Here is a 288,358-nt window from a genome sequence, read left to right as displayed (position 1 = left end):
GCCTTGAACTTCCAGTTCAGTTGCTGATGATTGCTGGACGGCCTCTAGGCCTCCTGGGAACTGTTCGGGAGACTAAACCCAATGACATAATAAAAGAAAAATATCAAAGAACTTGTGATGATTTCAAAAGTCATAACATGCACCATCATATTGGAATACCAGAAGATGAAAGAGAAAATGAAGTATAAAAAAATATATTTGAAGGATCAGTGTCTGACACTTTCCAAACTACATCACAGACGCTAACCCACAGATTTGGGATGTTCAAAGGCAACAGTTTAATACAGAATGAAATTTTGAGGCGCTCTGGAGAAGCAGAAAAGTCACCTTACTTGGGGACAAGCTAGGATAAGAAAAGTACTAGGCTTCTTGGAGGACTGCCTAAGAGATAAAGGATAGTTTCAAACCTTTGAGGTGTTCAAAGAAAATAAACCCTGCCAATTTATCATTCTATATCGAGTAAAAGGATACCCCCAAAAGTAAGAGAGAAATAAAGAATTTCAAGATAAAACTGAGGGAAATTTTTTGCCAGCAGACCAACCCTGCAATAAACATTAATACTGATTTAAGAAGTTCTTCGAGGAGAATGAATGACCCACTGAGATTTGGTTGAATTTGCTTAACAATAAGAACACTATTTTGCATGATTTTAGCATATAGACATACGAAAATAATGAGCAGTGTCTTAGGGTGCAATGAAGAAACACTGGAAATACTGTAAGTTATCAATGTTTCATATGAACTGATTTAGCAGTATTTGAACTTGGAATTAAATTAACTAAAATATACATTATAAACCTTAAGTCAGCCACTAAAAGTCATAAAAAAAAGAATATCGTTAAGATACTGTGTTTGGCATATCAAATACGTCACGGTGAGCTTGCCAGGCTCTGCCGTGCGGGCGAGATCCTCTCGGTAGCTTGCCAGCCTCTCGAGAGGGGCGGAGGAATTGAACTCGGGTCAGCCATGTTGGCTGCATGCAAGGCAAACGCCCTACCGCTGTGCTATCGCTCCAGCCCAACAACAAGGTCTCCAATGGAGATGTTACTGGGTCCGCTCGAGCAAATCGATGATCAACGGGAGGGCCTTTACTTTACTTACTTTACTAGTTAAGATACTGGGGTTGGAGTGGTAGCACAGCGCGTAGAGTGTTTGCCCTGCACGCACCAACTCAGGTTCGATTCCCAGCATCCCATATGGTCCCCTGAGCACTGCCAGGAGTAATTCCTGAGTTCATGAGCCAGCAGTAACCCCTGTGCATTGCCAGGTGTGACCCATAAAGAAAAAAAAATAATAACAAAGGAGAGAAAATGGAATTCTATAAAATGCTCATGAGGCCTGAGTGATAGTACAGCAGGTCAGGCAGCTGCCTTGCACATGGCCTACCTGTATTCAAATCATGGCACCTCATATTGTCCCCAAACCCACCCAGAGCCAGGAGTGAACCATGGGCAATGTTCAGGACAGGAGGACTTATAAAAGATGAGGAAACACATGAATACATTGAATGAACAGGTATCAACGTGGCAGAAATAAATTATCAACAATTCACCTTACATGTGAATGACCTAAATATTACAAGGAAAACACAAAGTGAATATAAAAAAGAGGCCTAGTTCTTTATTGTTTAAAAGAAATCTGCCTTAAATATAAAGATGCAGGTAAGGAGAGGTGGAGCAGTAAGGCAGCCAGGGACACAATCCATAATATATATTACCTGTAGGTCCCTGGCATAGCACTGGCACAGCACAGCCCCCTACCAGCATGCCAGGCCTGGCCCTTGTGGCCCCCACCAATTCCGACCCTGAATAGTAAGTACTGAATTCATGGACCCTCACACTGAATCATCAGGTCCATGTTGCTGGGCTTAGTATCATTAGGAAAGGCTCCTGGACTCCAATATGAAGGAGTGGAGGATGACATGCCATTAATAAGACGAATCCAAAGGAATCTAGAATAATTCTCGTTATTCAGACAAACCCATCTTCAGAATGAGGGAATTCATCAGGAGTTAAGAGAGGCATTGCATAATCTTTGAGGTCGATCAATAGGAAGATAGGAGAATCATTAAGATGTATGCCTCTAGCAATAGAATGGCGAAGTATGAAAATGGAAACTGGAAGAATGGACAAGATAAATAGACACGTTCATGTATATCGTTGGAGACTAGCACCCCTTACCCAGTAACTGATATATCAAGCAGGCAGAAAATCAGTAAGAATATAGGTGACCTAAATAGCACTATTAATAAGCTTGATCTAATTGACATCTGTACAATTCTCCACACAAGAGATTAGTATCTTCTCATGCTTACCTGGAACATTTATTATATAGACTTTCCCTGAACCATATCATAAAACACACCTTAAAAATATAAACTAATAGAAGCCATAAAATAATAATCCTGCATAAAATAGAAATTAATAGAAAGATGGGGAAAGCCTCAAAAATTTACAAGTTACAATTTATAAGCAAGATATGAGGGTCAAAGAAATATTTTTAAATATTTTAAACTTAAGTTTAAAATCTCTGGGATGCGGCAAAAGTAGTGTTTAGAGGAAAATATATAGTATTAAACATGTGCAACATGAAAGAAGAAATCCAGGATAAAAACCTCAAATTTTAATCTTATGAAATTGGAGAAGAGCAGTTTAATTCTAGTGATTAGAAGAAAATATATGGAAAAAACTTATAAAAAAACAATGACATTAAAAATAGGCAATCACTAAAGAAAATCAATGAAATATTAAACTGGGCTCTTAGAAAATGTCATTATAATTTATAAACATTTATCTAGACAAAGATTACTAATATATGAAATTTTAAATGGAGACATCCTTATTAATCTAATGGGCCTTATAAGAATAATAAAAGAATCTTATGAACACAAATTTGATAATGTAGATGAATGGACCAATTCATTCAAAGACACACTCTATCAAATCTCACACGGGAAAAATAGATCATCTGAATAGTTCTAGAGCCATGAAAGAAGTTGATTAAAAAAGCAAGCAACCTTTCAAGACAGAAAGCAACAAGATTCTTTAAGTGAAAAAAAAACACAAGTAATTTCTACTAAGCATTTAAAGAAACGGTAACCTTTTTTTCTTTAAACAATCTCTATCTAAAAACACACAACTACAACTTCCTAACTTATTTAATGATGCTAGCATTACCCCAATATAAAAATACAAAGATCGTACAGGAAAGGAAAAATGTATACCAATATCACTTACGAATATAGAGCCACAAATCCTTGACAAAATATTACAAGATAAAATTGAACAATTTATAAGAAGAATTATACACCATGACAAGTAGAATTTATTCCAGGTATATGAGGTTATTTTTACATTTGAAAATGAGTCGTTGTAATATGCCATATTAACTTGGGTGAGGGAAAAAAATCCTATTATCAAACATAGTCATATCAACAGGACATTTTTCCCCTAAGAAGAGGGTCAATGCCAGGGTCGAGGAAAGGATGCCAACTTTCACACATGTCTTCATCATCACATTGGTTTTCTCAGATACAATAAAACAGGATATGGAAATACAAATATACACTAATTGGGAAGGAGAAATTAAGACTGACAGCACTGTAGGGAAATACTGTGGCAATTAAAACCAACTCCTATAAATAAACAAGCAGAGTGAGGTTGCAGAACATGCGTTTAACATATAAAAATCCATTTCCCAAGTATTAACAACAAAAAATTGGAATAAAAGAATAATAACATATTGAAACTAAAGCTATTAAACAGTAGACATAAAGTTAACCAATCGTGTATGTACCATGTCTATAAGCAGTTAATTATAAAATTTTGGTTGAGTAATCAAAAGAGATCTAAATAATTGGAGAAATATTTCATGTTCATTCCCTAGAAAACTCAGAATTGTTAAGATAGCTATTATTTCCAATTTCATACCTATATTCAACAAAGTCTCAATTAAAATCTCAGCAGTCTATTTGTTTTTATTATTAGACTGTCATTCATGTTTGAGTCACAGCGTATGATATAGCCAACCTAGCAATAGAGACTCAATCGATGCGGAAGGATTTACATTATCCAGTTTTAAGGCTCACTACGGAGCTACTATCACCAAGATAATGTGGTAGTAGAGATGAAATAGACACATAGTCTGACAGGATAGAAAGGGGAGCTCAGAGAAATATCACAAATGTAGGCATGCGATCTTTTGCAAAAGCAGAAAGTCATTTCAGTGGAAAAGGGATGGTCTTTTAGCAAATGGCATAGGGTCAACTGGACATCCACATGCTAATACACACACACACACACACACACACACACACACACACACACACACACAAATCTAGCTTTACATCTTCCACCAAAATGAACTCAGAGTGAATCTGCACTGGGCGGGGGAGCGAAGTGGAGTATTTTAGGTTACACCTGGCAGTGTTTTGAGCTGTATTTGGCTCTGTGCTCAGAATGACTCCTGGTGGTGCTCACAGGACCGTACGTGGTGCTGGGGATCAAAATGGGATCAGTTGCTCTCAAGGTAAGAGCCTCACTCCCCCCTTTTATCTCTCTGCCCCCTCAAAGTCAATATAAAATGAAAATAATAAAAATTCTAGAAAAGAAATGAGAAACTGTGAAAATGAGCCTTTAGATGTAACACCCAAGCCATACACACAAAAGAATAAAATTGATGGGATGAACTTCATGAAAATTAATAACTTCTACTTTGAGAAAAACATTATTTGAGAATGAAAAGAAAGCCAGACAAAGAAAATATCTGCAAAACACATATTTGATAAATGACTCATATTCCAAATATGCAAGGTTTTAAAACCTAACATTGAAAAAAAAACCAACTCATTTCAAAAATGGGAAAATTCTTGCTTTATACCTGACCAAAGAAAATAGAAAAATGGAAAACAAACATACCAAAAGAGGTTCAACTTTTATATTTGTCATTAAAAAATTGCAAATGAAAACAATGCACTACCATAATACATACATAGCTAAAATCAACCAAACCAATGCCAGTACTTGATGGCAAAGACTACAGCAAGACCTTCCTATCTCTGCTGAGAATGCAAAGGTGTCCCCGGGGTGGGAGTGGGTCAAGTATGGTCCTTGATTCCAGAAAAGATATAATCTTGTCAGAGTCCAGCAAACATACACCTCGTGACACTCCTATGCATCAGAACGTCTAGCTTCTATAAGTGCATGATTTTCCTCAACTATGATCCTATACATTTGAAGTTAAAAGTTTCTATAAATGCACTTTTAGACTATTATGCTAGGTGAAATAAGACAGTCAGAGAAAAACAAATACTGTAAAATAACACTTTTATATATTTTAAAAAATTTTTTTTATTGGGCTGGAGTGATAGCACAGCGGGTAAGGCGTTTGCCTTGCACACAGCCGACCCGGGTTCGATTCCCAGCATCCCATATGGTCCCCTGAGCACCGCCAGGAGTAGTTCCTGAGTGCAGAGCCAGGAGTAACCCCTGTGCATTGCCGGGTGTTACCCAAAAAGCAAAAAATAAATAAATAAATAAATAAATTTTATTGAGCCACCATGAGATACAGTTACAAAGCTTTTATGTTTGATATTCAGCCACACAATGATTGATCCCATCCCTCCACCACTGCAAACTTTCCACCACCAATATCCGCATTATCCCCTCCACTTTCATCCTAGTCCTTGCCCTGCCTCTATGGCAGACAGTTACTCAGAAACTCTCTCTCTAGTTTTTGGCATTATATTTTGCTCAGATATTCCCACCACCATTCAAGCCTGCCTTCCAGGGGCAGGCACAAGATCATTTATTTTCCATTGTTCACTTTGCATATCAGGAAAGGTCACGCGGCCGCATCCCAGTGGCTTGATATGGGCCAATTCTGGTGCCTGCCAGGACTCTTCACTGCTGTGTGTGGCAAGATAGCGCCAGGGGCGGGTTGAGGGCATGACTTCCAGCATCAGGGGTGGACTGGGAGCTGGGATGAAGCTGCCTGCATGGTGTCACTGGTTCCAGTTCGGAGAAATAGTTCTGATACCCACATACTGGAGCCATGCTTGTAGAAGCTCATGGTCACTGGGATTCCATCTGGAGAAGGCAGCGGGGGAGACTGCACCTGCTCCATCTGGGGTATTCCAGTGATATCGGCTTGGTAGGGGGCCCAGCGAATTCTCTGGTGTTGGGGTGCCCGTCAGCACTCTTTACTGCTGTGTGACACTTTTATGTTAAATCTAAAATACCCAAGTCATCCCAAATCAAAGACACAGATACCGGAATGGTCATCAACAAGAGATTAATAGTAATGGGAAAGGGGAGACATCAAAGAGTTGTAAAAAGAATAAGGTCTGTGGATTTAATATACAGCACAGTTAATAACATGGTATTATATACTTGAATATTGCTGACTGTAAATCTTAAGTGTTCTCCCCAGGGGGAAAAAGAAGATAATTACTGTGCTCTGATAGAGTATTAGCTAGCATTATGGTGGTAATCTTTTTGCAATATGATTTCTGCCACATCGTGTATCAAATAAACATGTTGTACATATTAAAGTTAAACAATGTTACATATCAATTATATCACAATAAAGCTGAAAAAAATCTGTGCTCACAAAAATCTGTGCTTAAGACATTCATAGCAGCCTTCTTCAGACAATTGCTGAAAAATGAAGGAACAGTAGTGTTTTTTAATAAATGGTGAATAAACAAACTATTGTATAGCCTCACAGTGGGATATTATTATTATATAGTGATAAAAAGAAATAAACTAACAAGTTGTGAAAAGACCTGGATGGGCCTTAAAGGCATATTTGGAAGTGAAAGGAGCCAGTCTGGAAAGGCCACCCACTGAATGATTTTCATTCGATGACATTTTGGAAAAGGCAACATGAGGAGAGATAGTAATTAAACCAATGGGTGCCAGGGGATCAGAGGAGGGAGGAGAGGAGAGTAACACAGAGGATTTTGTAGGGAAGGGAGACTGTCTTACATGCAGACGCTACACACCACGTCAACTAGATGCATTGCTCTCTCCAAGACATCTGTCAAAATCCAGAGAACTTCCCATCATTAAGGAGTGAGCTTTCATGTAGGTGATGTTATTTCAGAAACACATTTAAAAGGGTACAAGATCTCAGGATGAAACGCAGAGTTTGACGGAACAATCTAGCTGTATTACGTCTATAAAAAACTACTACACTGAAAGAGGTGTGTCTGTGTGTGTGTGTGTGTGTGTGTGTGTGTGTGTGTGTGTGGAGGAGAAGGTGATTGGAGGGGTGGAGACAGATGTGGTTCTATGGGACTGGGAACAGTGACTGTAAGACCCTGGGCAACAGGGAGCAACATACATACAGTCCTTGGTAAAAGCTCTCTTATGGGAGCACAAAGCATCCATCCTGATTCTGCCTGATGTGGCCACTGAAGTGCATGATTAAAATGGTGGCCAAGGGTAGGAGTCAGGTTACCCATTCTTGGAGGAGGAGTTCCATATTATAAGGCAGCAAGGCTAAGGGACTCGAAACATATACACAGTAATGCATCAGGATTCCATGACACACACACACATGCTGTAGTATTAAGAGAGATGAATGCAGAAATGTATGTATAGATCCACAAACATATGAGTCTCTATATGCGCCTTTAGGTTTCCTTGCCTGGTCATTAGAAAGGAACTGGAAGTAGTCACTCAACATTCTCGTATCATAGAGGAAAAGACAAAAACAGGTGTAGACATCCATAACCCAGCAGAAGCCATTACTGAATCATTTATTAAAGACTTGGGATGTTCTTTCATTTTGTCCCCACTGAAATGGAGCTTCTATTATCTACTGGTTTCATAGAGATTCGGATTTTCTTCCTAGTGGAGGCTACTCTAGAGTTTTCTGAGGAATGACATGGGGTAGATGCAAGCTCTTTGGATGCAAAATCTCAGACAATGGAAGCTTTTTCTGCCTGGAAGAGGATGCAAAGAGGCACAAGCAAAGTATTTTCATAAATGACCATAAAATTCATAGTAAAACTGTGATCCCCCATGGTTAAAAAAATACATGCCTCATGCCCCCATCTCATGAAAACCACTCAACAACTTCTCGAGGTCACTATCACTAAAACTGCAAGCTGACTTCCAGAGCAGCGGCCAATGAGAGGAGGTTAATCACCCAGCCAAGGTTAAAGAACAAGTAAATGAAGGAATTAGAATATCACCTGCATCATTTGACTTCTGCACACACACTCTAAAGTAGCAGGGAAATTGCTTTGCCAAGGAAAAGCCCTATTAAACCATCCTTGCTCATTCTGAGGAGGACACTATCTCAGGCAACATCATCTTCTGGGGACTGCCCCTTGTGTAAAGAAGAGCGACTTTTTAATGATCGACTTAGTCTTTGAAGCATGAGATTTGATTGCCCATCATTTGGGACATAAGAGCTTTAATGGCAGGAAATAATTTGGATCGTGTGGGTCCTCCACACCCAATTTAGAACATAAAGATTGAGTCTAAGAAGGTAGTACGGCTAGAAGGACCCAAGAGCTATTTGTGCTGGATAATGGAAACGAATCCACTAACTCCTATATAGCTCTGATACCTATATCTTAGTTGTAGACTGCTAGGGAAATTATCTGTTTAATGAGTACCTACTATATGCTCCCCACCTTAGAAGCATTTAATATACATTGCTGCATCTTCTCACAACAGCACTCAGTATATGGCAGATAAAGGAAAAAATAATGACACAGAGGGGGTGACTTACACTCCCCAGATCACCAAGTTTACAGTAAAGTCAGGAATGGCATAAAGTGTGCTTCTAAAGACAATTCATTCAATCCCCCCATGCAATAATTCATCAAAGGAGGATTTGAGGATAATAGTTTCCAAAAGGATACAGACAGGGTTTTGCATTTGCCTGTAGTTAACTGTGTCTTCCTCCTTCACTCTAAAATAAAATTAAATATAAAAGAACCCCACAAACAACACGCAGTAGATATTCTGCTAATACCCTTAAGAAAAAGCAATTAAGGGTCGGGTCAGGAAGTAACTCAGGGTTCAAATGCTTGCCTTGAATGCGTGAAGACCTCAGTTCAATCCATGATACAGAAAGAGGGAGAGGGAGAAAGGGAAAGCATGAGAGGGATAGAGAGAGAAGGAGGGTGAGAGAGAGAAAGAGGAAGAGAGAGGAAGGATGACAGGAGAGATGGAGAGAGGAAGAGAGAGAGAGAGAGGCAAATTAGATATTTGATTGGAGTGTAATTCCTGTTTCATCAGTAAGGTGTGTGTTCTGGAATGTCTGCCTAATTCAGTTAGCTTGGAAATTGTGGTTGTGATTCCTGGGTTCGAAATTAGATGCCTTCATAGGCCACTAAGAGTGTCTTATGTGCATGTGTGTTTTCCTGCCTCAGAAAGTGTCCTGGCCTTGGCCACCCTCCAGTAGACAGTCCATTGTCCTGAGCACTAGAAAATCTACATTTTGATCAAAGTGGGCAAAGCTCCTGGAGTTGGATGGATGGGTGATGGCAATCGTTCTGTTTACAAATGCTGTTTATAGTTCCAGCAAGAAGCTGTATCTCTGTGTGAAGGGAATCCAACAGTTTTCACCAGACAAATAATGGCTCCAGGACTGTGTTGTCTCCTGGCCCCAGAACATGTGAGGGAGCCATGACAGTCATTGTTTCCCTGTGCATGTCACTGGTCAGTGTGTCACAAGGGACTCTCAGATATAAGCAGTCTTCATTCTGACAAGGCAGCCACACAAACATGTGACAGGTATAAAACCTGACTTTGACTATTGTAAACAGTGCTGCAATGAACATAAAAATGCAGATGTCATTTCTACTATACTTTTTTGCATCTCCGGAATATATTTTACAGAAGTGGTATTGCTGGGTCAAATGGGAGCTCAATTTCTAATATTTTGAGAAGTGTCCATTCTGTTTTCCAAAAGGGCTGAACCAGTCAGCATTCCTACCAGCATTGAAGGAGAATCCCTTTCTCCCCACATCTGTGCCCACACAGGTTGCTTTTGTTCTTTTGGATGTGGGCCAGTCTCTGTGGTGTGAGATGGTATCTCATTGTTTTGATCTGCATCTCCCTGATGATTAGTGATGAGGAGCATTTTTTTTCCATGTGCCTTTTGGCCATTTGGAGTTCTTCTTTGAGAATTTTTCTGTTCATTTCACTGTCCCATTTTCTGATGGGGTCGGATGTTTTCTTTTTGTGGAGTTCAACCAGTGCCTTGTAAATCCTTGATATCAACCCCGTATCAGATGGGTATTGGGTGAATATCCTTTCCCATTCTGTAGACTGTCTCTGTGTTCTGTTCACTGTATCTTCCTAGATGCAGAAGCTTGCCCAAGAACAGATGACTGGTTAAAGAAACTTTGGTATATCTACACAATGAAATACTATGCAGCTGTTAGAAAAGATGAAGTCATGAAATTTGCATATAGGTGGATCAACATGGAAAGTATCATGTTAAGTGAAATGAGTCAGAGAGAGAGGGACAGACACAGAAAGATTGCACTCGTTTGTGGAATATAAAGTAACAGAATGGGAGACTAACACCCAAGAACAGTAAAGATAAGTACCAGGAGGATTACTCCACAGCTTAGAAGCCGGCCTCTCATGCTGGGGGAAAGGCAGCTCAGTTAGAGAAGGGACCACCGAGTAAAGCATGCTAGGAGGGCCCCTCAGGATGGGAGATGTGGGATGAATGTATACTATAGACCGAACATGATGGCCACTTAATACCTCTATTGCAAATCACAACATCCAAAATGAGAGAGAGAGAGAGAGAGAGAGAGAGAGAGAGAGAGAGAGAGAGAGAGAGAGAGAGAGAGAACAAAAGGGAATGCCCTGCCACAAAGTGGAATGGTGTGGAGGGGACAAGGTGGGGGTAGTGGGAGGGATGCTGGGACCATTGGTGGTGGAAAATGGGCACTGGTGGAGGGTGAGTACTCGACCATTGTATGACTGAAATGCAAGCACAAAAATTTGTAAGTCTACAACTGTACCTCATAGTGATTCACTAATAAAAAATTAAAAACAAAAGAAAAAAAGAAAACAAAAACTCTGAAGTGCTAGGTGACTCATCAAGCTGACCTAACTCTTGGCCAAATTCTTGAATTAATCTTGAATTAGTCTTGAACTTCTGTCAGTTTGAAAATCCAGAACTTATGGAAGGGTAATTGTTTGCTCTACTTTCTGAAAGATATAAAATCAGGGGGCTGGATAGACAGTGCAATGGACAGAGCAAAGGTTTTACATGCAAGAAGACTAGGTTTTATCCCTAGTACCATGTGGTTCTCTGATTACTACTAGGAACAACCCTGAACATAGAGCTAGGAGTCACCCCTAAACACCACTGGCTGTGTCCCCTTCCTGCCCAAACAAGGTCCAATGTCAGTAGATTCTTCATATCTTTCATTTGGGATCAGGAATAATTTCTTTTATACCAACTGGACTGACTTTGAAGGCTCAGATCTCCAAAAGCAGGAGAGGGGAAATTTGAGATGTTCTGTTATTTTTTGTTAACTGATCAGAACACTACACTTTTTCTAATCATAGCATTTTATATTGTGTCTTCTGCGGATGAAAAACATTTTGAAAATTTTCATTTACACATGGGAATTGCTGTGTGAACCATAAAGTAAAAAATATATTAGTCAAAAGATGTCATGATAACAGAATATCTGATATACAAGTTCATAAGTTCACCTTTGCAAGTGCTGAGACTTTGAGAATAGTATCTACGTGTATAAACACGTTAAACTGTACTTCAGATAATATCCAGAGATAAAATTGTCTGTATTAGGGAAGTAACAGGTAGGAAAAGAGAGAAACCTAAGGAATAGAAAGAGAGGGATGGAAGGACTCTAAAGAAATCTGGGAAGAAGGTACAATTGTACCTCATGGTGTTTCACTAATAAAAATTTTTAAAAAATAAATAAATAAAAGAAAAAATAGAAATATGGGAAGAAGGAGAACAACATGTTTCATAAGGGTGGAATACAGGTTCGGCTTGTTCAAAGGGTACCACTTTTCCCCTAACATTAGATGCCTCTCCATCTGCACCATGGGCCATAACTTTTCTGGCTTGTAAGGAGTCCATCCAGCTGGGTAATGCGAAATTCAGAGCACTGAACCAGTCAAGGCCCCTTATGATCCAGAGCTGATATGAACCAGTAAGGTGAAAAGCTACAAGGGCAACAACGAGATCATCGACGGATTTTTTTTTTAATTAATTAATTAATTTATTTTTTTAATTTTTTTTTTCATCGACGGAATTTTTAATCTAGGGTTACTCTCTAGTGCTGTAAAAAAAAGAGAACGAGCCTTGTTCTCTCATTGGTGCAGGTAACCTCAGAGCTCTGTGAAGAACAGGAACAGGCACAAGAGTCAGGGATTGATTGCCTCACCTGGGAATCGTGAGGACCCAGGTCATGCCAGCAAGTGATACCAAGAACCAAAGGCTCCTCAATCCCAAGGGTGACAGCCAACAACTCCAGATGGTGACCCAGTTCCGCAGGCACCAGACTCCCAAGCTGCAAGTTTCAACTGCCAGGTTCCCTGACTTGGAACTTTTCATTCTCTTCTGCCCCTCATCCTGGGATAAGCCCTGTCCACCCGCTATCCCCTCCACAAGTGGGACTTCATCCCCTGAACTTTCTTTTCCATGCAATGATCCTTCTTGATCCTTCCTTTCCCAGGCCTTTCCCTTCAAGCAACCACAGGCCACTGAACTGGACTAATAAGAGTGAGAGGCTGTCTTCAGGATGGAAAGGTGGAAAGAAAGAAAATCACATATGGATAATGTAGGAACTAAGGGCAACTGAGGCTTAAGTCGAGAAAGCAGATGCCCGGGAGTGAATAATATTCAAGGCCAATCAAATCCTAAATTACAAAGCATAATGTTAACGGTCTTCCTGTATCTATACAAAAAGGATATTACTTTAAAGTAAACTGTTCATAAGGCATAAGAAGAGGAGAAAGGCAATATTTCACTCATACATATAAAATCATAGATTTCTGGGAAACTGATCTTACAAATTAACAAAGTCTGATTAAGGGGAAAGCTGATTAACTGAGTGGGAAGGAGAGCATAGGGAAGACTGTTTACAGATAAACACAATGGAAGTGGAAGTGCTTCAGGAGCACTGTGATGGGTGTAATCAGATTAATGGGTGTAACCAGATAAACCTAAGCTTCTTGTGGAAGGCCAAAGCAATGTTATCCTACATCTCCCCCTTTTCTGTTTACAAAAACACAAAAACTTGAAATAGAAAGAGTAACAATTACAAACACAAAAGTCTCATTTGTTGTGCTAAAACTTCAGTCCACCCTTGAACCCAGAGCAGTGCTTGTTGCAAAGTGTCGATAGTCCTGTACTCCTGGATGATTGCTCTGGGATTGCTCCAGTCAGAAGCTATTCCTGGATGATTGCTCTGGGATTGCTCCTGGTGATGCTTGGAGGACCATATGGGATGCCAGGGAAGGAACTTGGGTTGGCCACATGCAAGGCAACTGCCCTACCCACTGTACTGTCATTCCAGTGCCCTAAGTCACTGCTTTTAAATAAACTTCTGCCACCTTCCTGAGAATCCAACAATACAGTTTGTTGCTCTTGATGGTATCCACAATTTTCAAGAGTGTTCTTCACTCTTTTTTATTCTTTTGTGGTTGTTGCTGTTCTCCTCAAACTGGGCAATTTAAAATGCTTGTTTTCAACTTCATGGTGTTTTCTGTCCTTCTGATTCATCAGGTTTGCTAAATTGATGATCACCATCACATAATTGATTTTTTTTTGTATTTTTAGTTCAGCCTCAGAGTTTCTTGCTTCAGATGATTTCTACTTCTCTGTTAAACTTCTTGTTTTGAGAATTATTTTCACGATTTTATTGATTTGTCCCTGTGAGGTTTTATGCCACTCACCAACCGGCCTCAGAAAAAGTCTAAATTCTTTATCAGACAAAGCACAGATCTTCTCTTTGAAGGCTGGTAACTGGGGAATATGTGTTCTTAGGGGATGTCTTTTTTTTTTTTCTGTGTTCTTTGAAGTCTTGTGTGACTGTCTTCATAGTTGAAGTGACCTCATCCAGTCTTCATAGGTTGAATTATACTATCAACCTATACTGGATTCAGAGACATTCTGGGCTTTTCCTTGAGATAGGTCTGGCCTGTTCATTAAGGCTGGTTTTATCCAGAAGAACGTTGCCTGTGCACTTGAAGAGAACATGTATTTAGCAAGTGGAATGTTGCATGTGTATTAGTTAGGTCCACTTGCTTTCTATTGCTGAGCAAGTACTGTTTTCCCACAGACACTCTGCCTCGTTTTCTATCCATTATTAAAAGTGAGGCATTAAAATCTCCAACTGCAATTGCTGAATTATCCTGTTCCTCCCTACTCGCCATCAGATTTTGCTCATTGCTTTTTGCAGCATACTTGCTACATGCATACATGTTTATGATGGCTATATCTTCATGATCAAATAACCCTTCGATCATAATAAAACTTCCATCTTAGACTCAAGGAACACACCTTTTTCTTACTGTTTATTTTATCTAATCTTAATAGAGTCATCTCTTTCTGCTTCAGTTACTGCCTACCTGGCTTAAGGCATTTTTATTTTAAAAATATAGCTTTAAATATAAAATAGGCATTTTGTTGAAAGCACAGAGATGGATCATGTATTTTCAATTTTATTTTTGCAATCGGTACAGATGGTCGTGGTTTTTTATCCCTATGTATTTTAATATAATTTCTGATAATGCAGAATGCTGTATATTTTCCATTTTAAAAGTTTTTTAAATTTCTTGAATTTTTCCTTCTGTATACTCTATTCCTCTTTAATTTTTTATTAAATAGATATTTTAAGAGGATATTTGTAAGTCCCTTGTAACTGTATTTTTCTTAGTTGTTTTCTTAATGACACTCTGAGGATTAAAACAAGCACCTTTAAGAAATTTAATTCATGGGGCTTGAATGATAGCACAGCGGGCAGGGTGTTTGCCTTGCACGCGGCTGACTTGGGTTCGATTCCCAGCATCCTATACGGTCCCCCGAGCACTGTCAGGAGCAATTCCTGAGTGCATGAGCCAGGAGTAACCCCTGTGCATTGCTGGGTGTGACCCAAAAAGCAAAAAAAAAAAAAGAAATTTAATTCAAGTTAATACAAACTTAATGTCAGTATGACAGGGCTATTTTGCTCACAATATATCTACCTTTTAATAAATATTTGGGATGAGGGATGAGACTTAATGGTAAAAGTACATACCTTCTATGAATGAGACCATATCTTGATGCCCAGTAAATAAAATTAAAACCAAAAATTATCATATACCAATTATATCTTTACACATGGCAAGCCCATGATCAGTATTTCATAATTATCTTTTTACTCACTTATCTCTTAGAACAGGTAAGAAATACAGTTACAAAAGAAAACAAAAGTGTTTCTATTCTTCTAGTATAAAGATATCCATGTAAGTTATTTTTTACTGGTATTATATATTTCTTAATAAGATTTTGAGTCATTGTCCAATGTTCTCATTCCAGCATAAAGGGTCACCTTTGGTATTTCTGAAAAAGTGAGTCTGCTAGGAGAAAAAAAATCTGACATTATTTATCTATAAATGTATTACTTTCTCTTTTACTTTTGATGGCTCATTTTCAGATATTAGATTCTAGATCAGAAATCTTTCCCACATGTTCTTTTTATTTTTTCATGATCCCCATGTTTTCTGGTGATAAATTATATGCTAATCTTTTGTAAGGTCAGCTGCAGATAAAAAGTCAATTTTCTTGATGTTTTTAAGATTTTATTTTTGATTCTGATTTTTTTTTTGTTTTACGATTCTGGTTGAACATGTGCATCTCTTTATGTCTTTATTCATGAAGCATTTTGATATTTTTGACCATGAAAATTAATGTTTTATGAAATCTTGGAATTTTCAGGCGTTTAGCTCTTGTAGTACCTTTCCAGTGTTTTCCTCATTTCTCTCTCTCTTTTTTTCTTTTTTTTTTTCTTTTTGGGTCACACCCGGAGATGCACAGGGGTTATTCCTGGCTCATGCCCTCAGGAATTACTCCTGGTGGTGCTCGGAGGACCATATGCGATGCTGGGAATCGAACCTGGGTCGGCTGCGTGCAAGGCAAACGCCCAACCCGCTATGCTATCACTCCATCCCCTCCTCATCTCTTTTTGAGAATTCTATTATCTATACTAGCACACTAGATCCGTATGGTGCACCTGATTCCACAGGGCTCCCTTCTGTCACTTTTTCTTCATCTAGCCCCTGTGAAATTCAGACTGGGAAATTTTCATTGACCTTTTCTTATTCTGCTTGTTAAAATCTGATAATGTATCTCTTTAATTGACATTCGCTCTTTTATTTTTGCGTTTGGTGGGACACACGTGGCTTTGTTCAGAGCTGACTCTTGGCTCTGCACTCAGGGATCACTCCTGGTGGGATTATGGGAACATGGGGGCTGCTGAGGAGGGAATCAGGGTCAGTATGCAAGGCAAGCTCCTTATCTGCTGTACTTCTTTTTAGTCCGGTACAGACAGTCCTTGGGAAACAGCATTGAAATATTTGATTTCCTTTCTGTTGGTTTATTTGTTTTGGTTTGGGGGTCACACACAGATAGACTGAGGTTTTTTCCCCTGGCCCTGCTCAGAGATGACCCCTGGCAGGGTCCAGGGGACCATACACATTGTGGAGACTGAACCCCCATTGGTTGACTAAATCCAAGTCAAGTCAGGCTCCCTGTACTATCTCTGCCCTCCCCTTTTGTTTTTTAGGTTAAATTCCTTTTAATTATCTGAGTGTGATTATAAAAGCAGATTCAAAGGTTCTGCCATTTTACAAAATTTGCTCCCTTCACTGAGGGACATTTTCTGTTTCCTAAATTATGTAACATACTTACCTATCTTTGTATGCATTGCATTTTTTACTGAATACTTTACGTGTTACACAGTAGACTGGAGAATTGAATTCAGAGCTCTGTATCTTCACCGTTTTCTGTTATCATTACAACTTCCTGGACTAAGTCTATAAAATTTGAGTTTCCATCAATGTAGGGCTGGAGCGATAGCACAGCGGTAGGGCGTTCGCCTTACACGCGGCCAACATGGCCGACCCGAGTTCGATTCCTCCGCCCCTCTTGGAGAGCCCGGCAAGCTACTGAGAGTATTCGATATGCCAGACACAGTAACAACAAAGTCTCCAATGGAGATGTTACTGGGCCCGCTCGAGCAAATCGACGATCAACGGGAGGGCCTTTTACCTTTACCTTCCATCAATGTCACTGTATTCTGTGCTAGTTTTTTTCCCCTTTAATTTCTTATTTTTATTTTTGAGTCTGGGTTCCTGGCTTATGCCTGCCTTGGTATAACTGTGACCAATCAATGGATTTTCCCAAAGATTCCCTTCTATTCATTGTCAGTGTGTCTGTTGCTGCATCAAGAAGCTGTGGGTGGAATGCCTCAACTTTAAACTTCAAACAGAAACTTGATTTCACATAGTCTGAGCTTTCTCTATTTTCTTACATTTTCTGAAGTTCAGATAAAGATGAGTGCCTACTATTTTTCTTTTCCCAATACGTTTTTGCATATTTTTATGGCCTAGTGAAGATATTTTAGATCTCCAGGAATTGTTGCAGCATTTTCTAATAGAAGCTCCCTGTGTTTGAGTTCTCCAGGATTTCTTTCAAATTCCCAAGCAAACTCTTTTGTCCCTCAACTGAGATCACAAGGGAAGTGAAATATTTTGGGAATTGAAATATTACCCTGGATTGCCACTCTCTCATTGATTGATGGGGTTGTCTTCTTCCCTCTACCCTAGCTAGGCTCTGAGTAGAATTAAATCTGATTTCCAGGGCAGCTCCAAGTCAGGAGAACATAGAAACTGTGCTCTGGGGATTAAGCTTTTAACAGAGTTCCAAAAGCAATCAGATCTTTCCATTATCTTCCAAGCAGCTGGATTTTGGTTTCCTCACCATTGAGCAGGAAAGGGAGGAAGAATGGGAATAGTTCCAAATTAAAACTCCATGGCCAGACATAGTCGAGTTTTAAAGATTCCCCTGCTACCCCCATCCCTTGGATAAGTTATTCATAATTGAATTTCATGACTACAGTGTTCCAACACTAATCCCTTCACTAGTGTTCATTTACCTCCACCAGTGATCATCAGTTTTCCTCCACCAGCTTACCTTTATGACAGGCATTTAAAAAAAAATTTAGACACTGTGGTTTACAATACTATGATTTTAAGTTCTAACTGTTTTTCTCCCCTAGGTGCCAGGAGTCTAAAATGATTGTTTTAGTTGTTCTGCTCATGTATTTTCTGCTTCACAAGAGAGCAACTTTGCCGAGTCTATCATTATTCCAGTTGATGTTCATATCTTTTTCCTTTGCTGTTTTTGGGCCATACTCAGCTATGATCAGGGATTATTCCTAACTCAATGTTCAGGGATCATTCCTGATAGGTGTGGGGACCCTATTGGGTACCACGGATCAAACCCGAGTTGGCCGCATGCAAGGCAACGGCCCTAACTGCTGTGTTATCTCTCCAGTCCCATGATCTTTGTATCTTTTTTAAAATTATAAGTAGTTAAGTGAAGTAAGTATTACTTCGATGAGTGAAAAATGCAGTAAACCTCGAAAAAATAAGGGGGAAGTAAGAAGACAAAAATAAGGGAAATAAAAGACTTTGTGAACTGTGCATTTACATACAAGCAAAATTATCTGGCAGAGTGGTGATACACCGTATTGTAGCTGTCCTTTTCTTAGAATGAGAGTATCCGTGTGGAGCTTTTAGAATTTAATTGGCCTAATTAGGTTTTCCAAACATAAATCTTGGTGAGGCTGGAAGAACTGTATCTCAGTCAAGTGCTCTTCTCTCAACTTGGCTTGCTCTAGTACAGAACATTTGCAGTCACACATCTGTGTTGTCACAAAAACAACACTTTAAGTTGCTGGGTAAAATTTCTATTTAATATATTCTTTTAACTGAAGAGTTATGTTTTATGTAAAAGAATACAATCCTTTTTAGAAAATGGGGTCTGAAAGCCTTTTCATAGAATAGAATTTATAAACATGGAAAATCACAAGTTTTTTTCAGTGCGAGGCTCAAAAAGTACTGCCTTTAACTTCTAATTTGCCCTCAGAACACCAATTTTCTCATCTGTTAGATGAGTTTAATAATACTGATAAAGTGTAAAGGACTAATTATTTGATTAAATGTTACAGTGTGCATCAAATATCTCCCAGGCTTTTACTTGCAAGCTTATGGTTATAAATCCTTCCCGTTTCCCATGGGATAAATGCATATGTAGCTAAAATAATTTCTTTAAGAGGAACAGTGCCAAAGGGCCACCATTATGCAGCCACACACAATTAAATTTTATCAAAAGGGAAAAAAATCCTTTCAAGTTTCAGGTGGAGTATGAGGAAAAGTAACCATTTTTAAAATATACCCAAAATATTCTCCAGAAAATAGTAAGTCTATCAGGTCTGGAGAGATAGTTCAATGTGCTGAGGGCATGTTCTGCAGGCAGGAGAACTGATCCTGTTTCCCAGTATTGTATGATCGCCCCAGCAATGGCAGGAGTGAGTGACCATCTCTCCTCCAACCAAAGCACAGAACTAGGAGTATTCTCTGTGCAACGCTGGGAGTTGGCTCCAAAGGAAAAAAATGAAGTTAAAAAAAAAAAGTTAAGTCTGTCCTCTCATGCAGTGATTTTCAACGGTGCCATCTGTAGACCTGTAGTTGAAAACCTTTACTCTTTTTTTTCCCTTTTGGGTCACACCCATCGATTCTCAGGGGTTACTCTTGGCTCATATACTCAGAAGTTACTCCTGGTGGTACTCGGGGGACCATATGGGATGCTGGGATCGAACTGGGGTTGGCCGCTTGCAAGGCAAATGCCCTACCTGCTGTGCTATCACTCCAGCCCCAAACCATTACTCTTAAGACACTAATGATCAGAGACTTCTCTGAACTAAGGGGACAGTGCCAGGATGGCTCCAGATCCTTTCAGTCTCACAAACAGGGAAAAGCAAACTAAGAAATTTTCTGAAGATCCCACAGTCCAGAGAACTGAAAGCCATACTAAAACTGAGACATATTCATAATAGTATAAACTACATCCCCTCCCTGATACACTGCAACAGATAAATAGGGCCACGGTGATGAAGAGTAGACTACACTGGAGAGACATGCAAGATCCAAACCTACTGGAAAAGAGGTTATTAGGGAACCCCAAAGATGACACAGAGAAAGGAAGTGAGAGCTGGAAGAAGCAGGAACTTCTACTCCTGAAAGTAACAAAAAATATTAAACACCATTCAGCTTCCAATCAGATGAACACAAAAGCTGAATCGCAATGTACCTTCTTTCCAATTGCTCTGTTGACCAGATCCAGCTTGCAACAAAATTTAGAAGCATGGAATGAGGCAAGAAAAGCATAGTCTGAAAGAAATAATAGGATAGGACTCAGATGTGGCAAGTAGATCGGAACTATTTTATTCTAGAGAACTTGAAATAACTATGAGTACTATGCTGGTCTCTAATGGAGCAATATGCAGGCACTGCTCACATGAGAAGCAGCATAAGAAGAAAAGTGGTAACTCTGAGAAAACATCAAAAAGAAATGCTCAAAATAATAAGTACTATAACTGGTATGAGTATCTCTGATAGACATCTGTACCCTGGCCATGGCCAGGAATATACTGTTAATAAAAATTTTCTTAAATGTACTGTGAGAGAAATTTTTTTTTACTTTACTTTCCAAAATAAAAAAGAAAATAATGAATAAAAAAAACAAAAATTCAAGAGTCACGGTATACTAAAAAGATGTAAAGTCTCTGCAATGGGTCCATTTGAAGGAGATGAAAGAGAAAACTGATCAAAATATTTGATGTTATAGTAGCTGGAAACTTAGCAAAATTAATGGCAGAGGCCAAACCATGGATGTTGGAAGCTGAGAGAATAAATTGTGAGAGAAAAATAAAAAATGTACACAGAGATACATCATATTTAAATTGCAAGAAGGAGAAAACCTTCAAGGAAACTGAGTTTAGGGGATATTATAGCTGAAGCAACATAAAAAAATTGCATTGGACTTTTTGTCAGAAAGCATGATAACAAGAAGACTGAAGAATGAAATATTTAAAGTGTTGAAAGGAAAAAAGTAATACTAACAGAACTCTCTATAGAGTGTCATTTTCCTTCAAAGGTGAATGAGAAATGAAGACTTTCCCCCAGGAACAAAGTGTGTGGTGATCTGTTCAATTTTTTGCCAGCAGGCAGGCCTGTCTTGCAAAAATGGTGCATATAAGTTCTGCAGAAGGAAAGGAAAAGATACAAGTCAGAAATTTGGATTTCCAGGAGAGGAAGTTAAGAAGATGGGATAGAGAAAGAAGAGAGGGGTAATAAGGAATAATAATAGGAAGGGGGTAGAACATTTGAGATAAAGCAAAAATAAAACAAGAACTTCATTTTACTTTCATTTATACTTATCTACTAAATATTCAATAACATGCATCTTGTGGATTACAGCACACGGGCAAGTAAAATGATGGCCATGTACTTACAAATGACAAGGGCGATTAGGAATATTCTCCTAGAAGATACCAGTCTACACATGATTTTTTTTTTTTTTATGTAGGAGTACTGCTACTTATTGAGCTACTGATTAGGCTGATTGAATTGGGCATGAACTCCACCTACACATGAATTTTTACTAGGAAAGTTTTACCAATCAGAATGGTATATTGCCAACTTTAAGAAGAACTTTTAGTACTACAGATAAGGAATCTTGAATAAAACCAGAGAAGGTGGGGGAAAAAAAAAACAAAAAACTATAATAGAACAGTATGGAATCTGAGGGCATTTGTCCGACTTAGTCAATAATAATTTGAAGTTGTTTAATATGGATGGTCTAAAGGAAAGAGAAGTAGAAGTGAAGAAAAGAAATAAGATGAAATACACTCTGCCATTGCTTACAAGGACAGTACATTGTTTACAAGAACAATTATTTATTGTCTAAACATGGAAAATAAGGCATTGTCAAGTGATTGGTTGGAAGAAGAAATCAGGCCCATATTAGCTTGTTGGGAATAGTGACAGAGAGATGTTAAGACAGATTTCTGGTAGATTTCAGGTAGATTCTATTCCTTTTTACTGGTATAATATTCACCTTCAGAGGAGTGATAACCCACACAGATAGTATTCAATACAAATAAACAACCCCAAAGTCAGACACTTAGAGTTGTGAGGACCAAAAGTAACATTTGTAATAAAGTGTCTATCATATATCAAGTATGCCATTAGAGGGGCAGTATGGGGTAGTTATGGGCTCAGGCCAGCTAGGTGTTCCATTTCCTCATCATCTGCGGCATGAGTAATTCTCTGAGCTGAATTTGCTGAGCACTTATAATGATCAAATGTGATCTAAAGTGTCTAACGGTGCTCAGGTATTGTCACCTGTATTAAGAAGTTAATAAATGTTTAAAACTTAAAAATCATAAACAAAGTCAAACAGAACAAAATCAAAACAAGCAAGATAACTAGACAAGAAGTTCAAATTGGTTTTCTTTCAAAGAGGAGTAGAAAACTGTCTCCTTTTAATTAAGAAAAGTCTCAACCAAATTAAAAAATTTGACCTAAAGCTATATAGTATGTTATTTTTATTACTCTCTTTGGTGAACAAAAATAGACATTTTGAGAACTGACTGCTGAAATAGGAAAAATTAGGCCTTACTTTGGGTCAAAATTTTGTTCAATAAATTACTGGTCTTCTTATCTAATATCCACCCAAAAAAGAAATGATAACGACATGATCCCAGATGACCTGCTGAGGTGATAAAAAAAGGAGAGGTTACATTTCAAAATATCCTTTTCAAACTGAGTTGAAATTCACCTTCCCGTAATATCCATGTATGGGGTGCTTTATATGACATTACATCCTATTTGAAAACAGTTAGTCCTGGGGCCCCATAATCTTTCCTGACATAACATTCAATATTGCTTGAGTCTAAAATTAGGTCTTTCATTTCCTAATGTATTCAACCATAAAAGAAGCCTTATTGAGACTCAGCCTGTGCTGTTTGGGATATGGAATAGAAGTCAGAGTCCCTTTCTTCTAGGACATTCAAAATCCAGGGGAAAGTTAGCTGCCCAGAGCAAAAATCTCTGATACTCTTTGATGTCCTGTATAGGTTTGGGAGGCATTTTAGGGTAATAGAGAAAGTCTTTGCTTGGGTACCCAATTGAACTTGATTAAGGACCTGGCTCTCTCCTTTTGCTTTTCTGATATGGAGAATCTCTCACAGCCTCCTGAGTTAATGTCTCCTCTGTCTGCACTTAGCCTGAAGATGCCTTGTGAGAGATAGAAATTTTTTCTAGGGTTCATGGATGAAGGAGACTGCCTACAATTTTTCTCATATTAAGCTGCTGTTGTCCAGACAGAGGAGGTCTCGGGGGGGCTTTTTTTTATTTTATCTGTACCCCTTAGTACTTCGCCAGCATCTTCAGCAGCAGGCAAAATGAAAATTTTCACAACTCACTAGTGTGAATTTCTCAGGCCTCGAGACACTGTTATAGATAAACTAGGATTTCAGTCATCCTTTCTGAGAGAAATAGAGGCATGTCTGCTCTTTCATTGGGTGCAAAGGTCCACAAGATATTTGTTGTTTTATTCTGTTTGGGGCTTACTCCTGGCTTGTGTTCAGGGATCACTCCTGGTAGTCTCAGGAGAACATATGGGGTGCCAGGAATTGAACCCAGGTCAAGCGGGCTACCCATTATACTATGTCTCAGGTCCCATGAGTTTTTTTTTTTTATTTTAAATGAACAAACCTTTGAATGCATAGAGCTATTAATGTGAAACCAGACAAACATCTCCAGGTTTCTTCTGTGTTCATCTCATCTCTACTTGCTTGTCATCTTGTCCTAAAATATTCTATTTCTTCCCATCTTCTCCCGAGATACTTTTCATTTCTCTTAATCCAAAGAATACATGAGAGATTAAAAAAAAAAGACCAGCTTGGTCATTCATCTTTCTCTGCCTTTTTCCTAGAAAATAAATCGTCATCATTTGAGTGCTCTGTTATCTAGTTTTGGAAAATTCCAACACATAAAAAGTAAAAGACTTGGTCTTGAGCCTGTATTCTCCCTTGAATATGTATTTTGTTTGTTTGTCTCAGTTTGTTGGCTTGCTTATTTCTACTCTGGGGAAGCCCGTGTTCTTTCTTAAATACTCACTTCTCTCTTTCTCTCCCCTCACATCTTCCTAAATAGATTTTAATTAAAAAATAAATAAAACGTGAAATACTGCCATCATCAAAGAGCTCGTAATCCGTCCCTTAGATCTGATGAGTTTCAAACATTGCAGCAGCAGAATTTTAGGTTTTAAATTTCTCTTCTGTCATGAAGTCATTCAAAATGAGCATGGAGGCTGGTACAGTGCAGAAACAGTTTTATTCTGCTCTCTTCTAGAAGATATGAACATGTTAAAGGTCATCCAGACAGCACAGGGGCGAAGATGCTTCCTTGGATGTGACTGACCCCAGTTTGGATCTCCAGTACAGCATGTGGATGTCTAAACATCACCAGGAAACACTGAACACCGCCAGGTGGTTCTGCCACTCCTCAGCCCAGAGAAAAGAGAATATAAGTTAATTCTCCATTTTATGTTCCTAGAATTGAGAATCATATTATATATATATATATATATATATATGAATATAGATAACAATTTGCAAATGATTTTTCAGGGTCTGGGGTCCACATTGAGCAATGTTCAAGAGCTACTCCAGGTTCTGTGCTCAGGGATCTCTCCTTTTGGTGGTTGGGGGATTATATGTGGGGCTGGAGCTTAGCCAGTCACATGTATCTAGTGGCTCAAAGCACTGCACCATCTCTCTAGCTTTAGTAAATTATTTTGTTAATATATATATTTTTTGCCATACCCAATGGGGCTTAGGGCTTACTCCTGGCTCTGGACTCATGGATTATTCCTGGAAGACTTGGGGGAACCATATGGAGTGTCAAGGATTGAAACCAAATCAGCTGTATGCAAGGCTATATAATCTCTCCCTGCTGTACAATCCCTCTAGCCCTCGACTGTTTATTTTTCTTAACAGTTCAACTCGCAATATTAAAATATCCCTCAAAAAAAACAAAAACCTCATCCAAAAGTCTGAAAGGGGCTGGAGAGAGAATTCAGTGGGTCAGGCACTTGCTTCGCATGTAGATAACCTTAGTTTGATCTCCAGAACTGCGTCTTCAGAAAGTGAGCAGAAGAAATCCTGAGCACAGAGCCAAGAGAAAGCCTTGAGCACAATTATGTGTGGCCCCCAAACAAAACAAAACAAAACAAAACAAAACAAAACAAAACAAAACAAAATCACAAAAATCACAGAAGTTCTGAAACAGAAGTACTTGAGACTTCATTTCTGACTTATTATTATAAAGTTATCAGCCTCACCTACTGATTCTGGAATTTTTCAACTTGGAGTGTGTCAATGAACAGATCACGCACAACATTTTGAAACATCATTGTCGAGTTAAATGTGTTCGCTATTGGCTATAATACTCTGAACTCTTCAACTTTAGTTCTTCATAGGAAAAATAAAAATTCAACTGGTTTGATCTTCTATGTCAAATGTTCACTTAAAACATTAAAAATAGTCCCAGTTATTTCAATTTATGAAATTCAAATTTGAAATTTGTTTTTTTCCCCTGAAAATTGTTAAATAGATATAAGCAGAAAAATATTAAATCCTTCACTTTATGGAAAAATTAAAGAAAAAAACACACCAGCAAAACTTATGGTAAATGCTAAAATTTAAATACTAATGTATGACAAGACAATATATTATAACTTTAGTATTGAAATCTAGCAGATGGGCTTGCCTGGCATTTGAAGTAGTGTAATATTGTGATTACTTACACAATCTACCTTAGCAGACATTTGAAAACCTAATCAAGAAGGTCATAGCCAAGTCACATTTTTTTCCTAATCAGTAACACATTTATAAAAAGTTCAATTATTTGAACAAAGATGAAAGACAAAATTCTAATCCAGGTTGTTCCAAACCAAGTTAGTATATAAGGACAAGTTTAATGAGTTAATATTCCCCCAGTACATACAAAACTAGAATTAAAAACGTGAATGGGTTTGATTTATTAGACCCTAAAACATAAATTCAAAATGTATTAAAGTATGAAACTAAAATAAACATGCCATCTAAATATATCAAATGTAAATATAAAAATATTTTTGAATATAAAAATTAAAAAAATAAATATAATTTTAAGTAAAAAGTAAAATATACATTTAATCAGAGGTTGAAAGAACATTTAAAATTTTTGAAAAGTACCAACGTGATGCAGGAACCTACATGTTACATGTACTTTATGGGGGAGTTTCTAACCACTCCCTCCTTGGCATTTCTTCTGGCACTAGATTCTTAGAAATAAGCTGAGGCCATCTCTTCCACATATGCCCACATACTTCAGACAGGAAGAACTGGGAATCCTCCATTTGTGCTCTCCCTCTATATGCCCATTTCTGAGGCAAAGTTGTTGGAGAAGGAATGCGTGAGATAGGGTGGCTGCAGTTACTCTGAGAACTGATAGGAGGTTCATTCACCCTCAATCCCTTCCCCAAGAACGTCAGAGCACCCTCACTATCCAGGAAACCGGTATTGTCTCAAACACTGGAAGTAGAACTGAGTGGTGCCAGGCACTTCTTTTTTCTTTTCTTTCTTTTTCCTTTTTGGGTAACACCCAGTGATGCTCAGGGTGACTCTGACTCTGCAATCAGGAATTACTCCTGGCAGTGGTTGGGGGGATCATATGGGATGCCAGGAATCAACCAGGGTTGGTTGCATGCAAGGCAAATGCCCTAGTCACTGTGCTATCGCTCAAGCCCCGAGGCACTTTTTTTATGCTCAAAGCTCTTCAGTTCTAAATTGACTCAGCTATGGGGTTCTGCAACTAGGAACATTGAGATTAGGTCTTTAAGTGACTTGCCCCCGAATGGGTTCGGATTGTAATCCAGTTGAGGCATAAGCCCATCTATACAACTTTCAAACACACAAAGTTCTCCCCTTAGAAAAGCGGGTGGACAACGGTCGTGCTAACCTCATGACCATAGCAGAAAGAAAGAAAATATATCACCGGCTTCTGTTCTTGCTTACAACATGTTGATTTTCATCTAAGAATTCATCAAGCAGAGGAAAAACAATGGAATCTTTTTCCAAAGCTGCAAAAATAAAATCTGCTGTTTTCACAAAAGTTTTTTAGAAAGCTTAATTAAATAGCAATTCATTTGTGCATGCTGTTCAGTCTTCTAAAGCCTGATAATGCTGTGGTCTTAATTAAAGGGGGTGGGGGGGAATATGGCACGTTTTCATTTTGATTCTCTGAGATGAAGAAGAAAAAGCACTCAACACCTTTGTCAACACAACAGAGCCATCCCACTGCAGGTTGACATTATTTTGTTAAGAATTACCCAGGTCAGAAATCATAGGAGACGACGCATTCTGTACTTACTCATGTTTTTGCTGTAATGTTAAATATGAATTTTGAATCTCTTGATGGTAGAATTACAGTCATAAGCAGGAAAATTCTCCACCTGTTTAAGTTCAATCATTTAGTCATAAATGTAGACAAGCTCTTGTTTTCCCTTTTCTAAATCTCTAAATTGGAGTCACTCTATGGAAGTCCATTTCCTCCTTATTGCCTTTTTCAAAGTCTGTCTAGGCTAATATTTGCGTCTCCATCCTAAAACTGAGCTCTCTTAAGAGTCTATTAAGGGACCCTTAGTCGAAGTCCTGGCAGAATAGAATCATGGACTCATCAATAAAGAACGCACCCTTTTGACCATGTCCTCATTAAGAGAAATCATGAGATTGTCTTGAGGCTAGGGAATATCACTGACTCATAGATTCACAGAGCACCAGATCTGTGAGGGACCTCAAATGATCACTCCCCCGGCTCCCCACCCCATCCAGGCAAGCACAGGAAATGCTTCAAAGAGTATCTAGGCGATAATTAATTCTAACAGAGTCCCACTTTTCAGAAGTCAAGTTATAAAACCATCACTTTGGGCAAGAATCTGCACTGTTTTGAAAGGGACCAGATTGAAATTTGCAATCATGTCAATACACAGACAATGCATATTGCAATATAAGCATATGCCAGGCTCGATACTCGTTTCTCTCCATTGATCTCTGCATGGAAAAGGAGAGAGAGTGATATATCACTTTTTGCCTTCATCAGGGAGTTTCTTTAGTAGGAAAGGTAGTATTTTCAGTAGTATTCATGGGAAAAGAGCAGAAGTAATAAATGACTTCTGAGTTACAAGCGCAGACGAACTGAGACAAGATTGATAGAAACCAAGGAAAGGAGATTTAAAAAAATTATCGGAACAAATCACATGGGCTAAGTAAATAAATATATACAGTATTGATACAATCATCATCTGGTTTTAAAGTTTTGGTTTCATTTTTGCTTTTGCTTGTTGGGAGTTAGGTTCTGAATCTTTTCTCGGGAATCCACGAGTCAATCCTTCATCTGCAAAAAAAGCTTAAATCTTTGTTTAAGAGAGACAGATGAAACAAGTAGCATTTATTGAAGTCTAATAATACCTGGACACTTGGTTTCTCTTATCTAGCTTGGGATTATCTCGTCATGACCTTGTGAAGAAGGGCTATTCTTATCTCTCCAAAGAGAAAGCAAGAAAGTAGCCTGTCCCAAATCAAAGTGGGATGAAGACCTCTGACAGTGAAGAAAGCACTCTCCGGCAGCTTCTTAAATATCACAGTACTTTTTTTTCCCTTTGTCAATATTTTGGGCTACATCTGGAAGTGCTTAGGGCTTACCATTGGCTCTGTGCTCAGGCATGACCCCTGGCTGGGCTTGGAGGCTCATATGTTGTGTTTGGGATCAAACCTGGGTCCCAAAGCAAGGCCCTATCTACTATACTACTGCTCTGGTCCATTGAATAGCCAAATGTGATTCTTACAAAGTGCCCCCTTCACCCCCGCTGTGGGAGTCTTTACATGCTCTCTCCAGAGGCCTCATCTCCTTCCTTTTCTCTGTCTCTATAAAGGGGAGAAAAGCAGTGGAAATTTTTGCTTGATTTTGCCTTTATAAGCATTCCTCTCTTTCGAGGAACAAGAAGTGATTTAGAGGCCCGTTTAATTCTAATTAATTTAATGACAAAATAAATTAATGTCTACGAGAGGAAAGTTGTTAATTATAGTCTAATAAAAGGGGCTTCTCTCCCCGCCCCAGATGCTGTCAACAGCCAATCCTTCTCGTTTCTCCTTCCCTCCCCCCCCCACCCTCCCAACCCCCTCTGCTCCTTCCACTCCCCATTCTCCCGGCATCACAGCAATAGCTAGTGAGGACTTCTTTATTTGGATTGAGTGAGAACAGACATTAGGATTCCTTGAATCCAGTTCTGGTTTTTAGATCTCTGACCTTCAAGGCAGGGGTGGGGGAAGTCTGAATTTTCTTAGATGCAGATTTCTTTCTTTCTTTTGTTAATGTAGCTTTAGAATTTATGTCAATGGCCTGGCTGAACTTGGGTGGGGATGAAGATGAACATTAAGTTCTCTGACCTAATTCATTCAGCTCAGAGTTTAGAAAGACAAATCAACACTTTACTTGTCCTTGCAAAGCAGAGGAAGCCAATGAATGGAGTGAGCAGATCACCCACCAAAGCAGGATCACCCACCAAAGCAGGTAGAGAAGCAGGGGCCAGATAGAGTGAAATGTCCTTGTATTTTTTGTTTTGTCTTGCTTACTTCTGGGGAGGCACTGCTCCAGGCAGTGCTCAGGATAGACTTCTGGCTCTGTGATCAGGGATCCCTTCTGATGCTGGGTGATCAAATGCAGTGGGTGCTGGGGACTGGACTCAGGTTGGCTGCATGCAAGGCCAGCGTCTTAATACCCTCTGTACCATTTCTCTGACCCAAGTCCTTTTATCCTCATGATGAAGAATTCGGGGCAGCTGGAGGCCAGAGGGCAGTGGTGGCTGGCAATAAGTCCAGACGAAGGTGAAAGTCAGAACAAAGGCAATCAACAGTCTGATATTCTCTGGAACTTGAGGTTGTTCAGTGGGTACATACAAATCAAAGCATAGCAGGAGATGAACTGGAGCAGCATGCAAGGGCAGCCCGTTATTAACCACTGCAAGTGGCCAATCACAGCCTTTCCAGCAACCACACTGGTTCTGCATAGGGACATTCACCTCCAAGTGTCCAGGGAGGAAACCCCCATCCTGGCTCCTCTGCAGACAGCTAAGTATGATTAATCCAAGTCAGCCAGACTCCTGTGTCACTCTCAAAAGAGTTTCATTATTTAATCATCGTGGCCGCACTCCTGGAAAATGCTTTTCTTTAACAATAACCAAGAAGAATGACCCTTTCCGAACATTTGAGCGCCCCCCCCCCCCCTTTCAACAGCCAAGTGTAATCACTGTAGTAGGAAGTTACTCTAATCATCCTACCAAGGATGTCATAGTGAAGAAACAAAAAAGAACCTGGACCCCTGAAAACGCAACAGAACACTATTCTGAAACCAACTCCAACTCTTTTTTTTTTTTGCTTTTTGGGTCACACCCGGCGATGCACAGGAGTTACTCCTGGTTCATGCACTCAGGAATTACTCCTGGCGGTGCTTGGGGGACCATATGGGATGCTGGGAATTGAACCTAGATTGGCTGCTTGCAAGGCAAATGCCCTACCCGCTGTGCTACTGCTCCAGCACCCCCCAACTCTTAAGCTCATACTTTGCTCTGCCTTCTTGGGAAGGGAAGTATTGGGAAGGGAAGTGATACCTTCCTTATTGTGCATTGCTATTAAGTTGGAAACTGAGGTCCACGAAGACAAAAACTTGTTAACTGGAGGCAGAGATGTGAGATTTTTGATTAAAGAACTCCATACTTAGAATGTACATTACATACACATAGTTATCACAGACAGAGGAGCTCTAGAAGTAATGTTTCCAAGCATTTATTTTTTTTTTCAAGTGAGGACATTCAAATCACAGGTTATACATCACTGACCTCAGCTGACACAGACAGAGAGACAGAGACAAGTAAAAGTGAAGGAAATCGAAGTTTATTGGGGTGCGCTCCTGGATGGAATTCTAGGAAAGTTGAATGAGGCTGGGGCAGAGCCATTGTCTGGGAGAGACTAAGGAGGCTTTTAAGTAGTCTTGGGTGGGAAAGGGGGAGAAGGGGACAAAGACCAGTGGAACCGGCGTGCTGGGTCTGGCCTGTTTATCTGAACAGGAAGAACAGAGGCAAAGAAGCCTGGAATGCAGCCTAGTGGCTTCCTGTCCATGTGTGTCATAAGCTCTGTCTCCTGTGCTGGGGACAGGGTGATCTCTGATTCCAGGAATGTTGCTGTCTCATCAGCCAGTTGCCATTTGGTCCTGGCTGCCATTTTGTCTGAGTATTCCTCACAAGATTTGTGTAATGAGAGTTATCTAAGGCCTCATCTCTTGCTACCTATAGAGTTAACCCCAGAACTCTTGACACATCTAAAGGTTATATTCTAGGGCCAAAGAGATAGGTACAGGGGTTAAGGTGCTTGCCTTTCACACAGTTGTACCCACTTCATCCCTGGCACCAAATATGGCTCCCGAGCAGCACTGGTGATACTCAGAAGTGATTTCTGAGACACAAGAATTATAATACAGTGGGTAGGGTGCAGGACTCACACATGGCCAACATGGTGTTTCATACTTGGTAAGCCCTTCATGCAGAGCCAGGGGTAAGTCCTGAGCACCACTAGGTATGGCCAAACACACACACACACACACACACACACACGACACATCAAACAAACAACCTCCCCCCCAATACTCAAAAGCAGGCAGGACCCCTGAGCACTGTGTGTGACATCGTACTTTCTCCATTTAAACTAAAAAAGTTAAGGTTCTGCTCTCAATACTCAGGTCCAGAAGTGGGGACCTATGCTTGTTGGACTCATTAAGTCTTATGAAAGCCCATTAGAACACCTGATAGATTCATCTCTAAAAGAATGAGCTCAAGAACTTACTTGAGGCCATACGTTGATCTAGAAGTTTTACAAACATTTCAATAAATGATATTATTATGATTTTTTTAATAAAATGTTTATGAGCCATTCAGGATACTCATGCCATCCCACAAAGCCAGTAATGGAAGTGATGGACAGGAGTTGTGGGCCTCCTTTCCAGCAGTGGAAATAAGTCTAAAGTAGAGAGAAGAAAGCAGAAAGATTTTAGATAGCAAGAGAGTAGAAATATTTGGAGCAGTTTTGGAAGATCCTGAATAACTTCCAATTGCAGCATGAGTTCTTAGTAGAACTAGTGAGTCTTCTAAATGTTGCAAAGAAATGGATGATCTTTTTCACCCTTTGAAATAGGTGAGATGCTCTCCTGGATTAAGGATTGCCGTGGACAAAGGAATGTTTCTTTGGGAAAGTGCTGTACCCCAGTGACACCAGAAGGCTTCACATCAGCACTCTGGTTAGAGCAAATGGTAAAACTATCTCATGTGCTGCTGGATTTTTTTGTCCTCATTTTTATGGAACTGCCCCCAAATGAAGTCTATGAGAAATCAAAGTCTAAAGATGGAAAGAAACAAAAGCAAGATTCTCAGTAACTTAAAGTTTTTTTTTTAACCTCTGACTACAACTATTCTGGCACTTAATTTAATTGCATTGAAGAAAAATTTTTTAAATTAAGACAAGTTCTATTGTTTTTTGGTCACTTGGAATTAAAAAAGACCTAATACATTCACAATAATATATCCATTTAGTTACTGCTCTGTTTTTTGCTTTTAGTGACTATTTTTACTGCATTGTGAAACTCATATTCAACTAATTTAGAAATTATGATCTAATGGTTTGATAAAACATCTTCCAGAACTGATATACTCTTGGGCAGAGTTTTCCTGTCTAGATTCAGATCAAGGTCACATATTCTTGGGTCAAGAGAAAATCCCTGCACCCTGGCAGTAACATTACAGCACAATATTGCAAAGCTGAAATGGGCAACCGATGCATTTTAGAATATGTATTTTGCTTTGTTGTAAGCAAGATGACTTGGGGTGCAGAGCTAGTACAGAGGTTTGAGGTGCCTGCCATGCCTGCATCTGAGCCCAGTTCCATCCTTGACACCACAGATAATTCCCTGAGCAATTGCAGAAATGATCTCTTCAGCACAGAGTTAAGAGTAAGCCCTCTGGGGTGGGAGTGATAGCACAGCGGGTAGGGTATTTGCCTTGCACACGGCCCATCCAGGTTTGATTCCCAGCATCCTATAGGTCCCCTGAGAACCTCCAGGAGTAATACCTGAGTGCATGAACCAGGATTAACCCCTGTGCATTGCCAGGTGTAACCCAAAAAAGCAAAAAAAAAAAAAAAAAAAAAGAGTAAGCCCTGAGAACCACTCGGAGTGCTCCCCAAAGTAAAATAAAAATAAAACAAAAAGGTGATTTGGCATTATTGATAATCAAGAACCATGGAACCAACCTTGAACCTCAAAAGCAGTGCTGTGTTCCATCTCTGATAGCATGGTGATTGAAGAGAGAACTATACTGCCTCCTACGTTGACCTTGTTTGTTCCAAGAGGAAAGTTTCCCAAAAGTTGCATGCAAACTAAATTCTATTTTAAATATGCTAGAGACTTTTCTATTGACTTGTGTCCTACTGACTCCTTTAAAAAATGAATAATCAGTTTCTAAATTTAGCCTGTATATAAATCCAGTGTCTTAAACTTTGGGACTGGCTAAAGTAAGGGACTCTGGAAACAGTCTTCTTGCATTTGTATTCATAACTTTGAAAGCTGCTGAATGTCCTTTTCCCAACCTATGGCAGCTTATTCTGTTTTTCTATTTCATGAATAATCAGACACTTCTTGTTTATGTAAAAATGATCTCACTTTGCACAGGAAGAAAAGATTTGAACTATGGCTTCATGCTAAATCTGTTGACCGAGGAAATATGAGAGAGAGAGAGAGAGAGAGAGAGAGAGAGTCCCTTTCATGACTTCTTGCCAAATACATATTGGAAATCTTCCAAATCAATTTTGTACCACACAGAATCCTCATATGTTCTTCGGGGGAAAAAACAAACAGGAGTCTGTTATCTGTAAAATAGCTTTTTTTTTTTCTTAAGCATTGATATTGATTCTCATGTCTCAGTAACACTCTTTAGCTCCCAGGCACTGGCTAGCTCCAGGTTGAAAGCTCCTAAGTTTACATCACAGCAGAAAATTTGATCTTGTTACCCTATTTACAAAATTCTAGATTTGAGCCACTGTTCTGCAAATGATGCCCAACGTAAGTTCAACCAAGAGTCCCTTTGCAATCTGGCTCTAGTCTCACTATTTTTCATTAATTTTGCACTTCTATGTTGTGAATTTATACATGTTGGTTTCTTGGCTATTATTTAGGAATTAAACATCACTTCCTCTGACAGCCTTACTTTCTCCCCCTTTGACATTAAACTGCTTATTTCTCTGTGCTATGTAGCACACAGTAAAATTAGATGCATATACATCACGGTCCGGTCACTGTCCTCCCGTTATTCATCGATTTGCTCGAGTGGGCCCAGTAACGTCTCCATCATGAGATTTGTTGTTACTGTGTTTGGCATATCGAGTATGTCACGGGTAGCTTGCCAGGCTCTTCCGTGCCGGCAAGATACTCTCTGTAGCTTGCCGGGCTCTCCGAGAGGGGCGGAGGAATCGAACTCGGGTCGGCCATGTTGGCCACGTGCAAGGCAAACACCCTACCGCTGTGCTATCGCTCCAGCCCATGCATATACATATTGCAAATAAATTAATTTTGATACAAAATTAATTTATTTGCAAATATGTTGGGCATCATTTGCAGAACAGTGGCTAAATAAAATATTTCTAGTATAAAATACTTTGGGGTAAAAATCTTTAGGAGGATGATCGAAAATACTATTTTAAGAATGAAAAGAAAGGAGCTAAGGTTTGATTATGAAAGAAGGTAAAAAAGAAAAATTATGTTGGATTTGTTTATGTATTTATATCAGATCATGAGACTAAAATCACTATTGTACTAAGTTCAATGGATACAGAAAAGATTTAAAGTAACATTACAAAACTGTATTCTTTGGTATGATTTAAAACATTACAATGTGAAATATTTATGTCAATTTATATTAATTTTTCAATGTGTGAGGGTCTACATTTTTCCTCAACTTTCTAAAAGAGAAAGCTCCCTGCACTTAGAATGAGGCCTAGAATATTGTTTCCTATGTGCATGAATTATTTGATCTTGCTAACAGTCATTTTCTAAGGCCATATATCCGGAGAGGGAAGAGAAGGAAATTCTGAGCTATAATGAGCTGCTTTAAGATGGTCACACTGGTGCTTTGCTTCGACTAGTGTGCTGCTGAGCTGTACTTTGCAAAATCCAGGTCACTTCCCACTATTGGGTAGAAAAATCCATTCAGTGTCTGCTGATGAGCATGCATTTTAAATAAGAGAGAAGCATAGAGATACAAAACGAACAGGAAGAGATGAGAAAAGGAGAAAGTACTCTTTGGGAATCAGTTGAAGTTCTGTTTCCATTATAAGGATGTATGTATTTAGGTTTCCAAGTAAAATGTGCTTCGTGGCGAAAGAGTGGAGCAAACTCCCATGAAAATGGAAGATTGTGACTTTATAATTTTCCCCTTTGTCTACCCCAGTACTTGATAGAGAGTGGATCATAAGAAAGTCTCCTGAATGAACATGTACATAAACAAATGGTGTCACCCACTCAACTAAAGCCAGAGGTGACTTAAACATGGGTCATCAGATGGCGTATCGCTTATACCAAATGCAAGAGATCATGGGGTAGCTATTCCACACTGGTGAGAATCCTTACAAAGAACATCATATTGACAGAGAAGAGATGGTACAGTGTTTTGTTCCTAGCAAGTGTTTGATCTCACTAGGGTGTAACACCAAGTCACATAGAACCCCGACTAAAATACACTGTGCCTCATTATTCCACTTTGGTGCATCTCTACTGTGTATGGCCATAGATGTTTTTGAGTAGGGCGTTCGCCTTACAAGCGGCCAACATGGCCGCCCCGAGTTCGATTCCTCCGCCCCTCTCGGAGAGCCCGGCAAGCTACCGAGAGTATTCGATATGCCAGACACAGTAACAACAAAGTCTCCAATGGAGACGTTACTGGGCCCGCTCGAGCAAATCGACGAACAACAGGAGGGCCTTTACCTTTACCTTTACCTTTAGACTCTAGACTCTAATGTTTTGTGAGTGATTAGACTCTAGATAATAATATGTTTACTTTTCAAGTGAGATTTCTCCTCCTTATGTTTTATTTTCTGCTAAAGTAATCTACTACATTTACTTGATATTTTTTTTCTTCTTAGACATTGTGTACTTGACAGATGATACAAAACTTATCAAACTTATTGGAGGTTTCGGGCAATTCTGCCTCCAGGTAGGAGGAGGCAATAGTATGTGACCTCACCAGTTTCTTTCCTGAGGAAAGCTTCTGTGCAATGCATTATTTTTTTCTCCCAGAATTTTGAAATTACAGTCTCTCAAAAGTACCTGAAGGTGTGAAAACAATAAATAGAGACACAACAAATTCAAATATGTTTAAAGAGTTTGTGGCAGCATTAAATGCAGAGAAATAAAAGTCACCGAAAAACAGGATTGCAGCGTTGTCTTTGCCCACCCATAACAGACACATATCACCAAAGACAAAGTTCCACTGGAGCACTGGGATTTTTCTAGGATGTCAAATCCCTGGAAAATAGGGAGAACAGGGTCTCTTGTGAAACCCATGCCCACATGAGATGTCTAGCAGAAAATGTGGGCAGGTATGAAACTATTGGGGTGGCATTGTTAGATAGGACCATCAAGACTATAGACTGAACAAGACTTCCACTCGATGCCTCTTTGGCAAACCACAGCACCCAAAAGGATAGAGAGAACAAAAGGGAATGCCCTGCCACAGAGGCAGGATGGGATAGGGGGTGGGGGTGGTGGTGGGAGGGATACTGGGATCAGTGGTGGTGGAGAATGGGCACTGGTGGAGGGATGGGCACTCGATCATTGTATAACTGAAACCCAAGCACAAAAATTTGTAAGTCTACAACTGTACCTCATGGTGTTTCACTAATAAAAATTAAGAAAAAAAAGAACTGAAGATGCACTTTTCTTCCTCTTAACTCTTGCAATGCAATCTCTCCCAACTTCAGTCTTTCCCACTTGACTAAGAGTGATGATGTACTGATCTCATTGAATTACCTGGAAATAATCTCAGATACCTTTATTGTGGGATCTTACAAATGCACTGATAACTTGAGTGGGAGGCAGACCCTGAGTAGTCCATGCATCCCACAGAAGTCTCCACTGACATGGCCAAAGTGATTCTGCAGGGGTTGGAGCTATAGCACAGCGGGTAGGGTGTTTGCCTTGCACGCAGCTGACCCGGGTTCGATTCCCAGCATCCCATATGGTCCCCCGAGAACCGCCAGCAGTAATTCCTGAGTGCATGAGCCAGGAATAACCCCTGTGCATGGCTGGGTGTGACCCAAAAAGCAAAACAAAAACAAAAACAAAAAACAAAGTGATTCTGCAGATAGGACCCTCTTAAGGATTTTGAGATAGAAATGATCTCGGTGTATCTGCTAAAATAGCAAAGGTTGTTTGAAGAGAAAGAGGGAGAAAGGCCCTCTGAAAGATGCCATATACTCAGACTTCCACTGCTGCCGCTTAACTGGGGAAGAGATCACACATCAGAGGATGGGAACGGGTAGTTAAAACTGGCAAGGCAAAAAACTCTCTTGGAGCTCCCAGCAGCAATGCTGCTGTGTCTGCATCTTGATTTCTCGCTGGGTGAGACCTCGAATCCCTGGAACTACAAGACAGGACATTTGTACCACTTAACCCACTAAGTTTATTGCAATTTTCCACTGCAGCAGTAGGAGACTAATCCAGGTAGTAAAAGCAACTGTTCAACCAATGCGCCTGGATGTAAATATAAATATTGAGGAGTCAATATTGGAAACAATGCATACAGGTTTGGCTTTACTCTTTTGAAAGAGAAGATTTTCTATAAAGAGATGGAAAAATACAAAGTACACATGCACACCAAAATCTCACTTAAAACTCTAATGCCAGACCAAATATGCCCTATATACATTTTCTAAATATTATATGGAATGAAGGAAAAAATGAATATTTTAGTTTAAATAAATTCTGAAGACGGCTTCTAAATAAAAGCAACGCTATGCGTTTAAGAATCTATAAAAGTCAATATGCATATAGATAGAAGTTAAGGTTTGAAGAAACATTTATACATAATTCATACCATTCCATAAATCTACTTTTATTTTTTTCCATGCAGGGATCAAACCCTCGGCCTCATACAGACAAGGCATATGTCTATAACTGAGCTACATCCCTAAACTAGTATAAATATATATTTGGGGGGCCACACACCTGGCAGTGCTTGGAAGATCATATGTCTTGCCAGGGATTGAATCAGTGTTGGTAACATGCAAAGCAAGCACCTTCAATGCCTATACTATTTTATATCACCCCTCAACTTTATCTTTGGTGGGTATAATATAATCATTTTACAGACGAGAAAAATGAGGTGGGGTATGCAAAGTAAACTAGTAAAATCACAGTTAATTTATGGGATGTAGGATTCCGTGATGCAAGGTTTTCAACTTCCATTTGTTCCTGTTTGTTTCTTTTGGGTTATGGACAGTCTACATTGAAAATTACCCAAATTGCAGGTCAATACAATTCATTTACAAGTGGGTCTCTCAGCCTTGTTAAGAATGGGAAGGTTTGCTTGGGGTACTTTTGAAACCATTAGCATTATTTGGTCTGACTCCCAAATTAATAAGAGTGTTACTAGCTTGTTGGCTGCCTTTTCTTTGCAAACTGTGAAGGTTAAACTCTAAAAAGAGGGTTATCTATCTGTGACAAGCACTATTGTGTGTTTAAATATGCTTTTTGCAGAAGCAGATTGATCAGTTCTAGGTTTATATTGTCAAACAGCATCCTGCCTCCCATACTGATGCTCCAGTTACTCTTGCAAAAGAAAATATTTGTGTGGGGCCTAGCACGTGTTTGTGTGTGTGAATATGTGTGAGTGTGCGTTTTAGAGCAGATGTGTGTGTGTGTGTGTGTGTATGTGTGTGTGTGTGTGTGTGTGTGTTTACAGGATTTCGACCAGATGGGCAAGTGAAACTCGGGATCTGAGAATTAGCTGGTTTTATTTATGATCTTGGAAGGAACGAAAGTATTTCTTCAGAGCTCGGATCAGATACTTTCGAGGGGCTCAGTGATATATCACAGCACTATTTCTTACTTACAAGGTTTTCTCCATTTCATTTTCCCCTTTTCCCTTTGTTTTGAAATTAATTCTCACTTACATATGTGTTGTAAAAACAAAGTTATATGGGGATGTGGCTCTCAGCATTGCTTTCAGGAGATCTGAAGACTCCACTGGTGATTCTCTGCCACCCAGGATGTTGCAAGTGCCCTATGGAGCACTGCTGCTGGAGTCCTGCAGGGCAGGGGGTACTGGCTCACCCTGGCAGAGCTCAGGGCCTCCAAAGCTACACCCAGTGCTGCTCAGGGATTCCAGGGGTGGACCCAGTGATGGTCAGGGGAACAAATGGTGCCAGGGGTTCAACTGGGTCAGGTTAGAGTCAGACACGCATCCTAAATGCTGTGTCCCAGTCCACATAAACAAAATTCCTATTTAACTTTCTGTCTCTAGATATTTTTCTCATATACTTTTTTACATATGTATGAGAATTTACATACATACATATAAAAGTATATGCTTGCATCATAAATGCATATTTTATATTTATTATATATGCTATATTCTGAAATGTGCAAAAATAACCTGCAGCTCAAGTGACCTATGAACTTGAAATATGTGTATTTCCTTAAGATGACCATATTTCTTTACAACTCTTGATAGTCATGAGAAAATAAATATTGATAAAGCACTATCTGATTTAACTAAAATTTTACCAAATGTCCCTCTAATTTAATGCCCTTTTTAGCCCAAGATCCATTAAATCCAGGAAAACATAATGGATTTAGTTTTATTATGATATTTCATCATTTCTAGTTCAAGCCTACATTAAATTAAAATTTTCTCTCATGAGATTATGATTTGATTTTACTTCTTTGGAAAGAAGAGGAGTATATACCCACAGTACTCAGCGGTTATTCCTGGGGCTGGGCTCAGGTCAGACCCCAGGATGTACTCAGGAGACCAGATGTGGTGCTTGGGATTTGAACTGGAGTCACGGTCATGGTCCTTCCGTTATTCACCGATTTGCTCGAGCAGGCCAGTAATGTCTCCATCGTGACACTTGTTGTTACTGTGTTTGGCATATTGAATACGTCATGGGTAGCTTGCCAGGCTTTGCCATGCAGGCGGGATACTCTCGGTAGCTTGCCAGGCTCTCCAAGAGGGGCGGAGGAATCAAACCCGGCTCAGTTGGGCGGCTGCGGGCAAGGCCGCCCGACTGAGCAAATGCCCTACCACTGTGTATCTACGATATAACATGAGCACTTGGCTCTGAGTCATCTCTTTATCCCAAGCTATTATTTCAAAGTTTTATAGCTTCTTAATTTTCGATAAAAATCTGGACCATTACTTTGTGCCTTAGTTGTGGTCATCTGAGATTTCCTCCTGAACAGTAACACACTGCTTTCCCTGATGTTAAACCATCTATCTCAGGGGCCAGGTGTCACTGGGCATGACCCCTGGACTCTTGAAGAACTCTGGAGCTTCTCCACCAACCCACCCACCAATAACAAGAACAACAAAAAACGAGAAACCAAGGCAAGGTGAAACCTCTCAGTTCATTAGTTTCTCCTGGCACAATTTCTCAGTGGCATCAAATGAGATCCATGGCCAAGGTCAGACTGAGTGCAGGGTCTCAGCCACTGCGCTAGGTAGTTCTGCAGGAGTAGCAACTCCAGTGAAGATAGAGAAATGCACATTTAAGAAAACCAAGCCTGTTGGGTTCGTGCACTGTCTCTGCAAAGGGGAACCTTATAGTGACAGACCATGGAATTGAGGCCAAGCAAATAGATTGGAGGCCTAGTAGTTTTTGAGAAATGGCATTATGAAAGCAAAATTAAAGAGTGTGGACCAAAGAGGTTTTGGTCTTGAAAATAACACTGGAGGGGCATAGAGATAGTATAAGGAGGAGTTCAGCATGTGCCTTGAATGCAACGGACCCTAGTGGGATCCCCTGTACCACATGATGCTTTGACAATTACTGGGTGCAGCTCTGAGACTCCTGGGTCACCTCTGGCACCTCAGGACCTATACATCACTGTATTCTGAGGTCTGCTCATTGAATCTCCAGACTCGTGACCACTGGGAGGGCTCTGGGGTCTCCTGAGCACCTACTCGGAGGCCCCTCACAGCTATATATAAAGAAACAAAACATTTGATCCCCAAGTTGTTCATGACTAAAGGCATTGAAAGTTTTGGAATCTTCAAAGGGGTTGCACTTGTAAAGTTCCAGCAGGCAGAAGAGATTGAGAAGGCCAAAGGAGAGTGGAGTGGGGTGGGTTGGGTGTAGGGGACAACGACAGGGCAGGGAAATCTCGGCAGGGAAGACTGCAGAAAGCAATCTAGGCACTTCCTGCTGCCTGTACATGAGGACTGACTCCGTGTGTCTGGGTCGGCCTGATTTCTGACTCCCCTTAAATAGGACCTACAACATTCCCCAGTCTCCCCTCCTCTGCCTGGGAGGATTCAGCATGATGATTCTGTCCCATGCCACAGCATATTGAAGACCCTGTAGGGAGAAATGGACAATTCAGCCTTTTCACCCTGCAGCCCCTGGCCCCCAGGGAAAGTCTAACATGGAGGGAATAGTCCACATGTGATGGAAGCAGAAAACCGTTGGCATTTTAGGTTACAGCTCCCAAGGACAGGGTGTGTGTACTCCCTGTATGTCAGAAAAGGGAGAGGGATTTTCAAAGAAAGGTTTAAAAAAATGATCAGTGTTCACCAATATTCACAATAGCACAGCAGGTAGGGTGTTTGCCTTGCACGCAGCCAACATGGCTGACCCGAGTTTGATTCCTCCACCCTCTCGGAGAGCCTGGCCAGCTACCGAGAGTATCTTGCCCACATGCCAAAGCCTGGCAAGCTACCTGTGACATATTTGATATGCCAAACACTGTAACAAGTGTCACAGTGGAGATATTACTGGACCCACTCGAGCAAATCAATGAACAACGGGAGGACAGGACAGTGACAGTGACCTGAATTTTCATTGAATTAGTCTCTTTCATTTCAGGTTGCAAGTGGCCAGTGAGTGGAAATGAGAGGGCTCCTTGTCTGAAGTCTCTCCTGTCTTTGTCTAACTCCTTCAATCTGCTGGATCAAGGATACAGGAGGATCCTGGCAATAGTGAGATGGAGGGGGACAAATCGATGAGCGGGCTTGATCCCCAGGAAACAGCGACTCACAAGAGTAATCTGTTTCTGAGGTGTTAAGACTTGGACATTGTCAGCTTAGTTTTATGACTGATGCAGACATCTGCCAGTCTTGAAGGGGAACACATAGCAACACAAAACTCACAGTCTAGGCCCCCCTCCCCCATTATGGTGGTTGTGGAGGAGTTAAGCAGGGTTATCTGTAAGGTAAAGGTAAAGGTAAAGGCCCTCCCGTTGTTTGTCGATTTGCTCGAGCGGGCCCAGTAACGTCTCCATTGGAGACTTTGTTGTTACTGTGTCTGGCATATCGAATACTCTCGGTAGCTTGCCGGGCTCTCCGAGGGTTATCTGTAATCTAGTGAATACAAGCCTGCTCAGATCAGGACTGGGCTTCCTCCACCCAGATCCCCCATCTTCCAGAAGGTAGGTGTTATACCCACCAACTGCCCCTGGTGCTGTGTTATCCCATCAATGGCCAAGACCCAGAGACTATAAAACCCAGCTCCCAGAAGAGAACAGCACAGAGTCTCCTGCCCCCACACCTGGCTGTCCTCACCAGGGCCCCTTGGGGGGGGGGGTTGAGTTTCCCTCCCCGCCCCAAGCAGAGCCCCGGCAGCCAAAGACCTCTGGAACCAGCCACAGCCATGCTTAAGACCATTCTTCACATGTTTGGATGAGCTTCATGCATGAAGGAACCTGCAGAGGACAGAGGAACCCAGGCATGAAGGACCTGGTGCTGAGGTCTCCAAGCCTGCTCGGATTGGGACTGGGCCTCCTCCACCCAGTTCCCCCATCTTCCAGTAGGTAGGCATTACACCTACCAACTGCCCCTGGTGCCGGCGCTATGTTATCCCATCAATAGCCAAGACCCAGAGACTATAAAACCCGGCTTCTGTAAGGGCACGGCTGCATTTGTGGCCGCACAATCTCTTATTATCTAGTTCTTACTCTTGGAGAACCCGGAAGGCTACCGAGAGTATCCTGCCTGCACGGCAGAGCCTGGCATATTCAATATGTCAAAACCCAGTAACAATCATGGGTCTCATTCCCCTGACTATGAAAGAGCCTTGAATATGGCACTTTCTAAAATATCAGGGCTAGGACGAAGGAGACATTACTGGTGCCTGCTCGAGGAAATGGATGATCAACGGGATGGCAGTGATACAGTGATACAGTGAATACAATTAACCCACTTACATTTTGCCAAACAGAAATGGAAATGGCCAGGGGTGGAGACAGCAAATACCTATTTGTACTTACACAGGGAAGGTAACTTCCTCCTTGACCCTCACCTGTACCCTAGAGTACAGCAGAGCAGCAGTTCTCATACAGTTGGTCGAAGAACAAAGGAAAGACAAAGGGACAAAGAGCAGCAGCCTTGGCTCTGGGGGACGAACAGACTATATAGCTCGGGCCATCCAACTGTGGATATCGAGATACACAAACCCCCTGGCATCAAGTGACAGGATCATTGAGGATCAGACAAGGACATCAGAATCCCTGTAGTACCTTCTTAGGCTGCTAAATAAAACAACTTTTACATCATAAGCACCTGGACTTTTGTGTGCTTGTGTTACATACAACAATGCCAAGACCGCAGTGTACTCAGGAGTGAGTCCAGGGTCACTATTACAACCAGAACTTTCAATTTTGATGTTGTCAGGTGATTAAGCTGGACGGAAGCACTGTCTCTATGCTGGAAGATAAATTATGGGAGGGTGAACCCCTATACCACTGCTGTCATTTTGATACTGTAAAGGCAGACAATCTTGGAATCTATGTTCCCAGTGGAAAATATTAGAGAAAACAAATAGAATTTGATAGAATATAATTCTTTTTCGGGAGAAGGGGGATATACCTGGCTGTACTCAGGGCTTACTTCTGGCACTGAGCTCAAGGGATCATATATGGTGTCAGGGATTTAATCCAATTGGTGAAGTTCAGGGCAAGCCTCCTTACTGGCTGTACTACCTCTTTGGCCTCTTAGAATTAGATTCTTGAAAACATCACTGAACCACTAAATCAAACTGATCATGATCACTCTCCCACTTCTGTTCTTCCACATTCACAAACCTGTACTTTTGTTTTATATTGAATCACCACGAGATACAGCTACAAAGCTTTCATGATTGAGTTTCAGTCATTCAGTGATCAAACACCCATCATCCCTTCACCAGTGTAACTTTTCTACCATCAATGTCCCCAGTATCCTTCCTACCACACAGTCTCTATGGCAGCACTTTTCTTTTTACTCTCTCTCTCTCTTCTCTCTCTCTCTCTCTCTCTCTCTCTCTCTCTCTCTCTCTCTCTCTCTCTTTATCTCTATCTCTATCTCTCCTTTTCGGTATTATGGTTTCCAATACAGATACTATGAGGCCATCATGTTTGGTCCTGTGTCAACTTTCAACACACATCCCAAGTGATCCCTCCAACTATCATTGACTTAGTGGTCCCTTCTCTATCCCAACTGCTTTCTCTCCCAGTACTTAAGGCAGGATTAGTAATTGGATGGGAAACCAATACAATTTTACTACACAAACCAGCCTAATAGAAATTTCTATCACAACGGAACAAATCATAGATAAATATGTACTATAGTCACCCACTTAAAATGTTTATTTAGGCACTATGGTTTATAATATCACTGCTTCTGAACTTTCAGACATCCAAATGCTCCCTATTTTGATGATGAGAATATGAAAGAAAGGAAAACCATCTAACCTTGCATGGCTGTTAAGTAATCATTCCAGGACTCAGATCCCCAACTCTTCCACGCCCAAGTCTGTCCTTTCCCTCACCCTGCCGTCTCAACTCTGTTGTTTTCCATCCTTCCATTATCACAGTCTACCACTGTGAGTACCATGGGAGTCACAAAGCCCAAACACGCAAAGCTTGTTTCCCAAGCTGCTCTTCTTTCTGGAGCTCTGGCATCTATTTTCAGCAAGACAAATTAGAAAATTGATTCCTCTTTTCAAGTCCTGATCATCCTAGAGGGGCTTCTATTATCCTTCAAGGAGCGCAGCCATAATAACAAGGCCCAGTGATTATTGGATTTGAGTTCGCCGCCCTTGTTCGAGAGGAGCTGGAGAAAAGCAGGCAGGCTGTGGAGAAGCAGACACGCAGTGGCTAAAAACAGCCATCAGCTGCTTCGGAGGGAAACATCTGGGCTGGGCTGGGGCTGAGGGGGGAGGGTATGAGGCTATGTTCGTTACTGCATTTCATAAAAATTAACAGCTTGAATCTTCAGGTCAGCAAGTTGAACAGAAACAAATCACTTCTTTTCAGAGTGAGGCGCAGATGTGAATGCGTTGGGGGGATGTGGGTGTTGAGTAGAAGATGACAAAGACATGTGTTTTCCCATCGGCATATGGTGGAACAGGAAAGACTTGCATTGGGAAATGCAAAAGTGGGGTTCAGGTTGGGTGGGGGGAGGTAGGGGTGTCCAGAAAGGCAGCCGAAGATGGAGCCAAGGCTTTTTACTAAGCAGACAGACACCTCCAATAAACTCCTGGGACTTGCAAGAGGTGGCAAAAAGAATGCAAAGTCTCAAAAACAATTTTGCTGTTGAAATACACAGATTTCCTTTTATTGACCTTGATTCCCAGGGCTGGAGCGATAGCACAGTGGGTAGGGCATTTGCCTTGCACATGGCCGACATGGCTGCCGCGAGTTTGATTCCTCCTCCCCTCTCGGAGAGCCCAGCAAGCTACCGAGAGTATCTCCCCCGCACGGCAAAGCCTGGCAAGCCCCCCCCCCGCCCCCCCGTGACGTATTCGATATGCCAAACACAGTAACAAGTCTCACAATGTTACTGGACCCGCTCGAGAAAATCGATGAACAATGAAAGGACAGTGACAGTGACCGTGACCATGATTCCCAGAGAAAACCTACCACTCAGAATGAAAGGCTGTGTGCTATGAGTGACAGCTCTTTCACGGCTAAAGTCACTGACTATTGGAACTTCACTAGCCCATCCCGAGAACTGTTTCTGGGCCAGGCAAGTCTCAAGGTGGTGCGTGAAAATTAGTGTTGCTTAACACCCAGGCTGTCGGATCCTAGAGTAAGACCATTAACCATGGCGATGGTTTACCATTCTTATTAGAGATAATGCTTTTTATTTCTGCCTTAGTGATCTATGTAGGCACTTTTCTATTTAAACTAGTCTGCAGAGGGACAAAGGTTTAGAGCCAGCAGAGTGCCACTGCGTATTCCTGGAATTGCATCTCTGCTCAACCCTAGAACTACAATAATCTCAACTGGAGGGAGCTCTGAGCTTCTGAGGTGCTATGAAGTTGAGCAAAGTCAATTTTAGCTTCTTCTGGGGTAGATACAAGTGAAAAAGCACCATTCCCACAGCAAAAGCAAGCCACTGAGCAGCTTCTACATGAAATCCTGTCCCGCTCTGTCCACTCTAAAGCAGACGTATCTCTCTGTCATTGGTGGGGCAGAGCCTTCTAGCATTAGCTGGAGGAGCTGTTGGCTCGGTCAGAATAGTCTCTCGCTGCATGATCAGGCCATATCTCTGAGGAGCGGTTGAGGAGTCAGGGTCACTTGCTACTTCAGCTCTGAGGCACAGGGACCTATGAGGCTGGGACAGAGGAGATTTGATTTCAATGCATCTTTTCCCTGTCCCTGAAAACTCTCAGGAGACTCAGAGAGCCACTAGAGGTCTAAAGGCCAACAGGAAAGAGGACAAGAGTGAAGAAAGAAATGGAGGAAGAGGAAAGTTTGGGCCACAGGGTCCCAACTACCTTTTCATGCCGTGCTGAGTGTCCATCACAAGTGGGAGCGAGGATGGCCTTCCTCATCTTCTCCACAATAAAAGAGCAGCCCTTTGGAGTTTTTTTTAAGTGTCCTCCAATGACCATTTTTTGTGATCCCTGAAAACCTGGAGCCTGGTGTCAACATTTCTCTCTTTGGACCTAGCCATCATCCAGGGCAATGTGTCCCAGGATGCTACCGCCCTCAGCTGCCTGCTTTGGGACTCAGAAAAGTTGTGACAGCTTTAAGCACATGCAAAAAATGAAAGAATGAAATGCCCTGACAAATGAGAACCGAGCAGATCTATGTGTCTGCTTTCTGGAGACCAGTGGAGGACCGTGGCTATTCTCACACTGGTGACAGAGAAATTCCAGCTCCCCAAGCCTCTCCATCCTGTACTGCTAACCCCTTGGCATAGGCCACAGGAGAAAATGGCCTGTGCAGTTATCGAATTGCAGGCGAGGTGGCGCTATTGAGTTGAAGGCCTGAGGGAGGTTTCTCTGGGATTTTGAGCATCGTTTCTCAAGAAGTGTGCCCCTATAGACCCTTAGGACATTCTAAGAGGGTCATGGCAAAGAGATTTGGGGGTCAACCGTTAGAATGGGGGTTGCGGGAAGGAAAGAAATTTCAAAGGGGGACGTGGCTAGAGAAAGGGGGGTTGAGAGAGCTGGGAATCTCTCCTCCTAATTTAATCCTCCATGCACTCACCCAGCATGTAGTACCTGTTCTCTACAAAGACAGTACTTTAGGGAACTAGAGTGATGGAGAGGGCTAAGGCAGAAGTGATTGGCCCCTGCCAGAAGGCTGGAGCTCTCAGGCTCCCAATGCATTCACTTCTTCCAAGAGATGTTTCATTCTCTCCAGTCAGGGATAACTGCATCCTGACTCAGCTTACACACTCTTCTTCAGGGTCTTGAAGAAGAAGTCTGACCATTTCATAGGTGGGCGGCCTATTAAATAAAATCTATTTCCTTAAATATGTAGATTTTATTTGTTGTTCTTGTTGTTGTTGATAAATATCTTTCAGTCTAAAGATATAGGCTACTTCAGTACTTCTTTCTAGACACGCAATTCCTTGACCAGCTTCCCATCAAGCAAGTCTTGGGGTTTCTGCACAGCCCAGAGTAAAAGCAGTGACTCGCTCTGTTTTGCGTAGAAAGAACTTCATGTGCCAAAGCATCCAAGGCCACCTCGGATTTGGGAACTATGAAGATCTGCCTGTTGCAGATGAATAAATCAAGGGCCGGGGGTGAGTGGATTGAGATGGAAGCAGAACTCAGGCAGTCTGAGTTCAAGCCCAGCAACTGGAACATTATCGCCTATTTGAATTTTACTTGGTGTCCTGGTTAAGAACAGAAGAAGCAAGCCTGGGGCTTCCCGAAGGCAAGTATGTGGAGGGCAGTTAAATATGGCCACAGCCTGGACAAATGATAATTTCTTTAAGCTCCTGACTTCAAGCTGGACATACCGATCATCTGCCTAGAGGCTTTGCCTGCTCTCCAGTTTTACTTTCAAATACTGCTTTGCAGAGCCTAAGGGAGCAAGGTGATGGGCTGTGTGCCCAGGGAAGTCTGCTAGACCCCACAGCACTTGGGTCCCTTCACTGGCCCACACTAATGAGGTATGTGTCCTTCCATCTCAAATATGTTACTGCAAATCGCCAAGCCCTGTGTCAGCGTTTATCTGGGAAGGGAATGTTTTGACTGACACTTGTAACGTTTTCCAGGTTTAATACTCTGAGTTTCTATACATTCCTTTTGGTACAATCATTTGTTTATATTTGAAGTGATAATGGTTGCATTTAGGGGCAAGAGGGACTAACAGGTGATTAACAAGGTGCAACACTTGCATGTGTCTAACCTTGGTTCTAGCCTCAGTAGCAAACAGTCTCCTAAGCGTCACTGGGTATAGCCCTGGAGACTCTGGAGCACTTCTGGGGTGCCTGGTTAAACCCCTGATTCACAGACTTGAGAAGCACCCTATCCTCAAGGCCCCACATGGAAACCACCAGCCCCGTTGGCCACGAATTACAGAGAGGGGATCAGGCCTCTTGAGCACTGTCTTTTCTTTTAATTGTTTTTAAATTGATTGAAGGTCTGTGATTTACAATACTGTTATTGGTGGTTTCCCCAAGCACTCCTCTGGAGGACCAACCAAAAACAAGATCAAAAGAGAAAAGAGAAAATCCTTCTATTTACAGACCTCAAGTTGGGATGCAGAGTCTAGAGTAGACTGTGCCTGTTATCTTTAAACCAGTGATGGTTTTTATAGAGTTTCATCATGTAAGACATTGCATTGAGGTCATTATAATTTGGTTTTATGTATTTTTTGTGATTTCTTATGATTTATTTCATTTGCTTTGTTGGTATACCTGTTGGTGCTCAAAGGCCACTCCTGGGTGACCTTTATGTATTTTTTGTGATTTCTTATGATTTATTTCATTTGCTTTGTTGGTATACCAGTTGGTGCTCAAAGGTCACTCCTGGGTCCATGCTCAGGGATTATTTTTGAGGTGCTCAGGGACCAATGAGATACTGGAGATTTAACCTGGGCCTCTGACATGCAAAGCATGTGCTCTATCACAGGTCTTTACCCATCTCCCAGGCCCTAGTTTTTTATAGATAATATATTATATAGTGTTCTCATCCTGTTTTCGTAGGGCCCAGGTCACTGCGGCATATGTTAATGCAGGAAGAACAGTGGAATCGAAGAGATGTGCCCAGAGCTGGAGGTTCTTCTTCCTCTTAGCTATTTCTTTGACGTTATTTGGGTCTCCCAAAAAGAAATTGAAAGAGCTATGCTTGCAGTATCACGCTTCACTCAAGTGAGAGAAAGAATCCAGAGTACCAACCTCCATCGACGATCGAGAATCAGGGATGCTGTCTCGTTTACCAAGGCCTCGAAAATCAGATGGGCTGGACACGTAATGCGATTTGGAGATGATCACTGGACTAGAGTCGTTACCGACTAGATTCCATGAGATGTCAAAAGATCACGAGATGGCCAGACTTCTTCAAGACCCTGAACGATCAGTTTGAGGCTCTTCGTGTTCCTAGAACGAGCAGACGCCATTGGGCTATACTAGCACGCGACAGGGATGAGTGGAGACATTACTGGTGCCCACTTGAGAAAATCAATGAGTAACGGGATGTCAAGTGATCAAGTGATATTGTATATAAATATACATATATGTATATATTGTGCATACAAATACATTTTATATTCATACATACGATTATATTATATATTAATGATATCTATAGTTCTTTTAAAATTTCCTTAAATATATAGGTTTTATTTGTTGTTGTTGATAAATATTGCTTTGTGAAAAATGGGATGGAAGTATTCTAGTCCTGATCTAGCTTGTACTCTAATTTCAGGAAAGTCAATGAAAAAATGAAGTTTGCACCTAGTAGCAGATTGGATTTGACCACATTCTGCTTGTAGACATGTTTTTTTTTCACTGTATCACTCTTTTTCTTTAACGACTGACAGTTTTCTGTCTCCTCATGTGGATGGACACTAACTAATGCCAGAGTTAAAATTCTGGGAAAACAAATATTTATTCTGCTTGCTCTCAATGCTAAAATACTGATGCTGTTATTGTATACATATTACTATATTTTTTTAAATGTGTATATCTTCGTTGGAACACTCAATAGGAGGTGAATTAATTATGCTAACTAAATTCTTTCTTTCCTCTTCAGATAACACTTTAATTTTGGGCCAAATACATCTTTTCAAAACTTGTGATTTATATTATTATTCCCTGGACAATATAACTACACAAAAGTATTACATAAAGGATCCACAGCATTGCTCTCTAAATGTGTTACTTTCTTTTTGCCTTTATTATAATTTGTATATCAATTTCTTTATGTCATGTTTTAGCTTCAGGATTTGGGGCAGCATCTTGACAGAGAAATACCTGACGGCATTTCTTGTAAGCAAAGAATAATTTGGTTTGGAAATTGCTGACTTTTAAATTATTAACACAAGAGCTCACCAGGAAAAAGAAGGGTTTCCTTAGCAAAATGATAGAATCACAGCTCTTTCTCTTGAAGTTGTCACCGTTCAATGGGAAAGATTGTTTGATGTTTTGGAGGTTGAAAAACACCCACTCGTATTTTTTTTTCCTAAAGAAAAGCCTTTGTTTCTCAGTTTGATATTTTTCATGAATAATTGGAGACTGGGGAAATTGAAAAGGATTTTTGTCTTTGGCTGACTAAAATGGTAAACATTCCTGCAAATCAAAACCCACCAAACAGCAAGAGCTTCTATCGCCCCCGCCCCAACTGCTTCAACAGTACCTGCAGATTGGGAGGAAGGAAGTAAGAGAGAAACCCCCAATTCACAATAGCGATGGGATACCTGCTATAACTCCCCAAGCCCCCAGAAGGGGCATAACCTGGCCTCTGTATCTATTTATAGAACTTTAGCTCCTCTTCCGTGAGTGCTCCCTACCTGAGCCATGGACGGTCTCTGCAGTACTCCCGGATAGGTCTTCAGTTTCAACAAAGTCATTAAGCACAAGCCTGTGCCCTGTCCTTAAGAACAGTCTGTTCTTTGCTATGTGAACTGATTCATGCTACTTGACTCTGTGGGTCACCTTGATAACTACTAATAACTACATCAACAGTAACAACAGTAACAACAGTGGTAACAGTAACAGCTCCCAGGCAAACAATTCTGATTTGACAAACAGACTAAGCACTCATACATATGGCTGAGTGAATCCTGGGCCATGCTGGGCTGGAAAGCTCAATGGGCTGAGTGCATGCTTTGCATGTGGGAGGCCCAGGTTCTATTCCTGGCACTGCACGATCCTCTGAGCACTATAAAAGTGAAAGGATAGGGAAAAGCACTTCCAGGTCTGACCTCCAGAGGAACAGAACAAAAATTCATATCATCCTTACAGAATAGGTATGATTTAAAAGTTCAATCAGATTCATGGGGCAGCCACCTTTTCTCAGTTAAGGGTCACTTGGATATTTGTGGAATCATTCTCAGACCATATAATATAGGCAAATAGCTGCACCATCTTGCCTGCCTGGAGGGGAAAGGGTGTTGCCCCATTCGCCCTCTCCTCTCTGGAAAGAAAGATGGCGGCCGCATGGGAGCCTTGTGGAGAGCAGGTCTGAGCCGGGGGGTGGGGGTGCGAACGAATACCTCATGGGCCGGGGGGGCATTCCGGCCCGTCCTTCACGCCCTACCGAGGTCACCAGTTGCCCCCCACGAGCGGCTCTCCGGCACGGCCACAGCCTCAGAAGCACAGAAACCAATCTCTTAATTATCTGACTCTCAGTAGAAATACTTCCAGGGTTAATAAATAAAATAGCAGAAATCCAAAACTGTGTGGCCGCAATAGTGGTTGTGCGACATCATTTAATTCTTGAACCCAGCTGTAGAAAGCAAATCATTCCACAATGCTTTTTCAGCATGGCTGATTTGGGGCGGGGGGGGGGGGGGTAAAGTCTAAATAATAATGGTGCAACTTTTATCGAAACAATGAAGCTAGTCAAAGTAGATAGAGTGTTAACTAGAATTCATCTGCCCCACAGGCATTGGGGGTGGGGGTGGGGGGGGCTTATTGGGGTTCTCCGTGGTGAAAAATAAGTATTGGTAAAGGGAAATGCGATTGATATTTGCATGACTGAGACCTAAACCTGAAAGCTTTGTAACTTTTCCCACAGCGATTCAATAAATAAATAAATTTTTTAAAAAATATAGGCAAATAGGCCAGAAGCAGCCTAGGAGAAACTTCTGGTCCATCAGTACCAGACCCTGACCTTATTCATTCCCCACCCTTGAAAACAAAGAATTTGAAATGAAACAATTTCTCCCAGGACAGACATTCATATCACCAGGGCTAGACTTCAAAGACAAGTAATCTTGCCTCCAAAGAAAGTACTAAATCATCTATTGAGGGTGCTTGAAAAGCTAGAGATTATAATCAGATATGCTTGTAAGAAAGGATCTGGGAAAACTCGTCCACTTTCTGTCCATTGCCTGAGCGAACAACTATATAGACATGCGGTGGGTTTGGAGTGTGGCCGGGGAGGGTAGCTCAGAGGAGGCGGCAGAGGGGATGGGAGGAGGATGAATAAATCCCATAGGCCATCCACATAAACTACCATCTGAAGTAGGAGAGGAGAGTGAGATGAATGGAAGACAGAGGCTCCTCTTGGTTGAAACCGTTCCACGGAATGAAGGAATGATACGTTCTCACTCACGCCTGCTCTTCCCCAACTGTCAAACCAGAGAAGCAAATCAAGGTGAAACTGTCCCTTCAAAGAACACTCAATCTCTCCTTGTTTCCAAATGCTGGAATCTAGAAATAGATGAAGTTCACAGGGATGAAAAGAAAAGCCTGGGATTCTCAGAGAAAATCTTCCAAGTCGGAACGATGATCAATGAGAAGTGTAGACTCTGCCCGATAATGGATGCTCTCTTTTTCTCTCCTTTTATTCTTCCCAGTTGTTTTGGGTGCTAGTGGGACCATATTGAGTGCCGAGTTATGAAGCTGATCCCCTATTGTGAAGACTGTTGAGCCCTCTCCCTTGTCCCACAAGGAACTCCTGAAAGACATAATTCAGATCTTATTTGTTCACTTGTTGGTCCATTCATTCATTCACCCACATGTATGGAAGTCAGTGGGCTTTAGACAGGGTGAGGATCTACTCATAGTGCAGAACTGGGAGCAGACTGGGGAGACTGGTCCTGAGGAAATTAGAAGCAATCTGGGCAAAGGCAGACCTCACAGGGCAGAGGCAGTGACCTCACAGGAAATGCCCAGAAGGACACAGTTCATGATTTAAGGAAGTTCTGGGCAGCTGCATTCAGAGGTTCCATGTGCAGAGCAATGATATCTGGCATAGAACAGGCACATTTTAGAAACCCTCACCCCCAAAGACCAAACCTTGGGGGGGCTGGAGAGACAGTGCAGAGGTTAAAGCATTTGACTTGCAGGAGCTTATCTGTTTGCTCCCCAGCACTCCATATGAGCACCACCATGAGTGATCCCTGAGCGTAGACCCAGGAATAAGACTAAAGCCAGGTGTGGCCTCAAATTTTAAACAATAGTAACAAAAGGCCAAACTATAAGTTCTAAGGCATCAGCAACCGGGGTGCCCATGACACTCAGTGTTCATTGCTTCCTCTGAGCCTGGTGGCAGAGGAGAAAGCATGAGAGATGAGGAAAGACAGACACCCAGGGCCTCCAGGGACACAAATTGACGAGGTACACGCTCAGCAGCCTGACAATGCCAGAGCAGGGAACGGACCATGACAGCCTAGAGAAAGATGTGGGTCTTCTATGGGGGCAATTGGAGCCTCATCTGAGGTTGGCCTTCATAAGCCAGGACATAACATTCCCCCCCAAAGAGAGAATGAACTCCTGACAGGTAGGATTTGCACCTTATTCATTCATCTTTCAGTCTCTGGGAGAATCTAACAGGGCGACCAGCAGCTGTCATGCTTCATCAGTGATTTTTAATTGCTTGCCTTCATGAAAATAAATGAGTCCAAAAGAATATCTAGGTAGAAATGGTTAGCAGAAATCGTGTCTCTGGAAGGGGGGTAGAGAGGGAAATGGGGAGGAAGGGAGATGGGAGGGAGAGAGGGGGGAAGGGAGGGTGGGAGAGGGAGCAAGCACAGAGGTAGTCTCACCACTCTAGATCCTGGTAGCTCCACAAAGGGGTGGCTGCAATGCAAATGCATTGGCTTGAAGAAGGGATATACATGTTCATGTCCGTGAAAGACCTGCCCCCGCTTCATGCATCTGGTGCAGTTCCAGGTAGGGGTATGGGGAGCCAGAGACACCAGGATAGTCCCGATCCATCACAAATGGGTACAGCTGCCACCAGACACCAGGCTCTGTTATCACTGGGAGGGATGCTGGTGGGCCAAGCATCAGGGTACCCCTGTCAAGGCAGAGCACCTGAGCCTGGGAGACCACAAAACTCAATCTGCACTTGCCAGAGCCAGAGATATGGTATAATGGGTAGGGTGTGAAGCCAACTGGGGTCTGATCCCCGGCACCTTATACTGTTCCTAGGGCATTGGCAGTAGTAATTCCTGGGCACAGAGCCAGGAGTAAGCCCTGAGCACACAACCAGGTGTGAACCCCAAATAAAAACCAAAAACAATCTGCAGTTGTCTGTGTTTGAGGAAAGGGAGAAGAGACGGAGGCTGAGGAAAATGCCCAGAAGAGAGATTAGTCATAAAGCCCCTTTCTTCCTAGGGTGTCAAGGAACAATCTTCTGCAAATGATGTCCAAGCTGTTCCCTTGCCCAGAACCAGTCTCCTCGCCTCTCTGCCAAAGTAGCCCCCAGGGCGACAGGCATCCATTGCTTGTCAGAACTTGCAAGAACTGCCTCTGTTAGGGGCGCTTGGACCCAGCTTAGATGTGCTGAATCAGAAAGGCTCAGCTGCAGCCCAGGGGAGTGGAACAAATCCTCATGTGTGATCCTGATGGTTTCTGTCCGAACAAGGATGAAAATGCCTCTCAGGCTGCACCCATGAGGTTCTTTCGTGCCAGCGGAAACAGGGAGAGGAGAGCTGGGGCTGGCTTGCTCTGTTGGACTCCCGAGAAGATGATCATGGTTTCAGAAAGAATTCATCTGTTCAGATGACAGTCTGCAGAGACGCTCCTCCAAGTTAGAAGAGATGGTTCCTGTGAGTCCAGAGCTTTAATTCACCCCACCCACTGATGGGGAATTCACAAGATGGCACCGAGCTGGAGAATGACAGGCAATTCCGAATAAACCTGGAGTGTCGGAATCAGTGTCAAAACGAGACTGTTCCGAGCCTGATGGAGTGATGATTCCATGGGGTTAGAGGCCATCTGTTCTCTGGGATCATAAATTATGTGCCTCTCTCTGAAACACAAATCTCAAAGCTAACCCTTCACTGCAGCGTCTGGACACTTCACAGCAAGGAGCAAACCAGACAGTGCGACACTCTTTCGGAAAGCTAAATGCTTCCTGGGGAGCCTGGGAAAGAAAATTCCAGACACTTGAATGGCCAGGGAGACATCTGCGTGACCTGCTGAATGAGTGCTGGAAACCGTTTCTGAACATCATCTACTTGGTCTTGAGGTCCTTTTTCATGGTGGGCAGGGCTGGGGTCCCGGGGGTTATGAGCCATGAAGGCGTCCAGGTACCTATTCATACTGCAGATTTGTTCCCTGCTGTTCTCCCCCTCAAGGCTAAGAGCGGGCTGCTCCCCTGCTCATCTCTTCCCTCTGCTTCCTGACCTGGTGCCCTGCCATGTCCCAGCCTTCACAGTCACTGCCCTTCCCCTCTTCTGTCTGTTGTCATCGCTGTGTTCCCCCAGCGGCAGCCATGGAGAATATCAACAAGTGCTGGTCCAAGTTCAAGAGGAGCAGTTCAGGGCTGACTTCGATCTTCTTAAAGGCCCCTCAATGGCACCTTGATCATTGCTGGGGATTTTTTCGAGATGCTGATCATGTCTCGGGTAAGCCAGAGGACATTTTTCATATCTTAGGAGTGATTTTTAAACACCAGCACTGAAGAGACACAGAGGTGGAAGAAAATGTGACCAGAATCCTGATGGGGAAGCGGCTGGCATCCAGCTAAGAGCTGAACCTCCAAGGCGGGAGCCAGGCAGCTGCTGGTGGCACGCTGGAAAGGGCCAGGCCTCGGGTGCCCTCAATCTGCAGACCGACCCTCTGGCTAGAGTGCCCAAGCTCCTGACTAGGAGTCTGGGCTCCCCGTAAACAACTTGAGGCCTCAGCCCAGGGCCCCTGGAACTGCTGGGGGGGGGGGTGGGGGGGGAGGCTGAAATCTTCATTGCAATGACTGCCAAGGCATTGCCTGAGGTGTGTTAAGGACTTAGGACAGCGCCACTGGTCCCCTGGTTGCTTTTGTTGTTACAGGGACCAATAAAGCCCACAGCTGAACTATGCAACGCCTTTAAAATTACTTCGCTAACTACATTTTGATATAAATAGTGCCCTTTGTAATCCTGTGTCATTTACAGCACGCATTGAAAAGCATACCCTGAGAAGACATTCACAGGTCACATTTCCCGAAAGGAGCTGGAGACACAAAGCAGTGGAATGATTCTTGTACACTGTATCTTGAAACAAAAGTAAAGGAAACAAAAAGCCATGCTGTGTTTAGGTTGCTGCCAGCTTGTGCTTCCTTAAGTTTTGTGGTTGCTTATTTCTTCACTTTTTCTTCAACTAAAGTTGTAAAACGCAACAATCACCTTGATTATTATGTGCTATTTTTATTTCTCCCGATCTGCTGATACACACACAAACACACACACACACACACACACACACTCTCTCTCTCTTACACACACACACATACATACACACATATACATGGCGTTTAAATGTATAAGGCAATATTTACGGTGAGAATTCAAGGGAATCGCCATTCTGAATATTTCAGAAGTTCCAGAACAAACAGAAGCAACTACCAGCTATCTATAAATTCAAGATCCAGACACCGGGCTCCTTTTGACCTCACTAAATTCTTTGCAGAAGAAGAAACGTTAATTCTTCTTCAAGCTTCGGGAGGCAGAACAGGACAAAACCACCTTTCTTTGGTTTCTCCGGTCATTATCTATGAGGACTCCAGCAGAGAATGAAAGGGATGTGATTGTAGCTTGTGGCCCGGCTGGATTATATTTTCAGTTTTGATTTCTATTTAGTGTTCAATGATCTAAAGACACTGGAGAGGACAGTGTTTCTCCTCCTCTTTTCAAATCTAAGACTTCGGAGGACTTTAACTCACAGTCCTTTGACCTGGGGTGAGGGCAGGGGCTGGGCACAGGCTTTGCATGCAGGAGGCTAGGTTTGAACTCTGGCACCTTGTCATCCGGAATGTCTAAGCACCAAGTCAGGAGTAGTCACTGAGTAGCATGGGGTGAGGACCCCAAACCAAACCAAACCAAACCAAACCAAACCAAACCAAACCAACAAATAAGACTTAGGGTGTGGGACGTTGCAAGGAACAACTGGGGAGTCACTGAGGTTGAGGATGGAACCACTGAGACTTGGGATGACATGGATGAGCAGCCCGTGGTCTCTCCCCCAAAATTCGCCCTTCCAATTTCCCAGCAGCAGCCCCTCGCCGTTCCCTTACTCTCTCCCCTCTGACAAATATCCGTGACGTCCAGTTGGTGATGCCAGGAATGATTGAGCAAACGGGACCCCCAACCAAGAAGGAAAGACAAACCATAGCCTGAAGCCTTTTTGCAAGTGTGTACTGAATACTCCCTGGAAAAGTTTGTTCCCTGTTTCTTGAGAGGTATATAAACCTGCGAGTCCTCTCCCTGCAGAGACTCCCAGAGTACATTTTCTCTTTTGGCTCCACATGTTCACTCTCACTCAGAGGGCTGTCCCCTCGCCCATTTGGTGCACAATGGGTGAAGTGAGGTGGGCTCCCATGGCCGGCTCCCTACCTGGCACGGTGACTCCAGCAACATTAGGATTAGAAGCTGAAGAAGAAAACGTTCTCAGGTAAGGGGTGGAACTCAGATACTCACTCAGCAGCTCTGATTCATGACTTGCAACCAACTCCCTCACATTCAAAGTCATCTCAATGTGCTTGGCATGCCAAATCCAAGATGGCCGTGAGTAACATCCACGTCTGCTCAACCCTGGGGTCCACCTGCCCAATTCATTTAGCGAGGTACGAGTGGGTATCAAAGGCTGGTATCTAAGCAATCTCATGGCAGATAAATCAGGAGGGAGTGGGACATGGCTGTTAGTGTAAAGAAGGTCCCAGAGCTGGGCACAATTGCCTAGGGCTTTTTAGAGCTCCATGTCCTAGCTGGTGGTCAGTGAATCTTAAGGTCACACCAGAGATGAAGTCATCTGATGTCATCAGAACAGTCTGGCACCATAATACAAAGGGACCAACAGCATCTGTTGTGGTTACTGGCACCGGGGGTGAGAAATGACTGCAGACTTTTAAGCTTTAATGCTTTCCCAATGTCATGCCACAAAGTGGGTGGTGAAACTAAAAGGCTTTCCAACTCGCACTCCCCAGCTTACTCTTTCCTCCGCAGCCCCTACCGATCTCATAAGCACAGAGGCACCAAGCAGCATCCTGGTTCCGAACCCCAGCCTAAACCAGAATGAAAAGTCAAACTATCCTACCTGCTGCCTGATGATCACCGTGGGACTCAGTGGCTGCTGCCCTCTTGGGCTGGGTTCCTCCACTGGTGTGTCTGTACCCTGTTGGCTGGGAGAAATGAATATGCTCTGGTGTGCCTTGGCATTGTTATGTGGTTCTTTTTATGCCAAAGGGCAAGAGTCCCCCTTGTGTGGGGAGATTCTAGTCATGGGGATTCTTATTGGACTCTGATTCCCGCTTCTGGGTACCCCTCCTCGTGCACTGAGTTCCTCCAGAGGGAGGAATGGCAGTACCGCCACAGGACAAGGACATCTGACTACCCAGGAGAGAACTGAGACAGATGTGCCTTGCCTCTCCTTCTGCAAGGAAAACAGCTCCGGCCTCTAGGGGAGTCAGGATGGTAAGAAATTTCCAAGTACCACTTTTCTCTTGGAAGGAGAAAGAGGCAGCGAATCTGCATCCAGAGGCGAGGGGACGTGACTCACCACTCTCTGGGACGTGATGGACACTGGGCACCAATGAAAATGTAGGGAACAAATAACCACATTTATTTTCCCTATTACAGACCTGACACCCTTGGGTACTCCCAGCCGTGATTATCATATAGCGGGAAGGGGGGAAGGCTGATGTACTTGACCGTGGAGGTGGGGGCAATGAACCAGCAGGGTCTGAGTCATTTCTCTTAATGTTCTCACTCCCAGGCTCGAGGGAACCTGGGGGAATGTGGACTCTATGAAGATAAATTCGAGCTAGTGAACTGTGAGATGTCTTCGTGAGCTATAAAAACATGGAATTCGGGGTGTTCTTTATTCCCCCCCCCCCCAGCAAGTAAGTTTATCAGCACCTTATGGCACTGAATAAATTCCCGTGGGTTGAAGGAAGGAAGATACACACAACAGAGCTAATCTGAGGACCCAGAGATATTGCTTAAACTCTTACACACAATATCCGGATTGCAGCTACCTTCTCAAGCAAGGGAAAGCTTTCTGCATCCAAAAGTCAAGTGAACAATGATTCCTATACTGTGAAACCTTGGAAAAGAACGAACAATGCAAATTCATAAGGAGGCTGCGGGGAAGGAACCCTCAATGGCTCAGCGCTCTGTCATGGGGGTTTCCTACTGAAGGCCTCCCACTGAGCTCATACCTCTGCATTCTCCAACCCTCACTCTGTTCAGAACTCGGAAGATGAAAATTAACGTGGTGCTATGACATTCTTTTCACATTTGGGGGGCATGTCTCAAGGATGCCTCTGGATGCTCACCCGGTGGTGCTCAGAAGGTCTCACAGTGCTGGGAATCAAGGGCAGGGCTTTGCACATCCCTGGTACACACTCTAGCTCTGAGGCCCATCTTTTACATCATTCAACTGAGAAATCATTTGTGAAGAGCACATAGGCATGCCAGCAACCATTGGATGGGGTGCTAGTTAAGTGTGAGACCTACCAGCCAACATAACATCAAGCAGGTCAATGAAGGTCCCCATGTCAACATGAGTATGAGCAATTCTGCTTCTTGTCCTAAATGATGTGCCTGAGCCTGAAGGAGAGTGAATGACTCATCCATAGCTTCTGAGGAAACAGAACTCCAGACCACATTCAAGCACTTGCAAGGGCAGCTGAGCGAACAATCCACTAAGAAAGAAGGCACAAGGCAGTTCTCACTTCCAGCTACGAAAGCTTGGTGAATTTCTGGGGCCATCCACTACCACTGGCATAAAATTTGAGGATGTCACAAAAACAGTCCAAAGTTAAGATCCTATTAAGCTCACCATTATTAATAAGTCAAACAGAAATTTACCAACCCAATGGTTGGACACGGTCACGGTCCTCCCGTTGTTCATCAATTTGCTCCAGCGGGCCCAGTAACATTGTGACAATTGTTACTGTGTTTGGCATATTGAATACGTCACAGGGAGCTTGCCAGGCTCTGCCGTGCGGGCGAGATACTCTCGGTAGCTTGCCAGGCTCTCCGAGAGGGGCGGAGGAATCGAACTCGGGTCGGCCATGTTGGTCACTTGTAAGGCAAACGCCCTACCGCTGTGCTATCGCTCCACAGAACCACATAAAAGAACTCTCCTAAGGACCTTCTAAATCCAATTATCCCATCTACGCAAGGAAAGAACAAGGATAAAATAACCTTACTAGTCCCATATCTCTTATCACTACCAACCCAGAATACATACATATACATATGAACATACTTACCCAATCATATGTGAACATACATCATAAAAGGGTGGGTAGGCCAGAGATGACCACACACTCTTTGGGAAAGGAGCAGAGAATTAATCTTTCAAGATTGTCTTTGCCACTGGGATTCGACCTGTTTCTGGCAGGTAAAAGCAGATATAGATGATATATGTAAGGAATGAACATGAGTTGTTCCACTTACTCATGGGCAAAGACATTTGAATTGCATACCAGTTTTGAATATGATAGAATATGTTTTTTTTCCTTTTGACTTTTTCAACAATGTTGTAGAAGTCTAATTTTAAGTTCACAACTGTGGGCTCTCTGCAAAGCAGGCGGTGGATAATATTCAATCTACAAGGTGTGGCTGGCAGACCTCTCATGTAAGCTCTGAAACAAAGTCAATTTCTGACATCCCAGCAGTTGTTCGATGAGTGGAAAAGATGCGAAGAGAAAAGACCATTTTCAGAGGCACGGGACCTTCATTGTCAAATGGTTTACTTACTACACAATCTCTTGGCATGACAGATGCTATGACTCTCTACCTCCACTTCCGGCCCCCTAGATTTTAAACAAGTGGAGAATTCTGTGACATTTGAAACAGAGATTAGAGTACAGGGCAGGGCTCTCTGAAGTCAAAAATCCATGTTCTGTCCTCATCAAAGGCCTGCATGTGAGTTTCCCTTAGAAAGTTTTCCTAGAATAAATGGCTTGTCTGGGTCGTTTGTTTCCAGAGTTGGCCTGTCCAATTCCGGAAGGCCCCTATTCACTGTTTGCTATGGATGTGCCTCTGGACATAATGTGGACACTGGAGCTATGAGGAGGTTTATTATTTTATTTTATTTTTTTGCTTTTTGGGTCACACTCAGTGATGCTCAGGGATTACTCCTGCTCTGCACTCAGGAATTATCCTGGCAGTGCATGGAGTAACATATGGGATGCTGAGGATTGAACCCAGGTCGGCCATGTGCAAGGCAAACACCCTACCCACTGTATTCACTGTATTTTTTTTTTAACCTTGTAGCTTTTGGGATTCCAAGAGAAACCACTCCAGGACTCTGAGCACAGAATTTGACATGATCAAAACTGTGTTTTAAGAAACAGAGCATGGAGATTTGGAGCTTTATCTCAGAACAATAACTCCGCAACAAATGAATCATTGATATGACCAGCTTATACAACCGAAAAAGACACAACTATAAAAGTCTATACTCATTTTGAAATAGTAAAAGCATATTCTAAGTTTTGAAAGGGGGTATATATATTTCATGCACAGAGGGAGCTGGCAAACTAGCTATAAAACCCATGAAAATAGACAATACTTTCTCTTACAGTTAGAATAAATGTTACATAAAATAAATATTAATTACAGGGTTGACATTTATTTTGTTTTATTTCTCAGAAACTTTGAAATAGTTAATTCCAAATGTTCTTCACAAGTGCCACCCTACATTATGCATTAAAAATTCACATCATCTTGACTCATAATCTTCTCCAGCAAGTACTAGTTTATTAGGTGAAATAATGGATGCACTAGTATATAAATCTGTATTTCAAAGAATTGAATTAGCTGTATATAAGAATCATTGAAAATATCTGCATCCCACCAATACTGGACAAATCGATATTGGAACACATTCATATAATGAAGTAAGATGTCATTTTTAAGATGAGACGGCTCTGCATTTACTGTTATTGAAGACATTCCAAGATACAGTATTCTATTATTTTGGGAGTACAAGCACTGGAGTCAAGCACTGGGGCCCGAAGGTTACTCCTGGCAATATTCTGGTAGACTGATGGCATGGAGCTCAGGCTGTACAATGTGAGGCAGCTCTAGTGTGGCAGTGCTGAAGGATTTTTCTGGGCCATAACTAGCGGTGCATAAGGACCATGCAGTGCCTGGGACCAAACTCAGGACCTGGTGTCTACAAGACATAAAATGTAGGGGCCGGAGAGGTTGTACAGTGGGTAGAGCATTTGCCTTGGACACAGTTGACCCAGGTTTGATCTTTGGCACTGTAGACAGTCCCCAAAGCTTGCCAGGAGTAAGACCTGAGCACAGGTGGTGTGGTCCCCAAATCAAAAACAAACTAAAACAAACTAACAAACAAACAAACAAGAATACAGTCAAGCCTTTAGGGCCATTTTCTTAGCCTTATTATTTTTTCTTAAAATGTGTATCAGTGCATCACTTTTCAATGAAACCTCTCTAATAATATCAGTATATATTCTTGAGTGTGCGTATGTACGCGGGCCCCTGCAAAAAGTTACATGCTTTCTATGAAGGAAGCACAACCAGGAGAAGCAACATGACATAAAATAAAAAAACCAGCTATTGCAAAGAGGAAAGACTGCCTTCAAGGAGAAAGACTTAAAAATAAATTTTAAATAACCACAAGGTTTCTGCCACAATGTTACTTCTGGGACATTGTGGCAGAAAAATCCCTGCACATTGGAAGCCTGTAAAGGCTTCCAATATGGCATCCATATGAAATTGCTGGTTTCTTGTATCCTGTACGCTCAGTACTCACCGGGCAAGCTGTGCCTTCTAGAATTGCTAATGCTGGGCTTTCATGAAAGTGGGCCTGGACCAGAAAGCAAAATACCTTTAGGCAATACTGAAAGAGTTTTAGGGGCTAGGGAGAGAGCTCAGGTGTCAGGAACACAGGCCTTGCACATGCAAGGACTCCAGTGGGAGCCTCTGTGTTGCAGAGGTCCCTGAGAGCACCCCCAGGCGTGGGGTCATGCTGGCTCTGAGCCCTGCAACCCATCACCAAACACAAGCCAGCAGCTGTTTCACCACGTATGGCCTCTGGACATTGTGAGCACCAGTGAAGAATCCTGAACTTCCCAAACTACAGTAGCTGATGAGCAGGTTCACTCTCCCCAGAAGCCTGTAGACAATACAGATGAGAGGCCGGAGTATTAGTTCAGTGAGTAGAGCATTTGCCTTGCACATGGCTGACCCAGATTTGATCCTCAGCATCCCATATGGTCCCCCGAGCACCGCCAAGAGTAATTCCTCAATGGACATGAGAGTCTGGGAATGTAGGCGGTAGCAGGCAGCCTACAGGACTCTGGGAGTTCCATGCCTGTGCCACTCCTGATGCCCAGGGTGATTCTTGGAGCCTCAGTCACAGCCATGTCAGCTCGGCAGCTGAGTAGGTGGGACGGTGGAGAGCAACGTGACCCCATCCCTGCACTCCCCAGCATCCGCCAAGGGGCAGGTAGGGCACAGATGGAACAGGCTTGAATGTGGGTTCTCTCCCATGGAGCAGCAGCACGTGCACATGCCGTGAAGACAAACAGCCCTAAGTGATGGCTGGGGGCAGCTGTGGAGTCACAAGAGCTCCTGGGATGTGAGCACAGGCACTGCCTCCTGGCAGCTGTCAGATGCCAGACCCTGCCAGCTCCTGAGGTGGGTCACATATGCACAGGGGAGAGGAGTGCCCCTGTACTCACACCCAGGGCAGGCTATGGCGGAGGAGGAGGAGAAGGAGGAGGAGGAAAAGAAGGAGGAGGAAGAGGAGGAGGAGGAAGAGGAGGAGGAAGCTGGTTCTGGAAGGAACAGGGCATCTCTTCGGGCACCCAGGGAAGCTAGGATGTAATTTATTCCGTGAGGCCCAGGCCCTTAATTGGACGGGAGTGTGAGAAGGCCCAGCGTGAGCACAGCGTGCGCCACTATTGAGCTGCGCTGTCCAAGCTTTCAGGCCTGCCTGTCAGCCTCACCTTAGCTCTGCCAGGTCAGGCCACGGCAGGGGATGGGGCTGGCCAAGAATGAGAGGCACAGGAAATGGAGAGAAATCAAACTCCCGACCGACCTGCAGGAGTCATGTTTTCCCTTTCCTCTGGTTTTCACAGTCTAAAGGAAATTTAAAAAATAAAAATAAAAAGTGAAAAAGTAAGAGCTCCTCTCTTCTTTTTCTAGAATCTTCTATATGAATCACCATCTGTTGACTGGCACACTTTCTCCTTATCTGGCCTCTGTCCCCTTAAATTTGTATGGAGGACGTAAGAGAAAGAAGAACGGAGAGATGAAGGAAAGAGGGGAGAGAGAAAAGTTGTACCTAACTCTTGGAAACAGCATATCATTGGGGGCTTTGGATGAAACCAAACTAAAATTTTGCACAGGTGAGAACTCTGAGGCCAAAGGTAAGAACGAGGAGAGATAAGAACTGAACATTTATTCATATACAATTGTGTGCAAAATAACACCAGGATTTCTTTTAGCACAACCAGCAGTACTCAGGGTTTACTCCAGGAACTGTGTTCAGGAGCCTCTTTGGGCAATGCTTGGGACCATATGGGGTGCCAGGGATCGAACCTGGGTCAGTTGCCAGCAAGGCAAGCCCCATAAGCCCTGTTCTATCTCTCCAGACCCAAAACAAGGATTTTGTAAATATCCAAAAGCTTCTTCATTCCTGTTTCAGGAAGAAAAGAAACCCTCTTCAAATTCAATCATCTCCTCCACACACTCTAGGTCACCCAGGACCTGGTCTCTGGGCTTTGTTCTGGATTGAGCACCAATAATCCATTGTGGATGAAGTATTTGCCATCGCTTCTCAATAGCCAGTGTTCCCTAATGAGAATAATGGATGAAGAATACTACCCTATTCCTTCCCGGAGAACACACCTAAGAAATACAGCCTCTAAGAAATATCAATGGAGGCGGCCTTGCTCTCCCGAAATGTTATTATTGATGCTATTCTGGAAGTCACTTCTAGTGATCCAAACTGGGAACCAGGCCAGATTGAAACTATACCACCTTTTCTCCAAACAATTAAGTCCTTGCCATTTATCACTCCCTGGAAATAATGTCCCCAGCTCTATGTGTGAGGTGTACACATCAGCCGGCTGGCTCCCAGGTAATTACTGCAATCCAGTGCTCTTGAATTTAACACGCTACAGAGAACCTCATGAACCTCCACTAACCTGGCCAGGGCACGGCAGGGTGCAAGGAGCCCAGATGCTCCGAGAGGCATCTGCCATGATGCCCCACCCGCTTCCACCTTGTGGGTGACAGCTGTGCCAGGCAGAATGACATCCCCGAGGTGCAAAAATACTGCCGACTCCAAGTTCCCGCTGGAACTCCCAGCTGCAGAAGTGTACAACTCATCCTCCCCCAAGGACTACTAGGGGCACAGGAAGTTAGACTCCGTGAGGGACCCCTATGGCTCCAAGGTTCCCAGGTGACTTTTGACTTTGGAATTAGACTCTGGGACAAAGCTTACAACACCTCAGCTGGTCTCTGTGCACAAAGCCAAGAGCAAGAGCTCACAATGCATCTCGGGAAACTGTTCCCCTCCTACACTTCATTTGGTGCATCCGTTTTTTCATTTCCATTTGCAAACAGATGTAGTAATATGCAACCTTCGCCCCACCCTAACTCTGAATTTTCAAAAAAAACGGGAGGGAACACAATTAAAGGAAAACTCAAGCTGTACAAATAACTCCCTAAAAAGCATTGGAAATTGTGTTAAAATTTAAGTGTCTTCAGAAGAAGGTAGCAGGAAGTTTCTAGAAGAAAACCAGGAAAGACTACGGAGCAGGGAAAATAAGGAATCAATTTTTCACGGCTATCTTGCTAAGGCCAGGATAGAAAATAATGGTTGCATAACAATCATGACACTAATAATAGTTATAATAATAGCTAACATTTGAGTCCTTATTCTGCTAACCACTTTACATGGACTATTTCATGTACTCCTCAAACAACTCTCTACAATAGCTTATTATCTCCATTTTAGAACAAGTGCTAATGGCTGGTGAGTTAGAATTACAGGGGGGAAAATTCTCTCCATATGTAGGACTTTTGCTCTTTCCTGTTTCATCATTTTTAATAATATATTCTCTAGACTGTAGATTTTTAAATGTGTACTCTGGGCTGGGATAGAGCCAAATATAGCCGAAAAAAAATTAGGTCTGCAAGAGAGAAGGCATTGCCTGCGAGAGAGGGCCTGGGAGGAGTAGATGCCCAGGCTTTCAGAACCTGAAGGCACTATTTAGATTTATTGACCTCAATGAATCTACATCTAGAAAGACTATAGACTCTAAAGACTATGGACTATGCATCTAAAACATTGGAATTCTTAAAACAAACAAATAAGCCCTTAAATAACTATGGTGCAATGGTCAATATTGTGCCTCCTCCAAATGTTTTTCCTGTCGCATGATATTTTTGCATTTTTCTTTGAGAGAAAGAGAAAGGGAGAGTGAGTGAGAGACAGGCAAAGAGAGAAAGGCAGAGAGAGAGAAAACTAAAAAGTCAAGATATGGGACCAAAGAGATAGCACAGGGGTAGAACATTGCCCTGCACACGGTCACCTCAGGATCTATCCCCAGCATCCCCAAACAAGCTCCAGAGAACTGCCAGGAGTGACCCCTTAAGAATCTCCAAATATGGGCAAAAAAAAAATATGTCAAAGATGTTTCGTTCCTAACATTCCATTCTCCTTCCTGCTTCTTATATTCTCATTCCTTTGTAAAGTTTCTCTAACCCTTAAATTTGATTTCCTAGCTTTAGTCATTCTCCAGTGCGGGAGCAATAGCACAGCGAGCAGGGCGTTTGTCTTGCACGTGGCTGACCCGGGTTTGATTCCAACAGCCTGAAGAGATAGCATAATGGTTTAATGCTCGTCTTACATTCTAACCTCAGTTCCATCCCTGGCATCACATCTGGTCACTGTACCATCACCAATGGATCCCTGCGCACAGAGTCCTAAATACTTCCCTCCCTTGGGCACAGTCCTCAATACTTCCCATGCCTCATATATGTACATGGACTATGGATATTGGCAGTATGATGGAAAATTATTTTTATTATTCCTTCCCTAACCCAAAACTTTTGGAGGTAATGTGGCCATCTTGAACTTACCCTAAGGAAATTTTCTAGAAACTCTATAAACTTGAGTCATTCATGGTAAGGATCCCTTGTTTCGTTCCTAACATTCCATTCTTCTTCCTGCTTCTTATATTCTCATTTCTTTGTAAAGTTTCTCTAACCCTTAAATTTGATTTCCTAGCTTTAGTCATCCTCCAGGGCTGGGATAATAGCACAGGGAGCAGGGCGTTTGTCTTGCACATGGCTGACCCGAGTTTGATTCCACTGTCCCTCTTGGAGAGCCCAGCAAGCTACCAAGAGTATCCTACCCTCACGGCAGAGCCTGGCAAGCTCCCGATGATGTATTTGATATGCCAAAAACAATAACAACAAGTCTCACAATGGAGACGTTACTGGTGCTCGCTTGAGCAAATCAATGAACAATGGGAGAAGGGTTCTACAGTGTTACAGTGCTATTCATCCTCCCAAAGCACCTGGGTTTTCTTGTGCCTTTCATGGTCATGATTGACCAGTATATAATTATTTCTCTACTGCATATTTTCCTCAGAGAGCATGTGTACTTCATACCAGTGGGTGCTGAATGTCTTCTTCACTGTTTTATCTCCAGAATATATATGTGTATGGCATGTGTGGGGACCTAAGCCACGTCTCTACCATGAATGAATTAATGCACATATCTTGTTTGGGTCCATAGACTTAGTTTCAGCATTATCGTAGTGAATATAAATTACTCCTTCTTCAGTGAAGTTGAACACACAATCACCAAGACCTATTGATTTTATCTGCTCAGTATGTCCAGAATCTACATTCTCCTTTCTATCTCAGCCTGACCACAGCCTTTGTTATGGGTACCGACAGCTTTAGAAACACTTAATTCCCCAGCCAATGCGTTCCCAAATAACAACTCAATCTTGGACAAATCACAGCACATGGCACTCATCTGTTTAAACTCTTTAACACTGCCCTGTTGATTTTAATCAAGCCTTTACCTCTGCTTTTGAGCCTAGCATATAATATAGAGGGAGACAAAAGAGGTAGGAAAGGTTACAGAAGAAATATCATTAGCCAAGGCAAACTAACTCTTTCACAATGACAGTCTCTGGCTCTTTCACAAGAACCTGAATTTATCCTAGAAATTCCTATTCTTTTTGCTCTGTTACTATGACCTAATAATCCCATTTCAAACTCTGGTTCATTTTTGCTTAAGTGTCTCTATGAGGGAGGCATTGTTTACGTGGTCTGTAGACTATCGTCTATGACTTCAAATTTTAGAATAGTCTAAGTTCAGAGGGAAAATGAGAATATGATAGAGTTCCCACATTTTTGGGGCCCATGTCCTCTCCTATTCTCATCTTATATTACCTTTATCACACTTAGGAAAGGGTGGGCACTGCTTTATCATTGTTATTTACTAAGGTATATAATACAGGTTTTGAAATTGATTTGGCTTACTCGTCTTTTTAAAAAATGCTACTCAGCACTTTTCTGAAAATCTACTTTATAAAGCAACCAAACAGAAAGTGTGCCCACCACCACACCAAGCTACTCCTGCCCCTGCTCTTACCAAGATTGTTCCTGCAATTCTAGAGAATATACTGCCACTTTGGGAAAAACTAGTCTATCCTGGATGTAGCTTTCCATTGTAGCTACCTAATGTCCTTCTTCTGTTCCAGAGTCCCATGCAGGACACATGATATTTAACACCTTCTTTCAGCACCTCAGGGCTTGACAGCTCTGCTGACTTTGTTTTGATGACCTTGGCATGTTTTGAGGAATCCTTCCCTTGGGTGTTGGGTCAAATGCTCACTAACTAGGATTTATCAGTGTTTCTTCAACTTGGGTATGGCTCAGAGGCCGCGGGATATTCTCAACACATCCAGGGGTCCTACTGTGTGTCTGGCTCACAGAGCTGATGGTCTGGTGGAGGAGAATCTGAATTACAAAGTGTAAATTGACTCCCTGAGCTCTTTTGCAGATGAATGCTCTTTGGAAGTCACTCTAAAGAGTCCACATTTATAGAGCGGGAAATCTTTCTTCTGCTGGAGAGGAGTATCTACAGAAATTATTTTGGAATGTTTTAGCTTGAGAAAATCATACCTCTCCATCAATTTACCTAATTGCCAATTTATATACACATGGGCTCAAGGGTATGCTTAACTATACTTGGTTTAGAATCGCGTTAATTTATCACTGTATTTTACCTCAACTTACACAGGTAGGAGTGTGCCCATTCTTTGTGTGTCCCTTTGATTATCACTGTGTGTATGTGTGTGCTTTAGGCATTTGTTTACTTTCTGAGATTTCCAGATTCTCTCGACTCATTCTGTATGTTACTAGCCCCAGCTTTAGAGGTCGTTTTTCCTTCACAGAGTTCTATTTTATCTCTTGCAAACTTGTATTAGAAATCAAGATTTTGACCCTAGGTATCCTTGTAGCTAGAAGAATGTTTCCAAATTCTCAGATGGAAAGGCAAATATACATGTGCCTGCATGCTGACTCTTGATGTGTTCTTATATACATAAATATTTCTGTCGTTAACTCTATTAACCTCTACCTGATTACAGGTAATTCAGACTTCTTCCTTTCCTTGCCTGGAACATCTTCCACTAATGGCAAGAAACTTGGCTTCCATGTTGAAATGTTCATTTTCTTAATTGTTCCATCCTACTGTGCATGTGCTATAGTTTCAGAATCGTTAACCCATGCTGACAAGGGGCATAACTTTATCAATCAGAGTGAAAATTTTTATGACAGCTCCTTTGGCCTTTAATCTGAAGACTCAATTTAGTTCCAAAACCTTTTTTTAAAAAACTGAGTAGTTACCACGAGGTATACAATTACAAAGTTGTTATGAACAATTTTCAGTCATACAATGTTCCAACACCCATCCTTTCACTAGTGCACATTTCCCACCACCAATGTCCCCAGTTGTAGGATAACATTGCTTTGTCTTTTCTCTCCTGCCACAAGGAACTCAGGTTTATTACAGTGCTCCTTATGCATTTCCATTCCATTGTGTTTATCTGTAAACTCTTCCCTATGATCTCCTCCCCAACCAGTTAATCAGCTCTTTCCCCTAATCAGACTGTTAACTTGTAAGGTCAGATTCCTCAGAAATCTATGATTTTATATGTATGGGTGAAATATTGTCTTTCTCATCTCCTTATGTCTTTTGAATAGTTTTCTTTAAAGCAATTTGTTTTATAGATACAGGAAGACTGTTAATATTATGCTTTGTAACTTAGGATTTAATTGGCTTTAAATATTATTCACTCCAAGACATCTGCTTTCTCGACTTAAGCCTCAGTTTCCCTTAACTCCTAGCACCCCAAAAGCAGGGTCCCGACAAGGGACTAAATGGACCCAGGACAAGCTGTGAGCTACCCTGGCATCGAAATGGGCCAGGCCAAAGTGCCACGATTCTTAACTATAAGTTAAGAGCTTGATTATAGACAAATGCTGTCATGACCCAAAAGTAACAATGAGACTAGGACTCTGCTAGGGATAGGAAAGACTATCTGGCCTGAGTACTGTATTCTGAGATTTAGATGGCCCTAGGAGGGCAATTCTATAAGTTTAAGTATTTCTTACTGTTATTCGTCGATTGCCTCGAGCAGGCCCCAGTAATGTCTCTTTCATCCTAGCCCTGAGATTATATTCAAGGCTCTTTAGGAGAATGAGACCCATCATTGTTACTGGTATTTGGCATATTTGGTACGCCAGGGGGAGTTTGCCAGACTCTGCCCTGTGGGCAGGCTACATTTGATAGCCTGCAAATTTGTCCAAAGTAGGAACGAGATAATAAGATGTCATAAAAAGATGTCCTGATAAGATGTCTCGTCCAGGAGCTGGATTTTATAGTCTCTGAGTCTTGGCCTTTGATGGGATTACACGGCGCCAGGGGGCCAGGTGGTGGGTGTGACCCCTGCCTACTGGAATTTGGAGGATCTGGGTGGAGGATGCTCGACTCCAATCCGAGTAGGCTTGGAGATCTCGGCCCCGGAACCCACGTGGCTTTGTCCCTCTGCCAGTACCTTCATGTGTGCGGAGAGTGGTCTCAGCATGGTGGTGGCTGGTCCTGGAGGTCTTCGGCTGCCGGAGTCCTGGTCGGGGCGGGGAGGAAAGCTCAACCCACTCCACTACAAGGGGCCCCGGCGAGGAACAGCCAGGCGCGGGGGCAAAAGACTGCACTGTTCTCGTCTGGGAGCTGGATTTTATAGTCTCTGAGTCTCTGAGTCTCAAGACTCAGAGACTATTTCTTACTGTATTCATACAAAATGATTTATATTATATATGCTTATATGTTTGACAAGAAGAGGAGAAACACACCCAGGGGACTCTGTTCTAGAGTGGGTCATCCTGCTGAGGGAGTTTCTGTCCTAGAAGCGGCTTTCCCTGAGGGAAAGAACTTTACCCCTATTGATTGTGACCAAACCTATGTGTAATTGTTATCACAACCCCTCATGCTTTGGGATTTAACTAGACTGTAAGAGTGGGCTGGGGAATCAGAATTCAGACTCCAGAAGGAGAAGAAGAGGATCAGGATCCAGACTCCAGAAGGAGAAGGAGAAAAGGGATCAAGATCCAGATTCCAGAGCCAGAAGGAGGATGAAGGCGGATTAAGGAGGAGAATGAAGTAGCATGGGGGAGGAAGAAGCAGGAGAGGAGAATGGAGATAGGAATGGAATAAACTGCAACTGACACCAACCAGCCTGGCCCTCGTTCCTTCCTTTACCTGTCCATCGCCATTGACCTCCCTGGGGTAGGGGAAGCAGCGTGAGATTACCGAACGCGGGCGGCAGGAGAGATAGACCGCTGCCATCTTTTTAAGTTTACACACACAGTTTTTCTTCTGCTCACTCCCTAGCCCCACACCCTAAAGCCTGCCTCTATGGCAGACACCTCTCTCTCTCTCTCTCTCTCTCATATTTTTTCTTTTAAACATTGTGGTTTGCAATATTGCTACTGAAAGGCTATTATCACTTTATCTCCTTGAACTTCATCTCCGACCTGAATCCATAAGGTATTTAGAGGAAAACATAGGCAAAACTCTCCATGACACTGAAGCTAAAGGCATCTTCAAGGATGAAACACCACTGAACAAGCAAGTGTAAGCAAGGATAAACAACTGGGATGATATTAAACTAAGAAGATTCCGTACTTCAAAGGACATGATGACCAGAACAACAAGACAGCCCACAGAATGGAAAAAAAAATTATTTACCCACCACTCATCTGTTAAGGGATTAATGTCTAATATGTATAAAGCGCTGGTAGAAATTTACAAGAAAATAACACTCAACCACATCAATAAATGGGGAGAAGATATGAACAGAAACTTCTTCAAGGAAGGAATACAAATGACCAGAAGGCATATGAAAAAGTTCCCTACATCACAATTAGGGAGATGCACATCAAAGCTCCAAAGCTAGTTGGTGTACTTCCTCCCTTTCACTTCCCACCTGTATTAACAAGTTTGTAACATGCTTAGATGATTTATCACATTCTACAGTGAATTATTTGTCATGTATCTCAAACTCTGAAACTGTATTTTATTTGTTCATTTTGCTGCTACCCCCAGCAGTTCTCAGGGCTTGCTCCTGGTGCTGTGCTCAGGGATCACTTCTGACAGTGAGGCTTGGGGGATGATATGTATGAGGGAATGGACTTGAGTCGGTCATGGGCAAGGCTAGTGCCCTATCCCCTATACAATCTCTCTGGCCCTGCAATGGTATTTTAAATACCATTTTTGGTACCTGCACAGGTTCTCTGTTCACATTATCAAGTCCTTTGGAAGCTGACAAATGCAAATTTCTTATGCACCCACCATTGCATGATCAGACAGAACAGTTTTCGCCAACCTGAAAAATCCATTGGACTCATTTATTTTCTTGGCCTCCCCTGAGTCGTAGCAATCTTTAGCCAGTTACCTCTTGATACTCTGCCCTTTCCAGAATATCACATAAATGGGATCTTAGGGTGTGTGGCCCTTTTCACACCAGCTTCTTTCACTTAGCAACATGCACTTAGGATTCCTCCGTGTCTTTGCATGACTTGAGATCTCATTTCTACTTCTCTCTGAATCACATTTCACTGTGCGGATAAAGTACATTGTTATCCAGTCAGCTATTAAAGAACATTTTGATTGCTTGCCGTTTGGGGAGATTATGAATAAAGCTGCTACAAACATTCATAGGCAGGTTTCTGTGTGCACATACATTTTTTTAATCAATTGAGTAAATATCTATGAGTGTTGGACTGTATGGCAAATCTATGTTTAAGATAAATTGTCAAACTCTCTTGCAAAGTGGCCATTGTCATTTCCTAGTCTACCAATTGCTATAAGCTTGTGTCCTTCTGCATGCTTGGAGATCTTACCAGTATGTAGTGGTATGTGTTCACTTGCTAACAAATAATATTGTGCATCCTTTAATATACTTAATTGGGCTCTGTACAACTTCTTTGCTAACATACCTGTGCAGATATTTTTATCATTTTTTCCTTTTCTTATTTTGGCTACAAATTTTTCACTAGGTATCATTTCTACCACTTAGTGGCATAGAACAATAAAATTATTTCCTAGTTAGGCAGATCAGTCTAAGGCTAAGATCTGTCAGCAAGGCTGTATTGCTTTTTGGTGAACCCAAAAGAGAACCAATATTCGTGCTTTTCAGTTTTTAGAAGTTTTCCACATTCCTGGGATTGTGCTCCATTTCCTCCATCTTTAAAGTGATCAAAGTATCTATGAATTTTATTTTTCTGTCTGTGTTGGGAGCCACATCCAGGGGTACTCAGGCTTACTCCTAGCTCTATTTTCCAGGGTCACTCCTGACAGTGCTCAAGGGACCATCTTCTATGTTAGGGGTGAACCCAGAGCTAACTACCATACAAAGCAAGTGCCTTAACCTCCGTACTATCCTATGGCTATTCTCGCATAAGCCCACAGTTTTAACTCTGGCAAAAACAAGTTTTCTATTTTTAAGGACTCCTGAGATTAGATCGTATGGTTCAGGAAATATTTTCCCCACACCTCAACATTCTTAGATAAAATTGATCACAACTTCACAGCCACATTGTCTAGTGAGTAATATAGTTAAAGTTTCCTGAGACTAGAACATGGGTACCGGGAGGGAACTTTGTTCCACATGCCACATATGATGTGTGTTTCACAAATATTTTCTTCCAATTTGCAACTTTTCTGTAATTTATGTTCAACACATTGGCAGTATCATTCATAGACAAAACAAACAAACACTGTCCTCCCGTTGTTCATCGATTTGCTCAAGCGGGCCAAGTAACATCTCCATTTTGAGACTTGTTGTTACTGTGTTTGGCATACTGAATACGTCATGTGTAGCTTGCCAGGCTTTGCCATGAGGGCGAGATACTCTCTGTAGCTTACCGGGCTCTCTGAGAGGGGAATCGAACCCGGCTCGGCCAGGCTGGCTGTGCTCAAGGCAAACGCCCTACCACTGTGCTATCACTCCAGCCCATCCATAGACAAGAAACCCTAAATTTTATAGTGGGATGATCCCAGGCAAACACAGTTCTCTAGCTCTTCATTACTGTTAAGGTACTAAACATTGTCTAGTCAAGTTCTGCCCAGTTTCTTGATCTATAAAACTATGAGACAGTAGAAAATGGCTGACCTGTGAAGCCACCACATTTTATGCAGTAGGCAAATACACAACAAAATAGAAAACAATAAGAATAAAGAGGCAACTGTTTCATGCACCTATAGAGGTGAATCTTTCAAACATAATGTCACAAAGCACGGATTGGATTGGATTGCTCAGTTATGTGGCATAAAACTATCAGCAGCACTAATTTGTGGTGTCAAAACTGAAGTCAGTACAGAGGTGACCTGTGGAAGGTGTGAATACAAGGATGATTCTCACTTGCTTTTAATTCTCAGACTTTTGCTTGGATATTGTTTACTTAAGTGTGCTTGCTTTGTTAAAATTTGTTTATGACTGGTGCTAATTTGGTTATACTTCAATAAACATTTCAAGAAGCTAAATCAACTTTACAGGGAGATGATCACTGTATCACTGTATCACTGTCATCCTGTTGTTCATCGATTGCCTTGAGCAGGCCCCAGTAACGTCTCCTTCGTCCTAGCCCTAGGATTTTAGAAAGTGCCACATTCGAGGCTCTTTCAGGGTCAGGAGAATGAGATTCATCATTGTTACTGGTTTTTGGCATACTGAATATGCCACGGGGAGTTTGCCAGACTCTGCCGTGTGGGCAGGATACTTTTGGTAGTCTGCCAGGAGGGAGATGATCAAGGAGTCCTAAATAGAATGACATATAAATGTATACATATCTAAATATATGTTTTACATTATACTTACATACATATATGTTTACATTATACATGTATGCATATATTTATGTTTTATAAAAACCAAAGATATGTAAGTGGTTGCTTACTCTAATGGTATCTGTAGTCTTGATTATGATGAAGGTGATGATGATGAGGAGGAGGAAGATGAAGATGTCCTTTGGAATTTTTGAGTAAAATTAACTCCAGTCCTAAAAGTATATAAAAAAACTTTCAATAGTTAATAAAGCTACCAATAAGCTATTCTTGTGGTTGTGGTTTCATGCTTATTTTTTTCTTTTTGGGTCACATCCAGCGATGCACAGGGGTTACTCCTGGCTCTTGCACTCAGGAATCACTCCTGGCAGTGCTCGGGGGACCAGATAGGATGCTGGGATAAACTTATATATTTATATATAATATATAAATTTATATATATTTAGATAAATTTATTCAACACATGTTTAGTAAAGATTCAATTAAATGAATGTAGTCACCAATTAAATTTATTTAATTTAGCGATTAAATTTATCAGTTTTTTTTATTGAGCCCAGCTTTTTTTGTACCTAAATTTCTGTAAAAATATACGAAGGTAGAAAAATTCCTTGAATAAACTTTTTAAATTTACTCATCAATAAAATTAAGTGAGACTATCACGGAATTGTTTTGTGGTCAAGTAAATCAATTTAAACAGTGAAAAAAAATCACTGGCTCCATATTTAAGTTAGAGTAACATTTTACTAAGTACTGTAAATTAGACCAAAGAGTTTTCTACATAGTGTAAATGGAGAGAATAAATATATGACCTGGAAGGAAAAAAATCATATTACAAAAATCAATCAACAACTAAGGGGGAAATGAGGGAACTTTTCAGCACTCTATTCAAAATATTTCATTCCGGGTACACTTCCTATTTCTGTGTCCTCTCAATTCTGTGGAACTTCTTTGATTCAGATGGATAGATAGATGGTGAGTATCAGGGGGACAGTATGAACTTGCACTTAACATTGACTCAGGTTCAAATCAACTTCTTTACATAAGTAAGTCTCAGACCAAGTCTTGGTCTCCTCAACTATAAATTAGGGTAATGATGACTTTGTGACAAATCAGGCCTGGGACATCAGTGACAAAAACTAATCACCTCACAGATATGCAACGTTTCTGGTGTGTTGGGCATTTTCTAAGAACTTCATATATTTTGCTTATTTGATAGATGGGGAGCTGAAAGCAAAGAGGTTCATAGATTGCCAGAGAACATATAACCAGTAGGCGTCAGGACAGATATGAAGAAAAATGAACACAATTGTTGTCAAAATGTCTGCCTTTAACTATAAAAATTGAGAACTTTCAAGGGATGAATAAATAGTAAATAAATTGACAGTGGGTATAAATATGAAGAGTTTTATATTAATCAAATGACAAGAACATTACACCTGCTTTGAGAAAATGTTTAGAAAATTCCAATGATAATCAAATCAGAATAATAGCTTATATTTTAAATCTGAAATGATGGGTCTGTAGTGCAACAGTACTCATGATATGCAAAATAATAGTAATTTTACCTAACCCCTACTTTTTCAATCCCTCATTATTTTTGTTTTGTTTTGCAGCTACAACTGGCTGTTTTGTGCTCAGGGCTTTTGCTACTGACTCTGCTCAGGGATCTCTCCTGCCTGTGCTTTAGAGACCCAGGTTCTGGGGAGCAAGCACAGGTCAGCAATGTGCATGACAAGGGCCTTCCTGTTGTACTATCTCCCTAACCCCCAATTACTCTTAAAATGTGAGTTTTAAAGGGAAATTTCTTTCTCAAGTTTCTTCATTTCTGGTTAGATGCTATAAAACTTTAGTTTTCTACCACAAATTTTCAGAAGGAAAAATTCCAAGATCACTTACCACAATAACATCCATGAAATATCACACTCAATTTCGACGTGGGAAAGATGTTAAGAAGATCAGCATAAATTACACACTATATTTAATCAAATAATTTTGTAGGTGGGTCAAATGGGCTTATCTGAACCATACCCAATGTTGTCCAATATTCAAAAGCCCAACAACAAAAGTGAAAATCAAGTGGGAGTAAATCCAACTAAATGCTTCTGGAGATCAAAGAGACAACACAATGAAAACACAACATACGAAGTGGGGAAAAACATTTGTAAGCCCTTTATAAAAAAATAAAAGGAGTTATTGTTTAAAATATATAATAGAATCAATGATGTGGTTGCTCAGTGATTTGCTTCTTAGCATCAAAAAAAATGGAACAAATTTCTAAATATAGAATGAACTTTTACAACTCAATAACAATGACAAAATTCAAACAATGAGAGTTTCAATATTGGCACAAGAACTAAATATCTTCTTTCCAAAGAAGGCATCCTAGTGAACAATGGCTACATGAAAAGATGCATAACATCAGAATTGATCAGGAAAATGCAGTCCACGGCAACAGTGAAATATGATTATAGCAATAAGGTGGAAGGCCCAATGCTGGGAGTGGGAGCAGACAATTTCCCTCTCTACCAAAGCCCCAGCAACTGCACTCACACCCTAATCGCCACTACCAAGCCTCCGGTTAAATATTCTGGATTTTTTAGAGCGACATCTCCAAACTCTACAATACTAACTTCCCAGTAGGAGCACACAGATTGGATGGGATTTAGACACTAACTAATCCTGATGAACAAAAATATCAACATAGATGGTATAACGTGCAACAAAAGCTTAGTAAACTCTCAGATAAGGAATTAACATCCCCATGGTTAGATACAACAATTGTCACAAGTTTTCTTCGAAGGAAATGTTTTTGATCATTTCATTAGGTGGTAACAAGCAATCTAAAATAAATTATTGTGGGTCTGCTTGGAGGGTGGTTGGGAAAATGGAGACGATGGTGAAGAGAAGGTGACAGTGCTGATGGGATTGGTGTTGGAATAATAAATGCCTGTAACAAATCATCGTGAACTATGTTGTAAATCACAGTTTTAAATAAAATGTAGAAAAAAAATAAGAAGGCTAAGACTACAAATGTTGGTTAGTATGTGAAGGAAAAACACCCATGTGCATTGAATTCTTTGGTGCTACAGAAAACAACATAGAAATTCCTTGATAATAAAACTATAACTCCCATATGATTTAAAAAAAAGCACTTTAAGGTTACATATTCAATTGAAATAAAATTAAATAAAGTACTTTTATAGTCACTGAAATATGGTTCACTAGAGGGTGTGTGTGTGTGTGTGTGTGTGTGTGTGTGTGTGTGTGTATTCTGGACACACAGCACTGGAATATAATTCATCCATAAGAAAAAGACAGTCTTTCCATTTGCAACAACATGGTTGGATATGAGAGCATCAGGCTTAGTGAGATAAGCAAATGAAGAAGCACACTTAGTTTATGGTATTGCTTATAGGTGCAATCAACTCAACTTCTAACAGTTCAACTCATAACTCAAAACCAAAATAGAGCAATGGTTATCAGGGATTTGCGGATGGTGTGGGGAGGGGCGGTTGGGGAGATGTTGTTTCAGGAAACATGTCTGCAACTAACAGATAAACAAGGAGCCTGTAGCACAGTGATGACAGAAAAAATCCTATCTTGTAAATATCAACTGTGTGGTATTTTAAGGTCAGGTAGATCTTAAAATGTCCTTTCCACAGAAACAATAGTTGTAAAACTGGCGTTAACGGAAGTTAAGTGAAACTCTTCTGCAATACATAAATGTTTTATACCTTAAAATTATATCCTGCGATATGCCAACTATAACTCAATGATACATATTGAGTATATGTGGCACAAACAAAATCCAATGTTTTTATTCTCACCATTGAATTTCATCTTATGCTTCTGAAGCTTAAATCCAAGATAACCAGAAAATTAACTTGTTCTGGGTGATGATCATAAGTCAGATTTCTTTCTAGGGCCCATTTTAAGAAGCTCATCATAATACATACAAGTCTCTGTCTCTGTTCCACTTCGAATGTAGGCTGCACTGTATTAGAGTTTAAGGTATTTGCTGTGCACATCCCTAAGAGAGGACTCATGTTTGTTCCTCCTGATTATCAGTTTTACTCATGTGATCTGCTTGGATCTCTGAGAAGGTGAGTGATATGGTGGACACTGCTTGAAAGCAAGATTTCATGCTTCCTTTCTCCTAATTCCCAACTGATAATGCTGCAGAGAGGGGAAATTGTTCAGCCTGGAACCTTGGGATGAGAAGCCATGAGTAAGAGCTCTGGGTCATCACCTATGAACAGGGCTAAGAAGAGAGACACAGACTGCAGTGTTGGAAGTCCTCAAGACCATTAGGATGTTCAGGACCACGCAGCTAGCTGAGATCTCTCTGAACGCAGGAACTCTGCCTCGCTGTCCTACAACCTGGTCCAGGCTAGAGATTCAGGCAAAGAGCCTGGGAATGATGTGGAAGAACCAACACAGTGTGTCTCAATTAGGAGTAGGAGGTTCGCTCTCAATATTTTGCATTAGACCATTTCATTGTTTTGATTTGGTTTGTTTTTTGGTGAGACAGTTAACACCCTCACTCCCTGAGGTGATTTTTGCATTCCTCACATCTTCACACCTGATTTCAACAATCATTCAAGAATCATTAAAAAAAATAAAAATAAAAATAACCTAAAAAAAATAACAAAAGATGATTCTGTCCTTGCTTGAAAATTGTGGCCCCACTCGCTGACATGAATGCCTATAAAATACAAAGTGCAAATGAGACACTATAGTGACAAGTGTTCTGCCACTAGCATAGTCTTGCCTCATAGTCTTACCACAGTGAGACCAGAAGAGCAGGGAAAGAAATCCATTTCTTTGAATCTCCTCCTTGTGCTGGAGCAATGGCACAGTGGGTAGGGCTTTGCCTTGTAATGCAGCCAACATGGCCCACCCGAGTTCGATTTCTCCACCCCTCTCGGATTGCTCTGCAAGCTACTGAGAGTATCTCGCCCGCATGGCAAAGCCTGGAAAGCTACCCGTGACATATTTGATATGGAGCCATACACAGTAACAATTGTCACAATGGAGACGTTACTGGGCCCGCTCGAGCAAATTGATGAACAACAGGAAGACAGTGACAGTGACAGTGAATCTTCTCCTGTCCCCCCAAAAACACTGGATCTGGAGCATTACATCTTTAAAAAAAATGGATTTTGAATTCTGTTTTCTTCCAAAAGTGAGCAGAGTTCCCTCATTTTCTACCCAACAGCAATTTATATACAGGAAGTAGAATTTCCTCAGTTTAGAGATTAAAAAAAATATATATGACAAGTTATCTCGACCGGTGATTCTTTGTGGAGTGTATGAATAGACTTTCTCCTGGGACTTGAATCTTCAAATAAAATTCTCTTTTCCTCTTGCCCAGCCTATAAAATGGTAAAAGTAAATGGCTCTTACAAGGCGAGGTGTTCAGTGAACCTGCACCAATAGAAGCCCTTTCCACAATACCCACACTATCCACTGTGGACGTGGATGGCAACTGGGGGCAGCTCATCCAATTCCCAGGACTAAGATCACAGAGAATAGGTAGGCAGCTATGCTTAAAAGGTGTCTGTGTAAGGGGTTTGCTTTTCCTCTGTGCGGCTCATCCCAGAGTCTGTGTGTTGTTGCAAGCTGAGCGGCTCCCTTCTCTGCTAATTGGCTCATGGATGGTAAAATGTGCCAGGGTTATCCTTAGGCGGCGTAAAGCGGAGGCTCAGAGAGGGGGAAAAAAATGAATCATCAATCATGAGGCAAAACTGGAAGACAGGTGCAACCCCACTTTTCTCCAACGCTGAACAGCTGAAAGTGTCATTCTACAGTTTTGGGTCTAAGATATCGGTATGACTTGTCTTGGTTGTTTCACATCTTGATCAAATAGTCCGAAAGGAGGAGAAAACCCACAAATCCTGAGCTACAGAGTCATGGCAAAAATGGAGAACAAGAATTGTCTCCTCTCCAGCTATTTCAGAAAGGAAGCAGTGGAGGAAGCCGGCCTCAAAGGCCAAACACTCGCCATGTCAGTCACGCCAGGCTGCTTCTCCTCCAAGTCCATGCAGAGGCATCACTGATTATTTCCCACGGTAGATTATCTGTTCAATTTAGGTTGCGAGTTCCTGAGAAAGAGAGTTTTCACTCTCCATCAGTAGTTGTACAAATGATCACTTCATTGGTGCAAGCCTTGTCTCTCCAAGTTTGCTCAACTGACTTAGGGCAAAGTATTTTTTTCCACCTCCTTCCACTGCTTAGCTCACTTCCCTATGCTAACAGCACCTTGTGAATCTGATAGATTCTCAATATTTATCCACATCACCTCCAAAATTTTCATAAAGGTGATCTATACTTACTAGACTAACCAGGGCACCAAGACAGATTGATTTGAAGTTGTAATATCTCCTCATTTCCAAGTCAAATTTGAGCCTTCGTTGGTTCATAGTAAGGAAATGGTAGCAGTGTTGTAATCCCTAACGTCTGAGAGTATTGGTTCCAGGACCAGATTATACAAAAATCCTGGGCTTCTTTAGTCCCTCATGTAAAATGGCACAGTGTTACCCAAGACCTATGGGCATCCTCTCATGTGCAAAAGGACTTATTCACTCTGCAGAGTGGTTTTATACTGCACTTTTTAGGATATAATAGCAAGAAAAAAGCCTTCATTACATATGGACAAAGCTATCATAAGAGTCAGTGCATATATATATGCACTGACTCTTATGATAGCTTTGTCCATATGTAATGAAGGCTTTTTTCTTGCTATAGTATATATATATATATATATATATATATATATATATATATATATAGTAAAAAGTAAAGTAAAGGCCCTCCCATTGATCATCGATTTGCTCGAGCGGGCCCAGTAACGTCTCCATTGGAGACTTTATTGTTACTGTGTTTGGCATATCGAATACGTCATGGGGAGCTTGCCAGGCTCTGCTGTGTGAGTGAGATACTCTTGGTAGCTTGCCGGGCTCTCCGAGAGGGGCAGAGGAATCGAACTTGGGTCGGCCATGTTGGCTGCGTGCAAGGCAAACGCCCTACCGCTGTGCACTACACACAAACTACACACCATCATAAGATTCATTGCATAGATTCACACACACTACATGCTAGTAGAAGAATCATTGCATACACTAACTATATGCATACACCATACCACCATAAGAATCACTGCAGACAGTAACTACATACATACTACATTCCGCCACAAGAACCACTGCATACAGTAAGTACTATCACACTACATGCTACCATAAGAACCACTTCATACAAGAACTACATGCATACTGTAATATGACCATCCAAATCATTACACACAGTACTATTTTCAATCTGTGGTTGATTTGATCAACAAATGTGGAATCACAGAGGGTCAATTTTTTGACAACTTTCTAGAAATAGTTCATCTGAGAAAATGTTTTGGGGTCTCTAAAATATCATCAGTATAAATAATCTCTGGGTCTCTATTAATTGCAGAATATCTAGATCTTCAGCTCCTCAGATTTATATCAGCTGTTTATACAGTATTTGTTCCCTAGGAAGCAAAAGAAATAAAGCAGTTGGTTGGGGATAACCTTTTGTTTTTCCTCTGATCTGTTCTTCACTGCTTTTTATATTTTTTTCTGGGTTGAGGAGCATCTGATTAACTGCACCTCAGTGTCTTCTCTTTATAGGTTATGACTGGGTTTGATGGTGATTGCAGGAGAAGTGGTTTATGAGCCTCTGCAAAACCCTGCAAATATTCCCTGACTTAGCAGACACTTTTGGTTATATTCTGGGGAACAATTGAAGTTCAGGGTCTACTGACCCTTGGAGACTCTGTATATGTTGAATGCACATCTTGGAAGAGTTGAAACCTTTTCCAAATTTGAAAACATTTATCAGACATTTTCTCTTATCATGCTGTCTTTTGAGTTCCCATTTCCTTGAGGATAAAGCAAGGATATTTATAGATAAATTCAATGCTCTTTGTTGTTCGGGTTCTGGGTCATTTGTGATGACTTCTAAGGGCTCATTTTGGAAGATGTGAAAATAGAAGAATAGTAAGGGTTTTGTGATACAAAATCCTGGAATCTTTGTATGTGTTTTCTTAATATATAAAGTGCAGATAATGATACTTAACTTTCAAAATTATTGTGCATACTTCATACAAGAACATGAATGAATATACAGACATTATGTGGCTCTCAAGAAATAATAATTTCATCTCTATTATGTATTGATGACCTCATTTAAAGGTATTCAAAATGAATCACTCTGGACAAGAACTGTTTTGAAAGTAGGTAAAGGGACATACGTGATAATCTTTCAGTATCTGTATTGCAAACCATACTGCCCAAAAGGAAATAGGGAGAGAGAGAGAGAGAGAGAGAGAGAGAGAGGAGTGAAGAAAAGTGCTTGTCATAGAGGTGGTGTGAAAGGGTGGGCAGGAGAGAAGAAACTGATTGGTGGTGGGTGAAGGAACAGGTGTTGGGACATTTTATGAGTGGAACTCCAAAATTTAAAAAATTCAAAATGGCTTTTGAACTAGTCAAGGTGATTTATTGATTCATTTAGGGCTGGAGCGATAGCACAGCGATAGGGTATTTGCCTTGCATGCAGCCAACATGGCCGACTCGAGTTCGATTCCTCCGCCCCTCTCGGAGAGCCCGGCAAGCTACCGAGAGTATCTCGCCCACAAGGCAGAGCCTGGCAAGCTACCCGTGACATACTCGATATGCCAAACATAGTAACAACAAGTTTCATGATGGAGACGTTACTGGGCCCGCTCGAGCAAATCAATGAACAAGGGGAGGATTGTGACTGTGTGAAAAGAAAATATTAACTTTAAGGAAAGAATAATGGAAAGTTATAGGTTATCAGGAATACCTATTCAAGAAATTTAACAGTAGCACCTCTAAGAGAAAGATGGAATTTCTTAATGGAGTCATCTCTTTAGGGGTGACCTCTCTGTTCTCAGTCACTGTCCTCCCGTTGTTCACTGATTTGCTTGAGAGGGTCCAGTAATGTCTCCATTATTACACTTGTTTGGCATATTGAATACATCCCAGGTAGCTTGCCAGGCTTTGCCGTGTGTGTGAGATACTCTTGATCACTTGCCGGGCTGTCTGAGAGGGGCGGAGGAATCGAACCTGGGTTGGCCGGGTCCAAGGCAAAAGCCTTATGTGCTGTGCTATTGCTCCAGCCCGTCTGTTCTCAGTATCCCTATAAATCCCCTCATCTTGATTTCTAAATTCTTGTTTCATATGGAGATGAAGTGACCTGACCAAACACCTCAGATTCTTTTTTTGAGGTTCTAAATACCTAGAGATATAAAAGCATTTTGAGCAGTTAAAAGCAAAGTGGAGAGAGAAGTAATTCTTCAAACAAATTTTTCCTGGTAACATCATTGGGAAATGAATTTCTTGTAGGCAAAGGTCTATAGAAAGAAAGTCTTAGCGATCACTCAAATGTTTGTGGCTATTTTGACAGAAATGGTTCCACAATGCTTTAACAGCTTCCTTTCTTTATCCGGTCTACATATATGTGTGTTTCACAAACATAAAATCTTTTTCCCCCTGTAAGCAAGTAATGCTATCAAAACCTTTGAAGTATGGAACATTATTTTCCAATATTTCTGTAGTTTCTCCACTGTTTAAAGTAACAAGACAAACAAGGAAAATAAAGAATTTTAATTTCAAATCCTATGATTTATAATCAACCCGTAGGCTATGATATAACACAAAAGCAAATTTTAAAAAATAGCAGACATCATAGGAAATCCCTAGGATCTGGGTTTCTTTTTCCATGTTTCTGTTATTAATCATAATAACAGCTAATGCTTATCAAATGAATACTTTATAACAAATACTCTACAGAGTGTTCAGTATGAATACATACTTAATCTCATTTAATCTTTACAACTCTGTGAGGTGGGCATAATTAGTAGATTACACACACACATATATGCATATACAGAAAGAGAGAGGATAGGGACTATTTAAACTACATTTGACTTAACTATGTTTTCCTTTTGTTTGGTTGACTATAGTCAAGATCTATATTGAATGCATTAAGTGAATGGATTCAGCCAATAAGAATAATGTAATTATGACTATCCCAATTTGAACAGTGACTTGCTTTTAAGTGAAAGTCTTACCAACCTGTTTATTTATCATGAGGATATAAGCAAAATATCTGTGTCTACTATTCCAGCAGTCTTCTGGAATAAGTTAACATCTGCTTTCTGAAAGTGCTCAAACTGCATAGTTCACAGTCATAACTCAGAAAGTTGCTGGGAGCAGCTGGTTGTTGATACTCTAAAGGAAAGTGGTACTGGCTGGGAAAGGTGAGTCACTCCTGGAAACAGGGGACATTCATCCCATGTGTAAAATCCTGTGATTTTAGATCCCAAATAATCCCAAACCTCTGTGCTCTTATCAGAGCAAGAACACTATGAAGTCAATGTACAAATATTTTGACTCTATAATGTCCTTCCCATCAACTCTGTGATAAATTAACCTCCTCCCGTCCTGGTTGGCAAATACATGATCCTCTGTTTATCCTGCTCTCCACTCACTAGCAGGGCAAAAATGGAGACCAGAGGGAAAAGGAACCAATAGTTTCTCTTGTTTTTGACATAAATGGTCTTTTATGACTTTATTTTGGGGCCATGCCCGGTGATGCTCAGGGTTTACTCCTGGCTCTGCACTCAGGGATCACTCCTGGGGGTCTAGGGACTGAATATGTCGTGCTAGAGATTGAACCAGGGTCAGCTACATGCAAGGCAAGTGCCATGCTTGCTGTACTATCTATCTGGCCCACCTTTACTACTTTTTATAATTAGTACCTAGGCTCGAGCTTATGAAGTGTCTTTTTTTGGGGGGTGTTCATAAGTTCTGGGGCCTCTACAATGGTTCTTGGTCAATGGGTCGGTAGTTCAATGCAAAGGCCTGTGGACCCTAGGCTTCAGTGTCTGAGGTCACCCAAGCCACCCCAGTAGTATTCAGAGACCCCCCAGGACTGGAAATGCTATATGCCTTACTCCTTCTACTGTCTCTTAAGCCCTAGATTATAATGCAAAAAGATTTTTCTCTGCAAAGTTATTTTCACGAATCTCACTGTCAACTTGGGAAAACCGAGAACTGTAATATATGAACATCACCTTTAAAACCGCTGTCAGAATTAGAGCAGCGAAAGAATGGAGTCGAAGGATCTGTTATGTCATACTGCTTTTCAAAAATTGGCTGGTGAGACTCAGGGAAGAGAGGAGCACGCATCCCAGCAACAGGACCTTTCAGATGCCCGCTCCACACCCCACCCCTCCCCGCCACCAAAGCTACATTTGGAAAGTTTCTTGTGGCTATTTTTTCCTGTTGGTATGTGGGAAGTGCCTTCACACCTCATGCAGTTACATGGCCAGAGAGCAACCCTGTGGATCAGGCTGTACTCAGACCCCCAGGGCAGTATCTGACTGTTTCTGGGTCAGCTCCACCGTGAAATCACCCAGCAAAGGCTGCCACGGCATTCTTCATGGACGCAGACAGACAAATGAACGGAAGGATGCTAATACAGGCCAAGTTTACATATGCCCTTGTTTACACTCAAGGTTTAATTCTCACTCTTTGTGTTTCTTGTTGTGGGACCAGACCCACTGGTGCTCAGGCACTGTCCCTGGCTTAGTTTCCAGGGGACACGGCTGGCAGTGCCTGATGGCCCGCACAGTTCTGGGGATCAAATCTGGGCCTCTTGCATGTAAACTTGCATCGCAGCCTGCTGAACCATCTCTCTGGTCAGTCCATAATTATTCTTCTTTTTTAAGAAGACAATGCCAAAAAGCTTCTGAGAAGAGGCGGAAAGTAAAAACAAATAGAGACACAGGAATCTCTTGAGTGGAAGAAGATTCTTGAGAATTAAAACCCTCCTTTGAAGGGATGAGTGACTTGGTGATAACAAGCCAGCCTTTCACCAGCAATTTCTACCATCCTTCTTTATACCTGAAATATCTTGGAAAAAATGGTCTTAAATATTATTTGCAGATGGCTAGAGTGCCCATCAGGGCCTCATCATTACCATCAGGAGAACAAAACAAACAACAACCTGCTTGGGTCAGCTGTTAAGGTTTCCTCATATTCGATAGCTTTTGTGTCTATTGAAATGATTTAAGAGACACAGAGGAAACAGTTTGCCCCTCTAAAGTACTCGTGTTTATAGAAAATTTTAAGAATGCGATGGCTCAATGTCCATAACACACTCATTTGCGTTTCTGACTGCTGGAAAACGAAGTTTGTACACTGTAAGAGCACTGGAGATTGTATGTTTCCACCCCATTTACCAGATCAGGTAATTATCCTGACTACCATTTGTCTTGCATTCTAGTTATGTGTGGTGATTACAAACATTTGTAATGGGGTTTTATTTTTTGTTCAAGTTTTAGAAGGAGAGCTACCAAGAGCTGAGTAAATTGATCGATTTATGTGTATGCATATCTATGTGTATTTTTTGTGAATTTGGGAGGAGAAAAACATGGTTGTGATTCATTGGATCTTTTGGGATCTCTTAAGAGCTGTGATTTTCTGTGTGATAAATATATATAACACCCAGGTTTTGTGAGGCCAATATTGAGATGAATATATGTCATCCAGGTATTGAGGGGGAAAGTACCATGGACCTTGGGTAAATAGAGACCTCACATTTACCAGTATGTTCTCTGAAACACTAGTTCTTTCAAGTAACCATGTAAGTCATGAGATCTAAGAGCTTCTGGGGACATCTGTTTGGAAACAGCAAAATTAAACCAAGTCAAATACATCTCCTCAATACCACAATTATCAGAGTCTTTAGCACGCTGAGGTGTAGAAGAATCTCTCAACAGAATATAATATTCAGTATTTCTCAAACCTACTTCAATTTAAACACTTTTTTAGAAAAAAATGCTTGTACTTATGTTCTGCAGAATATAAATTAGCAAGTGCCATAAAAACAATGTGGAGAAGCAGGGAATCTCTGGGAATAACAATAATAGCAATGTCCCTTTGAACACTGCCTCACAGTTTCTCAAGTGCTTCCTTATTATGATCTCTTTTGAGCCTCAGCCCAATTTTCCTGGAAAAAATAGCTCCGAAACCTTAAGTGGCTTTCCAAAATATATACAACGCAAAATTGCGGACGTGACTTCGGGTCTTCCAACTGTAGTTCAAACAATCTTTTCGCAACAGCCTGCTTTCAGGAAGCGATCTGATCTTTTGTTTCTATTTTTGCCAATGGACAGTCTTAAATCATCTCTCCCAGTAGAGGGATAACGGGGACTTTCCGCACCAGCACAAGTTCTATGAGTTATATGCACACAATCCTCACTGCATCTCCTGTGAACCTTCCCTGTTTATTCCTCTACCTTGGCCAGATACTCCGGCTGAAATAAATGACATACTCTATGTGGATAATGAAATAGTTTTAATAAGGAGACTTTTTTTTACTGAGATGGGAGTGAAATACGATAAATCAAAGGCCTGTGCTTATTCTCCCGGGGCTGGCAAGAACAAGGATGTCTTGTCATGGTGCCTGCAAAGGAGTGAAGCTTGAAGACTACTGACTCTGGAGGGGAAGAGGAAAAGGAGGGTGTCTGCCAAAAATGGCAGCCTGGGGAAATGAAACGGGGTGGGGGCAGAGGAAGCAAGTACCCCAATTTCATCCTCATCTCACCTTTGGATCAATTTTCTGTCCTTGTGCCATTCAAAATCAGCAAGAAGACAAAGGGAAAATAGTGTTATGGCTATTGTTCATTGATCAGGCCTCTCTGGGCTCCAGAACAGCTAGGGGGTGGGAGTGGTGGGAGGAAGAGAATGGAATCTCCAGGGTCAGTTTTTTCCAGTGGGGTCTTATTCTGCTGCCGCCCCTAAGTTTAGTGAGGGAGGAAAGCTTTACCCTGCATCTGGGTTCCATACTGCACACCCTTCAGTCTTTATCACTGCCCTCCCATTGTTCATTGATTTGCTCGAGCGGGCCCAGTAACATCTCCATTGGAGACTTTGTTGTTACTGTGTTTGGCATATTGAGTACGTCATAGGTAGCTTGCCAGGCTCTGCCGGGCGGGCGAGATACTCTCGGTAGCTTGCCAGGCTCTCCGAGAGGGGCGGAGGAATCGAACTCGGGTCGGCCATGTTGGCCGCTTGCAAGGCAAACGCCCTACCGCTGTGCTATCGCTCCAGCCCAGTCTTTGTAGGGATGAAAATTCTCTCATGGGAACTGCAGTTGAACCAACCTCAGGAGGCACATCATCGCAGTGAGCTTTCTATGTTAAGTCTCAGAGAGGGGGCTGGGGAGTCCCCTACCTTAATGCATAATCCCCTAAATGGTGTAGGATAGTGAAGCCCAGAACGCGCTCTCCTGAGAGCCATATTCCAGCGCCCTCATCTCTTTCTCCAGAACCAGTTAAGCTGCACAACATCCCTTCCCCCGTGTTGACGTCACATCATCGTATACCTACTGGGAAACCACAGGGATTCACGGCACTTGCTCCACTCCATGACTGCCCCCTCTGAAATCGCAGGCTCCCTGTCCATCACCTCTTCTTGATGTTGTTGAGTCCTAATCCCTCCCCTCCAACCTCCTAGGCAGCTATGCTCTTGGATCGTGAGTGGCCAGTAACTAGCTGGACTGTGAGTCTTTACCAGTAGCTCAGAGGTTCCATCTCACACTAGAACAGAAACCCTTTCCCAAGGCTGCCTGTTTGGTCTGCTCTGTCCTGACCCTCTCTCCCACCTACTCTGGTAGCTGGGCCTTCTTATTCTGAGGGATCCTGCCTCCACAGTTGGGGAATCACGTTTGCCTACACATTGGATCATTTCTTAAGTGCACCAGAGCCATCTGACCACCTTGTGATAATTCTCTGTCTTGCACCTCATAGACCTCACAGAGCATACCCGGACAATACACACACACATTTCCCTCAGTAAACACAGCTATAGCCCTGGACACTTCCAGAAATGTACTGCTAATAGTAACTCCTTTCTAGGTCCACTCACCTCTCTCACAGGGGAAAAAACCCAAAAGGTGCTCTGGTAGTAAGAAACCCACAGAGCCCCAAGTCACAGCCATCAGGAGAGGCAAAGTCATTGACATGCAAAGTAACCCTGTCATCCACATCCAGAATTCACAAGGAACCTGAACTAGCCACACAGCAAGAAGGAAAAGACACTCATAGGGAATCCCTTAGAGATCTCCCTTAAGGGAGGGGGTGAACTCCCCCAGACAAAGAGACATAATGAGGAGCCTCATAGAAACTCACCAAGCTTAATGAGTGAAGATAATAGCTCCAAAGTTCTACCACTATTATCTATGTTAACTAGCAGGAGAAGTCACAGTCAGTTGGGGGAAGACCAAACTCTCATCATCATCTACTGAGTATGATTATTTCTCCTGGGATAGTTCATCTGAGAGTCACCTAGAACTAAGGCTCTTGACCTTGAGGTCTACTTAATACCTTCATTGGGAGAGATGTACTTTACTCTCCACTATTTAGCAGCAAACTGAGTACATGGAATACCATTTTTCTCTAGATGTTGTACTTAAACTCAGGAACTGCATAGTCACTTAGGCTTCAGTCTTTTCTGTTCCTGCACCTAAATCCTGATCAAGGGTTCCTCTCATTGTTCTACACCCGTGTCACAGAAGAGAGAACAGAAGCAAACAGAGAAATAGAGAATGAGAGACACAGAGAGAGAGAGAGAGAGAGAGAGAGAGAGAGAGAGAGAGAACTACGATTAAATCCTTCTTACCAATTTTGTCTCTTTATGCTAGTCTTCCAGAGTTCAAATTTTGTGGCTTTCAGAGTTAATTCAAGAAATAAATGTCCAATAAATGTCCACATGGATACATAACGGGGACTAGCAGGTTGCAGATATCTTATAAACAATAGCTTAAACAATTAAGGGGACAAAAGCTCTGAAATCACATGTCATCCTCCCGATTTGTTGATCTGCCACTATAAGTCTCCAAGAAATTCAATCTTTATTTTTTCCTCATGGTTTCCAGATAGCTGAGCAGAAGAACAAATAATTGTTATAAGGATCAGTTGAAAATCAGACCTGATTTTCTCCACTGACCCTCAATGTCTTTAAGAGAATCGCTTGCTGTCAGGAACCTGGCCAAAATCCGAGGCTGCCTACATTCATTTTTAGAACATTTGAGTGTGAGCCTCTTTTAATAATTATACTTAATTTGAACAGAAGCCTAGGACAATCTATGTATGGATCTGTGAGCGCTCATCCACACTTCCTCTGGGAAAGGATTTGTGCTTGGCCTAACAAGTGATTTAGACATTGTTGAGTTAAATTTTGGCATTTCCTTACTTTTGTTTTGTTTTGTTTTCTTTTTTCTTTTTTTTTTTGGGGGGGGGGATGGTTACTCAGAGTTTACTCCTGGCTCTGTGCTCAGGGATCAGTCACAGTGGGTCTGGTTTTTGAAACATGCAAGGTAAGCCAGTCATACTTCCTCTGGGAAAGGATTTGTGCTTGGCCTAAGAAGTGATTCAGTGATTCCGACATTGTTGAGTCTTATTATGACATTTCCTTACTTTTGTTTTGTTTTCTTTTTTATTTTATTTTCTTTTTTTTTGGGGGGGGGATGGTTACTCAGGGCTTACTCCTGGCTCTGTGTTCAGGGATCAGTCACAGTGGGTCTGGTTTTTGAAACATGCAAGGCAAGCCAGTCATACTTCCTCTGGGAAAGGATTTGTGCTTGGCCTAAGAAGTGATTCAGTGATTCCGACATTGTTGAGTCTTATTATGACATTTCCTTACTTTTGTTTTGTTTTCTTTTTTCTTTTCTTTTCTTTTTTTGGGGTGGGGGTGGTTACTCAGGGCTTACTCCTGTCTCTGTGCTCAGGGATCAGTCACAGTGGGTCTGGTTTTTGAAACATGCAAGGCAAGCCAGTCACACTTCCTCTGGGAAAGGATTTGTGCTTGGCCTAAGAAGTGATTCAGACATTGTTGAGTCTTATTATGGCATTTCCTTACTTTTGTTTTGTTTTCTTTTTTCTTTTCTTTTCTTCTTTTTTTTGGGGGGGGGGTGGTGGTTACTCAGGGCTTACTCCTGTCTCTGTGCTCAGGGATCAGTCACAGTGGGTCTGGTTTTTGAAACATGCAAGGCAAGCCAGTCACACTTCCTCTGGGAAAGGATTTATGCTTGGCCTAAGAAGTGATTCAGACATTGTTGAGTCTATTATGGCATTTCCTTACTTTTGTTTTGTTTTGTTTTTTCTTTTCTTTTCTTCTTTTTTTGGGGGGGGGCTGGTTACTCAGGGCTTACTCCTGGCTCTGTGTTCAGGGATCAGTCACCGTGGGTCTGGTTTTTGAAACATGCAAGGCAAGCCAGTGCCTTGCCTACTATACTATCTCTCCATTTCATATTTTCTTGCTAGAGATTCAACAATATCATTATCTTAGGTGTCCTTACCAGGTCTGTGAATGCCAGAGAGGAGAGCTTCCCAATGCATGCTATCTTTATTATTCTCAAGGCAAAGAATGGAACCCTGGAACCCTGTTTAAATCATAGTCAGGGATGTTCAGGGGTTGATTTTATCACATTGCTTGCCTGGTTTCCAATGGCAACCATCAAGGTTACTGGGGATAACAAATTAGAAGCAGCAAAGAAGGGGGCTGTTAGAGGCAAGCACTCTAAAAAGTGACAGGTGTCGGGGAGAGAGGTGCAGGATATCCACTAACTGGAAATGCCAGGCAGTAAGTGCTGGACACACCGTTCAGGACCACAATTATGCCTCAGGGCATCACTATATTTGAACCACACTGATGGCCCCTGAGTCATCAAGAAAAGATTAACTTAGGTCAAGGAAATTCTGTTTAGGAAGGGCAATAAGTTTGCAATATATTTTAGAAATATTTTAATAAAAATGATTATAGAAGGTATAGTTATCTTAAAAACAAATCAGAGAGAGAAAATTGAGTCCAGCCCATGAAAGTGCTGAATCTGTAAGTCTTTGTTTTACAGAGGTTTTGCCTTCTTAGATATTAAAGCGGAGGCTGGGCCTGGGGGTGAGTGTGTGTCTGTGTGTGTGGGGGAACATAAGGGGCATCTCTAGGTTGCTCCTAGGCCCAGAAGGAGTGAGAACTCTTATTTCAGGAGAGTGTTTCTGAGATATGTGCGTCTAAACAGGAAGAGCTGGTATAGGAAGTAAGATTGGGAAACAAGGAGCTACAAAAGGGTCTATATTTCAATCTCCAGCATACCATGTGGTTCTGAGCCAGGAGTCAATTCCTGAGCACAGAACCAGGAGTAAGCCCTAAGCATCACCAGGCATGCTTGAAAACAAGAAAACAAGCATGAAAATTAACAGTAAGGATATATAGCTTTCAGGAAGAAAAAGGGAACCTATTCACAATGAAAACATAAAAAATACATGTTTTCAAGGGGAAAGGGTTTGCAAAAGATGTACAAGCCTTCTGAGAACTTATTATAATAATATAAAATTGAAAAGTATTAAAATAGACCTAAATAATTGGAGAGACATTCTTTGTTTACAAGAGCAGTCAGTAATATTACCTTTCCTTAAACCACAATTCCAAATTTTAAAGCTCTAACAAAATCATTGCATGGACTTAGTTTGAGCCATACCTGCTCAGGTGTGCTCCTTATTCTGAGTTCAGGGTCACTCCTGGTGGTGCTTGGGGGAACTTATTCAGTGCCAGGGATTGAACTTGGGTCAGCTGTATGCAACGCAAGCACTGCAGTCACTGTACTATCTCTCCAGGCCCAATAAAATGATTGCTATGGAGCTGAAATCTGATAACTGGGCAGCAGACTGATAGCAAAGGTCCATGATTATTTCTAAGCTACTGAAATGAAAGTGGTGGTGGAGGACTAACGGAAGCTTAGACCATGGACAAACAGAACAGATCGGAGAAAGCAGAAAAGCCACACATAAGTGGCAATCTGATAGACCTGCCGGCTGCCCGTGTAAGGGGATGAGGAATGACCATCATCAAGTACTTGTGACAGAGACAGTATTACAAAGGAAAACCATCTCACAACATCCAGAAAAACTACTTGTTGTGATTTTCAAGCCCCAGTCTAGTGACTGGCCTGCAGAGGTGAGAAGTCTGAGAACCACTGGATTAAAGGTTTAAATGAAAAGATTTTAAAACCTCTGTAAAGGAAAGACACAAGATGCTTAAAGAGGAAATCTCTCTCTTTGTGTTTGTATTTTGGATAGAAAGACCTGTTTTTCCTTAAGTAATATTAAATATTCTGTATGTATATATAAATTTATGAGTCTCCTGTCCTGGCGCCTGGCTGTCCTCACTGCGGCCCCTTGGAGGGAGGTGGGTTAAGTCCCCCCCCACACACACACCCCGAGCAGAGCCCCAGCAGCCGAAGGCCTCCAGAACCAGTCACAGCCATGCTGAGACCACTCTCCACATGTCCGGACAAGCCTCATGCATGAAGGAACTGGCAGAGGAACTCAGGCATGTGGGTCCCGGGGCTGAGATCTCTGAGCCTACTCGGATTGGGACTGGGCCTTCTCCACCCAGATCCCCCATCTTCCACTAGGTAGGCGTCACACCCACCAGCTGCCACCAGCGCCAGATTGGTCCCATCAATGGCCAAGATGCAGAGACTATAAAACCCAGCTCCCGGAAGCACATGGCGGCACTTGCGGCCACGCAACATTTCATTATCTTATTTTCCTTTGGGCTGGAGCGATAGCACAGCGGGTAGGGCATTCGCCTTACAAGCGGCCAACATGGCCGACCCGAGTTCGATTCCTCCGCCCCTCTCGGAGAGCCCGGCAAGCTACCGAGAGTATTCGATATGCCAGACACAGTAACAACAAAGTCTCCAATGGAGACGTTACTGGGCCCGCTCGAGCAAATCGACGATCAACGGGAGGGCCTTTACCTTTACTTTACTTTCCTTTGGAGAACCCAGCAGACTACCGAAAATATCCTGCCTGAACAGCAGAGTCTGGCAAACTTCCCGTGTCGTACTCAATATGCCAAATACCAGTAACAATGGTATTTGGCATATTCTCCTAACCCTGAAAGAGCATTGAATATGGCTCTTTTAAAATCTCAGGGCTATTTGTAAGTCTACAACTGTACTTTATGGTGTTTCACTAATAAAAATTTAAAAATAAATAAATAAATAAAATCTGAGGGCTAGGGAGGAGACATTACTGGTGCCTGCTCGAGGCAATCAACAAACAGGATGATCGTGATATATGCATAAATGTATATACATACACAAGTATATAGACACATAGCTACGTTTTATATACAATCACAATAAAATGTAAAGTACTAACAAAGGTAAAAATGTACATATTTTGGGGGCTGGAGCAATAGCACAGCGGGTAGGGCATTTGCCTTGCATGCGGCCGACCCAGGTTCGATTCCCTGCATCCCATATGGTCCCCCGAGCACTGCCAGGAGTAATTCCTGAGCACAGAGCCAGGAGTAACCCCTGTGCATTGCCGGGTGTGACCCAAAAAGCAAAAAAAAAAAATTACATATTTTGAATTACTATTATTTTCTATAATGGGCTTCTCTTTATAAATGAAACTTGCACATTTATTATTATTATTATTATTACTATTATTATTATTATTATTAGTTTAGGTCCCACACTCAGCGGCCTCAGGGTTTACTCCTAGCCCTACATTCAGGTTTTGCCCCTGGATAAGGACTATATAGAGTGCCAAAGATCAAACCTGGGTCAGCAATGTATAAGGCAAGCACCCTGCCTGCTGTATTATCACTCAGGCTGTGCAGTTTTAAAAATGGATCACTTCAGCAGCTGTTTTCCTTAACAAAATATTACACATGGGCGCTACAGTTTCAGCCTTCAGTGTTTTTCACGAGTAAAGCTGAAGCCAGAAAGCATACCTTCAAGAATCCTTCATTCACATGAAACGATTTAGAGAATTTAGATCAAGCAGCAGGATATTTCCCGAGCTCTGTGCAGTTGCAGTTTCAAATCAGGATTTCTGTATTGGATGCTTCCATCCCCAGACTCACCTGCCCACTCTTTCTGGTTGTACCTTGTGTCTGGCACACTTGAAAATTGCACAACACAGGCTCACTAGCCCTTCAGCTCTGACACGACATTACCAGTGGACCCTACAACTCATCCAGTTGCCTGTGGAAGACCAAATGGCAGGCAAGTATATGTCTCAACCCTTCCTAACTCCTTGTCTGTTTTGTCAAAGTCCAGGGCTGATTATGTCCCAAGGACCTGCACACAGGCCAGATGGCTCCCCAAAGCTCCAGTTCACATCAAGAGGTCACATCACTGGGCTCGTACCATGCCATTTGGTGATGAGGGGATCAGGTCTCCATCCATCCCAATCCAGGGTGCTTCATCATTGTTCTCCAACCTTTCATCCCTTTCCTCTCTTCATCCCAATTTTATCAATATCACCGTCACTGTCACTGTCCTCCCGTTGTTCATCAATTTGCTCGAGTGGGCCCAGTAACATCTCCATTGGAGACTTTGTTGTTACTGTGTTTGGCATATCGAATACGTCATGGGGAGCTTGCCAGGCTGTGCCATGCGGGCGAGATACTCTCGGTAGCTTGCCGGGCTCTCGGAGAGGGGTGGAGGAATCGAACTCGGGTCGGCCAGGTTGGCTGCGTGTAAGGCAAACGCCCTACCACTGTGCTATCGGCTAGAGTTTTATCAATATGGCAGTGACTAAACAATATGTATTTAGCACCAGAATTAAATACAAGAAGATGCTGGGCACCTCTGCTTGTCTGGTTACTTGCCTTCCTGATCTCTTAGCACCTCTTAGCACACAGGCCATGGCAAGGCAGAGGGATTGCCTGGAGTCCAAGTGGTCGTAGCACCTCTTGCCCCAGTCGGAACTCACCTTGGAGGAGCATCCCAAGGCCTGGTAGGGGGCATGGCTTTCTGAACTGCTACAGAGAAACTCCTAGTCGGAACCCGAAAATGCCTCTGTGACCTAAATCCTGTCTGAGAGAGGAGGGGAGACTCCTGGGCCGGAAAGGCCTCTTCTTCAGCTCATGAGCCTGGTTTCCATGTCTCGGCCATTCAGCAAGGTCACTGTGGCTGAGCAATGCACCAGCTGGGTCTCACTACTAAGGAGGCAAAGGCTGCACACAGATGGATCCGCATGCGTCTGTTGACTCGCCTGGCCTGCCCCACTCTGCTTCGTTCCTCTATTCGCTTGATGCCTTGTCTTGGCACACCCCAAATAAAGCATTAACCTGCTGTTGAACCTACTAAAGAATTAAACAGTAATATGTTATGTGCTAAGAGAAAACGCTAATGCTCCAGAAAGATAGTGTGGAGAGGAAAACACAGTTAAGTGGTGGTGTGTGAAGGATTGGAAGGTGGTGCTATGAAAATGCTCTTGGACCAAGAAAAAGCTTTTACCATGGGGATTTGAAGCTGAAAAGTGTTGAGGAGCCCAGCACAATGTGGCACAGAGAGAAATAAGAAGTGGGGGTGTGGGGGGAACAAGGGTGCTCATTTTTGAGACGCTGGCAGAGGAGTTGAGGGTGCAGGAAATATTTTAGCCTCAGTCTAAATGTACAAATTAAAAACAGTATCTGCAGAAGCAATAGTACAGCAGGTAGGATGCTTGTCTTATATGTGGCTGACCTGGGTTCGAGCCCTGGCATTCTATATAATCCCTGGAGCTCCACCAGGAATGGTTCTTGAGAGCAGAGAGCCAGGAGTGAGTTCTGAACATTACCGGGTAGGACCCTCCCCCCAAATACCAAAAAATTAGAAAGATTTTGCAGAAGCCAATTTGGCAATACTTCAAAGACAGAGCAGAAGATGCCCATCGTTATGATTTAGCCACTTGCCTCTGCTTTTAGGTTTGGGGTGTGTGTGTGTGTGTGTGTGTGTGTGTGTGTGTGTGTGTATGTCTGTGGGTCTCTGTGTCTCTGTGTCTCTGTGTGTGTATGCCATGAGAATGGCAGGTCTAGATTAAATTCATAATTACCCAATTACATAATGGGCCCTAAATATATCAGAAATCCTGCTTTGTAGATATTTTAATTTCTTATTCTTTAAAATATGCTTTACTTCTCTCTTCACACTCATGACACATTGAACAGATTCTGCCAGCTGCTGGCCCTGCCTATCAGATCACCGAGATTGTTCAGACCTGCCAACAGGAAATTCAGCTTCTTTCAGCCATCTCCTTCCTGCGGTTACAAGGCAGAATTCATCCATTAGACACCCCTGTGGGCACTTAAGATGTACCAAGGGTGTCATGGGTGAAAAATTATGTAAGAAAGGAGACTGTGACATGAGACTTGGGTACCAACTAGTAGGATGGGGGGGACATAAGCACAAGAGGGAAACAAAGAAGGGGGCCACATGAGGGAAAATGTTTAGAAACAGAGCTCTGAGTATAACAGAAAAGAGTAGTGAGAGAGGGGAGAGAGGGTGTTTGTGCTTACTGATTAAATCTAAGGAGAGAAAACAAAATATAAGTATAGGAAAGAGGTAAGTGAAGATAGGAGGAGGGTTAAAGACAGAAATGGGTGATGTAAGTGAATTACGTTAGGTGAGAGATGGATGTTAACCGAAGGAGGATTAGAGACAGATGATCAGAGAATGGAGAATTTGATGCAGGGATATCAGAGATGGGCAGCAGAAACTAAGGGACGAGATGACTGTAGGATCTAATTATAAGACATTTAAAAGATAGAGCAATGAGTGAACAGGCCTTGGTAATTCGGTTACACGGTGAGGTGTGGCAATGGTATAGCAATTATCCAAAACAGACTAAACAACATAGGAAGCATAAGATCTAAGCTGTAACCACTAGAACTTTGTAATGTGACTGTCAAGATGGCAGGTGGTAGGTGAGGGTGTGGGGGACATGGGTTGGGATGGAATATGGGACCACTGGTGGAGGGAAGATGATTTTGCTGGTGGGCTTGGCGTTGAAATATTAAATGCCTAAAACCCAACCATCAGTAACTTTGTAAAGCATGTTCTTGTAATTTAACGAAAGTTAGTATTTTTTTTAAAGATATTTAAAAGTAAAAGATCCAAATTATGAATCTTATTAAAGAAGAAGTATAGGTGTCTGTTGCTAAGGAGAAAAAAAATCTCCTGGATTGCAAGGGACAGTAAGAGAAAATAAGTAAAGTAAAGGCCCTCCCGTTGTTCATCAATTTGCTCGAGAGGGCCCAGTAACGTCTCCATTGGAGATTTTGTTGTTACTGTGTCTGGCATATCGAATACATCACGGGGAGCTTGCCAGGCTCTGCCGTGTGGGCGAGATACTCTCGGTAGCTTGCCGGGCTCTCCAAGAGGGGCGGAGGAATCGAACTTGGGTTGGCCATATACACGCTTTTCACATATAGGGTCTGGTTTGGTTTGGTGTAGGTTGGATTGGGGTTGGTTTGTAATTGATTTGTGTTGGGTTCAGTTGGTTTCATGTGAATCGAGTTGAGTTAGGCTGGTTTCAGTTTAGTTTTTCCTTTAATTTCCGAAACGAATGGGGGAAGAGAGACATTTAGAAATCCCTTTAAACACAAAGATTTTACTCATCCTATTTCCTGTCCTTAAAGTATAGAAGTTAAGAGGTAAATAGGCTCTTTTTGAGGAAGTGAAATAAATAATAGCTTTGGGTTGCCTTCGAAATTCAAACTGCTTTAGTCTTTGGTATTCCCTGCTGTGTGATTTTGGGGAAAGTCACTTAACATGTTATGAATTTTTAACCTACATTAGATTAACTAAGTGATCCTTATGCATCTAACAGGGAACAGGATCCTGTTTCTTTATATTCATTCTATTTACCACACTGTCTTTTGATTTTGCCAGTTTTCAATTATTTTGGAATTATATCTGCTATTTGCTAAAAATGAACTTTAAATAACCGAAATACATGTGGTTTCTTTTGCTTCCCAAAAGACCTCCGTGAAAATGCAGTAATCTAGATAGATGATGCTCCCCGAGCTAGACAAATGAAGCTTAGCATCATTGATGACAATTTGAATATCGGATAATAAAAAACCACTTCTATTTGGATTTATACTACACTGTAACTTTATTTTGCAATTGTGCTCTTAAAGTTCCACTCTAAACTAAAATTGTACATCTACAGGTAAAAATTATCAGCAAGGAAGCAGAGCAATAGAGTTCTGGAGTAGTACTAATGGAAAGACAAAGACCAAGTTAAGATTTCCAAAGCGACCAGACAAATGAATCCATTGAATAACGGAGACTTAACTCAATAAGCTAAGCTATCTGACAACCCACACATTTAAATGACCTAGAGTACGAAAGTTTAACATAGTGGCTGGTACAAAACAATTCAATCAATATCAATGCCTTTCTTTCCTGTATCTTTAATAGAAGTTCATTTATAAAGAAAACCTAATTTATATAAAGCTCATTTCTTATCCGTTTCTCTACTGATTTCAATCTATGGAGAATAAAGAGTTTATAAATACAAAAGAAAAAAGATGAATCGTTGTTCTATGGAAGCTTAAAGTAACAATAAGAATGACTTTTCCTTCCAGGAAGGTGTTAGGAAATACTTGCTCTTGAACCTGGCATTAGACCTATTTATTTTGCAGATATGGGGCAAATTGCACCTTGGTTACTAATATAGGACTATATGGCTCCATGACAATGATTATAAGTGACCATCCTTAAAATAGGCAGTTTGAACACAATACAATGTACTTTAACAAATGGGATTTTAACACTCTCCAGGTATTTTCCCTGCTGTGTGAGATCTTCTGTGTTAAATCTCTTTGTTCAGCTCTGACAGGTCATTTTTCAAATTCCTTCTCATTATTAAAAATGTATTCGATGGCATTTAATGAGTACATATGGATTCAGAAATGATCACAAATCAAAATTTCAAAAGTCATATTTTTATCTGCTCTCTCCAAGACTATGAATATGTAGCAGGTCCTTAGTGTGGACTGTCCTTTAATGCTCAAACAAGATCTGAGCTTATAATACAGACTGAGTTTCCACTCCTTCTTTTGGTAGGAAATTGCAACCCCAAAGGGATGGTGTCATGGTTAGGCGGGGAAAAAATCAAGGAGAATGTAGTTTTTAACCTCAAACTCAAGTTCCAAGACAAAGAGTCAAAGAACCTATCAACAAATCACTGTAATTGATATGTGCTAATTTATTCTTTATTTTAGAAACTGGAGTTAATCAAGTGCTTTGCAAAAGAGTGCAAGTTGTTATTGTTATAATAATAATAACGATAGCACAGCGGGTAGGGCGTTCGCCTTACAAGCGGCCAACATGGCCGACCCGAGTTCGATTCCTCCGCCCCTCTCAGAGAGCCCGGCAAGCGACCGAGAGAATTCGATATGCCAGACACAGTAACAACAAAGTCTCCAATGGAGACGTTACTGGGCCCGCTCGAGCAAATCGACGATCAACGGGAGGGCCTTTACCTTTACCTAGTAAACGTGATGAGCATCATGAGACCTGAAATCTCATCTGTAAGTATTAGTCTGGACTTGCAGAGTTAGGGATAGTATACACAAAACAAGGAAGTAGAAAAACATCCTTTTCAATTAAATACAGAGAGGCCTTCCAGCTGTTACCTTAACTGACAGCATTCAGGATAATAAAGCTTTGCTATTTACTATGGCAGAATATTTCCCATGCCAAATAGCTGTGGCAATCCGTCAAGGCTTCCCTTAGTCGGACCAGGTTCTAATCCAAGAAGACTTTTAAAATGTGGTTCACAAAAGGATGAACATTAAATGGGAATGTGAGCACAGCAGTCACTGAAAGTAATACATGGGCATTAAAGAAAAGCAGATGCTGATTTCAGTATTCTCAGGCTGAGAGTTCTGCCCTGGGCCTGCACCCTAACAACCATAACCTGTAAGGCTGTCTCATTAGAGGAAAATTGGAGGGGGTGGGTGTGATTCCCCACCCGCTCCGACCAGCCCCAGCAGGTGAAAACCTCCAGAACTCAATTGCTCCCATGCTCATGGCTGATTTCTACAAGTTCGAACAGATGCTGATCCATGAGTGAATCTGCTTTAAAACTCAGGTGTGTGGGACTTGTGACCTAAATCTTCAGGGTCACTGGAGTTTGCAATGGGTGACCTTCCATCATCTCCCTGTGCTTCCCGTAGTTTGGTGATCATGCCCAGGAACTGACTCTGGTGCCATATAAGCTCATTAATGGACATGATCCAGAGACAAACAAATCTCTCAGAAGAGTGCAACAGGAGAGCAACACAACACAGAGATGCCTCCAGACCCCAACGTCAACATCCGGTTTAAAAAAACTAAATTGACCTCAGCAATATCACTGTATTTAAAATTTTAGAATTCCTGGAGCAACATCTCATACTCTACACCACTGATGTACAAGACAACGGCTTAATGGCTCCAGGGTGAAATACAACAATCTTCACAACTTTCCTCTAAGGAAACTTTTTAAAATCATTTTTAGTGGAATATGTATTACAACAATACAAAATAAATTATTTAGGTGCCGCTTTGGGGGTGGGCTTTGAGTGTCACAGTAGAAATATTCAAAATATGGTGGTGGGAAGGTGTAATGGTGATGGGGCTTGTGTTGGAATATTAAATGCCATAAATTATCATGAACAATCTTATAAAAATAAAATAAAATTTAAAACAACAACAACAACAAAACACACACAGGGGATGCCCTAATCCCCCTGCTCTTTCACCTTCTTGACCTAATGCAGATGAAAGCAGAAACTTTGCAAAGTCATGGTTAAAGGTAATGAAGATCTGGAATAGCAGATCCTGAATCTTCAAACCACTGAGAATTATTTGTTTTGAAATTGAAGACATTAGCTTTTACTTGAGGAAGTAAGACAGACAGAGAGAGAGAGAGAGAGAGAGAGAGAGAGAGAGAGAGAGAGAGAGAGGAAAACAGCATGTATTCTGCTCTAGCTTTGGGATTAGCTACACTTTTAAATAATAACATAAAACAGGACAATGGTTATTACTTTATTTGGTAATAGGATTGTTATATAGACATGTGACATGCATGGTATATAATATATGCTTCATTTTAGCATAGACTGACATACATTTTGTTATAGCGCACACATTAACTTATGTTATCATCAGAGCAGCTAACTTGAGAACTAGACTAGGATCAAATGCCGAGAATGGCTGCAGGAGATCAAAGTGATGAACTGGAAGACTCGGTGGGTGAAAGCACTCATCACACCCATGTTCTTTCATTCCTCACTAAAGACATGACTGTCAGCATCACTACAGCCAGAAATGGAGACCACGCTTAGATAAGTGTGCACACCTTGTTTACTTGTACTTCCTTCACCTTACTGCACTTTGCAGATACTGTGTTTTTGAGTGTGTGTGTGTGTGTGTGTGTGTGTGTGTGTGTGTGTGTGTGTTTTAATGGAACATTGATGGCAGCTCCACATTGGAGCAAGTCTGTACCTTCCATTTTTCCCAATAGCATGTGCTCATTTCATGTCTCTCAGTCACGTTTTGGCAATTCTTGGAAGATTTAAAACTTTATTATTCCATCTATTATGGGGATCTATGATCAGTGACTGGAAACTATTGGAATTGGAGTGCCATGACTATACCTATGTATGTATATGGTAAACTCGGCAAATTTCATTGATAAATGTGATGGGTGTTATGACTGTTTCATCAACCCAGCGTGCTTCAGGCCCCCCCTATTCCCCAAAATACATACATATGGGAACGAGGTTAACTATTACCCTGCACTGGCTTCTGATGATCCATGTGAAAGGCAGAGTCACATATGTCTCTCTGTAAATCTAAATCTAGAAATGGAGGACTCAGTGATGAAGGCATGTCCATAGTCAACAGAGACTGGAAACTAGGGCTCCTGTTCATAACAGCTAAAGTAGGAAATTTCTTGAACAAATTTGCAAAGTTACTCCAGGAACAATATGAATTAGAAAAGAAAATAGCCTCGTTGGTGGTTGGATAAAACTGTGAGTGGTCTAAGCAGATCTAAGCAGCTAGAAGCCGAAACCTCATGATCCAGAGAGAGGCAATAACTTACTTCAGTCCTGTGAAGGTGGCAAGAGAGAAGGAAGCTGCAGAAAGAAAGTGGGGATCAGCAGATGCTCATGCATGAGGTTTATGGAAAGGCACCATTTCCACTGAAATCAAAGAGCAGCTGAAGCAGCGAGTGCTGATGGAGAAGCTACAGCAAGTTCTCCAGAAGATCCAGCTTAGGTGATGATGGAAGTGAGTACACTAAACAACAGGTTTTCTGTGAAGACCAGTACATCTTAAGAGTGGAAGGAAATGTGAAATGAGCCTTTCAGAGCAATAGAGGAGAAGTCAATATTTGGCTTCAAAGCTTCAAGTTGGCTGTTGTGAGGTATAAATACAGCTGGTGAATTTAAGTTGAAGTCAATGACTATTTGCCGTTTTGTCATTCCTAAAGCCCTGGAGAGTAATGCTAAATCTATTCTAACTGTGCGCTTAATAGGAACAAATATGGACAGTAACACATCTGTTTGAAACATAGATTAATAAACATTTTAATGAATTCATTTATTCTATTTGATTGGGAGACATACCTAATGGTGTTCAGGGCTCACTCCCGGTTCTGCACTCAGGATTCACTCTGGAAAGTGCTCAGGGGAACATATGGGTGCTGGAGATTGAATACAGGTTAGCTGCATGCAAGGCAAGTATCCTGCCCCTGTATTATCTTTCTAGCTCATAATTTGTAATTTTTAGCCCATATCTAGGGCTGGAGCAATAGCACAGCGGTAGGGTGTTCGCCTTACAAGCGGCCAACATGGCCAACCCGAGTTCGATTCCTCCGCCCCTCTCGGAGAGCCCGGCAAGCTACCGAGAGTATTCGATATGCCAAACACAGTAACAACAAAGTCTCCAATGGAGACGTTACTGGGCCCGCTCGAGCAAATCGACGATCAACGGGAGGGCCTTTACCTTTACCTAGTGGAACTGGCAAACTGCGACTCGGCGACCGGCGTTCGCCGCTGGGCCGAGGCCGAGCTGCTCCGGGAATGGCGACGAGTCGCCAAACTCCCCGTGGTATACCCAATATGCCAAATACCAGTAACAATGATGGGTCTCATTCTCCTAACCCTGAAAAAGCCTTGAATATGGCACTTTAAAAAAAAAAATCTCAGGGCTAGGACGAAGAAGACGTTACTGGCACCTGCTCGAGGCAATCGACGAACAACAGGGTGGTCGTGATCGTGATCGTGATCCAGTGGAACTAAGGGTCTACTTCTTACTGAGTGCTCAGGAATAACTCCTGGTGGGACTGGGAGATTTTTTTTTTTTTAATTTATTTATTGAATCACTGTGGGAAAGGTTACAAAGGTTTATGTCTCAGTCATGCAAATATCAAACACATTTCCCTTCACCAATACTTATTTTTTCCCATGAAGAACCCCAATAAAACCCCACCCCCCACCCCTCCCCATCCCTGTGAGGCAGATGAATTCTAGTTAACACTCTATCCGCTTTGATTAGATTGTTTCAATAAAAGATTCACCACTATTATTTAGAGTTTACCCCCCACCCCCAAATCAGACATGCTGAAAAAGCATTGTGAAGTGATTTGCTTTCTACAGCTGGGTTCAAGAATTAAATGTTGGTTTTGGATTTCTGCTATTTTACCTATTGACCCTGGAAGTATTTCTACTGAAAGTCAGATAGTTAAGAAATTGGTTTCTGTGTTCTGGAGTCGTGGCCGTGCTGGAGAGCCGCTCGTGGGGGGCAACTGGTGGCCTCGGTAGGGCGTGAAGGGCGTAGCGAAACGCCCCCCTTCCCATGAGGTTTTAGTCGCCCCCACACTCCCGGCTCATACCTGCTGTCCACAAGGCTCCCATGTGGCCGCCATCTTTCTTTCCAGAGAGGAGAGGGCGAATGGGGCAACACCCTTTCCCCTCCGGCAGACTTGATGGGCTGGATCAACGCATAGTCCGTTCACTTTTCTGCTCCAAGCTGCTGGGTTCTGCATTAAGTCCTTGTGCTTCTGGGGCCATGGCCGTGCTGGAGAGCCGCTCGCGGGGGGTGACTTGTGACCTCGGTAGGGCGTGAAGGACGGACCGGAACGCCCCCCGACCCATGAGGTTTTAGTCGCCCCCACTCCGGGACTGGGAGATTTTATGTAGTGCTAGGAATTGGACCAGGATAGGCCATAAAAAAGGCAAGAACAAGAAGATGCCATAAAAAAGGCAAGAACCTTAACCCTTATACTACCTCTCCAACCTCTGCTGAATGTATTAAGCTCATTGTTGAGGCCTATTAATCAGGAAAAAATATTTCTTTTTAAAATACTACTGTTCACTGAAAATGAATCTGGTCACCCAAGAGCTTTGATAGAGATGTAAAAGGAGATTATTATTGTTTTCCTTCTTGCTAAGGCAACACTCATCCTACAGCCCAAGGATCAAGGAGCAATTTTGATTTTCAAGTCTTATTTAAATCTAATTATTTCAATGTATTTCATAAGGTGATAGCCATCATGGATAATTAATTCCTTTGATGGAGTTGGAAAAACATCAGTAGAACTTTCTGGGAAGGTTCAGGGATTAAGTGGGGCTGGAGCGATAGCACAGCGGGTAGGGCATTTGCCTTGCAGACGGTCAACTTGGGTTTGATTCCCAGCATCCCATATAGTCCCCTGAGCACTGACAGGAGTAGTTCCTGAGTGCAGAGCCAGGAGTAACCCCTGTGCATCGCTGGTGTGACTCAAAAGCAAAACAAACAAACAAACAAACAAATAAATAAATAAATAAAAACTCCATGAAGATCATTCACGATAGCATAGCGGTAGGGCTGCCTTGCGTGCAGCCAGCCGGGTCGAGCCGGGTTCCATTCTTCCGCCCCTCTCGGAGAGCCTGGCAAGCTACCAAGAGTATCTTGTCCACATGGCAAAGCCTGGCAAGCTACCGTGACGTATTCAATATGCCAAACAGAGTAACAAGAAGTCTCAAAAAAATGGAGACGTTACTGTGCCCGCTTGAGCAAATTGATGAACAATGGGAGGACAGTAGTCCAGTAGTCCTTATGATTTGTGGAAAAAGGTGAAAACATCCATATCAAGAGGAGTTTGGAATAAGCCAATTTAAGCCTTCTTGTTGACTGAGGGGTTCAAGACTTTCAGTAGAAGCCACTTCAGATGTGGTCAGAACAAGAAGACAGGATTAGAAGTGAGGCCTAAAGATGCGATCAAATTGCTGCAATGTCCTGATAAAAGTTGAAGGATAAAAGTTCCTTTCATATGTGAGCAACAAAAGCATTTTCTTGAGACGGAGCCTACTCCTGATCAAGATGCGGCAGACACTGTTGAAAGGATGACAAAGGATTTAGAACTCGACCTCCACTTGGTTGGGAAAGCGGTGGTAGAATTCTGAGCATACTGACTTCGATTCTGAAAGAAGCCCAAATCAACTGTAGGTAAAATCAGGTCCAGTGACATAGCAGGCCTGAGAAATATTTTGTGAAAGGGAAGGGCAATCAAATATTTTTAAATTTCATCCAACACTTTGATTTTTATTTTGAGACAAAGTTTTGTTATTCTAAGATGACATTGCACAGTTCATAGCATATGCATATGGCAGAGCATAAACACAACTTTTACAATATATCCGGAAAGCAAAACAGCTTGTAAGTCTCTCTTGGAATATTGACTTTGTGGCAGCAGTCTGGAACCAAACGCATAATCTATTCATGGGAAATGGGTGGATGGAAGGGTGGATGGAAGAATGGATGGATGGAAGGATAGAAGGATGAAAGGAAGGATAGATGGATGGATGGATGGATGGATGGATCAATCGATCGATGGAAGGATGGATGGAAGGAAGGATGTAAGGATGGATGGATGTAAGGATGGATGTAAGGATGGAAGGATGGATGGAAAGAAGGATGAACGGAAGGATGGATGGGAGGATGGATAGAAGGATGGATGGATGGATGGATGGATGGATGGATGGATGGAAAGGAGCATGCCAGTTAGTGAGAGGGACAGAAACATGGCTATGTCTGTTAGCATCTCTTAAGCATCGTCTCTACCATCATTTGCAGGTGACAGTGACAGGACAGGCAGCCTCTGCCTCAGACTTTCTGCTGCAGAGTCATTCCAGCCTCAATAATCTCCAGCAGCACTGCAAGGTACCTCCTGCCCTGCAGACTTTGTCACCAAAGACCCCATTAATACCTGCTACATGCAGGGCTTGTCCGGGCCATGCTCACCTGTGACACCTCTGCAGGGAGTCGCAGGTTTGCTCCCATCATAATCCTTGCCTGGATTTTCCTCCCAGCTCTCATCTCCCCAAAGATTATGGTCCTGTAATATCTTTTCTCTCGCCTCTATTGACTCCAGGACTGTTTCTCAATGTGATTAGATTTACTCTGGGCCAGCGACGCCTGTGTCTGGAGTCACAGACAGCGGAAAGGTAGATGCGAGAGACGCACAACAATTTTGCCTTTCCATTTTGCCTTTTTATTTCTCTCCCAAGCCCAAGGAGCGTCAGTTAAAACCAATTTCTTTCTTTCTCAGACAGCCGCTGCAGCCATTACGTGGGGGGTTAAATGGGTTTCACTCTCCTAAAATGGTTAAGATGCCTGTGTTATTGGGTTACTTCAACTCCCTGTGATCTATGGCCTTCAGCCCACTAGGGTCATGGAGATTTCAGAAGCGGAGTAATGGAGTCTTGGGGGATGCACGGGTGGAACTGAAGGAGCATCAGCTCGTGAGGGGTGAAGAGAAACCCAAGCAGCCTGCCTTTGTTGCCACTCCAAAGGCAGCTGCTATTCTTAGATCCCCACCCCAAAGTGCCAGCCTGGGATACCAAGAGGCGAGGTTAGAAAGTTCTAGTGACATCCAGCCTCGCAGCCAGTGTTGCTCCTAGGCAGATGCTCTTCAGCAGGAGAAGGGAAGGCAGGAGATTCCAATACCTTTTTTTTCTTTTAAATTTTTTTTTTTATTAGTGAAACACCATGAGGTACAGTTGTAGATTTACAATTTTTTGTGCTTGGGTTTGATTATACAATGATCAGATACCCATCCCTCCACCAGTGCCCATTTTCCACCACCATGGATAATATCCCCCCCACCCCCATCCCCCCCATCCCCGCCTGCCTCTGTGGCAGGGCAATCTCCTGTGTTCTCTCTCTCCTTTTGGGTGTTGTGGTCTGCAAAAGAGGCATTGAGTGGCAAACATGTTCAGTCCATAGTCCACTTCCGACATGCATCTCCCCTCCTGGGAGGATCCTCCAAACACCCTTTATTGATTCCAATACCTTTTTGCACAGCTTCCTACATCTATGTCGAGTCTGAGACGCAGGACACCCCCCTGGTCTGATTTGAACTCTTCCCATCTCTGCTTGCTCCCCACACTGGCACATTGCAACCCATCAACAATCATGTCCTAGTCAAACCAGTTCTCTTTCTCCCTTTGAAGAGAATGCTACAGAGGCTGGGGGAGGAGTTCCCATGGAGCACATTCTCTGCATTCTTTATTTGATTTCTTGAACTGCATGGCAGCAAATTTCTGAGCACTATGAGGATGACCCCTACCTTCCGATTTATTAAAAGGATGCTACACATGAGCTATACAGGGAGTAGAGCATTTACCTTGCATGCAGCTGACCTGGAGTGATAGCACAGCAGGTAAGGCATGTGCCTTGCACATGGCCGACCCAGGCTCAATTCCTCTGACCCTCTCGGAGAACCCAGCAAGCTACCAAGAGTATCCTGCCCGCATGGCAGAGCCTGGCAAGTTCCCCGTGGCATATTCGATATACCAAAAACAGTAATAACAAGTCTCACAATTTGTTGTGAGATGTTACTGGTGCCTGCTTGAGCAAATCGACGAACAACAAGAGTACAGTACAGTGCTACAGTGCACCTGACCCATATGGCATCCCATATGATCTTCCAAGTCTTGCCAAGAGTGATCCCTGAAAGAAAGGAATGTTACAGACCCAAGATATATTCTTGTTTTCCTGAATGTGTATCTTTGATTCAGAAGATACATTTTTTAATTAATTAATTAATTTATTGGCTTTTTGGGGGGTCACACCTGGAAATGCACAGGGGTTACTCCTGGCTCTGCACTCAGGAATTACCCCTGGCGGTGCTCAAGGGACCATATGGGATGCTGGGAATCGAACCCGGGTTGGCCGTGTGCAAGGCCAACGCCCTACCCGCTGTGCTATTGCTCCAGCCCCAGAAGATACATTTTTAAACTAAAATATTTTCAACTAATTTAAATATTAAAAAGAATATAAACGAATTATTTTAAACTAATATTTTAAACGAAATTTTAAATTTTAAACTAAAATAACAAACATTGAACAAGTACCTGGGAGAACTTTGGTGCTACTAACATAGAGGGGAGTGAAAGACTCAGGAAAGAAAGGGATGAACTTGACACCGGCAGTTGGAATAACATGGTTGTGGCAAATATTCTGTTATTTTGCTCTGTTTTGTGGTGCTTTACCCAGCAATACTAGGACCGTGTGGTGTCAGAGATCAACGCAGGGCTCAGACATGTGGAGTCTGTGATCTAGCCCTTAAAGTTATCTCCCCATCCCTGAAATAAAACTCTCACTTGACCCCCCCAAAGGGTCGTGTCATAGACATCGATGCCTAAAAAACTTCCTCACCACAACACTATGTAATTTCTCTTGGTAACGTATATTGAACTAACTTAAGGGAGGATTAGAAACCTGAGGCATGAGCTACATGTGCTGGCTTTTCATGCTTCTTCAGAGAAGACAGAGAAAAGAGAGTCTGTCTTAATCCTCATGCTCACATCCAGGAAGAAGAAGCAGTTACACAACATCTGGGAGCAATCAGTGGGCAAATCAATGGACGTGGCAAGGCTTCTGGGAACTGCTCAGGTCAACTGCTGGGCACTTTTACTCAGCCCCCGCTCAGCTCACCAAGGTGACCTCTGGTCCTAATATAACCAAGTGTACAATTTTGCTTTTGTTTATTTCTCATCTAGATCACCTATTTGCTCTTTATTTCCCTTCTCATTCTCTAGTTTGGATTCTAAAACACCTTCCTAATGCCACTTCCCATCTTAATAAGCTATAATGGCTCCTCATTGCCTGCAAGACAAAATTGCATGCACAATTGACTATAATACAGTAAGCTAATAATAGCTCACATTTATTGAGCCCTCTTCAGTTCACTGTGCTAGGTACATTCTTTATACATGGAATCTATACCCCACAAGGCTCCAGAATGGTTGGCATTGGAATCCTTATTGAGTATACATACCATTGTTGTGAGCCTTCCACAGGCTCTAACTTGTAGTCAAAGACCTACCAATGAATAAAGTCCGAATTTAAGCACTGTCATTTTTCTTCCAAAGACATCTTCATGACACCAGCTGCACTCATTCATTGTCATACACTTAATTGCCATGATTGGTACTTTCATCAACTGGCTATTATGGATAGACAAACATGGATGCAGTTAAATATGCTAGAGACACGAAAGAGGGCTAACATTTGAACGGTAAATGGAATTGTTCCAAGTGTATGCTGGTACATGTAGGGAGTAGAATAGCTTCGGGAAGACTTTCTTACGTGTAATACCTATACTGCATAAGGTCCCCCATGAACTATTAGGAATCACCCCTAAACACAAAGACAGAAGTATTACCTGAGCACTCCCAGGTATGGCCCAAACTCTGCCTGCCCTCACCAAAATAATAATAATAATAATAATAATAATAATAATAATAATAATAAATCATTTTGTCATAGCAGATATGAAAAGTAAACTAACCCTCTGAGGAATTCAGTCCAAACCTACTAACTTTTAAAAAGAAGTGATTCATTATACTTTTGTTTACAGAAAGGAAGGTTGGTTTGGGGAGGATGGCAATGCATATATTTTCTTAGAGATTTTCTGTTTCCTAAAGATGCTTTTCTTCCTAGGCTTGGGGTAGGGGATACATCAGGGAATGATCAAAGCTGTGACTGAAATCTTCCTTTCACTGGACGACGCTCTAAGCATTCTGGATGGCGCTGTTTGACAGGAGAAAGGACTCTGATGAAAATTACATCAGCAACAGTTTCCTTGGTTATCTGAGCACCCCTGGCATCGCATCATGGACCATTTGGATGGAGGGGACAAAGCTAATTCTGGCATTCTCTCTTGTGTCTCGCCTATGAGACATGATCTGCCTTTGAAGACGTTCATTTCAAGTGATGATGGAGAAAAGAAAAAATGATTTCCTCTTACAGTGCTCATGTGCCTGAGGTAACTGGTGCTTCATTCTGAAACAAACGCATTTGAGTGAGAAAGCATGGAGTCTGACACTCCCTACCTTCCAGCTTCCTTTCAGGCTTAACACACACCTCTCACTCCAACTCAACAAACGCCTGCTGACACATTCCTGTCCCTCTTGACTCTTCCTCACCCAACTCAGATGTGGCAAGAATCAAAGAAGCAAGATTTTATCCATCTTCTCTCCTCAGGTTTTCCTCTTCTAATAAAGGTAAAGGTAAAGGCCCTCCTGTTGATCATCAATTTGCTCGAGCGGGCCCAGTAACATCTCCATTGAAGACTTTGTTGTTACTGTGCTTGGCATATCAAATACATCAAGGGGAACTTGCCAGGCTCTGCCGTGCAGGCGAGATATTCTCGGTAGCTTGCCGGGCTCTCCAAGAGGGGTGGAGGAATCGAACTCAGGTCAGCCATGTTGGCTGTGTGCAAGGCAAACGCCCTACCGCTGTGCTATCGCTCCAGCCTCCTCCTCCTCCTCCTCCTCCTCCTCCTCCTCTTCCTCCTCCTCCTCCTCCTCCTCCTCCTCCTCCTCCTCCTCCTCCTCCTCCTCCTCCTCCTCCTCTTCTTCTTCTTCTTCTTCTTCTTCTTCTTCTTCTTCTTCTTCTTCTTCTTCTTCTTCTTCTTCTTCTTCTTCTTCTTCTTCTTCTTCTTCTTCTTCTTCATGTCTAATCCTCTGTGGTTTATGTAACATCCACTTATCACTCCATGATTCAGATAATGCAACCACACGAAGTTTTGCGTCGTCAATGAGAAATGATCTTGCCCCAACACTGAATGTTTGCATTTATGTAACTCTGTGTTATAGTAAAACATTTATTGAACAGGTAAAAAAAATAATAATCCTCTGTGGTGATCTAGAAGCCTTCATGCAAGTGCAGGGAGTAGTGGGTAGAGCCATGCCCCAATTCAGGTCTTATGTCAAATGGTTTCTTTTAGTAGAATACTGATACTCTCTGATGACTGCCATTGGTCTTTCAACTGCAATGTGGGTTTTTAGAAACTCAGAAGGTGCAAAACGATTCCTTGAGAGAGTCTCCTCCTGGGCTATTCTATTTCAGAGAAATGGTTCAAGAAAAACACCACAGTTCTACTTTTTCAATTTGCAATGAAGCACTTGACTGTCTCCAATACAATAATTTTAAAAGACCAAAGAGAGTATCAAGGGACATTCTCTCATCTGCTTCTCACTGTTATGTCCACAGACCAGGTCTTAACTGTGTCAGCAAAAGTTCTTTGAGGGATCACTAATAGATCACAGGTAAGGGATACATTTCAGACTTATCTCTGACCCCACTCCATTACAGTCCACTATCATAGACTTATGCTTTTGACATGCCTAATAGCTACTTCAAAGATTTCCAATGCACCATCTATTCATGCAACTCTGCTGAGTGCAAATTTAGGACTTTTCTCTGATATCAGTTATCCAAGCAGGCCACATACCTGGCTTCCTGGTTCCCTGCATTCAGTTACTATCAGAGACTATGAACAGGTCATACTTCTTGTCTGCCTTCTAAATCATCAGGGGATTCAAATACTCTGGAGAGATGCTCTAAGAATCTTCCAAATTATGATCTTAAAACTACAGAATCTGTGTGGTTGCTACTCATCATTAATCAGTTAAATAAGTCTTTCAAACTCAGATCTGTATGGAAACAAAACCTAAAGAGAGCCCCATTTGGTTACCCAGGATATACAAAATACTGGTTAAACTCCACAAGAAGAAAACATCCAACCCCATCCAAAAATGGGGTGAGGAAATGAACAGAAACTTTCGCAAAGAAGAAATTCGAATGGCAAACAGGCACATGAGAAAATGCTCTACATCACTAATCATCAGAGAGATGCAGATCAAAACCACAGTGAGATATCATTTCACACCACAGAGACTGGCCCACATCTATAAGAATAAAAGCAACCAATGCTGGCGCAGATGTGGCGAGAAAGGGACCCTCCTTCACTGCTGGTGGGAATGCCGGCTGGTCCAACCCTTTTGGAAAACAGTATGGACGACTCTCAAAAAATTAGAATTTGATCTGCCATTTGACCCAGCTATAGCACTCCTGGGAATATATCCCAGAGAGGCAAAAAGGCATAGTCAAAGTGACATCTGCAATTGTTTGTTCATTGCAGCACTCTTTACAATAGCCAGAATCTGGAAAAATCCTGAGTGCCCAAGAACAGATGACTGGTTAAAGAAACTTTGGTACATTTACACAATGGAGTACTATGTAGCTGTTAGAAAAGATGAAGTTACGAAATTTACATACAAGTGGTACTACATGGAAAGTATCATGTTAAGCGAAATGATTCAGAAAGAGCGGGATAGACACAGAAAGATTGCATTCATCTGGGGAACATAAAGCAACAAAAAGGGAGACTAACACCCAGGAATGGCTGAGATTAATACCAGGAATTTTGCTCCATGAATGGAAGGCCAGCCACACGTTCTAGGTGAAAATGAAGCTTAGATAGAGAAGAGAGCACCAAATGAAGGGTGTCGTGAGGACCCTCCCAGGGTGGGAGAAGCATGCTAAAAGTAGTCTATAGACCAAACATGATTGCCACTCAATGCCTCTCTTGCAAAACACAGTACCCAAAAGAAGAGAGAGAGAACAAGGGGGAATACCCTGCACAGAGGCAGGATGGGACGGGGGGATGGGGGGGTGGGGGGGGATGCTGGGACCCATGGTGATGGATGACAGGCACTGGTGGAGGGATGGGCACTTGATCATTGTATAACTGAAACCCAAGCACAAAATTTGTAAGCCTATAACTGTACCTCATGGTGTTTCACTAATAAAAAAAGAAAAAAAGAAGAGAGCCCCATTTAATTTTTATGACTCAATAGTATTCACAATGTATATTTAATGCAACATCTTTATATATTTACCTCTCAGTAAGAGCTTAGATTCTCTCCAAATCTTGACTATTTAAAATAAGGTGCCGGGTCAGATAGATAGTATAGCACGTAAGATGTCTCTCCTTTGCATGCAGCTGACCTGGATTTAATATCTGGCATCATATATGATTCTCTGTGCACTGCTGAAAGTAATCTCTGAGCACAAAACCAGCAGTAAATGTGCTTGCCCTTGCTGGGTGTGGCCCCCAAACAGCAAGGGAAAAAAAGAGAAAGGAAAGGAAGAGGGAGAGGAAGAAAGAGAGGGAGAGGGAGAGGGAGAGGGAGAGGGGGAGGGGGAGGGGGAGGGAGAGGGGGAGGGGGAGGGGGAGGGGCGAGGGCGAGGGGGGAGGGGAGAGGGGAAGGAAGGAAGGAAGGAAGGAAGAAATCTAGTAGCAGAGTAGGTGGCTCATATACTGCATTTCAATTTTAATTTTTGTAGGACTCTAATATTTTTGAAGTGCCTTTACCAGATTATATTCCCAGTAACAGGAAGCATTCTTCTCTCTCTTTGGGGGGGGGGGGGTGGGGGGGGGGGGCTTTTGGACTGGACCCAGTAGTGTTCAGGACTTATTCCTGGCTCTGAACTCAGGAATCGCCCTAGCAAGCATGGGGTTATGGGGATAGAACCCAGGTCAGCTGCATGTGAGCCACACCGACCACTGTACTATCCCTTCAGGCCCCAAGCATTCACTTTTCTCCACATTCTCACTATTATCTTCTGTCTTGATGATGCCGTATGAATCATTCTTACAGGTGCAAGGTAATATTTCCTTGTTTTCACTTGTGTTCCCCTACTTTCCATCTGCAATTCCATGGATGAACCTTGAAGATAATATACTAGTTAAAATTAGAGAAAACTACATAAATAGGATGTTACGTATATATGGAAGAAAAAGTAAAAGCAAACTAAATAATCCAAAACCAAACTCTTAGATTATAAGAAAAAAATGGTAGTTATGGGAAGGGGAAAGAGTGGATGGTGGGTGGGTGATTTGGATAGAAGGGGCCAATGTGTGGTAACAGATGACAGTCAGCCTTTGCTGGTATATGTATTGGAATATATACAGATGGCTGAATTATAACAGTCTATACTTAAAAACTTTAGAATATTATCAATACAAACTCCAATTTTTTAAAAAAGAATTTGGAAAACTGCAGAGCCCGGCAAGCTACCGAGAGTATTCGATATGCCAGACACAGTAACAACAAAGTCTCCAATGGAGACGTTACTGGGCCCGCTCGAGCAAATCGATGATCAACGGGAGGGCCTTTACCTTTACCTTACCATCTAACAAACATCTTAGACCCCATAGGCTAAAATTTTAAGGCAGTCAAGTTGATCATGATGAAATTGGTCACTGAAAAGTAGATTGGTCCACACTGATCTTCAGTCACTTATCCACTCATACAGACACCCGCTAATAATCAGAGATGACACTGCCCCAGGCTGCCTTTTTTTTGGGGGGGGGGGGAGGGTGACTCTCCTGGTCCAAGTTAACACAGAAAGTAGGAATCTGAACCTATGAGAACATTTTGTTTTCTTTTGTCCTAGGAGCTCATTGTGTCTGAGATGAATAATTGTGTATGCTCCTTGGAACAAAACAGAGGGGTCAGTCTCTCTCAGCCCTGGAAATGTATATTGGGAGAAAAACCACTCTCTGCAGGGTAAAGACAACCCAAAGGCATGAAGGCTTTTGAGACAGAGAACCCATCCTAAGCCCAGCCCAGAAGTCCATTGAGATGCAAAATTTCAGGCCTGGGGCAGAGCTGGGACTCCTGGGAGGTGAGGCTCTTCTGCTGGAACAAAGGCCATGCTAAGAATATCCGTGCCAGACTTGGGCAGGTAGGTATAGAATAAACCTCAAACTTCCCAAGGCAATGGCAGTGAATTTTACCTGGTCAGCAACAGACCCAGAGCAGGCTGGAACCCTTTCTGACAGTTCCAGCAGAAACAAAAGCCTAGGAAAGGAATTTCAAAGAAGACTATAGACTACTCCCAACTTAACTCTCCCTGGCAACCTCCCTAGCAACAGACTTTTACCTAGGTAATAGCCCCACATGGGGCAGGTTGGAAAAACCCTATAAAAGCCACCTCGAACAAAGGAGGGGCGTGCATATGCTACCGGAGTCCATGTGCTGCTTGTACCCATGTAGCCAAGCACATGGGGTTCCTGAGCGCATGTGTCACCCCCATCTCTCCTCTTGCGGTGTGTACTTTCATGCTTCCATAGCTAATGCTGGGATGTGTGTAGAGGCTCTCTCCATCCTTGGGAGAAGTCCAGGTTCTCTGTTGAACACGTTACTCTCCACTCTCTCCCACTCTCTCTTTCTCTCCCCCTTCCTAAATACCTCCAAATAAAATGTTTTACTTCATTGCTCGTCAGCTTCTGAAATTCTTTTCTGCGAGACAAGACAAGAACCCAGTAATCCTGGGTCCCAGGTGGCAGAGGCGGATCGGGAAAAAGTGACCGTCCCTCTCCTTCCTGCTTTACATAAGTCACCTGTGGGGTCCACCTAAATCACAACGCTTAGCTCAGACCACTGACAACCATCATAGCAATGGTGGTGGTTGGTGGAGGAGGAGGGGGCAATTTGGCTAAACTCTACACAAGCTAATTTGGTAGAGGCAAAGGCAGGTCTCTACCAGTAACTCCCTCTGAACTGTGAATTTCTTTTCTTTTACCTCCTGGTCTCTTTGGCCTGCGTCTGCCTGAGATGTGGGCATGATTGCTTCAGGGTGCATTTTCCCATTTCGAGGAAAGGGTCTGCCTATCCCTGTTGGGATGTGTACTTTGCTTTCTTCCAGGGGCTGGTGAGACTTATGGCTGTAATGTGTAGAAGCTCCTGACCAATCCCCATCAGTTCTAGATTTCCCCAGACACTTTACTAGGTGAAGAGGTGGGTGGGCAGGGAAGTGACTGACTCCCTTCTCCAGGCTGCTTCTCTTCTCCCCACTTCCTACAAACCCTCCCAGGACCCCTGCTCTTCTGCTTGTGGGAGTCAAGGGTTCGGTCGGAGCACTATGGAACTCTCTGGGATCAATGTATCTTCTCTAATCACATCCTTCTGTCACCCTTGTCTCTTAGGGTGTTCCATTCAGGCATCGGGCTGAACTCTCCTCTGCCCCCTCCAGAGCTTTTCCCAGTGGCCCCACATGCCCTGCCCCAGATACCTAACCAAGGGACTTAGGATATGCGGCCTAAGATATCTCCGAGTGCTAAATTTAACTTTCCACTGGCTGTCTCTAACTCACCATGTCCCGGCTCTGTTTGTGCCTGCACTATGCCTCCCATGGAATGGAGATAATAACACTTACCTCCTGCAGCCCACCAGGGTGTTATGAGGATTAATTAAAGTTCTTTGAAGATGACAAGTCGGGAGCATGGTTATTATTAGCTAAGCAAACGGTCTGTTTTAATACCCAGGGTCCCTGGGAAGGTCAGACAAGCTCCCTCCAGCCCAGCCCTCGTTCTCCTTCTTCCCATATTACTTTCTGCCAGCTTGGTTCGCAGAGGACCTAGGGGTGTTCTTTGGGGCATGTGCTTTTTCAATGGGATTAAACTGCATCAATAATTGAAAAGCTCCCACACGCTTCTGCGTCCTTCCTGCCCGCCCAGTCACCTCCACAGCACTACAAGGCCCAGCCTTCTGCCATTGTCCGAGGGAAATACTGCAGGACTGCAGGGTGGGTGGAGGCCAGGGCTAATGAATTCTTGGCCAATGCATAGGAGAGAATTCTTTGCCAGCTTCAAACAAAGCGGCATATGCAAAACACAAAAGAAACTGGTTCATTGGGTCTCCTTTCCCTGTGGGAAGAACCAACTGAGGCTGGAAGATAGGAATCCATTTGTCTGGGAGGAATAGGGAAATGAAATCTTGACTGCTAAGCCCCCAGCCTATGGGGGTGGAAGGATGGACTGGTTTAAAAGAGTGTTGGAAAGTGGAGAGGGTCCCCTGGCCTTGGCGGTACTGTTTAGGGAAGAGCTACTCTGTTGATTTGTCAGATGACTGACTAAAAAGGGAAGTCTTGAGGGTGTCTCACCTCCTCTTTGTTATCAGGTCTTATCATTATCAGGTCAAAATCCTTCTTTGGAAATTCTCCCTCCTGCAGCTTCTCTGTCTCCCTCCTGAGGGTGTGAAGCTTGCAATAGGTACCAAGTATGCTAGATGCAGGCTGGCTGTGGGATTTCTATCCCCCTTGTTCCAAACACAATTTGATCTCCCAGAAGACATCATACTGATAACCAAGATTATATTTCACACCAACTAACATGGTCCCGCCCGCTCCCCCTCCTGCTAATGAAGGCTTTCCACTCCATCTTTGACTGGTATCATTGATTTTTGACCTGTATGCAAGACTTCACATTTATGGAGATTTCTTCAGCATTCTGGTCTTAACCCATTTTATTCAGCTTTATTAAATTTTTATCAACCCCGACTTTTTCACGCTGTGTATAAGCTCATTTTCCCCCCACCAGCTCATTTTTATTTCCTACCAGCAGTGGGACTGTTGATCTCTTTAATTTTCATATAGCTTTTGCAGAGGTCTAATCTTGCAGGGGAAGACAACTCAGGGAAATTCAAAGCGGGGCAGACACATGGAGAATCAGTTAATTGGCAAAGTGTAGAGACAAGAGTGGTGGCAGAGAGAAGGTGTTAATGTGGCGAGGCAGGAAGTACTTCTTTTATTTTTTGTCTCAGACCCAATACCAGGAACAGGAGCCTTACCAGACGAAAAGTATTTGCGAATCTAATTTTGCAGACAAGTTTACCAACTTCACTTTTTCTCTACTATTTCACTTCCACATTGCCCAGTAGGAATTGTGAAAGCAACTCATTAACTTAGAGAAACAATATATTTTTTTAACATCAGAAAAGGGATGATCTTCTTGGTACCTTCTACTTCATTCCTGGGCATCCTTCTAGACTCAGAAGCTATTTTATTATTTTCTGGGGATCTGGGATCAGAGCTTCACCTACCCTCAGGCCATTAGTTTTCTGATTACCAAACTTTCCTTGGCTATTAAAATTTCACCCCTCTACCCTCTTTTGGAAATGAAGCTATCGGGATTGTCTTTCATTTCTATTTTTATTAAAAAATCTTAATGCGTTGCCATTTAACCCCCATGCCTGCAATGATTGTGCACAAAACCCAAACAGCTGCCAAGAAAGAGTCCTAAGTAATCCGTAGAGAAATAAGAGGAGTTGTAATTGAATAATCTGCAGCCAATAGTTCTTATCTGGGTTACACTCCTTCCGAGTACACCTTCATGCCAAAATGCAGAGGTATAAATAGACATACGCTCTGGGAAAAGGAAGAAGGAAGCTGAGAGACAGGAGAGCCGAAGGTAAAGAATGTCTTATAAAAAGCCGAAGCTCGCTCTCTTTTTTTTAAAATAAAAGTTGGAGGAGCACAGAGATCGCCTTTGGAATGGTATGAGTGAGATTCTCTTTTCTGAGATCCAGGTTGCATGGGAAGCCTGAAAATTCAGCCTTGAATTCAGCTACCCTGCAAATGCACAAATGAGGTTGGAGCTGCACTGGCTAGAGGCCCTGAGCACATCTCAGGGGGAGGCACAAAGCCAGGCTTTCCCTCCCTTAAATCAACACTGATCATTTAGGGAGATCATTTAAAACCTATTTCCCATAATTATGGTTAGCAGTAAAAATAGTGTGGACTCTATTAAGAGAAGCCAAACAAGCAAGAAAGGGACACCAATCACTCACTGGGTTCTTTTGCACTTGACCGAGGGCACAGAGAGAATGACACCAGGGAGGCCGGTGGCCAATGAAATGAGAAGCAGAGGAGAGTGAAATGCACTGAGCAACCTTGGCTGCCCCCCCTGTGCCCTGCCCCTCCCTGCCCTCCTCCCCGACACACACAGTCCTGCCTTGGCCATCTACTATCTCACAGTGGAATGGTGAATTCCTTCCTGCTTTCAACTTCAGGTTGCACAGCTGTGCCTTCTGACATGCCCAAGGAGCCTGCTTCTGGCACTTGCAACCTGATCAAAACTCTGCAGCAGGCCACAGGGAGGAAGGGAGGCGAGGGTTCATGCCAGCTCTGGTGCATGTCCTGGCTCTCTAACCTGTTGGTGAGCCTGGAATCCTCCTGCCTGGGAGAAACCCTGCAGAGGAACTCTAGGGTCACTGGTCCTCCCTTTTGTCCCTGAAGATTTTTATCCACTTTAGGGATTTTCTAACAGGTATTTAACTTAGAACAATTTTAACTATTTAACTGGCAGGCTACTGAATGTAACCTGCCCACACGGCAGAGTCTGGCAGACTCCCCGTGGTGTACCCAATATGCCAAATACCAGTAACAGTGATGGGTCTCATTCTCCTAACTCTGAAAGAGCCTTGAATTATGGCACTTTAAAAAAAAAAAATCTCAGGGCTAGGATGAAGGAGACGTTACTGGGGCCTGCTCGAGGCAATCGACGAATAACAGGATGGTCATGATCGTGATTTAACTTAGAAATACACACACACACACACACACACACACACACACACACACAATCTAGAGACCTAGATATTAAAGAAAGTGCTAAAGAAAAGAGCAGGACAGGGCACAGAGAATGACAAGGATGCCCATGACAAGGACATAGTAAGAACCCAGGGTTCTTCCTCAGTCAACTGTAAACGCTCTTAGGACAAATGACCTACAGCGAGAGCTTCAGGATTCTTCATGGGTATCTGTGTAGAATGAGTCTTTGTGGGTACAATAGAAAAGTGAGATATCATAAAATCCATTGAACACAGTTTTGCCCTCGTTGGAAGTAACAGCTGTACTTGGGAGAAGGAGCTGATGGGTATTAACCCATGTTTCCCAGGACAAGAAGGGAAAGTCTGGTGCCGTCCAGGAAGGTGAGAAGGACTGCCTGCACTAATAATCCTGTATGCCACGGGCCTGACCACATCAATCACTGTGCTGCCTGGGAGACAATGATGGATACCTCACAGTGTTTTGAAGGAGAAAAGTCTCTTTGGAAAGTCAGTGTAGCATAATTGCCTCTAGAATTTGGAAAGGCACATACAAGCCTTGATGATCAAGAGGAGTTTATGAAAACGCAGCACCTCAGGCCTAGAAGCTGGGCAATTTGGTCTTCCTCTCTCCCAACCCAGCTTTCAATGGGCTGCAGAAAGGAAAATCGCTCTTTCTGAATGTGGGTTCTCCCAAGGACCAGGAAGAATTAAATCCAGTCCTTAGGATCAGCAATCCAGTCCTTGGGTAGATAGCCAGAGCTTCCTTCATCTCTGTGAACTGTGACCCCATCCACAGTTACCTGAGCACTCGGGTGGGTTGCCATTACTTCAGAGGTTATTAGTGACCCCTGATTCCTCAAGCAGGAAGGTATTAGGGGACTGATCCAGGAACTAGTAAAATTTGTAGCTTTGTAAATATTGTCCCCTCTTCATGAAATGTGCCTTTTGATCGCTATTCCCCCGCCAATTATTTTTAATTTTTTAAATTTACTTATTATATCTTCAGAAAACCTTCCCCATAACTTTCCTTTATTTTCATTTTTTTTGTTTTTTCAGCGATAGCACAGCGGGTAGGGCGTTCGCCTTACAAGCGGCCAACATGGCCGACCCGAGTTCGATTCCTCCGCCCCTCTCGGAGAGCCCGGCAAGCTACCGAGAGTATTCGATATGCCAGACACAGTAACAACAAAGTCTCCAATGGAGACGTTACTGGGCCCGCTCGAGCAAATCGACGATCAACGGGAGGGCCTTTACCTTTACCTTTACCTTTTATTTTTTCAATAGACAATGTTCTTCTGCATTTCATGTAGCACATTGCTTTGTGATTTCATTTAGTCAGTCAGCCTGCAAGTAGTTAATGAGCCCTTATCACATACTGAGTACTATTCAGGTGCCAGGATACTACAGTCTATAAATATGTAGTAAGGTAGATAATGTTGCAGATGTCTGGCTACATTCATTCTATGAAAAAGAAAAGAGATTGTAAACATGTCACCCAGCTTTCTAAAGGTAAACGTCCTCTTCACAGAGGGACTGAACATAATAGGGGCTAAGAACATGTTGGTCTGTCTGAGTTTTAATTATGTGTGTGATCTCAGGTCACTAGAGTCTACTAAATCCTTCTTGCAGAGGCTGTGTCCTGATGCTGGCTTCTGTAGACCTCAAACAGGTACTCTCAAAGCATTTCTGTCAAAGCTGGTACTGCTTCCCTGTTTTGTTATTAATCACAAATTCATGGGCCAGAGAGATCGTAGAGCAAGTAGGGAACTTGCCTTGCATGTGACCTTACTGAATTGGTTCCCCAGCATTCCATATGATCTTCGGAGCCTCGCTAGAAGTGATCTCAAAGTGTGATCCCTGAGCACGGGGCCAGGAGTAATCCTTGAGTACTAACAGGTGTGGTCAAAACACCTCCACCTCTCTCTCTCTCTCTCTCTCTCTCTCTTTCTGTTTTTCTCTTTTTCTTTGTCTCTGTCTCTGTCTCCCTGTCTCTGTCTTTGTCTCTCTTTCTCTCTCTCTCACACACACACATACACACATGCACACACACACAGACACATGCACACAAAATCACAAATCTTGTGTTGGGTGTACCGTTTCTCCAACAGCTCTGCTCAATACTCGGCACTTAGTTGGTCTCTCTACCGACTCTGTTTTCTGATGGGATCTGCTCTCAGTCTTGTGACCACTGGCCCTGATGTTGATCTCTATGGTCTGCTGTTCATATGTGTGCCAGCATCTCCTGGGCTGGCTGGCACTGTGCTGACTGCTCCTAGGACACTGCCAACCACACTGAGGTCTGAAGGGTCCTGCGTGGAGCCTCTGCTCTCACTCGGGATGCCTGAAACACAGCACTGAGTGTCTGGAGGTTCCTCCTTGGCACTCACAATGCTTGGGCCTTCAGCCTACCAAAACTACTATGCTAGAGGGACTCTTCTCAAAGTCTGTTTGGCCTCTAAGAGCTAAACATTTTCTACAAGAGTGCATTCCCTAAAATACAAGGAGTATAAAGGCAGTTGAGGCTGTTTAGGTTATAGCAAAAGCCACCATCGGGGTTGTTATCTGAAATATTTCACATTTTTATTCTCTCTGGCTTTCAAATCCTCTAGATTTTTTTTCCTTCCTCTGACATATCTGGATGCCAAGTGAATGCATGGTTTTGTATGCTTAGGCAGGAAGAAGGAAGATGGGAAAGAGAAAAAGGAAGATGGGACAATGAAAAATGAAGAAATAGAAGCTTAGCTTCCATGTGAAGCAAAGAATTCAGGGAGTTAATGGGCAGAAATGCTCTCTAGCAACCTTTAATGATAACTCAGTCTGCATGGAACCTCACTGCACACTTCGGGAGGAGTAATCCAATGTTATACAAAGGGGTAACACTCTCTAGAAACTCTTCAAAGCCTAGGTTCTCAACCTATTCTTATTTTACTGATTCTCTGGAATAGTCTGCATTACCTCAGTGCTACCTGTGAGGGCCTGCAGTTAGAGTATATATATGCAAGCCAAACACCTTAGATATTTGGCTTTCAAAAGCTCTTCTATCCACTGCTGCATCATTCCAATGTCCACAGTTAGCCTCTAAGATATATATTAGGATTTCACCCTTGGCCTCTATCTAAATGAGAAGGACTTGCAAGAACTAAAGAACTAAAAAAGATACTATTGAATTTTGTGAGTATCCTGGGTCCTAATATTAGCAAACATACCCTTATTTTTTTTTAAATCTACAAAGCCTTAAGAAATGATTCTCTTTTAAATAAGAAAGTACAAGAACTCAGATGAGCCAATCTCTTTTATCAGAAAGTGAATATTTAAAGAAGGTGACATCAAAGAGACCACAAAACAAAACCCTGATCTTAATTTCCCTGTACTATGATGGTTCACAAGCCTACTTGGATTGGGACTGGGCCTTCTCCACCCAGACCCCCCCCATCTTCCAGTAGGTGTGACACCCACCAGCTGCCGATAGCACCAGGTTGGTCCCATCAATGGCCAAGACGCAGAGACTATAAAACCCAGCTCCCAGAAGTGCGCGGCCGCAAATGCAAAATCTTATTATCTTTCCTTTGGAGAACCTGGCAGGCTACCAAAAGTATCCTGCCCGCACGGCAGAGTCTGGCAAACTTCCCATGTCATACTCAATATGCCAAATACCAGTAACAATGATGGGTCTCATCCTCCTAATCCTGAAATAGCATTTGAAATGGCTCTTTTAAAATCTCAGGGCTAGGTAGAAGGAGACGTTACTGGTGCCTGCTCGAGACAATCAGCGAACAACAGGATGATCGTGATCGTGATGATGGTTCAAATGGATTTGAAAGACTGGTGGGAAAAAAAATGGAAGAGAATCTGAGTGTATCCCACTATTAGATTGCCTCAAGAACATTAATTTGGGTGTGTTCTACCTTCTATCGAATACTGCAGAGACATGCATTGTTTCCTGTTGATTTTATTCACTGTTAACAAAAAAGGTGGAGTAGTACTCAATATCCTATAAGTTTCTCTGTCACCACCACTACCACCTTGCTTTCCTCCTCCAGATAAAAAGTTGTCATTTAGGCTTGACCAAGTACAAGACAAGTGCCCTATACTATACTGTTTCTCTCGGTCCCCACAAGTTATTTATCCAATCAGGTTTTTTTAAAATACCCATAAGCTATATTTACTATCCTTTATTTACTAATGCATAGTACAGCGGGTAGGGCGTCTGCCTTGCACGCGGCCAACATGGCCGACCCGAGTTCGATTCCTCCGCCCCTCTCAGAGAGCCCAGCAAGCTACCGAGAGTATTCGATATGCCAGACACAGTAACAACAAAGTCTCCAATGGAGACGTTACTGGGCCCGCTCGAGCAAATCGACGATCAACGGGAGGGTCTTTATTTTTATTTTATTTTTTTTATTTACTAATGCAGACACTTAGGCAGTATCTATACTATATCTAATTATAATATTATCTAACATAAAACCAAAATTCCCTTTTTTAGGAAAGAACACACTTATTTTTACTTTTAAAGGCCTATTCAAATTCTTCCCTTTTCTTTAGTTTTCTTTACTCGTACTAAAGTTACATTTGTATGGTTTATCAATTTCAATAAATCTAAAGATATGTTAGTACAGAATTAGTCATATTAATTAGAAAATTATATACCTGTAAAAACACAGTTTTGAAAAAGAATTTTTCAGCAATTTACCATTAATTTATAACGTTGTTGAATTCCATGTTTGACTTTATTTACATAAGTGTCACCACCTGCACAATTAAAAGAAATAAATTTTAATTCTGAAAATTGAAAAAAAAAGTTGCCAGTTATATGTTGAATATAGTTATACGTTGAATATAGTATAGTCTGATACTGTCTGACTAAATGTAATAGAAATTCTATGTAGTTGGAACCCCATGTGTGAGTCCCTCTTACCTAATTAATAGTCAAGTTTATGGGAGTAGAGGGAATTGGATTAGAAGACCATGAAAATATGTAACATGGGTTTTCAGGTATCACCTCCAACAACCAAAGGTCCAATTCTCGTGGATTCTGGCTGGGTCACTGTGAATCTAGTGCTTTTGAGGTCTTGCAGGTGTAATCACTTCAAAAACACACCTTCCATCTTCATTCTGCCTTCATCCATATCTGTACCTATCCGGAGAATTCATCTATCTTTATAGGGTGAGTTATAACTATGCCACAGAAAGAGGAATGAGTATTTTCAAATCTTTGAAGCCCTGGATCAAATCCACAGGCTGGATAACATAGGAAATTTGATCTATGGATCTCTACAGGGACTGAAGGGAGATTCTATTTCTTTCCCACTGGCAGGGTATTTTTCTCTCATTATAAAATGTGTTCTCTTTTCATTTTATTGACAGTCCTGAGTTTGTTTGTTCCTTTGAGAGGAATTTCAGGGTTGGGTGTGCCTTATCATCTCGATACTTGCTTTTATTGAACTTCATTATAAAAGGCTCCCTGGTTTCTGGAATCACAAGCTAACAAAAGGTGAATCCTGAGCTGAGCGGCAGAGGGATGTCCGAGCAACCCTTGGGGTCACTTTTGAGTCTCTGTCCCACCTCTGAGTATATGCCAACATCAATGTAGATGGCGTGAGTTAAGCGCCCATGGAGGAGTCCATCCAAACAAAGGAAGTCTAAAGTCTCTGCACCTTAGATCCTGCATTTCCATTTAAGGTTTTAATGGACTTCTTTAGGACAATCCTCAGACTTCACTTGGAGAAGGTTCAGTCTCAAGGGCAGAGAGAAAGTACAGCAGATAAGGTACTGACCTGGGTTTGATTCCCAGCACCCCCTATGTAAGGAGCTCTGTAAGGAGTGATGCCCTGAATGCAGAGCCAGGAATAAGACCTGCTGGGTGTGGCCCTAAAGCACACAAACAAAACACCTCAAACAGAAAATGCTCAGTCTCCTCTACCTTTGGGAGTCCCTTCTAGTGTTCAGGCAGGATACCCTGTCCCACGGAGTGGGGCCTACTGTGCTCCTTCCTTTTCTGAGCTCTCCTTGTGAGTTGCTCACAGTGGTTTTGCTTCACTGTACAAAGGCTATGTTTCATCATCACACGGCTCATAAAATCCAGACCGAGGATGAAGAGAGCATTGCAAATGAGAGCTGGATGCTAAAGAACAGTTCCCGCCAGGGTACATCTGGGAGTTTGCAAAATTTACTAAATTTAATGTAAATTATTGTGCACACAACATTAGGTAGCAGAACCCAGCAGATACCCCCTCAAGTGGGTGGTCTTGATAAATCAATATCATTAGCTTCACAGCATACACAAAAGTTAATCTACAATGTAAGAGATTAAAGCACATAATTATTAGAAGAAAACATAAAGGAAATATTGATAACCTTGGGATCCGCATGAAACCAAGTAACCTTGGCTTCTTACGTATAATACTAAAAACAGAGCAATAAAAACTGGAAAAAAAATACAAGCATCCTACATCAAAACTGAACACTATTATATTAAAAACAATAGCATCAAGAAAGTGAGTAGCCAACCCACAGATTGAAAGGAAATATTTGAAAAGTATGTATCTGGTAAGAGACTTGCTTCTAGAATACATAAAGAAATATTTAAACTCAACAAGAGAACAAATGACCCAAGAAACAAATGTAAAAAATAGTTGAACAGATATTTCTTCAAAAACTAAAAATGACTAATAGGCACATGAAAACATGCTCAGCATCATCGATCATTAAGGAAATGAAAAATCAAAACCATAATAAGATGCCATTTCATATCCACTAGAGTGACTATAATAAAAAAGATAAACATGTCATTCAAGTTAGCAAGAATGTAAAGGAATTGAAATGTCCATATGTTGTTCACTGAAATATAAAAAAGAGTACCATCACTTTAGAAAAGAGTTTGGTAATCTCTCAAAATGTTAAATGTAGAGTCATATTTTACCTAGTAATTCCATCTTTAGCTATATGCCCTAGATAAATGAAAACGTACATTACACAAAAACTCATGTGTACTTTCTTACAGGAACATTAATCATAAGTGTAAAACACCAGAAAAAAATATTCATTAACTGATGAATGGAATCGATAAAAATGCCACACATACATTTCATAGGATATTTGGGGGCTATAAAAATAAAATGAAGTACTCCTATGTGCTATAACTTGGATAGATCTTGTAAATGTGATAAGTAAAAGAAACCCATCTCAAAGGACCATGGATTGCATGGTTCCACGGGTATGAGCTGTCCAGAAGGGACAGATCTATAATGGTTGAAAGCAGATTAGTGGTTGTCTGCAGCTGAGGTTGAAGAGAGGAAAACAGAGAGTGATTGGTAATGTGGATACAGGGTTTCTTTGGGGAAGGAGAAAAATATTATAAAATTAGGTTATGGTTGTGCAACTCTGAACATCAATAAAATGTTCTATTATGATGGATGCATGTTATGGATATGGATAATATCTCTATGAACTGTTACAAAGAGAAGGAATAATGACCATGCCCCATCTCACCAGATGTGTGCTACTGATTCTACTATAAGGATCAAGCCTTTTCTTCAACTGGAGAACTTGGTCCTAAGTTCTCCTGGAGAACTTAGTCCCACACATTCATGACCATTCACTCATCATCCAACTTATACAAGACATCTTTCTTATGTGCTACACTAGATTTAGAGAGGTGGAGGGTGATAATTCAAATCATTGCTAATGAAAACAATCACATTTCCCATTATCAGTGAACTCATAATTTATTGGGGAAACAGGGGAGAAAGTGAGAGAACAGAGATAGTGAGAGAGAAGAGACATGGGGGAGCAAGAGAGGTAGAGACAGAGGAGAGAGGAGAGACAGTAGAGAGAGGAAGAGAGAAGAGAGGGAGGTGAAAATACAGAGGAGAGGGAGATGGGGAAACAGAGAGTAAAGATGGGGAAGGAGAGTAAAGATGGAGAGAGATGATAGGGAGATGGGGGGGGAGAGAGAGAGAGAGAGAGAGAGAGAGAGAGAGAGAGAGAGAGAGAGAGAAGGAAAAGAGAGTGGGAGCGAGTGTGCATACCTTCATTTACAATTTTCCTTGACCTTTTTCCCAGGTGATCTAAGTCACACACTACCTAATCTGTACATATCCACGCAATTTGTGCATAGCTTAGTTCTGAACACTCTGCAAGAGGGAAAAATAGCATTTGCTAGCATGTTGAAAAATAACCTAAACATATTCTGAAAAATACCCTCTTCTACAGGAAACGAGGGAGTCCTGTCAATCCTGGGCCACGATCTGTTTTGGCAATATTGGGAAACAGGCTTGCTGCCCTGTGAGCTCCGGTGCCACCACTCAGGGCATCGGATCATCCCATTCACAGGAAGTGTTCTCTGGGGCTCCATTTCCTCAAAGCCATTTGTGCCCCATACTAAACAGTAATCAAAAAATGACCCTGTATATCTTCGTTGCCTCCATGGCTTGTGCACGTCCTGATTCCCGGTGAGGGACGCCTGGGATTTGCTGCTCTTCATTTAGGCTGTAAAACTGTGAAGATTTCAGCTAATTGAGTTGCATCCTTTGTTGGCACTGAGCTCTCCCGTAAGTTTTCTGATCACTGAGCCTGGTGCCTGGGCAGGAGGGGCTGGGGCAGAGCTCAAGAAGTTAGCAACATCAGCTCTAAGATGCCAAAGAGAGGCTGTGAGTAAGAGTCTGGAAGATTGGCATCCACAAAATATGACACAATCAATTAGCAATTTTTACAAGTCTTTTTTAAACCATTATTCTAGGGGAAGTAAGAGAGTACCTGCAGGCAGGCGGCACCTTAAATGTGGCCAACCCGGATTTGATCCTAGGTATCCCATATGGTCCCCCAAGCACCGTCAGGAATAATTCTTTTTTTTAAATTTTATTGACTACAATAAAGGTAAGGTAAAGGTAAAGGCCCTCCCATTGATCATCGATTTGCTCAAGCGGGCCCAGTAACGTCTCCATTGGAGACTTTGTTGTTACTGTGTTTGGCATATCGAATACATCACGGGGAGCTTGCCAGGCTCTGCCATAATACTCATTATTTTTAAATTTATAAATATTCATTTATGATAATATGATAATTTACTTTGGCGAATAGTCCTGGTTCCTGGGTGGGGAAGAAGACCGGCACAGCTTTGGGGACCAGAAATAATTCTTGAGTGCAGACCCAGAAGTAACCACTGAGCATTGCTGGGTGTGACCCCAAAATAAAACAAAAAACACCATATTATTCTACTGAAATGAAATAAGCAGTAAAAATATCCTGGACTATGGGAAGGGGAACTATAAAGGGAAGAGTGGGGTGTAATGGAGAAGTAATTGTGCCCCAGTGAAATCATTGAGAGCATAATCTATGCCCGAGAAGCCCCAGGAATGTGGTTTGATGTTTTATAGCCACACCCCCTAGAGTTGTCATACAACTTTGTTCAGGAAAAAAGGAGATATTTTTGGTGGTCATTGTTTGTGTTTTAGGTGGGAAGAAAGACATGACTGCGGCTGAAATTCTGACATCAACCTGATGATTTCAGCAAATAATGTCTTGAAATTTTCCTCCTTCCATGTCCATGTTGCATAGATTAGAAGAACAATAAGAAAATTGAAGATGAAAGTCAGAGCATCTATTGGGTGGCCGATTTACAAGTAATTACTGGATGTGGAATAAATGATGATCCTATGCTGGACACATCTTGTGGAGTACAGAAACAAAATAAAATGCAGACATTTCCCCTCTGGGACATTTACTGTCTGGTAGAAATAACACATGAGACCAGATAGAAATCACAATCCTTAGTGTTTCTAGATGACTTTAAATTTCCTTGTCATGTTGACATTTGGTGTCAGTCAAGCAAAAAGTACAACAGGATGTCATTATCTTCATTTGGCAAACCAACAATTTTAGGCTGGCAATGCCAACAGACTTGCTCCAAGTCACTTGTTAGAAAACAATGGAAAAGCAGCCCAACCCAAGACTCCTGGCTGCCAGAGACACATTTTTCTGCTCTCATGCTCTTATCTATTTCCAGCTAGCCAAGACAGACTATGGTGGTGAAGCCAGTTATCCTGCAGGAAATCCAGCAGGACACTCTAAGCAAAGGACAAGTCCCTAAATTTGTACTTGAAAAATTTTTATCCAGTGCGTTGCGTCCCATTTCATATGGTCTTATGATGCACTCTAGGTTGGACCTGTATGATACCCCCCAAACTATGCTTTTCATTGCCTAAAATTTAGATCTGAAGATCCTCTGAGCACCCTAAACATAGGCTCTGCCCTCAAGCTGAGCCTTTATCAGACAAAGAGTGGGGAAGACTCTGTTCTTCCCAAACAAAGTCTCCTGCCATCCAGTTTCCACCAAATGGAGAAGAGGAAAAATGAGAGACTCAAAAATGAAGTCTCCAAATCTAGCATGGATGTATAGCATGCAACTCAGATCATCGTTTGCTTCAATGAAAGTGCAGTTCCCTTAGTACATTTCCTTAGCATCCTGTCCACTTCCTATCCTCTTTCTGTCAACACAGTTCTTCCTTCTAATATGTGAATTTTTGGCCTAATAAATCTGCTGTTTATTTCAAAACAAAATCCCATCTGTTTGCATTAGCCGCCGTTGAACAGGGGCTAAACTGGAGCTCCTTTTATCCCACTGGATAAGCGGATGTTTGCCAGAAGACCAAAGGAAGTATCAGCACGTGGATTTGCAGCAGCAACCATTTCTTCCTAGATTGGAGTTGTCAATCCTGGCTCTGGAAATACGAGTCAAAATGAGTCACAGACCAAAAGAGGAGAACAGCAGGAAAACATAGATACAATTATTTCACTATTAAGTGGGAGAGAAGTTACTGACTGCCAAGGCTTACAGGGGTTAGGCCAAAACAAAATTAAACAAAAGCACAATTAAAAATAAACCCCAAACCCCCACTTTCTGCCTTTAATCCAGTCACTCATTTCAGGAGACATGAAGATGAGCTTTTCATCCAGCACCTGACATGTTTGGTGTCTTAAGCCAATTTTTTTTACAAAGCAGAGAGCGCTGGCAAGAATTTTGTGTTAATTTTATTGAAAGCTAAACATGAAGCGCCTCCCATGTTCCTAGCTTATTCCACCTTATTTTTTCCCTTCAATACAAGTATTAGCTCTTTAAGATAGAGAGTAATGGTGATTTTATCTCCTTTAATCCTCTCCCTCTTTCCTCAAACAATAACATATCACACCAAGTCTGTAGCACTGCCCTCCCCTTGTTCATCGATTTGTTCGAGCAGATACCAGTAACGTCTTACAACAAATTGTGAGACTTACTGTTCTGTTTTTGGTATATAGAATATGTCACGGGGAGCTTGCAGGCTTTGCTATGCAGGCAAGATACTCTCGGTAGCTTGCTGGGCTCTCTGAGAGGGGCAGAGGAATTGAACCTGGGTCACCTGCATGCAAGGCAAACACCTTACCCGCTGTGCTATAGCTCCAGTCCATCACACCAAGTGAGAAACTGAAATGTATAGTGCTCCTTTGGGGAAAACTACCAAGATGCTTTACCATCACAGAAAACAAAGAAATCATCTTTTTCTGTTACATACCCAAGCAAACAGTTTACCGCTTTGCCATATGCAAGAGACACATACAACTGTCACCTTCAGGAATGGGGGTTACCGAGGAGGGAGAGGAGATCTGTTCTGCAAGTCTTGATTTACAGCTAACTGTCAGGTTTTAAAAATATTGCTAGATACACTTTGGTTTAATTTCTTTTTGATATTGTGTCGGAATGGCCATGGAATTGCCCTTCACCCCCGTACTGCACAAACTGAATATACACGTGATAAAACCCTTTTAAAAAAGGCTTCACATGTCTCTGAGACACAAGAAAAAGCTCAGAGTGATTGGATTATAATCTATCAACTAGTATTTTAAAAGAGCAGCTTGTTAATGTTTTCAAACTCAAGGTGATTCATAGGACAACAAAACAAGAGAAAAGTGAATCTTCTTATGGTCTAAGAATGGACATATTTCTGGGTCCTTAACCCAGTTTGGCGTTAAAGTAACCTTGTCCATATCCTTTTACATTCCTGAGATACCGTGCCCAGACTATTCCGTTACCTTAATGATGTATTTGCGAGTGAATTGTTGGGAAGGAATTCTCCAGATTGAGCACAGGGTATCCCACGAGTAGAAAACCACTGGCTCACTGAAAGCTTCAGGTGACCCGGGACGAAAAATCAGGAGCACAGCAGGAGAGATGGGCTAGTAGGGGCCAGAAGCAACTAATGAGGCGCTCAAGAGGAGGGAATGATGGGCCTCTTGGGTTCCTTGGGAGGAGAATGAAGGATGAGGTCACAGAAAAGGGGAAATGATGTTGAGAGGAAAGTCCACACAAAGGCTTTATTCCCGGGGAAGAAAATAGTAGGTACCAAGACAGAAATGTTCCACTACAGTGTGTGCTACAGAAACCTGGGGAAAAAAGAGACGATTCAAGTCCACTTATAAAAATGTGAACATCAGGCTAGAAGTTGAAACCCAGACCTAAGGGTACAGGGTGATTTCCCCAGCGTCCTGTATCTTGCCAGGAAGAGGCTGGAAAGAGTCCATCTCGTCCTCTGAAATTATTTTATGGAGAATCTGTCTTCCTTTAAACAAGCCAAACTCCTGCCTCCTAATTGCTTAAGGCTCTCCCTTATGGTTCATGTTCTTAATAGGAATGCCTCACAGCAGCAACAGCCTTTCTCCTCAGAGGACATGAGTCCACACATTCTGTCACTTACAGCATAGAAAGGAGCAGTGACCAGAACTCCAAGGAGCTTTGCTGGGCATCTATGCTTCGGCTTATGTGCCAAAGATCCAAGATCATGTCCAGTAACCAAAACAGTGCTGGTTAAAACATTAAGAGACAGGAGCAAAATGCAAGGGACTTGAGATATAGAATTCGCATTGCTGATCCTGCCAAAGGGGAGATGACCTGGATCACAGATCACTCCACCAGATTCTTGGATTTTTTTCTTCCTCTTCACAAATAGATCACAAATTACCTGTTATACACACCGAGATACTCAAAATAGCAAAGAGGTCTTACTGGGAATCGTACTGAACTTCATTGAAAAATGCAACCTATTTGTCACTTTCCAAGGAGTCATGTATTTAAATTACCATGAACAGTTTTAATAATTTGGAGATCAGGTAACTCGTGTCCAAATGAATGGTCACACAGAGGATTATATTTAGAGTTTTATGGTGTTACAATCAGCCTCAGAACCAGACTTTTTTTTTTCCCTTTATTTTATTTTTTTTTAAAGTTGTAGATTTACAATTTTTTGTGCTTTGTTTTCAATTATACAATGATCAGATACCCATCCCTCCACCAGTGCCCATTTTCCACCACCATGGATAATATCCCTCCCACCCCCATCCCCCCATCCCCCCTGTCTCTGTGGCAGGGCAATCCCCTGTGTTCTCTCTCTCCTTTTGGGTGTTGTGGTCTGCAAAAGAGGCATTGAGTGGCAAACATAGAACCAGACGTTTTAGATTTTAAATCTGAAATATATTACTTATCATCAGTATGTTCTTGGGTCAACAAAATATTTAAAACCCTTTAACATAATGCCTGTTTTTTTTTTTTTAAAGAACATTACAAATAATAGTGCCTCTTTGTCTTGTGACTTAAATGACCTATGCATACACATGCTAAATAATGAATACTATGCCCAATGCAAGGAGCTTTTAACTAATATAATATGTGAATGAAAATACCCTTTTCCCCCTTTTTTGTTTGTTTTGGTGCCAAACTCTGTAGAGCTCAGTGCTTACTTCTGGTTCAATGCTCAGGAATTACTCCAGGTGGTACTCAGGAACCCTACATGGTGATGGAGATAGAACCAGAGTCAGCCAAATGCAAAGGCCTTATCCCAGTACTTTATCTCTGGCCCCTCTGCCTTTTCTTTTGTAGCTAAATAATCTAATGCTCAGGGTTGAAATTTTATGCTGTAAGGATCTGAATGGGTTGGTTGGGTTTGCTAAAGTACCAGTGACCTGAGTCTCACCCCCAGAATTTATGAGTCACTGGGGCTAAGATAAGTTTAAGATTTTTATATTAGTTAGCCTGGAGCTAGGGAGAGAGTACAGTGAGTTAGTAGAGTGCTTGACTTGCATGTGGCAAGTTAAGAACAGGCTTTGATCCCTGCATCCCATATAACCCCCCAAGCATCTCCAGGAAGAGAGGGAAGAGAAGGAGGAAGAGGAAGAGGAGGGAGATTAGGAGGAGAAGAAGGAAGAGGGGAGCAGAGGGGAAGGAGGAAGAGAAGGATGAGGAAGAGGCAGCAATAGGTTTTCCAGTAACTGTGCTATTAGTACGATCTTCTCCCATGGGTTTAAGTAGGATCTCAGAAGAGTGGTTACCTAGTGTAGTGTTTTTTGATTTTAGTACTTTGTCCAGTTTAATCTCTGTTTCTGCCATGCAGCCAAAGTCGAAACTCATAAAAATCCTAGTGTTTGTTTAGGTTAAAAACAGGAAAGTCTATCTTAGTTAATGAAAGGAAAAGTATTTTCTTGTCTAAACCTCAAATAATGGCTCAATTCTTGCTTCCGAGGGTATGTTTGGCAGAAAGATGTGCTATTCATTGGGAAGACAGGGTGGGTTGAAAAGACAACTTTTGAATAAAAAGAGGCAGCTATGTAATATTTACACGTTAACAAAACACCAGAACTAGATTTGATGTGGGGCGGTGCATTTATGAATTCAGTTGGGACTTGTAGGTAGATAAAATGTAATTGTTTGCATTTCTATAAGGCTTAGGGCAACTTTTCTTTTGAAAACTGCACTTCATGTTTCCATTTCTGCATTTTGTGTGGTAGAGCTTGATTAAATAATAAAAGCCAATTTTCATCTACAACTTTACCTTGTTTTCTATCTACAGTACATATAACTATATTTTGGGGGGCAAGTTCTATCTTTTTCAATTTCATTTAGTCCTTAGGGTAGAATCTTTCTTTTACATTCCAGGGAATATTTTAATGCTCTTTAAAAACACCTCTACTACCTATATATATGTGGGAAAATTTCTCTCCAATATGTAAAATATTTAAGTGAATATATACCTTTTATGTCACTTTATGTTGTTTTTAAGTGAGCATTTATTACTTTTATAATTAGGACATAAAGTTAATTAGACATTAGAAATGGGCCAAGATACAGGTTTATTACGGTTTAAAAAAAAAACTAGAAGAACAAGGTTCAGAAAATGGCATACCTTATGAAAATTCCATTACAGTTTAATTCCAAGTCTGATTTCATATTCAGTTTTGGTGTTAGAAAAGAGACCTGTGCCTATTGGATTTACTCAAAACATGATAAAATAATTCCCATCCCAGTAGAAGGTGGAGTCTGTGTGTTAGAAAACTGGAAGGTAAATTTAAGCTATGAGGGTGTTGCAATTTTGCTTCTGTTTCCTTGCTTCTGAAATTAATGCCACCTTTGCAGTTGAAAATAACTTTTCATGTCCAGACTCTATAGTCATTTGCACTTGGGCGGGTCTTTATCAAGGAAGCATGTGGAACGAAAGAACTTAAGGCTAACATCTACTTTGTTCATGTGCCACTTATGTGTGGCCTAGAGATTCTGGACCAGCACCAAGGATGACTTGTTAAGAACCTCATTCTCGGGCCCACCTCAAGCTTGTTAAGAACCTCATTCTCGGGCCCACCTCAAGCTCCTGAATCAAAGATTAGGAAGATGTGGTCCAGCAATCTGATGTCCGCAAACCCTTCCGATGACTCTCATCCCTGCTAGCTTTGCTCCTGAGATATATTCGGGTATGAGTTAGGTGGGAATCCTTAGGGAAGTCAGTGGGATATGCCCAAGAAAGGCAGGGTCACATGAAGGCTCAAGCTGACTGGATTTGATGCAGCAGAGGTGGGAATCAACATGCAGTCATCTGCAGCATGACCTAACTGTCTCCCCCCCAGAACACAGACACAGAGCATGCTTAGACCTATGTGACATACTGCTAACCCCATTGCCGGGGTAGCCATGAGAGGCTGAGCAGGTGCCAGGCTGACCAGCAGCTGAGATCAAAGGAGCTATGTGTGGCTGTCAGCAGGCATACCCAGGACTGCATTTGAGATCTATGATTTCCATTCTGTAAACCTGCCCCATGGTTCCCAAGGTGAGGGCCAGGGATCAGCTGTGACAGGTGCTCTAAAAACTCTTATAAAATGCATGCTTCCATTCAAACCGTTCTTCCACTCATCTGTAGGTCAGAGCCTACAATGAGAAAAAAAGATCTTCATTTGGAAAAGCTCTCCCCCTACCCATGGTGCTGGTGGGCTTGAAAGTCACTTGCACCACTGGTAATTCATCCCTGGCAATACTGGGTCTGAGAGTTAAGTGCACAGGCTTATCAATGCAGCATTGTTGAGCTAGAGGTGCGGGGCTCCAACAGGGGCACATGCTGGTGGTCCTCTGGGATCACACAGAACAGAAGAATTAAACTCAGCCTCATGCAGTTGAGGCAAACATTCCACCCTTTGTACTCTCTTTCTGGACCCTAAATCTTCATTTCCAATTAGTTCGCCAATGACTCCTATACTTGTTGCAACAGACAAATCATGCATGCTGTTTATGGTATTTCCTTTATATGGTTGTAGTCTCCCATAAAACTACAGATATGGCATTAGGCCTGTAGGTTGAATTAATGAATATAAGATTCATAAAAAGAACAAAGGAACAGATGAATGAATATTCCATCAGATGGATAAATGAATTAAAATGACAATTAATGTTTGGACACTTGGCAAATATAGAGGATTCTCAAATAGTGGAACTATTTCAACTGAAGTATGATTTTCATTGGTATTATCCCTACTACGGGGACCAAAAGGCTTTGTGAGTGGATATTCATGTATAGATATAAGATGATTAAATCTATTGTTAAGGCATGCTTTCCTCCTTTCCCACTTGAAACAGATTCATCAACTATGTTCATTTCCGAGCAATTAACTACATGGGTGAGAGAGAAGGCATAAAGTCAGGACAGCCAAACAAATATCAGCCCAATCAAAATATAATTAGAAAAGAAGATCCTTTGGGAAAATAAGTGAATTTCACAGGAAGATTTAAATGGCTATTTGGAGGTCGTGGGGTGTTTGGTATTACCCACTCGATTGCATTTCTTCATTATACAGCATGGGTAATGGGGAACAGCTATGCAGCACTTGGCATGCAACTGTCATGAGCGGGAAATCAGTGGGCATTTCCAGAAGAGAGAGGGTCAGTTCTTCAACATAATGCAGGCATTCTCTTTCTTTTTTTTTTTTTATTAAATTTTTATTAGTGGAACACCATGAGGTACAGTTGTAGATTTACAAATTTTTGTGCTTGGGTTTCAATTATACAATGATCAAATACCCATCCCCCCACCAGTGCCCATTTTCCACCACCATGGATAATATCCCTCCCACCCCCATGTCCTCCATCCCACTCTGCCTCTGTGGCAGGACATTCCCTTTTGTTCTCTCTCTCTCCTTTTGGGTGTTGTGGTCTGCAAAAGAGGCATTGAGTGGCAAACATGTTCAGTCCATAGTCTACTCTCAACATGCATCTTCCCTCCTGGGAGGATCCTCCAAACACCCTTTATTTGGTGCTCCCTTCTCTCTCTGAGCTGTCCTTTCCCCTAGAATGCCCGGCTGGCCTCTAAGCTATGGAGAAATCCTCCTGGTGCTGATCTCAGCTATTCTTGGGTATTAATCTCCTATTTTGTTACTTTATATCCCCCATATGAATGCAATCTTTCTATGTCTATTTCTCTCTTTCTGACTCATTTCGCTTAGCATGATACTTTTCATGTTGTACCACTTATATGTAAATTTCACGACTTTGACATTCTCTTTCTTAAAACTTCCCATATCATTTTCTAAATGATTCCCAAAGGTCTGGGGAGCTAATACACTTAAGACCTTGCATAAGGATGTGCATCCCCAGAAATGATCTTTGAAAATAGCTGGGTGTGGCCACCAAATCAAAACAAAAACTAATTAAAAAAATTAAAGTAAATGATTCACAAAAATACCTTTGTCTAATTTTCTTTTTTTTTTTTGGCTTTTTGGGTCACACCTGGCGACACACAAGGGTTACTCCTGGCTCTGCACTCAGGAATCACCCCTGGCAGGGCTCAGGGGACCATATGGGATGCTGGGAATCGAACCCGGGTCGGTCGCGTGCAAGGCAAACGCCCTACCCACTGTGCTATTGCTCCAGTCCCCCTTTGTCTAATTTTCAAACCTCGGAATACTTTTATTTTTTCATTAGTGATAATGTTCTCTTCTAAACCTAGTCTCTAGGCTGTTAAACACTACTAGTGACCTTTGCTGGTGGCCTCTTGGAACCAGCATAGGACACAGGTAAGATCAAGCAGCCACATCTGAGCTCCCCTTGCAGGGCCTGTGGGATCTGAGAGAGCCGTTTATCAGAGAGAAGAATGCAATGTGAGCTGCAAACTCATTCCAGCAATGTTCAGGCATTTTGCTCAGAAGCTGTGTTGTGTGGTCCACGCTTCCAGGCCCCTTCCAGGAATAACAAATGGGAGACTCTCAACATCACAGCCCACAGGATAGACATGAGAATGAGGCTTTACCATTTTTCCACAGTTGCTAAGAACCACAATTGAGCATGTAATGTCTATTAAAATTTTATGTGTGTATATATGAAAACACACACACATACACACACCACACACACATGCATATATATGTATATATATATATAATAAATGTGAAGTTTAAAGTTATTCTTGAAAGTCTTTGGTAAAATTCAGCAATACTCTGCCTTTGTCTGTCACAGCCCTTGCCCTCCCTGTCCTTCTCCCCAGAAACACTCAGAAAGCATTTATCCACTGCGGTTAAATGCTTCCTCTACATCTCAGCATATATGCTCTACATCTCAACATATATGCTTACACCGCTATTTCAGTGGTGTTTGTGTCTTACTATTAGTGTCCTCTCATACTATGCATTTGTGCTCTCATTTATTGTTTTTGATGAATTCAATTGTATTTGGTTTTCAAAAAACTGAAACTAAATAGAAATTAGTGAGTCCAGTCAAGCACTCTGGGAAGCTGAGCTGCAAGTTGTTGGCCTAACATTAACAACTGTAGTTAAATGCCTGCAATTCTTCCTGATTGGAAAGGTTTAGCTGGTAAAAATGCAGCTGCTTGATTATATCTTGATTTCAAGCAAATAGCCAATAATATTTTAATTGGTTTCACAACTTTTATTAAGAAAAAATACAACAACATCTGTGTGCTTAAAGCTAAATTAATCCGGATTTTTTTCTGGAAACCTTCTTCAGGTCCCTGGCCTGCATATTCCCCCAGACCCTGCAGTGATCATGGTCCCTGATCTTCTCAAAGAATGAGCAGAAATTTATTCCTAGAAGTAAGCCACACAATTGGAATGTCTGTGTATGAAACGCAACCACTTCATGGGCTGTTTCTTGGAAAGAGATTGGGGGAAGTTGCTTCGTGGGAGACAAGACCTCTCCCACACCCAATCTCCTAATCCCCACCCCTGAATCTTAAACCCTGAGCTCGCATTGTTTTGGAGATGACTCTGGGCAAAAGTGAAGTTCCTATCATCAAGAAATATGTTTCTTGTTTAGAGCGTTGAGTCTAAAAACCGGCAGGGTGATCAGTATGTCCTAACAAAGGAGGGGTCCCCAATTCTATTTTCCCAGCCAGATAGTCACAAGTTTGGTGGTCAGGAAGACCTATAGGCACCCCCAGTCCCCAACTCAGGAAGACGCTTACGTAGCTCCCACATTCAGTTGTTGCCACCAGTCAAGAAAGAGCAGAAGCTGAAGAACACCTTCCACATAAAAAATAAAAATTAACACAAAAAAATTTTAAATAAGGAAATTGGAGGAGAAAAGCAATTCAAGGATCTGAAGAAATTTTGTTTTAAAGTGATGGTCTTCAGAGAGTTTAGATTTGACATATTGATTCTTTGAGAGGAGAAGGAGTAAGTTGGAAAAGAATAAATCATAGAACAAAAACCCTTACAAATTAAAATATAGAACAGATAAAAATACTTCAATTTGGGTCTGTAGATGAAATCTAAATAAATAGCCATGAGAAGAAACAAAAAGAACAGTAAAATACATTAACCAGAAAAAACAAAGATATTTACATTGGTGAAGTAATAAGTTCATTGAAGTTTCCTATCTATTAGGAATGTCAGAAAGATCAGAGAATACAAAACAGGTTGACTTTAAGAAAAATTAAAAAAAAAGAAAACATGTTAAAATCCTAGCACTAAGAAATAAAAGTTTGTTGATTAATGGGTATAATTCTTATCCATAATAATGAGAATAACTTGACATATCGTGAAGTATCAAAAGTCTTGGTATTCTTATCTAGAAAAATTTCTACTTGGGAAAGAACATTATATATGGAAGATTAGGAATCTCATTTGTCAACAACTAATTTGAGAAGAGAGAAAGGAAGGTAGTGATGCTTTCAAAGTTCTGTGGAAAAATAATTTCCAACTTAGAACCCACTCCATGTGAACTACGAAATAAGTTTGAAGTTACAGCAAAGACAATTTTAGATGTGTGAGTACTCAAACAACTTTAACCCCAATATTCTTTGAAGGACGATACTAAAGATAATGTCTCAGTGTAATGAAAAAGCAAATAAAGAACAGACTAGTTATGGGATTCCCAAGAACAAGGGATTTCACTTAGGAAAAATGCCAAGAGGAATTCTGAGCTCAAGGTGGCAAAGGTTACCAGGTACAAAATGAGTCCTGCATCACCAGCACCAGTGAAGAAGGGAAAAGGCAACAGGAGATGGAAGAAGAGAAGGAGAAAGGAAGAAAGAGGGAGAGAAATAAAAAAAGACTATAGATTGATTGATTGATTGATTGATTGGGGGTACTGACATATTGCTTGGAATTTTTTTTCCCTGAGGGCTGGAGCGATAGCACAGCGGTAGGGCATTTGCCTTGCATGCAGCCAACATGGCTGCCCCGAGTTCGATTCCTCCACCCCTCTCGGAGAGCCCGGCAAGCTACCGAGAGTATCTCGCCCGCACAGCAGAGCCTGGCAAGCTCCCCGTGACGTATTCGATATGCCAGACACAGTAACAACAACGTCTCCAATGGAGAGGTTACTGGGCCCGCTCCAGCAAACCGCTCGAGCAAGGGTTCCATGATTAGCAGTATGGACTCTAAAGTGTTTCAGTTACGTTTAGAAAAAATATCACTGAGAGTCTAATTCCATTTTGCACCCAAGAATTGATAGGGAGAAGGAACTGAATGTTCTTTAAGACAAAAATCTATGGTGGGCTATAGTGATAGCACAGTGGGTAGGGCGTTTGCCTTGCACGTGGCTGACCAGGGTTTGATTCCCAACATCCTATATGGTTCCCTGAGCACTGCCAGGAGTAATTCCTGAGTGCAGATCCAGGAGTAACCCCTGTGCATTGCCGGGTGTGACCCAAAAAGCAAAAAAAAAAAAAAGATAGAAAGTTAAATACAGTACACGTATCTATATAAATAAATAAAAGGTTTCATATAGGACCACTTTTGTATCTCTGATTCTTCTCTGGAGTTTAGGATATTGAGCATTCTAACAAAATACATCAATTTCTTTCTTACACGAATTGTTTTCTGACTTGTGTGGAACATCTAGGCTGTAGGATTTTGTCTCCTAGTTTTTATAAGGCTTTCTCTAGCTTACTCTGTTAGATTTTCAGGCCGCAAAGGTATAAATCATACCTCATGTTTCACGTCTCTTTTTAGAACCATGCTAATCCCTAAAATATACTCAGGAAAGGTACATTATCGATTTTGCTGTCTTACTCTTTGGAATTACGATCTATCTAAAACCCAGACAAGGTTAAAATTTAAAAAAATACACAAAAATGAAAGAATATTTGAAATCTTAGTGTGAGGGAAAGGACCCAGATGGATGTGACAGGGTAGTAATATTAATAGATGAATCCACTTTAGAGGTAATTTTTCTGGTTGCGTTCAAAGTTGGTGATCAAAGAGAAGGAACACATGGAGGGTGCGGGATCCCGGAGGAAAAGAAAAAAGAAAAAACAGGTTCCAAAAAGAGCCGAGAGCACCGGCAAGTTCCAGATGGAGTAGGCGCCGCATCCCGCCTCCCCCAGATGGAACCCTGGTGACCAGAAGCCTCTACAAACACAGCTCGAGTATGCGGGAACGAGGACTTTTTCTCAAAACCGCACGGCCGCATAAGCGGCCGCGCGACATCTCTCTATATACAAAGTGATCAATGAGAAGTAAACCACCCAATCTTTCTCCCTGAAAATCAGAGTTAAGTTTGGAGCATGGCCACAGCCCCAGAAACACAAGGACTTAATGCAGAAACCAGCAGCTTGGAGCAGAAAAGTGAAAGGACTATGCGTTAATCCAGGCCATCAAGTCTGCCGGAGGGGAAAGGGTGTTGCCCCATTCGCCCTCTCTTCTCTGGAAAGAAGGATGGCGGCCGCATGGGAGCCTTGTGGACAGCAGGTATGAGCCGGGGGTGTGGGGGCGACTAAAACCTCATGGGAAGGGGGGCGTTCCGGTCCGTCCTTCACGCCCTACCGAGGTCACCAGTTGCCCCCCACGAGCGGCTCTCCAGCACGGCCACAGCCCCAGAAGCACAAGGGCTTAATGCAGAACCCAGCAGCTTGGAGCAGAAAAGTGAAAGGACTATGCGTTAATCCAGGCAATCATTTCTGCCCAGAGGGGAAAGGGTGTTGCTCCCTTCCGCCCTCCTCCCTCTGGAAAGAAAGATGGCGGCCACATGGGAGCCTTGTGGACAGCAGGTATGAGCCGGGGGTGTGGGGGCGACTAAAACCTCATGGGAAAGGGGGCGTTCCAGTCCGTCCTTCACGCCCTACCAAGGTCACCAGTCGCCCCTCACGAGCGGCTCTCCAGCACGGCCATGGCCCCAGAAGCACAAGGACTTAATGCAGAACCCAGCAGCTTGGAGCAGAAAAGTGAACGGACTATGCGTTGATCCAGGCCATCAAGTCTGCCGGAGGGGAAAGGGTGTTGCCCCATTCGCCCTCTCCTTTCTGTAAAGAAAGATGGCGGCCACATGGGAGCCTTGTGGACAGCAGGTATGAGCCGGGAGTGTGGGGGCAACTAAAACCTCATGGGAAGGGGGGCGTTCCAGTCCGTCCTTCACGCCCTACCGAGGTCACCAGTTGCCCCCCACGAGCGGCTCTCCAGCACGGCCACAGCCCCAGAAGCACAAGGGCTTAATGCAGAACCCAGCAGCTTGGAGCAGAAAAGTGAACGGACTATGCATTGATCCAGGCCATCAAGTCTGCCGGAGGGGAAAGGGTGTTGCCCCATTCGCCCTCTCCTCTCTGGAAAGAAAGATGGCGGCCACATGGGAGCCTTGTGGACAGCAGGAGTGTGGGGGCGACTAAAACCTCATGGGAAGGGGGGCGTTTCGGTCCGCCCTTCATGCCCTACCGAGGCCACCAGTTGCCCCCACGAGCGGCTCTCCAGCACGGCCACAGCCCCAGAAGCACAATGACCTAATGCAGAACCCAGCAGCTTGGAGCAGAAAAGTGAAAGGACTATGCGTTAATCCAGGCAATCATTTCTGCCCAGAGGGGAAAGGGTGTTGCTCCCTTCCGCCCTCCTCCCTCTGGAAAGAAAGATGGCGGCCACATGGGAGCCTTGTGGACAGCAGGTATGAGCCGGGGGTGTGGGGGCGACTAAAACCTCATGGGAAGGGGGGCGTTCTGGTCCGTCCTTCACGCCCTACCGAGGTCACCAGTTGCCTCCCGCGAGCGGCTCTCCAGCACGGCCACGGCCCCAGAAGCACAAGGACTTAATGCAGAACCCAGCAGCTTGGAGCAGAAAAGTGAACGGACTATGCGTTGATCCAGGCCATCAAGTCTGCCGGAGGGGAAAGGGTGTTGCCCCATTCGCCCTCTCCTCTCTGGAAAGAAAGATGGCGGCCACATGGGAGCCTTGTGGACAGCAGGTATGAGCCGGGAGTGTGGGGGCGACTAAAACCTCATGGGAAGGGGGGCGTTTCGCTCCGCCCTTCACACCCTACCGAGGCCACCGGTTGCCCCCCGCGAGCGGCTCTCCAGCACGGCCAGGACTCCAGAACACAGAAACCAATTTCTTAACTATCTGACTTTCAGTAGAAATACTTCCAGGGTCAATAGGTAAAAGAGCAGAAATCCAAAACCAACATTTAATTCTTGAACCCAGCCGTAGAAAGCAAATCACTTCACAATGCTTTTTCAACATGTCTGATTTGGGGGTGGGGGGTAAACTCTAAATAATAGTGGTGAATCTTTTATTGAAACAATGAATCTAATCAAAAGCAGATAGAGTGTTAACTAGAATTCATCTGCCTCACAGGGACGGGGAGGGGTGGGGGGTGGGGTTTTATTGGGGTTCTTCATGGTAAAAAATAAGTATTGGTAAAGGGAAATGTGTTTGATATTTGCATGACTGAGACATAAACCTGAAAGCTTTGTAACCTTTCCCACAGTGATTCAATAAAAAAAAAAAAAAAAAAAAAAAAAAAAAAGTTGGTGATCAACACATCTGGACCTAAAGGCTGGGTTCATATGAGATGATCCTGAATGACCTTCCACATCCTCTCAACTCATGGAATGAGGTTTCCAATGCCTGGGGTTCAAATGTATTGTTAAAAAAATCAAATAAAATTACTGCTTCTGGAATGGGGAGGGAGTATTAAAATGATTGGCAGTCACAAAAATGTCAAGGGTGCAAAGTACAACAAAACAGACACACAAAATGTTGGTTTTGCAGAATTGTGAAGAGTCCATTAATACTTGGAAGAATCAATTGAAACAATGTAAAAAAATTTTCACATTACATGTGAGGTAATAAGGTTTTGTGGAAGTCATTAAGAAGTGAAACAGGAATGATAATTCCTAAAGAGCTTTATTTATTTCTTGCATTTTGGGTCACATCTATTAGTGATCAGGGTTTACCCCTGGCTCAGTGCTCAGGGGTCACATTTTGTTGAACTGGTGACAATATGGGGTGTCAGGAATTGAAGCCAGGTCAGCCATAAGCAAAGAAGGCCTTTATCCTCTGTACTCTCTCCAGTCCCCCTAAGGAGATTTAAATACAATCATAAATGACTTATCTGTAACGAGTCATTAATAAAAATTAAATTTGGTTCCTAACCAACCTCAGAAGTTACTGCTGAGGAAAAATAATAATACAAAGTAGCAGCAGCAATAATAGTAAAAGTAATGATACAATTTACTGAATGAACTGGGACTCTGATAGGTTCTTAAATAACCGATTATATTGTTTACATTTATAGAAGCAATTAGATAATTATTATTCCCTACATTTTATAAATAAAATAATTGAATCTGTGACCTTTTAATCATGGGTATGAGATTTTAAGCAATCTCAAGCTGTTACCTTCAGGGATAATTTAAGACTCCTATTGTCATTGTTCTGTGTCACTGTCCTGCAGTGACCGGGAGTCGCCTGGTGCATTCAGGGCCAGTCACTGTTTCGCTGGTAGGCCGATAGATAAAGGATTGGGGGCCACAGGCTAGTTGGTAATCAGTGGCTGTGTAATCAAGTCTCACACTGTTAATTATAGAGAAATCATGAAGGGTTGGGGAGGTAGCAGTTACACATAGGTGTGGTTGAACTTTATCATAAACAATGAACAGAGGTAAAGCCCTTCCCTCAGGGGAAGTTCTTCCAGGAGATCCACTAAAGGACAGAATCTCATCCGAGGACTTCACCTTCTAGATTCCTACTAGGAGATCCACCAAAGAACAGAATTCCACCTAGTGCATATTGCTTTCTCCTTTCCTTTGCAAGTAATCTAAACAATCATACTAAATTTACTTCTTAATAATATTTCTAGTCATTGTCTATGAACAGAGTAAGAGATAATTTAAGCTTAAATGGGAGCTCTTCTTGATCTATACATCTTTCTGTATGTCCCAGACGACAGTCCTCAGGCCAGAATAGTTTTTCCTAACTTTCCAACAGGATCTTTATTCAATTACTTTTTTTCTGGGTCATGTTAGAGTTTGTTCCATTACCAGGCTTTTTATTATTTTTCTTATGGCGCTTACCTTGTCCCTTCTCAAGCCAGGGTAGTTTATGGCTTGCCCTGGGTCTATCCAAGTCACTCGGTGAACACCCTTTTGGGGTGTTAGGAACTAAGGGCAACTGACACTTAAGTCAAGCAAATATGATAAGGACTTTACATGTGAAGTATTTCTATTTTTGCACTTTTATTTTGCTTTGTATACTTTGCTTGTATTCATGTGCCAGTGGCATATAGTTTAAATGCAGAGACAGAGTTTTTTTATTGTTAGTTTTCCGCACAATTCATTTTTTCCAGTGTTTGTCTAGTTTTGACTTCATTGAAATTTTTTTTCATCTGGTATTTAGTCACACCCACCAACTGACCCCCTGGCGCCGTGTAATCCCATCAACGGCCAAGACTCAGAGACTATAAAACCCAGCTCCCAGAAGCGCGCAGCCGCATTTGTGACCACACGACATCTTACCATCTCATTCCTACTTTGGACAAACTGGCAGGCTACTGAATGTAACCTGCCCACATGGCAGAGTCTGGCAAACTCCCCGTGGCGTACCCAATATGCCAAATACCGGTAACAACGAAGGGTCTCATTCTCCTAACTCTGAAAGAGCCTTGAATATGGCACTTAAAAAAAAAAATCTCAGGGCTAGGACGAAGGAGACGTTACTGGGGCCTGCTCGAGGCAATCGATGAATAACAGGATGGTTGTGATTGCGATTGTGATTTAGTTATAACTTTGAATAGCACCTCAAAAGCAATTTTAAAAAGAATAGATCATATTAAGTATATGCATTTTGTTATAAGTGCCTTCTGCATGGGCTGGAGCGATAGCACAGCAGGTAGATTTGCCTTGCACGTGGCCAGCACAGCCGACCCGAGTTCAATTCTTCTGCCCCTCTCGGAGAGCCTTGCAAGTTACCGAGAGTATCTCGCCAGCACAGCAAAGCCTGGCAAGCTCCCCATGACGTATTCGATATACCAAACACAGTAACAAATCTCACAATGTTACTGGGCCTGCTCGCGCAAATCGATGAACAAGAGGAGGACAGTACTACAGTGCCTTCTACATGGTATGGAGTCATATTCACCAAGAAAACTATCTGACTTTTCATTGACTCAAATTCTGTGTCTTTCAGGAGTATGCAATAATCTTCCATATTGGAAATGTAGAAATAATCTTCCACATGGTAAGTTTTCTTCTGTTTTCTCTTGTAGTCAGTTTTTCTGTCTGTGGATCCAACTAGTCTTGTTACATAATGTTCTGCCGTGTAAGAGTTTTCTTATGTCATCCACTTTGAACTTGGGAGACCTACTCTCCTGCTTACCATGCAGGTTTTGAACATCACTTAGTAATTATTCCTAAGCATTTTTATCTTTATATATCTGTTGCAAGATTTTTTTTCTCCCATTGTAGTTTATAACTAGCTGTTATTTATATGTGTGAAAACTATTTTTTGAATGTTAATTTTATGTATCTCGCTGACTGGCTGATTTTGTTGTTGTTTGAGCTTGTTTAATCATTGAGTCCCAAGGCTGTTTTAGATGTGATATGTTATGTTATCTGAAAGCAGTAATTCTCCTTTCTCTTCACTCCATTTTAATCCCTCTAGTTATTTTTCTCTTGTCTAATAAAGTTTACAAAATGCCTTCAGTAAAATATTATATAATACTGTAGAAATAGAAAAATAGGTATTCTCTTAATTGAATGAGCTACAATGAATGATGGTATTGTATTACATTGTCCCTTTCTCTATTGAATTCAGCATCTTATTGTTATTGTATATAAGTATATATATGAAAACTTTGTATTTCTTTTACTATTCCACTTATATACGCACAGTATTTTAGAATTTTTATCTGAATATCTCTATGACGTATAGCATACATGATTACAGTATGCATATGCCTGTTTTGGATTCCTTTTAGATATTCTTTCCCGTTGGATTGGTTTACCAGAGGACCAATTACATGTTTCTTGGACTTTCTGCAGTTCCATTGTGTTTTCACTGTGATTCTCTTCTTGTTTCCTTCATTACCATTATACCTCCCATTATTTGAATGAAATATGGAAACCCTGCTTTGTGTGAAAGAGATAAATAACATCGCTCTTTTTTTTGCTTCCACCAAAAGATGAGATGTGAGAGAGGAAATAAAATCGGATACTTAAGGATCTTAAGGATGCTAAAGAATTAAAAGTGAACTAAGCATACCAAATCCCTTCTCCTCTCTCCCGGCCTCCTATGCATCATCTATTAAATTAATTGCACTTGATCCCACTAAGAGAGGAAAGCAGTTTTAGATGAGAAAACATTCCCTAAAAGCATAGGAAAAAGCAAATATATCAACTAAATCCCAGTAGTCCCTACAAAAAATAGAAGTAAAACATAAATTCCAAATGTACAGAAAATGTTCCTAAGAGTTCTAAAACAAATGCAAAGCAGAAGAAATGCATTGAATACAAATGAAATATTCAAAATATATAAGGAGAATTAAAAACATATAACAACTGTATTAGAAATGCAAATCCAAGAATAGAAATGGATTTTACAAAGGTGGTGGAGCAGGGAGTGAATGCATGAAATGAGAGCTAATGAGTTCATGAAAGAGAGCAGAAGAAATTAAGACAAAGAATCATATCAGAGGCAAAGGACAAATTACAATCTGCCCATGGGTAAATATCTTAATGAAGAATTAGAAAGCAGCATTAAAAAATACATGATAAAAATTAAAGGAGTCAAAATGTTACGAAGGATCAGAGAGAGAGAGGGTCCAGAAGGTAAGGTGTTTTGCCTTGCACACACCGAAGTGTTCAATCCCTGGGCTTGATCATGGAACCACATATGGTTTCCCTATGCACCACCAGGAGTGGTCCCTGAGTATAGGGCCAGGAGTAAGCCTTGAGCACAGCTAGGTATGTCCCCAAAACCAAAGAAAGCCAAAAAAAAAAAAGTATCACTCGATCACTTGACATCCCCTTACTCATCGATTTGCTCGATCAGGCGCCAGTAACATCTTCATTCGTTCCTGTCATGTGCTAGTGTAGCCCAAAGGCATCTGCTCACTCCAGGAGCACGAAGAGCCTCAAACCCATTGTTCAGGGTCTTGACAAAGAAGTCTAACCATCTCATAGGTGGGCGGCCATGCGATCCTTTGACATCCCGTGGAATCCAGTCGGTAACAGCTCTGGTCCAGCAGGGGTCTTCAAATCGCATTACATATCCACCCCATCTGATTTTAGACGCCTTGGCAAAGAAGACAGCGTCCCTGGTTCTCGATCGTCGAAGGAGGTCAGAACTCCGGATTATTTCTCTCTCTTGATTGAAGCAAGATACTCTAAGCATAGCTCTTTCGATTCCTCTTTGGGAGACCCGAATAGCATTCTCATCCTGTTTTTGTAGGGCCCAGGTCTCTGAGGCGTATGTTAATGCAGGAGGAACAGGGGAATCGAAGAGATGTGAGGCATAAGCTCAAGTTCTGATAATAAGAAACACCCTCACAGTCAAATCTGTGGACATGCGTGCCACAATTCTGATTTGTTTTCTTTGCCTGTTCCTGGGCCTCAGTGCTGACTTTTCTTTTCCTGAGGAAATCTGCTTGTGTCTCCTATTCCTCTCTTTCTTTCCACATCATACCCTAAGGTTGCCAACAGCTTATACACGAAGAGTTGTTGCAATGATGGGACAGCTTGTTATTAGTATCTGTGAGTGGGTACTATTTTTATAGCTTATTATCAATTTCACTATGAATGAGAAAGAAATTATCTATAACTAAAAACAGAGACTAAATGTGGTGAACAGTCACCAGTGATTGGATTGTGCCAGCAGCATGGTTTGGTAGCAAACATCTGAAGAACTCTGTGAACCACGGGTACCACACAAAAAATAATAAATGGAAGAATATGGTGAGAGTCATGTCTACTCTGCTCTCCCTTGTTTACTTTATGAATTTAGGGAGATACTGAATTTTAGAAGACTGCCATGATTATTAAAGAGTAACAGTTAAAGGAGATCATAAGTACCTTAAGAAAAAATTGGGGTTTCAGCAATATTTTTTTTTCTGTAACCATTTTCTTTTTCAGCAATATTTTTAAAAAGAGTATACTCTACACAAGAGAAAAATTTGTAAACAAAGATAGGGAAACCAGGTGAAACCAAAAAAGATACCAGAGAAATAGGCTGAGACTAGAGTATAGAGAGTTCTTAAAAATGAACAACAAAACAAGAAAGATTGGTTTGTAACTTAGAAGTGCTCAAGTGTTATGCTAAACAGCTCTTAATTTTTCAATGCAGAAAAGATACCAGAACTCTTATTGAAATGCAGTTGTGTAATGCAGATTATAAACAAGCAAATGAAAATGAAAAGGAGCAGTTCGCCCATTTATTTCATGAATCCAGAATGTTGGTTCTCAACTTAATACTGAAACCCAGACTAGTATAGTGATGCTGAATATAGGCATAATATCATTACCAAATATAAGTGCTCACCTTTCTTCTGAGCTGAAGAAAGTCACGGTCACGGTCCTCCTGTTGTTCATTGATTTGCTCGAGCGGGCCCAGTAATGTCTCCATCATGAGACTTCTTGTTACTGTGTTTGGCATATCGAATACCTCACGGGTAGCTTGCCAGGCTCTGCCGTGTGGGCGAGATACTCTCGGTAGCTTGCTGGGCTCTCCTAGAGGGGCGGAGGAATCGAACTAGGGTCGGCCATGTTGGCCACTTGTAAGGCAAATGCCCTACCACTGTGCTATCTCATTTGAGGAAAAAGGGAAGCACATTGCTTATTTGTTTCTTAGCCTACTGAGTTGATTTTCGCAAGGAAGCTAGCATTTACAGATAACTTTAAATGATAAAATAACTTTAAAGATAATATACCAGATGCAATTGACTACACATGTCATTTAATTTTTTATAAAAAAAAAAACCCGTCAAGTAAATCATTGAAATTTGTCAGAAAGGTGAATAATTGACATAAGATCAAAAGGACTGATTCAGAGCTAAAACGAAAAGCGCCTGGTTCTCAAAGCCTGATTCTCAACACTTTCCAACTGTTTTCCTTATCTCACAAGGATAAGAGATGAACCATAATAGCAGGAGGCTGAGGCAAGAAGGGTGGCTCAGAGGATGGTTGGTGGCTTACCACAAGATCAGTATCAATGTGGATGTTAATTTGAGGAAAAATGTGAGCTCTGTGTTAGCATTCACATAATCAAAAATGGTTACAGAGCTGTAGAGACAGATCCCTTGTGTGCAAGTCCTGGTTCCATTATTTCTTAACCAGGGGATCTTGGACCATTGTTTATAATCGTGTTGCTTCCATTTTATCATTTAAAAAACAGGATTATCAGGTCGGTGAAATTCTGCCACAGGTAAGGCACTTGCCTTGTATACAGATCACCCTAATTCCTTTACCAGCACCCCATACGGTCCCCTGAGCACAGAGTCAGGAGTAAGTCCCCAGGATAGCTGAGTGTGGTTCAACCCAACTCCCCAAATTAAAAAAAAATTGACAAATAGTCACAAATGGTTACATGGAACCATTTATATTAACGTTATTCATAAATACTGTTTTTATATTACTATTAGTATTATTTATTGTCATCATTATTTTATAGGGCCACCCCTCAGCTCTAATTCAATAAGTTTGACTTTGTGCACCTGAGCGATAGCACAGCGGTAGGGCGTTTGCCTTGCACGCGGCCAACACGGCTGACCAGAGTTCAATTCCTCCGCCCCTCTCGGAGAGCCCGGCAAGCTACCGAGAGTATCTCGCCCGCAGGGCAGAGCCTGGCAAGCTCCCCATGACGTATTCGATATGCCAAACACAGTAACAACAAGTCTCACGATGGAGATGTTACTGGGCCCGCTCGAGCAAATCGATGATCAACGGGAGGGCCTTTACCTTACCTTACCTTTACCTTGTGCACCTGAAGTTATAATGCTCAGGGCCAGGAAACACCAGGGGTTCCCAGAGGTAGGCCCAGTGGTGTCAGGTGACCATGCAGTGCATGTCATATGTTAGGGCTGCACATATACCAGGCCAGGGTGTTAGTACTGGCACTGTCATCTGGGGCCATTATCAACACTTCAATTTCATTATCCTTAATGTCTAGAAATAGAGCAGTACATAAAGTTTCAAATGTTCCTGGTTTTGTTCTTCTGTGTGAGCTGCCCATCCCCCCAAGATACTATTGTATTGTTTGAGCATCGCCTGGTGGTACTCAGGGCTTGCTCCCGGCTCTGTGCTCAGGGATCACTCCTGGCTATGCTCAGGAGATCATGTGGGATTCTGGGGAGCAAACCAGAATGAGCTGCTTTCAAGGCAACCAGCTTAAGCCCTGTACCATCTCTCTAGCCTCTGGTTTTATATTTGTAAGTGAGTAGGAGAGTAGTAAGTTCTTCCTGCATTAACATATGCCTCAGAGACCTGGGCCCTACGCAAACAAGATGAGAACGCCATTCAGGTCTCCCAAAGAAGAATAGAAAGAGCTATGCTTGGAATATCACGTTTCACTCAAATGAGAGAACGAATCCGGAGTTCTGACATCCGTCGACGATCAAGAATCAGGGACGCTGTCTCATTTGCCAAGGTGTCGAAAATCAGATGGGCTGGTCACGTAATGAGATTTAAAGACGACCGCTGGACTAGAGCTGTTACTGATTGGATTCCACGGGATGTCAAAAGACCGCGTGGCCGCCCACCTACCAGATGGTCAGACTTCTTTGTCAAGATCATGAACGATCGGTTTGAGGCCCTCCATGTTCCCGGAGCGAAGAGATGCCATTGGGCTACACTAGCACGCGACAGGGACAAATGGAGACATTACTGGCGCCCGCTCGAGCAAATCGACGACTAACGGGAAGTTAAGTGATTAAGTGATTAAGTGAGTAGGAGGACATGGCATGCTGAAAGACAGCAAATAGAGGAAAAGAAACTGATATGCGAAGAAAAGAAATGAATTTTTTGTGAAGAGTATACCTTAAAGACCTATGGCTTTTCTGAGGTGTTCAACTATCTGCTGAGTTTTTCTCTAGGTGGACAGTTTCTGTGTGGCTCACTTCTCTTCCCAGAGTACAGATTCCCTCCATTATTCACCAGAGTGCATCGAAACCGTACCAGTTCCCTGCAGCCGGCCACCCCTCCCTCCCTATCTGTTCAGCAGCCAGAACCTTTTGAATTTTGCATGCCACTTGCTCAATTCCACTCTCAGCTGCCTTTCTGTTTTATTTACCTTCCTCGTGGTAGCAGCATTGTACCTGGGAAATTCATGTGTACCTGCACCGAAGCACAGATGCCAGCTAATATGTTTTCAGGTGTCACTAAATATATCTGATGTTTTTGTGTGCATGTGTGCACATGGCAGCACAGGTCACTTAGGTTTCAAACACCAAGACCTGAAAACGGTTAGAATGGAGCCACAAAAGTCAAGCCACATATTTGGTATTCCCAATCTCTTCTTACTGCACAAATACGGAGTGTCCACTTATTGCTCAACGAATTCTGATTATTTTGGTCTCCCAAGCAGTACTCAGTAGGCTTGAGTACCGCTGAAGATGATTCTTGGTGAACCAGACTGGCAGATCAAGGCAAGGGCTCATGAAGGGCAGGTCCTGGATCAACAGGGATTACCCGGTTCACTCAGGCAGCATTGGGGCCTCCGAGATCACACCCCGTGGTGCTTGAAGGTCTTCAAGGTTGCATCAGGCAATGCTCAGGGACCCTGTGTAGCACCAGGACTCAGACATAGGACTGATGCATGCTAGGCACGTGCCCTAACCACTGTACTATCTCTGGTCCCAGATTTACTGCTTTAGAAGGCAGATATTTGGAATACATAATGTGTAGGAGCCAGACACTGCTCTCAAGTCCCCAGGGAACAATAGTGGCAGACAGAAGCAGATGGTTGGTTTCCATACAGTCTGGTAAAGCAATGCTCCCACGGACAGCCCTGCCAGTCTCGGGCAGACAGGGAGGTGTCTTGCTAGAGTGTGATTTTGGCAGTTGGAGGAGTTTAAAGGAGGCACTTCCAAAGGTAGGTTTGCATTGGCCAAGGAAGTGTATTTAAGTGGCAAGGGCAGATCACTGTTGAAGGAAGGGGAGGAGAGATACAGGTCAGATTGAAGTGGGGTCTGATGGCCAGTCTGCATGGTTCTGATGGGAGAAGATCTCTAAGAGGCCATGGGGAAGTCGGGTGATCCAGTTAGCATTTTAGGAGTCCTTTTTAGTCACTCTTTGGACTGCATATTGAAGTATGTCTGCAATATCACAGCACTAGGGCTCCCACAAGCACATGAGCACCCAATCAATCAATGAAGCTAAACCACTCCTGAGTTCTGACCTAAGACTTATAGATCAGAAAGTTGGCTGAGGAGGAAACGCCTGAATTCTCTTTGCCAACAGAAGGCAGCAACCAGCTCAAGAGCTGATCTATATTCCAGCTAGTGGAGGGTTAAAAGAGACTTTAATTCAATTTCCTATCATCTTCGGGGAAGTGCACCATTTCAAAAGCTCTCCCCCAAATTAATTGGTTTTAAAAATTGGACTGGATTTAGTATTGAAGTTGAGTTCAAGTTAAGGTTTTCTAAAGATTGAGTTTTCAGCATCTACCTTCACTGGCCTTTCCTAGTCTTTTATTAGTGTTGGCAAAGAAAAGATGAACTTCTGCATCATCGATGCTGCAATGTCCTTTATGAAGATAAAAGTACAGTATGTGGTAAGCTTGGGAGGCCAGAGGAAAATGTACCTGGCAACTCACAGACTACACTCATCTCTAAAAATAATTTCAGAACATTTTCAAACAGCACCCAAACTTTCGGCAAATGAAGGGCAGAAACTTGACTGGTCCTGATGGAAAGAGTTCACATGAGGGTCTCTACCCATCAATTCTGTGATATTAAATAAGCAACTGAAGTTCTCTGAGCATGAGTCTGGAGACACTGGCCACAGACATAAAAGGGGGATCATGTCATGCCATTGAAAAGTGTCTTTAGGGGCACTATAGATTAGTATAGGGTTTCAGGTGCCTGTCTTGCACAAGGTCAATGCCTAGCACTGCTACAGTTCCCCAAGCAATGCCAGGAGTGGTCCCCATGTCCAGAGATGGGCGGGAATAAGAGCTGAGCTACTGTGTCAACCCTGCCTCCTTCCCCCACATGGACGGCAATGTCTATATTTTCTAACTGGTTGGGTTGACGTTCTGGAGCCTTGACTTAGAATCAAGGGTCCACAACCTAAGGGCATGGATTTTGTCCCTTTACTTCCCTTCTGCGATTTCCACAGTGGAGCCTGGGCTCCACCCTCCCCAGGAATCCTCCTGCTCAGTCAGGATGCCCTGGGCTTCTGCATCCACCATCCAGAACACCTGAAAACGTCAGTAAGAGATGGCGTCCATAGTGACATTCCAGAGCCAGAGAGATAGCCCAGTGAGTAGGGTGCTTGCTTTGCACGGGGCTAACCCAGGTTTTATCCCTGGCACCCTCCATATGATCCTCTGAGCCCTGTCAGGAGTGATCCCTGAGCAAAGAGCCAGGAGTTAAACCCTGAGCTCTTACTGGGTGTGATCCCCAAACAAACAAACAAACAAACAATTTTAAAAATAGTGACTGCTCTTGTCTATAGGCAATCCCTAGCTTCTGGCACAGCAGCAAAAATAAACCCAAGAGTCTCTTTCTCTGGGTTGAAGCTTTAGTGATAGTCTACTCCTACCACCAATGTCATTCTCTTCATAGCTGCCATATCGACATGGTCCGGATTCTTTCCAGAGGCTGCTGAATTCAAAGATTAGGTGGACATGTTCATTTAGGGACAAAAGGGCTACCTCACAAGTTACAAAAAATTTTCTCCTGTCCCACATGAAAGTCCAAGAACTTTTTAAAAGAAAACTATAATTCCCACTGAGAAAATGGAGGTTGTGGGAGGGGATGAATCCCCGAAGCACGGAGTCAGTCTGTTTGACCAAAGAGTAGCAATGATGCTTCTGTATTACAGCCTGAGGATCAAGAGAGTTCTACCAAAATAGTTCAAACACCTTGTCTCTCTTCTGAGGATTGATTCTCCAGAGATCCCAGGCAATCAGGCTTTTTGGAGTGTTGGAAGGTACTCTAGAGTAACCGCAAAGGTAGAAAAACACAGATTATCCTACTGAGTAAATGCCTAACTGTTTCTGTAAAAGTATACTTCTTTTTATCTCTTTGAAGAATTTTTTTAAGGTCCTAGAATCCAGGGGGCTAGCTGCAAAATTCAGAATTGCTTATTCTTTCATGTCACCCCTCTTGCCTTTTGACTTAAATCCCACTGGAGAATTCTGATTATACTTCAAGAGAGCCCCTGGACTTCGGGGGGTAGGTTTAACTCTCATCTTTGCAGTGTTCCCATAGTGATGAGGAAGATACCATCAGGACTGAAGGCAGCAGGAGACACAGACCCAAGGCTCACCACAGGAGAAGATAGAAGAGATAACAGTATTTTTCTGTTCAAACACAGATAACTCAAAGATTAGCCAGGCTAACAAGTTGGGAATTTTCACTAAATGCAAGCCTGACAGATTGCTTAAGATTATTATCCTCTTCCCTGCCAAAGGTACTCTAAAATAGCAGGAATTCTCCTGCCCTATTAGGCTCCTCCCAGGATCTGTAGCCCATATTGGTAGGTGGTAACTTGAAAACATTACTGAGATGCTAATATTAGGTCTTCGTGACCATGAGAAGCTTTCATTCTCCGTTAAGACAAATTATAAAAGGCAGGAGCTGCGAAGTCAGGGTCTGTGTTTCCGGTAGAAAACTGAAAAACTGATAGAAGCTTTACAGCAGTGATGGCTCTCCACCCGCCCAACTTTACTTTCCGAATTGGAAAAATATACCTTCTGCAAAATCCTATTAAGCCAAATCATCGTTCTATGGCCATTACTGTAAGGGAAGCACCGATCCACATGTGATGTACACTCGCTCCACATTCTCATCACCCATTTTATTGAAATAAATCCAGGTATATCCTAGCCTAAAGAGAGTGGGTTTTTTGTCTACTAATACAAAAGGTTAGATTTCAAGGCTGTAGCAAATATATTCACTCTCCATGGGCTGGAGTGATAGCAGAGCGGGTAGGGCGTTTGCCTTGCAAGCGGTTGACCCGGGTTCGATTCTTCCGCCCCTCTCGGAGAGCCTGGCAAGCTAGCAAGAGTATCCCGCCCACACAGCAGAGCCTGGCAAGCTACCTGTGACATATTTGATATGCCAAAAACAGCAACAACAAGTACTGGGCCCTCTCGAGCAAATTAACGAACAATGGGAGGACAGTGCTACAGTGTGAGTCTGTTCCCCTATACTTCTTTATCATTAAACTTTTTTAAAATAAATCTTCTTATTAAACTTTTGTTCAGTACTAACTATATTCTACTTACTGTGTATATATATATATATACATATATGGAGTTCATGCTCCCAATATAGTATAATTTATGCTCAATAAAATGCAAATTCTGATGAAAGGGATGGAGACATAAACTAAGTACCACGCAATATATTGCACTAAGTTAGGTTTTATACAGAGATGAATACATGTATAATGTATATGTCTCTGTGTATATATAAATATATGCATATGTGTATATACACATATATGTATATGTGTGTATATATACATATGCATGTGTGTATACACATACACATATATATGTTTGTATAATGTATATACTCATAGTGTGTGAATTAGAAAACATGTAACAGAAGAGCTAGTCCAGAATATGGGACTAGGACTACACTTCCAGTTCGGTTCTTTGCTCACAAGAGCTGACTGAAAAACAGGGACAATGAGAGTCCACTGGAGAATCTGTAAGAAAGTCAAACTATGACACTTGCCACCTACCCTCCACAAACACTACCTCTGGCTACTCTTATCTGTGAGCTGATCCCTGAAGGAACATCAGACTGAGGCTGAGTGTATTTCTGGGCCCTGTTCAACACAGGAAGATCACCCAGGATGGGCAGAGAGATTCTTTACCTTACTTGTACTGTGAACTCCCTCAAGAATCTGATGAAGAACTTAGACCTAGACCTATTTCCCAGAAAAATGCATGTACACATTATATATTCACATTTGTAAAGATTTTCAAAGCATTTCGTGGATACAGTAGAGAGGTTCAATGGATTCTATGCTCAGAACTGTTCAATGTAAACTAGAGTTATATTGCTCTATACTCCCAGACTATCTGATGCTCTTTAATAATGATAAGAAAAAAACAAAAGCATGGTGCGAGGAATAGTCTTTGATACTTTGTGGGGTCAAAAAATAGAACTTCCTAGTTGTATAATATTGGTCAATATCCCTGAGTCTTCATTTTATCATCTTTACAATGGGCCTCAGAATTTGCTATCAAGATGGTAGCACTGTAGCACTGTCCTCCCGTTGTTCGTCGATTTGCTTGAGCAGGCACTAGTAACGTCTCAAAAAAATTGTGAGACTTTTTGTTACTGTTTTTGGCATATCAACACCACAGGTAGCTTGTCTGGCTTTGCCGTGCGTGCGAGATACTCTCGGTAGCTTGTTGGGCTCTCTAAGAGGGGTGGAGGATTCAAACCCAGGTCGGCTGCATGCTATCAAGATTAGAGAAGAAAAAAAAATTATAGATGCATATATATATTATATACACAGCACTCACCACAGTTTCCAGCACATTAATTCTTTGGCTTTTATTAATATCAATATTAGTATTGCATAATGGCAACATTATGATTATGTTCTAGAATCTCAGGGAACTAATTATGGTGACCACATGCAATATCCATCTGAATACATCAGAGATGCTGTAAATTATTGATATTTAAATATTGAGAGGTATTTTAAAATATTGTTTATTTAAATTGTTCAAAATTCCCTCTGCCCTCAAGATAATTAATTTAAAATATTGCAATTATATTCTAAACCCTCTAGGTAGTGAGTATAGTTACCTATATAGTCTGTAACACGTTCAATAAATGTTTAATGTGATTATAATACTGCTTGGGGTTTCTATAGTTCTTTCTTTCCAAGTGCTTTGTAGATATTAGTTCATTAATTTTCCCAATTCCATAGAGACTAGAGAGGTAGGACACGTTACAGGCATATTTTTGATTTGTTGTTTCAAATACATTTCTTCCCCTACCTGTCTGTTGAGTCCACACATTGTTGGTTAGCTCACTGAATAATTTTCCTTTTGCTTTTGCTTTACATCCAGCGGTCCTTGGGACTTAATCCTGGCTCTGCACTTTGTAGTCACTCCCGGTGAGCTCAGGGGACCATGTAGATGCTGAGATTGAATCTGGGTTAGTCTCGTGTAAAGCAGGTGTCCTACCCACTGTACTATAACTCCAATCCTCATTGATACTTTTTAAAATGGGGAAAACTGCGGGAAGATGTAATGAATTAATTTCCAGGTTAAGCAGCTACCTTAACTGTTCAACTTTAGCTCACTCAGCAAAGAGGATAGGGCTAATAAACCCAGGTCTCTTCTTTAGAGATCTAAGGGTACTTGGATGTTTGGGGAAGTATCTGCAACTTTAGCAAACAAAGTTTTCCAATTAACAATAATAGTACTACTCTGTTTTAACATCCTCCACCCAGATCCTCCAAATTCCTGTAGGCGGGGGTCACACCCACCACTTGGCCCCCTGGCGCCGTGTAATCCCATCAAAGGCCAAGACTCAGAGACTATAAAATTCAGCTCCCGGAACCACGGGACATCTTATCAGGACATCTTTTTATGACATCTTATTATCTCATTCCTACTTTGGGCAAACTTGCAGGCTATGGAATGTAGCCTGCCCACAGGGCAGAGTCTGGCAAACTCCCCGTGGCCTACCAAATATGCCAAATACCAGTAACAATGATGGGTCTCATTCTCCTAAAGAGCCTTGAATATAATCTCAGGGCTAGGATGAAAGTGCCTGCTCGAGGCAATCGACGAATAACAGGATGATGAATGATGAATGAATGAAAAATTTTAACATATAGAAAAATAAATAAGCAAGTACCACACACACACACACACACAACCCAAAACAACAAACACAACCCAAAACAACAAACACAACCCAAAACAACAAACACAACCCAAAACAACAAACACAACCCAAACATAGTGTCTTTCTAAAAGTTGACTAAGGGGGTTGGAGTGATGCTGGTATGAAATTTGTCTTGCAGGCAACCCACCCAGGTTTGATCCCTGGCATCCCATATGGTCCCCCGAGCACCACCAGGATTGCAGAGACAGGAGTAACCTCTGAGCATCTCCAGGTGTGACCCAAAAGAAAAATAAATAAATAGAAAAAAAAAAACAAAGAAAAGTTGCCTAAGTAGCTATGTTTAGAGAATTAAGACTTTTGATCCTTTAGGAATATTCTAAACTAGTATTTTATTACACACAGATTATGTTCTCTCTCCAACCTGATCAGATACAGCTATACCCACTGTCTTCACTAGTAAGTGCCTGATGTATGCCAACACATCATTAAGATGGCATGAATGAAAAGTGTATGATCACTCACAGCTTCTGCTTGTGTCAAAGTGTATGCTGGGATGCTTGGAAGCCTCCCAATAGGCAAAGAGAGAGAGAGAGAGAGAGAGAGAGAGAGAGAGAGAGAGAGAGAGAGATGATTATTTCCCATTGACAGATGGAGTCACTGAGGCTATCAGATAACTGGTAGAATTGCAGTTTGACCCAACATCTGTCTCTCGCCAAAGTCCAGCTCGTGCACTCTCTCTCTCTCTCTCTCTCTCTCTCTCTCTCTTTCTCTCTCTCTCTCTCTCTCTCTCTCTCTCTCTCTCTCTCTCTCTCCTCTGCTTTGTTCAAATCCCACTTCTGAGTTTTCTGAGTTCAGTAAAGAAAAGACCAATGTCTGCTCAGAGACTTAGCGGACTGTGAGTTTAACAGGATGGAAGCCAGGGAGTCAGTCAGAGTCTTGCCTTTCAAACCTCCCAGCCTTGGGTGGCTTTGCCTGATGTGCTGAATGTATGGAAGATTTAAAAAGCCCACTGTCAAATCAAACTGTCTTCAGGGATTTTTGAAGCCAGGTCCACTAACACTGAGCCTTCTCCCCGTCCCTCTCCACTACCCTGTCCCAGGAAACATTGATTATTCCCTTTCTCTGCTTCAAATCCAGGTTGTGCTGAACACCAGAGAGAGTGCACAATTCTTTGCCAAGTTGGGGGACAAGGAGTTTCTGTTTCCCCTCCTGACCACACTGCCTCCCATCCTCTCTTTACCCCACCTCCTCTGCCAGGTACGCTGACCTCTGTCACCTTACACAAAACCCTTCTCATTATTTCAGGATCCATGTGATGGATTCCAGACCCTTTCACCCACACGTGTCTCTGTTCGTTCAGGATGTGCTCCGTTTCTTCTTCCCTTTTAATCCTAATGACACCCCCTGAGACATGAACCCTGAGCAGCAGCACCTACATTGTTCTCCCAGGTCAGAAACCTTCTGTGGCTGTGAGATCTTCTGCTTCAGAGCTCTGGGTCTTCCAGGCGCATGTCTTTCCTCAAACCAAAGACCCCTTACATGGGGTCAGGGAAGATGATGAAGGAAATATCTGACTCCATCTGAGCAACAGAGAAAAGGAAAGCACGTCATTTTCTCCTAGCACTTTTAGATGCAAAACATTTCACAGCATGTGCATCACACAATGGCCATAGCATCATTGATTGTTAGCGAGGAGATCATTATTCCTTCCCGGGGGTGTGGGGATGAGGGGGAAGGAAGATCCAAATGCACAGCATTACCCAACTAGAATTTACTGAGATAACCAGTACTGGGTCTCCTGATTGCTAGATTAAGCCTTTGAACCAGATCCAGTATGCTTCCACCCTTAGCCTTTACACTAAAATGTGGTCATATATTTAGGAAGATCAACAGAAAAAGATTTTGATTTCCATCATGGCTGATTTTTCTAGTCCTGTAACATGCTGTTACATAGGATGCCTTATTAACCACAAGCACAGGTAATAAGAACGCCCTTTCTTTTTTGCATGTGCAGGAAATGTTCTAGTCTGCCTAGCGACTATTTACACTGATGTCAGTGTGAGTGGGAACCACAGCTAAGCTGAGCACACATGGCACCACGCCTGTGCTCGCTCATGTGACTGCAGCAAACTTAGTGCTGACTGACAGTCCAGTCCGGGTGGGGGCTGGTTCTCTAAACAGGAAGAGAGATTGAATTAAACCTAGTAATTGTCTTTTGTACAGGCTGAAGGGAAACCGCTCAGGCGAATAAAACCTCAAAGACCAAAGCCAAAGAGCCTCATTAAGAGATGTTTGAATATCTTATTGCTTTACTCCAAAGGTTAAACACATTTTAACCCAGGCAGGCAGAATCCTGCTGAAAAGCCAGCAGAGTACTGGTTGCTTCTCAGTGGGCCCTGGGGCACAGAGCACAAAGTTGCCCCACCTGATGGGGGCAAGCCAGATGTAGAAGCTGGGATAGCCCATTTAGACACTCTCTGGGGACCTAGAGAGCCATATTGTAAATCTACAACTGTACCTCATGATGTTTCATGAACAAAAGTTTTTAAAAAAATGTAAATGATGGAGAATGGGCACTGGTGGAGGGATGGGTACTGGATCATTGTATAACTGAAACCCAAGCACAAAAATTTGTAAGTCTACAACTGTACCTTATGGTGTTTCACTAATAAAAATTAAAAGAAAGTGATTTCTTGGGGCTGGAGCAATAGCACAGCAGGTAAGGCGTTTGCCTTGCATGCAGTCAACTCGGGTTCGATTCCCAGCATCCCATATGGCCCCCCGAGCACCGCCGGGGGGTGATTCCCGAGTGCAGAGCCAGGAGTAACCCCTGTGCATTGCTGGGTGTGACCCAAAAAGCAAAAAATTAAAAAAATTTTAAAAAGTGATTTGCTCGAGCGGGCCCAGTAACATCTCTATTGGAGACTTTGTTGTTACTGTGTTTGGCATATCGAATACGTTACGGAGAGCTTGCCAGGCTCTGCTGTGCGGGCGAGATACTCTCGGTAGCTTGCCGGGCTCTCCGAGAGGGGCAGAGGAATTGAACTCGAGTCGGCCATGTTGGCTGCATGCAAGGCAAACGCCCTACCACTGTGCTATCTGTGATTTGTTGGTGTTGGTCTCACAGGTGAGCATGTTCCTTTGATTCCCTTAACAAGACCCATTGGAATCTAAGCCACTGGACTGATGCCTATGGTACCCTATTTTCTTTAAGGCAGCTCATATCTTGCTGGGTCCACATGTAACCACCCATATACCTGGATACAGAATTTGTGTGGGGGTGGGCAGTGGAGGGAAGGGTGTCATTTTCTTTGTTCTCAACCCTAACACAGTCTCGCAGAGTGCCTGTGGCTCTGTTGGGTAAAGTCTCATCTTACAAGAGGCTTGCATGAGCTAAAAGGGTGTAGGGAAAATGCTAGAAGCCAAATTATCAGGACAAATAGAATGCATTTAAATTAATAAAGAACATGAAAAAATGAATCTTAATTAACCACATTGTGGTTTTGAAAGTTAGATTTTCTTCTAGTCGATGAAGGATAGCAGGGCGTAAACTTCAATTGGTGGATAGGAAATTGGTCTTAAACTACACCAGGGTGTGGGATGTTGTCAGGAATTATAAAACCAAATCATTACTTGAAAGATTGAAGGCTTATTTGGAAGATGAAGGGAATACAGGGACTGTCCAATACTCTTTTTGTGCAGTTATGATGTCTAAATAAACGACCCAAAACTGTGGGTAGGTTTTGTCTGTGACCGCCAGGAAGATAAAGAAGGCTGGAGGGTTTCTAGAAACAGAGGTCAAAAACATCCTTTCCCTTTAAGATCTAGAATAAATACCTCCCCCTTGAAAAGCCTCCCTCTAACTCCTGAGAGTTCATTTCCCCCCTCTCATTACCCGCCCCCTCATTTTGCCCCTCTCATTACTCCCACTGGATATTTAATTCACCTTTCCCATGGTGTTCCCCACAGTCTTCTTTTAATATAATTAGCTACTTCTGTCACAAATACTCTGGTTTCCTTGTGACAGTTCCATGCCCTGCTCATTGCTCTGCACTTCATGGTGCCTTATAGGAAGCCTGGAGCTCACAAATGCTCAATAAATGTAAACTGAACTGAGCTGATCAGAACTCTCAGGTCTCTCGTGGAAATTTAAAACAACAGACTACATGCTATCATTCTTGAAGGGCTTGATTCTCACATACGGTAGACCAAAGATAAGACAACTAGCATATATCTTTTGAACAAAATGTGAAAATTGTAAGGAATAAAGTGAAATGACTTTAGATGAAGATAAAGGAAATGCCTGAGGATGCTGAATTGGACAGAGCAGTATCAGATTTTCAGAGCAGCTGACCACCTACCATCTGCATAGGGTCAAAAATTGCTTTACATTGTTTCATTTAATACTTCTTTTTTAAAAAATACATTATTCTAGTTATGAGATAAATTCTAAATTGCTTTGCTTTTAGGATGGGTGTACAGAGGAGACGCCAAAGATAGTTTGTGATTTATTGAGGATCACAGAGTATAATTAAATGGCTAACTTGGGTTCTTAATTAGAGCTCAGGTTATCAGATAGCACTTTCCCTGTGACTTTTATCTTGCAATATAAGATTGAAGAACAGGTAACAATGACATTAGTTTGCTAGGGATCCAGAAAAAACAAAACACTATTTTTCCTCCTCTTCCAAGGTAAAATGTTATCAGCAGCCCCCTGTTTTACTTTCCATTACCTTCTTGCTCTTATACCCACAGGCCAAACTATCAAACATTGGCACCCTCCCCCATAATTTCTGTTTAGTTGGAATTTCTTACTGGTGCCATCAGAGGCATCATTGTAGTCATCTTTACCGGGCACTGGGTGCATCCGAATCCGGGAGGCTAGTCTATTTGAGCCAGACTCTTATCTACTCAAAAATCCAGCTTCTTCTGTCACCAGGCTTTGTGAACCAGCTGAGCTTTTCAAACTATCATTGAAACGAACTTTTCCCATTCCGGTCTCAATGGAAGTGGAACATTTCTCTGGAGAAGTCATTAGAAACAGACATGAGAGACCATGGCTCCTCTGAGCCCAGCTGCTCTGATGAACCTGAGCTCCGAGCTTTAATGCAATGTGAACTTTAATGTGACAATTAATGCGAAGACCTTTTCCCGAAGGCAATTAACTTCTGCTCTTCTGTCTAACCATGATTTCAGTTCTGGCAGCAGGCAGGAAGTGGGTGTCATTCTCACACTCATAGTCAACACAGACTTGTACCCACAGGGGGCCTCTCAATGCGCCATGTCTTTGCATCTTTCACGCCTGCAGTTACTTACATTCTATTTAGGTGCTAAGACTACATTGGAGGAGAAAATACTCACTGGTGGTCTCCAAACCAAGCCACACTGATCAGCATCTGGAGAGTGCTACCTCAGTGCCTGCCCCTGATGGCTTTTCCCCCTGGCCCCTTTAATAAGTAAATGGAGCTCCAGATCTTCCTGTGTTTATGTTCCTAAATGGGAGCTGCTTGGGGATGCATCTTTGTGATTGTCCACCAGGGAGACTTGCAATGGTGGAATGTTCTGTATCCAAGATAGCAAGAGATAAATTGTGAGAAAAAAAATAAAAGCCTACCAAATGGGAAAATCTGAAGGAAAAGCATTCAAGAAATCAATTTGGAAATGTACTTAATGGAAGTGGGAAGGGTGTGAGGGAGAAAGAGGAAGGGAGGGAGGGAGGGAGGCAGGAAGGAAGGAAGGAAGGAAGGAAAAAAGGAAGGAAGGAAGGAAGTTAGGAAGGAAGGAAGGAAGGAAGGAAGGAAGGAAGGAAGGAAGGAAGGAAGGAAGGAGAGAGAAACAGAGAAGTATTATAAGAATCCTCAATCTAAACTTAGAAGCTAGAGAATCAGTTGTTCCTCTCACAGAGAGACACAGGAATATTTTTTTTTTCTGTAAAGTTTATGAGGTCCTAGAAGAAATGAGAAAAGGGCAGCTGAAGAATAATTCTTTTAGAGAAATAAGAATACACTTTAAGTCAATCTTGCCTGTAAGAACCTGCTTACAAGTCCCTTATTTACTAGTAAGTAAGGCCACCTACCCGATCAGCATCCAGTGATGTTTTAGTTCTTTAGAATATTCTAGCAGAAGGCAGATGTCGTAGGGTCCATGCTTAAGTGAAGACAATCAAGTATGTTTTCTTATACCTGATAGAAAACAAAGTAAGTAAGTCTCTTACTCTTTAAGTATATCCCATAGGTCAACAGTTTATGCATCACATAGAAGCTGGTTCAAAATGCAGATATTTGGGTCAGATTCAACACTGATCAATTCAGAATCTGCATTTAAAATATGTGCTTAAATATTAAGCATCAGTCTAGACGAATGATGAAATATATATGGTTCAGAGCTAATGATGAATCACAACTCAGTTTATTTTTTAAAAAAAAAGAAGCTACAAGATCGACAAAGCTGTAGGTTTTCTTCTTTTTCCTGTCATTCCCTGATACTTTGACTGCACAGTACTCACAGCTGCCTTTTGCATTTTCAGGACTGCCAATGACCTTGAACAGCAACACCCAGCCTTAAACTATGCTATGACCTTGACCACACATATCCCCAAATGTCAGTTTGTCCTTATCACTATCTTAATTTTTGAAGATGTTTTCAAATCATGTATATGCGTATGAGAATGGATAAATACACACAGCATGTCTTAAAAGGAAAAAAATGCAATCACATTATTGACTTATGTAATGAAAAAATGGTATCCCTATATTCCCTTTCATCTGTAACTTTTATTTCACCGATTTAGTTGTTGATTAGATATTGAAAAACCTTGATAGGCATAATGCCACTTTCAAACTCCTATTTCCAAAATTACTCTCATTAATATTTCACAGTTTATCGACAATGATGGTGCCTTTGTTATTTTTTCTGGGTTACGTGACAACTAGAGTCATAAAAGGAGAAATGCCACACGTCATCATTGTGTGGTGGTACAACTGTGACCTTTGAGGACAGGATCACAAAGCCGGGGGTCCTGGGTTCCTACTGGCAGCCCTTTACCTCAAATTTCATTTTCTTGCCATTCTCCCTCTATGTACTCAGAAGAGCTCCCTGGTCTTGAGGGGGAGGGAAAGGAAAGAAAGCACACAGTCTAATCACGTATTTATGGAGCTACCCAGGAAGTAGCAAACATCAGATTCCTGGAGCCTGGAAATAACTATATATACTATATTATCTACAGCTATAAGTCATACATATTTAAATTATAAATTATATATATTATATAACTTATATAGAGAGGGACAGAAAGTAAGAAAGGAAATGGCTTGATTTTTTTCAAGGACACAGAGTTCCTAAGTAATTATTTTGTAAGTTTTTGAGTTCTAGGTTTCATTTTTCTCTCCTCTCAAAACTTCTCAATCTTGGTAACATTCAGTTCACTTTCAGTGTCTCTGTGGCATGAATGTGTTGATGGGTGAGTTGTGGGAGAGGAAAATGCCAATGTTCCCATTTCACTGATTTGTAAAATAATCGATAGTGCTGCAATCTCTTTTGACTCTAAGTGTCCACTAGTTCTTCTGACTCGACTTAGTCCATTTCTCTAATGGCATGATATCATCCTATGGTAAGTTCCAAACTACAGGAAGTAATGTTGGGATCCATTTGTCTTACTACCCCTGACATACATTATAGGAGGTGTCATTTGGGCATGGATAACTGTAGGAAATGAAGGCTGGAGGGATAGTACCACGACATATATGGCTTGGCATATATGTGGCAGATTCAAGTTTGATCCCTAGCACTGCATGTGGTCCCTTGATCATCGCTCCAACTGATGCCTGAGCACAGTGCCAGGAATGAGCCCTGTGACCAGACAGATATGCCCTAAACCAACAAAACAAAACAAAGCCAAGGATTTCTAGGAAGTCAATTGTTGAGGTTAAACTAAAAAAAAATTTTTTTTTGAGGGGAGGCTGCTTCCCAAGCAGAGCTCAGGAGGTCTGAGAGCCATTCCTACTCAGCCAACTGGGCTAGGTAGTTCAATGCTCAGGTCCAGCGATGCAACACTAGTCTGGCTGGCAAGTATTGAGAGCCAATAAGGCCACACCTGAAGATTCCGCAGAGGGGGTGTGACTGGACTAAACAAGGGTCCCTGGGAATACACAGCATGCACTCCTGAATATCTCTCTGTGCTCCAAACTTCACTTTAAAAAATACAAAAGAGAAAAATAATGAGCAGGGGGAAAATAATCTTTTCAAATGTCTGATTAATATAGATAACTTTATAGAGACCAAACAGAAGGACAAGTAGACTTTGCTTAAGTCATCAGGCTCACAGATCTCTGAATGTTCGTCTTATCCTCATTTATATGAGATTCTGTTATTCACAAAGAAAGATAATAAGTCGTGAAGGCCACCTAGCAGGTCAGAATCCAGGGATATTTTAGTTCTTTAGAATATTCCAGCAGAAGGCAGGTGTGATAGAGTTCATGCTTGAATGAGGAGAATCAAGAATCTTTTCTCATACCTGATATAAAACAATGAAAAGGTCCTGGGTGTTTACTACTTATCAGGGAGGGTGTTATTTAATTCTCATAAAATATTTGAGATTGTTATTATGCTCTTATTTTCAAACGAGAGCATTTGAGCTCCAAGAAAATTTATAGATCTAACTCTTCTACTAATACTGTAGACTTAGGCTTTGGATGAAATTTCACCCTTCATTTATGAAACCCATGCTCATAGGAGTATGTTTTCTGGGCCACGGAAAAGGTAGTGACTTCAAAGAGAAGCATTTACTTTAGAATCCCAAGGCCATGCATTTTCCAGCCAGGCTCCTCTCTGAGAAGGCACAGCTCCTCATTAGATCAGTGAAGAAACAGAGGCCAGGCAGGGGAGGGAAATGGCAAAATGCAGCAGAGCTGGCATTGGAAACCCAATTTCTGCATCCTTCTGTCAGAGACATTTCTCTGCGGCATCACTCCTTTACAACAAAGCAGAGAGAATTCTAAATAAAAGTAGATTTTAGAGTCATGAATGCAAACTTGAAATAAGTTGCCTGCTCAACCCCAATCTGTCAGCAAAGTTTGATGGCCACCCTCTCTAGCAGATCAGAATGAAATACTTTGTCTCGCATCCCTATGGGTCCAGGGCACCGCCAGGAACCTGACCCCTTCATGTCACCATCACATTCATTTCCATGCTGAACATCTCTGAAGCGACCCCAGTGCCCGTCTAGGCTTTGTCGAAGTCACAGATGTCCAATGCTAAACTCTCCAATATCCTCAACCAGTCCTTAAGTGTCCTCTCTACCTTTTGTCTCAGAAGAAGATTCTTATCTGAGAAAGCTACTTCCCCTCAAATGGAACAAGTGTTTAGAGTGCATTGTTGGAGCAGATGTTTATCTTGAGTCTCAATTTCCTTCAAAAAAAAAAAAAAAACAACACTGTAGTTCCTTGGAAGTGCAAGCTATTCCCTAAATGACTTGGAATCTGTCATCCACCATCCGTCATAACTGCTCTCAGTCACTGAGGTTCTCCTGCTGGCTCACCATCCCAGCATCTTTTATCCTTGCTGCTGTTGATATCTATACTGCTGTTGATAATTTCAACATCCATACACATGACCTCTCCAGTCCTCTGTCCTTCTGTTGCCTTACTCATCACCCACTCACTTTCAGAGATATATTTCTCTACTTGCTCCCAGAGCCATTCACATGCCCTAGGAATTCTCTTGATTTGCCACTATATATCAGAAACTAGAAGTCAAATAGTCTGAAATTATCCTTTCCATTTTTCTTTTTAATCAGTCATGGTATGATAGTCCACTCTAGATTACAATTTTCTGCAGAATAAGGTTCTCATACATTTGACTCATCATTTTATCCCCAAAATACAGAACAGTACATTGCATAAAATATACGCTGGATTAAAATGTGTTAGATAAATACACTAGAGTCTGGAGCAATAGCACAGCGGTAGGGCGTTTGCCTTGCACGCAGCCAACATGGCCGACCCGAGTTTGATTCCTCCACCCCTCTTGGAGAGCCCGGCAAGCTACCGAGAGTATCTTGCCCCCATGGCAGGGTCTGGCAAGCTCCCCGTGACGTATTGGATATGCCAAACACAGTAATAACAAAGTCTCCAATGGAGACGTTACTGGGCCTGCTTGAGCAAATCGATGATCAACGGGAGGGCCTTTACTTACTTTACTTTTACTATAGTTAGTGCTAAATACAAAATAAGAAATCATCAGACCTCTTAAAATACCTAAACAATAAGAACCATGGCAAGCTGCCACAAGTCCGAAATTTTCTTGGGCAATGGAGATAAATAGGTATTATTTCTGCCTTTAATAGCATCATGTATAGTAGGGAGACAAAGAAATGCATAGAGCTTTTAAAAAATAGAAGTCAGTAACACCGTAAACTAATGACAAATTGGTGAAAATATAAAGGTCAAAAAAGAGAAGAGGACATATGTTCATTGCAGCACTGTTTACAATAGCCAGAATCTGGAAAAAACCCAAGTGCAGATGACTGGCTAAAGAAACTTTGGAACATCTACACAATGGAATACTATGCAGCTGTTAGAAAAGATGAAGTCATGAAATTTGCATAAAATGGATTAACATGGAGAATATCATACTAAGTGAAATGAGTCAGAACGAGAGGGACAGACATCGAAGTACTGCACTCATTTGTGGAATATAAAGTAACAAAATGGGAGACTAACACCCAAGGATAGTAGAGATAAAGACTAGGAGGATTCTTCCACAGCTTGGAAACTGGCTTCACAGGCTGGGGGAAAAGGCAGCTCAGATAGAGAAGGGATCACCAAGTAAAGAATGCTTGGAGGATCCCTGCTCGGGATGGGAGATGTGTGCTGAAAGTAGACCATAGACTAAACATGATGGCCACTTAATACCTGCATTGCAGACCACAACACCCTAAGGGAGAGAGAGAGTAAAAGGGAATCTGCCTGCCACAGAGGCGGCAGGTGCAAGGGTAGGAGGGAATGGGGTGGGGGTGATGGGGGATACTGGGAGCATTGGTGGTGGAGAATGGACACTGGTGGAGGGATGGGTACTCGATCATTGTATAACTGAAATGTCAGCACAAAAGTTTGTAAGTCTGTAACTGTATCTCACGGTGATTCATTAAAAAAATAACATAAAGATATATGCTAAAATATAAAATAAAATGCGTGCCCACTTTATGGTGCTCCCAGGGCGGGGGCGGGGGGAGAAGAGGAAAGGATGACCAGCATGTATGTAACATCACAGCTCTCATTCAGTCAGTCCTCGCCTTCCACACACAGAATCCAATCCCGGCAAAAGCAACCTGATATGTATATACCTACAAGCTATTGTGTTCTGCTTAGAGTTCTTTTTTTAGGTAGTAGAGGTTTGGTGTCAGACACATCACACATTCTGGTTTACATTGGCTTATATAAACAAGAAAGGAGGAAGTTTTAGAGAACTGAGTGACATATTTACTTTGGGGCTATGTATTTTCATCTTTTCCAGGTGTGTTTTCTGCTGCTTTTATAGTAAGACTGCCAAGTCCTCAAATTAAAAATCAAAAACAAAAACAGGCACTGGAAGTCTCCTATAGCTTTTCTATAAGCCTAATTGAGAACTCACCTTACAACTGAAATGCTTAGTTTTGGCATATGGGAAACTCAAGTCAAAGGGGAGGAGGAAGGAGGTGATTTTAACTGCAGGAAAAAGAAGCTAGTTCTAAGCCAGTTCAGTCTATCTCAGACAGAAGAAGTTCCATGGAGGGAAAAGTCAATGTGAACTGACAATATCCGAAGGAGCCAGACAGGTCTTTGCCACTCTCAGTTCTGCCTTCCCCAGGTATGATTCATCCTCTGACTATTGTCACTTTGGCTGGATCAGACCCAAGAGAAATATTTAAGCCCCAAAATATTCAAGGGACAAGGAGAAAGTGTTCTCTCTTTTCAATGGTGGTGTCTTAAAAGAAAAATCCTCTGAACTGAATCAAAAGACATCATTGGAAATCCCCATAATAATAAACAGCGATCACATCCATAACTGCAGCCCTGTATAACCATGGTAAGAGAAGTGGGCTTCCCCGGGGGCAGATTACTCTTCCAGCCAAGGTCAGAGTCAACCTTATCTGTGGCATGATGGTTGCATGGACTTGGGAACACGCTGTTCCCTTCAAGAAAAAGAGGGCAATGAACAGACACTGGGTAGCTGATACTGATGTGTGGGTTCAGTGAAAAATGCTGGGAGGTCAATCTCCACTCCTCCAGGTTTCTGCCATACCCATGATAGAGGGATCATCCCAAGGGACCCTTCCTTGCACTGTGCTCAGGGTAGGTGGGAGATAGCTTACAGCAAGATGGCCTCAGTTTACTTCACCCCCCAAAGGCTACAGGGTGCATATACAAATTGACTGTCTCTGCGGCCATTTCCAGGATCCAGCTGGAAGATGAAGAGAAAGGCCGATGAGGTCACCTCACTCCCATGCAGAAAAAAACATATCAGGAAACACATGGCTAGGAAAATCCACAAAAGAGAGGATAGAGCTGAGGAGACAAATGAGGAAGGTGGAGAAGCAACCAGGTGAAGGAAGGAAGCAACAATGCTTGATGCCCTGAGACCCTTCTGGGCAGTGTCCTTTGTGATGACACCAGCAACAAGCACCTGCAGCTCATCTTCGGTCTCAGCTGACGTTGTCAGTGGACAGGAATGTGGCAGAAGCAAGCCAGAGACGGTGAACACTGAGTGACCCACAAAGCTGGTGTAAGATGTTATGAGCTACACTTCACGCACAGACAGAAAAGGCATTTTTAAAACCATGAGTTAGAGGATCATAGTTTGGTTAATGCCATCCGGACACTGAGCAGGGCAGCCAGACTGCCCTGGAAAATCACTGAGGACCACTTTGGCTCTGGACTTCATCTCTGCTATGATGAGATACAAACCCCCTCTGCACCCCCTCAAAACAAACAAACAAACAAACAGACAGAAAGATCACACTATTGAGCCAGCATGGGCAGAAAGAGGAGAAATGATTGCTAGCTCATAAGGAGAGAGAATTCCTTATTCAAAGGGAATTATTAATGCACTTCCTACCTCCTGCCAAATCTTAAAAATGTTCAGTGCCATTCTGTATCAAACACACCAACATTCAGCGATTCCTCCTGCGACGGCTGCGCCCAGTGCTTCTGTGGGTGAGAGATTAGTCACGTCCTACAGAGGGCCGGATTCACAAAGCTCTGCTTTTAATCTGGTGGGCACGGAATGCGCTGCAATGCTTCCCTCGAGCACTTAATGATGTGCTCTTACACACTTTCCATGGTGCTAAGAAGTTGAGAGATAAAAATGCAAGCCTTCCCCATTTTAACACTTACAGGACCCATTGCCCAAAGGCAGAATCAGCTCTTCCCTAGGGAACCACTGACAGATTTATGGGATGCCCATGTCCCTCTCAGGTGGGGACAGAGATTCTGATTCCATTCTGGAACCTTCTAAGACTTCACACTTGACTAAAATACACCTGAAATAACTTCTTTTTCTATATTTTAACATTAAGAATAGAGGTTTAGGGAGCTCAGATAGAGAAGGGAGCACCAAATAAAAGGTGTTGGGAGGATCCTCCCAGGATGGGAGAAGCATGCTGAAACATGATTGTTTCAAACATGATTGCCACCCATTGCCTCGTTTGCAAACCACAACACCCAATAGGAGAGAGAGAACAAAAGGGAATGCCCTGCCACAGAGGTAGGGTAGGATGGGGTGGGGGGGTGGAGGTGGGAGGGATACTGGGATCTGTGGTGGTGGGAAATGGGCGCTGGTGGAGGGATGGGCACTTGATCATTGTATAACTGAAACCCAAGCACAAAAATTTGTAAGTCTACAACTGTACCTCATGGTGTCTCACTAATAAAATTTTTTTTTAAATTTTAAAAAAAGAATAGAGGCTTAGGGGCTTCCCCCTCCTCCCCAAAGAAAGTCTGTGTTCTTGAACACCTCTTCCCCATCTCTCCCCTCTCTCTTTCTCTCTTTTCTCCTCACATTTTTCTAAGTAGATTACTTTCAATAAATCTATTTTCCTTCACGAGGTTTAGGAAAATTGAGTTCTAGAAGTAAATTCACCAGTATTTTGGATGCATGCATGAAGAAATGGGTCATTTTTTGTCTAGTCTTTTGCTATCTTTTTTATATAATCACCCTAGATTCTGTATAATAGAAAAATAAGCATGTATATGAGTCCTTATACATAAAAATTAACACAACAACACATGCATACACTTATATTTCAACATTCACATACATAGTACACACATGTATAGAGATTATGGTAAAATATGACCAAGTCTTTTCTATTTCAGTGTTATTTAGGGGTCATACCTGACAGTGTTCAGGGATAATTCCTAGATCTGAGATCAGTGATCACTCATGGAAAGTCTCAAGGGTCCAGGGACCACACAGGGTGGTGGGAATTGAACCCTGGTTGGCCACATGTAAGGCAAGGTCCTACCTGCTGTAGGATTCCTCTGGCCTCAGCCTTTTTTATTTCTTCAAAGAAAAGTTAACTCTTAATAGTTAAGAAGGATCCAGGAGCTAGTTCATGGGTTAAAAGCACATGTTCTTGATGTGAAGACTTTTGAGATCAATGCTCAGCATCACATGGGCCACTGAGCACCAACTTGTGTAGCTCTGGAGATCTCTGATGGCCCCCAGACTTGCTGACCTGAGCAGTAGAGCATCTCTGCATTGCTGAAACCCCCAGCCCAGCTCAGTTGGCTCAGTGATCAGAAGTGATCTCTAGATTCCCCAAAACAAAATCAAACACAGTTAAGGCATCAGGGAATCTAAGCACGTGCTTTGCCAACAGCTATCAAAGTGCTCTGCACAATGTAATTACAAGGAGGGAGGGAGGGAGAGAAGGAAGGAAGGAAGGTAGGAAGGAAGGGAGGGAGGGAGGAAGAAAGGAAGGAAGGAAGGAAAGGAGGGAGGGAGGGAGGGAGGATTACTTCTATAGTAGGAGAAATATTACTTCTATAATCATTAAAAGATCAGTCCGTGCTTTATTTTTAGGAAACCACCCCAAGAAATGCTTAGTAATCTTTTTCAGGGGCTATTTGTGGAATATACCAAGGGGTGCAACTGAGGCACACAGTATTGGGGTTTAATCTCAGAACCTTAGACAGGTAAGGCATGTGTTCTACCACTCGTGGTATCTCCCTCACCTCCTGGCAGACACTCTAGACTCTAATATACAGTGCTGAGAAAATTTCCTGATTCTCACAAAGTTGCCGTTTTTTATTGGTTGTTAATAGCTACGTTTCCTCAACTCTCACCACCACGGGGATTGGCTGTAATCTGGAAAACATCAAGACATGGTAGATGTATGCAGCCAGACAGCAGGCAGACCTGAGAATCATTGCTGGCATTGAAGCAAAAATAAAAACCAGGGGCTGGAGCAATAGCAAAGCGTGTAGGGAATTTGCTTTGCACTGTGCCAGCCTGAGTTCGATTCCCAGCATCCCATATGGTCCCCTGAGCACCGACAGGAGTGATTCCTGAGTGCAAAGCCAGGAGTAACCCCTGAGCATCACCAGGTATGACCCAGAAAGCAAAAAAAAAAAAAAAAAAAAAAACCTCAAAGCAGAGCAAAATACACATGACCAAGTTCCCACCGTGAGATTGCTAGTATTTTCCCAGAATCTAATCTCGTGTGATGTGTACAGACAATTTTATCAGCTTGCTTATCCAAATAAATGCTTTTGGGGAGAGGCGAGAAGCACACCCTAAAAAAGCCATTTCACATGAAGCAGGAGTCAAGATTGGGATGTCCGTTGTCCCAGAGAGAATCTCTAGCTTTGCAATTTTTGATCTGGAACAAATCTATCTCTTTAATCCTTCTTAGTCCATCAATAGAGACAGTGACCACTAGGGGCACAGTGTAGCTTAGAAGTGTAACTACACTTACAGTGTAGCTTAGAGGGGAAATCCATCCCTTCTGTGGGATGTCCACAGGAATCTGAGAAAGAACCTAGGAAAACTGGGAAAAGATCTCTAACTGGGAGAAGAAAAGTAAGGAAAAGGGGGCTGGCATGTTGAAGGCTGCCTCGATTCTATCACAATAAAAATGTAAGTCTAGTGTTCATGCTAAGCTTCATGGATTGTTAGCATCCTAGATGGAGTCTTTCCCAATACAAAGATTCCCAGAAAGACTTTAGAAGAGTTTGTGCCAGTTAAGGTGATTAAGTGTGGGGGTGGAAGAGAAGAGTTGGGTGCTATGACAAGTGAGTACCTTCCTCTATCTAGAAATTAGAATTTGACACCCCAAGCAGTGACTTAGGGAGAAGTCTCATGCTTTGGCATCATCCGGAAGGAATAATCCCCTTGGCCTTCCAGTGTGATGACCACCTCTCTATTCTTTTCTACCTCTTCAAGCTTTTAAATAAAGGGGACTGGGCTCTTAAGGGTTGGCCAGATTTCCCTTAAAGTTACAGAGAAATTTACACATTTGCTAATGGGGGTTTCTGGAGAGCTCAATCGAAGGTACTAGGCTCGCTGTTGGAGGTCTGGGGATGCATGGTTGGAGCTTAAAATCACAGTAACATATACGCAATGTGATGGCAACTCAGAATATTCCCAGCTGCAAAGATTCGCTGCAATTCTTGAGCTGCTTGAGCTGTCTTTAGTCCATAACACTGGACTCTTCAGTCCAACATTTCTAAGGCTGGGGGAATTGCAAATTGCAAAGGGAAGTATCTATATTAACTAGTGTCCTTATTTTGCCCATTATATTTTATCTGGAGCGATAGCACAGCGGGTAGGGCGTTTGCCTTACACGCGGCCAACATGGCCGACCCGAGTTCGATTCCTCCGCCCCTCTCGGAGAGCCCGGCAAGCTACCGAGAGTATTGGATATGCCAGACACAGTAACAACAAAGTCTCCAATGGAGACGTTACTGGGCCCGCTCAAGCAAATCGACGATCAACGGGAGGGCCTTTACCTTACCTTATTTTATCTAGTGGTTCTGGTTCTCTGACTTGGAATGAGGATGGAGTTAAGCTTTCACCCATTACAGTAAAGCTCTCTTTCTCTGCCACGTGAAATAATTTTGCCCAGATTTTCCCTTCCACATGGCACATAGCCCATGTTGAGTGGATTGAGTATGTTGAGTGTGAACCTTAACTAACCAAATGAGGTTGAACAAATGCTTCAAACAAACAGCTGGATCATGGGATGACTGGCCTGAAGCTGGAAAACACACATTTCAGGGTGTCCTTTGTTACTGCTAACGAAGCTGGCCTCTGAACTTTCTGTAGAATCGGTGCACTGTGAACGCAAGGATGAGATTCCATCTATTCCTGCCAAAGGGAAGCCGAACAACGGGAAAATAATACCATATCTGCGACACACTCACAGTTCTCAATGTAGGCAGAATGTTACTGTAATCTGACCATGTGTATGTCCTATCTTTACCCTCGGACTGAATTCGTTGATCAGGGGGTGTGGGAAGCAGCAGCTACAGAGCAGCCAGGTTGGGATGCTCTGCTAATGATCACAACGCAGGAAATGACACAGCATGCACACAAAAGCAAAATGAAGCAAAACCCAAGGCTGGGGATGGGAACATTTATGATAAACTCTTGCAGTGGGGTCAAGCTATTAAAATGTTTTTCTTATAAGTCACTTCTCAATTATCCATGCAAATCAAAGAACCAGTGATCCAGGTAATAGGAGAGTTGATAAACAGAACACAATAGAGCAATAAAATCTAAAGTTGACTCTCAGTGTCAAATTCAGAATGCTAGAGAGAACTAACAAGCACACAGCAGAACCAGATGCTGCATTAAGAACTGTGAAGGATGCGGATGATGAATAAGGCATAACCTCTACTTCAAAGGAGGCTAAATTCATTCAACCATGCTTGCCCTGAGAAGTCAACTCTAAGTATACAATTAAGGCTATACAGAGAACAGACACATTTCCTGTTCTTATGAAGTGTATATCCTATCAAAATAAGAACGCAGTTTTTCTGCTCCCCGAGAGTAGAACAGTCCTATAAAACAGCTCATAAACCCAAATGATATAAATTTTTAAAAAGTATTATCATTCGCTTATATGGAAAAACCGTGAACATTCTCAGTGCTAAAAGACAACACATCAAATAAGATACAAAACACACACAGACACACGGACACATAGACACACACACATACACACACACACTGTTGTGCCTGAGTTTCAGATACTCAACTGCAGAGAGACCAACTCCACACAAAATAATGCAAAAGCAAAGGAATTTTATTACTGGCCTGAGCCATCACTAGCTCGAGTGAGGGCCCAAGTCTCATCCAACACAGTGGAGTCTTGACAAGGACCCTGACTCCAAATCACAAGCAGTTTATATAGGGTTCAGGTTAAGAGCAGTTTATATACTGGTCTATATTTAGCATTGACCCTATTACAACAGTTGTCAGCAACCAGACAATGGTTAGTAACAGTTTCTAAGGAGGGTACCATGACCCCTCATGACCGCCCAGACCCAACTGCCCAATTCCTTATCTCGGTAAATTACTCAACTGGGACTTTACCAGAAACTGCAAGTCCTGCTTTGGCAAAACAGAAACGGAGGCCTAGCTGAGACTTAATGTTAGCTACAGTCTGTCATGGAATCAGTTTTGCCCTCACAACACACACAAACACACACACGCATGCACACACATGCACGCAATCTACTATGCACAGGATGAAAGCAGTGCCTACGTGATAAATACACATAACACAGACAACACAGTTCTGGGGAAGAAGTTTGGTGGGTCCAATTCTACTTTCTGGAGTTCAACACCTCTACAAAAGTTGCTGCAAAACTAATGCAGGGACTATTTTCATTTTTCAGTTCTTTGTCATACATCAACTTTGGCACTATTGCGGCAACATGGGAAAATGCCGTTGTTGACAACATTGATGAAGAATACGATCAACTGGTTCAACACCTCCATGATTGTGCAAGGAATGCCAAGAGATAGATAGCCCAAAAAGATGCCTGTCTTCGAAAACTTTTGAGCTCATTCACCAATGTGGCTTGGTACAAGCCTCAGGCAACTGCAAGTGAAAGTCTGAGCTCGCAAAGCAGTGCGGAGAAGCGATAAAGGAAAACCTCAAAGAGAGAAGAGCAGCAGTGATGGCAGATGAGGCAAAAGCCGGACAAAGCATTAGCAACACCAGCCTGTCCTTCGCCAACTACAAGACCAATATGACTCCCTCCGATGTCCTGATGGATCTATCACATCTTCCAGAAGGGCAATGGAGAAGATTATCCATGACTTCTACTCGGATTTCTTCGATAGCCATGTTTACCTGCCCACATACCAAATTCCCCAGGATGGATATGTTGTTCCCAACGTTCTCCTTTCTGAAATCCAACACGCCATTTGGTCAGTAAAGAAGTGAACAGTGCTGTTCATCCCTAACGCTGTGCCCGGTCTTCTTCCTCTCGCAGGTCAGTCACTACTCAAACCTGGGACTTGACTGACTTGACTGTGTCCGCATATGCACCCCAGGCGTCCTCTAGGACACTGGGATACTCAGCATCTCTGAGCTTCTTCCTGTTTTTTTTTCCCCAACGCTGTGCCCACTCTTCTTCCTCTGCCAGGTTGTACCCCCCCCCACACACACAAGGTACTCGTAGGGTACTGTAGAAGTGGGCGTGGCAGTTGTAGAAATGGGTGTGGCCTCTGTAGAAGTGGGCGTGGCCTAATTTTGCATCAGGCACTCAGGCTGCCACAGGTTTACTCATACCCAGCAATCAGTTTACTCATACCCAGCAATCTCATGTAACAGATCAGTCTCCATACCTCCACACCAACATGAATAAACAACTCAAATTCCCACCACGAGGGGAGGATGATGAAAAGAGTCCAGAAGCCTCAGTAGATGCTACTCAACTAAGGGACCTCTCTGAGAAAGAATTCAGATATGAAGTCATGAAGATGTTCAATGAACTCAATGAAACAGTGAGACAGATATCCAGTAAATTAAAGGAGGACATGAGAGAAACAATCGAGAAAATACAGGAAAAAATGAGAGTGGATATTGGAAATCTACTCACAGAAATTTCACAAATAAAAGATTCGGTAGATGAAATAAAAAACCCAGTCTGTGTCCTCAACGGTATAATGGCCACCACTGAAGACAGAATCAGTGAGCTGGAAGATCAGTTGCACGAAGCCTACAGGCAAAAACAAACAATGGCAAGAGACCTCAAAATAGCTCTAGAGTGAATCAGAGTCCTAGGAGATGATTTCAAGAGGAACAACATTAGAATCATTGGAGTACCAGAAGGTCAGGAAAACAATCCCATTGAAAAGCCACGGTTAAACAAATCATTGCTGAAAAGTTCCCAGAGCTGGACAATGCAGCCATTCAGATTCAAGGAGCCTGAAGGGTGCCAGCTATAGGAGACCCTAACAAAAATACTCCAAGACATATCATAGTTAGAATGATGGATTCTGCGGATAGAGACACAATACTTCAAACAGCAAGGTCAAAGAAGGAACTCACATACAAAGGAGCACCCCTTAGATTCACAGCAGACCTATGAGAGGAAACCCTCCATGCCCAAAAGCATGGTGGGATATAGTGAAAAAGCTCACTGAAATGAATGCTTCACCAAGAATTCTCTATCTGGCTAAACTCGAACTCGAACTCGAAGGAATGGTACACTATTTTCTGCATAAACAGCAGCTCAGGAACTTCATAGACTCAAAACCAAACCTAAAAGAAGGGCTAATGTGGCTACTATAAGACAAGAAAAACCCTACAAGCACAACAGACCCTTACAGAAAGATGATGCAAAACCCCATGACAATACTATCAATGGTCTAAATGCACCAATTAAGAGTCACAGAGTGGCAAAATAGATTCAGAGACATAACCCAAAATTCTTCTGCCTACAAGAAACTCATCTGAACAGTTAGCGCAAACACAGGTTCAAAGTTAAAGGATGGAAAACAATCCTGCAAGAAAACAGCTCCCTCAAAAAAGCTGGGGTGGCCATACTAGTATCCAACAACATAAATTTCAGGTTGAAAAAGATTAGAAGGGACAGAGAAGGCAGATTTCTATTTATCAAGGGATACATACAACAGGAAGAAATCATGTTAAATGATTTACTCTTAAATGTATACCCACCTAACGAGGGAACAGCTAAATACTTAAATAGCTGCTAGCAGATTTTAAGGAGGACATTGCTAGCATCACAATAGTAGCTGGAGACTTCAATATTGCCTTATCATTTCTGGATAGATCAACAAGAATAAAACTCAGCAAGGAAACATTTGCTTTGGTGGAAGAAATAGAAGAGAGAGGGCTTATAGACCTATACAGGGATTTACACCCCCAAAAGAAAGAATACACATTCTTCTCCAGTGCGCATGGAACATTTTCCAAAATGGCCTATGTGCTAGGCCACAAAACATACATCAATAGAATCAGGAAGAGAGAAATAGTATCAACAATCTTTTCAGACCACAATACACTAAAGATAAAAGTGAATCACACACATACATGGAGAACCAAATCAAACACTTGGAAATTAAACAACTCAATGTCAGGAAGGAAGTGAAGGATGAAATCAAAAGATACCTGGAAACAAATGAGAATGAAGACATGCGTGAGCTACCAGAACCTATTGGGATGCAGCTAAAGCCGAGTTAAGGGGAAAATTTATAGCTCTGCAAGCATTTCTCAGGACAGAAGAAAGGGCCCACATAGACAACTTGACTTCAGCTCAAAATCTTAGAAAAGGACCAACAAAAGGAGCCAAAACCAGGCAGAAGGAAAGAGATTATATTATTGTTAGAGCAGAAATCAATGACATGGAAATCCAAAAAACAATCTGAAAGATCAATGAAACTAAGAGCTGGTTCTTCGAGAAAATAAACAAGATAGATAAACCACTAGCAATACTCTCAATCAGAGAGAGAGAGAGAGAGAGAGAGAGAGAGAGAGAGAGAGAGAACCCTAATATTCCGAATCAGAAACGAGAAGGAGAATATCACAACAGAAACCAAAGAAATTCAAAACATCATTAGAGAGACTACTTTGAAAGTTTGTATGCCACGAAACAAGAGAACCTAGAAGAAATGGAAAAATTCCTGGATTTCTATATTATTCCTATATTCCGAAAGATCAATGAAACTAAGAGCTGGTTAGTTTCATTGGCAAAATACATTTTCCAAAATACGAAACAAGAGAACCTAGAAGAAATGGAAAAATTCCTGGATTCCTATAATCTCCCAAGGCTGAATCAAGAAGATCTAGACTACCTGAATAGTCCTATTATCATCAAGGAAATTGAAACTGTAATCAAAAGTCTTCCCGAAAAAAAAGTTCAGGTCCAGATGGATTCACTAGTGAATTTTTCCAATCATTTAAAGAGTACATATTGCCAGTTCTTCTCAAGATTTTCCAGGAAATTGAAGAAACAGAAACTCTCCCAAACAGTGTCTATGAAGACCAATATTTCTCTAATAACTAAAGGAAACAAAGATACCACAAGAAAAGAAAACTACAGGCCGATATCCCTGATGAACACTGATGTGAAGATTCTTTTTTTGGGGGGGTGGTCACACCTGTGATGCTCAGGGGTTACTCCTGGCTCATGCACTCAGGAATTACTCCTGGCAGTGCTCGGTGGGGCCGTATGGGATGCAGGGAATCGAACCTGGGTCGGCCGCGTGCAAGGCAAATGCCCTACCCGCTGTGCTATCGCTCCAGCCCCAGATGCGAGGATTCTTAACAAGCACTGTAGCACTGTAGCACTGTCCTCCCTTGTTCATTGATTTGCTCGAGCGGGTGCAGTAACGTCTCTGTTGTAGCACTTGTTACTGTGTTTGGCATATTGAATACATCACGGGTATCTTGTCAGGCTTTGCCAGACGGGTGCGATACTCTTGGTAGCTTGCCGGGCTCTCTGAGAGGGGCCAAGGAATTGAACCCAACTCGGCCGGGCCAGCTGCACGCAAAGCAAACACCTTACCACTGTGCTATGTTCCAGATTCTTAACAAAATACTAGCAAATAGAATTCAACAACTCATCAAAAAGATCATTCACCATGACAAACCAGGGTTCATCCCAGGGATGCAAGGATGGTTTATCACTCGGAAATCAATCGACATAATTCATCATATCAATAAAAGAAAAGATAAAACCATATGATCATATCAGTAGATGCAGAGAAAGCATTTGACAAGATCCAGCACCTGTTTTTGATGAAAATCCTTGCCAAAATGTGTATAGAGGGGGACTTTCCTCAATAAAGTTAAAGCCATCTACCACAAGCCTATGGCAAGCATTATTTTCAATGGGGAAAAACTGAGAGCCTTCCCTCTAAGATCAGGGACAAGACAAGGATGCCCACTCTCTCCACTGCCGTTCAATATAGTACTGGAAGTACTCGCAATAGCGGTTAGACAAGAAAAAGATATTAAGGGCATTCAGGTAGGAAAGGAAGAAATCAAGCTCTCACTATTCACAGATGATATGATACTATACTTAGAGAACCCTAAAACCTCTACCAAGAAACTCCTAGAAACAATATAGACTTGTATAGTAAAGTTGCAGGCTATAAAATCAATACCCAAAAGTCCATGGTTTTCCTAAACACAAATAGTGAGAGAGAAGAAAGTGACATGAAAAAAACAATCTCGTTCACAGCTGTGCCCCAGAAAAACAAGTACTTGGGAATAAGTTTAACTAAGGAAGTAAAACACCTGTACAAAAAATAAAAACTACAAAATGCTACTTCAGGAAATAAAAGAGGACACAAGAAAATGGAAAGATATCCCCTGCTCATGGATAAGGAGAATTAACATAGTCAAAATGGCAATACTTCCCAAAGCATTGTACAAATTCAATGTGACCCCTATAATGATACCCATGATATTCTTCAAAGAAATGAAGTAAACACTCCTGAAATTCATATGGAATGATAAGCCCCCACGAATAGCTAAAGCAATTCTTGGTAAAAAGAAAATGAGAGGAATCAACCTCCCTAACTTCAAACTCTACTACAAATCAGTAATAATTGAAACAGCATTTTACTGGACCAAAGGCAGAGCTGCAGACCAATGGAACAGGGTTGAATATACAGACATCTCCCCCAAAATATGATCATCTAATCTTTAATAAGGGAGCAAGAAATTGTGAAGTAGAACAAGGAAAGTCTCTTTAACAAACTGTGCTGGCAAAACTGGACAGCTACATGCAGAAAAATGGGCTCAGTTCTCTACCTAATACCATGTACAAAAGTAAGATCAAAATGGATTAAAGACTTCAACATCAGATTGGAATCCATAAGGTACATTGAAGAAAAGGTTGGCAAAACCCTCCATGACACTGAAGCTATGGTATCTTCAAAGATGACATACCCCTGGCCAAGAAAGTGAAATCAGAGAAAGACAAATGGGATTATCTTAAACTACGAAACTTCTGCACCTCAAAAGAAACAGTGGCCAAAATACAAAGACAGTCTACAGAATGTGAAAGGATATTCGCCCAATACTCATCCGACAAGGGGTTCATATCAAGGATATATAAAGTACTGGTTGAACCCCTAAGGGCTGGAGCGATAGCACAGCGGTAGGGCGTTTTCCTTGCAGGCAGCCAACATGGCCAACCCGAGTTTGATTCCTCCGCCCCTCTTGGAAAGCCCAGCAAGCTACTGAGAGTATCTCGCCCGCACCGCAGAGCCTGGCAAGCTACCCGTGATGTATTTGATATGCCAAACACAGTAACAAGTCTCATGATGGAAACGTTACTGGGCCCGCTGGAGCAAATCGATGAACAACGGGAGGACCGTGATGATGATGACCGTGACCGTGATGGTTGAACTCCACAAAAAGAAAACATCCAACCCCATCAACAAATGGGGTGATTAAATGAACAGAAATTTTCTCAAAAAAGAAATCAGAATGGCAAAAAGGCACATGAGAAAATACTCTACATCATTAATCATCAGGGAGATGCAGATCAAAACAACAATGAGATATCATCTCATACCACAGAGACTGGCCCACAGCCAAAAGAACAGAAGCAACTGGTGTTGGTGCGGATGTGGGGAGAAAGGGACCCTCCTTGACTGCTGGTGGGAATGCCAACTGGTTCAGCCCTTTTGGAAAACAGTATGGACGATTCTCAAAAAATTAGAAATTGAGTTCCCATTTGACCCAGCAATACCACTCCTGGGAATATATTCCGGAGAGGCAAAAAAGTACAGTTGAAATGACATCTGCACTTCTATGTTCATTGCTGCACTGTTCACAATAGCCAAAATTTGGGAAAAACCCAAGTGCCCAAGAACAGATAATTGGTTAAAGAAACTTTGGTACATCTACACATTGGAGTACTATGCAGCTGTTAGAAAAGATAAAGTCATGAAATTTACATAAAAGTGGCACTACCTGGAAAGTATCATGCTAAGTGAAATGAGTCAAAAAGAGAGGGACAGACATAGAAAGACTGCATTTATCTGTGGAATATAAAATAACAAAATTGGAGAATAACACCCAAGAATAACCAAGATAAGTACCAGAAGTTTAACTCCATGGCTTGGAGGAGAGCCACACATGCTAGGGGAAAAGGCAGCTCAGATGGAGAAGGAAGCACCAAATAAAGAGTATTGGGAAGATCCACCCAGGATGGGAGATGCGTGCTGAAAGTAGACTATAGACCGAACATGATTGCCACTCAATGCCTCTTTTGCAAACCACAGCACCCAAAAGGAGAGAAAGAACAAAAGGGAATGCCTTGCCACAGAGGTGGGGTGGGATGGTGGAGATGGGGAGGTGGGAGGGATACTGGGATCATTGGTGGTGGAGAATGGTACTGGTGGAGGGAAGGGTACTCAATCATTTTATAACTGAAACCCAAGCACAAAAATTTGTAAGTCTACAACTGTACCTCATGGTGTTTCACTAATAAAAATTAAAAAATATATATAAAATAAAACAAAAGTTTAAAAAAAAAGTAAATAGCACCTGACCCAGACAAGGTCAGACCCAAACATCTCAAGAACCTGCCGTCAGTACTCATCAATACACAGGCTTGTCTCTTTACATGCTACCTGTCTGAATGCAAGGTTCCATCCCAATAGAAAACCAGCAGGACTGTACTACTGTACAAGAAGGGAGACATCCACAACATTGGCAACTATCCCCTGACCTGCCTGTTTTCTATCATCTACAAGCTGTTCACTCGAGTCATACTGAATAGGATTGGCAGAACACTAAATGAAAGACAACCATGCGAGCAAGCCGGGTTCCGCAAAGGATTCAGCACAATCGACCATATCCACACGATAACCAAGCTCACTGAGATTTCTCAGGAGTTCAAGATGCCACTCTGTCTAACGTTCATTGATTTAAAGGAGGCCTTTGATTCTGTTGAGACTGAAGTGGTCATTGAAGCCCTAGCCAAACAGGGCATTCAAACAATACATCAGGATCCTCCGTGAGCTGTATTATGGATTCATCACCATTCTACAAGGAAGTGATCATTCATGTCAAGAGAGGGGTTTGCAGGGTGATACCATTTCACCAAAACTCTTCAGTGCCACCCTCACGAACATCATGCAATGACTGGAATGGGAAGGAATGGGAGTGAAGATAGACAGTCGGCAACTATACCACCTCTGCTTCACTGATGACATCGTTCTAATAACACCAAACATTAGTCAAGCGGCACAAATAATGGCCTACTTTGAACATGAGTGTGGAAAGGTCGGACTGCAGCTGAATATCATGAAGACAATGTTTATGAGAAACGGTCTCATTCTTGATGTTCAATTTGCTCTCAATGGAATGAACATCTCCAAGTGAAACAGTTATGTGTACCTACATCGAGTAGTCAACATGACGAATGACCTGGCACTTGAGTTGTGCAGGAGGAAGATAGTGGCTTGGAATGCTTTCAAGAGTGTCAAAGAAATAGCTAAGAGGATGAACAACCTCTGGCTCCAGGCACATCTCTTTGATTCCACGGTTCTTCGTGCATTAACAGAGACCTGGGCCCTATGAAAACAGGATGAGAACACTATTCGAGTCTCCCAAAGAGGAAACGAAAGAGCTATGCTTGAAGTATCACGATTCACTCAAGTGAGAGAAAGAATCCGGAGTTCTGACCTCCGTCAGTGATCGAGAATCAGGGATGCTGTCTTATTTGCCAAGGCATCTAAAATCAGATGGGCTGGACATGTGATTTGGAGACGACCACTGGACTAGAGCTGTTGCCTACTGTATTCCACAGGACATCATAAGATCCTGTGGCTGCCCACCTACGAGATGTTCAGACTTCTTTGTCAAGACCCTGAATGATTGGTTTGAGGCTCTCCATGTTCCTGGAGTGAGTAGATGCCATTGGATACACTAGCACATTACAGGGACGAATGGAGACTTTATTGGTGCTCACTGAGCAAATCTATAAGTAACAGGATGCTAAGTGATCAAGTGATCAAGTGTCATACACGTGATAATTCTTCTGGATTCCTTTCCACTGGGAGAGGAGCTACAAAAGTAAACTCTCTCATCAGGTTGCACTGGCATAAAACAAACTTCTGGAAAGTGGGGGAAACTTGCAAAATACAGGCAGGCAAGTTCCTCTCCCCATTCCCAGGAAAGTGGTAGTGACAGTCACTGACCGGCCTGACTCCATTTCTAGGGATTAGCAAGACAGACAGAAGTGCTGCAAAGGGTTCAGAGGCTAAATCTGACTAATTTTGGGTAGTAACAGGAGACCAGGGTAACTTAGGCTCCCAAACAGATGAACTCTATCCTTGCAGGGCTGTGACTCCCTTTAGATCTCCCTCTCTGTGTTTAAGTGATGTCTCTGTAAGTATAAGTAAATGTCCTGATTTTTCCTTCAATAAAGTTTATATAGCTACTCAATAATCACTCTTGCCTTTCTGCCATAAGAAATGACATATTTACAAAACTTAGATTGAATCATAAAACACTGTTAAGTTTAAGGTGCCCAACGTAATGTTCTTTGTGCATTTCATAGGTTTAGAAACTGTAATATAGTTATCACCATAATATTAACACCTCAGTTTTTTTTGGTAGGTGGTGAGAAGACTTCAAAAAATAATGTCAATAATAATTGGGAATGATCATTTTGGACAGAAACTGAGTGCTGAAAGTAGGTAAAGGGATATACCTGATAACCTTTCCATATCTGTACTGCAAACCATAAGGTCCAAAAAGGAGGAAGAAGATAGAGAGAGAGTGAGAGAGCAAGCGAGTGAGCAAGAGAGAGAGAGAGAGAGAGAGAGAAAGTGCTTGCCAGGGTGGTGGTGGGGACGGGAGGGATACTGGGGACATTGGTGTTGGGAAATGCACACTGGCGAAGGGACAGATGTTGGAAGGGACAGATGTTGGAACGTTGTATAACTGAAACTCAATCATAAACAACTTCATAACTATATATCTCACAGTGCTTTAATTAAAAAAAAAGAAAAGGAAATAACATGTTAGGCCAGAGCAACAGTACAGCAAATCTGGTGCTTGTCTTGCATGTAGCCAACCCTGGTTTTATCCCTGGAACCCCATATGGTCCCTCAAGCCAGCCAGAGGTGACCCCTGAATGCAGAACTAGGAGTTATCCCTGAGTATTAGTGGATGGTGGATGTGACCCGAAAAAAACCAAAAATATTGAGTTTAAGTTGCAATATGGGCAAGGGAGGATACTGCCCCCGTTATGAGGGTCTGTGATAGGATTCAGAGCTCACTCATGTTCTGACTCAAATCCATGCTCCTTGTCAACATCCACCCATCAGGGCCCCAGTCACCAGCCCCCAATACCCACCAGTCTACTTCCATTTTCTATGAGCGTGGCTTTTCCAGAATCTAGACATAAGTAATATTGCATAGGATATGTCTTTCCTTGGCTCATTTATCTCAGGATGTCTCAGGATGAGGATCAAGTCCTCAAGTTTCATTTATATTGCTTCAAACAGCAGATTTTCTCTTTGTCTCGGGGATAAATTAATATCCAGTGTATGTACATGTGACTCCGCACATGATGTATCACATACATTCATCTGTCAATGGAGACAGACTACTTCCATTACTTTGAAATTGTGATTTACTTTAAGAGTTTATTTTATTATTATTTTTAAAAAATTTAAATTTATTTATTTATTAAAATTTCATAGAATCACCATGAGATAGTTACAAGTTTTCATGTTTGGGTTACAATCACACAATGATCAAATACCCATCACTCCACCAGTGCACATTCCCCACCACCAATATCCCCGGTATACCCCCCCCTTCCCACCCTCTTCCTGCATCCATGGCAGATAATATTCCCCATAATCTCTCTCTATTTTTGGGCATTATGGTTTGCAACACAGACCTGAGAGGTTATCATGTTTGGTCCTTTTTCTACTTTCTGCACACATCGCCCATCCCGACCGATTCCTCCAGCCATCATTTTCTTAGTGATCCCCTTTCTATTCCAGATACTTCTCCCCTTTGCTCATGAGGCAGGCTTCCAGCTATGGAGCAGTCTACCTGTCCTGTGTATCTACTATCCTTAGGTGTCAGTCTCATGTTAATGTTGTTTTATACTCCACAAATGAGTGCAGTTCTTCTATGTCTGTCCCTCTTTTTCTGACTCATTTCACTTAGCATGATACTCTCCATGTCTATCCATTTATAAGCAAAGTTCATGACTTCATCTCTCCTGACTGGTGCATAGTATTCCATTGTGTAGATGTACCAAGGTTTCTTTAACCAGTCATCTGTTCTGGGCACTTGGGTTGTTTCCAGATTTTGGCTATTGTGAACACTGGTGAAATGAACATATAGGTACAGATATCATTTCTACTGTGCTTTTTTTGCATCCTCGGGAAGTGGTATTGTGGGGTCATATGGAAGCTCAATTTCTAGTTTTTGAAGGATGGTCCATATTATTTTCCAGAAAGACTGAACTAGTGGGCTTTCCCACCAACAGTGAAAGAGTGTCCCTTTTCCCCCACATCCACTGGTTGCTTTTGTTCTTTTGAATGTGTGCCAGTCTCTGTGGTGTGAGATGATATCTCATTGTTGTTTTGATTTGCATCTCCCTGATGACTAGCGATGTGGAACATTTCTTCATGTGCCTTTTGGCCATTTGTATTTCTTTTTTGAGGAAACTTCTTTTCATTTCTTCTCCCCATTTTTTGATGAGGTTGGAGGTTTTTTCTTGTACAATTCTACTTGCGTCTTGTATATCCTGGATATTAATCCCTTATCAGATGGGTATTGGGTAAATATTCTTCTTTCCCATTCTGTGGGCTCTTTCTGTATTTTGGCCACTGTTTCTTTTGGAGTGCAGAAGCTTCTTAGTTTGATGTAGTCCCATTTGTTTTTGTTTGTTTCCACTTGCATGGTCAGTGCTGTTTCATCCTTAAAGATGTTTTTAGAGTTCTGTCTACATTTTCCTCTATGTACTTTATGGATTCATGTCTGATATTGAGGTCTTTAATCCATTTTGATCTGACTTTTGTGCCTGGCATTAGACAGAGGTCAGAGTTCATTTTTTTGCAGACGGCTATCCAGTTATCCCAGCACCACTTGTTGAAGAGGCTTTCCTTGTTCCACTTTACAGTTCTTGCTCCTTTGTCAAAGATTAAGTGGTGATATATTTGGAGGTCTGTGACAGAATATTTAACTTTGTTCCATTGGTTTGCAGGTCTGTTTCTAGCCGAGTACCATGCTGTCTTAATTACTACTGCTTTGTAGTACAGTTTGAAGTTGAGGAGGGTGATGTCACCCATCTTCTTTTCCCCAAAGATTGTTTTAACTATTTGTGCGGGTTTATTGTTCTATATGAATTTCAGGAGTGTTTTGTCTATTTCTTTGAAAAATTTCATGGGTATCCTGATAGGGACCACGTTAAATTTGTATAGTGCTTTGGGCACTATTGCCATTTTCATAATGTTAATCCTCCCTATCCATGAGCAGGGGATGTGTCTCCATTTCCTAGTGTCCTCTTTTATTTATTAAGTATTGTTTTGTAATATTCCTTGCATAGGTCTTTCATCTCTTTGGTTAAGCTGTTTCCGAGGTACTTGATTTTTGGAGGTACTATTGTGAACGGGATTGTTTTTTCAATGTCTCTTTCTTCTCTTTAATTATTGGTATATAAGAAAGCCATAGACTTTTGGGTGTCAATTTTTTAACCTTCCACTTTACTAAATCGACCTATTATTTCTAGGAGCTTTTCTGTAGCGTCTTTAGGGTTTTCTAAGTATAGTATCATATCTGCAAATAGCGAATAGCTTGACCTTTTCCTTTCCTATCTGTATGCCCTTGATACCTTTCTCTTGCCTATCTGCAATGTCCAGGAAATCCAGTATTATATTGAAAAGGAATGGCGAAAGTGGGCAACCTTGTCTTGTGCCCAATCTTAGAGGGAATGCTTTTAGTTTTTCCCCATTGAGAATGATACTTGCCGTGGGCTTGTGGTAGATGGCGTTGACTATATTGAGGAAAGTTCCTTCGATGCCTATTTTGCTGAGAGTTTTCATCATAAATGGGTGCTGGATCTTGTCAAATGGTCAAATGCTTTCTCTGTGTCTATTGATATGATATATGGTTTTTATCTTTTCTTTTGTGATATGATGGATTATGTTGATCAATTTCCAAATGTTAAACCATCCTTGCATCCCTGGGATGAATCCTTCTTGGTCATAGTGTATGATCTTTTTGATGAGTCATTGGATTCTATTTGCTAATAGTTTGTTGAGGATCTTTGCATCTGTGTTCATCAGGGATATTGGCTGAATAAAGATTCTCAACAAAATACTAGCCAATAGAATACAACAACTCATCAAAAAGATCATACATCATGACCAAGTGGGATTCATCCCACGGATGCAAGGATGGTTCAACATTCGGAAATCAATCAACATAATCCATCATGTCAACAAAAGAAAAGATAAAAATCATATGATCATATCAATAGACGCAGAGAAAGCTTTTGACAAGATCCAGCACCCATTCATGATGAAAACCCTTGCCAAAATGGGGATAGAGGGGACTTTCCTCAATATAGTTAAAGCCATCTACCACAAACCTACAGCAAACATCATCCTCAATGGGGAAAAACTGAGACCCTTCCCCCTAAGGTCAGGGACGAGACAAGGATGCCCACTCTCTCCACTACTGTTCAATATAGTACTGGAAGTACTTGCAATAGCGATTAGGCAAGAAAAAGATATTAAGGGCATCCAGATAGGGAAAGAAGAAATTAAGCTCTCACTATTCGCAGATGACATGATACTATACTTAGAGAACCCTAAAACCTCTACCAAGAAACTCCTAGAAACAATAGGCTTGTATAGTAAAGTGGCAGGCTATAAAATCAATACCCAAAAATCCATGGCATTCCTATACGCAAATAGTGAAAGAGAAGAAAGTGACATCAAGAAAACAATCCCATTCACAATTGTGCCCCAGAAAATCAAGTATCTAGGAATCAGCTTAACTAAGGAAGTAAAGGACCTGTACAAAGAAAACTACAAAACGCTACTTCAGGAAATAAAAGAAGACACGAGGAAATGGAAAAATATCCCCTGTTCATGGATGGGGAGAGTCAACATCATCAAAATGGCAATACTTCCCAAAGCACTGTACAAATTCAATGCAATACCTATAAGGATACCCATGACATTCTTCAAAGAAATGGAGAAAACACTCCTGAAATTTATATGGAACAATAAGCCCCCACGAATAGCTAAAGCAATTCTTGGGAAAAAGAAAATGGGAGGAATCAACCTCCCTAACTTCAAACTCTACTACAAGGCAGTAATAATTAAAACAGCATGGTACTGGAACAAAAGCAGAGCTGCAGACCAATGGAACAGAGTTGAATATACTGACAATTCCTCCCAAACATATAATCATCTAATTTTTGATAAGGGGGCAAGAAAAGTGAAATGGAGCAGGGAAAGCCTCTTCAATAAACTGTGCTGGCAAAATTGGATGGCTACATGCAAAAAAGTGGGCTCAGATCTCTGCCTAACACCATGCACAAAAGTAAGATCAAAATGGATTTATGACCTCAACATCAGACCAGAATCCATAATGTTTATTGAAGACAAAGTCGGCAAAACTCTCGATGATATTGAAGCTAATGGTATCTTCAAAGATGTCACGCCACTGGCCGAGCAAGTGAAAACAGAGATAGACAAATGGGACTATCTTAAACTAAGAAGCTTCTGCACCTCAAAAGAAACAGTGACCAAAATACAAAGACAGCCTACAGAATGGGAAAGGATATTCACCAAGTACACATCCGACAAGGGGTTGATATCAAGGATATACAAGGTACTGGTTAAACTCCACAAGAAGAAATCACCCAACCCCATCAAAAAATGGGGTGAGGAAATGAACAGAAACTTTCGCAAAGAAGAAATTCGAATGGCAAACAGGCACATGAGAAAATGCTCTACATCACTAATCATCAGAGAGATGCAGATCAAAACCACAATGAGGTATCATTTCACACCACAGAGACTGGCCACATCCACAAGAACAAAAGCAACCAGTGCTGGCGCGGATATGGCGAGAAAGGGACCCTCCTTCACTGCTGGTGGGAATGCCGGCTGGTCCAACCCTTTTGGAAAACAGTATGGATGACTCTCAAAAAATTAGAATTTGATCTGCCATTTGACCCAGCTATAGCACTCCTGGGAATATATCCCAGAGAGGCAAAAAGGTATAGTCGAAGTGACATCTGCAATTGTTTGTTCATTGCTGCACTCTTTACAATAGCCAGAATCTGGAAAAAACCTGAGTGCCCAAGAACAGATGACTGGTTAAAGAAACTTTGGTACATTTACACAATGGAGTACTATGTAGCTGTTAGAAAAGATGAAGTTATGAAATTTACATACAAGTGGTACTACATGGAAAGTATCATGTTAAGCGAAATGAGTCAGAAAGAGCGGGATAGACACAGAAAGATTGCATTCATCTGGGGAACATAAAGCAACAAAAAGGGAGATTAACACCCAGGAATGGCTGAAATTAGTACCAGGAATTTTGCTCCATGAATGGAAGGCCAGCCACACGCTCTAGGTGAAAAGGAAGCTCAGATAGAGAAGAGAGTACCAAATGAAGGGTGTTGTGAGGACCCTTCCAGGGTGGGAGAAGCATGCTAAAAGTAGTCGATAGACCAAACATGATTGCCACTCAAAGCCTCTCTTGCAAAACACAGTACCCAAAAGAAGAGAGAGAGAACAAGGGGGAATACCCTGCCACAGAGGCAGGATGGGACGGGGGGGGGGGGGGGGGATGAGGGGTGGGAGGGGATGCTGGGACCCGTGGTGATGGATGACGGGCACTGGTGGAGGGATGGGCACTTGATCATTGTATAACTGAAACCCAAGCACAAAATTTGTAAGCCTATAACTGTACCTCATGGTGTTTCACTAATAAAAAAAGAAAAAAAGAAAAAAATAAATAAACAAGTTAAACTAAAAAAAAATTTTTTTCTATAAACTGAACCCAATAATATACAATTCTTCATTCCCTGTTCTCCATATTATTGTAATCACTCAGATTCTTGAGTGATTCTAAAATGATTCTGTCATTCTAAAATGTTTGAGGTGATATATCAATGAGATTTTGATCTGAGAATTATTTGACCTAAGAATTATTTGACCTAAGAATTATTAATGCTGACAAACTTTTGTATATCCATTGACCATTTGAATGTCTTTTTTTGGAACATGTCTATTCAATTATTTGCCCATTTTAATTGTATTGCTTGCTGTTTGTTATAGGTTCATATGTGTTCTTCACATACTTTAGATATTGGTCTTTTATTATTATATTTAAGGTTTGAAAATATTTTCTTCCCAATCCAAAAGCTATCTTCTTTTTACTGTGCAGAATTTTAAAAATTAGATGACATCTTACTTGCTGATTTTACTTTTAACTGCTTTTTTACTGCTCTCATTTCCAAAGTACTATTAAGAACTATGTCAAGGATTTGCCCATATGTTTTCTTATAGAGGTTTTCTGATTTCAAGTTTTACATTTAAGTCTTCTATTATTTTAACTTAATTTTGTAAGTGGTTTAAGATAGGACTTTGAATAAATTTACTGATCATATGCTCTAATATAGAAAATCCTAAAGCTTAAACAAAGAGATGCTGGAATTAAGCAATGAATTATAGTTACAGCATAAAAAATCAACACTAGAAATCATCTGTGCTTACATACATTAACATAGGAATATCTAAAAAATAAATACAATATTCACATTCACAGTAGCTTTAAATACAATAAATCACTTAGAGATAAATTTAACCAGGAGGCAAAAAAAAAAATATCTCTGAACTGAAAACTGAAAAAAAAAACTGATGAAAGAAATTAAAGAAGATAGAACTGTAAAGATATTATCAGTGTTATCATTGTTGTTTATTCACTGGAATAGTTACTATTGTTAAAATGTTCATAGTAACCAAATCTACCTCCAGACATTATATATTACTGTATCTGTCCCAGAGACATTTTCACAGAATTTTTTTAAAAGTTCTAAAACTTGTACGCACTTCAAAAAGATGCAGAAAAACAAACGTGACTCAAAGAAAGAATAGTCAGTTCACACATTTACTGAGTTCAAATATACTCTACAACTTTATTATTTTTTTTATTTTTTATTTTATTTTTTTGCTTTTTGGGTCACACCTGGCGATGCACAGGGGTTACTCCTGGCTCTGTGCGCAGGAATTACCCCTGGCAGTGCTCAGGGGACCATATGGGATTCTGGGAATCGAACCCCAGTCAGCCGCGTGCAAGGCAAATGCCCTACCCACTGTGCTATTGCTCCAGGCCCCTACTCCACAACTTTAGCAATCAAAAGATATGGTAGTAGAAAAAAAAAAAAAGGAAATGCAGAGGTCAAGTGAAGAGAATAAAAAGCTCAAATATAACTTGTAGAATAACATTGGTTTGCCCTTTCTCCCTTGCCACAGGGAGCTTAGGTTTATCGGGTTACACCCATCACAGTGTTCCTGAGTCACTCCCATTCCTCTATGCTTATCTGTAACCTCTTCTCTGTGCCCTTTCCCCCAACCGATCTATCCCCTTTTCCCCCTAATCAGACTCTGTTAACTTGTGAGGTCATGTTCTTCTAAGGACACTTGACTTGTATTCATGAGTGAAATATTGCCTTTCTCCTCTCCTCATGTCTTTTGCATAGTTTACTTTACCTTTTTGTATAGACACAGTTAATATTATGCTTTTGCAACTTGGAAATTATGCACACCAAATAATATTCACTCCTGAGCATCTGCTATCTCAACTTAAGCTTCAGTTGCCCTTAGTTCCTAGCACCCCAGAAGCAGGGTCCCAAGGAGGGACTGAATGGCCCCAGGGGAAGCTGTGAGCTACCCTGGCATTGAAATGGGCGAGGCCAAAGCACCACAATACTTAACTATAGGTTAAGAGCATGGTCATGGACAAATTCTGTCATGATCCAAAAGTAACGACGAGATTAGGACCCTGCGAGGGTTAGGAAAGATTAATTTAGTCTGAGGACTGTAGTCTGAGATCTATAGCGAGATATCCCCAGGATAGCACTCGTTTGAACTTAATATATCTCTTACTGTGTCCATACAAAATGATTAATATTATGAATGTACGTTTGTTGAACTAAGGAGAGGAAAAACACACCCCTAGATGGAATTTCAGTCTTGGGAGGGTTGTCATACTGAATGTCTTACTTCTAGAATTTGTCCTAGAAGAAGCTTCCCCTAAGGGAAGTACTTTACCTCTGTTAATTATGTGACCACACCTATGTATAACTGTTACCCCACTTCCTCATGCTTTGGGATTTAACTAGGCTGTCACTGTGGGCTGGGGGATCCAGAAGGAGAATGAAGTAGAAGGCGAGGCAGAAGCAGGAAAGAAAAGTATGAAGGAAAAGGATCCAAGAGGAGGATGAGTGGGATTGGGGACAGAGAAGCGGAAGAAGAATCAGAGGAGAATAGATATGAAATTGGAATAAACTGCAATTGATACCAACCAGCCTGGCCCTCATTTCCATTTGTCTGTCCAATGCCATCGGCCTCCCTGGGGTGGGGGAAGTGGTGCCAGACCATCAAACACAGGTGGTCAGAGAGAGAGCCGCTGTGGCCCTTTCAAATTTATTTTTTGAATACACAATAAATAAGTTCTTATACATAGGGTCAACTAGTGGAAGACAATGGAGCAGGATCAGTAAAGACAGGACATCTCTTCTAAAAACAGTGGTGACAAAATATCATAATCACACACAATAGAAGACAATAAAACTTACTTTTTGAAAAATTACATAATCTTGGTGATAAAATGGTGATTTTTAAGGACATGGTGAAAATAAAAATAATCCTTTCTGATACTGATGACTTCCTAATGAAATACCAACCCTCATTCATTATTTTTAAGTCCAATATTGTTCATAATATTAATGCATACTCTCTTGCAATTAAATTTTCATTTTAGGGAAAAACTCATAGTGATTCTATTTATCCTTTGGTGAGATCATGATAATTGGAAAGAGAGAAAGCACAGTCGAAGGAAAAGTAAAACACACTACTCTTCTTCTAGTCAGAAATCTGCCAGATCTGCCATTTTCACAGGGACTATAATTGGGTGATTCATTTTACTTTTATGTTGCTCTCTTGAACATCTTGTCATCTAATTGGGTAAATGGATCTAGACATGAACAATGAGTTGACCCACCCACTGATACCAGAAAAAAAAAGCTAGAAGAAAATATAAAAACTAAGTTCCAGGAACTCTTGATGGTATGTATTAGAAGGTTGTGAAGTAAAAACTTAACAGTAAAATTTTCTATTAAGTTGTTCCTGTTTACTCCCAATCAAAGAGGAAGTGGTGGTGATATGGTCAGGTAAAACTTCAATAAAGAATCTATTCAATAAACCTTTTTCAAGGCCAAAGAAAAGATGAAAACCAGCCCTGGAGACTTATGGCTATAAAAAAAATCCTGGAGTGAAAAGCACTGTTGTCTGATTCTGTATGTGAATTCACGTATAGTAACACAGGATCAGAGACATAGCAGAAGTGTTAAGAGCAAAACCAACTGGAACCACTGCCAGAAAGAAGGTGAAATAGTCAAAATCATGTTAGCAAAAATGTGAAATTCCTCACGTATCAATCAGCCTGCAGACTGAATGGGGCACATTGACTTTTTTATAAATGAACATTTTGTGGAACACAAGCAATGCCCATTCATATATATCTATATATCTAGATATACACACATATTTTATATATTATATATGCATCGGGCTGGAGCGATAGCACAGCAGTAGGGCGTTTGCCTTGCACGCAGCCAACATGGCCGACCCGAGTTCGATTCCTCCGCCCCTCTGTATATAAATATATACATATATATATATATCACCAATTGCACTGAAGTTCAGAAGTCAAAAGATTGCATGGTCTACAAGTTGAAAATATTTGATCCTTATCCCGAAATGTCTGCTTATCCAAACAAAAGCCTGTTCTAACTTACTATAGGGCCCGTGTTTACCTGACATCGTATTCACAACATGAAAGAGAAAAGAAATGTTCTTGAAATATAACAGATTAAGAAAATATGCCCAATTCTCAAGAGAAAACAAAATCATTTGTTGAGACTTTTAGACAAATGCTTTTAGTCAACTTTTATAAATATACTCTATAAAACGAAGTAGCACTGTAGCACTGTCCTTCCATTGTTCATCGATTTACTCACACAGGCCCAGTAACGTCTCCATTGTGAGACTTGTTACTGTGTTTGGTATATCGAATACATCACGGGTAGCTTGCCAGGCTTTGCTGTGTGGGCAAGATACTCTCGATAGCTCACAGAGCTCTCCAAGAGGGGCGGAGAAATCGAACTCGGGTGAGCCAGGTCAGTTGCATGCAAGGCAAACGCCCTACCCGCTGTGCTATCTCTCCAGCCCTATGAAGTATTATTCTTTAAATAAAGTGAAAAGGTAGACTTTTCACCCAGGAAATTGAAACTATATAAGAAACAAAAAAAAATTCCAACAAAAAAAATCCAAAATAACACACAGTATCTGAATTTTAAAATATCTTGGAAAATTTTAATAGATGAATGGAAATGATAGACCGACTTGTAAACTTCAAGTTAGTGAACAGGAAGATAAGTCAATAGAAGTAATTGTATTTAAACAATATAGATTAAAATCAAAATTAAAAATTTTAATCAAAAGAGATTAAAAATTAAAAGAGATTTAGAAACATAGGAGAGGAGAAAAATTCCTGGCATTGATGCTATTAGAATTTCAACAACAACAAAAAATAAAAAAAACCAACCAAACAAAACTGAAATAATTTGAATCTATAATAGTTGGAAACTTTCCAAACTTGCTGAGAGATATGAATTCACAAACTCAAGAGGTTCAACCAAGCCCTGCATTGAATATGACAGAAAGGATGAAATGAAGGAAGAGGAGGGGGAAAACTTAAAAAAGTCTAGAAATAAAGAAGCACATTTTATATAGAGGAAAAATGGTCGTAAAGCCTGCATATTTCTCACCAGAAATCATGGAACTGAAAGACAATGAGAGTCAACTGTCAGCCCCAAAGTCCCATCCAATAAAGCCACCCTTCCTGAATGTGCCTGAAATAAAGGATTGTTCAGCTGAAAACACTTTATCAAGGTGAAAACAATGACTCATTTTAAAAGCTAAAAGAAGTTCCTTGTGCAGGAAAGAAATAAGGAGAGGAAAAATGGGAGTTTGGCAATAAAGGAAAAGTCTAGGAATGTCAATACAGGAGCAAATATATTAAGCTAGCTACTCTGAAGTTCTTTAAAAAGCATAAGACTACCAGAAGTGAAGTTTGACTCTCCTGAAAGATTTTATTTCCCCCCCTCTGGCTCACACGGAGGGGTCACACCTTTCAGAGTCAAGTACTGGCAGACTTTGCTGCTAAAGTACTACTTGGAAAGTGAGGTCAGGAGAGAGGGAGGGTTTGGGTGCTGCCCAAGAGTGCATGCCCCAGACTTCTTCAGCAAGAGGGCCACCCCTTCACAAGCACCATTACGTCTGTGTTCTGGTTTTCTTCTACTGTCTTGATAAAAAAAAAAAGCCAAGAGGATGCATTTCTGATTTTGCTCTGGTTTGGTTTGGTTTTGGTAGCGGCCCTCTGCCTCCAGCACCTTCCCGAGACCTTGAGTGTGGAGGTGGTTTGTGAATGAAGGATGCTCACAGCTTCGATCCTGGCTCCCTTTGCAAAGTCTTCAGCGGGAATCCTGAAGGTTAGGGCAGACAGCAACATTTATTAAACCCATGTGCAAGTATGTCCACTAGGAGACTTCGAAGTCCAGTCACCTGGCACTGATGACCCTGGGATTCTCCAGCTTTCTTATTGGAATTGCTTGGAGAGCTTTTAGAGTTCCAGATGTCTTTCTAATATTCCTCATAACGTGGTTGATGGCACGACCACAACCTGAGGATGGTGACATCACCTCTAAGGGTGAGCCCAGACCACCAGATCTATGCAGATATGTATTTACATATCGCTCTGATTTGGGACTATACCCAGCTGTGGTCAGGGATGACTCTTGGATCTGTGCTCAGGGATCCACCTAGCAAGGCCAGGGGGAACGTATGTTGTACCAGGCATCAAGGGTACATGCAAGGCAGTGCCTTAACCTCTGTGCTATCAACCTAGTCTATAGACTGCAGAATTTTTAAAAAAATTTTTTCCCCTTTATTTTATTTTATTTTATTTTACAGTTGTAGATTTACAATTTTTTGTGCTTTGGTTTCAATTATACAATGATCAGATACCCATCCCTCCACCAGTGCCCATTTTCCACCACCATGGATAATATCCCTCCCACCCCCATCCCCCCATCCCCCCTGTCTCTGTGGCAGGGCAATCCCCTGTGTTCTCTCTCTCCTTTTGGGTGTTGTGGTCTTAGACTGCAGAATTTTTAAGCCAGTTTAGGTGATTCTCGTGTGTAATCCACACTGGGAACTACTGCTCTAACCCAGTGTGGTGACCTTGTTTTCTTTCTATAGTTTATAACCCAACTGGTTTGCTTCCTTGTTTCCTGTTGTGGCCTGTATTTACAACAGTTTTTACCTGTTGGACCATTCACCTCTTGGACTATTCTCACTACATATAAAGGGCCAGAGAAATTCTACCCAGTCAAAAATAAGGACACATTCACAACTGTCCTAGTACCTTACTTCAGTCCCTTGCTGATGACTAAGATGGTCCTAAGATGGGATGGTCTCTTGCTTTGTTTTGCTTTGGGCATTCGTTTCGCTGGGGTGTGACCAAAGACATGAAGGAGAGGACTGAAGGGAAGACAGAAGAAAAGCTAGAGCAAGGAAATGAATTTCTCAGAGATAAGGAGAGGTTGTCTGAGACAGGCTGTGACAGGGGCCCCGCCCACTACACACTTCTGGGCAGTGAGAACAACAGGAATGAATGAAGGTAACCACTGAAGTAACTCTTCCCTTCATGCAAGATCTTTGTCTTTTTCTCTAGAAACATGGGACTCTATAAGCTGGAGAAAAATTCAGTTTTCTCACTTTTTAGTAGCAATCTGGGGCTGTGGGGGAGGGAAAAATGCTCTAGTCCAAGAGAGTCAAAGTGAGTGAAAAAATAAATAGAAATTGATGGGCAGCTCCAGGGTCAGGGAGATAACAGGAAGCAGAGGGGGAAAATAAAATTAAATCGTTATCTGATAGATATTTTAATTTATGCAAATATAATAAAATAACAGCTGCAGCATAAAGGAAAGGGCAAATGAACCTGTTGTAAGGCGTCTGTAGTTTATTAAAAGTGATAAAACATTAACTCTGAGTAGACTGAAAAATTAGGAACCCTTAATACTAATAGAGATAGATAAATAGAAGCAATTCACAGCAGAGCAAATAAAACAGAATACAAAAACATCCAAACAAAAAAAGCAACAATAAAACACAGGAGATAAGGGGGAAGAGAAGTAAATCATTACTTTATTATTTGGGGGAATGCCTCTAAGGTGGGGCTTATAATACTCGGCCAACTAGGCTGAGAGTTTAGCCTTAGGGACCAAGGATGCTGTGCTTCTAGAGTCTTGTGGCATTAGGGACCACCAGGGTCATCCCTATGGTGCTTGAGGGCCTCCAGGTATGCCCCCAGGATGCCTAGGAGGGTTTAGTGTGCCAGGGATCGAACAGGAATCCAGTCAGGCTCTGACCCCTGTCCTATCTCTCCAGCCCCAAGAAGGTGTACCACTAACTGGTAGAACTAAATCCAGACATTATCTATCGTTGTTGACTGGCAAAAGTCTAGGCACAAGAATGGAAAGATTTCAGAGTCTCATTTTGGAAAAGTAGACCCCACCCCACAAATATTTAAGTATAATGATAAAAGTTTGAAAGTTAAAGGATCTTAAGGGACACACTTCTAAATATCCAAGGGATCAACGATGAATCTAGGAGTCCCAAGAGAAATTAGGGAAAAAAATTTAAACTGATTGAAAAAAAAAGTTAAAAGTGTGTATGTGTGTGTGTATTGTTATTGTTGTATCCTCAGGAGAGGGGGATTATAGCCAGTAGAGCTCTGGTTCTGTACTCAGGGTTCACTCTTGACAGGCTCAAGGAACCGTGTGGGATGCCAGGGATTGAACCTGGGTTAGCTGTGTGCAAAGCAAGTAGCCTACTATTTATCTCTCTGACCCCAATTTATGGAATATTTCTTAAGAAGTGCTCAGAAATGCAACATTAAATATATCTCTTAGAAGAGATGAATGGTCTCAAAGAAAACCTTGCTGAAAAGAAAACCCTGAAAATAAAACTAACTGAATATAAGCATAAAAAATAGAAAAAGGCCATTGAGAATATCCATATAGTCATAGCCTTTTCTTTTCAAAAATAAAATCAACAAACCCTTAGACAGCATGGAAACTAGACAGAGAAAACATGTATTACTCACATTTACACACTAGAATAAAAAATAGTATCACGACAGCACCCACTACAAGTTATGGGTAATAGAGTCATACAATAAGCAATGTTCTATCTACTCTAAAAATTTGACAGTTTATATGAAATTGACCAATTTTGTAAGACATGAACTCTAAAAATTCACATGAGAACAACTTGTTTACCAGAATCTATTAAACAAATTGAATACAACAAATCGAATCTACTAAGTAAATTGAAGTTGTACTTACAATTTTTCCTAAAGAGAAAATTCTGACCCCTGTGGTTTCAGGGGCAAGTATTTTTTTTTAAAATGTAAAGGGAAAAAATAACACCAATTTTACACAATCTCTTCCAGAAAATGGAAAGAAGGAAGCACTTTTCCTCTCGTCCTAGGAGGTCATGATAACCCTGACATCAAGCCAAAACAAAAATAAGAAAAATAAAGCTTAAGGCCAATAGCTCTCAGGAACTTCTATGTAAAAATTCTCAACAAAATATTAGCAAGTGACAGTAATCAAGCTCAAGAAGAGAATGGCCACCAAGAGCAGGAAACAGTGCAGAAACACTCCCATACAAATACCACCAATTTAACACGGGTCCAAAAGCAAGTCAATGGAGAAAATAAATTTCCTATATTCAATGGTATTGAAAGGACTGGAATCTATACTCTCTGTACAATAACCCCCCCTCCAAAAAATAATCTCAGACTAAAATCCACTAATTCAAACTTTAACTTCAAATAAATCATATATACAAATCTTTTTAGTTTTGGTTTTGTGGGCCAAACCCAGGTGGTGCTCAGATCTTGCCCCCGACTCTATACTCAGGAATCACTCCTGGGCAATGTTAAGGAACATAGGTGGTGCCTGGATTCGAACAATGGTCACGGCTGCAGCCCCAGGCAAGGCATGAGCCTTCAACTCTGTTCTCGCTCATCCACACATGAGTATTTTAAAATTATTTATTTAAGAAGAAAAGACGGGTTGGCCTGAGCAATAGTATAGAAGGTAGGGTGCACCACTATGGTCTCCTGAGCCCACCAGAAGTGATCCATGAGTGAAGAGTCAGGAGTTAGCTCTGAGCACAGTTTAGTGTGACACCAAAACAAAAAAGAAGAATAAAGAAGAAGAGATGGACTAGTATCTCCATAATCTAGGGTTAGGCAATGAAACTCGTAGCCACAAAGCTTAACATGAAAAGCCATGCCATAAAAGAAGAAATGAATTCATTTGTATTTATCAAATATAAAAACAGTGTGCACCAACAGTTAAGAAACAGAAAAGCCACAATCTCAACAATATTTTCAAATCATAGATCCAATGAGATTTTTATATAGAACACGAAACAAAAATAAAACTCTGCACTTCACAGTAAGAAAACAATTTAATAGGAAAATGGGCAAGGACTTCAATGGACATTTAATAAAAGGAAAAAGAATATGCACACACATATATATATGTATATACACACATACACACATACATATATACATATGTGTATATATACACATATATACGGCAAATAAGTTTTAAAATGTTCATCATTTATCACCCAGGAAATAAGACCTATGATAACATTATACATCTGTTAGAATGACTAAAATGAAAAATTCTGGCAATACTGAAGACTTCAAGGATTAAGGATTCAGTACACCTGTACTTTTTTGATATATTGCTGCTAGAAAGGAATTAAAGATGACACGGATATTATAAGGAAAAGATTGTCCATTTTTTGACCCCCAAATCATACTTTACTATTTTACTTGATGAATTTTTATTTAAAAGTCATAAAATAATGCTCACATAAAAATATTTACACAAAATGTTTACTGTAGCTTTTGTTAAAATGACCCAAACTGGTGACAGCTCAGAATTTCCTTTGTGGTACATCTGTCCATATTATGGAATGCTGCTAGGAAAGACAAAGTTAGGTGTTTTTGATGCACACAATTTGTAATATCAAGAGACTTATGGTGAGCATGGTTAAAAAAAGTAGGAGGATCTATCATTTGTTTCAATTGATAAAACACTCTATAAATGAAAAAGTCACAGCAGTGGAGAGATTCCATTAATGACTGCCAAGGTTAAAGGTAGAAACTTTCAGTCTTTTAGTTTTTCACATTGAACATAATATTAGCAAGTTTTTCATAAATGCTGTTTATCACATTGAAGAGCTGGTCCTCCTTTACTAGCTTTTAGAGCAAGTTTAACATGATAGTGTTGGGTTTTACCTAGTACATTTTTTGTCTCCATTGTAAGGTAAGGTAAAGGCCCTCCCGTTGATCATCGATTTGCTCGAGCGGGCCCAGTAACGTCTCTAATTGGAGACTTTGTTGTTACTGTGTCTGGCATATCGAATACTCTCGGTAGCTTGCCGGGCTCTCCGAGAGGGGCGGAGGAATCGAACTCGGGTCGGCCATGTTGGCCGCTTGTAAGGCGAACGCCCTACCCGCTGCGCTATCGCTCCAGAGAACTATATATTTTCCTTTTATTGAAATAGAATATTACATGGAGTTATTTATTTATTTATTTTGTTTGCTTTTTGGGTCATACCCGGCGATGCTCAGGGGTTACTCCTGGCTCATGTACTCAGGAATTACTCCTGGCGGTGCTCGGGGAACCATATGGGATGCTGGGAATCAAACCTGGGTCGGCCATGTTGGCTGCATGCAAGGCAAATGCCCTACCCGCTGTGCTATCGTTCCAGCCCCTACATGGAGTTATTTTTAATTATTTAAATGCAAAATTATATCCTTTATTCCATAAATAAATTCTAGTTGATCAGACATTGATAGTCTTTAACATATTATTGCTTTTGCTAGTATTTTTCTGTGGTCTTATGATAACTTTATTTGACTTTAAACTCAGGATAGTCATGGTCCCTGAATGAATAATACAGAATGAATGAGACCTGGTTGTATCCTCTTTTTAAGAAGAGTTTGAAAGAATTAATGTCAAATCTATTTCAGGTAATTGCTAAATTCACCAGTGAAACCATTTTGTCCTGGACTTCCTTATTGAATTTGTTAGGAAAGACTTTTATTACTGACTTAATCTTCTTAATTTTTTATAGATCTATTTACATTCTTCTTTAGTTAGTTTTGTGTGATTCTACGAATTGATCCACTTTCCTCTAAGTTACTCACTTTGCATAATTTATATCATTGCCTTAAAGTCACACAATTACTTTTAGTGTTGTCTTAAAATCCTTATTTCTATAAAACTGGCAGCTTTCATTTTATGATTTACTTTCTCTTGTATCTCTTTTCTTGTTAACCTGGTTAAAGGTAACCCCATTTTGCAATTTTCAAAAACAGAGTCGCACTGCATTCTTTTCATTATTTACTCTTCATTTTGTCTCGGCTCTAAGTTTTATTTATTCATTTTAATAGCTTTGGATTTAGTGTGCTTTTTAGTTCCTCTAAATATTAGGTTATTGATTAAAAATATTTATATTGGGGTGGGGAAGGAGAACTGGGAACACATCCACCTGACTGCTCGGGGTTTACTTCTGGCCCTGTGCTCAGGGTTCACTCCTGGCAGGGCTTGGGGAACCAAAGGCAGAGCTGGGGATTCAATTGAAGCTGTGCTAGGAAAGGGCCTTTTCTGCTGTACTCTCTCTCCGGCCCCAGAAATATTTCTTTTTAATATAATTGTCTATAACAATAAATCTCCCACTAAGTACAGATGTTTTTGTATCATGTAAGTTTTAATATGATATGTTTTTATTTTTATTTCTAATTCTTTTTTTATTTTTGTTTGTTTAGATTTGGGACTACACCTAGATGTGCTCATGAATTACTCCTGGCACTGAGCTCAGGGATCACTCCTGGTGGTTCTTGGGGACCATACGGTGTGCCAGGGATTGGCTGCTTGCAAGGCAAGGATAGTGCCCACTAAACTATTTCTCCCACTTTTTTTTTTTTGCTTTTGGGTCACACCCAGTTTGGGGGGTTACTCCTGGCTCTGTACTCAGGAATCACCCCTGGCAGTGCTCAGAAGACCATATGGGATGCTGGGAATTGAACCCGGGTGGGCTGCATGCAAGGCAAATGCCCTACCCGCTGTGCTACTGTTGCCGTCCTCGCTATTTTTTTTAATTCATGGAACGCTTAAAAGTGTGTCGTTTAATTTTCATATATTTGTTAATTCTTCGGTATTGTTATGTTGACTTGTTTCTAGTTTTGTTCTACTGTGATCAGAAAACAAAGTTGAGAATCATACTGTTAAATTAAAGTAACTTACCAGTTTCGGGCCATGGGCAGTTGTACTGAGGACTCACTTCTGACCTTGCTCTGGGGACTCACTCCTGGTGAGTCTCTGGGATCATGGGAGGCACTAGCCATTGAACCTGGATCCTTTGCCTAATAGGCAAATGCTTACCTGCTGCAGGGGCACTCCAGCTCCAGAGAAGTGTGTTTGTGTCTTATGGCCAGTGATGCCCAGGGGTCACATTTGGTGACTGTGTTCAGGAGTCACACCTGGAGGTGCTTGAGGCATTTGAATGAGAGGCGCAGCTGTGTGCTAGGTTAGTGCCTTTACCTCCGTACTATTTCTCTGGTCCCAGAATGATTCTGAATCTTTTAAAACATAATGAAAATCATATACATTTGTAATTATTTCCATGTCTTTAGGTTGGTTAATGCTTTCCTTAAACATTTGAGGGCTCTGTTGTTTTCTATGTAGATGTTGATCATAGGAAAATATTTTTGATGTATTGAAATTATCACTATAGATAATGTTTTTTATCTCATAACATTAAACTTATAGTCTTATTTTGTCTGACATTAGACTAGACATTGCAGCTCTCTTTGGCTTATTATTTACTTAGAATATCTTTTTCTACTTTTCATTTTTAGTTTGTGATTTAGGAGGAATAAAAAGCACCTATTTATTGTCATGTTATGAAAATGTGTGTAAATTATTGTATTCAGGGTTATTTAGCATAATTATAAAACAGTACATAATTGTTATTTATGCTTTGTTTGCATTTCCCAATAGTTCTTGATAAACTTATACTATTTCCACGATTACAAACTATCAATACAAATTTAGATAACTACTGAGACATACAATGAAGGAAGAGACAATTGTAATAAAATATGCAAACAAAATATGCAAACAATTTATCAAGGGCTAGTAATGTTTATTTTCTATTTGTATTGGGATAGCCTACTAGCATAACAGATTAAAAAAAAAGATCTGAGACTATGTGTACAATAAATCTTCTTGAAGGAATTTTATTTCAGCTGAGTCTGACAAAGTCCTATTTGAGGTAGGACTAGAAGACCTAGTAAAAATACTGAGAGATCTATTTTACTGAGCACTTAACGATAGGCAAGGAATTGCGTTATTTAATGCTTGCAGAACTCTTGAGTTAATATTATTGGTAATTCTGTTTTATAATGAGAGACTGAGGAGTATACAATGAAGGAATGAAGGAATTCCATGTACAGGGAGCATATGAGGGAAAGATACAGTTTGGGGATTTGAATGTAAATTTGTAGAATACATCTCAACTTGCATAGTTTCTTTGTAATATTTCTTAGTCATCTGAAATATCATTTTAGTAATAAAAGCTCACATGATGATATCTTTGGATTATAGTCTATACTGAATCATTTATTTCTTTACTACTTTATAACTGGTAGCTCTGGGGCCTGTGACCCTTTCATAAAAGACTTCTCATTTCATTTACCTTAAGCTTAATATAAAATTTAATTTGCATCTAATGACCGGAACCATGCCGGTAACACATAGCTGATTCTTTGTGAGAGGTCAAGTCTCTCTGGAAAACTCCTAGTGGAGTAAGGCTTAGAGCACTATAGACACTGGTAAGACCTTCGGAATGTTGGATTCCTCTTTCCCACACTGGGTGCAGATCTGAACACAGATACAGTGAGGACCAATACCTGCACGTGCAGAAGTCCTGGCACAATGGCAAGGCAGTACAACCAGCCTGCGTAAATCCAGGCCAAATCCATTTCCTTTGTATGATGATTATTTTCAAATTCTAAAATATGGGCCCATAGTTCAGGTCACAGGAATTCGTGGGTAGTGTTCTTGGATCCTCCATGGAGGTGACACAACTCAGGAAGGATCCTCCATTGACCAACTGGATAACATAAAATTGAATAATAAAATAACATATATATATATATATATATATATATATATATATATATCCTGGTCTTTGGGTTTCAACATGGCAAAGGCTGCTTACAGGTATGAAAGAAACCCAGAGGCAGATTACTGCAGAAAGAAGATCCGGACTAACCTCAAATTGACCAGTTTTCCCTTCAGTTCTACCTCAATGCTTCTCAGTGGCAGTCCTGAATTTTCCCATTGTCTTTTCACTTGCCTGTGCAACTTAAGAGCCTTATCACTAGTCAATCAGTGTAATAGCAAGATACTGCCTTTTGGCTCTCTGGAGGATGCCTCACACAGAAGGTAACATTTGAGGTGGGACTAGAAGGCCTAGTAAAAATACTGAGAGCTCTATTTTACTGAGCACTTAACCATATGCAAGGAATTGCGTTATTTAATGCTTGCAGCAACTCTTCAGTTAGTATTATTGGTAACCCTGTTTTATAATGAGAGACTGAGGCGTACACAATTTAAGTAAATTGCCCATGATCATTAGTTAGCAAGGTTTTTCACGTCCAGCCTTCCAGACTACAGCAAATTCTAGATTAAGAAAATAAGGTAATGAGAATATTAGATACCAAAAGAATAAAAAATACATCTGATGCAAAGATGTCAGTATATAAGGATTAGCATCGACTAAGAGCAAAAATTTGTGTACAGCTCAAATACAGGTTGTGAGACTGAGAGATTAAATGTTTTATAGGTAATAAATTGGAGGAGAGGATATGAAAATAGGCAGATGATACTGACAGTCGGAAATAAATGGACAATAATTGATATGATTAATTTTTCTTTGTTCGATGGGCCCATGACTGGGATCACTCCCAGCGGAGTTTTGGTGAATGTGGGTGCCAAGAATCAAACCCAGGTCTCCTTATGCAAAGCATGTGCTCAGCCCACTAAATCATCTCTCCTGCCCCTATAAATTTATTTTTAACAGACTATTTCCAAATAGGTAGAATATGATTTACCCTGATTAAATACATTCACTTCTGAGTGAATAGAACAGCGGGTAGGGTGTTTGCCTTGCACGCGGTCAACCCAGGTTCTATTCCCAGAATCCCATATGGTCCCCCGAGCACCACCAGGAATGATTCCTGAGTGCAGAGGCAGGAGTAACCCCTGAGCATCGCTGGGTGTGACCCAAAACAGCAAATATATTCACTTCTGGTTTTTAAAAGTTGATCCTTGAAGCTGGTGAACCGGTGTAGGAATCAGTGTATACATCTTACATTTGCAATTTCCAACCCTGTATGTTTCTGCATCCCCCCCACCCCACCCCAATCCCACCACTTCCTTCCCCCTCCAAAGTAAGACTGGGTATAGCCCAAGAGGTCCCTGAATCCCACCAGACCCAAGGATCGAATCATATAGTTGGATTGGCCTATTATGGCCAAGAGTCATCTACAGAGCTCCTTAAGCAATCTGGGGGTGCCTCCCCCAAATTCAATTCTAAAATGTTCTGATTTTCAGGCCATACTCAACAGTGCTTAGGACTTACTCTTGGTTCTGTGCTCAGGGATCACTTTTGTTGGGGCCTCGGGCAGCATGTGGGTGCTGAGGATCAAACTCTGGTTACTTGCTCTACTAACTCTCCAACTTCAGTCCTAAAACTTTTCATGGTAGAATTCCACCTAGAGAAGAATCACAGGAATAAACAGTTGCAACTTATAATGAACACAGTCCACTGGCATTTTTATGGCAATGCCTTTGTGCTGTGAATTTTTGTTTTTGTGCGAATCCAGTATACAAATCAGAAGAAATCCTCGTAATTTTGTGGAGAAATATTTGAAGTATCTACAGTGTAAGGAACTCAGTTTCCCCTTATAATAAAGATTCATTTTGGCACAAACAGCATTGTTTAAAAATGATGAGTTCACTGTGAAACTTCTGTCATATAGTCAAACAGATTTGTTTACAGAGAGACAAATACTTAGTAGAGAAGTCAGGTTCTGTTCCTGGCATTGCAATACAACTGCGTGGGGGAAGAAGTTCCCCCCAAGAAGTGTAACTACTGCTTAAATGATATGTCTATTGACGTATCTATTCTTTGTGTTTGTTTTTGGGCTACAGCTGGTGATTCTTAGGACTTACTCCTGACTATTTTCTCATGGATCATTACTGGTGGGCCGGGGGGACTACATGGGGTGCTGGTGATTGAACCTGGGTCAGCTGCATGCAAGACAAACACCCTATGATTGCAACTATTGCTCCAAACCCCATATATATAATTCATTTTGCATATAGTTTGTTCCATAGTCCCTCGGGAATTGAGTTACTCTGCCTCCATCTTATTCTGGACACAAGCAAACCAGAACCCCACAACTGCTTGCACAGTCTCTCTCTCTCTCTCTCTGCACAACACTACCTACAAGAGACTTGCCATGAAGTTTACGTTTCATCTTTCACCAATTAACTCTATAATCACCGGGCTTTCCTATACAGTTATGTAATTAAAAGTAGAGATGGACTCGGGCTGGAGCAATACACAGCGGGTAGGGCATTTGCTTTGCACGTGGCTACGCGGCTGACCCGGGTTCGATTCCCAGCATCCCATATAGTCCCCCGAGAACCTCCAGGAGTAATTTCTGAGCGAAGAGCCGGGAGTAACCCCTGTGCATTGCCGGGTGTGACCCAAAAAGCAAAGAAAAAAAATTGAGATGGACTAGTGGGGGGAGGGGTGTCACTCCATCTTCTTCCAGTCCTACCCAGTGTTACATGGCTCAGATCAGGCAACAGTCTCCTATAATCTGTGCCCACCAATTTCAAAAATAAGGATGCAGTGATGAATAAAACAGAAAATTTATTGTCTTCATGGGCCCTTATTTCTTAGACATAACAGTCTATACACAACAGACAAGGACAAAAGCACTGTAGCCTATGAATCTGGGTGTGTGTTGTGCTGGGTGGGGGTTTCTTATTTACAATAAATCTAACCTATGACTTCTTTTGGGAAATGAAGTTTTATTGGCCCACAGTCACACCCATTTGTTTCCATATCATCTGTGATGGACTTCATGCTGCAATGGCAGAGTTGAAAAGGTGCCACTGAGACATCCGGCCCAAGAGTCTCGAATATTTACTATCTCACCCTTTACAGAGAGTTTGCTGACCCCAGGATATTGTATTTCTGTTTGCAGCAAATGCAAAGAGTGAAATAAAGCAGAAGAAGAATATGGGATGTAGGGGAAAATTGCTAATACATAATGCAGAAGACTATATCGATGATATATACCGAAGGAATGAGTGAATGAATGAATGGAGCATTCAGGGAAAACCTCACTCAGAATATGTTATCTGAACAAATAACACACACCTTCCAGATCATTCCAGTTGATGTATATTATGGTTAATCTTTCTGTGGATAATCTCTCCAATTCAATGACAAATTCGCTATATTAGTGCCTTCTTACCTTGTACTTCAATAATGCAATAGCATTTGTGGCTTCGAAGTTCAATATCCATCTCTCCCCAGTGACCCATCCCACTCATCCAGAGGAACCTGCAAGAATTATATCCTTGCTGCTCCAAAGGTATCTACGGCTTCCCTTGACCATAGGATGAAAATTTCCACTCCCTCAGCCAGCTTGCAATATGCTTTTCCAGAATTATTGCTCTTTCTATGTCCTAAGCCATAGCTGAGTCATTCTCTTCCATCTTTCCTCTATTTCTAACGTTCCAGGTGGACTTTAAGGCCTGGCACATGCTTCTCAAACCTCCAGGAAGTAGCGAGTGAGCAGAAAGAGAAGGAAGGGGGAATAACAGGTGGGTTCCTGGAGGCAGAGCAGGGAGTGTCGGAACAGGAAAGATTCTGAGCCCTATGACAGGAGGCAGGAGGAAAGATAGCGAGAGCTTAGACTTGAACCTTGTGAAAGACGAGAGCTATTACGCGAATTGATGAGTTTTGAATAGCCAGAGATGTGATTTAACTTCCGTTTCCTTTGGAGGTGGGAGCCTCCCAATTAGTACTCATCAGTACCAAGGGGAAACTAACTTGGAAGTTTGAATGCTTGGGCCCAAGGACACAGTGTTCATTGGACTCTATGATGCTGGAGATCACCAGGGCCACCCTAGGAAGTGGCAGAGAGAGACCCTAAGGGCATGCCCAGCAATGCTTCTGGTTCTCCAGCAATGTCAGGGAGACTGTATGGTACCAGGGATTGGACAAGGGTCAGGCATATGTCGGCAACTGGACAAACTCTTTAACCCCTGACATCATTTTTGAAAGGATCGTGAATTGCTGCATTATGATCATGAATACAGGAAGAGAAGTAAAGAAGAGGACAAGCCAAAGGAATATTGAAATGTGTGTGGTTGTATCAGCATTGGAGAGTGGGGTGGTAACTGTAATTAAAAAAAAAAAACTGTTGCTTTCTGGATAGTTTTGAAGGTTGAGTTTTCTGGAGGGTGGAATGTAGGGCATTCAAAAAGAATGGAATCAAGAAAGCTGAAGTTTTGTCTTAAGTAACCAGAACAACAGAGCTGACATTTACTAAGATGACAAAAGTGAAAGGGGAAGAGGAATTTGACCCGCTAAGTTTGAGCTGCCTTTTAAGTAAACTTATCTGAGTAGAAATTTAGATGCATGAGTACTGAACTCAGGGCAGAGGTTGACATAAAAAAGAAATGTATTTGTGCCGGTATAATCACATTTCCATCATGGTGGCTCCTAATTCGAGTATACGGAAAAGGCAAGGACTTGTAACTACTTGAAATTAGCCTCTACTTCAATTTTACGTGCAAACAAAACCCCATTTCACACACAGATTTAATGTATACCGAATTTCCCTGGAATGAAACTGCTACGTCTATAAAAGAAATACTGCCCTTCGTTATGTTCAGAAATTTCAAAGAGAATTATTCCCCATGTTGGGACGTTGTATTGCTGACAGCAATGTTGCTTGAAGTAATTGAATCTCCTCCAGACTTGCTATTCTTCTTTGTTCTTAGAACCATTGTTTTTGTATTGTTTTGGGGCTGCTTTGCTGAAGGAACAAGCAACTCCTTTTAAACCACTGAGGTCATTACACATGAGTACTTACATTATTACAGTACTTAAAATGTTGTTACAAGGTATTTTTGTATTTCTAATTTGTAGTATTGTTAGCATACCATTATATGGTGATTTTCTCCCTTTTTAACCTGTTTTGTGTGATTGCCAAGGTTTCCAGTTATTGGTGGTTTTTCCAGAGCACCATCTCTTGCTGAGAAAGGAGAATAAAGCATGTGCATATGCATATGAAGGATGCATTTCACCATCCTAAAGGCATTTTACAAAACAGCAATGATGAAAGGGAGATGTTGGGATTAATCAGGTCTCAATACTGTATGTTGCATCTCCCAGAACCCTTTAAACAGAATGTTCCATACTAAGCACACAACAGGAGAAGTCTCCAGCCCAGCTCCAGGGGAGGGAATTCTCAGGGGACAGGGACAGATGACAAATGAGACACACAGTTAATGAACCACACAATGGGCATTATCCAAACCATAAGGCTGGGCTGGCTTTGTGGAATTTTGCTTTTGCTCCATTGATTTCAGCTTAAAGTAAATTCAAAAATGGCAAAATTAGCATTTTCACTACCATTCTTCAAAGACGTAAATAAAATGAACTGCTCACCTTTCCCCCACGCTCTGGCTTGAGCACAGTTCATTGTTGATCTCTTTCCCTCGACAGTCCCTTACTTCTCTCGTGTCAGTCCAGTTTTGGAAACAGCACTTGATGATGTTTTTATTTTGCTTTGCCATCAATTACAATTCACCAGCAGATGCTCAAGGCTCTTTTCTGTGTTTCATCAAGCACCAGTAATTTGATAATGGATTTTCCAAATTTCACCTTATTTTCTGGATCCTGTTCAGGGTTTCATGGCTCCTGTTTGTGTATCAAAAGCCCAAGTACTTTCCCTCAAAACTACATAGATGGGTAGAGCGTTGAAGCGCACTGATAACGTCTGGCCTAAGAAAGCAACCCAAGTCTTTGAAGTTAGTTGAAGAAACACAGCTAGTTTTAAAAAGCTGGGACTCAAGAAAGAAGGTAAATCCAAGGCCAGGAGGGTTTGAAATGAGGTGAAACAAGCTTTAGACTGATCACACCAAGACAGCAAAACCAGGAAGGCCTGACCTCCAGGTGGCCATGGCAGAAAAACCACATTCAAAATGGATTTTTGACAAAAACAACTTACTCAGATCTCCAGCTTGGTATAGACCCCGTGTTTCTAATTCTAATGTTTTAAAATAATTTATTCTTGGGCCCGATCATAACTTTAGAAATCTGATTGCCCAATGCACCAGAAGCAAGAGTATTTGGAAGACATAAGGCAAATGCACTTGTACACACACACACACACACACACACACACACAGAGGAATATTTATAGTAATGTGACTCTCAATTATGTCTTAATTTGATTACATGTTTTCTGAATTTTCTCAAATTAATGCTTTTGTATAAGAACTAAAATATTATAATTTATTGCTACAGGACCTTTGCATACAGTTCCTTCTGTCTGTCAAAAAGACTTGTATTTTTAAAATGGTAATTCCCATCACTATTCAGATTTAAGCAAAACGAAATGATTCTAACATAGAGCTTTTTTTTCCTTTTTTTTTTTGTTTGTTTTTTTTTGGTCAAACCTGGAACTGATCAGGTTTATTCCTAGCTCTGTGCTCAAGGATCATGCCTTACAGAGCTTAGGGGACCATCCATAGTGCTAGGGGTTGAACCCAGGTAAGTTGCATCTCAGTAAGTGCCCTACCATTGCTGCCGACTATACTATCCAACCCTGAATCTATAGCTCTCTTGGGCTTTTATTTCTCTTGTAATTGTGACACTTCAGTATTTATTGCTTAAAAAAAAATTAACAGGAGGCTAGGCTCCCAAGCAATGTTCAGGGGACCCAGGGGCTCCTCCTGTTAATTCCTGCTGACCAGGTAAACGGATTAATGCTAGGGTTAGAGGATGATGGAGAGCAGCAAAGGCCCTGACAGTGAGCGTGCCATCAGCAACACAGCTGCCATGCTGGAGTGGAGGGTGGGGGTGGTCATGGAATGTTGGGACAAAACCAGCTCCAATGCACTCAAAGCCTTTACTCCTAAAGGTGGTGCTACTTCCCCATCCTTAGATTAATTCTTTTCTCAGCGGTGTCTTTCAAGTGGCTTTCAGGAGAGCCAAAGCCACCTCCCGGATATTCTTGGCCAAGCCAAATGACAGTTCAATGTGAAGGTCCAGGATGTGGTACTGCTTGGGGTCTTGAGGTGTTGGGGGTACTCCAGAAGTCTCAGCAGTACTAGGGGCGCTACACGTGATAACGTGTGGGGGACCATGTGATGCTGGGGATAAAAATGGGGTCAGCTGCATACAAGATATGTACCTAATCTCTATACTACCTCTCTACACACCCCCTCCCCAGAGATCTTTTCTTACACAGTTTTTCTCACAAAATGTCAAATTTCGTTGAGGGCAGTTATCTTTGGGGATCTGGTTACTGCTACATCCTCATCACCTAGAAACATCTAACCAGCAGTATTTATGAACACATGGAAGAAATCCAGAAGCATTAGGAAGAGTGAAATGTAAGTAGGGGGGAAACATCAATCAATTCTACATTTGTAACATCTATGTTTTCTCTTTTTAACAATCCCCCTCAGTATATTCAAATTCAAATACAATAAGAAAGTGATAATGTGAAATGCCATTTTTCTTTTTGTTTGTCTGATCTCCTTTGTGGGCATTAGTTTCTGGGTTTCTTAACCTAGCAACCCAATTGCATTTCCCATTAACTTTCTAAACAATGACACATACTTACTTCCACTGAAGCTGCCTGGATAGAATAAGAATATCTTTATCGGTTCCTGTAACTCTTTAATATAGATAGCAACACGCTGAATATTTAAGTAATAAAGGGACTTTACCACATTAAATTTCTTAGGATTTGTACATGTAAGGAACTGCCTTTTTCAATGCAATTTGTTTAATTGATCCAAGAAAGTGTTCTTTTCCACAGGGTGATTTTTTTTCCCTTTTATTCGTAAGTAAAGAAAGGGGTTAAAAAGGAGACTATCTCTTCTCTGTAGACCGATTATAACATGTGGGCCTTTGTGAACAACAGTCCAAATCCCATTTCTGTTACTTACTGATCAACTCTTTCATTTTTCACATTTTTTCAACTTTACAATCAAGGATTCACACAACTCTCCCCTCTACCCTGTAACCTGTCCTGTTATGAACTCATCAAGGGACAATTATGTAGAGATTGGAATCACTGTCATCAGAATAACTCAACACATTATCTGGTCTCTAGGATACCTCCCTACATCTTCCTAGTTAACTCCTCTCATCTCAGGAGGAACATTTCTAAACCTTCAGAAATGTCCCTTGTCACACACATTGGTCAGAAATTATTCTCCTAATTTAAGCAGACACAGCGCTGCTCAACTCAGAAATGGTTCCAAAACTGTTGGGAAAGATGAAGAACGGATTCTTAGCTGAGGTTCCAGGAATAACTCCAGGTTGATTTAAATGGATCTAGACTTACAGAGGAAGTCACTGCCTCTGTGTCTCTGATCAGTAAGATTTCAAACAAAACATGCATCATGTCTGCAGAGCATGGAGTCCAGAAATTGTATTCTAATTCCTAATTAGAAAAATTAGATACTTAATGTTCTTTCTCTTTACCCCGATAACTCTATCTCAGACCATTTTTTCATGGTATAGAGAATTGAAAGACCTAATAGGTAAACAGCCTAACATCAAGGGATGCTGGGAGGTGTCGTTTTGGAGAGAGAAGGGCATTCAATATTGCCACAGCAGGAGACACACTGAGAGATCAAGTAAAACATAAAAAGAACTTTCAGAAGGTGGGAAGTTGCCACAAATGACACATGTTCAAAGTATTGGCTATACGGATTGTCTGGTGACCCATGTACCATTCTCACTAGTCTTCTTACCCCTTACGGAGGTCACTGAATTTTACACAGTAAAACTACATTTCCCAGAATTCAATTTCCTATATTTTTCTGGCCTTTTGGTATCTCCCAGAAAGGGGTTGTCACAGAGAATGAGAGGAGTAGAAGGACACAGTTTGAGTGTCTGGAGATACTTCCTGTGAGCTAGGTCTTTGCATTAAGCATTTGCAACAAGTTCAGAAGTCCTCACTTTACTCAGGCAGTAAAGAATCTTGGGCCCATCTTTCTAAAAGTTTTTGAGATTTCTAGCACTTCTATGATAGCTCTTAGAAATATTTTGTTTTGTAACCAAAAGCTGACATTTTTCATGTTGGTCATTTGACCTTCATTAAATATAAGCAGATTTTTTAAAAAATTATGAATAGAATAAAGTGACTTTTATTTCACTGCCAAAATAATATCTCTAAAGCACACTCCAGAAAAGAGCATAGGAGCTCTGTGGAAAAACCCTCTGCCCAGACCAATTCTCACATGTGTACCTACATTCCATTTTATCTCATTCTCTTATTTCTCTTCCACTTGAAGATCAAATCTTGTATTAGTCTGTCCTTTGTACCTACTCTTGGTACCTGTCTGTATCTTCTGTTTGTCTTTCTGCCTGGGATATTCTAGTTCTCTCTCTCTTGCTTTTGTTGTTTGTTTTGGGGTCCATGCCCTGTGGTGCACAGGAATTAACTCCTGGCAAACACCCAAGGATCATACATGGCAGGGCTTGAAGGAAGAAACAGACCATCAGGGATTAGACCCAGACCAGCCATGTGCAAAGCAAATACTCTAACCATTGTACTATCTCTCTGGTGTCATCCTTCTCTTGCTTTTAAATTATACAAACAGATATAGTAATTCTCATCTTTAACACAAGCACACCAGCAACACATAATATTTATCAGAATGGCTATATTATCCTTCAAAGTAGCTTAAAAACCTTAAAATCCTGAACAAGATTTACTTTGGTCATTACAAGCTCTGATGACCCTTGTCCTTGTCAGAGAAAAAGATTTCCAGGTTTCCAAGATTTCTGTCACTGTCCTGTCACTGTCCTCCTGTTGTTCATCAATTTTCTTGAGCGGGCCCAGTAATGTCTCCATTGGAGACTTTTGTTGTTACTGTTTTTGGCATATCGAATACATCACAGATAGCTTGCCAGGCTCTGCCGTGTGGGCGAGATACTCTCGGTAGCTTGCCGGGCTCTCCAAGAGGGGTGAAGGAATCGAACTTGGGTTGGCCATGTTGGCTGCATGCAAGGCAAATGCCCTACCACTGTGCTATTGCTCCAGCCTGAGAAATGGCTACCACATCCAAGATTTCTACAAAACAATAATCATAAAGAACTATGCACCGGTTTTTAATGATTCTGCATAGAAGTAAGTTATGCCACTTCTTTTCAGTGGGATTTAGAGGGGATTCTGGTGGTGCTCAAAGAACCATGTACTGGGGATAAAAAGTGGGTTGGCCACATACAAGGCAAGTGGCCTACCTCTTGAACTAACTCTCTAGCCCAGATCCAGTGCTCTTTGTCTTACAACTATCCTTAGGCTTCATAATCAAACTACTTCACAGACTTGCCTACCTCCAATATTACCTTCTGCACTTTCTTTAATCTCATTGTGTGCAACAAACTACTCACTAAGTATTTTTCAGGGGGTGGTGGTGTAGGGACACGGTAGATACGGTAGACACGGCCCTCCCGTTGTTCATTGATTTGCTCGAGCCGGCCCAGTAACGTCTCCATCATGAGACTTGTTACTGTGTTTGGCATATCGAATACGTCAGGTGGTGTAGGGATGGACATAAAATTCCAGGTGACAATCATTTTCATTGAGAATTGTGAGTGTTGCTCCATTATGTTCTAGAATTCATGATTCTGCTGAGAAACATGGTCTTTTCTCATTCTTGATCTGTCTTAGATGATTGTTTTCTCTTTCTGGTAGTTTTGGGTTCTTGCCTTCATTCCTCATGTGCTAATTTTTACTATGAAGCCTGTTCTTTTATAATTTCTCATCATGATATGTTTGGATGCTTGGTAACCCTGTTCAAGTTAGATTTTTTTTAAAGTTATTGGATAATTTCCTTCCCTTCTCTCAATTCTGGAATTCCAATTAGTCTTAAACCGATGCCTTAATTTAATTCTTTTTCCTCTTTCATAAACTCAACTCTGTGACTTTTATTCCATTTTGTAAGAAAGTTGCCTTTATCTTTTAGCAGTTCTGTGAAGTTTTAATATCTTTCATAGTCTCCATTTCCAAGATTATTTATTCTATTAGTGTTCCTTTTTATAGTACTCCTTCTGACTTTATGACTGCATTGTCTTCTTTTATATATTTTTTAATATATCCGTGGGTACATTAGTGATTCTGATGAAGTTTTCTTTTGCTCTCTGCACTCTTTCATCTAATTCCTTTTTTTCCCCTGTACATTTTCTTTGATCTTTGACCTTCCTATTAGAAGTTTTCTTTAGAATCCATTTTAATCTTGGTTGTCAGTTCCTTTAAAAGTGAAGCAGCTGAATGTTTAAGGCAATTGAATATGCACAGACAGGAAAGTCCTGGCAAAAGATAGACTCCATAATGAAATGCTTGAGTAGTCACTCCTAAGCTTTGTTAGGAAATAAGCCAACTGTACTATGGTAGTACAGTATGGTAGGTAGTTCCTCCTATCATAAATTTTACCAGAGAGAAGTCATCAGATAACCTGCCTTGCAGGTACACCTCTGGCTGCCAGTGTTTTTGTTAACCTTTACTAGTGACACATTGGACCTCAAATCAGTGGCTTCAAGTTTTATATTCTATCTGATTGTTTCTGTGGCCAGGTATCTGTGTGTAGCTGAGCTGGGACTTTTGGGTCTATGTCTCACGTAACAACCATTCCAGCTTTCCCAAGGCTCTTCTAGTCTTAGAAGACTAGACCATATTTTGCATTCCTGGAAGACCTCCATCCTAGAAATTCAAGACATCTAATCAACCTACAGGTCTTAGAGCTCCAGCAGGAAGGAAGACCCTGCCCTAGCTCTCTAGTGGTGATTAGAAGCATTTACATGGACCTGGCCACTAGAGGAAGACATCACTAGTTTCTTTCTCTTGGGATGTGTCCACAGAACTGGCTTCATCAGAACACATGAGCATAAGGTCAAGAAAGTATCAGCAAGAGTGCGTTTTTGGTCCTTAATCATGATGATGGCATTCCATCATCTTGCTATTTCTAGAATCAAGTCCCAAGCCCAACCCATCCACTAAGTAATAAATGACAAAATTCCTAGCAAGGGCTGGATATGAGTGTCCTGTAGAAGCTGCCTAGGGCAGATTCTAATACAGGAATTGTCATGTGGGGAAGAGAGTTACTCCCAAGGGAGACGCTCCTTAATTCCTGTCAAATTTCAAGATCACTCTTTTCTCACAGTGTCCCCCAATCAAACACCTCAAATTTGACTTCTCCAGAGAGTAAAATCCCAATGCTCTACAGAGGGTATGCAGGTATGTCATCAATGGTATCGGATGGGGGACTTAAGTGTAGGAGTAAAATACATCTTACAGAGATTTGAATCTATTTTTCCTCTTCCCATCCCACTAATCACTTATGAGAGCTGACTTGCTACATACATTCTTCAGCTCCAAGCTTTTCCAGGATCCTGAAATTCAACTTGAATTGTGTTTTTCTGTCCCCTAACTACCTACCCTCACTAGTACCGAGCATCCAAGCTTTCCCTAAACATGTTTCCTCTTGGGGCTGCAGTTACAGTACAGTGGGTAGGGTGCTTGTCTTGCATGCAGCCAATCTGGGTTGAATCCCTGGCACCACATATGGTCCCCTAAGCCCACCAAGGAGTGACCCCTGAGTGAGAGCCAGGAGTAAGCCCAGAGAAGCAGATCATCAGATGCAGCCTCCAAACAAAAGCAAAAAAAAATTAGTTTCTTTCATCCAACATGTAATCTCTTTACATCTGCAGATATATAATTTCTTTCTTTCTTGTCCATCATTTTTGTCTTAACCTTGTCTTATGACCTCATGGTTTCATAATTTTTTTTTTTGCTTTTTTTGGGTCACACCCGGCAATGCATAGGGGTTACTCCTGGCTCATGCACTCAGGAATTATTCCTGGCAGTTCTTGGAGGACCATATGGGATGCTGGGAATCAAACCCGGGCTGGCCGCATGCAAGCTGTGCTATTGCTCCATCCCCCTTCATAACACTTCAAGAGAAGATGTGTTCTCTTGAAACATGTTCAAATGAGTGATTACTACAGACTCCTCTTATTTCCATAAGTTCTCCACTAGCCATTCTTTTCTCCATGTCCATGAGCATGGTTTCATGTGTGCAATGCCAGTACCCAGACTACACATTAGCATATACAAAGTGTTTAAAAGTAACTGAGTAAAGCCAAATTAACCTCCTTCCTGCAGGTTATAAAACAACGTAGATAATTAAGAAAAAAATTACAAAGGAAAAAATAAACAAAAATGTCATAAATCTTGTGCATTAACAGAATACTGTCAAAAATTAGATAATATTTGGGGTGGGGTCATATCCGGCAGTACTCAGTGTTACTCCTGGCTCCACACTCATGGATTCCTTCTGGTAATGCTCAGGTGACCATATGTGGTGGATTGAACCCAGATTGGTTGTGTGCAAGGTAATTGCCTACCTGCTATGCTATCTCTAAAGACCAGAATGTTCTTCATATGGAGAGGGACTGGGGCTCACAGTTTGGTGCTTGGTGCTGTGTGGTCACTTCGGTGGTGCCTGGCGCTCACAGTCTGGTGCTTGGTGCTGTGAGGTCACTTCGGTGGTGCCTGGCTTCGCTATGGAGGATTGACATTTGGTGAATTGGGGATCTTGTGCATAAGCTCCAGCCCTTTGAGTTATCTCGCCGGTACTACCTGGGAACTCTGCTGCATGGAAGTTGATACTGGTGGCGGGATTGGTGATGGGACATTGTATGTCTACAACCCAATGATGAACAACTTTGTAAGTCATGGCGCTTCAATAAAACAAAATTTGGAAAGAAACAAACAAAAAGATTATAAGACCTTTGAAACCTTGCAGGTTCTGTTTTATCTGCTGTGCCTTGAATCAAGAGCACTGACTGCTCTAATTTCCTGCCTAGATGTGTGCTTACAGGAGTACAGTCAACCTGCTGACGTGGATAGGAAGCAACTGAAATGGGATTTCTACAGACAAAGCAGTCTTCTTTCTGAATGTCCATTTCCTTAGCTGGAAAACATCAGCTCTGATGTTGGCAGCATTCACCCTTGCACATTCCAGCAGGGAATCAATGGCCTGGGGTACATCCTGGTGTCTGGAATCCTTTGAAAATAATTGTTCTTCTCCTACCAAATAGGTACTGCATTAAAAAAAACACCATGGTACTGTTTCACATTCTGTTACTAAACACAAATTTTGACCATCTCAGATTATGTCTAATTTAAGTCAGGAGAGACAATTTTTTCTTTCTTTAAGGATTGAGGCAAGTGGATGGGAAGAAGAAAGGCGACTTGTAAGTATTTTAATGGCAAGCATGATATGCCAGGAAGCTGTGGAAGAATCTCCCAGGCTGGCCAGAGGGTTGTAAGAAATTTATCCTTCCCCTGGAACTATGATTTTCCTACCATTAGGGCCAACAGGCCCTTCTTATCCATTTAGAAGACTGAGGAATTCCTTCCCTGCATCCAAAGGCAATTGCTCCCGGAAGCAATTCCTTCTACCCCCATCACATGTCTCCACACTGACCACTTGCTGACCTCAGCCCCATCAGTCAAAGCTGGAGCTAATACACGCTGGCAGATACCTAAACTCTTAATTGAATCTCTGGAAGTTTATTGACTTTCCTCCAGCCCCCCTCTCCTCTCCCTCCTTCCTTCAATTCCTCTTACTTTAGAAAGAAGTTTTTCATTAGTGAATACAAAATATTTAGGTGTCTGGCATCTCCAGAGTGGTAGTGATTGTGCTGTGCATTAGCTTGAAAGTTCATTCCCCGCTTAATAGACCTGAAGAGGAATGGATGCACTTTGGCTAAACCAGGAAAGCTGATTGCTACCTAAATAACTAATTCATCTTCGTCGCAGATGGATGTCAAGGATATTCAAGAGCAGATTCACCCAAGGTCATGTCAATTAGTTGTGGAGAAGAGTTGACTATGAAGTAATTTGAGATATAAACAACCTTCATTTTCCAAACCTAGATCCATAATGAACACCTTATAGAGCTGAGAGGTTTTAGAATGATGGTCAACTTCTTCCAAGGCACCTGGGAACGCAGGAATGGATGTGTCATAAAATTATGCTCCCACTTGGAAGAATTATCAGCAGAGGAGGGGATTATAGACCTGACAGTTTTCTCTTTAAGCCTTTTTTGCTGGTTTTTCCTTCATTATTTTTCATATTTTTCACTGGGCTCAGCCTGCTGTCAGGAGAAAGACACCGATTTTCCCCCAGTGCTTAAATAGGAAACAAGAGGTGGCAAGATAAGAAAATCATCAAATATCTGTTATATATTTAGTCCCAAGTTATGTATGCTACCTTTGCCAAAATTGTCTTTGAAAACTGAATTCTAGCCTTGCAACTTCCCAGCATACACACACACACACACGAACACACACATATTATGTGTGTACATATATATAGGCTGGACCCGAGTTCAATTCCTCCACCCCTCTCAGAGAGCCCGGCAAGCTACCGAGAGTATTCGATATGCCGAACACAGTAACAACAAAGTCTCCAATGGAGATGTTACTGGGCCTGCTCGAGCAAATCGATGAACAATGGGAGGACAGTGATATATATATATATATATATATATATATATATATATATATATATATATAACCTGCCCACACGGCAGAGTCTGGTAAACTCCCCGTGGCATACCCAATATGCCAAATACCAGTAACAATGAAGGGTCTCATTCTCCTAACTCTGAAAGAGCCTTGAATATGGCACTTTTTTAAAAAAAATCTCAGGGCTAGGATGAAGGAGACATTACTGGGGCCTGCTCGAGGTAATCGATGAATAACAGGATGGTTGTGATTGTGTGATATATATATATATATATATATATATATATGTTTTAAATCTATCAATCCAATAAGACAGTAAGCTTTTGGCTATTAATGGTGATGGGTAATACATATAGGTATCTGAGAGTGTTTCTGTTAAGAATTTCCATTTATTAGGGCGTGTGTGAGTTCCCCTTCCCAGCCCAACAGAGTCCTGGCAGACAAAAACCTCCAGAACTCAAGTGCCGTCATGCTCAAGGCTGCTCTCCACAGGCTTGGACAAGCCTCATCCATAAACGAATCTGCTGAAAAACCCAGGTATTTGGAACTTGGGAGTTGGGAATGGGTGACCACCCCCCATATCCTTGTGCTTCCAGTAGCTTGGCAGCCACAGCTGAGAAATGCCTCTGGCACCATCTAAGTTAATTAATGGCCATGATCCAGAGATGCACAAATAAAGCCCTTGGAAGAGAGCAAAACAGAAAAATACGCCACGGAGATGCCTCCAGACCCCAAAGTCACCATATAGTTAAAGATAATTGAATTAACCTCAGCTATATAACTATCAAAAATTTTAGAATTTCTGGAGCAGCATTTCATACTCTTGATATACAGAGACAAGGGCTTAATGGCTCCAGGGTGAAATACAACAATCTTCACACATTTTCCTCTAAGCAAACTTTTTTTGATCATTTTTAGCAGATTATTCATAACAAACAATACAAGATAAATTAGTTAGGTCCTGCTTTGGGGGGCAGGACCTAATAAGTAACATGATCTGGACTCTGCCTAATGGCTTTACTTGTGGTCAAGGTTGGTTGCCGCTCCAGTTTCTCAGTAGTCAAGACCATGGCAGATGGTGGAGGATTCTTCTGGACCACGTTTAAGGTCTTGGAGTCCTTGATTTCCATTTCCAGCATCTTAGATGAAGGGAACAAGTCACAGGAAGGAGAAAAAGCAGAGTAACCCTTTAAGCTATGGAGTATGAAATTTCTGTCATTTCCACCATTCCTAGACAGTTCCCTGCTGTGTCTACAACCCAATTTGCACTCAGGTTTTTTCCATTTTGCTGGAAGCTCTGTTAGGCTAATTTGATATTGTAAAACTCTGTCACCACTGTTCTTATTTAATAAGTAACTAATCAGTTCTGCAGTCTGCTGTGTCCTGCTGTTCAAGGCTAAAACAGGACATTTTGATGAATTTTTTTGTTGTTTTGAGCAATACATTCTGATAGATTCTGATAAAATAACTCTAGGATATTTGAATGCATTTTCTGAGTCTGGCGTTGTGCCTTGTGGCAGGTATTCAGTTATGGAGACAATACATTTCCAAGATGAAAATGTCATCCGTGTATAACATGCATGTACAGACCTTTGCAAAACCCCACAGCATGAATATACAGTGCACAGGACTTTGGAACCATTTTCCTCAATAAATACGTCAACAATAAAACACGATGTGGATGTAGGGAGATTTTCACTAAGCAAAATAACTTCCAAATGCATTGATATTTCTCTTAAGTCCTAAGAATTTCTCATCTACAAATTCTGTCATTTAAAAAGTAACCACTAACCTTCTTTATATTTTTTTAACAATATACACTACATATGGATGGCCTCTTACAATTCTGTGACACTCCCATATTCCTAAAACCCAAGTAATGAAAATATATATAGCTTAATGATGCAGGAATTATAATAACATTGTAAGCAATGATCAATTTAATGCCACAAAAGTTTTAGCCTTGGTTCTTTTAAAGCACCTAACTGTACTATGCCTTTGAAAGCTGTTTTAATTTATGCCAATATAATACACATTCAAATGCTCACAAAACCTGCACTGCACAAAATGTGTTTAACATCTCTACAGATTATATAACATAATAACTTAGCATTTATAATAGCTCTCATCTACTTAGCACTTGTTGTACAAAGTCTTACCTGGCAATGCTATGCAGTGCTGGATGGCTCATTGGTTTACTCTCCTCGAGTAAACCATGTCTCTTCAGTGGCTTGGAGCCCACCGTTTAATGAAGTGAAATCACACAATAATATGTTGCTTTAAACAAAATGCAAATTCTTGCTTGGGTTGCCCTAGTCAAAGACAAGATCATTGTTAGACATTATTGGCGTCAGTGACTAAGGGAGCCGGAATTGGAAAAAGACACAATTCATATAATGGAAGAAACTGGCTACAGGATACTTCAAATATGAAAATGTTGGAATACCATTATTCAAACTGGTGCGTTCTTGAGTTGTTAGAAATTAACCACTAGGACCTAAAGAAGGGGAATATTCTTCTAGGTTAACAAGGATACACACACAAGGTGGGGATAAATAAGATATGCCAGAAGAAATAAATATACAGCAAAACTTTGCCAGCATTTAATGTACTGTTATGAATCTTCTAAGTAAATAGTCTAGTTATTGTTTTAAGCCTCCCCTCTTTTCCTCCTTCCCTACTCTCTATCTCTGTCTCTTTACACCTCCCCCTACATACATTTTCAAAGAGAATCGGAATGACTAATTCTCTCTCCAGTTTTGCTCTGGGAAATCCTATTTCAGACCATTTTGAACATTATTCAGAATTAAACATGTGATAGGAATTATTAAACACCTGCTGATTTATTTATTTAGGATTATTCTGAATCTTGTTAAAAATGAGCATCAAATAGCTGAAAATGAGTAACAGTGTAAAAGAGATTATTTCTAATGAAATAAGACACTGACCCCAGGAAAACAAAACAAAACAAGTACATAAACCTTATCCTAATTTCTCTCATGTAAAAGTATCTTAATTTATTGTTATGACATTCACGAAGGATGATAATATAAAAAAGCTATCAGTTTATAAGCAAATGAAAATATTACATGACGTAACTGGATTAAAAACCTGAAACCCCCATAACAAGATCTCTCCAACTGAGATCCATGGACATACTCTACAAAGCCCTCTCGCAGTATGATTTGCTCTGAGATTTATTTCAATGACTTCCTTACAAAGTTCACTTTTTAATAGAATATAACGAACTGAATTTTACACTAAAAATTATACATTGATAGGTTATCAATGATATTTTATCATCATATAATTTCTTTTTAGATATAAGTCCATAAAGCAATATTTCTAAAGTCTAAGAAGACCTGGATTTTTTTTAAGTCCAGCTTCTTTCACTGAGATCCATGATTTTATTCTCAAACAAATTTCTCTGAAGTGGCTCTTGAACCAAAATCTTTGAGACTCTTTTTTTATACTTAATAGACTTATTATACGATTAACCAAAATTTTAAGAGTAGCAGATGAGGATGCTTATAGCCTTGGACCGATTTCCTTCCTATTTCTCAAACAACTTTTCTAAAGGGTGACTTAGAAATGTTATTTTAAAAGAAGTTCATGCTGGGAGTTCACACCATTTTTAATATGATAGGTCTGTAACTCAGGATGCCACAATTCTTGGAATACTATAATCTAATTTAAAAATAGGACTGAAGAAGTGCAGAAGACAAGGGATGACTTCATAGCATACTCCACGAGTTAACCCTTTTCTTTCTGCACACTTGAAGTCAACTATCACACTGGAGTAATGTTACCTCATGTGGAAAGCCCGGGCTTCCTTTGGCCTCAATGCAATGTTAAAGGCCGGCAGCTTGCCTGTTATAAAGAGGATTTCCTTTTAATGAAGAAACAATCAGGGTTCATCGTGTTCACCCAGGGGCACTGAGTGCCCGTCCCTCAGTGAAGTAATGCCTCTCTGGGTGTTTGCTAAAATCTACTACACTAGATCTTTCCCTGGTAGGTACACTTTCCACAGTATTCATACTAGTCTTGGTGGGAGAATGGGGAATTCACCAAGATCAATCTTAATCCCTTACGCTGGGGTGTTGGTGCCCTCAGGACCAGCCAATGACTGCAGGATCTTCTAATTGTTAAAATAATTCTGAAAGTACAAATGAGTACTTTTATTCTACTAATATTTAAAGGTGAAATGATCAGGCACCACTTTTGATCTATGGCTTTGTATATTGCAGGAATGAGCCCTAAGATTTTGAGTTACATATAGAGCTATGTATCACCAATGATGTTGCATATGCACGCCTGTATACAGAGATGTCTTACTAATATACATGACACAGTTGCACTGAACTGCATATGAACAGTAATGAAATATTAATAGTTAAGGATTTCTAGAAAAAGATACTTAATAAAAATTCTTTTATTTGAAAATAAAATAGATAGGGAGCAACTTGGAACAACTTAGTTCCAAGTATTCAGAGAAGGAAAGTTATTCAAATAAACACAAATATTAACTAGATTTTGTTTCATCTCTTATTTTCATGATATGACTTAAGTCTTTTTTGTTGTTACAATGTCAGTGAGTCTGATGATTTTTTGTGTGTATGTGTGTGCGCATGTGTGTGTGTGTCTGGATAATTTTATAAAGTAATGGATTTAAGTATAGAGAAAACATTATATTGTAAACAAATTTAGACTCAATTCATTTTGAAAAGTATCATCTTAGATAAGCATATGATGACCATAAAAATAATAATAACTATGACTAAATATTTATTGATTACTTAAGATGCAATGCTTTGAAATATGCTTATACAATAAACTAAGTTTGAAGATATGAAACTACAGCATTACTGAGTAAGAAAGTGACTTAATTGGCATGAAATTTACATACAAGTGGTACAATATGGAAAGTATCATGCTAAGCGAAATGAATCAGAAAGAGAGGGATAGACATAGAAAGATTGCATTCATCTGGGGGATATAAAGTAACAAAGTATGAGATTAATACCCAAGAATAGCTGAGATCAGCACCAGGAGGATTACTCCATAACTTAGAGGCCAGCCGGGTATCCTAGAGGAAAGGGCAGTTCAGATAGAGAAGGGAGCACCAAATAAAGGATGTTTGGAGGATCCTCCCAGGAGGGGAGATGCATGTCGAAAGTAGACTATGGACTGAACATGTTTGCCACTCAATGCCCCTTTTGCAGACCACAACACCCAAAAGGAGAGAGAGAACACAGGGGATTGCCCTGCCACAGAGACAGGGGGGATGGGGGGATGGGGTGGGAGGGATATTATCCATGGTGGTGGAAAATGGGCACTGGTGGAGGGATGGGTATCTGATCATTGTATAATTGAAACCAAAGCACAAAAAATTGTAAATCTACAACTTTAAAAAAAATAAAATAAAATAAAGGGAAAAAAAATAAAGTAAAAAAAAAAAAGAAAGTGACTTAATTGGATTTGATACTTAAGAAATCAAGTTTCCACAGGTTTGAAGAAATTATAGTCAATAAAGAGAAGGAGAGTTTAGTTTTTAAGGCCAATTTATGTTTACATTTACTTTAGTATTTTTTTAAAGCAATAGAACAGAAGAGAAGGCACGTTGTACTAAAATAATCCAGAGAATGAACTTTAGGGTGTTTCTTAAGAAGACCTATCCTATTTCAAAATACATGAAAGCAGAAGGGAGGAAACCCCTTTGGAGTAACCCCTTATGGAGTAAAAGAAATGAATTACACACCCCAGTTGGAATGTGGACGATTCCTAAGTGAAACGTGCTGGATTTGAGTTTTTACCTCATGGTTAATAATTAATTGGCTTTGGAAGTCATTTGACCCTCACAGTTTCATTTCACAGGTTTGAAAAATGAAAGCATTGGGTTAAACCTAGAATGGCAAATACACAATGAGCTGGATGGTGACTGGCTAGTCTCTATTCTTATTATAAGTCACTGTCCACTTGTGGCTACTATACTTAAACTCAGAATTCCAGACTTTTCAATTCATCTATCTACACGATCTCTCTGATGAATTGACACTGGTGTGTGAGGTAAAACTCTCCTTTCAACCCAGGCAATACAGTGAATTTTCTCTTTCACTAATATAACAAATGGTTCTTCACATCTAATAATATATTTATACAATGGGGAAAGAACCTAAGCTTTAAAGAGGAATGAATAGAGAACCCTCCAGATGGACTGGGAGGAGAGAAAACTGAATAATGAGAAATATGAAGATACCATCTGAATCTGGAAAAAATATCTCCAAGGCTGACTCATGCCTATGTCATGAGCGGTAGGAAGCCTCTCCCGAAGTGAAAATTTATTTCCCCATCTAAGTCCCATCGAGTTTCCCAGCATGAAGCCAGAGCGCTGAATTTATTACCAAGACAATGAATTATTTCATTTAATCATAGGCTTGGCTCTTGCTGGTACATCCTCTTTCTACTTTTTTCATTTCTTATACATGTGAAAGGGCCCATGTCCACTGTCTCACATTTGCTTTCAGAACACATGCCATCAAAAAGCAGGGAAGTGATCCTATATTAGATTCCCAAAGCCATGTGAATTTGGATTCCTAATAAATGTTAGTCCTCTAAATATATGAGAGAAAGAACAAAAAGGAGGCAGAGTAAAAAGGAGAGGACACTGGATAGAAGTATTATTTAAAACTCTTTGGAGCTTCATTCATGAGAAAATGCGACACGTGATGGAAAATAGAAAAGGCTTTAAATTTTAAAATGAAGTAGGTGCCCCCTTTTGATTTCTCTTTATTAGATCTATTACCTCTCTGGATGGTCTTTCTAAATTTCTTTTAGCTATTTCTTTGAAGCAAGCATACCTCTATCTTGGGTAGATTTTTCTATGAAGAAGGTCATGGGATAACCAGAAACACATCTTCTAGGGTTGAGGAGGCATGTGCAGTGCTGATTCAGTGGTTCATGAATTGTAGGGAGGCCAGAGATGTCAAGTCTTAAAAAGAGCTTCCTTCTGCATGCACACTCTTTCAGTTCTCATTCAGGAAATGACTGGATAAAGATGCAGTGACTCAAGCACCTTCCCTAATTCATAATATGAACAAAACAGTTTTTCCCCACACCACAATATTTGATTTCTTTTTGGAAATCTAGGAAGTGGAAATGGTATTAAAACAGAAGTATGTCAGATTCCTGCTTCAGGGTATGGAGATGTTATCCTTACCAGACAAACTTTTCATCTGAGAACAACTTTATAAAAGTTGGGTCAGAAGGACCCTCAGGAGAGGGAAAGACACAACATAAAGAGGAAAAAAAAGTTCTTGGCTGCTTTTTCCATTAGGTTATTTCCCAATACATAGAATAAGAAGTAAGAAAAAAAATAGAATATAGGAGACAACACTTCAGCAATAGCCTGGGACAGAGGGAAAAATATTACAACGGATCATGCTTAACAAATTAGTGAGGGTGCGTAAGGACAAGAATCTGGTGAAAAAGAGTCACAGAAATATGACATGACCATTCTTACAATGTTGGTTCTTAAACTTTGCTGTACCCTGTGTTATCAAGGAGCAAGAAAGTGATTTCCAAGAAGATAAAAATATAAACATAGAGCTGGGAAGTTAATAAAACAGAAGCATATAAAAACAGTTCATGGTTCTTCATGAAGAGTAATTGCTGAAAATACCCCAGCTACCATTGTAGAGGAGTGTTAAGTTTTAGAATGAAAGGTAAACAATAAATATGCCAACATTCAAAATTTACGATTCATCTCCTCATCATCTCAGGCCCTCATTGAATAAACGTGCGTATTCTCTATTAAAAGTCAGGAAAGAATTAAATCCCCACTACTTGCCTTGCATGCAGCTCACCCAGGTTTCCTCTCCAGCACCACATATGGTACCTTAAGCCCAGCCAGGAGTTATCCCTGAACACAGAGCAAGGAAAAAGTCCTCATAATGTCTAGATGTGTGAAAAACAAAAAAGAAAGTAAATAAAGAAAATCACTCAGTGGCTACACAATATCACATTCATCATATTTGATATTAAAAAAATATTAAAAACTGAGATTAAAAAGGAAATTTAGAAGGATAATTAGAATATAATCATAAGAATTCCTAAATATAGGACTTATCTGATATAGATTTTAAGTAGTTATCTTTAAAATATTTTAAAATCATTGAAAATGCATCAAGTTTCTCTAAGGAACAGTAAAATAAAAAGCAAATAAAAATGATCATTTAATAGGAACTTCATTAGTAGACTCAACAAAATTAAAGAGAGAATGGATACAGTAGAAAATAAGTAACATGACTCAGACAAAAGTAAATGAAGCAAAAGAAACTTACATGAAATAGAGTAGCTGAAGAAACAGTAAGTGAAAATATCCCAAAAGCAGACAAAAGGAGGTTTGGAGACCTTCGAGGGCAAGTAGGGTGCTTGTCTTCCATGTAGTCAATCCAGGTTCAATCCTGGGCATCCCATATGGTCCCCCGAGCCCTGCCAAGAGTGATTCCTGAAACCAGAGCAGGAGTAAGCACTGAACACTGCCAGGTGTGATTCCCCCGACCCTTGAAAAAGTACAAAGCAAATAAATGCATTCCATGAGTTTATAATTTTGATGCATAAAAGTTAGAAATAAAACCACATCTGGGAATTGTTCTCAATTTCTCTATAATATTTAGCACTTCATACTTGTCAAGGTTTGGTCACAAGAGGCATGTCTTTTAAATTGCTAAATTCAAAACATAAAAAGACAAAAAATAATTCTTTTAAGTAACAATACATCCAGTACTATCATTTAACCAGGAGTAAGTAATAATTATGACTCATATGCTTAAAGTCCTTTTAAGCAATAACCAACTTACATTTTATACCCAGAAAAAGTACAGCAATCAAAGCTAAATTTTTTTTACTTAAAATAATGGAGTAACTGCCATAAATTGGTTTCCATATTGTAATAAAATGTACATGAAAACATATGAAACTGAAAATGTTAACACAAAGAATGGAATCTTGATCCTTCAAAAAAAAGAATACTCATAAGATGAATACCATAATTACAATTATTATTTGCTTGTGTTCCATTTTCCAATGATAGCCAAGTAAGCCGTGGCCTTTACAAGTTTGGGAAGCAGAAATTAGACTTCACAGCAGTCAACATTCTGGATAGCTTATTGAAAACTAGGGAGAGGTATGGAGAGAAATTTATCCAAGGAATGCAAAACATCAGAAATAAATCCAATTTCTTATGTTAACAGAATTAAGTAGAAATGATAATTTCAATAGACTCACAAAAGCCACATGAAAAAATTCAAGATGAATGAGAACTCTCAACATGTTAGGAACATTTTTTAACTGTTGAAGAATTACTCTAATTCTCGGTGAACAATATACTCAGTGCTAAATGATTGAAGAAAAGCTAGTCAAAATCATGCAGTGAAAAAGCAAGGGTGTCTGATTTTATATCTATTAAGTATTGTAGTGAAAGAAGCAGATAATATAACATAGTCAGAAAAATAAGTAGAAGCATAAACCCCTGAAAATAAATAAAACTATTTCTATGTACATAATGAAATAATCCCCTTGAAACCAGAACCAAGACGAAAATGCCACTATCTTTAATCTTATTATTTATCCATCCAAATGAGGTCCTATTGCATGCATAAGTCATGGAAAAGCAAAAGCTAAGAACCAGAAACATAAACAATCATTGTCACTGTCACTGTCACTGTCCTCCTGTTGTTCATCGATCTGCTCGAGCGGGCCCAGTAACGTCTCCATTGGAGACTTTGTTGTTACTGTGTTTGGCATATCGAATACATCATGGGTAGCTTGCCGGGCTCTCCGATAGGGGCAGAGGAATCGAACTCAGGTCGGCTATGTTGGCTGCGTGCAAGGCAAACGCCCTACCGCTGTGCTATCGCTATTATTCATTAAAATTGTAAATGAAAAAAATTATAACCAATCTATACATTTATCAATCAATGACTATGAAACCAATATATAAAAGCAATTGTATTTCCAGCTATCACTGTATCACTGTCATCCCTTTGTTCATCAATTTACTAGAGTGGGTGCCAATAACATCTCCACTCATCCCAGCCCTGAGATTTTAGCAGCCTCTCCTTACTTGTCTTTTCCAAGGAAATTGCCCATATTGGAGGCTCTTTCAGGGTCAGGGGAATGAGACCCATTATTGTTACTATTTTTGGAATATAAAATATGTACCATGGGTAGCTTGCCAGGCTCTGCTGTGCGGACAGGATACTTTCAGTAGTTTGTTGGGCTCTCCAATACACACACACACACACACACACACACACACACACACACACACACATTGTCCTCCCGTTGTTCATCAATTTGCTCAAGCGGGCCCAGTAAGGTCTCCATTGTGAGACTTGTTACTGTGTTTGGCATATCGAATACACCGCGGGTAGCTTACCAGGCTCTGCCGTGTGGGCGAGATACTCTCGGTAGCTTGCCGGGCTCTCTGAGAGGGGTGGAGGAATTGAACCCGGCTCAGCCGGGTTGGCTGTGCACAAGGCAAATGCCCTACCGCTGTTCTATCGCTCCAACCCTATATATATATATATATATATATATATATATATATATATATATATGTTCCCCTATGACTTGTTGCCTACTGTCTGAACCCCATCAAATATGGTGTGGTAATTATGGAAAATGGGTAGGAAGTGTCTTATGGATGTGTCCAGGAATATTTTCACTCACATGTGACGCTTGCCCGAGCATGTGGAAAGCGGCCTGGAGCATGGAGGCAGTTGTTTAGTGGAGGTCGGCTGCCAGGGCTGGGTCCTTTGGGGTGGGGAGGGCTCTTATCTGGCCCCCTTTGGGGCGCCCCGAGTGAAAACAGCCTGGCGTGGAGTCCAGTGGCATGGTTATGGGGGCCTCATTTTATGCTCCCTTCTGGGAGAAGCAGCCTTGAGATCTGTAGGGTGGCTGAGAGGAGATTACCTGGCGCTGGCAGGAGGTGGCTTATGGGTATGACCTCTGGGTCGCTGGAGACTGTATTTCCATGTATAGAAACAAGGTGAATAAATAGGTAAAGGTAAAGGTAAAGGCCCTCCCGTTGATCGTCGATTTGCTCGAGCGGGCCCAGTAACGTCTCCATTGGAGACTTTGTTGTTACTGTGTCTGGCATATCGAATACTCTCGGTAGCTTGCCGGGCTCTCCGAGAGGGGCGGAGGAATCGAACTCGGGTCGGCCATGTTGGCCGCGTGTAAGGCGAACGCCCTACCGCTGTGCTATCGCTCCAGCGCCGTCCTCGTTAGTATAGTGGTGAATAAATAGCAATCCTACATTTTTTTTTAAAAAAGAAACAATTTGAAAACTAAAATAAAAAGCATATAAATATTTATAATAACATCCTAGAGCTAAAATGCGTCTCTGGTCAGGGTATGTCATCAGCCAAGAAGAACCAAAGATAGATTATAGTTTGAAGAAGATTGCAAAAATTCCAAAGCTAGTTGAAAGGAATTTCTGTATAAATAAAATCATTTTAAAAATACCATATCATCCCAATTGTAAAAATATTAAACAGTAAATCAGAATATAAATTTCATAAATGTACACAAAAGATGACATGATTTAGAGCAAGGTTAACATTCTAGAACAATGTGAAAACTCTGATACATTTGATAAAATGCTGGGTTAGTAAATAACTATTGAGCCAAAATCAATTCTTGATACATTTTAAATCAAATTATAAAGTAATAAAATTTACTAGATAGAATATAAAATCAAATAGGTAAAGATTTCTTAACCATTCATTTAACATTATACATCAATAAGATTAATTAGTTATATCACATTTAAGAAAGATACTTAAGTCTACAAAATAAAGCAGTAAAAGACTGATATCAAAATGGGGAAGAAAATGTTATCAGAAAATATTTAACAAAAGTTTCACATTCTGAGTTTACACATGAAACCTTTGAAATTCAATAAAGGAAAATAATCCAATAGGAAAATAAGCAATATACAAATTGGAAATTCATAAAAAGAAATTATAAATTTTATCAATATATGAAGTAATATACTTTATAACCCATTAAATATAAATTCCACTTTAGGCTTCTGCAATGCAATCTAACTATATGTTCATAAGAATAAAATAAGAAAACAGAAAATACTATGTTTTAAGGAGAATATGGGATGATTAGTGCTCCCATAGTTCTTTACTAAATATATTAATTGGTAGCAACATTTCTAAAATACCTTTGGTATCTATCTCTCCAAAGTACACATAAACTTAAAGAGAATATTCAGAGCCACAGTCCATAACAAAAAATTAGGAAACAAAAATGCACATAAACTCTAGAATGGAATGGTGATCTGTAACAACAAAAAAATAAAGAACAAAACACAAACATGTATCAACTGTAAACTGTATCTAAAAATGTGATATTTTAAGATATATAACAATAGATAGACTAGCAATAATAAAGTGGAATGCTAGCAATAATAAAAATAAATCAACTGCTACGGTAATGGATAAATCACGAATACAATATTGAGTGGAAGAAGAGAAATAGGAAAGAGAAAATTCTATCTGCTGCAATAAAAATACTGTTATCAAGTTCAAAAAATAAAAAAATACCAAGCTCAAAAACAATACAAAATTCAGTATGTCGAGGTGGAGTTCCTCAGATTACATCCCAAAGAGACTCATACATTTTTCAAAATAATACCCATTTAAACATCTATGAAAATAACTACAAACACATACCACAAGTGAAGCAACACTCACTCAAATAAATCCAATCATCTGTATTTTCTGAACTGAGAGCCATTTCGTCCCTACTTTTAATGCAGCATGTCAGCAATCCTCCTCCATACTGGGCCATAGAGAAATACCCTGTTTCCTCTGCCCACCATCTCCAATAGGAGGCTAACTTCCTGGCATGGACAGGGCATCAAGTTTTCCCATCTTTTCCTGCACTTCTTGTCTTACGTGGGCTGGAGCGATAGCACAGTGGTAGGGCGTTTGCCTTGCACACAGCCAACATGGCCGACCCGAGTTCGATTCCTCTGCCCCTCTCGGAGAGCCCGGCAAGCTACCGAGAGTATCTCGCCCGCACGGCAGAGCCTGGCAAGCTCCCCGTGACGTATTCGATATGCCAAACACAGTAACAACAAAGTCTCCAATGGAGACGTTACTGAGCCCACTCGAGCAAATCGATGATCAACGGGAGGGCCTTTACTTTTTACTTTACTTGTCTTACGTGAGTGCAAAGAAATGAGTGCATGATTCTCCCATCTCACCCCCCACCCCAACCTCCCAAATAATGAAGGTTCTGTCTTGATCCTAACACTTGGCCTTAGAGACATCTGGGACACTTATCTTTCCTGTACTTCCAAGGCAATAATTTCATACCAGGAGAAATCGCCAAGGAAAAGCTGGTGCTATCTACCTATGTCTTTCTCAGCTGTAACACCACCTAGAGAGAAGTAGACCATTCTCCCACGCCCCAGGTCTAGTCTAATTTCCCAGACATTTCTTGAGGGGAAAAGTGGGATATAGCACAGCAGTAGGGCGTTTGCCTTGCACGCAGCCAACATGGCCGACCAGAGTTCGATTCCTCCGCCCCTCTTGGAGAGCCCCGCAAGCTACTGAGGGTATCTCGCCCGCACGGCAGAGCCTGGCAAGCTCCCCGCGACGTATTCGATATGCCAGACACAGTAACAACAAAGTCTCCAATGGAGACGTTACTGGGCCCGCTCGAGCAAATCGATGAACAACGGGAGGGCCTTTACTTTACTTTTACTTAATCTCTGCCCAAAGGGGACAACTTCATTTGGTATACAACGTAGAGAGAAGTTCAGGACTAAAAATCACAAATTCACGTCGAATGCGGCAGTAAAGGATGCTTGAGAGGAGGTTGAGAGATTCATTGGTACAGAGGCAAAGCTTTAGGTACACTCACTTGCCCAAAGGAAACCTGGGAGAAAGTTGGAAATTGTAGAATATACCTGTGACTACATGAAAATCCGTAAAACAGTAAGATTTATTTATTTACTTATTTATTTATCTTTTGGGGTCACACCTAGAGATGCTCAGGGGTTTCTCCTGGCTCTGCACTCAGGAATGATGTGCTCAGAGAACCATATGGGTTACTGGGGATCGAAATGGGGTTGGCCGCATGCAAGGCAAATGCCCTACTCTATCGCCAAGGCCCCCAAAGGGTAAGATTTCAGTTTAATTTCATAGTATGTAAATATGATAGTAAATAAAGTTATTTTTATACAAAAATTAATTTACACTATATAAGAATCAAAGTGGTAGTTATCGTCATATAAGGTAATTACTGGCAAGGAAGACGAAAAAATGAGAGAGAAAGAAAGAAAGAAAGAAAGAAGGAAGGAAGGAAGGAAGGAAGGAAGGAAGAAAAAAAGAAAGAAAAAAAGAAAGAAAGAAAGAAAGAAAGAAAGAAAGAAAGAAAGAAAGAAGGTGGTTTTCAGAAGTCATGTGTTGTCAGGGCACTCAGTGTTTCATTTGTATAGGGTATGTAATCTAGCCCTTTGAGATATCTTCCCCTGAGACACTATTACAGCCTGCACAACACATATAATCAATTTTTTTAAAAGGCCTCCAGAAAAACAAGAACATCATTTCTTGGAAGGAACCAGGTATCTGACAAGAGAAAGAAGACAGTGAAACAACTTATTTGAAGTTAAGGAGAGAAAAACAAACATGCCGATCTAGAATTTTATACCTGGGTGAAATAACTTTTTAAATGCGAGATAGAGACGTTTTTAGACAAATTGTATTACTGAAACAAGACATAAAACATCAACCAGAGGCATTTTGAGGTCTGAGTTTTGTGGCTGCCATAAAAATCAGGCCAATTCCTGTCTTTCTCTTTTGCAGTCTCCAAGCCCATGGAGACTTCTGGATGACCCAGACCACTGCCAGGAGAAACCATATTAGTCTGTTGGAAAAACTCTTTACTCCTACTGAACAGCAATCACTCCTCTCAAAACATCAAAATCTTAACCAAACGTTCTCTATTTGTAAGACTTAAATGTGTAGGAAAAGGTTGGTTTCAATTTAAGATAACATGGTCAATTAAGCAAGAATTCTCACAGAATCTTGGGACATGGGAGGCAATGGATACCTTTCTTTTCTTTACTCTGTTTCCCACCAATAAAGAAGCAGAAGTGAAGAGCCACAATTTCGAGAAATGTTCTTCTGAAGCTTTAAAGACACACAAAACCCCAACCTGTTTACAGCCTGTTTACCATCAATGACCTGCCAAAATGCTCTCATTCTGAACTGTGGAGTCCATCCAGTGCATACAGTTTTCTCCTGGAGAAGTGATAGGTCATCTCTTCTTTTTTAAAGGGCCTTAAAGAGACTTGAAAATATACAGAAGTGGTGGAATTCATACTGAGACAAAAAAATGCTATTTTCACAATGTATTAAGGGTGATAACAGACAGGTTTTATTCTTAATTCATTTAAACTGAGATTGGTATCCTCCTCCACTTTCTCTCCTTCCTTTCCAATATTTCTTCCTTATCCTCTATATCTCCTTCACCCTCCATTTGCCGCCTCATAGACACCATTTGCTCTTTACAATTCATGAGTATTCATATTATTTCATTTTTTAGGAAAGTGAAATTAAACAGATGTGACTCATAGCCAGAGGAATATGGCAGCAGTATAAAATAATAACAATACCTTTCAACTGGGACTTCCACATTTTCTTTTCTCTTGCAGGAAAAAAAAAAGCTTGTGTAAGCAAATTCATTAACAGAGAAACAAGCAGCACTTTAGTGAAACATCAACACTAGCAATCACATAGCGTGCTTGTTTAAAACTGGAGTATTGGCAGAAAAGGTGTGAATTCCCTCAAACAGGAGCCTCCAACTGTCCGTTGCCCAAAACTGAGCAGCAGCTGCCTCCCAGTGCAGAGTCAGAATAGTGTCCTTCAGCATGGAAGGCCACCCAAGCATACAGCAGCTCACTCCTTGAGAGAGAAACTCCGTCTTCCAGGCTGGCCTGGAAGCTCCTCAAGCACCAACTTAAGTTTGCTGATAGATAGAAAACCCTTCATTTATTTGGGTTTTGAGGTCACATGCATCAATGCTCAGGGCTTACACCTAGCTCATTACTTATGGATTACTCCTGGCGGGGGTTAGGGGACCATATGTAGTACTGGGAAATGAACCTAGGTCATCCATGTGCAAGGCCAGTGCCTTACTAACTGAACTATTTCTCTGGTTCTTATTTTCCCTTAAAAGTGAATGATAAGGCAAATATCTACCAACATTTGTCTACTAAATGCTTCTAGATTCAGATACAGATGTTTAGGATGAACATTCATCTGCATGCGAAATATTCAAGCAAAATATTTCCTATGCTCAAGAACCCCTGTTTGATGATTTCTGTATTTTATCTCTTCCCGTGGTAGGGATGTCCCTCTAGAAGGTCATCCACTGGAAGGAAGGTCACTCCAAGATTGTGTCTATGGGAAGGATATGTTTTCAAATGTAGAATGACTGGTTTGCCTTGTCTTTAGGATCCCTGGTGGTGAAAAACCTCATGGACTTCTGTTCAAGGAACTCTTAGGTTGTAAAATGTAGTTTAATTTTGGAGAAAGGCACGCAGAGGAAGACGAGAAGTCATTCTGCAACCTAAGTTTTGGCAGTTTAGCAGAACATCAGATGGTATCTTTCTTATTGATCCTTAGAGAAAGTACCCACCCACCTCCTCCCCCTGGTTCGCATCATTGGTCCTGGTGCTCCCAGCTCAGCTGTGCAGTTACAATAGACCACATGGGACAGCAGGTGTTTCTACACTCAAAGAACTCAGAGATAGGAGGCAGAGCACACAGAAGAAGTGAGTTTAAGTATATAGCCACCCAGGGATACTATTCTTCAAAAGGAACCCTCAGAGCGTGTGTCAACGAGGTGAACCAGAGAAGTCTTCACATCATATAATGGAATAGAAGAGAAAACATTCTATGTAGGCAGTATACTCATTGACCCACTTCTCTGGGTCAGTCTGCTTTTAAAAGTAAGAAACAAGGATGAATGTAGTTGTATCAAATACTCAAGGCCTGAGAGTCAGAGAAAATTCCATTCAAATGACTACTTCGCTTATGCTGCACTTTGTTTCTGAACTGGATGATGAAATCAAACTCTCTGATTCTATCTTTTCTCCTCTGGAACACTGATAGAACAATAGCTTTGAGGGTAGTTAGGAGAAGTATATAAAGGAAGGCAGAAAAAAAAGTCCCATCTCTAGTATCTGTCCTTTGTAATAGGTGCTCAATACATATTAACTTTCCACCTTGCAGAACCAGTTGCATTTCCTTTTTAATATGAAAGCATCTACTTTAACTATAACATGGAGTGTTTCTGAAGTCAAAAACCTCAAGCAGAAGTAGAGGTGCTGCCATCAATCTTATTCCCACAATTCCACACTCTGCTCAGGGTGTCTAACTAGTGCAGTGGTCTGAAGTGAGGACACTCTCCCAAGGAGAGATTAAACACCACATTCATTACGGCAGCAGGAAGGCAGCATTATTGCTCTTCCAAGAGGGAGAGATTTATGGATGGACTTAATGAATGCTAATAGTTTTCTTATCAGTGGGTAGCAATACAAACATTTTTGTGTATGGTAAGGTTAAAGTAAACCTTCAAGAATAGCTTTACAAAACTCCAAAGCTAGTGATTAGTTCTTGACAAGTCTGGCTAATAACAGGAGCTGCTGGAAGGCTATATAGGTCTGGCTAAGCCAGAATACATTATTCTTCAGTGTTTTACGATTTCACATCTGTCCCCCCGGAACTGGGTTGTCACAGAAATGCATGCAGCTTTTGTGCTTTCCTTGAACCTCAGGCAGTGTGTTCTAACCAATGTAATCTGGTTACTGAGTAAAGGGGAGCCAAAAACCATTCCTAATCAGTTAGTGGGGAAATGATCACATTTTCTATCTTTAAATATATATTCATGTTCAACTAGTAAGTATGGGGCACCTTCTATTTAGTGTTACTAGTCTCTTTGGATGGGTGGATAAGTAGGTGAATGAACAGGGTGGATGTATGGAGAAAGAAAAGAAACAAGGAAAAAAAGAGGAAGACATAAGTCAAAACAACAATGGGAGATGATCTCACACCACAGAGACTGGCACACATCAAAAAGGACAAGAACAACCAGTGCTGGTGTGGACATTGGGAGAAAGGAACTCTTATTCATTGCTGGTGAGAATGCCGACTGGTCCAGCTTTTTTGGAAAGCAATATGGGCATCCCTCAAATAACTAGAAATTGAGCTTCCACATGACCCAGGAATACCACTTCTGGGAATGTACAATAGTGGAATGTACACTAGTGACCCAAAACACAATGCAGAGAAGCCATCTGTTCTTCTCTCTTCACTGCAGCACAACTCACAATAGCCAGAATCTGGAAATGACCCAAGTGCCCCAGAACACATGAGTGGATAAGGAAACTATGGTACATCTCCAGAAAGGAACACTATGCAGCTGTTAGGGAAAATAAAGTTATGAAATTGATTATACACGGAGAGTATCATGCTGAGTGAAATGAGTCAGATGAAGAGGGACAGACATGGAATGATTACACTCATTTGCAAGTTATAAAAACTAACACCCACGAACAGTATAAACAAAGACTAGGAGAACTGGTCCATGGTTGGGAGCTCGCCACAAGTGATTGGGGGGAGGGCAGTTAGTGCAGAGAAGGGACCACGTTGACAATGATAGTTGGAAATGAACACTCTGGACAAAAACGGAATGTTGAAATGGGGCAAACCAATGGTGGTTTGCAATAGCCCAAAAGCTGAGAGAGAGAGAGAGGGGGGAGAGAGAGAGAGAGAGAGAGAGAGAGAGAGAGAGAGAGAGAGAGAGAGAAGTGTTTGCAAGCTGAGGGATGATGTTGGGAGTGAAACTAAGGACATTAGTGGTGGGAAATGTAATGTGTTGGAACATTGTATGACTGAAACACAATCATGAATAACTTTGTAATTGTGTGTCTAATAGATTCAATACAAATAAAGATGTAAAATAAAAACAAAATTCTTTATCAGAATAAAAGGAAAAGGAAAAAGGAAGAGAGGGAGGAACAAAAAGAGGGAGTGAAGGAGGAGGGCGGGAGAGAGAGAGAGGTTAGGAAGGTCTAGAGCTTCTCTTAAATTTTATGGTTTTTCGTCTGGGGAACTGAAAGTTGATGCAAGTTAATTAACTGTTCAGGGCCATACTGTCAAACTTCTATCCAAACTCTGAATTCAGCCCACTCAGTCCAGATTGTTCTAAATTCATTTTGAGAGGACACCTTATTCCTGCATGCCATACAGGCACAGGACATGCAAAAAGAGATGATGAGGCTTCAACCCAAACACTTCCAAGGGGTGTTTGTTTCCACAGGCCTTTTCTCTTTGGATTTCTAAAGGTTATCACCAAGGGTCTTCATACTGATAATAGAAGTCTATCAGTCCATGTCTATAAATTACAGACTAGGATAGATTTTAAACAGCATCCTCTAACATGTCGTTATATTAATAGCAGCTTAGCCAAATAATTGCATCTAATAGCCCCACTCCCACTCAGTCTGACACCCCTACAGAGGTGATGATTCAACCCAATAAAAGTTAGATATTTCATGTCAAAGTCTCTTACACCAAAATTCACCCTAAGCCCAATTCACGCTGTATTTTATGCCCTTTCTTCTTCTTTCAAAAAGTGAAACAAATGTCAAGAATATACACCAAGTGCACACACACACACACACACACACACACACACACACACACACTATCCTGATTGATTTTGAAGTATTTCTACCTCTAGAAAGAATTTCACTTTATGGAAAGTTGCTTGGTTCCTCTGAACGCAATTCCTTTCCTTATTATGGGGAGAGTGTCCCAAGACACACCCCGCTAGTGAAATTGGACCAACTGGGCTGGTGACTGAGTGTTCGGCCAGGGCTGCAATGCTGCTAAGGCTCTACAGGGCCAAAGATTGCCCCTGACACCCCAGCAGTGCTGGGGGCCTCCAGGGCTGTGCCTGGCAATGCCTGGAAACCAGGTGGTGCCGGGTATCAAACCCACACGACCTCCCAGTCCCTGATTCCTTTATTTCAAACATGATAATGATAGCTTGTACTCAGTAAGGGCTGTATTCTGGAAGAAAATGGACAGAAAATCTCTGACAAGACAGTGCAATTAATTAGTTTTCCTTGCCTGTGAATGGACAGATGAAATTAACGAATCATGACTGATTTCTATTATGTGAAGGTGAGTCACCCGAGAACTGCCTGCGGCTTTCCCAGAAGATAAATTCCACACCTTGCAACAAACGGAACAAGCAGTGTCTGAATGTAGGGTTGCTCAGTAATCAAGGGCCTTGGACTGACTTCTCTAAGATCAAGGTAAAGAAACCTCCAGGAGCTTCCAAGCTGCCAATCATTTTTGGATTCAGGCAGAGAGTCCCAGAAGTCACAATACCTCTTGGGTGCGTGGGAAGTGAGGGCAGTTTAAAAAAAAAGTTCTGGGTATGGCATGGTTTGAATGTTTTGAGGAAAAAATAATATCACAAGCAGAAGGAAAAAAAATCAATGTAGGTTTTTTTTAAGCACCCTACTGTTTAATATTATTTTGTGTAGACAACAAAAGACTCCAAGAATGGTACTGTGATTCTTAGAATATTAAAAGGTCTGCCTTGTTGCTTATTTTAAAGTAGTACAATATAAAAAGTTCATCTCAAATCATGGCATAAATTAAAGCCAGGAAATGTAGGCAAAGCTTCTAGCTCAGTGAAGACCCGTAATTAGTAACGAAAGGAATGGTAGCTGCTTTCCATTTCTTGGCTGTTACCAAGATGGGAGTGAGTGATTCCCAGTACGACCTGAGAGCAGCTAACCAATCAGTATTCTAGTCTAAAGAGGCTCTCCTGGCGCAAAAAATACCTCTGTGGTAAGCAATAGAGGCTGCTCCAGAAGATGCACTGACAACAGGGACATGATCTGGATGAATAATTTTAAAAACCAGGAATTGGTTGACAGGTCTGCTGAAAACATCCTTTTGACCACTAGGAGTCTCTTCCAGGAACTCAGTAACTTCTCAGCCAAAGTAACATCCCAAACTACCTCCTCTCTCTCATAGGATCTGACAGATCTCTCACTTATCCAAGTCATCCTCTTCTTTCTGTTCTTTCACAAGTGGCAAGTGGCTTCACATGACCATGTGCAGAGATGATCAATATCTATTTATGCATCAGAAGATACACCCACAGATGAAACCTTGGCTTGGGGATGACCCCATAGCCATCAATATCGACTCTCAACCCTCACTGACTCTGCCACTTGAAATAGCTCCTCTGCCCTCTTTGTACTATTGTCGTAAGGTTAAATTCAACGGACTCATAGGCTGTCAAAATATTATTTTCCCCTCCAAGTCAATATATTTAGGAAAAAAAAAAACTTCTGCTCAGTTGTCACTGTCACATTATCAACTCGATCCAGCGGAAGAATTGGTATTCTGAAATCCTTCCATTTGACTTTATAAAGCTGTCATATCTTGAACTCAATTCTACTCCATATTTTTAACTTTTTCTTTTTGGCGGGGGCGTGGTTGATATGGAGGCAAACACCTTATTCCCTGCCCTGCCTCTCTACCTCTCCATCTTTTCATTTTTTAGTGAATCATCCCCTGTAATAATAATTTTTAGAGGTAGAGCTAATTTGGAAGTGGAAGAAATCATCCCTGTCTAGTTCCATACTCATCAAATCTCTCAGTGTTTCTGGGAACGAGGATGCAGACATTCAGTGACCTCAAGACAAATCCAGAAACTTGACAACAGAGCCTCTTCAGCTGGGAATCTTCCATCTTTACACATCCACCCCAAATCACAGTCTGCGAGGTTGACATTCCAAGGGCATGACCATGAAAATATGGATTTCTTTCTGCAAGAGAGACTTGAGCTTATGCCCCCTAACTCTTTCCCACCTCAACCTCCACCTTTTCTTACCTAATTTAAACCAACAAATCAGGGGCAGCAGAACATAATCCTGCTTAGGGTGTCCAACTTGCTGAAGGCTCCACGGTGTCCACATTGGAGTCGGTACTGCTCCCCCCAGTCCCCGTCCTTCTCCTTTCACCATCAAGGTGCTTTCTGACCTGGTCCAGTGGGACTCAGGGTCGCTTTGAAGGGGGAAGCATCTGGAGGCTGCTCAGAGCAGATAAACGTCTGTTGTTTCACATGGGCCAGTGGGGGAGCCGGTGAAACCTCTTTGCTCTGCACAAAGGCAGCCTGATAATAACAAATTGCCTTGTCAACCACAAGAGATACTTAGTTATTAATGGAAATAATAACAGATTATATCAGCATTGCACACTATAATCAAAAGGAAGATCAAAGGGAACTAATAGTACAAACAGTTAATAGTGAAGACATGCTAATAAGATAAAAACCACTTTCAACCTCACCCCTTCCCCAATGCACTAGTGGAAAAATCATCAATAACAAATAACATCATTTAAACTTGGAGATTATTTTTAATATCCCAAGTCGAGCTCTTCCAGTGTAGCTTTTTCCTATCAGATGAAATTGTTCTTGGTGTCCAAAAAAAAAGGAACTAATTGCATTTTGTGGCTGTTAAAGAAATACATGCCTATGACCCACTAACTCAGCTTTTAAGCTCAAGTTTTATTTCAGCTCAGAGCCACTGCAGTTCTGGAGGAACTGAACCAGGACACTGAGCCTGCTGCCCCCCCCCCCCTCCGGCCCCTGCAAGGCCTGATCACTTAGCACATCACTGCTACAGGGTCTACTTACCATATTCAACGCCTCTTCCCTGTCATTAAGTCCACCCTTTGCTCCTACAAACTCCGTGATTGGTATTAGTGTGTGACAAAGCCATTCCTGGGGTCAATTGTCCTTCATCTCCTCCATTCCTACAGAGTAAATGTCAACAAAGATCATGAACCATGAGTCATCCTATTCTTACAAAGGAAATCTAAATTTGATATTTCACATTCAAATAAAAAAATAAATTCCCTTATCTGACAGTATGCATAGAACTATTTGGGTAAATTTGTCTATGTCTTACCAAGAATATCTAAAAATCTAGTCTTTATTAATCAGGAGGGTAAGACAGCCAAATGTAGGTGAAAACAGCTGGTGGGGAATTCATTCAGTCATAAAATCCAAAAGTGAGGATTGGACGTGGGTGTTCATTTTGACAGTGAAAGAAACCACCATCATGTTTCAAAGGCAGCTTTTTGGTGCTTTCAGGAACATGTGGGCTAGGGAATATCTTCAGGAAAAGACAAGAAATATTTCTGGAAGATACAAAACCAGAGCATCCACTGTGAAGGACAAAAATCAACGGAAAGAATCTAGCAGACAATAAAAGCAGATGGGCACAGAGATGACAGATTCTTCTGAGAAGGATTCCCAGGGTGCTCCCAGATCACATGCAGGTATGAGCACTGGCTCCAAGAAGTTATTGTAAATATCCTTCTCTATGATCTGCAGGCTACATCATTTCCTACCTTCTCTCCTCCTTCCACTTCAACGTCTGTCCACAGAGTGGAACAGGTAATTTTATCCCTTAAAATGAGGCAGACATACCAACAGACTTAGGGAACTGTTCAAATGATTGCCACAGAAAAGTTTGAGCATCAGCTTAAATGCATATTGAGAGGTATCATCACATATGGAATAATAAAATAGGAATGCCTGTGCCCACACCAATATCAATAAAGAGGGGAGAAAGGTAATGTTTACCACATGGGAGAATTGCAAATGCTATTTAATCAATAAAGGTACTTACACATCAAAATTATAAAAGAGAGAGAGAGAGAGAGAGAGAGAGAGAGAGAGAGAGAGAGAGAGAGAGAGAAGAAAGCATTGCAGCTTTAAGATGGGGTCAAACTTAATTTCCCTGGTAAGGAGACAGGTGGTCTCTGAGTTTCTTCCCAGGTTAGTTAGTCTGAATCTGATCATGAGAAAATTCACACACACCTAAACTTAGCGGTATTTGGCAAAAGGATAGGCTTATAGCAAATCAAAAACACGAAGGTCATAGAAAACCAGAAAAAAGACAAGAAGCATTTGCCAAATTGGAGGCTGACAGCTAAACTGCACAGGATTTTGGATGGAATCATTAATCTATATAGAAAGTGTATTTTGAAGGAAAAACTGCAAAATCTGAAGAGGCCTTTGAATTAGAATCAATGTTGATTTTCTGATTTTGATGGTTAAACTGTGTCTGTAGAGGACTGTATCTCTGCTTTTAGATAATGCACACTGACATACTCAAGGACACTGAGGACCCATATCTGAACTTACTGCTAAATGGTCAAAAGAAAGTAAACTGTAAGAAAACATATAGCTGCAAAACTGGAGTGTGGGTTCTTGGGTTTTGTATGTAAAATGAGCTCACAAATTTCACATGTTTATGAAGTTATTTATTCATTTCACAGCTTTAAGAAGGAAGTTTCAGGTCCCTGGAGTCCTATGTCCAGGAAAAATGCTGGTTCTGTAGATGACACCCTGGGTTCACACTTGTTTCTTGCTGGTTGTGGCTTTCAAATTCCACAGGTCCAGTGTCCTCAGATACCCAGTGCTCTAGAGAGTCACTAGTCTGCCCGCTTCTACTTGCTGGGACCTCGTGCTCTTAGACTTTCCTTTGTTCTTTTGTTTATTTGTTTGTTTGTTTGGGGAGTTGATATAATGCTGAGAAGCAAATCTGCCAAGCAGATTTACTATCTCTATCTACTATCTATCTACCTATCTACTGTGCTATCTCTCTGGCCCATAGCTCTCCTTGGTTCTCAGCCATACACCCGTGGTGGTATCTGCTGATTTTCTATCATCTGCCCAGGCACTGATAAGGGTTCAAAAAGAGGCCCTGTCTATCAGGAATAGACAGAGGGTCAAAAAAGAAATATCCTCCTTTTCACTGGGAACCATCTGTCCCCGGTGCCATTTCCATTATCTGTATGACTGGCTACTCTTTGTGCAGGTGAGGGTCACAACGATAACTCTACTGACTAGATTACCTGGCATTTTCCCCTCTCTACTACATGCTGCCTCGAAATACTGGTCCAGTTCCTGTGTGGGGCCTTGAGTTCCATATGGGAAAATATCATATAAAACTCCCTATGTTTATGCCATGAAAGGTCCTTATTTATGTAAGTAGTTCTAGCCCCCCACCCTGAAGTCCAGGCCTCTCTCTCTTTCCTTTCTGTGTAGGATGTCATCCTATCAACTCACTGCCCTCTCATTTGCACTGGACAGTGGCACCTGTCCTGACCCCACTGACCTTTCCAGTCTACATCGTCACATGTCCTGTGCCCATCTCAGATTCACTCTTCTGTGGCCTCTGGGGCTCTACGGCCTGGTGCACCGCGGCTGTGTGTCTCTCTGGCATGTGCACATGGGTAATAAGTGTTGCTTTCCTTGCCATTGGTCCAAGCACCAATGAGGGTTCAAAGAGGAAGCTTGATACCCCGGGGTCCTCTTCCAAGCGTTACTATCTCTGGCCTTTGTCAGCTCTGTTATGTAGCCAAGGCTACTCCTCATGAAGATAAACCTGAACATGAACCAGTTAAATTAACTAGATTACCTGACTCCCATCTCCTATCCCACTGCGTCCACAGTCACAGAATCGATGTTGATTTTCTCATTTTTGATGGGTATGCTGTGTCCTCGGAGGATGGTATCTTTGCTTGTTGGAAATAAACACAGAAATACTCAGGGATGACCAGAACCCACGTATGCAACTTATTTCCAAGTGGGCGGAAATAAATAAGTAGCAATAGGTAAAAATACATACTTTGAGAATAGTAAGATAAATGTGCCTGCAGAGTAACTTAGGTGAACCTAGGCATTTGGAGTTGAGTTGCATCTTCTGAAAATTGAACACTGCACCCTGAACTCCGAGTCTCTCAAAATGTGACTGTTTGGAGACAGGACTTTTAAAGGAGTGAAAATAAAATAAACAATAAACAAAGAATAAAAGGAGGGCTCTTTCTCTAATCTAACTGGTCTCCTTCTGAGAAGTGGAAGTTTGAACACGTGAAGATACTCCAGGGAGTCTGCGTGCTTGAAGGGAAACTGGGCAAAGAGCTGGAGGGGAACTATCCAAAGAGCTTTCCTCTTGCAAGCCAAGGGGCGAGGCCTCAGGAGTGACCACACTGGCCAGAACCTTGATCGCAGACTTTCAGCCTTCGGGACCATGAAGAAATAAATGCCCGTTGTTGAACCCAAGGCTTCTTGAACATTTTTCACTTGAAGGGGAAGGGGGAGCTCAGAAAGAGAAGGGAACACCAAATAAAGGGTGTTAGGAGGATCCGCCCATGATGGGAGAGCATGCTGAGGGTAGACTGTCGACCAAGCATGATTGCCACTCAATGCCTCTTTTGCCGACCATGGCTCTCAAAAGGAGAGAGAGGGAAATGCCCTGCCACAGAGGCAGGGTGGGATAGGGGCTGGGGAGGGGGAGGGGATGCTGGGATCCGAGGTGGTGGGAAATGCGCACTGGTGGAGGGATGGGTGTTTGATCATTGTATAACTGAAACCCAAGCACAAAAATGTGTAAGTCTACAACTGTACCTCATGGTGCCTCACTATTAAAAAATAAATAATTAAATAAAAATAAAAAAAAGCAACGAAGGAGAAATAAGGTGATTTTTACAATAAAAAAGAAAAAAAAGAAAATTCCTTTTTGCCCAAGAAGTTTTTACTTGACCCTGGCCTTATTGGTATGTAAAATAGGTATACAATAAGTATTTATTGGTAACAAGTTATAAAGAAATTTATTTTCTTCAATAAAAAGGTAATTTATTTTAAAACAGAAGTTTTGCAACCCAGACATTCAATCACATGACCCCCTGGGGAGTGGAAGCCCACAATTTAAGCACCTTCGGTCCAAACTGCCCAGTCCAAGGCTGTGTTACTGCAACGCCACATGACTAAAAATTGAGTAGGAGTACCAGGTCTGCTTTGAATCATTGGTGCAACTTTTATAGGAGTTTGGGTTGTTTCTGAAAAATAATATATATATAGTAAGTAAGTAAAGTAAAGGCCCTCCCGTTGATCATCGATTTGCTCGAGCGGGCCCAGTAACGTCTCCATTGGAGACTTTGTTGTTACTGTGTCTGGCATATCAAATACATCACGGGGAGCTTGCCAGGCTCTCCGAGAGGGGCGGAAGAATCGAACTCGGGTCGGTCATGATGGCTGCTTGTAAGGCGAACGCCCTACCCGCTGTGCTATCGCTCCAGCCCATATATATATATATATATATATATATATATATATATATATATCCATGTACTATCTCTCCAGCGCCAACAAAAAGAATACTTGTGTTCATTTCAAAATACATATTTTGAAATGAACACAAGTATTCTTTTTGTTGGCGCTGGAGAGATAGTACATGGATTAAGGTGCTCGCGTTACATGTGGCTGACCCTGGTTCCACCCTGACACCACGTGGGTCTCCAAGAACTACCAGTTGTGGTCCAGTAGTTCCTTTCTCAATTTAAATAAGTAAATAATTATTCTTTTGTGTGTGTGTGTGTGTGTGTGTGTGTTAGTAATTGAAGTCAGAGCTCACATATGAACATCAAAAGCTCTGCTACTGAGGAACATCCCTGGCTCATATAAGTATTCTGACATACAAATAAAACACATTTAAGGAGGGACGTTCATTTTTTAAAGGCTCATCATAACTAAAACTATACGGATTCCCTTGTTTGGTGGGTAAATAAAAAATGCTTATAAACATATGATAGAAATATCTGCCTAGAAAAGGCCTGAACAGACATACAACATAATATAAAACAATGACTACTTCTTTGAATAGAGCTGATAAACATGAGAAAGAAAAAATGCATGTACTTTTTTTTTGCTTTTTGGGTCACACCCAGCGATGCACAAGGGTTACTCCTGGCTCTGCACTCAGGAGTTACTCCTGGCGGTGCTCAGGGGACCATATGGGATGCTGGGAATCGAACTCAGGTCGGCTGCGTGCAAGGCAAACGCCCTACCCACTGTGCTATCACTCCAGCCCCTGCATGTACATTTTTTGCCTTATACATTCTTTCAATGTTAAAACCATGTGTATGAATATATGAGTGGTAGTAATAAAAATGACTTAATGCATTATGATAGTGCTTATACTATATAATCTGTATAAAATTATAAAGAAGATAGTAATCTATAATTGTTCCTATTTATTATAGTCAAAGAAAACAGCCCACCATGAAGTCTAGCAATACAGAACGAAGCCTTCCTCACATGGGTACATGGAAGATGCAGGCACAAGCTTTCTCTTTGGACACTTGCTCCAACATGCCATTCAACATGGTCACACCCATGTCCTGGAGCATCAGGGCACAGGGCATGGAAAGGGCTGATCTTGAGCTTCAAAGATATTTTCAAACAAGTACAACCTAACGCATAAAAAAAATGGGGAGAAGAAATGAGCAGAAACTTCCTCAAAGAAGAAATACAAATGGCCAAAAAGCACATCACAAAAGCGCTCTGCATCACTAATCATCAGGAAGATGCAAATCAAAACAACAATGAGATGCCATCCCACACCACAGAGACTGGCACACATCCGAAAGAACCACCAGTGCTGGCATGGATGCAGAGTGAAAGGGACTCTTGTTCACTGCTGGGGGGAATGCTGACCAGTCCAGCCTTTCTGGAAAACAATTTGGGCTTTCCTCACAAAATTAGAAATTGAGCTTCCATACGACCCAGCAAAACCACTCCTGGGATTATACCCTAGTGGCCAAAATAACTCAATGCAGAAAAGCCATCTGCACTTCTATGTTCGTTGCAGCACTATTCACAGTAGCCAGAATCTGCAAATAACTCAAGTGCCCCAGAACAGACGAGTGGATAAAGAAACTATGGTATGTCTACACAATGGGACACTACACAGCTGTTTTAGGAAAAATAGTCATGAAATTTGCTTCTACATGGCATGAAATTTGCTTATACATGAATGGACATGGAGAGTATCATGCTGAGTGAAATGAGTCGAAGGAAGAGGAACAGACATAGAATGATTGCACTCTTTTGCAGGATATAAGGGAGGGGGAACACAATATGAGAATAACATCCAAAGACAGTAGAAATAAGGGTCAGCAGGACTGGTCCATGGTAGGAAGCTTGCCACAGATGGTTGGGAGAGAGTGTAGTTAGGACAGAGAAGAGACCACTATGACAATGATAGTTGGAAATGATCACTCTGGACAGAAACTGAATGCCGAAAGGAGGTAAAATGATATGCATGATACCCTTTCAGGAACTGTTGCAAATCACAGTACTTAAAAAAATGAGAGAGATGGGGGAAGGGGGGGTCAGAGAGAGAGAGAGAAAGAGAGGTGGGAGTGAGAGAGATAGATGTAAGAAGTGGTGGGCAGGCAGGCGGGAACACTGGTGGCTGGGAAATGTGCTCTGGTGAAGGAATGGGTGTTGGAACACTGTATGACTGAAACTCAACATGAACAACTTTGTAACTGTGTATCTCGTGGTGATTAGTTAGAAAACAAACAAACCAAAAAAAAAACCTACTATAACCTTAAAAGAACAGGCTCCTTGTACAGGAACAAAGGAGGGAACTGAGGACATGCAATCTAGCACCTAAATTAAAAAAAAAAAACCCTCAGTAGGAAGGTAACCAATTAAAGAAAATTTGGCCAAGATGGATTTGTAACATGAAACCCTGAAAGACAAAAAAAGAGAGAGAAATATGAAATAAAATATAAGAGACATGGGGGGGGCTGTCAATGTAGGATCTTCAAAGCTTAAAAAAATGGGGGGAAATAGAGACAGGGAGGGAGAGAGAGGGGAGGTAGGAAAGAGAGCTAAAGATATCAAGGGGAAATTAAATGGGGAAATGTTAATAATTGTAAATAGAGCACTGTAGCACTGTCCTCCCGTTGTTCATCGATTTGCTCGAATGGGCCCAGTAATGTCTCCATTGTGAGACCTATTGTTACTGTGTTTGGCATATTGAATATGTCACGGGTAGCTTGCTAGGCTTTGCTGTGTGGGAGAGATACTCTCAGTAGCTTCCAGGGCCCTCCAAGAGGGGCGGAGGAATCGAACCTGGCTCAGCTGGGCTAGAGGCTTGCAAGGCAAACGCCCTATCACTGTGCTATCGCTCCAGCCCTAATTGTAAATAGAGAGATCATGTTAATCGTAAAATCAGAAAAAAATTACTAAAGAAAGATTTCAATTTTCCAGCATTTTAATCAAGTACAGACATTTTGACCAAAACAAATAACCCAACATATATTTTAATAGTCTTCTCTAAAATAAGACTGTTTCAACATGGTCCCAAAACACATAACTCCTAGAAATAATTTCTTCATTACCACATCAAGATAAAAATTTCCCAAATTTTCTAAAAGGTATGTGAATATGAAATCTATTATCAATATAGCCATCAGTAGCTACTGTTCTATTTGTATAATTACCTAGGTATCTCTCCTGTCTATCTATATCGATCAATCATCTCTGTCATCAATTCTCATTCTTCACTATGGCAAGGGTCTAAAAAGCCCTCAGGAGCACTGAGTTGGCAAACATTGAACAATCACTGTTGCAGGAACCTCTCCTCGCAGGAAATAACATTTGCATTATATGGGTTTCTTTGCCAATGCCCTTGTCAAAAAGCCAGTCTCCTTAGCATTAAAAAGCTGCTTCTCAATATAACCCATTTCTTTATAACACTTAGAAGGTTTTTTTTTTCCTTCTAATTCTGCAGCATGCTGATAGCAGAACTGCCTCTCCTGCAAATTTAACATTTTTCACGCCACATTATCTTTCGAGAAGTGCAAGGCAGGCCATATTAGCGGAGAAGGGTTTCAGGTTTTCCTAAACCCAGGGTAACTGGACAGCAAATGCTTTTGGCTTCGTGCCCTCAGCACAGTGCTCCCCACTACACTTTTTTAAAAAAAAAAATCAGACATTATCTCAGGAATTTACACATTTAGTCACTTTTTACCTTTCCCAATGCTTCACTGCCCACTCTCAAAGGTACTTTGGATCAGCCTTTTCCATTTATCTGTGGATTTTCCCTTCTTGGAGGCAACACAGTTACTCCATATGGTTGGCTCATCAATACTGAACTCAGAACCCAGAGCAGAGTAACTTAGGTCTGAAGGAAGCTCATCTAACACAGCTGTTTTTCTCCACAGAGCACACCTCAGCCTTTTTTCACTTAGGGGCACTGGACAGTACTCCAGAGCTGCAGATAGAAGCTGTTTAAAAAGCAAAACCACACACGCCACATGCAAAATGAGACATTAGCGTATTGATGCTGGTGCTACAATGCTGGTTCATAAGACCACATTCTAGTATGAGCCACTGGTGGCTCACACTGGCACCCAAAGAATTAAACAGATGGCAAACCAGACACTTAAACTAGAGGATCACTACACACATAGGAAACTCTAGGATGACTCAATGTCAGTTTTATAGCTTTCCAAGAAGTGCTCAGGGGCCCCGAGGTCTACCACCCTAGAGGTGTGGCCAGCTGGCTTCATATTAAGACCCCTCAGTGCTGGGAATCAGTAGAGCCACTCTGGAAGAGTTCTGAGACCACCAGAGCCATACCAGGAAACAATGTAGTGAGAGGGGTAGGGTAATCAACCGGGCTTGATGCATGCAAAGCACGAACTCTAGTCCTTTGAATATCTTTCAGGCCCCCAGAATGATTCATTTTTTAAAAAAAATTTATTTCACTTGTATTTACAGATGTTGTTGGTGAGATTGGAAAATGGCCGGTTTCAGTGCAGTATGCATCTGACCTAAACAACGAATCAGAAAACATTGCTACTCATGTAAAAGTATTCCCTTGTGCAGGCATTGCAAAACTACGACATTCTGTTATTTCCTTAGGCAAAAATCTATGTGCTTATACAAGGACTAGCAACTATTGCACCCCATTCTTCACCATGTCAACATAGATTAGCCCTCCTTTCATCTTTAATCATTTCCCATCTTTGATCAGGCATTTCTTGCAGGTCCACACACAATCAAGAATACTAGAAGGCTGGCATGTTTTTGCCAACAGAGTTAATGAATTAAAAATGCTGGACACCAAAGGGTGAAAACAATGAGACTGAAGATCAGTCAGAACCAGATGAAAAGGCCAACTGACTGACAGATGACCCCCAGTTTCATTATACATTCATCCCAATACATTTATATGACCAAAATCACTCCCCCTCATGTCATGCTTCTTTATATTGCCATGGCAACACTCTAAAGCAACTAAACATGGCTTGAATCTGTGTGATGCTGTGAACTCAAGAAGTCACCACCCCAAAACCCTCTCTCTTTTCTAAAACCAATGAATATTCTGCCTCTTCTTAATTTCCCTTTCATCGACACCTAAATATCCTAGAAAGCTCTGTAGAAATTAAGTTTTTCTTATTAGAATATGCCAACACTCTGATTCTTGATATGCACACACTAAGTAAAGTTAGTTCTCCTTTTTTTCCTTTTTTTTGTAAGTCTATAACTGTACCTCATGGTGTTTCACTAATAAAAAAAGAAAAAAAAAGATTAGTTCTCTTACTTAGACACAATGCTATTCTCCTTAATTTTTTTTCTATATTCAGCAGTATTCAGGATTTACTCCTAGTATTGTGCTCAGGTACTATTTCTGGTAAGGCTTGGGAGACCATGCAGGGTTCTGGATCCTCAATCTGATTCTTAAATGTATATTTTGCTTTATTAAACCACTGTCTGTAAGTCACTTCTCTGACTTGCTATTTAATTCTTTCCAGTAGCAAATTCAAAGAACCTGGACTCCCAGTCCCTACATGCAGGGTTAACAGCGTTATCCCTGAATGAGCTTTTCCTACAAGATGGTGATGTCAAACACAAGTCCATAGGACATGTGACTTATGTGCTCTACCACTGAGCTGTATATCTGTGGCCCCAGATAATGCTGCTCTTTGTATGTCTATGAATGAATAAGAAGCACTCCAGATACGAATTTGAAGATTACAAATAGGTTTGAAAAGTAGGTGATTTCCCAAATATGGAATCATTAAATAATAAGAAACAGTTGTGTGTACAATATGTAGCTATATATAGTTATTAATATTTACATGAGTATATCACACACATGTGGTTGATATGCATGTGGAATGTGCATAATATACTGCGACATATATAAATATTAATTTTTTAAACAGTTTGGTTCTAGTTTTAAAATGAAATAGTGTTCAGCATTTGATAAACTAAAATTTAAGTTATATTAGACATTTACCTTCTTACAGCACAGCGGTAGGGCGTTTGCCTTGCACACAGCCAACATGGCCGACCCGAGTTCGATTCCTCCGCCCCTCTCGAAGAGCCCGGCAAGCTACCGAGAGCATCTCGCCCACACGGCAGAGCCTGGCAAGCTACCCGTGACGTATTCGATATGCCAGACACAGTAACAACAAAGTCTCCGATGGAGACGTTACTGGGCCCGCTCGAGAAAATCGATGAACAATGGGAGGACAGTGACCTTCTTATAGATATAACTGTTACTAAAACTTTCAATTTATACTATTTACACAAATATAATGTTGTAAAGTTCTATCAACAATATTTATTCAGCCAAGCTTAGAGTTAAGATAATTTATATTAGCTATTAGTAAAAAAAAAAAGCAACTAACATTACAATTGAATCTTCCATTTTCAGCATGATCAGTTTAGATAATTTGACTGATCATGCATATAAAACAACCAAATGTGTTGAATAAAATACACTTTAGAATGTATTTAATGCATCAATAAGACTGGTAAGAAACTAAATACTTAAGAGGCCTGCACTAAATGAAAGCAAAGACCTAACAGAGACAATCAGAAAACTAAAGTTGTCTTTTTCCTCCTGGGCATTTGTTAAAATAAAGAAAATATCTTTACTAAGATAGAGTAGACAGACAAGCCTTTTAGTCGACTAACTAAGCGAAAAGGAGAACTCAAAAAAAGTGAAATTAGAAAGGAAAGAAAAGATATTATGAAGACCCCACAAAAAAATCAAAGGTTTCCAGGAGACTATCAAGAATATTATATTTGAATTAACCAGACAGTCCATGAAAAGGTGATGTATTCTTGGAACCAGGCAGTCGCATGACTGAATCATACAGAGACAGAAAATTTGAGAACAACAATGATTAGTGAGGCTGTTGAATTAATAACCAAACCCTGTAATCTTCTCCAATAGAGAAGAATCAATGACTTCATTAGAAATATGACTAATCATTTTAATAAGAATTCATTTCAGTCCTTTTCAAATCCTTCCCGAATCTATAAGAGGAGGAGCCTCTTCTAAAATATTTTTTTCATACTGGGACCCATGGTGGTGGAAAATGGGCACTGGTGGAGGGATGGGTACTTGATCATTGTATAACTGAAGCCCCAGCACAAAAATTCGTAAGTCTACAATTGTACCTCATGGTGTTTCACTAATAAAAATTAAAAAATAAAAAAATATATTTTTTTTCAGACCAACCTTACTTTGGTACCAAACAAAGAATTCAACAGCAAGAAAAATCACATTACCAGGACCTCTCTGCAAGTAAGGGAAAGCTTTATGACTCTTTCTTTACCAAGAAAATTCATTATATGACTTGTACAAGGAAGTCTATGGGCTTCTATGAGTTCATCTTAAAAGGCTAAGCTTTCAGGCCATTTTTCCATTGTAATCACTAGTTTATATGATTGATATTTACATCATGGTTGTGAAATGACAGTTTTCTTTTGATAATTATTTTATGGTAGTGTCCTGTACTGCCACAGAAAGAAAAGACTATATACAAAAGGCAAACAAAACTATAATTTGGTCAGTAAAAAATAATACAGTTCTGACTACTTTCAAGAGTAAGGGAAGATACTTATAATCCTTGAAAACAAGCTACAAAGAGAATTCTGAAAAATATGCTTTCCCAAGCATCAAAAAGATGCTATATAACACATTTTTGATAATTCACACTCATGTACAAGTGCTGTAATATAATCTTTCTTTTTTTTCAAAAAACAACCCAGCATTTCCTTTTGACTCCACATCTTGCAGACTTGCTGCAGCTCCCATGTGCCCAGTGAAAGGACACTCCCCAGAAAAGCACTCTCCTAAGAGACTGCAGTTCCTGATGGCTCTTTTCCCTTCACTGCCTTACTAATAGACTTCTTCCTGGCCCTCTGCAGGGACGGCCCCAGGAAGGACAACGAAGGACCTCACCTCCAGAAATGCCGATGTCAGTTCAGAGTGCCTCCTGGCTTTGCTGATGGTCAGCAGCCTTTGAGACAGGTCAGTTTGCAATGCTTTCTCTTCTTACTTCAAGACCCACCTCTATTTTCATGTTTAGAGCCATGGTCCCCTCTTACCTCCCTCATCTCCACCTGGAGGCTCTCAAAGTACATCCTTGACCTCTTCTTTATTCACAAGAATTCTCAAGGTGAACTCGTCCTGTCTCCTCAGTATCCACGCCCCTGAGCACACGCCCTTGTTCAGTCTGAACCCACAGGTGTGCCAGTGGAGGAAGGAGAGTGAGGTGGGGGGATTTATTCTGCGATTTCTCCTTATGGAATCTTCTGTCAGTTCTTTCTTCCATATCCAGGAAGCCATAGACTTACACAGGTGATCTACTTTGCACAGCTGTACTCTGGATTTGATTAATGATGTCCTCTTCCTCATCCCTTTAGATATAAGGGAGATTATAGCACCGTTGGTAGTCAGTCTTAGGATAATACATTAGAACATGCATATTTTTGTCATTCACCTACTATTCTCTATTCCATTCTTTCGGACCCAGTTTAGTGTGCAGTAGAACTAACTGGAACATCTATATTGGTGCTATGGGGAATTCTGTTTGTTACACATTTCCTTGTGTAAAGACTCAAAAAATGATCCATTCAACTATTAATATGCAGTTTACTTAGCTCTTATTTTCCCATTGTAAATAATGCTGCTGTGGTTACTCTGGTCTGTTTTCCTACACATGTGCAAGGTTCACATCTGGTACTAGGGTCTCTCAAATATAGGCTATAGATAATCATCTTTCAAAACTGATGATTTAAACTGTTCATCAAGGAGTTGAAGCTATTTAAAATTCCACCAACAATATAATCGATTTCATGTTGCTCTGTAAGATCACCTATTTGAACTCTGAAACTTCCATCTTCTTTAATAAATATTTGGATTCCAAATTGTACCTGATTATAGTTTTAATTTACATTTTTTTTCTAACTACAGTCTATATTGACTAGGTTTTATCGACTAATAATAGCCCTTAACGTTCTTAGCTCACTTTTTCTGTTGGATATCTGCCTTTTACAAAGTTTACCCTGAGAAATTATCAACAAGTTCTAGATATGAACCATTTGTCACTGACATGTGTAGTAAATATTTTTTCTAAGTTTTGACTTATGTTTTGAATCCCTTATGGAAACGTGGGGGTGGAAAGAAATTTCTACCTTCAATCTAGTTGACTTATCAATGTTCTTTTATGGTGTGTTGGTCCTACAGTACCCTATTTAGATGAGACCATTAAAATCTTGTCTCTATATCTGTCTTTAAATTATAACACCTTTGATTTCACGTGCAGCCTTTGATTCATCTGATTTCTTTTTTAAAAACTAATGAAGTACTGCCCCATTTCTGAATCCAGTTCCCTATGTTTTATTTCTCTGGTGTCATCATTATCTATATGTTTTCCATATATGAAGTTCTTACACTATCTCTATATTTTCCCCATTGGTCAACTTTTCTGATTCTTAATAGTTCATGATAAATTGTAAGGGGAAAATACAATTTTTCTTTTTCAGGGGTAAGTCTTGGCACTTCATTTTTCAAAAAAAACGTTAAAATCAAATTGTAGGATTCACAAAAATATTGTACGCTTTTGGGTTGGAATTGAATTTAATCAGTTTGTCATTTTGGGATGAATGATATTTTGATATTGATGCAATTTATCAATGACTCTTGTCTCTCATTTAGGGCTTTGCTATTACTTTTAACTAAAATTTATAATGAACTGTGTGAGACATATTTCCAGTGCATTAGACTTACTCTTACCCTCACTACCTTTTGAAATTTTAAAATATAAAACGAAGGCCATTATTTTGCTGTCTCACATAAATATGTCAACATTACTAAATTATTTTATTCAAATTATGCATTTTTTTCCTAATTTTTGTTTTAATTTTTTTGGGGACAATCAGATCATCTGAAAATAAAGCAGAATTTTCCCTCTCCTAATTCCTAACTTTTAACATGACTTTTTTTTAATGTATTAGAACCACTTTTACAGTGTTAAAAGAAATTATAGTTTTGGGTGCTCCTACCTTCAATTGGCCTTTCAAGAAATACCTTTACTGTGAACCATTCAATGTGATTTTTGTAGTCTAAATATTTTCAACAATTTCTTCAATTGATTCTTAGCTGATATTTCAGTAATAACAACTTAAAATCATAACAATATTTTCAATAATAAAATGTTGATGGCAGTAAGATTTCCTTATAGTTTGAAAGCATCTTATGGTTTTCCTCTTATATAAATACTAATCATGTTGATGACGTTGAGCTGGCATTACATTTCTCATAGAAAACCAATTTACATTTTTTTACACAATCTGGATTTCAACATTAATTTTGCAGCTGGAGCGATAGCACAGCCATAGGGCGTTTGCCTTGCACGCAGCCAGCCCAGCTGAGCCTGGTTCGATTCCTCTGCCCCTCTCAGAGAACCCGGCAAGCTACAGAGAGTATCTCGCTGGCATGGCAAAGCCTCTTTTGCAAACCACAACACCCAAGAGGAGAGAAAGAACAAAAGGGTATGCCCTGCCACAGAGGTAGGGTGGGATGGGGGAATGGGGGATGGGAGGGATACTGGGATCCGTGGTGGCGGGAAATGGGCACTGGTGGAGGGATGGGTATTTGATCATTGTATAATTGAAACCCAAGCACAAAAATTTGTAAGTCTACAACTGTACCTCATGGTGTCTCACTAATAAAAATTAAAAAAAAAAAAGAATCAGGGACACTGTCTCGTTTGCCAAGGCGTTGAAAATCAGATGGGCTAGACAGGTAATGAGATTTGGAGACAACCGCTGGACTAGAGCCATTACCATGGGATTTTGGATTCCACAGGACATCAAAAGATCACATGGCCACTCACCTATGAAATAGTCAAACTTCTTCAGCAAGACCCTGAACGATGGATCTGAGGTCCTTCGTGTTCCTAGAATGAGCAGATGCCATTGGGCTACACTAGCATGGGACAGGGATGAATGGAGATGTTACTGGTGCCCGCTCGAGTAAATCGATAAGTAACGGGATGTCAGGTGATCAAGTTTATTAAATGAGGCAAGCCTGTGCTCCACCCTCAGTTCCCCCTACAAATAGGGTGCTTTTGTTTTTGAAGTTTATCTCATAAAATAAACATTTTCTTCTTTTTCATTCTTAAAATACTTAGAAAGTAATGAAATAAACTGTATTTTATTTTTCTCGAATATTTCCCCCCTTACTATTGGTTAATTTATTTTCATTCACCTTTTTTTTAATTTCATCTTCATTTGGTCATTTTCTATTAAGATGCTTCCCATTTTCTCATTTCTGCATACATCTTTACAGAATAGAGTTTGCTTTAAGCTCAACTGACTTGATTCCAAGTGCTTTTAGTGAAAAACCTCAACTGCTTCTTCCTTTTCGGGTCTTCCTTTTTCTTCTGATGAGTGTGCTTTTCTCGAGGGTCAGCTTGATTAGACTTTGCAAAGAATCAAATGTTAGCATGTCAGACCTTTTTTGTCCTTATTTTCAATTGCAGGAATTATTTCTTCAACTTTAATTTTACTTGCTTTGGCCTTGGGTTTTGTCCTTGTTTTATTTATTTCTATCTTCTTCAGTTGGTCAAGTCGTGTGATCCATTTTATCCTTCTTTTCCAACACAGATAGTTAAATAAGCATTTCTAATCACCCTTTTTGTGAGTGCCTACATTTTAGAGGAAGCATTTTATTTTCTTCTATGTTATCTATTTAATTTTGGTTTTGAGGGTCACAGCTGTCTGTGCTCTGGGTTAACTCCTGACTCTATACACAGGGATCGCTCGTGACAGTGCTCAGGGAACCATATATAGTTTTGGCGGTCAAACCAGGTCAATTGTATGCCAGCTCTATGCTATCTCACCACAGTTCGTAAGTGCTTTCTCCAATCTTTCCTGTTTCCTAAACATTGTCTAATTTTTATACCTTGTTATTGTTTAAAACTACACACAAAAGACAAAAATGAAAAACAAAACAAAACAAAAAAATATTCACGTCTGCATTCTTCCAAAATGCCCTCTTGTCACAGCTAAATAAATTACGTGATGGCCAAAGATAATATATTCTCTATGATAATGTTTCTTTTTTATTAAAAAACAATGCAACTAGGAGTGACTTTGAGGTTCTCATACCACTTACCAAAAATTAGATTTAGAAGGGCTGGAGAGATAGTACAGCGGGTTGCTCACTTCCACTCAGTCAACCTGGGTTCCATCCCCAGCACCCCATATGATTCTCCTGCCAGCAGTGATCCCAGAGTACAGAGACAGTATTGCAAGCCCTGAGCATTTCTAGGCATGGTTCGCCCCCGCCCCCGCCCCCCCCCCCACACAAAAGTAGATTTAAAAATATATGAATCAGTCAATCATTAAAACTAGTTCAGGAATCTCTGGGCATAAGTCCACACCAAACTACTGTGTGCAGGCTTCCACACGGATATTTTCTCCCAGATCCTCCTCCTCCTCCTCCTCCTCCTCCTCCTCCTCCTCCTCCTCCTCCTCCTCCTCCTCCTCCTCCTCCTCCTCCTTCTCTGCCTCCACCTCCTCTTTGTTCACCATTTCCTGAGAAAGATGAAATCTCTCATGGACTGGTCAAGTTAGCCCCTTGTTCACACAATTCCTTCAAGCTCTATTGTGTTCACATTTAGAATTTTCCTCGTGAATTAAACCTTTACTTGACATAAACTAACTCTATTTAAAGTACTTCTTTTTGCTGTGAATGCTGGTTTTTAATATAGTAATAGAATAGGGACAGTTTTCTTTTTATTAGCATGTGCCTGGCTAACTTCTATTTGGATTTTTTAACGTCTAGCATGTATGCCCATTTAACTTTGATATATAAGACAGTAAGTCATAAAAAACCTGGGTTTTTAAATCAAGTCTGACAGTTATTTCCCTTTAACCAAAGACTTATGCCCATATACATTAAAGTGATTACAAGCAGATTTGGAATAATTTCTATTATCTTATTTTGTTACATGTGTGTATAATATATATAGATATATATTCAATGTATGTACACATACATACTTATTTTTGTTTCTTTTCTCTCCTTTAATTTATGCTCTCATTTGGATTAAATAATTTTTTGAATTGTGTCTTTTTTTTATGTAGGAGTACTGCTATTTATTCAGCCACTGATTAGCTGAATGAATTGTGTGTGAACAAACTCCACCTTATTTTTTTAAATTTTTTTATAATTTTATTTATTGAATCACCATGAGAGCAGTTACAAAGCTTTCGGGTCTAAGTCTCGGTCATACAATGAAACACCCGTACCTTCACCAGTGCCCATTCTCCACCACCAAAAACCCCAGTATACCCCCATCCCACACCCTCCCCCTACCTGTGGGACAGATGATTTCCACATTACTCTCTCTCTACTTTGATCACATTCAGTATTTCGACACCAGACCCACCATTATTGAGATTTACCCCAACACTCAGATCTGCTGAAAAGGCAACAGTAGACAATTTGTGTTCTATTGCTGGTTATGAATAACATATGATGTTGCATGGCTGCAGTAGGGCCATGTGATTTTGAAATTCCTAAATTTTAACACTTAAATTTGGAGGGATTTCTGCCAAAAGCTGCTGGGCTTCTAGATTTGTTTCTGAGTCTCTGGGATTGTGGCCGTTAAGCAGCTTGATCAGGAACCAGAGAGGCTGTTCGTGGGTGATGACTGGGGTCTTGTTGGAGTGGGGAGGACAGGCCCGGCTCCTCCCCCATCCCATGAGGCCCAAAATGTCTTGTCACTGCGGGCCCAGACCTGACTGTCCAATGGCCTCTGGAAGATGACGGCCACTGAGCCGCCAAGGGGGAGCAGGCGTAGGGACAACACCCTTTTCCCCCTGGGGTGGCCCAGCAACAGTAACCTACTGCGGGGTCCGGACTCATTTCTGCCAAAAGCCACTGGGTTTTGAGATTTGTTTCTGAGTCTCTGGGATCATGGCCATTAAGCAGCTTGATCAGGAGCCAGAGAGGCCGTTCGTGGGCAATGACTTGGGGTCTCATTGGGGTGGAGAGGACAGACCCGGCTCCCCTCATCTCGTGAGGCCCAACAAGTTTCATCACTGCGGGCCCAAGCCTGACTGTCCAATGGCCTCTGGAGGATGATGTCCACCGAGCAGCCAAGGGGGAGCAGGCAGAGTGACAACACCCTTTCCTCCTTGGGGTGGCCCGGTGACAGTAATGTACTGTGGGGTCCGGACTCATTTCTGCCAAAAGCCACTGGGTTTTGAGATTTGTTTCTGAGTCTCTGGGATCATGGCCGTTAAGCAGCTTGAACAGGAGCCAGAGAGGCTGTTCGTGGGCGATGACTTGGGGTCTCGTTGAGGTGGGAAGGACAGGCCCGGCTCCACCACCGTTCCATGAGGCCCTGCGTGTCTTGTCACTGGGGACCCAAACCTGACTGTCCAGTGGCCTCTGAAGGATGGTGGCCACTGGGCCGCTGGGGGGAACAGGCCAAGGCACGAAACCTATTCCCACCTGGGTTGGCCCAGCACCGGTAACCTACTGCAGGGACCGGATGCATTTCTGCCAAAAGCCACTGGGTTTCGAGGTTTGTTTCTGAGTCTCTGGGATTATGGCCATTAAGCAGTTCAATCAGGAGCCAGAGAGAGGCCATGCCTCCAGTTATATAGCTGAGCCGGAGGTGGTTTGTGGGTGTGTTTCCCACATACCTAACTTTTGGCCGTTTACTTTCTTGGTAAACTTTGCCCCAAATTTTTGGGGTCTGGCCAAAGGCACAGCAGCAATTTTGGGGTATCTGGAAGTCTGAAGGCGCCATTAGGCTGCAGATGCACTCACCTCACAGGTACAGATTGATCTGCTGGCAGCACCATACCCCCCGAATTGTGTCTATTTTTTAATGCTCTCTTTTTTGTTCAGGAATCACCCCCTTTGAGTTTGACACCTTCTTTAGTGGTTACATATGAGAATTTTAACAAAATCTTTATCCTAACAAAATATATGGTTTCTGGCTTCTTTCTAGTCCATGAGTCTTATTTTACCCTCCTAGAACTGATGTTTATCATTATTTGTATTTTAACTGGATATGTTCATTATTTCTTAGCTTACTATTCTTTTCACATACAGACAGTTCCTGTTTAGTCTAAAATTCCTTAAAGGAGACCTGTTCTTGGCAAAGCCTCCATTTTTATTTTAAAGTATCTTTATCTTACCTGTATTTTCCTTGGAGCACTTGGAAGATAATATCTGACTTTTTCTGCCTTATACTGTTCATAGTGTCAATCATATGTAAGTTCTTATTTATTTATTTATTTTGGAGAAAAACTGCTCTTTCTCACACATGTACTTTTAATTTCCTTCCTTCCTTCCTTCCTTCCTTCCTTCCTTCCTTCCTTCCTTCCTTCCTCCCACCCTTCCTCCCTCCCTCCCTCCTTCTCTCCCTCCCTCCCACCCTCCCTCCCACCCTCCCTCCCTCTGTCCTTCCTTTCATCCTTTCTCCCTCACACTGGCAGAGCTCAGGGCTCATTCCTTGTTCTGCACTCATTGATCACTCCTGCTGAATTCAGGGACCATATGAGGTGTCAGGGAGAGAACCCCGTAGGCTGCTTGTCAGGTAATCCTCCTATATTTTGCATTTTGTTTACATTTCGCTACATTTCAAGAAGACACAAGTTTCTTAGTTCAAATTGGTGATCTTTCAGAGCAACACGAAATCGATTATATGGTGGAAAAGTACAGTAGGTACACTGTACTATTATTTTGGACCCTAATCTTCTTTTTTATATATATGGCCCCTAATCGTTCTGTCTCACAACGGGTTCGATTCCTCCGTCCCTCTTGGAGAGCCTGGCAAGCTACCGAGAGCATCCTGCCCTCACAGCAGAGCCTGGCAAGCTCCCCATGGCCTATTCGTTATGTCAAAATCAGTAACAACAAGTCTCACTTCGTGTTCCTGGAGCGAGCAGATGCCATTGAGCTACACAAGCACACAACAGGATGAATGGAGATGTTACTGGTGCCCGCTTGAGCAAATCGATAAACAACTGTACGACAGTGCTACAGTTCTAAGTGCTAATCTTTCTGTATATATGTATATTAGCCTCCCAAGCAGTGCACAGGAGACCAGGCCTCACTGGAGATTCTTAGCCAACCAGGCAAGTAGTTCAACGCAAGAGCTGGAAAAAACAATTCTTCTTGGGCCCTGCCCTACTGGAGATTCCTGTCTCTGTGCTGGATGGCCTCCAAGGGCCACACCTATAGATGCTCAGGAAACTCTGTGGTGCCAGGATTTGAGCCCTAGCCATTATACTATCTCCTGGTCCCCAAGATTCCTTTATTCGTTCTATAGTTTCACATGACCAGCTGTTAGAGTGGGTTTTCGTAATGTTTTGGCATGATTCATTTACCTTCCTAAACCTGAACATCAATATCTTTCATTGATGGGGGATGCCTTTTATCCTTGTCTCTTCTGATAAAGCACTTTTCACTCCCCACCCCATCCCCCATCATTTCCTAAAACCTACATTTTCTGGCTTCCTTGTCTCAATGTCTCTTTCATGTGATCCACTGTTTTGAAGCCCAGGCCATATTTGGAATGATTTCTTTAGAGCCATATTTCAGAATACTAATTCACTAACCTGTAATTTAGTCAGGTCAGGCGAATTTTTATTTCAATAACCACAGTTTTCCTTCTAATTATTACATTTGGTTCTTTATCAAGGATGCTATTTTTATCCTACATTGTTCTGTAGCATCTTTTAATATCCTTTTCATTTCTGTGAACACACGGATTCTACTTTATAGCTATTTCTTTAATTCTTATATATCTGATTTTGTAATCTTTGTTTTTCTGACTCCTTTTCATGATGACTTGTTTCCTTTTGTGTTTTATATTTTTTGATTGCAGCCCTTTTTCTGAACCTTCATCTACTTGAAATGTGGAAGACGATGTTTAAAGTACAGTATCTCTCGAGAGGATCTTTCTTTGCAGACTCAGAGAACATTCTTGATGCAGAGTGATTTGAGAGTGAATTTTAGTTGGAGGTTTTGATCAGGTTCTGAAACTGACTTACGAAAGAGTCTTATGGCTTGGACCCCCGGGCTCCCCCCACCTCAACCCCCAATCCCACCTCTGTCCTAACCCAGAATGAGTCATCGAAGGCTTCCCACCGTCTCCCTCTGCTGGGCAGACTTGTCTCCACATGCTGTGGGTGAAACTGCATATTTTCAAGTCAACCAGACCCCTATAGTTCACTTCCTGTTCCCAGTCCTCAAGGTCCATGAAATCTGAAGCCCCTGGCACCAGCAATTATAAGATTCCTCTGCTGAGCACACACTGACACCTATTTGAAACTGGATCACGCAGTAATGATCCCTTCAGCTTTCCTTTAAAGGCACATGCACACAATTAACACTCCTTTTTCCTATGCAAGGAGCTGAGCGCACACTCCTAGGAAGGATTGGTGGTCCAAGTGGGGGTACATTGGATGATGCTTCAGTCAACCGGGTAGGACATTTCAGTGTTTGGGCCTGGTGATGTGGTGCCACTAGGCCCAGTGATGCTAGAGACCTCCAGAGTCACACCCAGCCATGTCACAGGGCCCATGTGATGCTGGGGATCCAAACCAGAGCTCTTGCATACAAACTGTGATCCCCGACTCCTGTGTTTTCTCCCTGGCCCCATATCAATCATGTTTGATATCTCGGCTAGTGAAAATTGAGTGTTTTTTATAGATATTCATTCTATCCCAGTGCATGGAAGAGATATGAACTATCTGATTCATAAAGTCAATTTTTGTGCAGAAGAATAATTAATTACACTTGATGTGTTGATGTGTCCAGTTCTTGATGTGTTGCATAAAAATCGACTTTAAAATGCATTTTTTCACTTTTCTGAGACGTAGTAAAAATGAGAATAAAGTGGATCTACCATCATTCTGCATTTGTTTTTACATCATTTTCAGAATTTGATTCGAACATTTTATTTACAATAGGAAATAACTGAAAATAATTCATCTTCTAAACTCTGCTCATAGGGCTGATGATTGGTCCAAGAGACATGAGCAGCCTATCTCAGAGGATGGAAAGGACTGCTCTTTAGGTGGGTGGGGCTTGGTTCAGAGGAATACAGACAGCTGAGATGTGAGGTTGAACCAAACTCAAGAGGTAAATATTAGATGGTAAACATCATGAAAAAAAGGTTCAGAAAGGACAATGTGCTTTAATATGAGTCCAATTTCACTCTGATGCTGGTTTCTAAGTATTTGTCCTGCTCTATGTGAAAGGAAGGGCCCAGAAGATTTTGAGGGTTGGGGCAGGGGCCACAGTGACAGGTGTGGCTCCCACAGGGCACTAGGTTTGATTTTCTGTATCCCACATCCCTGAGCATCACCAGGAGTGATTCCTGAGTGCAGAGCCAGGAGGAAATCCTGAGCACTGCCAGAGGTGGCTCCCAAACAAAACAATAAAAAAAAATAGAAGTAAGAGAGACGTAAATGACATCCAAGGTCTTAACTCACTTTTCTAAAAAAAATTACTTTGAGGTTTTCATGAGCCAGAGATATCAAATATTTTATCAAGTGATGCTAAATTAAGTAGCTGTACAATAGAAATGGAATGCTATTAAGAATAGTCATCTGTGGAAACAATCAGTCCTGGGGGGATGTGGGGGAAAGGAACCCTCATTCACCGTTGGCGCGACTGCCATCTGGTTCAGCCTCTACGGGAAATGTATGGAGACTTCTCCAAACATTAAAAATAGAACCCTATAAAACCCAGCAATTCCTCTCCTTGGCATCTATTCCCAAAACACAACGGCATTAATTTGAAAAGATCTATACACATCTATGTTCACTGAAGAACTTAGTACAATAGGCAGCACAAAAAAAAAAAAAAACTACGTAAGGGCCCAAGGACAGATGGGTGGTAAAGAGAGTCTGTATTATACACACCGTGGAACAGTGCTCAGGTAGAGGGAAAGATGAAGTCACGCCTTTTGCTATAGGCTAGATGGAGTAGAGAGCATCATGTTAAGCGAGACAAGTCAGAGGGAGAAGGAAGAACGCCAGTGACCTTGCTCATATGTTGCATCTAATTAAAAACACAGCAAGAAAATGGACTATATTAAAGGAAAACAAATTCTTGAACTCTGACACAGAACTGGGAGGAGACTTTAGGTGGTAAGGAACGGCACAGAACAGGAGTATCTCGAGGATAGGGTAGGGGCGTCTTGCTCACTTTGGTGGAAGTGGAGGTACAGCAACTCTGTTGATGCACCAGCATTAACGCTATCACAACCATCCTATCTTCGATAATAAAATTGGCTTAAGAGATAAAAATGAAATCTCAATTAGAAATATAAAACTTCAAAGCTTGTATCTTAATGAAGCATGTACAAATAATCATTCAGCACCCCAAAAAGTGTTTAAAGCTCAACAAGTAAAGGTTAATATACCCCCTACTTTTTCTTGTTGATAAATATATGAGACAGAGCCCCCCAGAGATAAGCAAAACCTTCCATCAAGGCACAGAGTAAAATATTAGAAATTTAATTTTTAGAGCCTCATCTGAAAAGAATCTCTAGTTTGTGTTTGCACATGCCACCTGCACTCAGTAAATATATCAATATTTATTAATACATTCACCTGCCTAAGAATTTTAAGTACCTTTTCTATGTCAAACACTATTCAGCTATCTTAGTAGTTGGCTATTTTCACCCTGAGGATGTGATCAAAAATGTCAGAATCTCTATTCTCAAGGAAGCTACATGAATGAGAAAGAGAGAAAATGCATACAAACGATTGTGTACATAGACAACTAGTGATAATAAATAAGAACAAATTAATAAATTAACGGGCTGGAGCAATAGCACAGCGGTAGGGCGTTTGCCTTGCACGCAGCCAACATGGCCGACCCGAGTTCGATTCCTCCGCCCCTCTCGGAGAGCCCGGCAAGCTACCGAGAGTATCTTGCCTGCACGGCAGAGCCTGGCAAGCTACCCATGATGTATTCGATATGCCAAAAACACTGTAACAACAAAGTCTCCAATGAAGATGTTACTGGGCCCACTCAAGCAAATCGATGAACAACGGGAAGACAGTGACAATAAATTAACAAACAGAACAGTGTTGGCGGTGGCTGGGAAGAGGAGACCAGGTAAGGTCTCTTTGGAGGAGACCTATGGACACATCACCAAGGAAGCCAGGGAAGAGGCCAAGAGCTCAGCAGAGAATATGATCAGTACCAGGCCTTCAACTTGATATTTGAGGACAAGTCAAAAAGCTTGGCTCAGGCTGAGTGATAAGGTGGGAAGTGTGGGGAGAAGTTGTCCAGCAAGGCAGACAGAGCCAGGGACTGCCAGCCCAGGTTGCCTCTGTCAGGAGCTTGATTGTATTCTGAGCAAACAGAGTTCCCCAGAGCAATCTGACTACATGAAAGATTTGATGCTCATTCTAGAAAGATCCCTTAGGCTGCTGTATTGACAGCAGTCCAAGGAACTAGGGACCAAAAGAGACAGAAATGTAGTGTATGCTCTGTGTGTTTGTGTGTGTGTGTGTGTGTGTGTGTGTGTGTGTGTGTGTTGCCTAACATGGCAGCAAATAGAATTGGAATCTACTATCAGGAAGGAAGGTAGTAGAAAGCAGACTAGGGACGTTATTATCTTCCACAGGAAGTGTGTGTGCTCTTCTGGATTGTCAGTCCACAGCTGTACAGAATTTTTTGTATGATGATGATTATTTTTTTCTCGTAGGCCACCCACCTACGAGATGGTCAGACTTCTTCGTCAAGACCCTGAATGATCGGTTTGAGGCTCTTTGTGTTCCTGGAGTGAGCAGATGCCATTGGGCTACTCTAGCATGTGACAGGGACAAATGGAGAACAGGATGTCAAGTGATCAAGTGATGATTTTTTTTTAAATGTTGACAATGGTTTTTAGAAAGGTGTGTTTCGGGTAGGGCATTTACCTTGCACATGGCCAACCCGGGATCCATCCTCGGCATCCCATTGGGTCCCCTGTGCACTGCCAGGAGTGATTCCTGAGTGCAGAGCCAGGAGTAACCCCCAAGCATCGCTGGGTGTGACCCAAAAAGCCAAAACACACACACACACACACACACACACACACACACACACACACACACACAATCTAAAACGTATCTTTATAAAAAGATAAGTAAAAAAAATACAAAGGTATGCAAAAAATGCATTCTGGGCAAACAAATGGGCCTATTTTTTTTTCTCAATCTGCTTAGCTATTGATTTAAAGGTATTGTCTTACATGCACAGCTGACATGCATAGGAGTGTAGTATCAGCTCATAGAGGTATGCAGGGGTGCTGGAATTCGGTGTGGTCCTAAATTGCAAGTTGGGATGGGTGGATCTTTGAAGAAGCTATGAATGTTCTCTTTTTCAAGAACAGATACATGTAGGAAAACAGCACTTTGTCCTTTTCTTTATTTATAAAAAAGAAAAAATGTTCAATTTACTCTTCGCTTCCCTTGAAGGCTGTCACTTTTTGTTGTGGCTTGCCACACACTTGGGTCTGTGGCACTGGGATTACACCCACAAAGGCAAGGGCCACATTTGGTGAGGTGGGCAGTTTCATGGAGATCAGTACTGACTGCCCAGTTGGTGTTTTGGCACACAGCAAAGTCGGGATCCTTGGGCCACTTGGCTGGCTGCTCTCTATCTTTGATGGAAAGGCAGCTTGTTGGAGAGACTAGAGCAGTCAGAGTGGCCTCAGCACACGGGCACAAGAAATAGTGGTGCCAGACTTCTGGGATTGCTGGGTATTTTAAATTCCCCTGTAGTCCCAGAGACTGGCACATATTCAAACCAGTGCTGGTGCAGATGCAGGGAGATAGGGACTCTCATTTGTTGCTGGTAGGAATGCAAATTGGTCCAGCCCCTTTGGAAAACAATATGGATATTCCTCAAAAACTAGAAATTGAGCTTCCATATAACCCAGCAATACCAATTCTTAGAATATTGCTGGGGGTCAAAAAACACACAGAAGAAATGGCATCTGCATGTCCATGTTCATTTCGGCTCTATTCACAATAGCAAGAATCTGGAAACAATCGGAGTGTCCAAGAACAGACAACTGGACAAAGAAAATTTGGTATATCTACACAATGGAATACTACACAGCCTTTAGAAAAAATGAAGTCATGAAATTTGCCTATAAATGGATGGACATGGAGAGTATGATGCTGAGTGAAATGAGTCAGAAGGAGAAAGACAGATATAGAATGACTACATTCATTTGTGGGATATAAAAAATATTATGAGACGAATATTCAAGGCCAGGGGAGACAGCAGGAAGGAGGACTGGTCAATTGTTGGAAATTACCACAAGGGTTTGTGTGGGGTGGGGTGAAGGTTAAGTAAGACATAGAAGGATTCAGTATGACAACAACAGTTGGAAATGATCACTCTGGACAAGAACTAAGTGTTGAAAGTAGGTAAAGGGTCATATGTGATAACCTTTCAGTATCTGTATTACAAACCATAATGCCCAAAAGGAAATATAGAGATGAGGGAGAGAGGGAGAGAGGAGAGAGAGAGAGAGAGAGAGAACGAGAACGAGAGAAAGAAGAGAGGTGCCTGCCATAGATTCAGGAGGTACAGGTGGTAGGGGAGAAGGCGTTGGGGGTGGGTGGGAGAGAAACTGGGGACACTGATGCTGGTAAATGTACACTGGTGGAGGGAAGGGTGTTGGGACATTGTATGACTGAAACCCAATCATGAACAGCTTTGTAATGCTCTATGTCATGGTGATTCAATAGGAAGGAAGGAAGGAAGGAAGGAAGGAAGGAAGGAAGGAAGGGAGGGAGGGAGGGAGGGAGGGAGGAGAAGAAAATTGCTCTGTAAACTTTTAAAGCCACTGAGCCACCTCCTGGCTCTTTCTGGTTGGGGATCCCAAATATCAGAGATGTCAGGACATATCAGCACAAGCAAAAGCTTGGGGTTTGTACTCTGGTCCTTGGCATTTGCTGGACAAGTGCTTTAAGTCGCTGAGCCATCACTTGGGCTAAGATATGACTGAAATTTCATACAATTCAACCTAAATATTAAACTATGTTTAATTAAATAGTTTTATATAAAGAATATGTGGAAGGAAAGAGAGAAAATATCGAACTATATTTAAAAGCGACTTCCCTAATTTCCAAATCAAGCAAAGCAAATGGGTGTAAGGTTTTGTCACTGGCACCAACGCATTTTCTCTTAATAAAGACTGCTGTGAGACAAAAAATCGCTGCCGCCCCAAAGTATGTCTTTGGTAAAATGTTTATTTCAGGGGTGGAGTTCTGAGGACAACTAAAGGTATTCTGAAGAAATATTTACATATAAGCATCACCTCTAGGACCTCTCCTAGGGAAGACCTAATCAACAGAGAAAGCAGAATCTAAACAATTTTATTATGTCCTTTTGGGGGGTGACCTTCTGACCTTCCCTTTCTTTGTTTCCCAGAATCCTCTGCATTACATTGTTTAATGATGCATTCTAAGACCATGCAGTGAATTACTCTGCTTTGCTGGGCCCCTTCCATACATAGTCACAATAGCTATTAAGACATCTCTCTGGACTTTTGCTCTTATCTATCTACCTTGGACTTGTTTGATCATTTGTCCAACTCAGAAGCCCCCACAAGGGGACAGGATGATTTCTTTACCCTTTAGCATGGATGTTGCTCAAGTGATGTTTATCTCTTGGAAAACGTCAGATGGTGAAAAAAATCTCACTGTCTCAGTTCACCTCTCAAGCAGTTCTGGAAGTCAGGGAGAAAAGTTCCATCTTAAAAGACCGGAGAGGAAAGTCAGGAATAACGATTTAAAATAGCATGCCATCATGCTTGTCATTGGCCGGGTCAGAATCATAAACCCAGGTGATCTGATTCCACATTCTCAGTGACTGCAGCTCACTGCCTCTCCACCGAGTTCAAGGGCAAGGGGGACTTATTTTTAGCTGCCTACAGTCGAAGCCGGCCCTGAGTCCTCAAGCCTGTTCCCTGCTGCTGCTTCTGCACTGCATGCCTAGAATGGAATGCAGCCCAACTCATCTCGCTTCTGCCTCTATCCATACACAAAACGGCCTCAACCTGCCACACGTCCCCACCCCTCCTTCTGTTGGTGCAGCGGGAGAGCTTCCGTATTCTTCACACAGATGTAAAAAGTCACTGTAGTTCCTGAGCCACAATAGAATGATTGGTCCGTTTTAAAAATTTCATTAGGAAATCTACCCCGAGGTTGGGATGGGATGAACCCGGGTGATGCATAAATCGAGGGAGGCAGGGCCGTGTCGGAAGAGGACACGGCTGCTCTTGAAATGTGAGGATGAGGGTTCAGTGAGAAGGAATGTCTGTAAGTGCAGCTTCAAGGGACTCTCTGAAAGCCAAAGGCTCCCTTTGCTCCAGGAGGCTGTAATTCACGAGTTCAACAACAGGCCACGATGCTGAAGCTAAAAATAAGAGGAGGAAAAATAAAGTTCTTTAAGGAAAATTTACTCAAGTTCAAGGATGTTGTTTTTCCAGGGGGTGGGTGGAGAATGCGGCGAGAGGAATGTATTTGCTCTTGTTTCTTGGTAACCTGAAATCTTGCGTGTAACAGGAGAATGTAAAAGGCAAAAGTACTTGTAATTCACAATGCCCTTCCTGATTGGTACCAAATGCAATTATCCCAGCTAAATTAAGACTAATTTTGCCATCTCTAGTCTAAACCAACTCAAAATCAATGGTCCACTGCAGAGTCCCCCATGGGGGAAAGCGAGGCCAAGACAGACTGGAGGGGCAAAGTAGGTCATGGGTGCCTGCTCCCCAGCCTGCACCTCCAATCCATCAAGCTGATAGGCACAGATAAAATAATAAGAGAAGGAATAGCTCTGTGAATGGCTCCTGATTACAGCAGAAGCCATTGTTGCAAGAGGAAATGAGGTCTGAATAGGGAAGAGATTACGCTTCATCCTACCAGATGCACCATGGGGATTTGCATGTTTCCTACTCCCTGTCTCGGGATTTCTTTACTTCAGCAAATAGAACAATCCTATTGATGAGCTCACCCATCCTCTCCATCCTCTCCCACAGGTGGTTTTCAAATGTTACTGTGAAGAAGCTGAGGTAGCGGTCTACATGCAGATAGATTCTGTGGTGTCCTACTCAGAGACTCTGGGTAAGGGAAGGGCAAAGCTGATTCTGTGCTTATCAAGCAGACCAGCTGCTCCAGAGCAGCCCCCATACTTTTTTATGTATCATTAATGGTACCAGAGAGCTAGAACAGTGGGTAGGGCACTTGCATCGCCCACCTGGGTTCGGTCTCTGGAGCACCATATCATCCCCCAAGCCTGCCAGGAGTGATCCCTGAGAACAGAGCCAGGAGCAAGCTCTGAACACAGCCAGATTTGGCCACAAAAGGGAAAAAATATACTATTAAGGGTAATGCAAGTGTGTCTCTACAGATATATATGAAATTTCCATTCTCTGTGTTTATTAAAAAAGTAAACTCCAGGAGCTGGAGCGATAGCACAGTGGGTAGGGTGTTTGCCTTGCACGCGGCTGACCCGAGTTCGATTCCCAGCATCCCATATGGTCCCCCGAGCACTGCCAGGAGTAACTCCTGAGCACAGAGCCAGATGAACCCCTGAGCATTGCCGGGTGTGACCCAAAAAGCCAAAAAAAAAGTAAACTCCAACTCTACACCCCAAGGGACCCAGCCCTGGCAGCCAACCTCCAACCGCTGCCCCTCTCTTGGCCGCTTTCCACACACTCGTGCCGAGCCTCACATATGAGTGAATATATTCTTGGACACCTCATAAGACACTCCTTACCCATTTTCTATAATTACCACACCATGTTTGATGGGATTCAGACAGTAGGCAACAAATTACAGAGGTCTATGCCTCTCAGAGAGCCTAGCAAGCTACTGAGGGTATCCCGCCCACATGTCAAGCTATCTGTGGCATATTCGATATGCCAAAACAGTAACAATAACAGGTCTCATTCCCCTGACCCTGAAAGAGTCTCCAATACTGCAGCATTTGGAAAAATGAGTAAGGAAAGGCTGCTAAAGTCTCAGGGCTGGGACAAATGGAGACGTTACTAGCTCCTGCTCGAGTAAATCGATGAACAACAGGATGACAGTGACAGTGTTTATGAAATAGTGCCTGTAGTGTTCCTTAAAATGTCATGAGCCACCTGCTCGCTGCTGGCTGTCCCCTCTTTTCAGACTCAGCCATACAGGATTGACCATGCCAGTCCCCAGTAGAAGGCGACATGATGAAAGGTAATTGGCTTCTGAGTATAAGTATTTAGATTTTTAAGAATGTAATTTACAACTGAGCTTTTTTCATGACCTTTAGATTAACTTATGTACTAGCCAATTTCTGAATATTAATTGCTGGCATAATTGTTGACAGTCAAATGCAATAAGACTTTTATCTTGGGACAATACTTTTATATAGCTTTATTGGCATAATAAGATGAAAAATTTTTTGTTTGTTATTCACTCAACCCTTCTCATTTTTTTTAAAAGCAATTAATCATTCATCACAGACATACTTTTAATTAAAGTGCTTTCTAACTCCCAACCTCAGAAGTGTATGAAGCACACCCAAACAGATTCAGAATGGAAACAAAAAGTTTTGACAACTCAAATAGCTGGCACCCATGTTCAGTGTTTGTTTGTGAATCATTGCATGAAAATAAAGCGAGATGAGTGCTGAATACAGAACAAACCTCTAATTGCTTTAGAAAGTTGTTGGCGATTCCTTATTGTTTTGTTTGACAATTTTAGGAAATTTTAAGAAAAACAACACTTAAGAAAAAAATATTTGAAAACCCATCAATGTCCTTCCACACGATGGCAACAATAATGCTTACGTTGTCAGCTGTTTCCTTGGATTTTTCTTTTTGTCTATGTCCAGTGCTCACCACACGAAAAATACACTAAATGCAGGTTCCTGTGGGAGAAGCCCATTAATTTGTCCTAAATGGAGGAAATGTAGTTTGAATCTCTAGAATAACTTTGTTGTTGTTGTTTTGGGACCACATTGGTTGTGTTCAGGGCTCACTCTTGGCTCTGCCATCACAAGTTACTTCTAGTATAATTCAGAGAACCATATGGGGTGGAAGGATCATACTCAGGTCAGCAGCAGGCAAGGCAAGCAGACTACCTGCTGGACTATTGCTCCAGTCCCTGCACAACAACTTTTCACTTCTGATGCTCGTATCTTTTATAACATTTAGCATCATGAGTTAGTAGCTGCCAAGTAGAAGTAGCATCCTACGAAGCGCAATGACCAACACAGCTCAATTGTTATCTTTGTAGGTTTTCACTGCAGTTACTGCCTTTTGGATTCCCCTCATACTGCCTGCTTAGTGTCAAGAAAAAAACTGCAGTTCCCAGAATGATCAGTAGGAAATGAATGAGCAAGAAAGTCACTGGGCACGTGGGGACCTGCAGTGCCCACAACACAAATGGCACATTAATTGCTGCCATGTGCCTTGCTCCAGTTAGAGTACAGGAAAACTATGTCCTCAAGGGATTTTGCATTAAGCTTTGGGAACCAACATAAATGTTAGTTTTTATTTCATGTTGCTATACTCTATGCATGTGAAAGAATAGTTGTTTTGAATGGTCCATTTTTTCCCCCAAAAAAATGGCAAAGTGAAGAAAGACCAAATCTAAGTGCCCCAAAAGATATTTATTGACCACAGTTGCCCTCTGGAAATCTCTATGGGATCAATAAACAATTAGAGACATCCTATACTAAGGAAGGTAGAGGAGAGGCTAAGTGCAGGTTTTCAACTTCTCCATAAATGTTTCATAATTGGTAAATAAGGATCCCAAAGGAGATGGACTAAAAATCTGCAGAAGGTTCTTCAAAGCTCTCAGTAGCTAGCTACCTATAGGACAACTACTTCTTTTTTTATTTCACAGGAGTGGGGGTATTGTCTCCAGCATTATTTAGCCATCATGGAATATGTTTTGTATGGGAGGGAGAATATATATATATGTGTGTGTGTGTGTGTGTGTACATATGTGTGTAAATATATAATATATATATATGAGAGAAAACATAACTTCCTGATGTGAAGTTCAAGAAAGAAAAAAGTCAATGAATTAAAATCAGATTCTTTCTCTGGGTGTTCCAGGTAATATTTGTGGGTCCAGGCTCAAATCTGTGCTCCCCCAGCAATGTGGGTCTGGCGGGGTGAATTGGAAGGGGGACAGTGTTGCACACCTGGAAGTGTTTGGAGGACCATGTGCCACTAGGATCCAAATCAGAGCCTCATCCATGCAAGGTATGCACACTAACCCTTTGAGCTCTTTCCCTGGCTCTTAAAATTGTATTTTTAATGACGATAACTCTGGTGTCTTCAAGCAGCTCCAGAATACTGACTCTGACATGTATACATCCTCCCTCCCATGCAAGAGAAACAAAAGGCCACTCCCTGGTGAACTGAGAATCTCTAAGAAATGAACAACAGATAATTAAATATGGGTGCCCTTCATTTTAAAAAAAATAAAGGGTGAGGATATTCAACTGCCAGTCTCTAAAGATGCCCATAAGCTCACAAGCCCATTCTCTTTTTGTGTTCTAAATTTTATTATTACTCCTACCATTTATCCACCACCAATCTACCAGGACCCACAAGTTAGTTTACAAGTGCTTCTACAAAGGAAAAAGAACACAGTAAGCAAAGGGTGTGTGTTGGGGTGGGGGGGAGGGAGGGAGATATCTGGAGGTAAGAAAAAGAGATATGGGGTAGAAAATTACAAAACCAAAACACCTCTTTTATACTAATCCTATGAGAGAGATAAAAATTAGTTTTAATTTTAATAAAAACAAGTAGAAAAATAGAACAAATCTGCAACTGGAGGCAATCACACAGTGGGTAGGGGCACTTGCTTTGCATGAAGCTGACCAGAATTTGATCCCCAGCACCTATATGGTCTTCCAAGCACAGCCAGAGTGATTCCTGACCATAGCCACATATAATAAGCTCTGACTACAGCCAGGTGCAGCCCCCAAACAAAAATGAAATAGAGAGAAAAAATCCTACAGAAAAAGAGCAAGAAACCAAATATAATGCTGTAAAATCTAACATGCAATTTGTGCAGCAGAATGGAGAAAGAGTAAAGGACGAGGAAACAGTCGTCTGGCGAAAACAGTTTCAAACCTGATTTTTTAAAATATCAAGCAACATATTTAAGAAGATCTATAAAACCCCAGAGGTATAAGTTCAAAGAAAACCACATGTAGGCATATCATAGTAAAACTTCTGGAAACCAAAGAAAAAGAAAACCTTAGAAACAGCCACAGGAAAAGGATATATCGCCTTCAAAGGAGCATCTGTAAGACAGAAAGTACCTTTTTCTATAGAAAAAATGGAAATCAGAGGGCAACGTAATGATATTATAAATGCTAAAAAGTGCAATTCCTACCCTGGGGTTCTATACCCCATGAAAACAAACTTCAGAAATAAAGGCAAAATAAAGACTTAAAAGAAAATAAAAATAGAGGTTTTTTTTTTTAAATAAGAAAACCTACAGAGAAATAAATTTTAAAAGAGACTTTTATGCAGAAGAAATATGGTCTCAGATTGGTAGTGTTAACGATGTAGGAAAATTGTGAATGTTTGTGTTAAACTAAATAGTTACTATGTGAAATCATAAAAATATTCTATGACAGTCAGCATATGTAAAATTAAAACACATGAAAACAGCACAAAAGTCAATAGGAACATAAAGTGTTCCAAAGTACACACATCAAGAATAGTTCTATTTTAAAAAGCAAATGTTAGACTTTGATACATGAAAGATGAATGTCACAATCCTTGGAATAATAAACATTGGAAAATAAAACAAAATAGCAAAATGCATCTTGATAATTCTAAAAGGAGGAGGAAAAGTAACAGAAAAAATCTACACAAATATAAAGCAAATAATACCACTATCCGTGTAAAATAAGAGACTATTAATCTCATTCAATGTCGAGGTCTAAATACAATACTTTCATATATTAAGGGTGTAAAAAAATCATCAGATTAGATAGTATTAAAATCATAATGTAAAGGTAAGAACACCAAAAATTTATAAATAAAATGAAAGAGACAAAGGCCGATGAGATAGTACAGCAGGTGAGGCATCTGCCCTGCATGCTGTCAATCCTGATTTAAATCCCCAGCGCTACACCCAAAGGAAAAGAACACTATTTGGAGTGATCCCAAATAGTGATCACAGAGTAGGAGAAAGTCCCAAGCAACACCACATGAGGCCCCAAACCAAAATGATAATAATAGTAATAATTATAATCCTAAGCAATATCATGTGAGTCTCCCAAACCAAAATAATAATAATAATAATAATAATAAAATAATAGTTAGATAATAAATAAAATGATGTAAACAATAAGACTGGGAAAATGTTCAGTGCAAGCACTAACCAAAATTTTTTAGAATCTTTTTGACTGAAGGACACACAGGTAAAACTAATCTAACATTAGAAACTGAGAAGATAAAATAAAAAGTAATACAACAAAATACACAAAAAGTATAATGAAAGTCCATTTAACATGATAATATAACGATTCTAAACTTGCACGTGTCTAAGAGTATAGAAAACAAATGTTTAAAACAATGGATGCACAGAAAAGAGAAATAAGTAAAAATAAGTTGTAAGAGGTTTCAATACATTTCACTTAGTACCTAAGAAAGAACAGATGTAAAATTAGAAAGCTGTTATTTGTACAACACAGTTAAGAAAATGATTGTAATTGAGATGCATTGACCACTAGACCAAACAACCAAAGAAGTAGTGTTCACATCCAGAGTGGACTCCAAAAATAGACTCTTTTTAACATTAGTGTAGGTCTGAACAAAATTTCAAAGGACTGATAACATGCAAAGCCTATTCTTTTATCACAGTGGAAAATAGCCATAAATCACTAGCAAAAAATTCATCAGAAAACTTCTTCAAGTGCTTGAAAATTAGGTAAAACATTCTATATTACAATAAAAATTAGAATGGAGCTTGAAACTGAGTGAAAACGAAAATTAAGTATAGGAAAACTTTGGATCTGCAGCTAAATCTGTACATAAAGGAAAATTTAGTGTTAACTACATTTATTGGAAGTATTTTATTTTTAACTAAGAGCCATCAAATTAAATACAAATATAGTAGAAGTGAGGAAATAAAAACAAAACTCAACAAAAATAAAAGCAAGTATAGAAAAAAAGTTATAAAAATTGATCCAGAAATATATATAAGAACACATTTATATTGGCATAATTATTAACCTCAGTCATTACTGAGATGGTTGGAATCTGTGTCAAATTTGAAAGCTTAAAAATTAGTAAATTTTTGTACGATAGAATAAGCCAAAACTGAATGAAGAATTTGAAACCAAATATTTTTATACACATTACAGAAATTTACCCCTAATGAGATACTGGCCTATAAAAAAATTAGGTCCAGATGGTTTCACCAGTCAATTCCTCACATTTTAATGAAGGAAATAGCACCTATCTTTCAGAAAATCAACCAGGGAAGACAGAGAAAACACTTTCTGAAGACATTTTCTGGACACAATAGTTCTGGGAGCAGTACTCAGAGGTCCTCAGAGGTGCCAGGGAACAAACTCAGACTTGAGGCATGCCAGGAATGCACGCTACCACCTAAGCCACACTCCAAGCCCCCAAAGAAGGTTTTATTTTCTTTCCTTTGGTAGAGAGGTTGGGCCGCAGTCAACAGTGCTCAGGACTGACTTCTGGTAGGGTTTGGAGGTTCCAGGGATCAAAACTGGGTCAGTCACATATAATATCTAACCACTCTACAATCTCTCGACTGCCCCCCACCCACCCAAGAAAATTTCTTAAAGGTTCTTTAAAAGATATCAAAAGAGCTAGAGAGCTAGCACAGTGGGTAGCCACTTGCTTGCATGCAGCTGACTTCGACTTTATCTCAACCATCACGTATGATCCCTGCGTTCCAGCAGGAGTGATTCCTGAGCACAGAGCCAGGAGGAAGCCACAGCAGAGCTGAGTGTGATCCAATACCCAATACTCCCACTCCACCCCAAGAAAAGAAACGTTATCAAAGAATATAAAAGTCATCATCATTGGAAGAAATTCTGTGAATAGGAAAAAAATAGACCATTTACCTTATGAATACAGGTGCAACATTTTTAAACAAAATATAACAAATCAAATTTAGGACTCTCAGATCGCAGCAAGACTGTTCCTGAAAGGCACAATCGCTCACATTTTAAAAAACCAATCAATCTAATTTTCTACATTCACAGAATATAGATGAAGGGAGAAACAGAATCAACCTCATGCACACATGTTATTGAAGGGAATTCAATAACAACTCATGATTACCAAAACAAAAATGCAATCATGGGCTACAAAGACAGCTGTGGTAGAGCACATGTCTAATGTGCAACTGAGGCTGAGTTTCATCCTGAGCACTGCAGGACCCCTGAGCACTGCTGGGCTGAGCAGTTCCATACTGCAGGACTGAGTGCCCACCTCTCAGGTCTGCACTTCCTGCCTCACCAAGCATGACAGGGAGAAGTGCTGGGAGCCCTGAGAATCACTGGGGTTTCAGGCCCTATAAAAAACAAAGCAGGGGGAGCTGGAGCGATAGCACAGCGGGTAGGGCGTTTGCCTTGCACGCAGCCAACATGGCCAACACAGGTTCGATTCCCAGCATCCCATATGGTCCCCCGAGCACCGCCAGGAGTGATTCCTGAGTGCATGAGCCAGGAGTAACCCCT

The sequence above is a fragment of the Sorex fumeus genome, unplaced genomic scaffold, assembly GCF_029834395.1.
Source record: "Sorex fumeus unplaced genomic scaffold, SorFum_2.1 ptg000169l, whole genome shotgun sequence".
In the NCBI taxonomy this organism is placed as follows: Eukaryota; Metazoa; Chordata; class Mammalia; order Eulipotyphla; family Soricidae; genus Sorex; species Sorex fumeus.
Note: the sequence above shows the minus strand (reverse complement) of the source record.